The 268,280-nt window shown below is 43.0% G+C and overlaps 1 protein-coding gene across 5 annotated transcripts; it reads left to right on the top strand.

Moving 5' to 3' along the window:
• The first annotated feature begins 1,066 nt into the window (after positions 1–1,066).
• Positions 1,067–140,916, top strand: tbc1d4 (TBC1 domain family, member 4). Of its 5 annotated transcripts, XM_021578614.2 has the most exons (22): positions 1,067–2,139; positions 26,487–26,615; positions 26,889–27,138; positions 27,622–27,869; positions 47,950–48,039; positions 51,659–51,763; positions 53,101–53,233; positions 55,566–55,657; positions 56,318–56,428; positions 67,669–67,797; positions 70,720–70,773; positions 83,007–83,242; positions 86,109–86,261; positions 97,451–97,599; positions 100,304–100,516; positions 115,459–115,623; positions 115,916–116,074; positions 116,467–116,711; positions 119,816–119,975; positions 129,840–130,009; positions 130,785–130,961; positions 138,686–140,916. In XM_021578614.2, exons 1-22 carry the CDS (start codon positions 1,717–1,719, stop codon positions 138,923–138,925), a joined length of 3,831 nt encoding a protein of 1,276 aa, XP_021434289.2. In that variant the 5' UTR covers positions 1,067–1,716; the 3' UTR covers positions 138,926–140,916. The 5 variants fall into 5 exon arrangements, with proteins under 5 accessions (XP_021434289.2, XP_021434290.2, XP_036815522.1 ...); XM_021578615.2 differs by lacking the exon at positions 86,109–86,261 and having other exon boundaries at positions 1,068–2,139; XM_036959627.1 differs by lacking the exons at positions 1,067–2,139; positions 26,487–26,615; positions 26,889–27,138; ... (6 more) ...; positions 67,669–67,797; positions 70,720–70,773 and adding an exon at positions 82,531–82,667.
• The last annotated feature ends 127,364 nt before the right edge of the window (positions 140,917–268,280 follow it).

Below are 268,280 nucleotides of genomic sequence, written 5' to 3' on the forward strand. Positions count from 1 at the left end.
TAGCCAGCTGGTCTGCGCATGCTCCGAGGACACGGCTAGGGATGCCGTCTGCCAATAGGTGCCATTCTTTGCAAGGCACTGGAAAACCACCCTGGTCTTTGTGATTGAATCTGTGTTTGAAATTCACTGCTCTTCTGAGGGACCTTACAGGTGTGGGGTACAGAGATGAGGTAGTCATTCAAACGTCATGTTAAACAATATTATTGCACACAGAGTGAGTCCATGCAACTTATGTGACTTGTTAAGCACATGTTTTACTCCTGAACTTATTTAGGCTTGCCATTACAAATGGGGTTAAATACTTGACTTAAGACATTTCAGTTTTTCATTTTTTATTAATTTGTAAGGACATAATTCCACCTTGACATTATGGGGTATTGTGTTAAGGCCAGTGAACAAAAAATCTAAATGTAATCCATTTTAAAATTCAGGCACTGTGTATAATAAAAATGTCATAATATTAATATTATACTCATAATAATAAACTTTAGATAACACATTTAAATCCCATTGTTATTTAGCCCATTCTTATTGCACAATATACATTTTTCATAGTGGACATGCATATTACACCATACATATTGCCTGAATGTTTTGTCACAGTAAAAGGGGGGTATCCTTTCTACTCAGGAGCACTTCTACTTTCCAAATCTACAGTTTAGCCCAGAGGAGCCTCATTGTTCATCTTGCGGCCCTGAAAGAGGGGCCAATCTACAACAACAACAAAATAATTTGAACCACAGGAGGTTGGTGGCGCCTTAATTGGGGAGGACGGGCTCGTGGGAATGACTCGAGTGGAATGGTATGGTATCAAACCCTTCACCAAACACATGGTTTCTGTTCCAGGCATTATTATGAGCCGTCTGCCCCTCAGCAGACTTCACATTTAGGCTTGGGAACATTAACAAAAAAAAATCACATATCTCATAGAAATACTTTAAATGATTATTTGTGTTATAACAAGTATACAACATATATTTATTTTTCGCTGTATTTATTAATTTACAAAGTATACATGACGGGAATCTTATTCTGAAGGATTCCAAAAAATCCGTGACCCGGAAGTACTTAGTTATTCTTGCCTGCATTACAGCAGCCGTATCTCAAACTCATGGCACCGAAGAGAACGATAAATAAACAGCCGAATATAGTTTTTCCCCAGTGATAAATTACAACACTTGTCTTTGCAAAGGGAACTATCTGCTCTCGTTGGAACTGCGGTTTTGGAGAATTACCCAGCATTTTAAAGGGTGTTTTCTTCTGGCCTTTCACAGAACGCAACGTTATAGCACACTTCACAAACTTCAACACGGTTTGGGAACTGCTCGGTCGTCCCCGTACAAATGTGACCTGGCAACACCGGTAAACCACGAACGGAGCTGTCACTTCTAGGTTACGAGAGTAACCACCTTGTGAGGATCTGATCTGGGTAGCGAGTGCTGCAGTGTCGAGCAACACGAGGAACGTGTGCTTATGTTACTTTTCTGCGCTAACTTTCTTACCTCTCAACAGGACTTCATCGTGAACGATGGATTATTAACTGTTTACATATAGTCAAGCGTGTATTTAGCCAATCAGCTGAATTGGGCACAAAACAAAATTGAACGATTATCGATGTTATTCATCGATTAAGGGCTGCATCAATTGCTAGAATTGAAATCAGCAATTAGGCGTTTGAATAGTTTAGTCTCTCCATTGTTTTATAATTAAACGGAGATGGAGGGTCGGGATGACAAAGGGAATAAAGAGAGTAATTTCTCGAAGCCAGATATTCAAAAGTTTGCTCTCTGGTACATCGGCTGGTCCTCCTTGGACAAGCGTACTACCCTGCCCATGCTGCCGTGGTTGGTGGCGGAGATCCGGAAGAAAAGTGAGAAGAACGAATCGGGACGCGAGACTTGTTCCGTCCAGGCCAGAGAAGTTCAACTGGTGCTCACCCCGCCGTTTATTCGATGTGTGCCCGCCAACAATGTCGCCAACTCGTCCGTCTTCATCTTCGAGCATAAAGCGCAGTTCATCTCACGTTTTATCCACAACAGTAATGACCTCACTTATTTCGCCTACCTTATCCGGAGCCAGCCCGACAACCCGGAGTCTGAGATGGCATGCCATGTCTTCAGGGCATACGACCCCAACCAGGTAGGCTGTTATACATAGCGGCGGGAAGTAGGGGTGCTGCACAACCCCCTGATAAATCACCCCTGAACGTATTACCGGGGCTATGTTCTTCTATCATTTAGGCACATATGTCACTGTCAGAACTACAGTACATCCAAACATGTTGCCATCATGCTGGCTTTACAGGTACACTCAAGTTTTGATTAACGCCAATTATGCCTCAATGACGACCTATTCTTTAATTTGCAAGAATGTGGAGGTATGGTCCCATATTCAGCAACCTTTATAAATGGGTCAAGTACAACTGCCACATTGTTGCACCAGCTACTGGTAAGCTTAAGCCATAAAACAATGGTCAACCTTTGGAGAACTCAGAACTTTACCACATGGTCCTCTGTGTGGTAGGCCTAGTGATCTCCACCCGGCACAGCCAGAAGAGGACTGGCCACCCCTCATAGACTGGTTCCTCTCTAGGTTTCTTCCTAGGTTTTGGCCTTTCTAGGGAGTTTTTCCTAGCCATCGTGCTTCTACACCTGCATTGCTTGCTGTTTTAGGCTGGGTTTCTGTACAGCACTTTGAGACATCAGCTGATGTACGAAGGGCTATATAGTGTAGTTGCATTATTTTATTTGTGTGCTGCAACCCGCTAGCTTCGGAAAACAGTGCAGCGTTTAATGTTAGCTTGTGGGATCAGGCGGCTTTGCGAGGCTAGCAATCCATATTTTTTAGTAACTTCATTCTATGTGACCTCTGTTAAATTGTGCATACAATGATGGGGTTGCTGACATCTCCCTTGGCGGAGTTCGCATAAACTGTTATCTTTTTTACGAACTACGGATTGCAGCACCCAAAGAAAACAACTTGCAGCACTAGGCAAGGCAACATGAGCAGCATTCCCCAGTTTAACTTGCTAGGGTTGACGTTATGCAGGTTAAACAGGCTGGGTAGAAACGTGCCAGATGGACCATGAGGAACGCACCTTCCCCCACAACGACTAGGCTGTGTTTCTCTGGCTAGCTACCTCTCTGCACTTATCATCGGATTGCCATTACCACACACACAACTTTTATTTTTCTTTGTAGGAATGATTGATCACTGTGTGTTTCTGAAGTGCTTTGTTTTGACACGTACTCTACACCTGGAACAGCTAGGCCTATGCATGGCATGTTGCTCACTGCATAGGAGAAGACATGCCCAGGCCACAGTTACCTTAGGAAAAAAAGTTATTTTAGGACACTGAATTTAAGTGCTGTTTTGCAGGACAAAGAAGGATTAGGAGACACACACAAGCTCCAATATATATTCTGAGAATATGCTTGTTATAGAAATTGCTTGTAGACAGATTTTGTCAAGCTTGAGGACTTGGGTTAACGTTCTTCTGTATCTATCAGACTTAGACAAGTTAAAGGGATGTCATGGTACGTTTCAGAAGAAAGAGTTCCCTGACAAAAGGATGATTCATTATGAACAATAGCACAGAGTGGATATGCATGAATGTGTGCAGGCCTATGGTGCATTTTCTCTGGTTGTTGCGTTCTCTCTAATATGGTGCATCTGTTCTCTAATTGTGTAATGTGTTAGCTTGATCACGTTAGATGGCTTTAGAGCGGTTTTGATTTGGTAGCCTAATTGAATGTTAGCTAGATTAGTGTCTTTTTAGTCTAAATGCTCATTCTCATCTGACAGCACAGATTGAATTCAGTTAGTGCATATGTGCATTCAGTGTCTTAGATCAGTCAGAAAAAGTTCATAAAATGACAAAGTAATAACTTAGTTACTTATAGACAACACTGAATGCCACAGCATCACAAATAGCACAACAATACAATATGCATGGCTTATAGTTGCTATAACCCTTAACTTGGCTAGGAGTCCAGTCGAGTTCTCGCAGCTGGCAGATTGGCACTGACACACCCCTCTCTCATGCCAACCTGTTCTGAGAAATGTTGTATTGGTCACTGGGTGAATAAATAAAGAATGCCTGCATTCAGCGCATGGTGGCCCCATGTGCTATAATTAACCTTCTGCACCACCACCTGTAGGTAAAATGTTGAAGCAATGACTATTTCAGCCAAAACAGTGGCCTCATTTGAATATATTTGAAAATGCATCCTTCCGTCGTACTTTGAGGTAGCTTAAATCACTGATCAGACATGACATGATAGGCTTCCACTGTGTTGCTGTCACCATTCTCACAACTATCAAATCATGTTGTATCAGGGATTTGTTCAAGGGTGGGAAGAAGCAAGGATGCATTTTATGGTATTCAAACAGGTTCAAAGTTAGCGTTGGGCAGTATCCAGATTTGCATAGCGTTTTTGTTTCATACCAAGGTATACAGTATTACTGGAAGTGCACACAATGGGCGCCATTTCTTTTTTTTTGTATCCACAACTATTTAGGCAACATTAATCTTGATCCAGGAGGGACTTGATTATCTTTGCTGTGACCAATAATCTTGATCTTGTATTTTAACTAGCAGGTGAGCAAACCAAATGCATAGCTGTAGCCCTGGGCTGGATATAATTTATTTGGCACAAAACAAACTTGTTCCTTTTTTCACTACACTACCGTTCAAAGTTTGGGGTCACTTAGAAAAGTCCTTTTTTTGTTTATGAAAGAAAAGCAAAAAATGTTGTCCATTTTAAAGAAAAATAACATCATTGATTAGAAATACAATGTAGACATTGCTAATGTTGTAAATGACTATTGTTGCTGGAAACAGTCCATAGATAGATTTAAAAAAAATATCAGCAACCATCACTCCTGTGTTCCAATGGCATGTTGTGTTAGCTAATCCAAGTTTATCATTTTAAAAGGGTAATTGATCATTAGAAAACCCTTTTGCAATTATGTTAGCACAGCTGAACTTTTGTCCTAATTTAAAGAAGCAATACAACTGGCCTTCTTTATACTAGTTGGAGCATCAGCATTTGTGGGTTTGATTCCAGGCTCAAAATGGTCAGAAACAAAAAAATGTCTAATGAAACTCGTCAGTCTATTCTTGTTCTGAGAAATTAAGGCTATTCCATGCGAGAAATTGCCAAGAAACGGAAGATCTCGTACAACGCTGTGTACTACTCCCTTCACAGTACGGCACAAATGGGCTCTAACCAGAATAGAAAGAGGAGTGGGACGACCCGGTGCACAACTGAGCAAAAGGACAAGTAAATTAGTGTCTAGTTTGAGAAACAGATGCCTCACAAGTCCTCAACTGGCAGCTTCATTAAATAAACTCAGGTGTGCCAAGCGTGTAGCGTCATACCCAAGAAGACTCGAGGCTGTAATAACTGCCAAAAGTGCTTCAACAAAGTACTGAGTGAAGGGTCTGAAATGTGATATTTTTTAAAATAAAAAATATATATTTGCAAGAAATGTTGCTTTGTCATGGGGTATTATACGTAGATAAAAATATTTATTCAATTTTAGAATAAGGCGGTAACAAAATATGGAAAAAGTCAAGAGGTCTGAATACTGTGATAGCGGTAGATATGTATAGGTTTAAATGGACTAGGCAACAGGGTATACAATAAACAGAGTAGCAGCAGCTTGCATGTCAGTAGGTGTGTTGAGTCAGTATACATGTATGTACATATGTGTGGGTGTTGGAGAAACAGTATGTGTGAGTTTGTGGGGCCCTGTCAGTGTGCATAGAGAGTGCAAACATTGACATACAAGGTAAACTCAGTCCATGTAGCTATTTTGTTAGATATTTATCAGTTTTATTGCTTTGGGATAGAATTTTGGTGTCAGACTTGATGCACCGGTACCTCTTTCAGCAAGTATATGACTTGGGTGGTTGGGGTCTTTGATTTTCCGGGCCTTATTTTCTCTCCACCTGATATAGAGGTCCTGGATGGCAGGGAGCTGGGCCCCAGTGATGTACTGGGCTGTCTGCACAACCCTCTGTAGTGCAATTAGTTTGAGGGCGGTGATATTTCAACACCAAGCAGTGATGCAGCCAGTCAATATGCTCTAAATGGTACAGCTGTCGAACCTTCACAAACTTTTTCAACCTCCTGAGTGGGAAGAGGCAAAAAAAAAAAAAGAGACTTTCTTCACGACTGTGCGTGAGTTTGGACCATTTTAAGTCTATAGTGATTTGGACACCAAGGAACTTGATGCTGTCTATCTGCTCCACCGTCACCCCTTTGATGTGGCTGGGTACAGCAGGGGACAATTCAAAGATTTTAAGTTCCCCCAACTTCACTTGAAGGGTGCTGTGATATAATTTTCCTTAAACATTGTGTTAAACTATCTGCAACACAAACTTACAATTACAAAGGACAAACTACTGTTGGCAATTTACTCCTTTTCGACTGGGACAACCCCTTGATGGCATTGCAATAGAAATATATCAAACATTTTATAAAGTATTGAAAGATCCACTACTAGCATGTTTGAATTATTCACAAATTGTAACTCACCTACTGAAGCAGGAGCCGGGGGGACAGTATAACGACCCAGTCTCTCAAGTTCAAGTTCTCTCTCACAATATTCAACTCTGAACGGTCTTATTTAGGACCTGGATCATTTCTCCAGTGTATCTTGATTTAAAACCCAAATACAAAAGTTGCAGCAAAAAATTACAGTACGTAAGATCAAACAAAAAACCTACTTAACGTTTGCATTCGTAAGGATTCGGCATCTAAAGGACACACTTTAATTACTAGATGGTCTCCCAGTTTAAAGATGGGGCAGTGATGTGCTTGGTGTGCACATTCCTGAAAAGTTGAATGCTCTTGCAACTATCGATTTTGATAGAAAACTTTTAAATAGATAGGATGTCCATCTATGGGGGAATTACACTGATTCATTCTCTAGTGATACCACAGTTTACATATCTATTCGTGGCTCTACCGACTCCAGGATAATGTTTTTTTTCTTTCAAGTTATAGGAACAAAAAATATTACATTTTATTTGGAATGGAAAACCCAATAAAAAAATATTTAAAAAAAGTTAACCGGGTATATTTCATTAATAAATGAGTTTGGAGGGATAAAACTTAAATATCAAGGCATTAAACCTCTCTGTTAAAGCTTATATTATACCAAAACGATATCTAAATCCAAACTGGTTTCTAGTAGGCTAATAAGAGGGGCACATCCACTGTTTTAAAATGGGGGGCCTTTGCTCTTATACATTTAAAACGATGCATTTCCGGGGACAATGGAACCCTGTTTTAAAGTGTCCTTATTTTTAAATGAAGCTATACAGAGTTGGTTACAATTCCAATTTTGTCCTCCAGTAGAGGCATAATCTATATTACAGCAAATAATATGGCTAAACGCCAATGTACTGATGGAGGATAAACCACGGTTTTTTTTTTTTCAACGACGGGAGAATTATGTCACCAATTAATCCATGTGTTTGCACAATAGGAAATTAAAACCAACTCATTGCAGCTCTGCCACATAAATGGCAATTAGGAATGAGTTTGTTTTTCTGCCACCAATTAAAAATCATAAATGGCTTAAAATGACTAATAGATTTTATGATTTATATCTGTTTCACTTACGGTCAAGAGGGTTTGCAACTATGCCACATAAAATTCAAGATAGTTGGGAACAGATTTCCGACGTCCCAATACCATGGTTTATGAACTGATATACAAAACAACAATTGATGCTACAAAAATAATGCTCAGTGTATAGGGTATTGAATAGTCAGACCGGTGCAGACTCTGTCATGTGGAAACAGAATCAATAGAGCATCTCTTGGTACTGTCCATAGGTGGCTTATTTTTGGAGTCTGGTCCAGGAATGGTTGTTATAATATCAGGTTGCAGTTGGACCTGCAAACCGTTTTACTGGGGGATGTGAAGGACCACAGTCAATAAGAAATATCATTGTGCTCTTGGGAAAAATGTAAAACAATTTTGGGGGGGCAATTTCAGAAGAAATGTTGCAGATGGGGAGGTTCAAGTCCCCAGTGAGACACCATGGGAGAATGGAGGGATGTTTTACTAGAGGAAATGGCAGAATTATATTTTTTGGGGAAAGATGTGTGGCTGTCTGAAGGGTGGAATTGATGAGTGTTGGAATAATTATATACACAAATGTACAGTATAAATGTTTGAGGTCCTCCAATCACGAGTGGGAATATTCTATATTTTGCGTTTCTCTTTTTATGTCTTGTGGTTTGGTTTCATGCTGTGGGTGTGCTCGCTTCCATGCCTGCCAGGGTATCGGGCGGGCATTGGCCGCCCTTGGAAGATACCTTTGGGCCTGGGGTGGTGCTTTGCCGGCGTGTCAGGGCGGGTAGCGGTGCGCGCAGCCATTTATATTGTCTGTGTATTGTTATTTTACTTTAGTTTTTTTTAAATGAAGAAAAGAAACACAGGAAGAAAGCGTGCAGACTCACTATGTGCTTTTCAAAACAGCCCTGCCTCCTCCATGAACCTTTGACACAGTAAGAAGTTGGCAAGGATGTTGCAGTTTTCTTACGGTGGTTTTTACAATAGTGGAACACTAGTGACCTGAAATTGAGGGACAGCTATTCCCTGCAAATGATTTATAATATGTAGTTTATGTTTAAGTAATCCACTAAATAACTAAAACTTTCCTTTGTATTCTGACATTTTAAAGTGGGAGATAAAAAAAATGTTTAACTCAAAATGTCACCCGATGGACAAGCCATTTTTATTTTTTACAATATAACTGTCCTACATATGTTTTATTAACAATAAAACACAAATTAAAACAAACAGATTTTTTTGTGTCATTATCCAACATTTTAAAATGATTATCTTGGTGTTTAAGTAGGGGGACAGGAAAGCCACCATTTACATAGAATGACCCCTATACGGTATATTCTCCCAAGCGTAGTCAAAGTATGTGTAGGCTCATTAAAGGAATACTCCAGTATTTTGGCAATGAGAGTCAGATGAACTCGTGGATACCGTTTTTTTATATCACTGCATGCAGTTTGAAGGAAGTTGTTAACTAGTGTTAGCTCAATTGCTAACTAGCGTTAGGGCAATTACCGGAAGGCTATGGTAACTGCTAGCATGCTAGTGGATACCATATACTTACAGGCATTGCGCCGACGCTAGTTAGCGTTGGCTCGCAAAACGACTTAATACTGGATGCAGAGGCAACCTAAAAATGGTATCAACGAGTTAATCTGACTCTGGGGAAGTAGATAAAGGGCGTCATTGCCAACATCCCGAAGTATCCCTTTAAAGCTAATTAAAGCATGCTGGAGCGGCATGTACTAAATAACAGGCTCTCTGTTTCTTTACTCAACATAGATCTATTATTGGCCCTGCAGCAACAGTGTGTTAATCAGGGATGTGCACACATCTCTTGTTCATTCTTGGACCACTGGGTGACCCTTAGCATGGAATCCACCTTCTGCTGTGTCCCTGGGTCTGTCCTGTTCTATTCTTTTTCTGAGCCAGTCAACTCAAGGTCCCGGTGACACCTGGGCTGCCTAGTTTAGTCCCCCAAGTCAAATGTGAGGAGGTTGGTGCTAAAACCACTGACTCAGAATGGCTGAGGTCATCATGTGACTAAATTGTGACTAACAATGTAGGCTATTGTGTGTAGATTGCTAGTCAAGTAAGACACATCTCTTTGCTGAGGATTTTTATTTAATCAATTTTATAATAAGGCTGTAATGTAACAAAGTGGAAAAAGTCCATGGGTCTGAATACCTTCTGAAAACACTATGTATGTATGCATACAGTACCAGTCAAGTTTGAACACACCTACTCATTCAATTTATTTATATATATATATTTTTACTATTTTCTACATTGTAGAATAATAGTGAAGACATCGAAACTATGAAATAACACATATGGAATCATGTACTAACCAAAAAAGTGTTAAACAAATCTAAATATATTTGAGATTCTTCAAAGTAGCCACTCTTTGCCCTGATGACAGCTTCTGCCTCTGCAGTCCAACTTATCCCAAACCATCTATTGGGTTGAAGTCTGGTGATTGTGGAGGCCAGGTCATCTGATGCAGCATTCCATCACTCTCCTTCTTGGTTAAATAGTCCTTACACAGCCTGGAGGTGTGTTGGGTCATTGCCTGTTGAAAACAAATGATAGTCTCATTAAGCGCAAACCAAATGGGATGGCGTATCCCTGCAGAATGCTGTGGTAGCCATGCTGGTTAAGTGTACCCTGAATTCTAAATAGATCACTACAGTGTCACCAGCAAAGAACCATCACACCACCTCCTCCATGCTTCACGGTGGGAACTACACATGCAGAGATCATCCGTTCACCTACTCTGTGTCTCACAAAGACACAGCGGTTGGAACCAAAAATGTCAAATTTGAGTATCCGGAGCATCACCATTTGTGAGTTCGATTACAGGCTCAAAATGGCCAGAAACAAAGCACTTTCTTCTGAAACGTCAGTCTATTCTTGTTCTGAGAAATGAAGGCTATTCCATGTGAGAAATTGCCAAAAAACTGAAGATCTTGTACAACGCTGTGTACTACTCCCTTCACAGAACAGCATAAATGGTCTCTAACCAGAGTAGGAGTGGGAGGCCCCGGTGCACAACTGAGCAAGAGGACAAGTACATTCGATAAACAGACACCTCACAAGTCCTCAACTGGCAGCTTCATGAAATAGTACCAGCAAAACATCAGTCTCAACTAGAGGTCGACCGATTATGATTTTTCAACGCCGATACCGATTATTGGAGGACCAAAACAAGCCGATACCGATTTAATCGGCTGATTTTTATTTATTTGTAATATTGACAATTACAACAATACTGAATGAACACTTATTTTAACTTAATATAATACATCAATACAATCAATTTAGCCTCAAATAAATAATGAAACCATGTTCAATTTGATTTAAATAATGCAAAAACAAAGTGTTGGAGAAGAAAGTAAAAGTGCAATATGTGCCATGTAAGAAAGTTAACGTTTACGTTCCTTGCTCAGAATATGAGAACATATGAAAGCTGGTGGTTCCTTTTTAACATGAGACTTCAATATTCCCAGGTAAGAAGTTTTAGGTTGTAGGAATTATAGGACTATTTCTCTCTCTACCATTTGTGTTTCATATACCTTTGACTATTGTATGTTCTCATAGGCACTTTAGTATTGCCAGTGTAACAGTATAGCTTCCGTCCCTCTCCTTGCCGCTACCTAGGCTCGAACCATGAACACATCGACAACGGCCAACTTCGAAGCAGCGTTACCCATGCAGAGCAAGGGGAACAACTACTCCAAGTCTCAGAGCGAGTGATGTTTGAAACGCTGTTAGCGCGCACCCCGCTAACTAGCTAGCCATTTGACATCGGTTACACCAGCCTAATCTCAGTAGTTGATAGGCTTGAAGTCATAAACAGTGCAATGCTTGAAACATTGCAAAGAGCAGCTGGCAAAACACACGAAAGTGCTGTTTGAATGAATGCTTACGAGCCTGCTGGTGCCTACCATCGCTCAGTCAGACAGCTCTATCACATCATAGACTTGGTTATAACATAATAACACAGAGAAATACGAGCCTTCGGTCATTAATATGGTCGAATCGGGGAACTATCATCTCAAAAACAAAGTTTATTCTTTCAGTGAAATACGGAACCTTTCCGTATTTCATCTAAGGGGTGGCATCCATTAGTCTAAATACTCCTGTTTACATTGCACAACCTTCAATGTTATGTCGTAATTACGTAAAATTCTGGCAAATTAGTTTGCAACGGGCCAGGTGGCCCAAACTGTTGCATATACCCTGACTCTGCGTGCAATGAACGCAAGAGAAGTGACACAATTTCACCTGGTTAACCTCTTGAATCTAGGGGGCACTATTTTCATTTTTGGAAAAATAACATCCCCAAAGTAAACGGCTATTTTGTCAGGACAAGATGCTAGAATATGCATATAATTGACAGCTTAGGATAGAAAACACTAAAGTTTCCAAAACTGTAAAAATATTGTCTGTGAGTATAACAGAACTGATATTGCAGGCGAAAGCCTGAGAAAAATCCAATCAGGAAGGGAATCTTATTTAGAAAGCTCTGTGTTCCTATGTGTCTCTATTGAGCAGTGAATGAGATATCAACCAGATTCCCTTTTCTATGGCTTCCATAATGTGTCTAGTGTCACAATACATAGTTTCAGGCTTTTTTTTTCAGGCTTTTTTTTTTTTGAAAAATGAGCCTGAATGTCAACATTGCGTCAGTGGTCAGCTGAAGTCTCTCAGTGTTTTGTGCGTAAAGGACAGATGCGGCCATTGTTTCTCTCTATCCTACTAAGAAGCCACCAGTCCAGGTTGATATATTATCTAATAGATATTTGAAAAACACCTTGAGGATTGATTATAAACAACATTTGCCATGTTTCTGTCTATTATGGAGCTAATTTGGAATATATGTTGGCGTTGTAGTGACCGCAATTTCCGGCCAGTCTGAGATATGGCTTTTTCTTTGCAACTCTGCCTAGAAGGCCAGCGTCCCGGAGTCGCCTCTTCACTGTTGACGTTGAGATCCCCCACCAAATTTCACCGTGGGTGCGAGACCTGGAGAGGCCTACAAGCCAGTGTCTCGCACCCACTGACATTTGGTGTAAGATCAGTAATGATCTGCAGGTGTTTCAGCAAGGCTGGAATGGGGCAGATTTGTCTTTGAATCGCATTAATCGAACCACGTACAAGGTTGTCCTGGAAGAAAACGCTTCCTTCTGCCAATGTTCCCCAACTCTGAGGATTGGTTTTTCCAGCAGGTCAATCAAGGTGTGGATGGAGGACCACCATATCAAGACCCAGTCATGGCCAGCCCAGTCCAATGCTCTAACCACTAGGGCAGCCTAGTGGTTAGAGCGTTGGACTAGTAACCGGAAGGTTGCAATTTCAAATCCCCGAGCTGACAAGGTACAAATCTGTCGTTCTGCCCCTGAACAGGCAGTTAACCCACTGTTCCTAGGCCGTCATTGAAAATAAGAATTTGTTCTTAACTGACTTGCCAAGTTAAATAAAGGTGTAAAAAAAAATTAAAAAAAATAAAAAAAAATCTCCAGACCTGAACCCCATTGAAAACCTCTGGAATGTGATCAAGAGGAAGCTGGATGTTCACAAGCCATCAATCAAAGCCGAGCTGCTTGAATTTTTGTGCCAGGAGTGGCATAAGTCACCCAACATCAATGTGAAAGACTGGTGGAGGGCATGCCAAGACGCATGAAAGCTGTGATTTGAAAATCAGGTTTATTCCACCAAATATTGATTTCTGTACTCTTCCTAAGTTAAAACATTAGTATTGTGCTTTTTATAAATTAATAATAACTTATTTTCTTTGTATTATTTGAGGTCTGACAACACTGCATCTTTTTTGTTATTTTGACCAGTTGTCATTTTCTGCAAATAAATGTTCTAAATCACTGGTTCTCAATCCTGGTCCCGGGGACCCAAATGGGTGCACATTTCTGTTTTTGCCCTAGTCATCAATGCCTTTTGATGAGTTTTTGATTTGAATCGGCTGTGTAGTGCTAGGGCAAAAACAAAAAGGTGCACCCCTTTGGTTCCCTGGGACCAGAATTGAGAACCAGCGCTCTAAATTAGAACATTTTCATTTGGGAGAAATGTTGTCAGTAGTTTATAGAATAAAACAATTGTAATTTTACTCAAACGCATACCTATACATACTAAAACCAGAGAAACCATTAAAACCATTTTTTCCAAAGCTTTATATGTGAAGACCAACGTAATCAATACATAGATTTTTTTTATTTATAAAAAAAAAACAAAAAAACGTTAACTTAAAATATGTAGTAGGTCGTATATAGTGCCTTCGGAATATAATTAATTATTTTTGGTTCACTGGCCTTAATGTAATACTCCATAATATCAAAGAGGAATTATGATATTAGAAATGTTTACAAACTAATTAAAAATGGAATGCTGAAATGTCTTGAGTCAATAAGTATTCAACTCCTTTGTTATGGCAAGCTTAAATAAGTTCAGGAGTTGCTTTAACAAGTCACAATAAATTGCATGGACTCATTATGTGTGCAATAATAGTGTTTAACATGATTTTGAATGACTACCTCATCTCTGTACCCCACAAAAACAATTATCTGTAAGGTCCCTCAGTTGAGCAGTGAATTTCAAACACAGATTCAACCACAAAGACCAGGAAGCTTTTCCAATGCCCCGCATAGAAGGGTAAAGAAAAAAGCAGACGTTGAATATCTGTTGGTGAAGGTATGAATTATACTTTGGATGGTGCATCAATGCACCCAGTGACTACACAGATGCAGGCGTCCTTCCTAACTCCATTCTTCATATTCTCAATCATAGTGTTGGCTGCATCATGTTATGGGTATGCTTGTAAACGTTATGGACTGGGAGGTTTTCCAGGATAAAGAACCATTCATTCTCGCTGTCAATAATTCTACTGTTGTAACTAGGGTTGGGCGATATCTAGATATTCATAGCGTCCTATCGTCCTTCTCTCACACTGGGTTTTATGTCATTACCGGCTTAGTACACAAGGGTTGGCCCAAAAAACGCAAAGCCCATTGGGTATCTATTACCAGAATGCTACTAAAATTAGCACAAATAATAGTGAATTTCTAATGGAGGCTGCTTGCTGAATATGTTAACGAGCGCAATTTGAAAATAAACTAATTGCAAAGACAGGCAGCCCCGCTCCTAAAGTTATACATATATACAGTTTAAGTCAGAAGTTTACATACACTTAGGTTGGAGTCATTAAAACTAGTTTTTCAACCACTCCACACATTGCTTGTGAACAAATTATAGTTTTGGCAAGTCTTTTAGGACATCTACTTTCGTGCATGACACAAGTCATGACACAAGACACAAAGAACATTTGTGGGCAGAACTGAACAAGCGTGTGCGAGCAAGGAGGCCTACAAACCTTACTTAATTACACCAGCTCTGTCAGGAGGAAAGGGCCAAAATTCACCCAATTTATTGTGGGAAGCTTGTGGAAGGCTACCTGACACGTTTGACCCAAGTTAAACAATTTAAAGGCAATTCTACCAAAATCTAATTGAGTATATGTAAACTTCTGACCCACTGGGAATGTGATATAAGAAATAAAAGCTGAAATAAAGCTTTCTCTGCATTTATTCTGACGTTTCACAGTCTTAAAATAAGTGGTGATCTTAACTAACCTAAGACAGGGAATTTTTACTCTGATTAAATGTCAGGAATTGTGAAACTGAGTTTAAATGTATTTGGCTCAGGTGCATGTGATCTTCCGACTTCAACTGTATGTAGTAGAAAGCGATGGGTGAGAAGAAGCCTACATAACCAACCCATAAAGTAAACATTTGAACATCCATATATGGCCAGCTATGTCAACTTTAACATTGATTTATCCTGCAATAGATGTTGTTCAATTGGTAACATACATTTTTGTTGTCTTCTAATGCATCTTAAGGGGAAAGTAATCTAAAAATAATGTATTGTAATCAGATTGTTACTGAGTTTGGGTAATCCAAAAGTTAAGGTACAGATTACAATTTTGGACAGGTAACTGTAACAGATTACATTTAGGAAGTATTATTATTTGGTCCTCAAATACATAATACATACAAATGTACATATAATACATTAAATCTGTAGCAGTAGTGCTACAGTACTGCCCCTCGAGGGTGGTGATAGGTTACCACGAGACACACAACTTTTCCTTCCAGATCAATAATGCGAGTTGGGTTTGCACTGATTGTAAGGTAAATTCCAGATTAAATCGAGCGTTCATGTCCTCTTCCAATTTCTTGATAGCTGCTAATCTGATAGTTGTTGGCTCCGGGGGTTCAGGCACTTTGCCGTCTTTCTTACCTGGTTGTTTTTGGATTAATTAGTCTCCCCTTGGCCGTGTTTCTCATAGTCGGAGAAGCGTCTTCTCCATGTGGTGCTCTCTAGCGCCCCCCCCCCCCCCCCCCTTTTGGACACACATTTAACCCCTTATTTTTGTTTCCACAAAACTACCTCCATACTTCCATTCATCTGTATAGGTCACCGTCAGACGAGTCCAGTGAGTCTCATCTTTCCGTAGGCTCATCTTTCAGACGCGACAGACGTTTTCGTTAGAAAGATTTTTTGTAACGACTCATGGTCTGACAAACACCACCTTCCACCGCAGATGCAGGAGGCCGATATAGGCAGATGTGGTGGATTGACACGCAGCCCTTGTAAAAAAAACAAAACAAAAAAAACACGTCTCAAGCTTAAATTGATGGATTTTGATAGGGATTTTTTTATTATGTTACTTAGATTTACGCACAGGTGAATCAATAATCTCTTAATAAAGGATTAAAGGTTGTATCCAATCCCTTCTCTCTTCCCTTGGCGCTACAGCCTACTGCTGCAGACTAGACTAAACCTAGGGAACAAGTGTCTCCACTTCACTGCCTGGGGATTGGGTTCACTGCAAATAATTAATTAAATTAAATGGTGGCACAGCGTTACTTTACCTATGAATAACAAACGGACTGTTAAATTGTTAAACAGACGTCCTGTATCATGTTTTCTTTTATTGGCCTAGAGGTGCTAGACAAATCATGGCTTACCTAGGCCATATAGGCTAGCAGTGATTCCACCCCCCTCCCACAGAGCTATTTTGGGCTCAGAATTGCCTTGGCTTTTCAGCAAGACAAGGCTGTCAGCTAAGTTCATGTCAAAAAAGCAATCTCTGCATCTTTGACTGGATAATTTTGAAGCTCTTTGATTTGAAGGTCTTTGAACATCTTTATTAGAGGAAGGGTTGTGAAACTAGACACCAGGCAACATAGAGAATATTCCGTAGTCTCTCTAGACAGACTGGTTTGCCTCCCACAATGTACCAATGTTCCAGCGTACATGTCTGTACTTAGACCAACGTGGCAGAGAGCAAAGGGCAGAGTTAGGACGTGTGCCGGAAATCCGTCCAGAGCCCATCTGTTCATGTTATTTGTAAACATTCCTGGTAGCTAGCTAAATGGAGCTCGTGGATGATATTTTAACTGTGTGTTTTGCAAGTGAGTAGTTTGCATGCGGCATTACAAGCTTACAACCACTTACTGCCTGTGGCAAAACATTTGCAGAGCCATCTGTGTGGGCATTGTCTGCCTGTTTCCAATTTTTAAACCCTGCCTACCCAAACTTGTGATTTGTTGGAAGAGTTGTCTGTCTGAAGAGCACCCTGACCAAATTGGCCAAGACACAATCCAACATGATTCCCAGACCTAGTGCTGTTGCCCTAGGTCTGGGATTTCCTAGACCAGTGATCATAGATTAAGCTGCGGGACGATTTTTAGTCTTGAGTGGATGGTAACATACTGTAAGGGTGTGTTTAGTCTCTGGTCTGTTGCATGTAGAATAACCTAGCCTGTCGCTGGGATACAGAGGTCCAGTGTCTTTGGGCTTATTTTGCGAGCACGGTGTAGCCTACTCCTCATTTTTGTCTCCTAATATGAAATTACACTAGACTACATGTAGCCTTTATTGATTCTACTTCTCAGACATAATGTAATGTGGCCCCTTGTATGCAACATGGAGGGGCAATTCAATGCAAGCTTCACATTTTATTTTTGTTAACACTTGACACCTAGTGTCATAACACATGTGTTCATAACCATGTCATAACAGCTCACATATATACATATCATGATCATATTATGACAAGTTATTTAGACCTGTTGTGACAGGCCTCATTTTATGGCTGGTTATGACACCTACATAAGTGTCAAAGCTAGAGGTCGACCGATTGATCGGAATGGCCGATTAATTAGGGCCGATTTCAAGTTTTCATAACAATCGGAAATCGGTATTTTTGGGCGCCGATTTGCCAATTTTAATAAATAAATACATTTTATTATTTAAAAAAAAATATATATTTTTATTTGTACGTCTTTATTTAACTAGGCAAGTCAGTTAAGAACACAATCTTATTTTCAATGACAGCCTAGGAACAGTGGGTTAACTGCCTAGTTCAGGGGCAGAACGACAGATTTTCATCTTGTCAGCTCGGGGGATCCAATCTTGCAACCTTACAGTTAACTACAATAACGACCTGCCTCTCTCTCGTTGCACTCCACAAGGAGACTGCCTGTTACGCAAATGCAGTAAGCCAAGGTAAGTTGCTAGCTAGCATTAAACTTATCTTATAAAAAAACAATCAATCATAATCACTAGTTAACTACACATGGTTGATGATATTACTAGATATTATCTAGCGTGTCCTGTGTTGCATATATGACTGAGCATACAAGTATCTGACTGAGCGGTGGTAGGCAGAAGCAGGCACGTAAACATTCATTCAAACCGCACTTTCTTGCGTTTTGCCAGCAGCTCTTCGTTGTGCGTCAAGCATTGCGCTGTTTATGACTTCAAACCTATCAACTCCCGAGATGAGGCTGGTGTGACTGGAGTGAAATGGCTGGCTAGTTAGCGCGCGCTAATAGCGTTTCAAACTTCACTCGCTCTGAGCCTTGGGGTGGTTGTTTCCCTTGCTCTGCATGGGTAATGCTGCTTCGATGTGGTGGCTGTTGTCGTTGTGTTGCTGGTTCGAGCCCAGGGTGGAGCGAGGAGAGGGATGGAAGCTATTCTGTTACACTGGCAATACTAAAGTGCCTATAAGAGCATCCAATAGTCAAAGGTATATGAAATACAAATGGTATAGAGAGAAATAGTCCTATAATAACTACAACCTAAAACTTCTTACCTGGGAATATTGAAGACTCATGTTAAAAGGAACCACCAGCTTTCATATGTTCTCTACGTTCCTTGCTCAGAACAAAACGGTAGCTTTCTTACATGGCACATATTGCACTTTTACTTTCTTCTCCAACACTTTGTTTTTGCATTATTTAAACCAAATTGAACATTTTTCACTTTATTTGACGCTAAATTGAATTTATTGATGTATTATATTAAGTTAAAATAAGTGTTCATTCAGTATTGTTGTAATTGTCAATATTACAAATACATTTTTACATCGTCAGATTAATCGCTATCGGCTCTTTTGGTCCTCCAATAATCGGTATCGTTATCGGCGTTGAAAAATCATAATCGGTCGACCTCTAGTCAAAACCCACAAAACCTACCACAGAAGGCAAAACAATTCCATTACACTGCCTACTTGTCAACAGTATTTTTATGTTAAATACATTTCCATATAAATGACATTATTGAATTATCATAGCGCAGACATTGATGTCAGACATGTACCTACCCCAATTCTCTGTTGCTGATACTGGGATGAATGCTGCGGCCGATTTCAGGAGCAGGACAACACACCCTCTTTTTGACTGATGACTTGGGCTGTTATGGTGACCGTATTACCGCCACACGAGCCATTAAGACAGTCAAATTCCACAACTGCTTAGTCACGGTAACACTGATGCTGCTGTTGGTCATTAGTAGCCTACCAAACTTGCTAACTGCCTGGTACTCAGCACTATTATCCCTCAAATCTAATCAAACACTTCATGTGAGTTCACATGTAAAAAACGCACCTTTAATAATTAAAGCATTACATGCCTAATCAAAAGTGACCAATGTGATAATGGTGTTTCCCCGCTAATGGAACATTCACGCTTATAGCCTAATGCCGTGGGCGCATTGCTGTGCTTTATACTGTGAAGAAATATCCTAATAGTTTATCAACATTGCGTTTTTAAGTTTTTTTTTTATGCTAGTGGTTGTATTAATTTGGGATCAATTGCATCCCACCACTGTCCCAGACTATGTTTGGAATATTTTTTTCTTGCATAGAATAGGTCAACTTTTGTACTATAGATTGATATACGCTAGTGCTTTTGCTGTTTGTTAGGCCTATACGTCTTGTTGGCTGACGAAAAGTACATGTGGACAGTTCTTCCAATGTCTTCAATATGCCCCTTGCAATTGGATAATGACGTGCTCAGTTGCGTCCCCGATGTGTCTGTCTTCACTTGTAGCCTGTGAGAAACACCCGATCACGTGATGAGAGAGGATGTGAGTGAGAGGTGCTTCGGAGCACGCAGCACTCGGGGAGAAGTGAACTATAATTATTATATTTAGATCAAGGGCACTGGCCTTAAAGGGCATGTTTAAATAAAATAAAAAATAGTAGGCATTATGGGAATGCCACTGGGGAATTGTGAATGAGAGACAGGTCTGTGAGAGACAGAAATCTTGCTTGTTTGTAGGTGACCAAATACTTATTTTCCACCATAATTTGCAAATAAATTCATAAAAAATTCTACAATGTGATTTTCTGGATTTTTTTTTCTCATTTTGTCTGTCATAGTTGAATTGTACTTATGATGAAAATTACAGGCCTCATCTTTTTAAGTGGGAGAACTTGCACAATTGGTGGCTGACTAAATACTTTTTTGCCCCACTGTAGCTCAATGTATGTAGAACTAAAGTTACATGAATAACTCTTAATGAAGCATATAGGAATAGCTATTTCTTTGTTAACCGCTCAACACAGAATAACCGCATGTGCACACGCCCTCAAATATCCTTTATTTTATTCAGCTTTGTTCAATTGTATTCTTCATACTATAAAACAATGCCACGGTATTCTAAGCAAGTCTTGTCTACTATTTGAACTAGTGTAGCCCACAGCCATATGGCATAGCCACATCGCGGCCTAACATCAGGACAAAATCCCGAAGTATCCTTTTAACTTATAAGCAGTGGCGTAGTACGCAACCCGCAAAGAGGAATTGAAAATCATATCATCGTTATGTCCAACAGACCAACTGCCCCTCTTATCGGAGTTAGAGCGATAGGGTGTGTGCAGCACTGCAGATACAGGGAGGTTTTGTTTGGTTTAGCGTTCATTCATTGCCACCTTAAACAAGTAGGCCAATTTGTTTGACCTTGGGTTGTGTTTCTGAAAAGCAGAAGCTTTTTTAAGAGCTGGCCATTCAGTCGCCATTACTCCTGTGCTGTTGTGTCTGGCAGATTTAAGGCGGAATGCTGTTATTGATCGAGAGTTATTTTGTTCACACCACTCCATTTCTTCTACGCAGGCTGCCAGATGGAATGCATTCACATTTTCCTAGAATTTCTAAAAGGACAGACAGCGTTGACTTGTATGCCTCTGCATGGTGTAGTTTGGTTTAGACTCTCTCCCTCTGTCCCCCCCCCACACACCCTTCCCACTCCAATCCATATCTGGACTGGCTGCATCACCGCTTGATATGGCAACTGCTTGGCATCTGACCAACAGAGGGCAGTGCGCACTGGGCCGAGCTCCCTGCTATCCTGGACCTCTCTACCAGGTGGTGTCAGAAATGGGTACTAAAGTTGTCAGACTCCAGCTACCCAAGTTATAGACTGTTCTCTCTGCTACTACACTGCAAGAGGTACCGATGCACCAAGTCTAGAACCAACAGGACCCCGTACAGTTTTGACCCCCAAACCATAAGAGTGCTACATAGTTCGTCCGGGTAGCTACTTGATTATCTGTATGGCCCTTTTTTAAAAACTTTTTTGACTCATCACATATGCTGCTGCTACTGTTTGTTTATTATCTTTCCTGTTGCCTAGTAACTTTATTCTTAGTTATATGAACGTACAGTATCTACCTCCATTACCTCGTACCCCTGCACATCGACTCGGTACAGGCACCCAGTGTATATAACCAAGTTATTGTTACTCATTGTGTATTTATTATTACGTGTTATTACTTTTTATATGATCTTCTTTTTCTCTGCATTGTTTGGAAGGGCCCGAGTAAGCATGCCACTGTTCGTCTACACCTGTTGTTTATCAAGCATGTGCTAAAAAAAATGTTTTGTTTGATTTCCCTGAGCCCTTACACTGCATTTTCCAATGTTTTTTGGCATGATGCCTCTGCTTTTTTTTGCCTCCAGCTTTGTGTGACAGAATAGAGACTTCAGTCTCTCATTTGTTCCAAAGTCTGTTGTATTTTTCCAGGTCTCGAGCCTTGTGTATATAGCCTTGTATAGTTGTCCTGTTCAGGTTGCGTCTATGTGAAAGCTGTTTCCTGGCTCACGGCCTAATTCTGGTTTGTCCCAGAATGATACATCTTGTTATTGTTCGTATTTTTATATTCTGTTTGTTCAACCTCATGCTTTTTCGGTGTGCAGATAAAGTATGGTTCACTTGAGAAGCACTAGGCCTACATTTGGCCACAATACAGGATCCTTTCAATTGCCTAGTGTTTTTAACCATACATTTTCTGAAGTCTTCAAACTCTTGGAACAACATGACAAGAAAATGAATGATGGGGCCTGTTTGTCTGTGTGTGTAAGTCTTCCAGAGAAGGTTTGGAAATGTAAAAAAGGCCCTTTTCCTTGATAAAGCATGAGGCTGTACAAACAGAATATAAAAAGACACTTGAGCAGTGTGTATGTGTGTGTGTGTGTGTGTATATATATATATATATATATATATATATATATATATATATATATATATATATATATATATATATATATATATATATATATACATACATACATACATACATACATACATACATACATACATACATACATACATACATACATACATACATACATACATACATACATACATACATACATACATACATACATACATACATACATACATACATACATACATACATACATACATACATACATACAGTGCCTTGCGAAAGTATTCGGCCCCCTTGAACTTTGCGACCTTTTGCCACATTTCAGGCTTCAAACATAAAGATACAGTTTTATATTTTTTTGTGAAGAATCAACAACAAGTGGGACACAATCATGAAGTGGAACGACATTTATTGGATATTTCAAACTTTTTTAACAAATCAAAAACTGAAAAATTGCGCGTGCAAAATTATTCAGCCCCCTTAATGTAGCGCCACCTTTTGCTGCGATTACAGCTGTAAGTCGCTTGGGGTATGTCTCTATCAGTTTTGCACATCGAGAGACTGAATTTTTTTCCCATTCCTCCTTGCAAAACACCTCGAGCTCAGTGAGGTTGGATGGAGAGCATTTGTGAACAGCAGTTTTCAGTTCTTTCCACAGATTCTCGATTGGATTCAGGTCTGGACTTTGACTTGGCCATTCTAACACCTGGATATGTTTATTTTTGAACCATTCCATTGTAGATTTTGCTTTATGTTTTGGATCATTGTCTTGTTGGAAGACAAATCTCCGTTCCAGTCTCAGGTCTTTTGCAGACTCCATCAGGTTTTCTTCCTGAATGGTCCTGTATTTGGCTCCATCCATCTTCCCATCAATTTTAACTATCTTCCCTATCCCTGTTGAATGAAAAGCAGGCCCAAACCGTGCTGTGTTTCACCACCATGTTTGACTGTGGGGATGGTGTGTTCAGCTGTGTTGCTTTTATGCCAAACATAACGTTTTGCATTGTTGCCAAAAAGTTCAATTTTGGTTTCATCTGACCAGAGCACCTTCTTCCACATGTTTGGTGTGTCTCCCAGGTGGCTTGTGGCAAACTTTAAACGACACTTTTTATGGATATCTTTAAGAAATGGCTTTCTTCTTGCCACTCTTCCATAAAGGCCAGATTTGTGCAATATACGACTGATTGTTGTCCTATGGACAGAGTCTCCCACCTCAGCTGTAGATCTCTGCAGTTCATCCAGAGTGATCATGGGCCTCTTGGCTGCATCTCTGATCAGTCTTCTCCTTGTATGAGCTGAAAGTTTAGAGGGACGGCCAGGTCTTGGTAGATTTGCAATGGTCTGATACTCCTTCCATTTCAATATTATCGCTTGCACAGTGCTCCTTGGGATGTTTAAAGCTTGGGAAATCTTTTTGTATCCAAATCCGGCTTTAAACTTCTTCACAACAGTATCTCGGACCTGCCTGGTGTGTTCCTTGTTCTTCATGATGCTCTCTGCGCTTTTAACGGACCTCTGAGACTATCACAGTGAGGGTGCATTTATATGGAGACTTGATTACACACAGGTGGATTGTATTTATCATCATTAGTCATTTAGGTAAACATTGGATCATTCAGAGATCCTCACTGAACTTCTGGAGAAAGTTTGCTGCACTGAAAGTAAAGGGGCTGAATAATTTTGCACGCCCAATTTTTCAGTTTTTGATTTGTTAAAAAAGTTTGAAATATACAATAAATGTCGTTCCACTTCATGATTGTGTCCCACTTGTTGTTGATTCTTCACAAAAAAATAAAGTTTTATATCTTTATGTTTGAAGCCTTAAATGTGGCAAAAGGTCGCAAAGTTCAAGGGGGCCGAATACTTTCGCAAGGCACTGTATGTGCCATTTCCGCTCTTCAAACCACAACGAACTTGGGTATACCTTTCAATAGATTTGAACATGTAGTAGCCATCAACTCATCTCTTTGTGGGACAGTGTTTATGGTAGATGGCCAATACGAAAAAGAAAATAGCACCTTTTTGACTGGATAATTTCAACAAATCATCTCTCCCACAGTTAGGTCTAAATAGTGACTGTCCTGCAACGGACAAGCATGTATGATCAAATCAACGGTACCAAACCAAAGATATTAATCTGTTTTAAAGTAATCGATTTAGTGTCATCTAGATTTTTATATTAACATCGCCAATCTGAGGTAAAAATGGTGTAATTTCAATCAATTGTATGAGATGAAAATGCAAGCTTTTGTAAGGTAGTAACACAAACTGTTAATTATAATCCGGACTCTTTATAAGAAATCCCACTATGCCCGCAGAAGAACCATCAAGCTGGCAAAAAAATATTGAATCCTACAACACCGGCTCTGACGCTGGTTGGATGTGGCATGGCTTGAAAACTATTATTCACTGACATTGCCAACCTCTCCCTGACTGAGTCTTTAATACTTACTGTTTCAAGCAGACCACCATAGTCCCTGTTCCCAAGAACACGAAGGCAACCTGCCTAAATGACTACAGACCCGTAGCACTTACGTCGGTAGCCATGAATTGCTTTGAAAGGCTAGTCATGGCTCACAACAACCCCATCATCCCGGAAACGCTAGACCCACTCCAATTTACATACCGCCCCAACTGATCCACAGATGACGCAATCTCAATCACACTCCACACTGCCCCTTCCCAGCTGGACAAAAGCAACACCTGTGTGAGAGAACTGCTCCTTGACCACAGCTCAGTGTTCAACACCATAGTGTACACAACGCTCATCACTATGCTAAGGACCATGGGACTAAACACCTCCCTCTGCAACTGGATCCTGGACTTCCTGATGGGCCGCCCCAAGGCGGTAAGGGTAGGCAACAACACATATGCCACGCTGATTCCTCAACACGGAGGTACCTCGGGTGCGTGCTCAGTCCCCTTCTGTACTCCCTGTTCAACCACGACTGCGTGGCCAAGCACGACTCCCAACACCATTATTAAGTATACTGACGAAACAACAGTGGTAGGCCTGATCACCAACAATGATGAAACAACCTATAGGGAGGAGGTCAGAGACGTGGCCGTGTGGTGCCAGAACAACAACGTTTGCAAGATCGTGGACTACAGGAAAAGGATGGCTGAACAGGCCCCCATTTAATCGACGTGGCTGTAGTGGAGCGGGTCGAGAGTTTCAAGTTCCTTGGTGGCCACATCACCAACAAACTATCATGGTCCGAACACACCAAGACAGTCGTGAAGACTGCAGACAACACCTTTTTACCCATCAGGAGACTGAATAGATTTGGCATTGGTCCCCAGGTCCTCAAAGTTCTACAAAAAAAAAAAAGTTTGAGAGCTTCCTGACCGGTTGCATCAACGCCTGGTATGGCAACTGCTTGGCATCCGACTATAAGGCGCTTATGGAGGGTAGTGCGTACGGCCCAATACATCAATCCCAGTAAAATAAATGGTATAAGTGCCTTAATTTTGACAGACCCCCAGGAAGAGTAGATGCTGTGGATCCATAATAAATATAAATCAAATGTCCACCCGGACTATTTACATTGACCCCCGCACACTCTTTGTTTTTACGTTGCTGCTACTCGCTGTTTATTATCTATGCATAGTCACTTTACCCTTACCTACATGTACAAATTACCTCGACTAACATGTACCCCTGCACATTGATACAGTACCGGTACCCCCTGTATATAACCTCGTTATTGTTATTTTATTGTGTTACTTTTTATTATTTATTTTACTTTAGTTTATTTAGTAAATATTTTCATTCATTTCTTGAACTGCATTGCTGGTTTAGTGCATGTAAGTAAGCATTTCACTGTTGTATTCAGCGCTTGTGACAAATTACATTTGATTTGATTTAGGGAAATTAGCGCATTTTAAAATGATTATATTTCAACATGTCAATTTTGAATTATAGTGTATGTTTCCCACTCACAAACTATTGCAATAATTACATCTATATCTCAGTAATTTCACAATTTACACTTTCTTCCCTTTCCCCCCTCTTTCCTTTCCCCTCTTCTCATTTCTCCCTCCATATCCTTCATATTTCTCTCTCCTCCCTCCCTCTCCAGGTACCAGAAGTGATCAGTAGTATCCGTGCGGTGTCAAAGTCGGCCCTAAAGGAAGACTCCAAGCCCAAGCGGGATACTGAAGAGGCCTTCTATAACTCCCAGAAGTTTGAAGTGCTCTACTGTGGCAAGGTACAGGACCACTATCAGATCCATTTTCAAACTTACTGTGTGTTTATCATCAATAATTTGACATGAATCAAAGCCATATACAGTATCTTTATGTCGGTATGTGTTTGGGATGACTGAATTGTCTTAATCATATGTGAGAGCTAAGCTCCCTAAAACAGTTATGACTGTATTTGTATGCGTAATTGACATTGTTTGTGTAATAGATCAATTAGATTATATCAACCAGTCATTGTATCAATCAATCAATCGTATCCATTAATCAATTAATCAAAGGTGACTATCGGGCACAAGAAGGCTCCCTCCACCCTCATTGATGACTGCATCAACAAGTTCCGCCAGCATGAATTGGAGCGCAAGCACCTGCGCCTCCTGAATGACCAGCGGGGATCCACAGAAAGCGCCCCCATAGAGTTCATCATGGGGGATGACGGAGACCCCCTCTCCTCAACCACCCACAGCGAGGGGCTCGAGGACCCTGAGGGGCTGGAGGTGGATGAGGTCACTAACAGAGGAGGTTCTGGAGGTAAGGACCTCTCCCAGTAAAGTGTCCAAACAATTCTTGATGAGGGCAGCTTGTTGCTGAAATGTACCACACAGAACATGCTAGATTGATGAACATAAATAATATTGTGACCTTAAAGCATAGCTTTCCTTAAAATCCACTTTTGTAGTTGAAAACTGATGTTCTAGGCTAAGTTGTAGTAAAACACATCATTCCGTGTCCCATTTTCCGCATATGGTATGAAGTTGGGGTTGAGGATGTTGTCTCTCAGATTTTGCAGCTAATTGGAACATGTGATGAACAGGTGTTGAGTTGAAGTCCAATTCATTATTTTTCACAAGAGACCTGTGAATAGAAATGTGGCATTGGACCAACAGTCTAGTGTATGACTCGTCCTTGTGTCTTCTCCGTAGTGAAGGGCATGTCTGGGTAGCCTGTGTTTGTGTGTTTGGGGGAGTGCGGTTGAAGGCCTAGAGGGTATTGACTCGTTCTTATGTCTCCCAGGGAAGATCATGTCCAACAGCCCCAGCCTGGGCAGCCTGCGGGGGTCCTTCCCCGAGTGCATCCTGGAGGACTCTGGTTTCGAGGAGCAGCAGGAGTTCCGGACGCGTTGTAGCAGCCTGGCGGGCAGTCTGCAGCGGAGGCCCCTAGAGGGTGCGCTCAAAGCCGCCCCGGCACGCCGCCGCCATGCCAGTGCCCCCAACAACGTCCAGCCCTCAGACGCCGACAAAAACCGCACCATGCTCTTCCAGGTGCAGGCTGGGTTTATATTTGGATACAGTAGTAGGACTCTTGACTAGGTCTTAGAATGATTTTAAATGTATGGGGGTAGGTACACTACATGGCAAAAAGTATGTAGACACCTGCTCGTCGAACAGCTCATTCCAATATCATTGGCATTAATATGGAGTTGGTCCCCCCTTTGCTGCTATAACAGCCTCCACTCTTCTGGGAAGGCTTTCCACTAGATGTTGGAACATTGCTGCGGATACTTGCTGAGCTGTTGTTGCTCCTAGACGTTTCCACTTCACAATAACAGCACTAGCAGTGCAGAAAGTCAGTTCGACGAGCAGGTGTCTACATACTTTTGTCCATGTAGTGTAACTCTCACCCTTTCCATCCCATACCACTGAGGATAAGCCAGTAAAAGAATATGCACTCAGGAGGAGTACCATGTAATATATAGTAGTAACATACAGTATTGTAGTACAGGAATATCAAACAGTTGTGATAGTATATAGTCCTAGTACTATGGCCAGGAGAAGTTGTTGTGTTCTTTGAGTTGGCCTGTGCTTTTAGGTAGCTAGGTCTTTCAGGTGTTGATGCTCTCACCATACAGCTCTACTACCAGCTGGCTACATTCAGTCATTCACAGGAAGATGGGACATGGCATGTAGGGAGAGGGGGGGAGGGAATGAGAGAGGTCTCCTTGGGTCTGGCAGCTTTCTCAACAACACAACTCAAACTGGAACATGTGCTTCAACATTTGCTCACAAGTTATCAGGGAGGGAACTGTGTTACAGTTAGGGTTGTGACAAATATCTATTTTTTTCTTAACGGTTAAACTGCCATATTTATTTTCCATTAAAACGATAAGGAAAATGCATAAAGTTCCATGTGAATTCATAGCTGTGCTGCTGCCAGGTCTCATGGTGCATCCCTTTCATATTGCACATTAAATACCAATACTGTACCTCAATTCCACCACGCAAAGTTTGCATTTGCTTCTCGTTTACCTTCTCAAAGTATTGCCATACAGTACATGACATTCCTGCTTGCCTTTCTCTGCCATTTTTCCAACTGTTAACGATGATGACGTAGTGTTGGAGAATCACCTCTACAATAATTGATTCTTCGAGTCCTTGCACGTCGATTCCAGGGTGTCGACTCCCATTTCTGAGGTTCAAGATTTGATTCTGCTAGGAATCAACTCCTAAGATTCAGTATTTTTTGGAAAGGAGGAGACTTCATAGTTGCCGTACTTCTGAGAACACAAACACTCGTGTCTTTCATAACGAGCTAGCCAGGGATGGAGATAGAGGGGACAGCATAGGCAGGTCAGCCACCAGGCAGGCTTATCTATCGGCAATCAAAAGCTGTATCTCGCAATTTCTTGGCTTTCAATGTCTCCCAACTTCAGTAAAGCAGGGCGTATCATCAATGAATAGCCTAGATATTCTATACACAACAGACCGAAGACTGAACACACACTTTTGTCATTGGCGAAGGGAAAGAGCAGGGGTGTAATTAGTCCAAACTAACTAGTCAAATTCAACTAAAACAAAAGTTTCTATTGGACAAGGCAGGTCCCTCCGTTTCTTGCCGTTTGCTTTCGCTTTGAAATGTTTCGTAATAGAATCGACGTAATGACGACAACCCAGGCGAGCCAGCGAGAGGGAGAGAGGGGGGCAGGCAGAAAGAACAGTGGTGCGCAGATGTCTTGGTAATCTGTATCTCGCAATGTCTTTTCTTGCATGCCTCACAAATTGACCAAAGTAGACTCAAGTTCGCCTCTTCCTCTCTGGTTTATTTAAATTACACAACTTTCCCCAGGCCTTTTGTAGCCTATCGTATATTTAGGCAATACATCGGAAATAAAATGTTTTTTTGATAACTGCACTGTTATAAAAAATAATTGTTAGTGATTTCTCTTATTGTCAAGGATCCCAATTTGGTTTTACATTTTAACGCTCACAACCCTAGTTACAGAGCATGACTGTCGTGGAAATTTCCTGTATTTACCAAATCATGAGAGCAAACCACACACAAGTCAGAGTTATCATAAAGTCCATCTTTAATTATATGAGCTCTATCACAACCCTGTGACTCTCAGATCAATTCAGGGGTTTATAAATGAATTGTCTGAGAGTCCTTACACATTGCAACTGAGATCCTTTATAGCAAAGACACACATAGCCAGACAGCATTGGCCATAAATTATCGTTCAGCTTTGTCTCCTAAACTATGTTATTTTCTCGCTCTCAGGACCATAAATCAAATCCTATCAACAGGCATATATCAAATACCCCCTCCTTGACAAGATCACAGAGACAGTGACTGGCACACAGACATTGTGGAGCCAAGAGATAATTGATTCAAAAGATATGTTTACATATGAAGACAAGCTTGACCCCTCCCCTCTCTGCGGCCCAAGTAACTGACCCCATGTCAGAGAACAGATAACTGCAACCGGCCAACAGTATTATCCAAAAATAGACATTCTAATGAGAAATAACTCACAAGCATATAATGAATATAAAACATCTTATCTATGTTACCAACTAATTCTGATTATTCCCCAACATGACATTTCAATCAAATTTAGTTATCCAAATGCGCCAAATCAATTGCGAAAATTGAAATAGGCTATTTTGGGTCTCAACTGTTTTGCTATGGATCCTCAAATACTTTAACCAGGCTGTGACGGCTTCCCTCTCAAGGGAAAAATGTAGTGTGCAAAATCATCTTATTGGTCACTATATGCTTCTGAACATTCAGTGAGGTTATTTTCTTATTCCCTTAATGGCAGTTTCTTTGGAAGAATATTTCCTTACATCATGTGGTCACTTTTCTTGAGCGTGAAATCTAATAGTTTGCCCTCTTCAAACTGGGTTCAAACTTCAGCTACGTAATAGTTTTATTTTCAAGTTTTGAGTGCAAATATTTTAAGTAACAGAATTTCTCTGTCACATCAATGTACTTGACAAATATCACAGTCCAGTCAATGTCATTCTGGAGGATATCAACTTGTGTGTAGTCTTCTAGGTCCTTGGTCTGTCTGTCTGTCTGTCTGTCTGTCTGTCTGTCTGTCTGTCTGTCTGTCTGTCTGTCTGTCTGTCTGTCTGTCTGTCTGTCTGTCTGTCTGTCTGTCTGTCTGTCTGTCTGTCTGTCTGTCTGTCTGTCTGTCTGTCTGTCTGTCTGTCTGTCTGTCTGTCTGTCTGTCTGTCTGTCTGTCTGTCTGTCTGTCTGTCTGTCTGTCTGTCTGTCTGTCTGTCTGTCTGTCTGTCTGTCTGTCTGTCTGTCTGTCTGTCTGTCTGTCTGTCTGTCTGTCTGTCTGTCTGTCTGTCTGTCTGTCTGTCTGTCTGTCTGTCTGTCTGTCTGTCTGTCTGTCTGTCTGTCTGTCTGTCTGTCTGTCTGTCTGTCTGTCTGTCTGTCTGTCTGTCTGTCTGTCTGTCTGTCTGTCTGTCTGTCTGTCTGTCTGTCTGTCTGTCTGTCTGTCTGTCTGTCTGTCTGTCTGTCTGTCTGTCTGTCTGTCTGTCTGTCTGTCTGTCTGTCTGTCTGTCTGTCTGTCTGTCTGTCTGTCTGTCTGTCTGTCTGTCTGTCTGTCTGTCTGTCTGTCTGTCTGTCTGTCTGTCTGTCTGTCTGTCTGTCTGTCTGTCTGTCTGTCTGTCTGTCTGTCTGTCTGTCTGTCTGTCTGTCTGTCTGTCTGTCTGTCTGTCTGTCTGTCTGTCTAAAATAAAGGGAACACTAAAATGACACATCCTAGATCTGAATGAATGAAATATTCTTATTAAATACATTTTTCTTTACATAGTTGAATGTACTGACAACAAAATCACACACAAATTATCAATGGAAATCAAATTTATCAACCCATGGAGGTCTGGATTTGGAGTCACACTCAACATTAAAGTGGAAAACCACACTACAGGTTGATCCAACTTTAATGTAATGTCCTTAAAACAAGTCAAAATGAGGCTCAGTAGTGTGTGGCCTCCATGTGCCTGTATGACCTCCCTACAACGCCTGGGCATGCTCCTGATGAGGTGGTGGATGGTCGGGCGGGACAGTCCATAGCATCAATGCCTTCATCTTGCAGGAACTGCTGACACACTCCAGCCACATGAGGTCTAGCATTGTCTTGCATTAGGAGGAACCCAGGGCCAACATATGGTCTCACAAGGGGTCTAAGGATCTCATCTCGGTACCTAATGGCAGTCAGGCTACCTCTGGCGAGCACATGGAGGGCTGTGCGGCCCCCCAAAGAAATGCCACCCCACACCATGACTGACCCACCGCCAAACTGGTCATGCCGGAGGATGTTGCAGGCAGTAGAACATTCTCCACGGCGTCTCCAGCCTGTTACGTCTGTCACGTGCTCAGTGTGAACCTGCTTTCATCTGTGAAGAGCACAGGGCGCCAGTGGCGAATTTGCCAATCTTGGTGTTCTCTGGCAAATGCCAAACGTCCTGCACGGTGTTGGGCTGTAAAAGCACAACCCCCACCTGTGGACGTCGGGCCCTCATACCACCCTCATGGAGTCTGTTTCTGACCGTTTGAGCAGACACATGCACATTTGTGGCCTGCTAAAGGTCATTTTGCAGGGCTCTGGCACTGCTTCTCCTGCTCCTCATTGCACAAAGGCGGAGGTAGCGGTCCTGCTGCTGGGTTGTTGCCCTCCTGTGGCCTCCTCCACGTCTCCTGATGTACTGGCCTGTCTCCTGGTAGCGCCTCCATGCTCTGGACACTACGCTGACAGACACAGCAAACCTTCTTGCCACATCTCGCATTGATGTGCCATCCTGGATGAGCTGCACTACCTGAGCCACTTGTGTAGGTTGTAGACTGCGTCTTATGCTACCACTAGAGTGAAAGCACCGCCAGCATTCAAAAGTGACCAAAACATCAACCAGGAAGCATAGGAACTGAGAAGTGGTCTGTGGTCCCCACCTGCAGAACCACTCCTTTATTGGGGGTGTCTTGCTAATTGCCTATAATTTCCACCTGTTGTCTATTCCATTTGCACAACAGCATGTGAAATTTATTGTCAATCAGTGTTGCTTCCTAAGTGGACAGTTTGATTTCACAGAAGTGTGATTGACTTGGAGTTACATTGTGTTGTTTAAGTGTTCCCTTTTTTTTTGAGCAGTGTGTATATGTGTGTGTGTATATATATATATATATATACACACACACACACACACACACACACACACACACACACACACACACACGTGTGTATGTATATATATATATATTACACACACTTTTATTTATATATATATATATATATATATATATATATATATATATATATATATATATATATATATATATATATATATATAAATCACGCACACAATGGGGAGAACAAGTATTTGATACACTGCCGATTTTGCAGGTTTTCCTACTTACAAAGCATGTAGAGTCTGTAATTTTTTATCATAGGTACACTTCAACTGTGAGAGACGGAATCTAAAACAAAATCACATTGTATGATTTTTAAGTAATTAATTTGCATTTTCTTCCATGACATAAGTATTTGATCACCTACCATCCAGTAAGAATTCCGGCTCTCACAGACCTGTTAGTTTTTCTTTAAGAAGCCCTCCTGTTCTCCACTCATTACCTGTATTAACTGCACCTGTTTGAACTCGTTACTTGTATAAAAGACACCTGTCCACACACTCAATCAAACAGACTCCAACCTCTCCACAATGGACAAGACCAGAGAGCTGTGTAAGGACATCAGGGTTAAATTGTAGACCTGTACAAGGCTGGGATGGGCTACAGGACATTAGGCAAGCAGCTTGGTGAGAAGGCAACAACTGTTGGCGCAATTATTAGAAAATAGAAGAAGTTCAAGATGACGGTCAATCACCCTCAGTCTGGGGCTCCATGCAAGATCTCACCTCGTGGGGCATCAATGATCATGAGGACGGTGAGGGATCAGCCCAGAAATACACGGCAGGACCTGGTCAATGACCTGAAGAGAGCTGGGACCACAGTCTCAAAGAAAAGCATTAGTAACACACTACGCTGTCATGGATTAAAATCCTGCAGCGCGTGCAAGGTCCCCCTGCTCAAGCCAGCACATGTCCAGGCCCGTCTGAAGTTTGCCAATGACCATCTGGATGATCCAGAGGAGGAATGGGAGAAGGTCATGTGGTCTGATGAGACAAAAATAGAGCTTTTTGGTGTAAACTCAACTCACCGTGTTTGGAGGAAGAAGAAGGATGAGTACAACCCCAAGACACCATCCCAACTGTGAAGCATGGAGGTGGAAACATCATTCTTTGGGGATGCTTTTCTGCAAAGGGGACAGGACGACTGTGTAACGGATGTGAAATGGCTAGCAAGTTAGCGGTGGTGCGCGCTGTTAGCGTTTCAATCGGTGACGTCACTCGCTCTGAGATCTTGAAGTAGTGGTTCCCCTTGCTCTGCAAGGGCCGCGGCTTTTGTGGAGTGATGGGTAACGATGCTTCGAGGGTGACTGTTGATGTGTGCAGAGCGTCCCTGGTTCGCGCCCAGGTCGGGGCGAGGGGACGGACGTAAAGTCTATACTGTTACATTGATGCTGTTGACCCGGATCACTGGTTGCTGCGGAAAAGGAGGAGGTCAAAAGTGGGGTGAGTGTAACGGATGTGAAATGGCTAGCTAGTTAGCGGTGGTGCGCGCCAATAGCATTTCAATCGGTGACGTCACTCGCTCTGAGACCTTGAAGTAGCCTTATTGAGGGGATTATGGATGGGGCCATGTATCGCGAGATCTTGGTCAACAACCTACCTCAGTAAGAGCATTGAAGTTGGGTCGTTGCTGGGTCTTCCAGCATGTCAACGACCCGAAACACACAGCCAGGGCAACTAAGGAGTGGCCTCCGTAAGAAGTATCTCAAGGTCCTGGAGAGTCTCCAGACCTGAACCCTATAGAAAATGTTTGGAGGGAGCTGAAAGTCCGTATTGCCCAGCGACAGCCCCAAAAAGGTGTGTATGGAGGAGTGGGACAAAATCCCTGCTGCAGTGTGTGCAAACCTGGTCAAGAACTACAGGAAATGTATGATCTCTGTAATTGCAAACAAAGGTTTCTGTACCAAAAATTAAGTTATGCTTTTCTGATATATCAAATACTTATGTCATGCAATAAAATGCAAATGAATTACTTAAAAATCATACAATGTGATTTTCTGGATTTTTGATTTTTAGATTCCGTCTCTCACAGTTGAAGTGTACCTCTGATAAAAATTACAGACCTCTACATGCTTTGTAAGTAGGAAAACCTGGCAATGTATCAAATACTTGTTCTCCCCACGGTGTGTACGTGTATATATGTATAGATAGATAGATATGATAGGCTACTAGAAGCAACCATACTAATCCATTTCTTGACCTGAATTTTCATTTGAGGATTCCAAATCTACATGAAGAGCTGTGAAAGACCACTCAACATACCTGATCTATGAGGCTTGCTTGAATTGTCCCATTTCAATCATTGGCTGCTGTTTTATGACGGAGCAATGCAGCTCTCTGCTTTCTGGCTCACACACTTAGCCATTAAAACACTGCCTGCCCGTGGACAGTTTGTCATTCAATCCTCTCCCACATTTAGTCTGGCCAGTTCTATGTGCTGCAAATCATTTTAATGCCAAGTATCTCTCCGTTACAAAAGGCCAGCTGGGCCTTCTATTATGTCCCATTTAAAAGGGACATTACAGCACCAGAGTAGTAGTTATCACAATATTGTGGTTCAATGCAGCATTTTAGTACGTGAGACCGGTCTTGGTCTTCAGTCCGGTCCCGAGACCACGTATTGATTTTTGGTCTTGTCAGATACATTTGTACTCAGTCTTGACTCTGTTTTGGACAGTGAGGACTCTTAATGTTTCCCGAGGCCAGCTGAGTAAAAAACTCATAATTATCAGTTATATATCGTGGAGCTCCCCCCCATAGGGGAGCTCCTGCCTAGGCAGCGAATATCCTGAGAAATTATGCCCACACCTGCAGCCAATAGGAGTACAGGTGTCCCTATATAAGGGGATGCGTCCCCACAATCAGCCTCCCATTATCCTCCCAGCGACAGAACTGAAGAAGCCTAGAAGAGAAGAGAGAAGTCTCAGGACATACCCGCTGTCTATCTCCTGGTCTCGACATCGTCCATCAATGAGCATGCTTTTTCTACCCCCAAAAACGTTTAAGAGCTCAGTGTCGCTGCTCCACTATGGCGGCTATGGACCTGCGCAGCACGCTAGGGGCGGCCTTACAGATCCCCCGGAATGCGCTAGCTGCGCCCTCGTTTCTTTAAAGAAGAATTGGCAGCGGTGGGCGTTTTTTGGGGTAGATCTTCCTCTAGAGGACGCCATGTCTGTGTTAGCCTCAGGTTCTGAGACGTCATATGATGACGGAGCCTCCGGAGAAGACGAGGACGTTGGGAAGTGTCTGGGTTTTTCTCCGGGAAAAACCCACCCCACTGACCAAGGCTGAAATGACCCCCCTGCCCCAGGGAGAGCGAGGGGAATTTCACATCCTTGGGCAAGGAAGAGACAGGCTCTGAGTTTTCAGCAGCCCCCTCTTTCTTAGCCACGGCCTCTCTGCGCTCCGACTTTACAGGGCTCATTGAGCGTGCCACAAGCCGTCTAGAGATTGCGCTGCCCCCTATTCCTTCCAACCCGGAAGTGGATATGATGGTTGGCGGCCCATACTCTAAACCGAGACGGGCGGCTGTGCCTTTGGCAACGGCCATGCCTTCACTCGCAAAATACAAGAAGAGTGCGGCCAGAGCGCCGGCAAAGGCGTACACCCATTCAGCATTCGCTCCACCGTCTTTAGTAGACCTGGGTCTACGGCCAGACGGAGAGCCCGTCGAACGGCAGCATCCGGTGCACCAAGAGTGGGCCCCGCCCCTCCGGCAGCACCAGAGAAGGCAGCCACTCCCCCGGCGAGAGAGATCTTAATTTCGTCACCCTAGCGACCTAGGGGCAGCCAGAAGAGACGGCGACCATGACAGGGAGAGGATGGGAGAGAGCGCAGCACCTTGCGTGACAGCTCCCACTGTTCCCCCCCACCCCTGTAAAGGGAGTAGCCAATGTGTCGTTTGTTAATAAAGAATGTGTTCCATCTGATTTTGTCACAAGATAACCTCTTTTCCATAACAAACCTGAGACCATTCATGTTCCTTCTCTTTCTATCTCTCTCTCTTCCTCTCACTGCTCTGTGTGTAGCACAGCCCACCATGGCTGCATAGCTGAGCAGACACATGAGGACGTTGTGAGTGGGAATGACACGAGGGCAGCAAAGCGGACACAGATGAGCCGCCATGCTATACCTCATGAGAACCCTACACCTACACGGTGGCGGGTAGCCACGGCAGCAGGTAGCGTAGTGGTTAGAGTGTTGGATTAGTAACCGAAAGTTTGCAAGATCGAATCCCGAGCTGACAAGGTAAAATCTGTCGTTTTGCCCCTGAACAAGGCAGTTAACCCACTGTTCCTAGGCAGTCATTGAAAATAAGAATTTGTTCTTAACTGACTTGCCTAGTTAAATAAAGGTAAAAAATAACTAACTCAGGCAGGTGCCTCAGTTAGTGCAGCTCAGACCCGTGCTGTGTTCACGCAGGGCTGCAACCACAAGGTTACATGTGTAACCAAAGTGTCAACGCCCCTGTTTCTCACAGAACACACCAATATTTCCTCCCCCTTTCAAGGGGGGCCCACCCTGGGCTGTCGCACTACTTCAGTGTTGAGGGACAGTGGCGGCTTGGGCCATAGAGGAATACACGTCCTTCCTACTGTCTGTACCACAGCTTCGCACTCTCCCGCTCTCAGAGCATTATTGGGAGTGGCAGCAAAGCTGCATTCTCTCCCTGGCTAAGCTGCATGTAGAGAAGGGTTATGCCATCCAATTCCACCAAACTCCTCCCCTATTTTCTGGTGTGGTGGAGACGGTGATGAAGACGCCAGAGAAAATAGCCGCTCTTGTGAAAAGATTATGGAACTTCCCGTGAAGGAGGTGGTCACAGTAATCCCCCAAGAGCAAAGGAACACTACTTCCTAGTGCTTAAAGAAGACGGGGGAATGAGGCCAATATTGGATTTGCGCACTCTCAACGAGAGCGAAGCCAAAAGGCCAGTTTGAGTGCTTATGACAACGTCTGCGGGAATGTATCGACAACAAATACTTTTGTATAAGCGTAGACCTAAAGGATGCATACTTTCATGTGCCGGTGCATCTACGTCACAGGAAGTTTCTGCATTTTGCCTTTCAAAGGTTGGCGTACAAGTATGCAAGTATGCCATTCGGTGGAGGTAGCATTGGAACCGTTGCGTCATCAAGGGACAAGGCTACTAACCTACCTAGACAACCTACTGGTTCTCGCCCCGTCAGCAGAACTGGCGACAGACAGTGATTTATCTCACACGTCTGGGGTTTGCTGTGTATGGTGAAAAGAGCCGCGCCTTGGCCGAGTCATCAGATTGTCTACCTGTGTTCACAGCTAGACACCGTGACTATGAAGGCTCCAATTTCGGATCCTAGACGGGCTGCCTTGTTGCTAGCCCTAAGAAGGTTTTACACGGTGACGGCGCATTCTGTCATGACACTCTTAGGTCTCATGTCGTCTGCCCACTCCGCGGTTCCGCTGGGACTTCTGCACATGCGCAGAACACAGAGATGGTTTGCCCAGCTACGACTGGACCCAGTGAGGCACTGTCATCGTTTGGTAGGTCCCCTCTTGCTCAGAGCGGACCTGAACTATTGGAGAGACCCGCGCGTCCTAATGTCCTAGTGTCCTCCTACATTCCAGTGTTTACGGACGCTTGTCTGACTGAATGGGGAGGGACATGTCCGGCTCGGGTGATCGGAGGTGTGTATCAACCTGGAGTTGGAGACAGTTCTGCTTCTGACCCACTTCGTGTCTACCCTACGGGGTCAAGACGTGCTGGTCTGGTCGGACAACCGAACCACAGTAGCCAACATAAATCACAAAGGAGGAGGCAGTTCTCCTTCACTCCACGGGCTGGCAGAGGAATTGTGGCTGTGGGCTCACGAGCACCTTCACTCGTTGACAGCCTGGAATGTGTGCTGCTATCAGAACGTCGGAGCAGACCTCCCGAGTTGGGCAGAGGTCTAAGGCACTGCTTCTCAGTGCTAGATGCGTCACTACAGACAGCCTGGTTCGAATCCAGCTGTATCAGAACCGGCTGTGATTGGGAGTCCCATTTGGCAGCGCACAATTGGCCCAGCGTCGCCCAGGTTTGGTCGGTGTAGGCCATCCTTGTAAATAAGAATTTGTTCTTAACCTTTATTTAAATGTAAAAAATACATTTGTCTTGAGACAACGAGTGACAACTGCATCCCGACATTGTTATCCAAATATGGGAATGGTTTGGGAGAGCCGAGGTCGACCTGTTTGCGTCACGTGTGAACGCGCAGTGTCTCCTATGGTTCTCCCTACGAGCCCAGGACGAACGGCGCTAGGGATAGACGCTTTTGCGCACCAACTGTGACCGGTACGCATTTCCACCGCTGTCCTGCATTCTCCCACTGCTAGCCCGCATGAGAACAGTCAATCATATTGATAGCCCCCGATCACCCAGGGGCTCCATGGTACTCGGAGATGACTCAAATGTTGGTTGCGCCATCATGGTTGGAGTGCCGTTGGTTATCTGATTCAGTAATCAGAACCATACAGGCTTCACATGCAAGTTCCACATCCATGTTGTATGCCAGCAAATGGAACGTGTTCCACGGGGTCCACGGGGTCCACATTCTCTGTGTGCTGTCAGGTTGAGAGCGTGCTCTCATTCCTACAGTTCATGTTTGACAAGCAGCGCTCACCCGCCACCATTAAGGTGTTTGCGGCAGCGATTTTAGCTTGTCATGAGGGGTTTGGCAGAGACACCGTCTTCAGCCAAGCTCTAGTTTCTATTGGGAACGCAGCGGCTTAGGCCAATGCCTAGAGCCACTCTGCCCCAGTGGGATTTGATTGTGTTACTCGAGGCGCTCAGCGAGACGCCGTTCGAGCCATTGAATCAAATTCCCCTCAAGATGTTGTCTCCGAAGACGGCACTGTTGCTTGCTTTGACTACGGCCAAGCGCGTCAGTGATTTGTGTGCTTTTTCGACGGGACCCGACTGCCTTGCCATCAATGGCGATTTTAGCAGAGCGTGTTACGTCCTAACCCAGAATTTATGCAGAAGGTTATTAAGAGCTCATTTAGGGCATAGACTGTTGCGCTGTGGGCCTTCTCCCCCTCCCCATGTGGAGAGGAGGGACTTCATCGCCTGTGCACGGCGATGATTAGGTCATTGCCTCAGCTATTTGTGTGTCACAGTGCTAGTACACTTGGTAGACCACTTTCTAAACAGCGGCTGTCTAATTGGCTTTGTGAAGGCATTTAGATGGCTTATGAGGCGGTAGGGCGGCCATTACCTCAGGGTGTAAAGAGCCCACTCCACTCGTGGAGAAGAGGATAGAGAGGATAGAGGACTTCAGGTGTAGAGGATATTTTTGCAGCAGCGTCGTGGTCGTGGTCGTCACGGTCTCCTTTGATCTGATTCTACCTGTCGTCTAACTCTAGCTCGTTCTGTACTCAGCGTGGCTGAAGGGAGAACTTGAGTTAAAGGATGCAGGACTATTGGGCGGGGTTCCCAGTAGGTCCACTCTTTTTTTTTCAAGGAGAGAGACGTGACCTCTGTTTGACACAGTCAGTACAGTAGAGAATGTCTTGACTGCCCACCTGTGTGTCACTGTGTTGGGGCAGCGTGATGAGGGAACTAGTACTGTAACTACTGTTACTTTACTATTAGAATGGTCACTAAATTTGATGGAATATTGAGGTATCAACTATCTGCTGAGTCAGATTAGTATGACCCATATTCTATTATCTGCCCACGAATCATTGGCTTTGCATATTGATTGAGTGTGGCGGTTTACACTGAGAAATCTGTGAGTATGTCTTCTAAACTGTTTGCTGATGGGAACGCTAGAGCTAAGGTGAGACGTGCAGGACTAATGGACAGGGTTTCCATCAGCTTTTTCCTATTAGAATGACTACATTACATGGCTCCTGGGGTGGTACAGTAGAGTCATGTCTATGACTGTGTTTGGGCTGATGGATTAGGGATATTGTTCTGTAACTAGTATTACAGTACTACTAGACCAATCTTAAAATTGACAGAATATTGAAGTATCATCTATCTGCTTGTACAGATTAGCTCATTATGTTTATCTACCCAGTTAGACTTGGCAGGGAGTACATTTTGGGAGTGTTTCGCTCCGCCTTAAACCACTGTAGAACAATAGTTACCGCAGTGTAACTCCAGTTCTATGAGTGGAGCAGAGCCCCACAGGGCTTAAGGCCCTGCCGACCCCCAGTCTTGCTGAAGATCATTTTCGGGAGGCTGATTGTGGGGGAGCATCCCATTATATAGGGACAGCTGTACTCCTATTGCCTGCAGGTGCGTGCATAATTTTCTCTCAGGCTATTCACTGCCTAGGCAGTGGGGTTAACTTCTTGGCACATCCATCCCGTTAGCGGGATCATTTTCGTCAACATCCGCTGAATTGCAGAGTGCCAAATTCAAATTAAATGACAAAAAATATTTAATTGTCATGAAATCGCAAGTGCAATATAGCAAAACACAGTTTAGCTTGTTGTTAATCCACCTGGTGTATCAGATTTCAAAAAAGCTTTACAGCAAAAGCTATCCAAGCGTTTGTTAGGACATCTCTCTCAGCAGACAAAACATTACAAACAGCTAGCAGCAAAGTAGATTGGTCACTAAATTCAGAAAAGCAATAAAATTAATCTCCAGATGTTTGCACTCACGAGACTCCCAGTTACACAATAAATGTTCCTTTTGTTCGATAAAGATTATTTTTATATCCAAATACCTCCATTTGGTTGGCGCGTTTTGTTCAGAAATCCACAGGCTCATGATGGGCAGACGAACATTCCAAATAGTATCTGTAAAGTTCGTAGAAACATGTCATACGTTTTTTATAATCAAGCTTCAGGTTGTTTTTACAATAAATAATCGATCATATTTCAACCGGACCGTATGTGATCGTTTCAGAATAAAAGCCTGAAACTATGTCTAAAGACTGTTCACACCATGTGGAAGCCATAGGGAAATATGGTTGACATCCCTTTAAATGAAGGGAAGGCATGCAATGGAACAGGGAGATTTGTTTCTCTTAGGCACTTCCTGGTTGGATTTTCCTCAGGTTTTCACCTGCAATATCAGTTATGTTATTCTCACAGACAATATTTTGACAGTTTTGGAAACTTTAGATTGCTTTCTATCCTAATCTGACAACTATATGCATAGTATAGATTCTGGGTCTGAGAAATAGGCAGTTTTATTTGGGTACGTTTTTCATCCAAAGATTATCAAAGTACTGCCCCCTACACTCAACAGGTTAACCACTAGGAGCAGAACTCCCTTATTGGGCTCCACTCCACTCATAGAACTGGTTACTATTGCTTCCATTCAGTCAGCGCATAAAATGGCTTGGCCTGGCCAAAAAATGCATTCCTTTCTTGAAACATTAATATCTTAACAGCCTATATATCTACTATACACTGTTTTGCACAGTGGTGAACCTATAGACCTTCAGTGTGCGACAGGTTGTGATTCTGAAAGGACAGCAGCCGTAATGCCAGCACACTCATGTAGGAGAGTGCACTTTTTGTAAAACACAAAGAGCCAGTGGTTTAGTGGAGGGTATACGCAGGTATAAACCGTATACCCACTTTTTTTTCAGTGGGCATTGCTTATACTCACTTCTTAATCCCTTCTGATGCGTATCAAAATAGTGTGGTGGAGGTATACGACTTACCAATTATGTAGTACAATAGAGAAATCATGCACAAAGTAGCTTACGCAATTGCAAAGCATGTGAAATATATTCACACATGGCCTAGTTTCAACGAAATATCATCTGCAGGCAGCTAGAGTGTGCAGCTCTCAACTGGTTTTGGCATGGAGCAGCTCACAGAAGAATGACATCGGGAGACAGGCCCTGACATGCCCACCCACTGGGGAGCCAGGTCCTGACATGCCCACCCGCCGTGGAGCCAGGCCCTGAAAGGCCCACCCGCCGGGGAGCCAGGCCCTGACAGGCCCACCCAATGGGAAGCCAGGCCCTGACAGGTCCACCCAATGGGGAGCCAGGCCCTGACAGGTCCACCCGCTGGGGAGCCAGACCCTGACATGCCCACCCGCTGGGGAGCCAGGCCCTGACATGCCCACCCGCTGGGGAGCCAGGCCCTGAAAGGCCCACCCGCTGGGGAGCCAGGCCCTGACATGCCCACCCAATGGGGAGCCAGGCCCTGAAAGGCCCACCCAATCAGATTGATGTGGTTTAAGCATTGTTGTGGACTTTGACCATTACATTTCTGTATTTTGTCTATAAAAAAGCGTGATTTTCAGTTTGATCTGAAAATAGGAAAACTCATAAAAAAAAACAGGATATTCTGTCTATATTTCCTTCGCTGGGCAGGCCGTTTGGGAACACACAGCATAATGTTAAAGGATAAGCAGTTCATAAACTCTGCATAATAAGCCAGTAAGTAGGTTCCAATCATAAGAATACAAAAAACACAACCATTAACCATATCCCAATTGAAACTATTACTTCCCATTGCAAAAATCATTTCACTTTTAGCACACAAAGTAACCATTGACCTAAAGTTCAAAGTGGAACTAACAGCGTTTTAACTACTTTGCAGATATGAAAGAGACATTCATAATATCAGTCAAAAATGTCAAATTCACGGTTTATGTAACAAAACCAACTTCATAAGAGGTTTTAAAAATAGGTTATATTTGACTTAACATTCCATGACTTAGACAAAGGCATTGTTGGCAGAATATATGGATGCAGTTCAATGCATGATTAATATAATTCACCAATACATTTCTTGGTAGTCCAGAAAATATTGCTATCAGGTTGTAAATCACAGCCGGACTCGTACATTGTTTGCTGCCTCAATTTGGGATACACTGTTTCACTTTCAATTACTTCATATTCTGGACAAAAACTGACAAATATAACTAAGGCTGGGAATGTCAATACAATCAAACTAGCAAGGGCAACGATCACAAGTCAGTCATAACATGGCTAATAGGTTGGCGTATCAAAATTTATATAGCAAGCTAAAAACACAGTCTAATGTTAGCTAGCTAGCTGCTAGGAGGACTTTTTCTTTTCTTTTTTTCCCCCCCACCTTTATTTAACCAGGTAGGCTAGTTGAGAACAAGTTCTCATTTACAACTGCAACTTCTATATAGTGTGTGCAAAAGGCATGAGGAGGTAGGCAATAAATTGGCCATAGTAGCGAAGAATTACAATTTAGCAGATTAACACTGGAGTGATAAATTAGCAGATGATGATGTGCAAAAGAGCAGAAAAGTGTATGTAAAAGCATTATGGGGATGAGGTAGGTAGATTGGGTGGGCTATTTACAGATGGACTATGTACAGCTGCAGCGATCGGTTAGCTGCTCAGATAGCTGATGTTTATATTTGTTTAAGTCTCCAGCTTCAGCGATTTTTGCAATTCATTCCAGTCACTGGCAGCAGAGAACTGTAAGGAAAAGTGGCCAAAGAGGTGTTGGCTTTGGGGATGATCAGTGAGATATACCTGCTGGAACGTGTTGTTATCGTGTTGTGTTGTTATCGTGACCAGTGAGCTGAGATAAGGTGGAGCTTTACCTAGCATAAACTTATCGATGACCTGGAGCCAGTGGGTCTGGCGACGAAAATGAAGCGAGGACCAGCCGACTAGAGCATACAGGTCGCAGTGGTGGGTGGTATAAGGGGCTTTAGTGACAAAATGGGTGGCACTGCATCCAGTTTGCTGAGTAGAGTGTTGGAAGCTATTTTGTAGATGACATCGCCGAAATCGATGATCGGTAGGATAGTCAGTTTTACGAGGGTATGTTTGGCGGCGTGAGTGAAGGAGGCTTTGTTGTGAAATAGAAAGCCGATTCTAGATTTGATTTTGGATTGGAGATGTTTAATATGAGTCTGGAAGGAAAGTTTACAGTCTAACCAGACACCTAGGTATTTATAGTTGGCCACATATTCTAGGTCAGAACCGTGCAGGGTGGTGATGCTAGTCGGGCGGGCGGGTGCGGGCAGCGAACGGTTGAAAAGCATGCATTTGGTTTTACTAGTGTTTAAGAGCAGTTGGAGGCCACAGAAGGAGTGTTGTATGGCATTGAAGCTCGTTTGGAGGTTTGTTAGCATTGTGTCCAAGGAAGGGCCAGAAGTATACAGAATGGTGTCGTCTGCGTAGAGCTGCGTAGAGATGTCATGCCGTTGGAGGAGTGGATGAGTGACTAACTTTTTCCCCTCATTGTTTTTCAGTGCATCTCTAGCTGTGTATAGCCACATGTCATTTTGTTAGCTAGCAAGAACTTGACGGACTAGTATAGAGTTAGCATATATATCTCTTCCGTTTGCAAATTCACTCTGGCTATCTACTCCGATTTCAGAGCGCTCTCGTCTGAGTTTGCCAGAGTGCAGAACAACTGATCAATTTACGAACGCGCAACACCTGCTGAATGTGACGGGTGTCAGTAAACGTAGTCAAAAAAAGTAATCGTTTACATATCAAGAGTGTTTTGTTTTTTTAAACAGCCTAACCAGCTTTGCTACGGCAAGTTAAATGGTCAGAGTGAGGTGTTTTCTCATTTGTGCCTGGATGTAGCAAGCAAGCTTGACAACTAGCCAATTAGCTTTGATGCTTGGTTGGGACAAGCATGCATTGGCAGGCAAGCTGCAGAAGGACGAGGAGGCTACAATCCCCTTTGTTTATCAATGCAATTTTGATGGCCAACTAGCTGAAAAAGTTTGCAAGGGTTTATCTAATGTTTCTTTGCTTGATTTTAACTAATCTTGCTCTGGCTAACATTAGTTGTTGATCTTGTTGTTGTTTATGTGCATAACTGACGAAGAGAGAGCCTACCTTTTCATGGTTGTTCTAATGATCTTAACGTCAAGCTGTTGCAACTGCCTGTAATCACACAGTCGGGTTCAAAGTGAATGATGGCTGGCCTGTGTGACAAATGGCTTGTTTGTATTAAGGTCACCAGTCTGTGTAGACTCCAGTCCTGGGCAAGACAGATGTTTTTATTAATTTTTTACTGCGATGTCTATTAATTGTCCAAACGCATGGCCGCTTTCCCACTCTATATAAATTGCTATAGAATTTTCACAAATGCCTTTTTATACGTGATTCCCAAACATTCTAAGAACTTGTGAAAAAAAGAATGTGAAAATGGTCGCTGGTCAGATGTGTCATTCTTCCTGGGGGTGTATATGAACAGATTTGAATAAGATTTCAAGTTGCTACAATTCGCTCGGCTAGTGATGCCAGTGATGTGTTTCCACCAAAAGGACTTTTTTTTGCTTGAGTTTTCATGTACTGAATAAAAATCTTAAGTTCAATGTGTTTCCATTGCATTTTCAACTATTACAATAATTTTGTCACAAAAACTGTTGCATTAAATGACAAATGTCCCTATTTTGGTCTTGGCTGGTGCTCTCTAGCCAACAGCAGATACAGTACGAGTAGGCTACTCTACATTATGATGTTGTGGATAAGATCGAGCATATTTTTATTTGTCAAGAGGCAGTCAAGCATCGATCATCATGTCACAGAATAAGACACTCAATATTTATTGGAAAGGAGCATCAAGATCACCGTGAACTTTCACCACCCTGTGAAGTTCATTGTAACTTATTTCATCTGTAGCCAAATAAACTGCATGGTTGCTCGAGTCGTAGTGGGAGGATCACAAGCCATATCATCACGTGACTCCAAGTTTACTTCAATATGATGGTTATTATATCAGTATTTACCGACACAAAAAGATCCCACCATGTCGACTGAACAAATGATCTTTTGGCATTTATACAATTTTACAGAAATGTCCTGTTTCCATCACAGCTGTCATTACTTTTTTTTTTTACAAGGTATGACTTTATCCATATAAAAACTGTAGTTGGAAATGTGGTTTGTGGCAGTCAATTTTGGGGGAAATTATTTGTGCAGACTTTGTTTTACTGTGTGTGTGTCTGAGGGAAAGATGACACATTTCCACGAATAGCAAGAATAGGCTTATCATGAGATGCCCATCATAAGACATTGTGGACTTGATTTCTATTAGGCTTTGGGCAGGATCCAGATTTTCATACCGTCATACAATTCTTCTGCCATTCCGGGATATTACCAGCCTAACACACAAGGGGGCACAAAAAAAGGCCATTGTTGATATATTACCAAAATGCTAACAAAACAATGCACAAGTAATAGTGAAATCACACAAATGCTGTAAATGTTAACGAGCGAAAACGAATGTAAACTAATTGCAAAGATACGCGAATTCAGCTCATAAAGTTATAAGCATAGTTAATAGCTACCGAATGTCATTTTTGGTGAGTGTGGACATTTACAAGCGAAATTGAATGAGAGATTGTGCAAATGAACAAAGTTTTGATGCATGCTTTTCAGAAGGAAGAGCAGCATGTGTTCATGGAGAAGAACGGACAAGAAAAAAAATGCTAGTAGGAAGGACAGGGGAAAAAATGGCAGTAGTACAGAACTCTGATAACGGAGCTTATAATTGGCAGAAAGCCATTATAAGATATCTGATGGCAAATGTTTAGTAGTTAATTGCATACAATTGTAACATTACCTAATGTGCGCCGCACAACAGAGACTCGCTGATTATATATAGAGCGCTATGGACTATCCCATTGTGCCCTTTACAACAAACACGTTACTCCCTCAGCTGTTCTGGGGAACAACAGTAAGCTTCATAACGCAAAATAATGTGACAGGTGAAATGAAGAATGCAATGTGCTTTATCTGCTAATGTATTGCACAAGTTGACTACAGGTATTAACTTAAAAAGTAGCTACAAATAATCTCATTTTTGAGAAACTTCAAATATAGTTTTGACTGTATTGAAAAACCATTCTGACTTTTTTCCGAATACCCTTGTATACAGTATTTCCCCCGAGCCTACTTTCTACTCTTCTAAAGAAGCCGACTTGATCAATGTATCAAGGTCAGATTCCTCATTAATGTGTGTGCTTGTTTTTCAGGTCGGACGCTTCGAGGTGAACCTGATCAGTCCAGACAGTAAGACTGTGGTGCTGGAAAAGAGATTCAAAGACATCTCGTCCTGCTCTCAGGTTGGTAAACCTGGGTTTGTTTTTCACTCTACTGTTTTCCGTGTTTACATTCACATTCATCCAGCTCATCTCATCCCAATGCTACAGAGCTTTTCACAGGTGCAAATTCCCCAAACTTAACTAATTCTTGAACATATCTACTTCATGAATAAATAAATGCATTAGTTTGGGGGCTTGCATTGTCAGAGGATCATTTCTTAGTATTTTATTACAAATGCACATTACTTCGGCTCAGTCTTTCATCTTTTCATTGTCAAGGATTTACTTGACTACTAGTCCTACTAATATGATAGAAAATTGTATTTTGACACATCACGGAAAAAGGTGTTCGGTTCTAATTCTCAGAGTAAAAACTCAACGGACTCTATGAAAGCTCAAACCAAGTTTATTCTTCCCATAGGGGCAGTACAGCTGCAATAGACAAAGACACTGTTCACACAAGCGCTGATCTTTAGCCTCTAGTGACACCCCATCCCGTGAACGGGACCGTTGTCATCATTTGACACTAATTAGCATAACGCAATGGACATAAATCTTCCTAGAAAATCTTCCTATTCATGAAAATCACAAGTGAAATATATTGGAACACAGCTTAGCCTTTTGTTAATCACCCTGTCATCTCAGATCTTCAAAATATGCTTTACAGCCAAAGCTAGATAAGCATTTGTGTAAGTTTATCGATAGCCTAGCATAGCATTATGCGTTGCTAGCAGAAAAGCAATCAAATTAAATCGTTTACCTTTGAACTTCGGATGTTTTCACTCATGAGACTCCCAGGTAGATAGCCAAAGTTCATTTTTTCCCCAAATATTATTTTTGTAGGCGAAATAGCTCCGTTTGTTCTTCACGTTTGGCTGAGAAATCGACCGGAAATTGCGGTCACGACAACGGCGAAAAATATTCAAAATTAGCTCCATAATATCGACAGAAACATGGCAAACGTTGTTTATAATCAATCCTTAAGGTGTTAAGTCGATAATATATCAACCAAAAAGAAACCAAAAAATTGGTTTCTCAGTAGAAGCGATTGGAATAATGGCTACCTCTGTATTTTACGCAATCATTTTTCTGGGAGCATCAGGTGACCACTTGCGCAATGAAGCCGCCTATGGGTATTCTTCAACATAAATGCGTAAAACTACGTCACAATGCTGTAGACACCTTGGGGAATACGTAGAAAGCGTAATCTGGTTGATAGGGCATTCACAGCTCAATAGGGACGCATCGGAACGCAGGGCTTTCAAAAGATGAGTCACTTCCGGATTGGATTTTTCTCAGGTTTTCGCCTGTAACATCAGTTCTGTTATACTCAGACAATATTTTTACAGTTTTGGAAACTTTAGAGTGTTTTCTATCCTAAGCTGTCAATTATATGCATATTCTAGCATCTTGTTCTGACAAAATATCCCGTTTAATTTGGGAACGTTATTTTTCTAAAAAAGAAAATACTGCCCCCTAGTACCAACAGGTTAACCCTTTATCCTAGGCTGAGTCTCCTCCTACACATCTGTACAAGCACTGTATCTTTATTGCTAGGCAGGAAACTAAGTGATAAACTTTTCTTTCTCCCTTAACTTCTTACGGCTGAAATCCCGTTAATTCGATTTGACAACAGCCAGTGAAAGTGCAGGGCGCCAAATTCAAACAACAGAGATCTCTCAAACATTCAAGTGTTATACACCATTTCAAAGATAAACTGGTTGTTAATCCCACCACAGTGTCCGATTTCAAAAAGGCTTTACGACGAAAGCATACTATGCGATTATGTTAGGTCAGCACCTAGTCACAGAAAAACACAGCCATTTTTCCAGCCAAAGAGAGGGGTCACAAAAAGCAGAAATAGAGAGAACATGAATCACTAACCTTTGATCTTCATCAGATGACACTCATAGGACTTCATGTTACACATGTATGTTTTGTTCGATAAAGTTCATTTTTATATCCAAAAATCTGTTTACATTGGCGCGTTATGTTGAGTAATGTTTTGCTTCCAAAACATCCTGTGATTTTGCAGAGAGCTACATCAATTTACAGAAATACTCATCGTAAATGTTGATGAAAATACAAGGGTTATACAAGGAATTAAAGATATACTTCTCCTTAATGCAACCGCTGTGTCAGATTTCATAAAAGCTTTACGGAAGAAGCACACATGCAATAATCTGAGTACAGCGCTCAGAGACCAAAACAAGCCATACAGATACCCACCATGTTGTGGAGTCAACAGAAGTCAGAAATAGCATTATAAATATTCACTTACCTTTGATGATCTTCATCGGAATGCACTCCCAGGAATCCCAGTTCCACTATAAATGTTTGTTTTGTTCGATAAAGTCCATTTATGTCCAAATACCTCCTTTTTGTCCGCGAGTTTAGTTCACAAATCCAAATTCACAAGGCGCGGGCACTTAGTTCAGACGACAGTTCCATTACAGTTCGTAGAAACATGCTAAACAATGTATAGAATCAATCTTTAGGATGTTTTTATCATAAATCTTCGATAATATTCCAACCGGACAATTCCTTTGTCTTTAGAAAGGAAAAGTTACAGAGCTCGTGCTCACGGCCACGCGCGAGACTTAGCTCATGGCATTCTGCCAGACACCTGACTCAAACAGCTCTTATTCGCTCCCCCTTCTCAGTAGAAGCCTGAAACAAGGTTCTAAAGACTGTTGACATCTAGTGGAAGCCTTAGGAAGTGCAATCGGATCAAATTTGACACTGTATATTGGATAGGCAAAGACTTAACCTACAAACCTCAGATTTCCCACTTCCTGGTTGGATTTCTTCTCAGGTTTTTGCCTGCAATATGAGTTCTGTTATACTCAGACATCATTCAAACAGTTTTAGAGTGTTTTCTATCCAAATCTACTAATTATATGCATATCGTAGCTTCTGGGCCTGAGTAGCAGGTAGTTTACTCTGGGTACCTTATTCATCCAAGCTACTCAATACTGCCCCCCACAGCCATAAGAAGTTAACGTGACCTGACCTGACCTAGACCCCCTTCATCAATAATCCATGGCTCTCTCCCCTTATCAATGCCTGCCACGTGATCGTTTTCCCTACACTCAGTACATTCCAAGCGTAATTGCCCCCACCACATGCCTTCCTCCTACAGATAACCATTAACCTCTGGTGTAGCCCCTCGGCTATGGCACTCCTCAGGTCTCTATTAATGATTAATAACATTTAAAGTTCAGAAATGCATTCCTATCAAAGGTTAGTAAAACAATTACTTGAAGGGAGTCCAATGCCATATTTGGGGGAAAGACAATGCTCTTGTGTTATTGTTTGTACTTGATGTTTATAGCCTAATACATTTCAGCTAAGTATTGTTTAAACCAGGGACAGCCACTCAGTCCATAAAGGCTACATTATGCATTGCTGACGTCTTTCTCCACTTGCAAACAATGTTATATTAGGGGATTAAATTGATTTATAGAAAATGTAAATTGATTCATAGACGGTTGAGAAACCTCTCTCCAACCAGTCTCTCAAACATATACTGTGCTGTATAAACTACCAATGAATTCTATACTTAAACTTTACCAATGTAGTGTATCGTCTGTATTGTAACGTATCATGATATTTGATTTGTCTTGTGCGGTTTGCTTAGGGTATAAACAAGACGGACCACTTTGGGTTTATCTTTCGCGACCCGGGGGAGACTGGTCCGGGCCAGTATGTGTGCTACGTCTTCCAGTGTGCCAGCGAATCCCTGGTGAGTATTGGCTAGCTCCTCCCACTGCACACTCCCTGTGTACATCTCATTTGACATTATCAATCATAGTCTGCTGCTGGAAAAATTTATGTGTTATGGCTTTACATCCCCTGCTATATTGTGGATAAAGAGTTACCTGTCTAAAAGAACACAGAGGGTGCTCTTTAATGGAAGCCTCTTCAAAATAATCCAGGTAGAATCATCAATTCCCCAGGGCAGCTGTCTATGCCCCTTACTTTTTTCAATCTTTATTAACGACATGCCACTGGTTTTGAGTAAAGCCAGAGTGTCTGTATGCAGATGACTCAACACTATACATTTCAGCTACTACAACGACTGAAATGACAGCAACAATTAACAAAGAGCTGCAATTAGTTTTAGAATGGGTGGCAAGGAATAAGTTACCGCTAAATATGTATTTGGGACAAATCATTCACTAAAAGCGAAACCTCAACTACATACTGTATTAAATAATGTGGAAATTGAGAAACTGTCATTGTCCATAATATGCGCAACTCTGCCTACTTAACAGACCTGTCAACAAGGCAGGTCGCACTTGGACTACTGTTCAATAGTGTGGTCAGGTGCCACAAAGAGGGACTTAGGAAAATAGGCATAGACACATGCGTACACACACGATATCATACTCACTATACACACGTACACATGGATTTTATGTTGAAGTGGAGTTGGAGCCTGAGGGCACACACTTAGTGTGTTGTGAAATCTGTGATGAATGTATTGTAAATTGTTTAACTGCCTTCATTTTGCCGGACTCCAGGAAGAGTAGTTGCTGGCTTTGCAACAGCTAATTGGGATCCATAATAAATACAAATTCAAATTGGTCCCTGACTGACTCCTTGTGGTTCCAATGGCTCAGTTCATTAGAGCAGGGTTCCCCATATGCAGAGTTTTGATCCAATCCTGCAGCAACACAATCAAATTAGCTAATTAGGGTCCAGAGATAAGGTGTTGATTAGTTGAATATTTCAATCATGGGTCTTACTGAAGGGCTGAGCTTGCACATTCACTATCTGGAGATGGAGAACCATTTTAGCATGGTTGTGAGTTTGCTTCCTGCTTGGGCCACATAATGTGTTTGAATTGTTGCTATTATATACCTGGGCTATGTCAAAATGTTTAACTAAATCTGTAATGCACAACTAAATCTACTGTAGGCCTACCAGTATCACAAAACATTGGTCATAATGTATTGGGTTCTGAAATAGCCTGGAGGAATGGTTCTGTGGAATGCTAGGAATCCAAATTATTGTTTGCTGTAAGTGGAGTTCGACGTGTGTGTGTGTGTGTGTGTGTGTGTGTGCCTGTGCCTACAGGTGGATGAGGTGATGCTTACTCTGAAGCAGGCCTTCAGTACGGCAGCAGCTCTGCAGAGCGCCAAGACACAGGTCAAGCTGTGTGAGGCCTGCCCTATGCACGACCTGCACAAACTCTGCGAGAGGATTGAGGGTACGCCACTGTCTACTGGATCTATTACAGTGCCTTCAGAAAGTATTCACACCCCTTGACTTTTTCCCCACATTTTATTGTGTTACAAGGTGGGTATTTTTTTGTCAGTGATCTACACAAAATACTCTGTCAAAGTGGAAGAAAAATTCTAACACACTAATATACTGTATCTTGATTAGATAAGTATTCAACCCCATGTTTGAATCACCTTTGGCAGTGATTACAGCTGTGAGTCTTTCTGGATAAATCTCTAAGAGCTTTGCACACCTGGATTGTACAATATTTGCACATTATTCTATTAACATTTCTTCAAGCTCTGTGAAGTTGGTTGTTGATCATTGCATGAAAGACATTTTCAAGACGATTTAAGTCAAAACTGTAACTAGGCAAGTCAGGAACGTTCAATGTTGTTTTGGTAAGCAACTCCAGTGCATATTTGGCCTTGTGTTTTAGGTTATTGTCCTGCTGAAAAGTGAATTTGTCTCCCAGTGGCTGTTGGAAAGCAGATTGAACCATGTTTTCCTCTAGGATTTTGCCTGTTCTTAGCTCTATTCCATGTATTTTTATCCTAAAAAGCTCCTTAGTCCTTGCCGATGTTGAGCATACCCATAACATAATGCAGCCACCACCATGCTTGAAAATACGAAGAGTAGTACTCAGTGATGTGTTGTTTGATTTGCCCCAAACATACCGGATTGTATTCAGGACTTAACATTCATTTCTAATTTGTTGCAGTTTTGCTTTAGTGCCTTACTAACAGGATGCATGTCTTGGAATATTTAGGCTTCCTTTTTTCACTCTGTCATTTAGGTTAGTAGTATGGAGTAACTACAATGTTGTAGTTCTCCTATCAGCAATTAAACTCTAACTGTTTTAAAGTCACCATTGGCCTCGTGGTGAAACCCCTGAGTGGTTTCCTCTCCGGCATCAGAGTTAGGAAGGATGCCTGTATCTTTGTAGTTACTGGGTGTATTGATACACCATGCTCAAAGGGATATTCAATGTCTTGTAGCAGGTTCAAGGGTGTGGGGTTTCCACGTCACCAAGTTCAATAACCAAACACACACAAGGAGCACAACTGGAATGCAAATGGGGAGTTTATTGGGGAGTTTTGCACACTGGGGAAAAGGGGAAAATCACCAGCCATTTCACAGTCCACAATCCGTTCTCTTTGTCCGTTCCATTCTCCAGGGGTAATCCTTAAACTCGGGTCTTCAGCCAAACCGGTTTGGTACACAGTGGGAGTAATTAGACAGTCCAGGTCACAACGGATAATCACACAGATATTTATCTCTCTTCATAACACACGCTTCCCTCTCCGTTCTCTGCCCCTTTGTGCAGGCCGCACAAGTACTCCCTGGCTTAATGATCCACAAGGCTCGCCTCGTTGGGGCAGGAAGTCCATATAAGCCTCGGGGGTGGAGCCAGCAAGATATCTCCCTTCAATAACTACGCCCCTCACTTCTCCCTGCCGTCTGCCACAGTCTGCTTTTTAAAATAATAGTTTTACCCATCTACCAATAGGTGCCCTTCTTTGCAAGGCACTGCTCGACTGAGGGACCTTACATATACGTATGTGTGTGGTTGGTACAGAGATGTGGTAGTCATTCAAAAATAGAAATAGTTAAACTCTATTATTGCACCCAAAGCAACTTATAATGCGATTCATGCTTGCCATAACAAAGGAGTTGAATACTTATTGACATTTCAGATTTTTTGGATAAAAAAAACAATCTAAAACCATAATTCCACTTTGACATTATGGGATATTGTGTGTAGGCTTGTGACACACAATCTCAGGCTGTAACACAACAACATGTGGAATAAGTCAAGGGGTGTGAACACTTTTTTGAAGACAGCTTTTTTTTGCTTTCAAAATAACCAAAAATATGACAGCACAGGGGAAGGAGACAATAAAAGCTAAATCAATTATCTTTCCAAATACAGATTGGAAAGGTCATTTTTATTTGAAGGGTATACCTACAGGAGGAATTAATGCCGCAGTCATAACCCATTCATAAGCAGTGCATTACCATTTATTCAACCTTCATGTTATCAAATGAGAAAAAAGACTCCCGAACACACTTCATCTCAGCTTCTCTGTCAAATCAATAGGGTTTGAATCACTTTTGAGTCAGATCATTTTTCTACGTCAGCTTCTTAGAAAATGTAGCTCCACATTTTGAGTTTGAAAACACTGTCTTTGCATATCTCACCATCAGTCGACCCAGTTGGTTGTGTGCTCCATTCAATTCTCCTCTTCCCAGTCTATTCTAATTTATTTGGGGGGGCTTAATGGCAATTAATTTGGTTCCTGTGTGTGTGAATCCAGGTCTGTATCCTCCCAGGGCCAAGCTGGCCATCCAGAAGTACCTCTCTCAACTGACTGATAACGAACAGGTCGACATCTTTGAGCGAGTTCAGGTAAGGACCAGGCCTAGATTCAAATACCATTTAAAAATAATATAAAATACTTCATAGGTGCTTTGTTGAGCTTGTCTGGCACAACTGACCATTAGCATAGTTGCAAACCTTGCTCCTCTGGAACTCCAGGCAGGATAAATCTGAAAGACTTCAATAAGTAGGTCTGATAAGGACTGTGAGACTGAAGATAATGATTGTTCTTAGTACTATTAATTGTCAAAATGGATTCTATGTTTCTTAATCAGATCCTCCGTGTAAAGAATGAGAGCAGCGATAATAGAAATCTTATCTTTAATATCTACTCGATCTTTGACAAAATGGAGCAGTAGATATATTTACGGGCTCCAACAGCTAGTAGCTTTAACAACCCCATTTAGAAAATGGATCTGTTTATATTGTATTCAATGACACCGATGACACCAATAGATCAGATATAGATAGACTGGCACCAATGACAGCAATGAGTAGTGGCCCAGCTAGAACAGATTGGGGATCTTGGGGATTTAGTTTTTTCTCTCGCTTTTGCTTTGCTCTTTGGAATCTATGCCGAGTTAATGTAAAATCACTTTGTAAAAACTGCTGATGTAAAAAAGGGACTTATAAATACATTTGGCTGATTTGATGGATGGATTTACTAAAATATGTATTCGTCCCTATTAGAGAATGAAGCCTGTGTCGGACCAGGAAGAGAATGAGCTGGTGATTCTCCACCTCCGCCAGCTATGTGGAACCAAGCAGAAATCCCACCTCCACATCGGAGAAGCCCAACTGGTACTATTCCCTCACTTGTACTATAGACCTGCCTATAGGTTCAACCTGTCTGTCAATCAGCAGGCCCATTTGAGCTCCATAGTTTAAACTATAGTGTGGGAGACAACAGCACATCCTGTAATGTCACATGCAGAGTGACATTACATGCAGAGTAACCCTATCTCTCTCTCTCTCTCCTTCTCTCATTCTGTCTTGCTCGATCTCTCTTATCTCCCTGCCTCTCTTACTTTCCTGTCACTCACTCAGTCACCCATTCTCTGACTCACAGTGGCCCATGAAAGTTTATGACCAGCTCTCCGTGGCCTTTTCCCGGTTTGTTAACAGCAGTGGAGAACAGTCAGTTGAACGGAGTCCTCAATGTTCAGGCAGTATATTGAGACAAAACTAGAAACCTCAAACCCTCTTCTAGGGAGCTCACTCTCAGGGCTCTAGGAGAGCAAGTTAAACCGCTACAGACCTCTTGTCTTGCAGAGCTTTTACTGCCTCTGTGCTGATACAGGGATAATAGAGTCGAGTGTACATTTTTTATGCGGTGGTTTACTAGCGGTCAAGTTATTTGACCGGCGTTCAGTGGTCAGCCATCTTTATTTTACTACTACATCCCTGCTTGCTTACTACACTGAACAAAAATATAAACGCAACATGTAAAGGGTTGGTCACATGTTTCAGGAGCTGAAATAAAGAATCCCAAACATGTTCTACAAGCACAAAAAGCTTACTCCTCTCAAATATTTTGCACAAATGGGTTTACATCCCTGTCAGTGAGCATTTCTCCTTTGCCAAGATAATCCATCCACCTGACAAGTGTGGAATATCAAGAAGCTGATTAAACAGCATGATCATTACACAGGGCACCTTGTGCTGGGGACAATAAATGTGCAGTTTGTCACACAACATAATGCCACAGATGTCTCAAGTTTTGAGTGAGCGTGCAATTGGCATGCTGACTGCAGGAATGTCCACCAGAGCTGTTGCCAAGATAATTTAATTTAATTTCTCTACCATAAACTGTTGTTTTGGAGAATTTGGCAGTACGTCCAACCGGCCTCACAACCTAACCACGCCATCCCAGGACCTCCATATCTGAGGAGTATATCTGTCTGTAAAAAGTTACATAACGTGTGTACAACACCTGTTGAATATGGCCAGTGTCGGTAAACGTCTGCCAAAAGCGTAATGAAATTGTTGTCAGCAGAGCTGGTTCGGCTGTTTTTCATGTTATCCAGAGATAAACAAATCATCGGTCAGAGCGTCAATTGTGCGCTCCGAGAGCGAAGCGAGATGGGTGGGGCTAAAGCTTACGAGTGTGTGAGCGATGCTGAATGGATGTAGACAAAGAAGAGCTGTTCACTAGATAGAAAAACATTCAAAGGCCATTTTCTCAGAAGTGAGTTTACAAGTTGATCAACTTTCAAAGCAGAATTACTTTCCCATTGTTCCTCAACTGCAATGTATGATCTACCATTTTGTAGCTCTGAGTCTCTACTTTTATCCAATGTAAAAAGCACAATTTCAAATTTTGCTACATGAGACTGAATCCAGATGGAGAGTTATATATGAAAGGGGCAAAAGTTATCTTGGCCAACATTAAGGAGGATATTTTAAAGCATTGACTCAAAAACAGCCCAACCACTGCTCAGGTCATTCTTCCCATTTCCACTGTTTCACAACATTATCGTACTGCTATAGATATTATTACATGTTCCCAGGGGTATTGTCAGTAATCATCTTGTGACCATGAAGTTTAATTGCACTGTTAGCTCTGTTACTGCCCAATTGAGAAGGTATTATTTAAATTATAATACTAATGGATACTCTGCTGCTTTCAAATCATGTATATGCTGTTACATATCAATGTTCTACGTTTGATGTCAAAGATGGACCTTCTTGATATCTGGGTGCATGACATGAGCCCGGATATTTTGGTTCTCACAGAGGTCCCGGATAAAGACATTGACATTGCTGATTACAACATCCTCAGGTGTGGCGAAGGTCGAGAGCCATGCGTCCCCCGAAACACAACCAAGCCGCACTGCTTTTTGACACAATGCCCGCGTAACCTGGAAGCAAGCCACACCAATGTGTAGGAGGAAACACCGTACACCTGGCGACCGTATCAGCGTGCATGTGCCTGGCCCGCCACAGGAGTCACTGAGCGCGATGGGACAAGGACATCCCTGCCAGCCAAACCCTCCCCTAACCCGAACGACTTTGGCCAATTGTGCGCAGCCCGTGGGTCTCCTGGTCTCGAACCGTGATCTCTAGTGGTACAGCTAGCAACTGCGATGCAGTGCCTAAGACCACTGCGCCACTTGGAATTCTTCCAAGCAGGGAAATTGGGAGAATTCTCCAAAATACTATGTTTGCCTTGAGTTTTTGCATCAGAGAGGGAAAATTCTCTTTAAATATTTGGTACCTACAATTCCTAGATAAGTACATTTATCTGAAGTTAACTTAAATGGAAGAAGGTCTAACCAAGAGGGGTTTGCAATCTTATGGGTATTAATTCGCTCTTGTTCCAATTTATTCTATATCCCGAGGAGAGGTCGACCGATTATGATTTTTCAACGCCGATACCGATTATTGGAGGACCCCAAAAAAGTCGATACCGATTAATCGGACGTTTTTTAAAAAATGTTTTATTTATTTGTAATAATGACAATTACAACAGTGCTGAATGAACACTCATTTTAACTTAATATAATACATCAATAAAATCAATTTAGCCTCAAATAAATAATGAAACATGTTAAATTTGGTTTAAATAATGCAAAAACAATATTGGAGAAGAAAGTAAAAGTGCAATATGTGCTATGTAATAGAGCTAATGTTTACGTTCTTTGCTCAGAACATATGAAAGCTGGTGGTTCCTTTTAACATGAGTCTTCAATATTCCCAGGTAAGAAGTTTTAGGTTGTAGTTATTATAGGAATTATAGGACTATTTTTATCTATACCATTTGTATTTCATTAACCTTTGACTATTGGATGTTCTTATAGGCACTTTAGTATTGCCAGTGTAACAGTATAGCTTCCGTCCCTCTCCTCGCTCCTACCTGGGCTCGAACCAGGAACACATCGACAACAGCCACCCTCGAAGCAGCGTTACCCATGCAGAGCAAGGAGAACAACCACTCCAAGTCTCAGAGCGAGTGACGTTTGAAACGCTATTAGCACGCACCCCTCTAACTAGCTAGCCATTTCATATCGGTTACACCAGCCTAATCTCGGGAGTTGATAGGCTTGAAGTCATAAACAGCGCAATACTTGAAGCATTGCGAAGAGCTGCTGGCAAAACGCACAAAAGTACTGTTTGAATGAATGCTTACGAGCCTGCTGCTGCCTACCATCGCTCAGTCAGACTGCTCTATCAAATCATAGACTTAGTTATAACATAATAACACAGAGAAATACGAGCCTTTGGTCATTAATATGGTCGAATCCGGAAACTATCATTTCGAAAACAAGACGTTTATTCTTTCAGTGAAATACGGAAACGTTCCGTATTTTGTCTAACGGGTGGCATCCATAAGTCTAAATATTCCTGTTACATTGCACAACCTTCAATGTTATGTCATAATTACGTAACATTCTGGCAAATTAGGCGGCCCAAACTGTTGCATATACACTGACTCTGCGTGCAATGAACGCAGAATGTAGGCCCATTCCTCCTGACAGAGCTGGTGGAACTGAGTCAGGTTGGAAAGCCTCCTTGCTCACAAACATGCTTTTTCAGTTCTGCCCTCAAATTGTCTATAGGAATGAGGTCAGGGCTTTGTGATGTTCACTCCAATACCTTGTCTTTGATGTACTTAAGCCATTTTGCCACAACTTTGAAAGTATGCTTGGGGTCATTGTCCATTTGGAAGACCCATTTGCGATCAAGCTTTAACTTCCCGACTGATGTCTTGAGACGTTGCTTCAATATATCCACATAATTCTTCTTCCTCATGATGCCATCTATTTTGTGAAGTGCACCTGTCCTTCCTCCAGCAAAGAACCTCCACAACATGATGCTGCCCACCCCGTGCTTCACAGTTGAGATGGTGTTCTTCGGCTTGCAAGCATCCCCCTTTTTCCTCCAAACATAAGGATGGTCATTATGGCCAAGCAGTTCTATTTTTGTTTCATCAGACCAGAGGATATTTCTCCAAAAAGTACAATATTTTTCCCCATGTGCAGTTGCAAACTGTAATCTGGCCTTTTTTATGGCGGTTTTGTTGCAGTGGCTTCTTCCTTGCTGAGCGGCCTTTCAGGTTATGTCGATATAAGACTCGTTTTACTGTGGATATAGATACTTTTGTACCTGTTTCCTCCAGCATCGTCACAAGGTCCTTTGCTGTTGTTCTGGGATTTATTGGCACTTTTCGCAGCAAAGTACGTTCATCTCTAGGAGACAGAACGTGTCTCCTTTCTGAGCGGTATGATGGCTACGTGGTCTCATGGTGTTTATACAGTGGGGCAAAAAGGATTTAGTCATCCACCAATTGTGCAAGTTCTCCCACTTAAAAAGATGAGAGAGGCCTGTAATTTTCATCATAGGTACACTTCAACTATGACAGACAAAATTAGATTTTTTTTCTCCAGAAAATCACATTGTAGGATCTTTAATGAATTTATTTGCAAATTATGGTGGAAAAAAAGTATTTGTCAATAACAAAAGTTTTTCTCAATACTTTGTTATACCCTTTGTTGGCAATGACAGAGGTCAAACGTTTTCTGTAAGTCTTCACAAGGTTTTCACACACGGTTGCTGGTATTTTGGCCCATTCCTCCATGCAGATCTCCTCTAGAGCAGTGATGTTTTGGGGCTGTTGCTGGTCAACACGGACTTTCAACTCCCTCCAAAGATTTTCTATGGGGTTGAGATCTGGAGACTGGCTAGGCCACTCCAGGATCTTGAAATGCTTCTTATGAAGCCACTCCTTCGTTGCCCGGGCGTGTGTTTGGGATCATTGTCATGCATGAAAGACCCAGCCACGTTTCATCTTCAATGCCCTTGCTGATGGAAGGAGGTTTTCACTCAAATCTCATGATACATGGCCCCATTCATTCTTTCCTTTACACGGATCAGTCGTCCTGGTCCCTTTGCAGAAAAACAGCCCTAAAGCATGAGGTTTCCACCCCCATGTTTCACAGTAGGTATGGTGTTCTTTGGATGCAACTCAGCATTCTTTGTCCTCCAAACACGACGAGTTTAGTTTTTACCAAAAAGTTATATTTTGGTTTCATCTGACATATGACATTCTCCCAATCTTCTTCTGGATCATCCAAATGCTCTCTAGCAAACTTCAGACGGGCCTGGACATGTACTGGCTTAAGCAGGGGGACACGTCTGGCTTTGAGTCCCTGGCGGCGTAGTGTGTTACTGATGGTAGGCTTTGTTACTTTGGTCCCAGCTCTCTGCAGGTCATTCACTAGGTCCCCCTGTGCGGTTCTGGGATTTTTGCTCACCGTTCTCGTGATCATTTTGACCCCACGGGGTGAGATCTTGTGTGGAGCCCCAGATCGAGGGAGATTATCAGTGGTCTTGTATGTCTTCTATAATTGCTCCCACAGTTGATTTCTTCAAACCAAGCTGCTTACCTATTGCAGATTCAGGCTTTCCAGCCTGGTGCAGGTCTACAATTTTGTTTCTGGTGTCCTTTGACAGCTCTTTGGTATTGGCAATAGTGGAGTTTGGAGTGTGACTGTTTGAGGTTGTGGACAGGTGTCTTTTGTGCTGATAACAAGTTCAAACAGGTGCCATTAATACAGGTAACGAGTGGAGGACAGAGGAGCCTCTTAAAGAAGAAGTTACAGGTCTGTGAGAGCCAGAAATCTTGCTTGTTTGTAGGTGACCAAATACTTATTTTCCACCATAATTTGCAAATAAATTAATTAAAAATGATTTTCTGGATTTTTTTCTTCTTCTCATTTTGTCTGTCATAGTTGAAGTGTACTATGATGAAAATGACAGGCCTCTCATCTTTTTAAGTGGGAGATCTTGCACAATCGGTGGCTGACTAAATACTTTTTTGCCCCACTCTACTTGCGTATTATTTTTTTGTACAGACCTTCAAGCTTTTGGAAATTGCTCCCAAGGATGAACCAGACTTGTGGGGGTCTACATTTTTTTTTTCTTGGCTGATTTATTTGATTTTCCCATGATGTCGAGCCAAGAGGCACTGAGTGTGAAGGTAGGCCTTGAAATACATCCACAGGTACACCTCCAATTGACTCAAATTATGTAAATTTGCCTATCAGATGCTTCTAAAGCCATGACATCATTTTCTGGAATTTTCCAAGCTGTTAAATGGCATAGTCAACTTGGAGTATGTACAGTCGTGACTGTCGTTTTTGAGAATGACACAAATATTAATTTTCACAAAGTCTACTACCTCATTTTGTATGATGGCAGTTTGTATATACTCCAGAATGTTATGAAGAGTGATCATATGAATTGCAATTAATTGCAAAGTCCCTCTTCGCCATGCAAATGAACTGAATTCCCCAAAAATATTTATTCTGCATTTCATCCCTGCAACAAAAGGACCAGCTGACATCATGTCAGTGATTCTCTCGTTAACACAGGTGTGAGTGTTGACGAGGACAAGGCTGGAGATCACTCTGTCATGCTGATTGAGTTTGAATAACAGACTGGAAGCTTCAAAGGGAGGGTGGTGCTTGGAATCATTGTTCTTCCTCTGTCAACCATGGTTACCTGCAAGGAAACATCATTGCTTTGAACAAAAAGGGCTTCACAGGCAAGGATATTGCTTCCAGTAAGATTGCACCTAAGTCAAACATTTATCGGATCATCAAGACCTTCAATTGTTGTGAAGAAGGCTTAAGGGCGCCCAAGAAAGTCCAGCAAGCGCCAGGACAGTCTCCTAAAGTTGATTCAGTTGCGGGATCGGGGCACCACCAGTACAGAGCTTGGTCAGGAATGGCAGCAGGCAGGTGTGAGTGCATCTGCACGCACAGTGAAGCGAAGACTTTTGGAGGATGGCCTGGTGTCAAGAAGGGCAGCAAAGAAGCCACTTCTCTCCGGGAAAAACATCAGGGACAGACTGAATTCTGCAAAAGGTACAGGGATTGGACTGCTGAGGACTGGGGTAAAGTCATTCTCTATGATGAATCCCCTTTCCGATTGTTAAAGCATCCTGAGACCATTCATGTGTGGGTTTGCTTCTCAGCCAAGGGAGTGGGCTCACTCACAATTTTGCCTAAGAACACAGCCATGAATAAAGAATGGTACCAACACATCCTCCGAGAGCAACTTCTCCCAACCATCCAGGAACAGTTTGGTGATGAACAATGTCTTTTCCAGCATGATGGAGCACCTTGCCATAAGGCAAAAGCGATAACTAAGTGGCTCAGGGAACAAAACATCGATATTTTGGGTCCATGGCCAGGAAACTCCCCAGACCTTAATTCCATTGAGAACTTGTGGTCAATCCTCAAGAGGCGGGTGGACAAACTAAAACCCACATATTCTGACAAACTCCAAGCATTGATTATGCAAAAATGGGCTGCCATCAGTCAGGATGTGGCCCAGAAGTTAATTGACAGCATGCCAGGGCGGATTGCAGAGGTCTTGAAAAAGAAGGGTCAACACTGCAAATATTGACTCTTTGCATTAACTTCATGTAATTGTCAATAAAAGCCTTTGACACTTATGACATGCTTATAATTATACTTCAGCATTCCATAGTAACATCAGACAAAAGTATCTAGACACTGAAGCAGCAAACTTTGTGGAAATTAATATTTGTGTCATTCTCAAAACTTTAGGCCACGACTGTAAACTTTTGACCCACTGGAATTGTGATACAGTGAATTATAAGTGAAATAATCGGTCTGTAAACAATTGTTGGAAAAATTACTTGTCATGCACAAAGTAAATGTCCTAACAAACTTGCCAAAACTATAGTTTGTTAACAAGTAATTTGTTTAGTGGTTGAAAAACACGTTTTTATGACTCCAACCTAAGTGTATGTAAACTTCCGACTTCAACTGTATCTCTCTATCCATCTGTCTCTCGTCTGCAGGTATGTTTTGATGTAAGAGAGGAAGCCAGTCCTGTCATCTCCACCTCACCCGCTCTTAAGATAACCTTCGGGCCGACTGGGAGCCCAAGGCTTGTTAGGAGACACTCTATGTAATTTTGATGAACTGAGAGAATATTAGGGTAGCACTGTGATTCATTAATCATATGCTGTCTTCCCTGCTCCTCTTTTACCCCTTTCCTTTTCTGTCTTCTACATCCCCCTCTCACCACCACCTTTTTCTTCCTCTCATTTTATAATGCACACCATATGTGCATTGACGTACAGATTGAACTTGTATTTATAATATAATATTACAATTATCATAATTATAATGCATTATGTATTTATAACACCTGGATAATGAACTTCTTTCAATAAAGCGTTTCACATTCTCCACTGGTTGAAATGAACTATCTCATTGAAATACTATCCTGTGTCCTCAGATTAATGCAGATGAAGGGAGTTAGATAGGCATGGGTGTATTTCTGTATATATGAATTACAAATCAGCCTTTATTTAAATCATTTTTCCAGTCTATGGTATAGTTACAATGTGTAATCATTGATGTCCCAGGAGCAGGAGTGGTAAACACTGTTGAAGTGTATAATTGTAATACATACATGTAGACACAGCATCATTCAAATAATGGAGTTTGATACACCTGGTATTGGATATGACTGAAAAAGAATGTCTCAGAGATTCATACCTGAACAGCACCTTTATTTTCCAAGGAAGAGTACATGATCAGTGAATACATTCAATGTACAGGCTACAATGTGGGGGATCTCATGCGTGGTAATAACTACAGTACCGGTACATGTATATAAGACTTGCATCCTTGGCACAATAAAATTATTATATTCAAACTCTATCCATAGGCTTCATTAATGCCATTCAGACTTGGAGTTGATACAACAACTATGATAGCTTGAGGTTCATAGATAGGTTCTGAACTAATATTCATACCAAACGTTTTAGGGTCCGTACACAGATCGGCAACATACTGTAGCCAGCTGCACATCCATAGGCATAGTTAATTTTTTTTTATCCTCCACAACACAATAAGCAAATAAATAGTTAGCTAGCTATGTTACTTCAGCTGCATTGCATGGCAAATATAAGCAAGGCAAGCAGTTTGCAATTTGCAGTAAATGCTTTAGCTAGCTAGATCCTTTACATCCACTGTTTCACAAGACGACAGCCTGGTTTGCTGGTTTTCCCAAGAGTCCCTAAAACATTAAACAACACGCATTACACATTCATACTCAGGTCATAACACTAGCTAACTAGCTGGCTAATGTTAGCTAGTCAGCTAACTTGCCAAATAGCGATTTTCGTAAATTAATTTCATGACAAAGAAATATGCACAAATGTCTGTCTCTACATTAACTAACATATTTCTCTCAATCGTAGAGTTTTTACTTGACTCGTTATGCCGTTAACTACTTACATCTGCTTCCACCGTAATGTTTTTTCAGCCATCTTTGCTGAAGAAGGCCACCAGGGATGGGTGGCTTGTGTCAAATTCATCATTGGAACCACTCAATATGATTGGTCATATAAAAACCTTGGGACCCAAATGCATAATGAGTGCTCTAACTCCCCCTTGTGGTGGAGTTAGTAAGTCCCGCGGTGCAAGCTCGCAACTTAACTTTTAACTTATGGTATAGGGGACGCTTGCGTCTCACTTGGGGAAAAAAACAGGGAAAGTGCAGGGCGGCAAATTCAAATAATTATATAAAATCAAACATTCATTAAATCACACATGTAAGATACTCAATTAAAGCTACACTCGTTGTGAATCCAGCCAACATGTCAGATTTTAAAAATGCTTTTCGGCGAAAGCATAAGAAGCTATTATCTGATGATAGCACCAGCAGTAAACAAAGGGGGTAGCATATTTCAACCCTGCAGGCTTCTTTTGTTGGCACTCCAATATGTCCCATAAACATCACAATTGGTCATTTTTTTTTATTAATTCCGTCCATATATACCCAAAATGTCCATTTATAAAGGGCGTTTGATCCAGAAAATAAACAGCTTACAAAAACAGAACGTCATTTCAAAAGTTGCCTATAAACTTTGCCAAAATATTTCAAACTACTTTTGTAATCCAACTTTAGATATTTTTAAACGTTAATAATCGATCAAATTGAAGACAGGGCAATCTGTATTCAATACAGCAAGTAAACAAACCATGCTCCTTTTTACGTCTTGCGCAACTCTCAATAGGGTAACCTTGTTCCAGTGCTGCTGCTTCTTTGCACAAATTAATAACATCAACCAAATTCCAAAGACTGGTGACATCCAGTGGAAGTGGTAGGAACTGTAAAATGGTCCCTATCAAATATCCCTTGGCAAAGACAACAGAGGGAACGGTCAGAGGCAAAAAAGAAAAAAAATCTGAACAGTTAGTCCTCGGGGTTTTGCCTGCTACATAAGTAATGTTATAGTCAGTGTTTTCTATCCACATCTACTAATCATATGCATATCATATATTCCTGGCATGAGTATCATGAAGTTGAAATTGGGCACGCTATTTATCCAAAAGTGAAAATGCTGCCCCCTATACCTTAAGAGGTTAAAGGAGGAACCACTGTAGGTTCCTGAATCTGGTCACATATGTGGGAACTCCTTCAAGACTGTTGGAAAAGCATTCCAGGTGAATCTGGTTGAGAGAATGGCAAGTGTGTGCAAAGCTGTCATCAAGGCTTAGGGTGGCTATTTGAAGAATCTCATGTATAATTGAACACTTTTTTGGTTACCACATCATTCCATAATGTGTTATTTCATAGTATTGATGTCTTCACTATTATTCTGCAGTTTAGAAAATAGTAAAAAGAAAAACCCTTGGTGTTCTCAATGTTTTGACCGGTAGTATTACTTTAGATTAGGGACTGCAAAAAGACTTGACTGGTGATGAGTAAATGGTTTATAAGGACTAATGTGAAACATTATAAATGCCTTATAAATGGTTTCTACTGAACGGTATTATGAAGTGTTACTGAAAGTTCTTTGTAACTATGTTCACAAGTTCTGTGTTATACACAGAATTGTACAGGTTTGATTGAATTTTTTAAGAAATATTTTTTACACTTTCTTTTCTCTGCATTTAAATAGCACTGTTGCCCCAAATAGAACCAGGTTATTGTAGTGTTTTCGACAGTGGCGTAACCTCTGACCTTTGACCTTTATCTGTGTGTACCAGAAAACCCCCAACACCACAACCGCACCAGCGGACAGCACCGCAGCGACGGGCGGCCGCTTCAAACTGGACATCCTGAAGAACAAGGCCAAGAGCTCGCTGACCAGCTCACTGGAGAACATTTTCTCACGGGTACTCCCACTATGGCTATCTCTGTCTTTTAATCTATAGGTCTCTATTTATTGTTCTCTTTCTCTCTCTCTCTCTCTCTTAAGTCTGTCCTGTCTCCCTCACTGTCTCTGTCTTTATCGCTCTCTGTCTATCAGCCAGTCTCTTTCTCTCTTTCCCCTCCTTCCCTGTCCTTCTCTTTCTGTCTTTTTCTGTGTCTGATCAAATCCCTAGAGAATATCTTCTCAAGGCTTCCAAATATCTGTCTTGTCTCACACGGTTTCTTGTCTTGGTCTTTTTCTTTGTAATGGATGAATCCATGAATCTGAAACCTTTGCTGCCATCTGTTACTATATTGTAAATGCATATCCTTAGAATACAGGGCATTCACAAAGTATTCAGAGCCCTTGACTTTTCCACATTTTGTTAGGTTACAGCCTTATTCTAAAATTGATTAAATATAAAAGGTTCCTCATCAATCTACACACAATACCCTAGGATGACAAAGCGAGAAGAGGTTTTTAAAATTTGTAGCAAATTTATAATAAAAAAAAAAAAACGTATATACCTTATTTACACAAGTATTCATACCCTTTGATCATCATTGAGATGTTTGTACAACTTGATTGGAGTCCACCTGTGGGAAATTCATTTTATTGGACATGATTTGGAAAGGCACACACCTGTCTATATATGGTCTCACAGTTGACAGTGCGTGCCAGAGCAAAAACCAAGCCATGATGTTGAAGGAATTGTCCGTAGTGCTCAGAGACAGGATTGTCTCAAGGCACAGATCTGGAGAAGGGTACCAAAAAAAGTATTCCGCATTGAAGGTCCACAATATCACAGTGGCCTCCATCATTCTTAAATGGAAGAAGTTTGGAACCACCAATACTCTTCTTAGAGCTGGCCGCTTGACCAAACTGAGTAATCAGGAGAGAAGGGCCTTGGTCAGGGTGAAGCCGAGAGCTCCAGAGTTCTTCTGTGGAGATGGGAGAACCTTCCAGAAGGATAACCAATCTCTGTTTCACTCCACCAATCAGGCCTTTATGGTAGAGTGACCAGACGGAAGACTCTCCTCATTGAAAGGCACATGACAGCCCACTTGGAGTTTGCCAAAAAGCACATTTTATTTATTTATTTAACCTTTATTTAACTAGGCAAGTAAATTCTTATTTACAATGACAGCCTACCGGGGAACAGTGGGTTAACTGCCTTGTTCAGGGGCAGAACGACAGATTTTTACCTTCTCAGCTCAGGAATTTGATCCAGAAACCTTTTGGTTACTATCCCAAAGCTCTAACCACTAGGCTACCTGCTGCCACAAAGATATATTTCATGGTTTAAACGTTGATTGGCTTTCTTTCATCAAGCTGCAAAGAACCCTTTACTGGCTCAAACAACCGACCAATCAGCCTGCTAGTAAACGTAATTTTTTTTTAAATGGTTTGACCAAATAATATGCTATTTCACAGTAAACAAATCAACAACATAATTTAAGTACACTTATAGAGAAGGGCATTTAACATGTACAGCACATGCTGACCAGACCGGACACGTCGCGTGCGCAAAGGAGGAGAGATGACTAGAAACGATTCGGTTGGCCGTTTTATGTGTGGATTAATTGTCGGAGTAGAGGACCTTGTGCATTTCAGGTAAAATAACAACTCAATGTTTATATCCCAGGACAAATTAACTAGCAACAGCAAGCTAGCTAAATAGGACAAGCTAGCTAAATAGGACAAATTAGCTAGCAAGCTAACTAGCTAATTTGCCATACATATTTAATGCTTTTCGACCTGTTCCCAAATTAATTAATGGCATTGGTTCAGAGTTTGTTTTGATATTTTAACCTGTGTGTCGTGATCGCGTTTGGTGTGGGGGTACAAAATAAATGTATGCACGATAGCGCACGTACGCGCGCAGCCTGTTTTGGTTCCGTGTTACACAAATTGATTGAAATTGACTGAAGTGCAGCTTTTGACATTACTGATCATAATCTGCTGCTGGAAAAACGTAATTGTTATCGCATTACTGTGGATAGAGAGATACCTCTCTATCAGAACACAGAGGGTATTCTTTAATGGAAGCCTCTCCAACATACTGTAATACAGGTAGGATCAGACTTTTTCAATCTGTACTAATGACCTGCCACTGGCTCTGAGTAAAGCCTGTGTGTCTATGTATGCTAATGACTCAACACAATACACATAAGCTACTACAGCAAGGGAAATCACTGCACCACTTAACAAGGAGCTGCAGTCAGTTTCTGAGTGGGTGGCAAGAAATAAGTTAGTCCTAAATATTTCAAAAACTAAAAGCATTGTATTTGGGACAAATCATTCACTATGAGAGGTATTGACATGTTGAATGCACCTAGCTGTCTGTCTAAACTACTGGCACACAGCTCAGACACCCGCACAAGACATACCACCATACGCACATACCGCACAAGACATGCCACCAGAGGTCTCTTCACAGTCCAAGTCCAGAACAGACTATGGTAGGCGCACAGTACTACATAGAGCCATGACTACATGGAACTCTATTCCACATCAAGTAACTCATGCAGCAGTGAAATTAGGTAAAATAAAAACAGATAAAATGCACCTTATAGAATAGCAAGGACTGTGACCCGACACACACACAGGTTCAGACACATGCGCGCACACATGATAACATACGCACTATACACACATGTACACATGGATTTTGTGTTGTAGAAATGTGTGTGAGGGCACATTCGAGGCCTCGGGTCAAATATTGAAATTATCCAATTGATGTGAGAACTCACTTGTCAATTGCTATCAGGCTTAGGGACACGTTTTTGATATTCCACGTCAGCAAAATATTGAACCTGTTTGAAATCAGGTTCAGTTATGTAACGTGCTGCTCACAAAAAGTTCACACATTTACATCAATAGTATTTATCTCTTTTATCCTCAGGGCGCCAACCAGATGAGAGGTCGCCTTGGAAGCATGGGGGGGAGCTTTGAGAGAGTGAGTATTCCAAAATTCCCAGGGCATCTCATTCGATGGTAGCAGTCTCTCTCTCTCCCTCTCTTTCTATCTCTCTCTCCCCCGTCTCTCACCCTCGCTCTCTTCTCCCCCCTCTCTCTCACTCCCCCTCTTCCCTCTCTGTCTCTCGTCCCCTCTTTCTCGCTCTCTTTCCCCCTCTTTCTTTCCCTCTTTCTCTGCCCCTTTCTCTCCCCCCTCTCCCTCTGTTCAATTTGTGCTATTGAAATTATCACATAGGAACTACTGTACTGAATGTGCCGTGTTGCTAAATCATAATCAAATCAAATGTATTTATAAAGCCCTTCTTACATCAGCTGATATCTCAAAGTGCTGTACAGAAACCCAGTCTAAAACCCCAAACAGCAAGCAATGCAGGTGTAGAAGCACGGCTAGGAAAAACACCCTAGAAAGGCCAAAACCTAGGAAGAAACCTAGATAGGAACCAGGCTGTGAGGGGTGGCCAGTCCTCTTCTGGCTGTGCCGGGTGGAGATTATAACAGAACATGGCCAAGATGTTCAAATGTTCATAAATTACCAGCAGGGTCTAATAATAATAAACACAGTGGTTGTCGAGGGTCCAACAGGTATTTATTTATTTTTATTTCACCTTTATTTAACCAGGTAGGCTAGTTGAGAACAAGTTCTCATTTGCAACTGCGACCTGGCCATGATAAAGCGTAGCAATTCGACACATACAATAACACAGAGTTACACATGGAATAAACAAAACATACAGTCAATAATACAGTAGAACAAAAGAAAACAAAAAGTCTATATACAGTGAGTGCAAATGAGGTAAGTTAAGGAAATAAATAGGCCATGGTGGCGACGTAATTACAATATAGCAATTAAACACTGGAATGGTAGATCGGCAGAAGATGAATGTGCAGGTAGAGATACTGGGGTGCATAGGAGCAAAATAAATAAATAAATACAGTATGGGGATGAGGTAGGTAGATAGCCTATCTGTAAACAGCTAATCTAAGTACAGGTGCAGTGATCTGTAAACTGCTCTGACAGCTGGTGCTTAAAGCTAGTGAGGGAGATGTGAGTCTCCAGCTTCAGAGAGTTTTGCAATTCGTTCCAATCATGGGCAGCAGAGAACTGGAAGGAAAGACAACCAAAGGAGGAATTGGCTTTGGGGGTGACCAGTGAGATATACCTGCTGGAGCGCGTGTTACGAGTGGGTGCTGCTATGGTGACCAGTGAGCTGAGATCAGGCGGGGCTTTACCTAGCAGAGACTTGTAGATAACCTGTAGCCAGTGGGTTTGGCGACGAGTATGAAGCGAGGGCCAACCAACGAGAGCGTACAGGTCGCAATTGTGGGTAGTATATGGGGCTTTGGTGACAAAATGTGATAGACTGCATCCAATTTTTGGAGTACAGTGTTGGAGGCTATTTTATAGATGACATCACCGAAGTCGAGGATCGGTAGGATGGTCAGTTTTACGAGGGTTTGTTTGGCAGCATGAGTGAAGGATGCTTTGTTGCGATTATAGGAAGCCGATTCTAGATTTAATTTGGGATTTGAGAAGCTTAATGTGAGTCTGGAAGGAGAGTTTACAGTCTATCCAGACACCCAAGTATTTGTAGTTGTCCACGTATTCTAAGTCCGAGTTGTCCAGAGTTGTGATGCTGGACGGGCATGCAGGTGCGGGCAGCGATCGATTGAAAAGCATGCGTTTAAGAGCAGTTGGAGGCCACGGAAGGAGAGTTGTATGGCATTGAAGCTCGTCTGGAGGTTAGTTAACACAGTGTTCAAGGAGGGGCCAGAAGTATACAGAATGGTGTCATCTGCATAGAGGTAGATCAGAGAATCACCAGCAGCAAGAGCAACATCATTGATGTATACAGAAAAGAGAGTTGGCCTGAGAATTGAACCCTGTGGCACACCCATAGAGACTGTCAGAGGTCCAGACAACAGGCCCTCCGATTTGACACACTGAACTCTATCAGAGAAGTAGTTGCTAAACCAGGCGAGGCAATCATTTGAGAAACCAAGGCTGTCGAGTCTGCCAATAAGAATGTTGTGATTGACAGAGTTGAAAGCCTTGGCCAGGTCGATGAATACGGCTGCACAGTAATGTCTCTTATCGATGGCGGTTATGATGTCGTTTAGAACCTTGAGCGTGGCTGAGGTGCACCCATGACCAGCTCTGAAACCAGATTGCATAGCGGAGAAGGTATGGTGTGATTCGAAATGGTCAGTAATCTGTTTGTTAACTTGGCTTTCGAAGACCTTAGAAAGACAGGGTAGGATAGATATAGGTCTGTAGAAGTTTGGGTCTAGAGTGTCACCCCCTTTGAAGAGGGGGATGACCGCGGCAGCTTTCCAATCTTTGGGAATCTCAGACGATACGAAAGAGAGGTTGAACAGGCTAGTAATAGGGGTTGCAACAATTTTGGCAAATCATTTTAGAAAGAGAGGGTCCAGATTGTCTAGCCCGGCTGATTTGTAGGGGTCCAGATTTTGCAGCTCTTTCAGAACATCGGCTATCTGGATTTGGGTAAAGGAGAAAGGGTGGGGGCTTTGGCGGGTTGCTGTGGAGGGTGCCGGGCAGTTGACCGGGGTAGGGATAGCCATGTGGAAAGCATGGCCAGCCGTAGAGAAATTCTTATTGAAATTCTCAATTATAGTGGATTTATCAGTGGTGACAGTGTTTCCTAGCCTCAGAGCAGTGGGCAGCTGGGAGGAGGTACTCTTATTCCTTATGGACTTTACAGTGTCCCAGAACTTTTTTGAGTTAGTACTACAGGATGCAAATTTCTGTTTGAAAAAGCTTGCCTTAGCTTTTCTAACTGCCTGTGTATATTTGTTCCTAACTTCCCTGAAAAGTTGCCTATCACGGGGGCTATTCGATGCTAATGCAGAACGCCACAGGATGTTTTTGTGCTGGTCAAGGGCAGTGAACCAAGGGCAGACAGGTCTGGCGTGAACAAAGGACTATATATATTCCTAGATCTACATTTTTTGAGAGGGGCATGCTTATTTAAGATGGTGAGGAAGGCACTTTTAAAGAATAGCCAGGCATCATCTACTGACAGGATGAGGTCAATGTCATTCCAGGATACCCCGGCCAGGTCGATTAGAAAGGCCTGCTCGCAGAAGTGTTTAAGGGAGCGTTTGACAGTGATGAGGGTTGGTCGTTTGGTCGCAAACCCATTACGGATGCAGGCAATGAGGCAGTGGTCGCTGAGATCTTGATTGAAAACAGCAGAGGTGTATTTGGACGGCAAATTAGTTAGGATGACATCTATGAGGGTTCTTGTTTTTACTGATTTACTGGGTTTGTACCTGGTAGGTTCATTGATCATTTGTGTGAGATTGAGGGCATCAAGCTTAGTTTGTAGAATGGCCGGGGTGTTAAGCATGTCCCAGTTTAGGTCACCTAGTAGCACGAGCTCAGAAGATAGATGGGGGAAATCAGTTCACATATAGTATCGAGGGCACAGTTCAGACAGTTTGCTGGCTAACGAGCTAACAGTTAGTAGGCCGGAGCTAAACAAGCTAGCACCTAGTAGACCAGGGCAAGCTAGCAGTTAGCAGGCCGGGTTAGCAAGCAAGCAGTTAGCATGGGCTAGCAGTTAGTAGACCAGTGCAAGCTAGCAGTTAGCAGACCGGGTTAGCAAGCAAGCAAGGGCTAGCAGTTAGCAGACCGGGTTAGCAAGCAAGCAGTTAGCAAGGGCTAGCAGTTAGCAGACCAGGCAGGCAAGCTAGCAGTTAGCAGACCAGGGCCCGGCAGTTTAGCAGTTAGCAGACCGGGTTAACAAGCAAGCAGATAGCAGGGGCTAGAAAGTTAGCCTTGGGGGGGGGGGGTAAGTCTGTTTTTGCCTCTTCATGCGGTGACGTCGATAATTAGTCGTGTAATTAGTAGGGTTCCAAGTTGCTCTAGGTAGCTAGCAGGCCGATATTGTAGCCCTGAAGTATGCTTCGGTGGTAGCACAGGAGCCCTGGCCGGGCTAGCTTCAAGCTAAATTGGTGCTTGCTCTGGGATGGAAACGCTAGCCAGGAGTAGTCATCCGGGATTGCGGTTAGCTAGTTGTGAAGATCCAGATGAAAATGTTCAGTTTGCGGTAGGAATCCGGGGATAAAAATAACAGGTCCGTTATGCTCTGGTTAGAGTCATGTTGTTCGAAACTGGCGAGAGCTTTCCGAGCTGAAGGTTAGCTGATGACCGCTGGCAATGGTTTGCTGACTGATATCTGGTAGTTAGCTGGCTAGCTTCAGTGGAGGGATTCCGGATCCGAAGTAAATATAAATACTTTAGGAAATAAAAGCAGATCCACGCCACATTGGGTGAGGCGGGTTGCAGGAGAGTATTTAGATGATGAGGTTTAGCAAAATATTTTAAAGGATATGCGACGAAAAATATGTAAAACGATATATACAAGGGACACGACAGGACAAAGACGTCTGACTGCTACGCCATCTTGGATTAATCAGCACCTCAGGAGTAAATGTCAGTTGGCTTTTCATAGTTACACATCTTTCCGTGGAAAAAGAAAAAGCCAGTTAGGTGGGAGAGCAAGAAAGGGCTGAGGTGGGGGCTTGGCAGTCGGCTGTCCAAGTGGCTATATTTTAGAGGCCCCCATGTTGGCGCTGTACAGAAATGTGAGCATTTTAAACCAATTTCCTGCAATTCTACACATTTTTCCATGGAGCTGAGCTTTTTTTGTTTGTTTTCTTGTGCTGACTTTGCTAATAGTTACTTATTTCAGGAAAAGTTCACTTACTATACCTGCTATTTCATATATCAAAGATGCACAGACTGGTAATAGTTACTTTATTGAAGAAATGTGCACTTACTATACCTGCACTTTTAAGATGAATGCACAGACTGGTAATAGTTACTTTATTGAGGAAAAGTGCACTTACTATACCCGCTATTTTAAGATGAATGCACAAACTGGTAATAGTTACTTTATTGAGGAAAAGTGCACTTACTATACCTGCTATTTTAAGATGAATGCACAAACTGGTAATAGTTACTTTATTGAGGAAAAGTGCACTTACTATACCCGCTATTTTAAGATGAATGCACAAACTGGTAATAGTTACTTTATTGAGGAAAATATACAGTAGATGGTATTGAGTACAGTATATACATATGAGATGAGTATGTAAACAAAGTGGCATAGTTAAAGTGGCTAGTGATACATGTATTACATAAAGATGCAGTAGATGATATAGAGTACAGTATATACGTATACATATGAGATGAATAATGTAGGGTATGTAAACATTATATTAGGTAGCATTGTTTAAAGTGACTAGTGATATATTTTACATCATTTCCCACAATTCCCATTATTAAAGTGGCTGGAGTTGAGTCAGTGTGTTGGCAGCAGCCACTCAATGTTAGTGGTGGCTGTTTAACAGTCTGATGGCCTTGAGATAGAAGCTATTTTTCAGTCTCTCGGTCCCAGCTTTGATGCACTTGTACTGACCTCGCCTTCTGGATGATAGCGGGGTGAACAGGCAGTGGCTCGGGTGGTTGTTGTCCTTGATGATCTTTATGGCCTTCCTGTGACATCGGGTGGTGTAGGTGTCCTGGAGGGCAGGTAGTTTGCCCCCGGTGATGCGTTGTGCAGACCTCACTACCCTCTGGAGAGCCTTACGGTTGTGGGCGGAGCAGTTGCCGTACCAGGCGGTGATACAGCCCGACAGGATGCTCTCGATTGTGCATCTGTAGAAGTTTGTGAGTGCTTTTGGTGACAAGCCGAATTTCTTCAGCCTCCTGAGTTGAAGAGGCGCTGCTGCGCCTTCTTCACGATGCTGTCTGTGTGGGTGGACCAATTCAGTTTGTCTGTGATGTGTACGCCGAGGAACTTAAAACTTACTACCCTCTCCACTACTGTTCCATCGATGTGGATAGGGGGGTGTTCCCTCTGCTGTATCCTGAAGTCCACAAACACCTCCTTAGTTTTGTTGACGTTGAGTGTGAGGTTATTTTCCTGACACCACACTCCGAGGGCCCTCACCTCCTCCCTGTAGGCCGTCTCGTCGTTGTTGGTAATCAAGCCTACCACTGTTGTGTCGTCCGCAAACTTGATGATTGAGTTGGAGGCGTGCGTGGCCACGCAGTCGTGGGTGAACAGGGAGTACAGGAGAGGGCTCAGAACGCACCCTTGTGGGGCCCCAGTGTTGAGGATCAGCGGGGTGGAGATGTTGTTGCTTGCCCTCACCACCCGGGGGTCGGCCCGTCAGGAAGTCCAGTACCCAGTTGCACAGGGCAGCTCAGTCACCTTAGCTTTCTTGGGAACCGGAACAATGGTGGCCCTCTTGAAGCATGTGGGAACAACAGACTGGGATAGGGATTGATTGAATATGTCCGTAAACACACCAGCCAGCTGGTCTGCGCATGCTCTGAGGGCGCGGCTGGGGATTCCGTCTGGGCCTGCAGCCTTGCGAGGGTTAACACGTTTAGATGTTTTCCTCACGTTGGCTGCAGTGAAGGAGAGTCTGCATGTTTTGGTTGCGGGCCGTGTCAGTGGCACTGTATTGTCCTCAAAGCGGGCAAAAAAGTTATTTTGTCTGCCTGGGAGCAAGACATCCTGGTCCGTGACGGGGCTGGTTTTCTTTTTGTAATCCGTGATTGACTGTAGACCCTGCCACATACCTCTTGTGTCTGAGCCGTTGAATTGAGATTCTTCTTTGTCTCTATACTGACGCTTAGCTTGTTTGATTGCCTTGCAGAGGGAATAGCTACACTGTTTGTATTCGGTCATGTTTCCGGTCACCTTGCCCTGATTAAAAGCAGTGGTTCGCGCTTTCAGTTTCACGCGAATGCTGCCATCAATCCACGGTTTCTGGTTTGGGAATGTTTTAATCGTTGCTATGGGAACGACATCTTCAACGCACGTTCTAATGAACTCCCTCACCGAATCAGCGTTTTCGTCAATGTTGTTGTTTGATGCAATACGAAACATATCCCAGTCCACGTGATGGAAGCAGTCTTGGAGTGTGGAATCAGATTGGTTGGACCAGCGTTGAACAGACCTCAGCGCGGGAGCTTCTTGTTTTAGTTTCTGTCTGTAGGCAGGGATCAACAAAATGGAGTCGTGGTCAGCTTTTCCGAAAGGAGAGCGGGGCAGGGCCTTATATGCGTCGCGGAAGTTAGAATAGTGATGATCCAAGGTTTTTCCAGCCCTGGTTGCGCAATCGATATGCTGATACAATTTAGGGAGTCTTGTTTTCAGATTAGCCTTGTTAAAATCCCCAGCTACAATGAATGCAGCCTCAGGATATATGGATACCATTTTGCAAAGAGTCACATAAAGTTCGTTCAGAGCCATCGATGTGTCTGCTTGGGGGGGAATATATACGGCTGTGATTATAATCGAAGAGAATTCCCTTGGTAGATAATGCGGTCGACATTTGATTGTGAGGAATTCTAAATCAGGTGAGCAGAAGGACTTGAGTTCCTGTATGTTGTTGTAATCACACCACTTCCCGTTAACCATGAAGCATACGCCCCCGCCCCTCTTCTTACCAGAAAGATGTTTGTTTCTGTCGGCGCGATGTGTGGAGAAACCAGCTGGCTGCACCGACTCCGATAGCGTCTCTCCAGTGAGCCATGTTTCCGTGAAGCAAAGAACGTTACAGTCTCTGATGTCCCTCTGGAATGCTACCCTTGCTCGGATTTCATCAACCTTGTTGTCAAGAGACTGGACATTGGCGAGAAGTATGCTAGGGAGTGGTGCACGATGTGCCCGTCTCCGGAGTCTGACCAGAAGACCGCTTCGTTTCCCCCTTTTACGAAGTCGTTTTTTTGTAAGAAATAACACAACAAACTGCATAGTTTCCTAGGAACGCGAAGCGAGGCGGCCATCTCTGTCGGCGCCGGAAGTCAATCACACTTCTGTGAAATCAAACTGTCCACTGAAGCAACACTGATTGACAAATAATTGCACATGCTGTTGTGCAAATGGAATAGACAACAGGTGGAAATTATAGGCAATTAGCAAGACACCCCCGATAAAGGAGTGGTTCTGCAGGTTGTGACCACAGACCACTTCTCTTGAATGCTTGCGGTGCTTTCACTCTTAGTGGTAGCATGAGACGAAGTCTACAACCCACACAAGTGGCTCAGGTAGTGCAGCTCATCCAGGATGGCACGTCAATGCGAGCTGTGGCAAGAAGGTTTGCTGTGTCTGTCAGCGTAGTGTCCAGAGCATGGAGGCGCTACCAGGAGACAGGCCAGTACATCAGGAGACGTGTAGGAGGCCGTAGGAGGGCAATAACTCAGCAGCAGGACTGCTACCTCCGCCTTTGTGCAAGGAGGATCCTGCAAAATGACCTCCAGCAGGCCACAAATGTGCATGTGTCTGCTCAAACGGTCAGAAACAGACTCCATGAGGGTGCCCTGACCTCCACAGGTGGAGGTTGTGCTTACAGCCCAACACCGTGCAGGACGTTTGGCATTTGCCAGAGAACACCAAGATTGGTAAATTCGCCACTGGCGCCCTGTGCTCTTCACAGATGAAAGCAGGTTCACACTGAGCACATGTGACAGACGTGACAGTCTGGAGACGCCTGGAGAACGTTCTGCTGCCTGCAACATCTTCCAGCATGACCGGTTTGGCGGTGGGTCAGTCATGGTGTGGGTCGGCATTTCTTTGGGGGGCCGCACAGCCCTCCATGTGCTCGCCAGAGGTAGCCTGACTGCCATTAGGTACCGAGATGAGATCCTCAGAACCCTTGTGAGACCATATGCTGGTGCGGTTGGCCCTGGGTTCCGCCTAATGCAAGACAATGCTAGACTTCATGTGGCTGGAGTGTGTCAGCAGTTCCTGCAAGAGGAAGGCATTGATGCTATGGACTGGCCCACCCGTTCCCCAGACCTGAATCCAATTGAGCACATCTGGGACATCATGTCTCGCTCTATCCACCACAGACTGTCCAGGAGTTGGCGGATGCTTTAGTCCAGGTCTGGGCGGAGATCCCTCAGGAGACCATCAGCCACCTCATCAGGAGCATGCCCAGGCATTGTAGGGAGGTCATACAGGCACGTGGAGGCCACACACACTACTGAGCCTCATTTTGACTTGTTTTAAGGACATTACATCAAAGTTGGATCAGCCTCTAGTGTGGTTTTCCACTTTAATTTTGAGTGTCTCCAAATCCAGACCTCCATGGCTTGATACATTTGATTTCCATTGATAATTTTTGTGTGATTTTGTTGTCAGCACATTCAACTATGTAAAGAAAAAAGTATTTAATAAGAATATTTCATTCATTACAGATCTAGGATGTGTTATTTTAGTGTTTATTTTTTTGAGGAGTGTATTTTAAAGCTAATTTCCTGTAATTCTACATATTTTGCCAAGCAGCTGAGAGAAAATGTTCCACTTTTAAAGCTAATTTCCTGTAATTCTACATATTTTGCCAAGCAGCTGAGAGAAAATGTTCCACTTTTAAAGCTAATTTCCTGTAATTCTACATATTTTGCCAAGCAGCTGAGAGAAAATGTTCCACTTTTAAAGCTAATTTCCTGTAATTCTACATATTTTGCCAAGCAGCTGAGAGAAAATGTTCCACTTTTAAAGCTAATTTCCTGTAATTCTACATATTTTGCCAAGCAGCTGAGAGAAAAGAAAAGATAATGGACCTATATATTTTTTATAATTACAGTCTTTGAGAACTAACAATGTGTTGTTTTTCTGAAACATAATAACAAAGTGGATACTGTTAAATTGTTTTTTTTCCTTTTTTTTCTCCCTTACTGTCTAGCTTTTATTTTGGTGATTGTTAGTTCTCAAAGATTGTTTAAAAAACAAACATGACACATGAATATTCCCAGGTTTTTTTCCTGAATGTATTTTCCAACGTAGCCTGAACGGTTGTTTAATGGCGGAGTTGTTCACTCTAGTGTCACAAGGATGCAAAATGTGGGATGGGGGTGTGATGTCGACCCTCTGGCCAATTCCCCCCCCCCGTCAGACATTTTGGCAATGGGCGTGGGCGGGGAGAGACAGGGAGGGGTACATGTTATACCATAAATCAAGTTCCCCAACTGATTTTATTTTGCCCTAAAAAATGTATTTGTTGGACTTAAAAGGCTGATTTTAAATTTTGTAAATATGTTACAAACTATTCCCACGCATAATTAAGAGATATATGTGATCATATACTGTCAGAGTTGTGTGTGTATAGGTGGCAGGGAAGTCATGCGTAGGAGAATCAAACTGAATGGAGTTTTTTAATAACGATAAACGAAACATAACTCCAAACATTTAATGTAACAGTAAACAAAGTGGGTACGAGGACCCGTCGCGCACCAATACAAACACAACACTGAATAACAAACTATCTCTGACAAAGACATGAGGGGAAACAGAGGGTTAAATACACAACAGGTAATGAATGGGATTGAAACCAGGTGTGTAGGAAGACAAGACAAAACCAATGAAAAATGGATCAATGATGGCTAGAAGACCGGTGACGTCGACCTCCGAGCACCGCCCGAACAAGGAGAGGCTTCGACTTCGGTAGAAGTCGTGACATATACAAATCTAAACAAGGTTTGAAATTATAATGTTTTAGTCAAATGTTATATCTGTTTGGGTTACTTGCGGTCAATTTGCAATCTACAAATTATTTGTAATTATGTTCTGGCTCCCTGACCATCCACTCAAGAAAAAATTGTCCCGCTACTGAATCTAGTTGGTGATCCCTGCTTTAAATCATAGTAGGACCACACACACAAACATATGAGTCCTCACATGCCCCAGAAGTGTGAGTGAGTTTGCTTTCTCCTGTAAAAACATCACGGGATGTACATCACAAGCACTTACAACTAGTATGCAAAGTTACCACCTTCGCTCACAGTTCAGAACAACCTAGAACATAGAAATATAGTATTACTCAACAACAATACCTTCCCTCCCTCCCCGATCTACCAGTCTTTCACTCATTATCCGGTCATATAATTTTTTAAATAAAATATTGTTACTCAGCACACGGGGCAACACCTCTCCAAAATCAAGGACAGTGTCAGATGTGTTCTATTCACCTTAGTTGCCTTTTCCCACAGCTGACTGTGACTGTGTACATGTGTGTTCGTGCGTGTTTGTCTCTGGGAGTCTGTGTGTACATGTGTGTGCATGCATGTTTGTGTGGGTCCATGTTTTTGCCTTTGTCTTTGTCTTGTGTATGTTTCTGTGTGGTGTGTTACCCCCTGGCCTCGGGACCTGTGTTTTGAGCTGAGTGAGGCCTCTACTATGATCTGAGGGCGGTCTCCGGACACAGAGGCCAGGGTAGGAAACAGAGACGGGATGTGTCCTGCTCTGTGTCTGCTGAGCAATGCCTCAATACTTCCTCTACACTTCCTTGTAAACAGGCCCTCCAACACTGGACCTGGAGGGGCCTATACTAGCCTCTTCACAATGTGAAACGGGCCTAGTCCCAAACCAAACAAACGTACCTCTGAGTCATATCCCAATGCCCTTGTTGGTCTGTGGCAGCACTGAATGGACTGACTAGGTTTGAGGAACATAGGAATAATTCCACCCCCAACCTCTACGCAAGCTATGTGGAGTACCAGCATTGATTTAACCTTTATTTAAGCAGGGGGACCAATTGAGGCCAGGTATCTTTTTCAAGGTAGCCCTGCATTTTTCTTACATGTCAGATGTGTGAGAGGGAGTCGGCAACGGCGTAAAGGTAGGGATGGAGGGTTTGGTTTGGAACGGAGCTGTGTAGGGCCTTCCCTCCTGTAGTGTGATGCAGTGAGTCACAGGGTGCAGCTTATTAGAGTACAATAGATGAGTGGAGCAGCATGGGGAGGCACAGAGGCATCAGGGAATAGGACTAAGAGAGTTGGAGTGTGTGGAGTTGTACCGTATTGAGTGTGAGGACACTTGCTAGTAGTCGGTAAGTGCAGACCTGTTGGCTTTGGAATGGAGTGTGGAAGTTGTATTGCTAGTAATTGCTTAAGTATTTTAGTTTTCGGAATCAGATTGGATTTTATGCAGGATTTTTTTATGTATCATAGCAGCAAGTTTTGTATTCTAGCTGTGTTTGATTTCTATCCTAGAGTGTCAATGCATTCTCCAGAGTCTAGAGTCCACCTCATGCAACACTATTCTGGTCTCGGACCTGGTTAATGCAAAATAAGGTATGGGGTCAGGAAGTGTATTAATGGTCTCCGATGTACAGTGCAAGTCATCATTCTCTTCATCATCCTCATCTTCATCACTCTGTCCCCTCCAGGCGGACGACTCTCCCGGCGACTCCCCACCAGGCACGCCCCCTGGTTTCCCTGACGATGACCCAGATGCCCTCCAGTTCCGGCGACGTGCCCACACCTTCAGCCACCTGCCTGTGAAGAAGCGCATCTCGTTCAACGACGCGTCCACCCAGGGAGTCCAACAGGGGGGCACTGGTACCCACAGCAAGACCCTGCTCCGTAGGCAGCAGTCTGTCAACCCCGAACTACTGCAGAGCAGGTAAACAAACAAAGGCCATGACACGAAGCCACACACTTCACTTCCTGTTATCCTTATGTCACTTCCTTCCTACGTGACTAGAATTAGATAAAGATGGACCAAATGGACCCTGGCCCCAATAGTTTGGTTATATCCATTTACACTGCCTTCAGAAAGTGTTCACACCCCTTGGCTTATTCCACATGTGTTACAGCCTGAATTCCAAACGGATTTAAAAAAATGTCTTCTCTATCTACACACAATAATGACAAAGTGAAAACAGGTTTTTAGAAATGTTTGCAAATTTATTGAAGACATCGAATTTACATAAATATTCACATCCCTGAGTAAATACTTTGTAGAAGCACCTTTGGCAACGATTACAGTTTTGAGTCGTTTTCGGTATGTCTCTATCAGCTTTGCACATCTGTATTTGGGGATTTTCTTAGATACTTCCCTGCAAGTTCTCCCACTTAAAAAGATGAGAGAGGCCTATCATTTTCATCATAGGTACTCTTCAACTATGACGGACAAAATGAGGAGAAAAAATCCAGAAAATCACATTGTAGGATTTTTATTGAATTTATTTGCAAATTATGGTGGAAAATAAGTATTTGGTCAATAACAAAAGTTTATCTCAATACTTTATTATATACCCTTTGTTGGCAATGACAGAGGTCAAACGTTTTCTGTAAGTCTTCACAAGGTTTTCACACACTGTTGCTGGTATTTTGGACCATTCCTCCATGCAGATCTCCTCTAGAGCAGTGATGTTTTGGGGCTGTTGCTGGGCAACACGGACTTTCAACTCCCTCCAAAGATTTTCTATGGGGTTGAGATCTGGAGACTGGCTAGGCCACTCCAGGACCTTAAAATGCTTCTTACGAAGCCACTCATTCGTTGCCCGGGCGGTGTGTTTGGGATCATTGTCATGCTGAAAGACCCAGCCACGTTCTATCTTCTATGCCCTTGCTGATGGAAGGAGATTTTCACTCAAAATCTCACGATACATGGCCCCATGCATTCTTTCCTTTACACGGTCCCTTTGCAGAAAAACAGCCCCAAAGCATGATGTTTCCACCCCCATGCTTCACAGTAGGTATGGTGTTCTTTGGATGCAACTCAGCATTCTTTGTCCTCCAAACACGACGAGTTGATTTTTTACAAACAAGTTATATTTTGGTTTCATCTGACCATATGACATTCTCCCAATCTTCTTCTGGATCATCCAAATGCTCCCTAGCAAACTTCAGACGGGCCTGGACATGTACTGGCTTAAGCAGGGGGACACGTCTGGCACTGCAGGATTTGAGTCCCTGGCGGCGTAGTGTGTTACTGATGGTAGGCTTTGTTACTTTGGTCCCAGCTCTCTGCAGGTCATTCACTAGGTCCCCCCGTGTGGTTCTGGGGTTTTTGCTCACTGTTCTTGTGATCAGAAGAAGTTACAGGTCTGTGAGAGCCAGAAATCTTGCTTGTTTGTAGGTGACCAAATACTTATTTTCCACCATAATTTGCAAATAAATTAATTAAAAATCCTACAATGTGATTTTCTGGATTTTTTTTCTCATTTTGTCTGTCATAATTGAAGTGTACCTATGATGAAAATTACAGGCCTCTCTCATCTTTTTAAGTGGGAGAACTTGCACAATTGGTGACTGACTAAATACTTTTTTACCCCACTGCATATATGTTTTCACTTTGTCATTATGGGGTATTCCATGTAGATGGGTAAGAAAAAAAAATATATATATATGTGTTTTCACTGTCATAATGGGGTATTCCGTGTAGATGGTTAAGAAAAATATACATATGTATATATGTTTTCACTTTGTCATTTTGAGGTATTATGTAGATGGGTAAGAAAAAAAATGCCATCAATTTTGAATTCCGACAACAAAATGTGGAAAATTCCAGGGGCATGAATACTTTTTGAAGGCAATTTAGCACCGTGCACAGACGTAGAAATTGAATGACTATTCTGTTTGTTCTATTTCTATGTGTGTAGATGCAGATCTTCTTCTGAAGCTTCTCTCATTCTAGCCTGGTGATTTGCCCTAGTCAACTTTTGTGTATAGACAGCATCTTGTGATGAGGAAACATGCTTTATTTGTGATGTAAATAAGATTGTCATAGGGCCTTTTATAAAATAGCACCTCATATTGTACTTGAATGTGGAACATGTTCTTTAGTGGCTAATGCTAGCAATGACACATTGACAGCTACTGTTATTGAAATATTGATGGAAAGTTTTGTTTTTAAGCTGGAATTCGTAATGGTGAAACTGACACATCCATTTTACAACAGCAAGGAAGTTACTTTAAACAACTAACACAGTTTTTCCCCTTCGGATTTCATTGCACACGTGATAGAACAGCAGAGTATTTACTGTAAAAAAAGATCTATGTTTACAGGATGCTGGATGCTCCTCTCCTACATTGCATCTATAAAACAATAACAAATGTGCTGGGGTGAACAGTGGCACTGTTCTCATTATGTGGATTTCAGCTTTAAGACGCTAAAACTAACTGTCATGGAAAGTCCACACTAATGAGTGTGTCACTAACTGACAAATCATTTACGCACCCATCTGTTCTAGATCAACAATGTCATCTATTTTACATTCTTCAATTTCATATTATGTGAATATCTTTCCCACCATAACAGATTTGATTCCCTTTAAAACGAGTCAATCCGGTCTAGTTTCTGCTGATCAACATTGTTTTCACAACACAAAAATAACACAACCAACAGAACAGACCCTACAAACACAGTCAACATCATAATGTCACCAGCCCATGACATGACTTTTTTTTAAATTAACATTTTGCATCCAGACCACATTTATTCCACAATAACCTTGGTTTCTTTATTTTGAACACCATCCTAGCCCCGTGCCCTACTCGAGAACGCGCAGCGTGTCGGAGAGCGAGTCCAACTTCAGTCTCTCCTCCTCCTTCTCCGCTCCCACTTTCCTGAAAAGCTTTTACCAGGGCTCCTTCGGGTCCATGGGGTCTTTGGCCGACACCAGGACCCTCTGGAGGTGAGAGGGGGTGCATGCTCGCCCCCCTGCTTTGACCACACCGGAATTACCGGCCAGGGATGGCAGAGAAAATGGGAGGAGGGGTTGGTTGGGGGGCATGTTTTGTCGGTGGGATGGCAGTAGCAGTTATTCGTTGCGTTCACCTAAATCTTTTAACACTTGGCTTTTCGTCCCTGCCTATATCTACAATGCCTTCAGAAAGTATTCACACACCTTGAACTTTTCCACATTTTGTTGTTTGTTTTTGTATTCTTTTTTATTAACCCATCCAACACTCCCCCTCCCCCCTCTCTTCAGAGGACACAGCTTTTTTTTTTTGTTTTTACAGATTTTCTGATACATATACAATACCTGTCAATAGTTTGGACACACCTACCCATTCAAGGGTTTTTCTTTATTTTTACTATTTTCTGTATTGTAGAATAATAGTTGAATTCATCAAAACTATGAAATAACACATATGGAATCATGTAGTAACCAAAAAAGTGTTAAACAAATCAAAATATATTTATCTCATTCTATTTAGATTGTTCAAAGACTACCGCTTGAAGCTGGTTGAGAGATTGACACGTGTGCAAAGCTGTCAAGGCAAAGGGCGGATACTTTGAAGAATCTAAAATATAAGATATATTCAATGCTCAAAACGTATGTAAAACATCACAGCACAATTTAAGAATATATGTGGAATGGAAACCAAACGAGGGTGGTCTACGGTGATACAGTAGGTGGGATGTGCTGAGAGTGGCTGAGGGGTGGGATTAATGAGTTTATGTTCAGTAATGTATTATTGTTACAGTTGAAGTCGGAAGTTTACATACACTTAAATTGGGGTCATTAAAACGTATTTTTCAACCACTCCGCAAATGTCTTGTTAACAAACTATAGTTTTGGCAAGTCGGTTAGGACATCTACTTTGTGCATGACACAAGTCATTTTGTTTACAGACAGATTATTTCATTTATAGTTCACTGTATCACAATTCCAGTTGGTCAGTGGGTCAGAAGTGTACATACACTAAGTTGACTGTGCCTTTAAACAGCTTGGAAAATTCCAGAAAATGATGTCATGGCTTTAGAAGCTTCTGATAGGCAATTGACGTCATTTGAGCCAATTGGAGGTGTACCTGTAGATGTATTTCTAGGCCTACTGTCAAACTCAGTGCCTCGTTGCTTGACATCTTGGGAAAATCAAAAGAAATCAGCCAAGACCTCAGAAAAAAAATTGTAGACCCCCACAAGTCTGATTCATCCTTGGGAGCAATTTCCAAATGCCTGAAGATACCACGTTCATCTGTACAAGCAATAGTACGCAAGTATAAACACCATGGGACCACGTAGCCATCATACCGCTCAGGAAGCAGACGCGTTCTGTCTCCTAGAGATGAACCTAATTTGCTGCGAAAAGTGCAAATCAATCTCAGAACAACAACATAGGACTTGTGAAGATGCTGGAGGAAACAGGTACAAAGTATCTATATCCACAGTAAAAATGAGTCCTATATCGACATAACCTGAAAGGCCGCTTAGCAAGGAAGAAGCCACTGCTCCAAAACCACCATAAAAAAAGACAGACTACAGTTTGCAACTGCACATGGGGACAAAGATAGTACTTTTTGGAGAAATGTCCACTGATCTCATGAAGCAAAAATAGAACTGTTTGGCCATAAGGACCATTGTTATTTTTGGAGGAAAAAGGGGGATGCTTGCATGCCGAAGAACATCATCCCAACCTTGAAGCACACGGGGGTGGCAGCATCATGTTGTGGGGGTGGCAGCATCATGTTGTGGGGGTGCTTTGCTGCAGGAGGTGCACTTCACAAAATAGATGGCATCATGAGGTAGGAAAATTCTGTGGATATATTGAAGCAACATCTCAAGACACCAGTCAGGAAGTTAAAGCTTGGTCGCAAATGGGTCTTCCAAATGGACAATGACCCCAAGTATACTTCCAAAGTTGTGGCAAAATGGCTTAAGGACAACAAAGTCAAGGTACTGGAGTGGCCATCACAAAGCCCTGACCGCAATCCTATAGAAAATTTGTAGGCAGAACTGAACAAGCGTGTGCGAGCAAGGAGGCCTACAAACCTGACTCGGTTACACCAGCTCTGTCAGGAGGAATGGGCCAACATTCACCCAATTTATTGTGGGACGCTTGTGGAAAACTAACCGAAACATTTGACCCAAGTTAAATAATTTAAAGGCAATGCTACCAAATATTAATTGAGTGTATGTAAACTTCTGACCCACTGGGAATGTGATGAAAGAAATAAAAGCTGAAATAAATAATTCTCTCTACTATTATTCTGACATTTCACATTCTTAAAATAAAGTGGTGATCCTAACTGACCTAAAACAGGGAATTTTTACTAGGATTAAATGTCAGGAATTGTGAAAAACTGAGTTTAAATGTATTTGGTTAAGGTGTATGTAAACTTCGGACTTCAACTGTACGTAATATAGTAGAATGTTATATACGGTATGTATGTTTCTATGTAATATAGTAGGATGTTATGAACCAACACTAAATCGTAGGAGCTAACTACTAGCTATGTAGAAGTTGGACGGAAGAACGCCCAGTACTGCTTACCTGAGATGCCATCATCACACAGTAATTGTGTATGACTTCAAATGAAACTAATCATGGAGCAGGTTTCGAATCCTCAACCTTCTTGCCCAAAGTCCAGTGTGCTATCGACTGTGAACCAAAAGCATGCTGAAGCCGCAGAGTCGACAGAGTGCAACCTTGGGGTAGCTTGGTACTCAATGTAATAAAGTAATGACTTTTCAAATAAGTTACCTTACACGTTATGTTAGCTGACAATTTGTTAGCTACGCAGTCCTTACGAACCACATAGCATATATGCAGCAGTAGGTACCGGCATGTTAGCTAGCTACCTAACATTTGTAGTTATACATCAAACTTTCCAGTATATTAACTAAAGGCTAACTAACTACCCAACATTAATTAACTTGATCATTCCCGTCATTCTTAGATTAGCTAAATGGTATTGTCGTTATGTGTTCTCAATGGACATTCGGGTACATTTGTAAATTCGCTCTGGCTATCTACGCCGATTTCAGAGCACTCTCGTCTGAGTGTGCTAGAGCGCAGAATAATGAATTTATGTGCGCTCAACACCTGTTGAATATGGGCGGTGTCAGTAAACGTTGGCAAAAAAGCGCAATTAAATTGTTTCTAGCAGCACAGTTAATCACCAACCCTCTGGATAACATGAAAACTGCCTAACCAGCTGTGCTAGGGCGAGTAAAATAGTCAGAGTGGTCTCATTTGTGTCTGGAAGTAGCTAGGAAGCTAGCCAAGATTAGCTTGGGTGCTTGACTGCTGTTGTAAGGCCAGAATGCTCAAATCAACAGTACTCCTTGGTCCGAATGTCCAGTATACGCTCCGATAGCGAAACGGACTGAATTTACCCAGAGGGTTATTCATTTTTAATGGAATTGAAACACCATAATATTAATTTTATTAATTAAGCAAGTACGAGTCAAATGTTTGGACACACCTACTCATTCCAGGATTTTTTACTATTTTCTACATTGTAGAATAATAGTGAAGACATCAAAACTATGAAATAACACATGGAATCATTTAAGAACAAATTCTTATTTACAAGGACAGTCTACTCCTTCCTCCCCGTTGGAGAATTGAACCCCATTCTCCCACGTGCCTGCAATATGGAAGACTATCAAATGCTTCTCAAAGATACCCTCTGGTGGTCAAACTAGCAATAACTTGCAGTAACATAAAAAATGGCTAAGAATGAAATGACAAACCACAGAATGCCGCAAGGTGTGCCGCAGTATGACGCAACTTTTATAGGAGGAACCACTGTAGTTTTCGGAGATTGTGAGCTAAAGATGAAAAACTTTCCTTCGAGTATTATTGTACTATTGATTGATTGACTATGGCTTTCCAAATCACCCTACACTGCTATTTATAAGGTTCATTTTAAGTGAATGTTGGGATTTTTAACAATTCCTGAACCTGTGACCAGAAACAAGCTACATAGGGGCAATACCAGAATAAAGGATCTGGTGATTCTGTCTCTTTGCAGCAAAATATTGTTGTTACAGCCTGAATTTAAAATGGATTCTATTGAGATTGTTGAAAAAAAGAACTTGTTTAAAAAAATTGTAAAAAGTGGTGCGTGCATATGTATTCACCCCCTTTGCTATGAAGGCCTTAAATAAGATCTGGTGCAAACAATTACCTACAGAAGTCACATAATTAGTTGGATTTCCCACAGGTGGACTTTATTTAAGTGTCACATGATCTCAGTATATATACACCTGTTCTGAACATCCCACAGAGCACCATTAAATCCATTATTAAAAAAATTAAAGAATATGGCACCACAACAAACTTGCCAAGAGAGGGCTGCTCATCACAACTCACAGACCAGGCAAGGAGAGCATTAATCAGAGTGGCAACAAAGAGACCAAAGATAACTGTGTAGGAGCTGCAAAGCTCCACAGCGGAGATTGGAGTATCTGTCCATAGGACCACTTCAAGCCGCGCACTCCACAGAGCTGGGCTTTACGGTAGTGGCCGGAAAAAAATAAGCAAACATGTTTGGTGTTCGCCAAAAGGCATGTGGGAAACTCCCCAAACATATGGAAGAAGGTACTCTGGCCAGATGAGACTAAAATTGAGGGTTTTGGCCATCAAGGAAAATGCTATGTTTGGTGCAAATCCAACACCTCTCATCACCCCAAGAACACCAGCATTATGCTGTGGGGATGTTTTTCATCGGCAGGGACTGGGATGGCGCTAAATACAGGGATATTTTTGAGGGAAACCTGTTTGTCTTCTAGAGATTTGAGACTGGGACGGAGGTTCACCTTCCAGCAGGACAATGGCCCTAAGCATACTGCTAAATCAACAATCACGGGTTTTAAGGGGAAACATTTGAATGTCTTGGAATTACCTTTTCAAAGCCCAGACCTCAATCCAATTGAGAATCTGTGGTATGACTTAAAGATTGCTGTACACCAGCAGAACCCATCCAACTTGAAGGAGCTGGAGCAGTTTTGCCTTGAAATATTTTCAAAAATCCCAGTAGCTAGATGTGCCAAGCTTACAGAGACATACCCCAAGAGACTTGCAGCTGTAATTGTTGCAAAAGGTGGCTCTACAAAGTATTGAATTTGGGGCGGTCAATAGTTATGCACGCTCAAGTTTTCAGTTTTTTTGTCTTTCTTGTTTGTTTCTCAATAAAACATATTTTGCATCTTCAAAGTGGTAGGCATGTGTAAATCAAATAATGCAACCCCCCCCAAAATCCATTTTAATTCCAGGTTGTAAGACAACAAAATAGGAAAAATGCGAGGGGGGGAATACTTTCGTAAGCCACTGTATTCAACCCCTTTGTTAAGACAAGCCTAAATAATTTCAGGGGTAAAAATGTGTTTAACAAGTCACAAAATAAATGACATGGATTCATTCTGTGTGCAATAATAGTATTTAACATGATTTTGTAATGACTACCTCATCTTTGTACCCCTATCTGTCCCTCAGTGGAGCATTGATTTCCTAACACAGATTCAACCACAAAGACCAGAGGTAGTCATTGGTAGATGTGTTAACTTTACACTTTGAATGGTCTATCAATATACCCAATGATACAGGTGCCCTTCTTAACTCAGTTGCTGGAGAGGAAGGAAACTGCTCAGCGATTTCACCATGAGGCCAATGGTGACTTTAAAACAATTACTGAGTTTAATGGCTGTGATAGGAGAACACTGAGGATGGATCAACAACACTGTCGTTTCTCCACAATACCAACCTAAGTTACAGAGTGAAAAAAAGAAAGCCTGTACAGAATAAAAAATATTCCAGAACATGCATCCTGTTTGCAATGCACTAAAGTAAAACTGCAAAAAAATGTGGCAAAGAAATTAACTTTATACCCTGAATGTTATGTTTTGGGCAAATCCAACACAACATTACTAAGTACCACTCCTCATATTTTCAAGCATGGTGGTGGCTGCATCATGTTATGGGTAATGTAAGCTTGTCATTGGCAAGGGAACTTTTTAAGGTTAAAATTAAACTAAATGGTGCTCAGCACAGGCAAAATCCTAGAGGATAACCTGGTTGTCTGCTTTCCACCAGACACTGGGAGATGAATTCACCTTTCAGTAGGACAATAACCTAGAACACAAGGCCAAATATACACTGGAGTTGCTTATGAAGAAGACAATGAATGTTATCTGCTAGAGAATCTATTGCTTGAAAATGGTTGTCTAGCAATGATCAACAACCAATATCACAGATTTTGGATTTTTTTTAAAGAATAACGGGCAAATATTGTACATTCCAGGTGATTCTAACATTCAGTGGTGTGAATACTAATGTAAATGAGATGTCTGTATTTCATTTCGAATACATTTGCAAAGATTTCTAAAAAACATGTTTTCACTTTCTCATAATAGGGTATTGTGTGTAGATGGGTGAGAAAATAATATATTTGATCCATTTTGAATTCAGGCTATAACACAACAAAATGTGGAATAAGGGGTATGAATACCTTCTGAAAGCATTGTACTTTCATCTTTCACCCTTTTTTTGATTGGCAAAATGGCCAAATCTTATTGTTAATGTTGTTTCTATTGTTGGATTCTACCATTTATTTCTGAAGTAGGGGTGGGCGCTGATATGCTCTTTGTCTTGTTTTGTATGCATGTCGATGCTAATCTTCACAGTCCTATATTTAACCAAAACTGTGTATATATTCCCAGCTTAACTCACCTATTGTCAACCCTGTGTTTCATCAACGCATTCTGCAGAGTCTAGAGTCCATCCCATGCAACACTATTCTGGACATTTCTGTTTCTCATTATGCAGTGATATGAGTTGTAGCCTGTCTCTTGAAGCCTCTTGCTTAAACCATTAACTATTCATATGTTTTATTACATGCTTGTAACACTAGCTATGACTGTGCATGTCTGATCAATTTAAGTGATATATTTCACTTGTTTAGGGTTTAGATATTTAAAGGTGGTTTCTATGTAGTCTATGGATCCTTTCACTGTCTCTTAAGATGGTTTTCGGGTTAACTCACCCTATCCAACATCACTATCGAGTACCCACCTGGGTGATGCAATATTTATTTATTTTTATTTTTATTTCACCTTTATTTAACCAGGTAGGCAAGTTGAGAACAAGTTCTCATTTACAATTGCGACCTGGCCAAGATAAAGCAAAGCAGTTCGACAGGTACAACAACACAGAGTTACACATGGAGTAAAACAGACAAACAGTAGAAAAATAAGTCTATATACAATGTGAGCAAATGAGGTGGGATAAGGGAGGTAAAGGTAAAAAAGGCCATGGTGGCGAAGTAAATACAATATAGCAAGTAAACATTTTTTTTTTTAAATAAATAAACACTGGAATGGTAGATTTACAGTAGAAGAATGTGCAAAGTAGAGATAGAAATAATGGGGGTGCAAAGGAGCAAAATAAATATGGTAGGGGGAGAGGTAGTTGTTTGGGCTAAATTATAGATGGGCTATGTACAGGTGCAGTAATCTGTGAGCTGCTCTGACAGCTGGGGCTTAATGCTAGTGAGGGGGATAAGTGTTTCGAGTTTCAGAGATTTTTTGCAGTTCTTTCCAGTCATTGGCAGCAGAGAACTGGAAGGAGAGGCGGCCAAAGTAAGAATTGGTTTTGGGGGTGACCAGAGAGATATACCTGCTGGAGCATGTGCTGCAGGTGGGTGCTGCTATGGTGACCAGCAAGGTAAGATAAGGGGGGACGTTACCTAGCAGGGTCTTGTAGATGACCTGGAGCCAGTGGGTTTGGTGATGAGTATGAAGCGAGGGTCAGCCAACGAGAGCGTACAGGTCGCAGTGGTGGGTAGTATATGGGGCTGTGATAGACTGCATTCAATTTATTGAGTAGGGTATTGGAGGCTATTTTGTAAATGACGTCGCCAAAGTCTAGGATCGGTAGGATGGTCGGTTTTACAAGGATATGTTTGGCAGCATGAGTGAAGGAGGCTTTGTTGCGAAATAGGAAGCCAATTCTAGATTTGACTTTGGATTGGAAATGTTTGATGTGAGTCTGGAAGGAGAGTTTACAGTCTAACCAGACACCTAGGTATTTGTAGTTGTCCACATATTCTAAGTCAGAACCGTCCAGAGTAGTGATGTTAGACGGGCGGGCAGGTAGCGGACGGTTGAAGTGCATGCATTTAGTTTTACTTGTATTTAAGAGCAATTGGAGGCCACGGTAGGAGAGTTGTATGGCATTGAAGCTCATCTGAAGGGTTGTTAACACAGAGTCCAAAGTCCAAATATGGCGGCCTTTTACCCTGCACCACCTGTATTATGTCTATAGCGCACTAAAAGGGATTGATTGTGAATAGATCTTCCTTCATTTTGCTCTCCTTGGTGCAGTTCATTAGGGCACACCACAGCTAAATGTTGTACAACAGAAAAGGAAAACAGGCATTCCTTATTGGACAAGTTCAGACTTTCTGTTTCTGAACATTTTCTTCAGTTTTGTGCCTACTGAACAATACCCTGGTTCACCCGGCCTAGAAACCAGGAATTCACCTTTAAATTCTCCCAGCTCCATTTGACATCTACATTCCCCACAGGTGGTGACACATCTAGACATTTTCAAAAAGGTTAACATTTCCATTCTGAAATGTGAATCGTCCCTCATGGACTCGTCTTCTGATGATCAGTTACTCCACTGAACTCTCTCACGCTCTTTTGCTCTCTCTCAACAGTCAAATCCCTCAGGCCCTAGAGTTCTTAATAGTTACAGCCAAGGCTAGTTAATTAGCTGTTTAATTAATTGTAGCGATACTGAATCTTAGCACACCTAGCATCACCCAGGTTCACAGCTTCAGTAGTCTCAGGTGGTTACCAGGTGGCTGCGGAATAAAGTTTACCTTAAGTACAGATCTAGGATCAGCGTCTCCTCCCCAATCCTAACCTTTAATGAGGAAAATGCAAAACTGTGTCTAGGAGGCCTACTCCTGGGGTGTATTCATTAGAACCCAAACGGAAGAATACTGACTGAAACCCTCATTTTCGGTTTACATTGCCCTACTTTTACAATTTCGGACAGAGCCAAAGTCTTGGAATAGATCAATCATCTTCCTATCCATATTCTCCTCTCTCCCATCAAACTCAACTTCTTCTTTCCCAAGGAAATGATCCAAACATCCATGAAACAGTGGCTGCATCTGTGTCTTGATGTTTGCTCTTGTCATGTTTCAAGCAGACCACCATAGTTCATCACTAAGCTTAGGACCCTGGGACTAAACACCTCCCTCTGCAACTGAATCCTTGACTTCCTGACGTGCCTCACCCAGGTGGTAAGGTTAGGTAACCGCTGATCCTCAACACGGGGGCCCCTCGGGTGCGTGCTCAGTCCCCTCCTGTAGTGTGCACGACCCAGTACCTGACTGGGGCCAATCTTCTTACTATCCAGGACCTCTACCAGGCGGTGTCAGAGGAAGGCTCTAAAAATTGCCAAAGATTCCAGCCACCCTAATCATAGACTGTTCTCTCTGCTACCGCATGGAAAGCGGTACTGGAGCGCCAAGTCTAGGTCCAAAAGGCTTCTCAACAGTTTTTTACCCCCTAAGCCATAAGATGTCTAAGCAGCTAAATGGCTCCTCGGGAATATTTGCATTGACCTACCCCCTTTCTACATTGCTGCTACTCGCTGTTTATTATCTATGCATAGTGACTTTACCCCTACCTATATGTACATATTACCTCAATTACCTCGACTAACCTGTACCCCCACACATTGACTCGGTACCGGGAACCCCTGTAAATAGCCTTGTTATTGTTATTTTATTGTCACTCTTTAATTTTTTTACTCTTTTTTTGACTCTTTTTTTTTCTTTCTCAAAACTGCATTGTTGGTTAGGGGCTTGCAAGCACATGTGACAAATACAATTTGATTTGAAGTCACTAATGTAATACTGCAAAAAAAGTGGGAATGAAATTAACTATGTGTCCTGAATACAAAGTGTTATGTTCGGGCCAAATCCAATACAACATATTACAGAGTACCACTCTCATTCTCTCATATTTTCAAGCATAGTTTTGGCTGCATCATGTTATGGGTATGCTTGTAATCATTAAGGAATGGGGAGTTTTTTCACTTCCTGACCACATGGAAACCAGAGATGCACTACAATCTCAAATCGAACCACCTCCCAAAATTATGCAACACTGTTATAGGATGTGGGGGCACCACCACCGTCTCAGCAACAGTGTCCCCGTAGCCCTGACCTTGCTCTGTGAGGTCGCTTCCTGTTATTCTCTACTCAGGTCTCTTGAGCAGTGAAGTAAGCGCCTCATGACTAGACAGTATCTTGTTAATCCGAGTATCAATTGTCATCTGATCCAGGGTTACGCAAGGTTACATGTTTTGAAATGTATTATCTAGTGTTAACTGCAGACATTTTCAAGTCATGTCTACATTTCTTTGACATTTAAAGACAGTTTATCTTGTTGGTGGCCCACTCTTTGATGGTAGGGACATGTTACAGACTGTGGCTTTAACCTTTGGTGTGAGAAACAATTGAGAAACATAGGGTGTGTCTGAAATAGAACCCTATATATTGCACTACTTTTGCACAATAAGTGCAATAACCGCCATTTCAGACGGAATCATAGTCTTGAAATAGATCAATCAGCTTCCTATCCCTATTCTCCTCTCTTCTTCTTTCCCAAGGAAATGATCCAAACATCCATGTAACAATGGCTGCCTCTGTCTTGATGTTTGCTTTTGTTTTATGTACTAATTATGGATCTTTTGTACTAATTTCTGCTTTATTAATCAATATTTATGTGTGAATCAGTCTTCAATCAATGTTTTGTTTGTTGTGAGAAGTTTTCCTTTTTGGATTTTCTTGGTGGTTTAATCACTCACCCATCTGCAGACCGGGAGATTCTGTTGATTAGCATCTGTCTGTCTCAATGTTGAGATTAGGTGTGTGTGTGTGTGTGTGAGACTGCGTGTGTATACTACTATCAGTGTGTGGGTGTTTGTTTACGTCCCTTTGTATTTGTGACATGCCCACTCCTTCTCTTTCACTATCTCACTCCCTCTCCCTCCTTTTCCCTCTCTTGCTCCCTCTCGCCTCTCCTCTCTCTCTCAACCCTCCCTCTTTATCATTTTCCCTTGCTCATCAGTAATGGGGAGGGCAGGAAGAGGACGCTATCTGGATGCAGCAGTGACAGTGTGAGTGCACCCCTCAACATCCGCAAAGTGTCCTGGAGACAGAAGATCTTCCTGCGGGTCGCCTCGCCCATGAACAAGCCCACATCCATGCAGCACCCAGGTGTGTGTGTGTAACAGGCTTGCTACACTGGCTTGCTACAATTTTTGCAGTGTGAGACGCTGCTATATTATTTCAATGAAACCTAGGCACAAGCAGCACGGCTCCGCGAGTGTCCCGCGCTGCTCAGTGTAAAATTAGGTTAAATTCTATTTTCACGCCCGAGAACACTTAATAAAGTAGCTCACGCTGGCAAAAGTGTAGCAGGTAAAAATAGACAGTTTTCCCGAATCCCCAGTGTAGCTCCCCATCTCAAGCACAGATGGTTTGTAATTACAAACCATCCATAAGACACTGGTACAATTCAATTAAACTCAATTCAGTCCAACTTTATTTTTCCCATAGGGCAATTAAGAACAGCATAATCAGATTACAATACCCAATACAATGCATTCCTGCTCACAGTACTTTTAGTACAGAATTACAATAGGCTCGCAATATAGTCAGCAAAGTTGAAATGTATAATGAATTTGTGATGAAACATTGTGATGATTAGCATATCCTTTAACTCTTGTGTCCTCTCAAACACCGATTTACAACTAGGGCTGTTGCGGTGACCGTATTACCGGCACTACGGTGGTCACGAGTCATGAAGGCAGTCAAAATCCACGTGACCGTTTAGTCACGGTTATTAGGCGATTCTCCAAGCTCTGTTGCTGGTGGTCATTAGTAGCCTGCCAAACTTGCTAACTGCCTGGTACTCAGCACTCGATTGTCCCTCAAATCACTCTGACATCAATGCAAATGTAATCAAACACTTCATGAGAGGCCATGAGCTCATGTTGCGTAACATTTTTATAGGCTTTGAAATTGCGCGAGAAAACAGTGGTGGCCTCTACTAAAAATAGGAGGATCCCATCAGCTTTCTATAGGCTAGGCCTACTAAATGTATTTCCTAACTTTCCTAATATTAAGCACATTGCTTATATTTACAACAGGAGTATAGCCTACCTGGCTGGCATGAAAATGAACCACGGGAAAAGCATCCTCCATTTATGTGCACAGATGGCAGGTATTTTTTCCCGCATGCCCCTGTTTCAATACAGGTGCATGGTAATGGTCCATTCTAAATCAAATCAAATTTCACATATATATTAGTTAGTATATGTAAAGACAAGATTAAATCAAGAATAGTCTGATGGGTGACAATGTTAGCCTTTTTTGTCATAGTCGCACACCTCATGTAGCCTTAACCCATAGGCCTATATGTTTTGAATGGGTTTGTATCACAACTAAAGTGGCCAAATAACTTCTTAAAATTAAACAAATTAACCTGCTTTACAAGGAGTGTAGAACCTAACTGGCATACATAAGCAGCGTGTGAGTTTCCCATTTCGTAAGATAATTTTCACCATAAATATGCATATTTTATAATAAAACCATTACATGCATAATCACATTTATGGTCACTTTTGATACGTGTTTTCCTGCTAAGGGGACATACGTGCTTATAGCCCACTACCATGTGTGCATTGCTGCGCTTATAATGTGAAGAAATAGCCTAATAGTTTATCAACATTTTAAGCTAAACCTTCTGATCTGTTGCATCAGCCACATTGCATAAAACAGTGTTTTTGAAGCTAGTGGTCGTATAAATTTGGGATCTATCGCATCCCACAACTGTCCCAGACAATGTTTGGAATATTTATTTCTCGCAGAGAATAGAATAGATTAACTTTTGTACTAATGGGGATAGTAGATTGACATAGGCGGGTGCGTTTTCTGTTTGTGAGGCCTACTCATCTTGTTGGATGATGAAAAGTAAACGTGGACAGTTCTTCCAATATCTTCAATATGCACCTCGGAAATAAGGACGGGCGCAATTGCATCCCAGATGTCTGTCTTCACTTGTAGCCTGTGAAAAAGATCCAATCACGTGATTGAGATTTGATTTGGAGAAGGGCACAACAGCCACTTGCTGCAAAAGGCCTGGATTTTTTTAGGGTGCATTACGGCCACACAAAGGGAATGCCACTGTGATATTCTAGGCATTATCAAGTGCTTTTCAAATGGTGAATGAGAGACTGATGTAGTGTGTACAGCCTGAGCAAAAACAAAGCAGAGCTCATGCAACTTTTTTCAAATCATCATTAGTCGCATCATGCAGCTTTACAAAGTATTAAAAATCAAAACATATAGCCCAATGTTTGTAGAACAACTAAAGTTACATGAATAACTCTAAATTAAGCATATAGGAATAGCTATTTCTTTGTTAACAGCTCAACACAGAATAGCCTCGTGTGCACACTCCCTCAAATATCCTTTATTTTATTCAGCTTTATTCAATTGTATTCTTCATACTATAAAATAATGCCACGGTATTCTAAGCAAGTCTTGTCTACTAAATGAACTAGTGTAGCCCACAGCCATATGACATAGCCACATCACGGCCTAACATCAGGACAACTCAGAGTATGTTATTCTGTTCTTCTGAAATAGACTACATTTTATCCATATCATGTTTCTTTAGACCCGTCTAAAATACATAATGGATTTATTGGGAATGTGTAGGCTATATTACATAGATTTATTATTTTTTTTAAATGTAGATGTTCCAAAGGTCTGTATGATATGCTTGTAGGGAATGCATGGAAGCCAGGAGATGCTAAATTGGTTTATGTTAATTTCGGTCAATTACCGTGAGACCGACAGTTATTTGCTTGACAAATAAAAATGACTGCAGTTATTTGGATATGTTGTCTCTCAGACCACTGTGATGTGATGGACCTGCTGCCCCTCTCCCCCCGCTCCTTCGACCCAAGTCTGGACCCCCTGGCCAGCCTACTGACCACCTCGGGTGACACCTTCACTGGGAAGAGGCCCAAGAGGACGGCGGTGCACTACCGGGCCCTATGGAAGACGGCGATCCACCAGCAGATACTGCTGCTACGCATGGAGAAGGAGAACCAGAGACTGGAGGGTGAGTGAGAATGGAGCTTTAGTCATCTATTATGCAGAGACAAAGGAAACTTGTCTCTTTGCTTACACCTGTACCCAACCCCCTGTCACTCACACACACACACACACACACACACACACACACACATTTTTTCCCATTCAAAATCCTATTTTCCCTAACCCAAACCCTAAATCTAATCTTTATGCCTAAAATAGCATTTGAACAATTTCAGGACATGAAAAAAGTTTGCATTGGCATTAGCCAGAGTTAGATATGAGAGAACATCGTTATCGTAAGTCAGAGTATGATATCTGAGAGGATAATAGATAGAGTTACATTAGATATCTGAAAGGATATACCGTTGAAGTCGGAAGTTTACACACACTTAGGTTGGAGTCATTACAACTCATTCAACCAATCCACAAATTTCTTGTTAACAAACTATAGTTTTGTCAAGTCGGTTATGACATCTACTTTGTGCATGACAAAAGTCATTTTTCCAACAATTGTTTACAGACAGATTAATTCACTGTATCACAATTCCAGTGGGTCAGAAGTTTGGGAAATTCCAGAAAATTATGTAATTAGACGCTTCTGATAGCCTAATTGACATAATTTGAGTCAATTGGAGGTGTACCTGTGGATGTATTTCAATGCCTACCTTCAAACTCGGTGCCTCGTTGCTTGACATCAATGGGAAATCAAATCAGCCAAGACCTCAGAAAAAAAATAGTAGACCTCCACAAGTCTGGTTCATCCTTGGGAGCAAATACCAAACGCCTGAAGGTACCACATTCATCTGTACAAACAATAGTACGCAAGTATAAACACCATGGGACAGCACAGCCGTCATACCGCTCAGGAAGGAGACGTATTCTGTCTCCTAGAGATGAACGAACTTCGGTGCGAAAAGTGCAAATCAATCCCAGAACAACATCAAAGGACCTTGTGAAGATGCTGGAGGAAACCGGTACAAAAGTATCTATATTCACAGTAAAACAGTCCTATGTCGACATAACCTGAAAGGCCCTCAGCAAGGCAGAAGCCCTGCTCCAAAACCGCCATAAAAAAGCCAGACAATGGTATGCAACAAAGATGGTACTTTTTGGAGAAATGTCCCCTGGTCTGATGAAACAAAAATGGAACTGTTTGGCCATAAAGACCATCGTCACGTTTGGTGGAAAACGGGGGAGGCTTGCAAGCCGAAGAACACCATCCCAACCTTGAAGCCTGGAGGTGGCAGCATCATGTTGTGAGGGTGCTTTGCTGCAGGAGGGACTGGTGCGCTTCACAAAATTGATGGCATTATGAGGAAGGGAAATTATGTGGATATATTGAAGCAACATCTCAAGACAAGTTAAAGCAAATGGGTCTTCCATATTGACAATTACCTCAAACATACTGGCAAAATGGCTTAAGGACAACTAAGTCAAGGTATTGGAGTGGCCATCACAAAGCCCTGACCTCAATCCTATAGAAAATTTGTGGGCAGAACTGAATGCGAGCGAGGAGACCTACAAACATGACTCAGTTACACCAGCTCTGTCAGGAGGAATGGGCCAAAATTCACCTAACTTATTGTGGGAAGATTGTGGACGGCTACCTTAAACTTTTGACCCATGTTAAACAATTTAAAGGCAATGCTACCAAATACTAATTGAGTGTATGTAAGCTTCTGACCCACTGGGAATGTGATGAAAGAAATAAAAGCTGAAATAAATCATTATCTCTATTATTATTCTGACATCTCACATTCTTAAAACAAAGTGGTGATCCTAACTGACTTAAGACAGAGAATTTTTACTATGATTAAATGTCAGAAATTGTGAAAAAAACAGAGTTTAAATATAGTTGGCTAAGGTGTATGCAAACTTCCTACTTCAACTGTATACATATAAAAATTGGCCGGTTAATCGGTATCGCCATTTTTTGGTCCTCCAATAATCGGTTTCGGTGTTGAAAAATCGTAATCGGTCGACCTCTAGTTGGGTCATTGTCCTGTTGAGTAACAAATGATATTCCCAAACCAGATGGGATGGTGTATCGCTGCAGAATGCTGTGGTAGCCATGCTTGTTAAATGTGCCTTGATTTCTAAATAAATCACAGACAGTGTCACCAGCTAAGCATAACATGTGAAGATCATCCGTTCACCCGCACCGCGTTTCACAAAGAGACAGGGGTTGGAACCAAAAATCTCCAGACCAAAGGACAAATTTCCACTGGGCTAATGTCTATTGGTTGTGTTTCTTGGCCCAAGCAAGTCTCTTCTTATTGGTGTTCTTTAGTAGTCGTTTCTTTGCAGCAATTCGACCATGACGGCCTGATTCAGACGGTCTCCTCTAAACAGTTGATGTTGAGATGTGTCTGTTACTTGATCTCTGTGAAGCATTTATTTGGGCTGCAATTTCTGAGGCTGGTAACTAATGAACTTATCCTCTGCAGAAGAGGTAACTCTGGGTCTTCCATTTCTGTGGTTGTTTTCATGATAGTCAGTGTCATCATAGCGCTTGATGGTTTTTGCGACTGTTCTTGAAGAAACTTTCAAAGTTCTTACATTTTCCGTATTGACTGACCTTCAAGTCTTTAAGTAATGATGGACTGTCGTTTCTCTTTGTGTATTTGAGCTGTTCTTTACATAATATGGACTTGGTCTTTTACCAAATAGGGCCATCTTCTGTATACCACCCTTGCCTTGTCACAACACAAGTGATTGGCTGAAACGCATTAAGAGGCTCCTCTGTCCTCCACTCGTTACCTGTATTAATGGCACCTGTTTGAACTTGTTGTCAGTATAAAATACACCTGTCCACAACCTAAAACAGTCACACTCCAAATTCCACTATGGCCAAGACCAAAGAGCTGTCAAAGGACACCAGAAACACAATTGTAGACCTGCACCAGAATGTAAGACTGAATCTGCAATAGGTAAGCAGCTTGGTTTGAAGAAATTAACTGTGGGAGCAATTATTAGGAAATGGAAGACATACAAGACCACTGATAATCTCTCTCGATCTGGGGCTCCACGCAAGATCTCACCCCGTGGGGTCAAAATGATCACAAGAACGGTGAGCAAAAATCCTAGAACCACACGGGGGGACCTAGTGAATGACCTGCAGAGAGCTGGGACCAAAGTAACAAAGCCTACCATCAGTAACACACTACGCCGCCAGGGACTCAAATCCTGCAGTGCCAGACGTGTCCCCCTGCTTAAGCCAGTACATGTCCAGGCCCGTCTGAAGTTTGCTGGAGAGCATTTGGATGATCCAGAAGAAGATTGGGAGAATGTCATATGGTCAGATGAAACCAAAATATAACTTTTTGGTAAAAACTCAACTCGTCGTGTTTGGAGGACAAAGAATGCTGAGTTGCATCCAAAGAACACCATACCTACTGTGAAGCATGGGGGTGGAAACATGCTTTGGGGCTGTTTTTCTGCAAAGGGACCAGAACGACTGATCTGTGTAAAGGAAAGAATGAATGGGGCCATGTATCATGAGATTTTGAGTGAAAACCTCCTTCCATCAGCAAGGGCATTGAAGATGAAACGTGGCTGGGTCTTTCAGCATGACAATGATCCGAAACACACCGCCCGGGCAACGAAGGAGTGGCTTCGTAAGAAGCATTTCAAGGTCCTGGAGTGGCCTAACCAGTCTCCAGATCTCAACCCCATAGAAAGTCTTTGGAGGGAGTTGAAAGTCCGCGTTGCCCAGCAACAGCCCCAAAACATCACTGCTCTAGAGGAGATCTGCATGGAGGAATGGGCCAAAATACCAGCAACAGTGTGTGAAAACCTGAAAAAGACTTACAGAAAACGTTTGACCTCTGTCATTGCCATCAAAGGGTATATAACAAAGTATTGAGAAACTTTTGTTATTGACCAAATACTTATTTTCCACCATAATTTGCAAATAAATTCATTAAAAATCCTACAATGTGATTTTCTGGATTTCTTTTCTCATTTTGTCATAGTTGAAGTGTACCTATGATGAAAATTACAGGCCTCTCTCGTCTTGTTAAGTGGGAGAACTTGCACAATTGGTGGCTGACTAAATACTTTTTTGCCCCACTGTATATATATTTAAAAAAATATGTGTCCAAAAAAATACCGATTTCCGATGGTTATGCAAACTTGAAATCAGCCCTAATTAATCGGCCATTCCGATTAATCGGTCGACATCTAGCTGAAACCTGGTCCTGACAGTCCGAACGCCCCTTGGCGATAACAACGCCAGGCTCCATAGCATCAATGCTGTAAAACAGGGAATAACAACAACTAAAAATCAGAAGACATTTCAACCCTGCACAACATCAATTCACCTCCCTAGTTTAGATAAGAAAAATAACCTCATGCAATGCAATGAAAATGATTTTCACCTGAAGTGCTGGTACTGCTTGATCTGTGGCAGCGGCCTGAAGTCATCCATAGCTTTCCACCGGCACCGTACCATCCTCCAGTCCAAACAGCTGCGGATGTTGACCCCCTTCACAGTGCTGTCCTTCACAGCACTAACAATCTCAGACAAGGTGTTCACTCTGGTCTTTCTGAAGTGCTGTTTTGGCCACTGCAATTATCACAATTCAGGTCCATCTCCGTAGTTAGTGATGAAATGGTACATGTAGTTGATGACTGCGCTGCTGCCTTTGCTTGCTTGGACTGGCTCTCTTTTTGATAGGAGACATTAGACCATTCTCCTTGTATGACTGGTGAGGAGAGTCAGGTGTGTTCTACAGGTCTGATGGGAGACATTAGACCATTCTCCTTGTATGACTGGTGAGGAGAGTCAGGTGTGTTCTACAGGTCTTTCTGATGGGAGACATTAGACCATTCTCCTTGTATGACTGGTGAGGAGAGTCAGGTGTGTTCTACAGGTCTTTCTGATGGGAGGCATTAGACCATTCTCCTTGTATGACTGGTGAGGAGAGTCAGGTGTGTTCTACAGGTCTTTCTGATGGGAGACATTAGACCATTCTCCTTGTATGACTGGTGAGGAGAGTCAGGTGTGTTCTACAGGTCTTTGTGATGGCAGACATTAGACCATTCTCCTTGTATGACTGGTGAGGAGAGTCAGGTGTGTTCTACAGGTCTGATGGGAGACATTAGACCATTCTCCTTGTATGACTGGTGAGGAGAGTCAGGTGTGTTCTACAGGTCTGATGGGAGACATTAGACCATTCTCCTTGTGTGACTGGTGAGGAGAGTCAGGTGTGTTCTACAGGTCTGATGGGAGACATTAGACCATTCTCCTTGTATGACTGGTGAGGAGAGTCAGGTGTGTTCTACTGGTCTGATGGGAGACATTAGACCATTCTCCTTGTATGACTGGTGGAGGAGAGTCAGGTGTGTTCTACAGGTCTGATGGGAGGCATTAGACCATTCTCCTTGTATGACTGGTGAGGAGAGTCAGGTGTGTTCTACAGGTCTGATGGGAGACATTAGACCATTCTCCTTGTATGACTGGTGAGGAGAGTCAGGTGTGTTCTACAGGTCTGATGGGAGGCATTAGACCATTCTCCTTGTATGACTGGTGAGGAGAGTCAGGTGTGTTCTACAGGTCTTTCTGATGGAAGACATTAGACCATTCTCCTTGTATGACTGGTGAGGAGAGTCAGGTGTGTTCTACAGGTCTTTCTGATGGGAGACATTAGACCATTCTCCTTGTATGACTGGTGAGGAGAGTCAGGTGTGTTCTACAGGTCTTTCTGATGGGAGACATTAGACCATTCTCCTTGTATGACTGGTGGAGGAGAATCAGGTGTGTTCTACAGGTCTGATGGGAGACATTAGACCATTCTCCTTGTATGACTGGTGAGGAGAGTCAGGTGTGTTCTACAGGTCTGATGGGAGGCATTAGACCATTCTCCTTGTATGACTGGTGAGGAGAGTCAGGTGTGTTCTACAGGTCTTTCTGATGGGAGACATTAGACCATTCTCCTTGTATGACTGGTGAGGAGAGTCAGGTGTGTTCTACAGGTCTTTCTGATGGGAGACATTAGACCATTCTCCTTGTATGACTGGTGAGGAGAGTCAGGTGTGTTCTACAGGTCTTTCTGATGGAAGACATTAGACCATTCTCCTTGTATGACTGGTGGAGGAGAATCAGGTGTGTTCTACAGGTCTGATGGGAGACATTAGACCATTCTCCTTGTATGACTGGTGAGGAGAGTCAGGTGTGTTCTACAGGTCTGATGGGAGGCATTAGACCATTCTCCTTGTATGACTGGTGAGGAGAGTCAGGTGTGTTCTACAGGTCTTTCTGATGGGAGGCATTAGACCATTCTCCTTGTATGACTGGTGAGGAGAGTCAGGTGTGTTCTACAGGTCTTTCTGATGGAAGACATTAGACCATTCTCCTTGTATGACTGGTGAGGAGAGACAGGCGTGTTCTACAGGTCTTTCTGATGGAAGACATTAGACCATTCTCCTTGTATGACTGGTGAGGAGAGTCAGGTGTGTTCTACAGGTCTTTCTGATGGGAGACATTAGACCATTCTCCTTGTATGACTGGTGAGGAGAGTCAGGTGTGTTCTACAGGTCTGATGGGAGGCATTAGACCATTCTCCTTGTATGACTGGTGAGGAGAGTCAGGTGTGTTCTACAGGTCTTTCTGATGGAAGACATTAGACCATTCTCCTTGTATGACTGGTGAGGAGAGTCAGGTGTGTTCTACAGGTCTTTCTGATGGGAGGCATTAGACCATTATCCTTGTATGAGGAGAGTCAGGTGTGTTCTACAGGTCTTTCTGATGGGAGGTATTAGACCATCCTCCTTGTATGACTGGTGAGGAGAGTCAGGTGTGTTCTACAGGTCTTTCTGATGGGAGGCATTAGACCATTCTCCTTGTATGACTGGTGAGGAGAGTCAGGTGTGTTCTACAGGTCTTTCTGATGGGAGGCATTAGACCATTCTCCTTGTATGACTGGTGAGGAGAGTCAGGTGTGTTCTACAGGTCTTTCTGATGGGAGGCATTAGACCATTCTCCTTGTGTGACTGGTGAGGAGAGTCAGGTGTGTTCTGCAGGTCTTTCTGATGGGAGGCATTAGACCATTCTCCTTGTATGACTGGTGAGGAGAGTCAGGAATGTTTTACTGATGCTGAAAGACATACAAATATTTTAGCATTATTATACAATAGATGTGAAATGGCATTCTGCGATAACATCAGTACACACACTTCATACACAATGTTAGCTAGCTAGCCAGCCATCTATAATGTCAGCTGGCTAGCTAACAGCAAGCTTTAACTAGCAGTACAAACCGATAGCTAACATTAGGCTATAACTAGCAATGCGAAATGGCATTCTGAGAAACATCACTAACGTTACACACAATTCATACACCTAAAATAATGTTAGCTAGCAAGCCATCCATCTAACCTCAGCTAACGTTAGCTAGCTAACAGCAAGCTTTAACTTGGGGTGTTTTGTTTAGACATGTCACGTTAACGTTAACTGCAACCCCTTTCATTAAATAAGACGTCTTGTGTCGTTTCCGGTTCATTTGCGCAGCTTGTTTGGCCCATTGTGTTTCACTGATTTCAAAACACTTCTTCCGTGACAACAACACTGTTGATCGCCGTTTCTTCCCCATCACCACTCAACAATGTCTTCTTCAATGAAAATGTTTTTACCTAAATCATGGATTTCCTCATCGTCTGATTCATTTTCAGAGTCAAGAGAGTGCCAGCATGGCACGTTCGTCCTCCAGAAAGTAGTCCATCACAACGATTTTCCCACTGACCTTTGTCGATATCGCCTGATATATTCAGGGCAGCAATGTTATTGAGAGCAGTAGCAACATATTTGCAGTTCTCCCTGGCTAACACTATCTGCAGTAGAAAGGATTATCTATGCATAACGAGCAGCTCATTTTATAGACACAAGATGCTACACCGCAGAACAATCTGAAAATCATCTCTCAGCATGTCCAGCCCCTCATTATCTCAGCCAATCATGGCTAGCGGGAAGGTTCCTGTCTTAATTTAACAACTTTATTCGTATTTACAGATGGAATAAAAGTTTGTTAATAAGGCACATGAACATTTTTGAGAAAGCATATGAAATGAGGAGAGGATGGCTGCTGTTTTATTGGCTCTTAACCAACAGTGCTATTTTGTTTGTTTTTTCGCATTGTTTGTAACTTATTTTGTACATAATGTTGCTGCTACCATCTCTTATAACTGAAAAGAGCTTCTGGACATCAGAACAGCAATTACTCACCTCAAATTGAACACAGAATTTTCTTTAATGAGTTGGACGGGAAGTGTATACTCCAAACACCCGAACAGGCACTCATCCCCATCATTCGCTGGAGAAATAAACAGAGATTTCGCAGAAAGAGATCAGGGTGCCTTGTGAGGATCAGAAGTGGCTAATTCGTATTGTTAGCCAACGAAGCACCAACAGGACATTAAAAACTGTAATATCTTATGTTTCACCAAGTCGTGGCTGAACAACGACATGAATAACATACAGGTGGCGGGTTATCGGCAGGATAGAACAGCAGCCTCTGGTAAGACAAGGAGCGGGGGTCTATGTATATTTGTAAACAACAGCTGGTGCACCATATCTAAGGAAGTCTCGAGGTTTTGCTCGCCTGAGGTAGAGTATCTCATGATAAGCTATAGACCACAAGGTCTGCCCAAAGAGTTATCATCTGTATTTTTCATAGCTGTCTATTAACCACCACAGACCGATGCTGGCACTAAGACCACACTCAATGAGCTGTATAAGGCCATAAGCAAACACTCCTAGTGGCCGGGGACTTTAATGCAGGGAGACTTAAATCTGTTTTACCTCATTTCTATCAGCATGTTAAATGTGAAACCAGAGGGGAAAAAAACTCTAGAACACCTTTACTCCACACAAAGAGACACATGCAAAGCTCTCCCTCGCCCTCCTATTTGGAAAATCTGACCATAAAAATATCCTCTTGATTCCTGCCTACAAGGAAAAAAATTAAGCAGAAAGCACCAGTGACTCAGTCTATAAAAAAGTCGTCAGATGAAGCAGATGCTAAACTACAGGACTGTTTTGCTAGCACAGACTGTAATATGTTCCGGCATTCTTCTGATTGCATTGAGGAGTACACCACATCAGTCACTGGCTTCATCAATAAGTGCATTCATGACATCATCCCAACCAGAAGCCATGTATTACAGGCAACAACCGCACTGAGCTAAAGGGTAGACCTGCCGCTTTCAAGGAGCGGGACTCTAACCCCGGAAGCTTATAAAAAGTCCCGTTATGCCCTCCGATGAACCATCAAACAGGCAAAGCATCAATACAGGACTAAGATTTAATCATACTACACCGGCTCCGATGCTCGTCGGATGTGGCAGGGCTGGCAAACTATTTCAGACTACAAAGGGAAACACAGCCAAGAGCTGCCCAGTGACACGAGCCTACCAGACGAGCTAAATAACATTATGTAAATAGTTTTATGGCAAGTATCACTGAAATATGCATGAGAGCACCAGCTGTTCCAAGCGACTGTGCGATCACACTCTCCATAGCCGATTTGAATAAGACCTTTAAACAGCTTCGAGGCAAGTAACACTGAAACAGGTCAACATTCACAAGACTGCAGGGCCAGACGGATTACCAGGACGTGTACTCCAGCATGAGCTGACCAACTGGCAAGTGTCTTCACTGACATTTTCAATCTTTCCCTGTCTGAGTGTGTAATACCCACATGTTTCAAGCAGACCACCATAGTCCCTGTGCCCAAGAACACTAAGGTAACCTTCCTAAATGACTACCGACCCGTAGCACTCACATCTGTAGCAATGAAATGCTTTAAAAGGCTGGTCGTGGCTCACATCAACACCATCATACCAGAAACCTTAGACCCACTCCAATTTGCATACCGCCCCAACAGATCCACAGATGATGCAATCTCTATTGCACTCCACACTGCCCTTTCACACCTGGACAAAAGGAACACCTATGTGAGAATGCTGTTCACTGACTACAGCTCAGCGTTCAACACCATAGTGCCCACAAAGCTCATCACTAGGCTAAGGACCCTGGGACTAAACTCCTCCCTCTGCAACTGGATCCTGGACTTCCTGATGGGTAGGTAACAACACATCCGTCACGCTGATCCTAAACACGGGGGCCCCTCGGGTGCGTGCTCAGTCCCCTCCTGTACTCCCTGTTCAATCATGACTCTACGGCCAGGCATGACTCCAACACCATCATTAAGTTTGCCGATGACACGACAGTGGTAGGCCTAATCACCGACAACGATGAGACCACCTATAGGGAGGAGGTCAGAGACCTGCCGTGTGGTGCAAGGACAACAATCTCTCCCTCAACGTGATCAAGACAAAAGGAGATGATTGTGGACTACAGGAAAAGGGGGACCCAGCACGCCCCCATTCTCGTCAACGGGGCTGTAGTGGAGCAGGTTGAGAGCTTCAACTTCCTCAGCGTCCACATCACCAACAAACTATCATGGTCCAAGCACACAAAGACAGTTGTGAAGAGGGCAAAACCTTTTCCCCCTCAGGAGACTGAAAAGATTTGGCATGGGTCCTCAGGTTTTACATCTGCATCATCGATAAAATTTTCACGTTCAAGCGGCTCTGCTGTGAAGTCATGACTTGCGACATACGCCTAGTTTCCTGAATCGGGTCACATACAGTGCCTTGCGAAAGTATTCGGCCCCCTTGAACTTTGCGACCTTTTGCCACATTTCAGGCTTCAAACATAAAGATATAAAACTGTATTTTTTTTGTGAAGAATCAACAACAAGTGGGACACAATCATGAAGTGGAACGACATTTATTGGATATTTCAAACTTTTTTAACAAATCAAAAACTGAAAAATTGGGCGTGCAAAATTATTCAGCCCCTTTACTTTCAGTACAGCAAACTCTCTCCAGAAGGTCAGTGAGGGTCTCTGAATGATCCAATGTTGACCTAAATGACTAATGATGATAAATACAATCCACCTGTGTGTAATCAAGTCTCCGTATAAATGCACCTGCACTGTGATAGTCTCAGAGGTCCGTCAAAAGCGCAGAGAGCATCATGAAGAACAAGGAACACACCAGGCAGGTCCGAGATACTGTTGTGAAGAAGTTTAAAGCCGGATTTGTATACAAAAAGATTTCCCAAGCTTTAAACATCCCAAGGAGCACTGTGCAAGCGATAATATTGAAATGGAAGGAGTATCAGACCACTGCAAATCTACCAAGACCTGGCCGTCCCTCTAAACTTTCAGCTCATACAAGGAGAAGACTGATCAGAGATGCAGCCAAGAGGCCCATGATCACTCTGGATGAACTGCAGAGATCTACAGCTGAGGTGGGAGACTCTGTCCATAGGACAACAATCAGTCGTATATTGCACAAATCTGGTCTTTATGGAAGAGTGGCAAAAAGAAAGCCATTTCTTAAAGATATCCATAAAAAGTGTTGTTTAAAGTTTGCCACAAGCCACCTGGGAGACACACCAAACATGTGGAAGAAGGTGCTCTGGTCAGATGAAACCAAAATTGAACTTTTTGGCAACAATGCAAAACGTTATGTTTGGCGTAAAAGCAACACAGCTGAACACACCATCCCCACTGTCAAACATGGTGGTGGCAGCATCATGGTTTGGGCCTGCTTTTCTTCAGCAGGGACAGGGAAGATGGTTAAAATTGATGGGAAGATGGATGGAGCCAAATACAGGACCATTCTGGAAGAAAACCTGATGGAGTCTGTAAAAGACCTGAGACTGGGACGGAGATTTGTCTTCCAACAAGACAATGATCCAAAACATAAAGCAAAATCTACAATGGAATGGTTCAAAAATTAACATATCCAGGTGTTAGAATGGCTAAGTCAAAGTCCAGACCTGAATCCAATCGCCAAATTTTTCAGTTTTTGATTTGTTAAAAAAGTTTGAAATATCCAATAAATGTCGTTCCACTTCATGATTGTGTCCCACTTGTTGTTGATTCTTCACAAAAAAATACAGTTTTATATCTTTATGTTTGAAGCCTGAAATGTGGCAAAAGGTCGCAAAGTTCAAGGGGGCCGAATACTTTCGCAAGGCACTGTATAGGCTAGTAAGCATAGTTAGTTTTAGCTGGAGTTGGATATCCGGGGCGATATCTAGAGTTATGTCTGATGGGAGATAGTTAGCATTAGTTTGATATCTGAGACAGATAGGCTATGTATAAAAACACCAAAGCTCCTGTCAAGCTGTTGTTTCTGTCTCCTGTTTATTTTGGGAGGGTCACAAAGCCCTCGCTTGCGTCTCACTTCTGTTTGTGGTTCTGGAACACAACTATTTGTAGAATGTCTGGTTGGAATACACACATTTAACAGTGAATTAACACTTTCACACCATCCAGAAACAAAACAATCGCTAGGCCCCTAGGCACTTCATACCGTATACATCCAAAATAATGACCTTCTGATGTGCTAGAAGCAGTCCCTCATTACATTTTTTAAATCTGCGATTGCCCAAAATTTTGCAAAATCAACCATGTTCTGCATTTCAAGAGAGGGCTTGCAAATTTGACCAATCACCTCACTATTACCACATAAAACTGTCAAATTATTTAGTCAAAATTATTAAAACAGTGTGCCATTTTAGTCACATCACATTTTTATTGCCTCATTAACCTACAGTTAACATAAATCACTGACTTCCATGAGCACAAACATACATATAGCCTTGTCCTACCAACATCATTTTCGGCATAACATCCGTCCGCATGATTTTCTTCCCAACAGCCAAATTGGCAGAATAACACAACAGATACAAAATCCCACCCCTTGAGAGGGCTCCAGACTAACATTTTCCCCTTAACTTTTTCAGTTGGTGGCACCAGCCCATGATTTGGTCGCACATGTTTTTTTCCACGCAATAGAAAAGAACACGAACCACCCTATAAAATAATTTACAGTGCTTTAGACTGTGTAAGTAGGATTTTACTGGGTGACGTTCACTTTTTCTTGAGTCATTTTCTATTAAGGTATATTTGATTTTACTCAAGTATGGATATTGGGTATTTTTTCCACCACTGCACATATTGTAGTCATGTATTAATCTAACATCAAATGTAATGTCCAATTTTTTTTTGTTGCAGTTATAGCCTGCTACCCTATGCACTCGCAATTATGTGTTTCAGATCTTAAAGCCATCTCAAATATCTTGGTCGGAAAATAGTGCCTATTGAACTCGTTATTAAGAGATTTGAAAAGCAGAGATTTGAAAACAGAAAGCAGAGAACAGCAGTAGTTGCTTCCAAAGCTATGTATTTCCCGCAATTGGATTTTGAAATGTTATACAATCAGTAGCCTTTTTTTCTTTCTCCCGGAGCCCAAATAATGTGGCTCGCTCACCACAGCAGCAGGCCTCAGCAAAACAGGCCCCAGTGACAAAAACACGCAGAATGCGACAGTGGTAGCAGTCTGGAGCCCTGCCCTTTGGCATACTGTAGCTATATTGTAATCAAAGTTCTGTCGTAAGTAGTGGTCTGATAGGTTGAAGCAACATAACTAGCTAGCATTATCAATCTGTTATTACATGAGCGTATATATTGGAATGATACACTTTCAGATGTTTCTTGAGGTTTGTAGTATTTTTCCCTGTCAACTTGTTGGTGCAAATCCTTTCTTCTCCTGTGGAAAAGTTGCATTTGGTCTTGTTTGAATCAACATGATAAGTAAAGTGGCTCCAAATGTTGCCCCTTTTTCGTCAATGATTCGTTGCCACCAAATTGGTGACCAGTTACCGGACAGAGAGGTGACTCGTGAATGACTTGGGCATGGTATTTGTTTTACACTTTATTGCAACATTGCAATGAGAAAGCCTTACAATTCTGCTAACCTAACTAGCGTAGTAGGCGTTAAGTAAACACCTGAAACCCCCCCTACATACTGGTCTTGACGAGAAGAAGAAAGTAACTGTCTAGGGAGGTTTTCTGCTGCACTGTTCAACCAATCTGGTAAACGTGGAGGAGTTAAGATGGAGTGTCAGCTTGTTAACATCCAAAAGTTACTGTCTAGGGAGGTTTTCTGCTGCACTGTTCAACCAATCTGGTAAACATGGAGGAGTTAAGATGGAGTGTCAGCTTGTTAACATCCAAAAGTTACTGTCTAGGGAGGTTTTCTTCTGCACTGTTCAACCAATCTGGTAAACATGGAGGAGTTAAGATGGAGTGTCAGCTTGTTAACATCCAAAAGTTACTGTCTAGGGAGGTTTTCTTGTACACTATTCTACCAGTCTGGTAAACATGGAGGAGTTAAGATGGAGTGTCAGCTTGTTAACATCCAAAAGTTACTGTCTAGGGAGGTTTTCTTCTGTACTGTTCAACCAATCTGGTAAACATGGAGGAGTTAAGATGGAGTGTCAGCTTGTTAACATCCAAAAGTTACTGTCTAGGGAGGTTTTCTTGTACACTATTCTACCAGTCTGGTAAACATGGAGGAGTTAAGATGGAGTGTCAGCTTGTTAACATCCAAAAGTTACTGTCTAGGGAGGTTTTCTGCTGCACTGTTCAACCAATCTGGTAAACATGGAGGAGGTAAGATGGAGTGTCAGCTTGTTAACATCCAAAAGCAGATGTCGTGTCACAGACTCCCTTTCCATTTCCCTGGAAAACTGGAACATCCGGTTGTTGGGGACTCGGCAGAGGCTATAATTCTGCTAAGGTCATTAATGCTTTTCATTGGACCAAACAAATAACACTGAAAAGCTCTTAATGTCTTCAAAAACTCTTGTCAAGTCCACCTACTTGTCAGATTTTAGTCACAGAGATAATTGTCTCGTTTTCGTCAACTGAAATTAAAAATATTTTTTGTTTAGTTATAGTTTTTTTGGGGGTCTATATAGCCAGTTATCATCTTGTCACTTGCCACTGAGAAATGAAAAATTTTCGTCACTATTTTTGTTGGTGAAATTAACACTGCTTTGATCTCTCTCTGACCTCTTGACCTCTCTGTGTAACCTCTCTCCGCTAGCAAGTCGAGACGAGCTGCACATCCGGAAGATGAAGCTGGACTACCAGGAAGTGGGGACATGCATTAAAGACGTGCTAGCCTTCTGGGACAGGAAGCTGAGCGTTCCGGGCAGAGCCAAGGTCGTCCCGTTGGACAAAGAGGAGGTCCACAATGCAATCTCTAAGGGTGAGCGAGAGAGAGAATGATAAGGGTTAAGGTGTGTGTGTTGGGTGGGTGGGTGGGTGGTCCGTGTGTGTGCTGAAGTCCCCCTCTTTCTGCAGGTGCCCCACACGTCTGTTGTTTGTACGTGTGTGTGTGTGCGCGTTGTATGTCTGTATTAGTATGGTTGCCTGTCTTTGCTAATCTATGTATTGCATGTGTAATGTAATGTGTTTATCTTCCTACCACATCCTACACTTTCTCCATACTCCTGACACATCCAACGCTCTGTACTCCAAAACATCATCTCTGTCCCCAGGTGTCCCTAAGGGCAGGCGTGGGGAGGTGTGGCTCCTCTTCTCCCAGCAGCACCGCCTGAGACACCGTCTGCCCCCCGGCCGCCACGCCCCAGACACCCCCTACCAAGACCTGCTGAAGCAGCTCACGGCCCAGCAGCACTCCATACTAGTTGACCTGGGTATGTGCACGTGCATGCATTCACACACACACAAACAAAGACACACATGCACACTGGCACACATGCATACACACACTCCACCAGGACTTGCTGAACCAGCTCACTGCCCAGTAATACTCCATGTGTGCACATGCTTGTTTATGTACTAGAGGATGCTGGTGGGAGGAGCTATAGGAGGACAGGCTCATTGTAATGGCTGGAATGGAATGGAATAAATGGAAGGGTATCAAACATATGGAATCCGTTCCATTTATTCCATTCAAGCCATTACAATGAGCCTGTCCTCCTATAGCTTCTTCCACCAGCCTCCTCTAGTACATACCCACACAAAAGCAAACGCACACCAATTGATTGATTGGTGTATTTATTTCTTATTTGAATGAATTCAATAGGTCGGACATTCCCCACCCACCAGTACTTCTCAGCCCAGCTAGGTGCAGGGCAGCTGTCCCTCTACAATCTGCTCAAGGCCTACTCTCTGTTAGACACTGAGGTGGGCTACTGCCAGGGCATCAGCTTTGTGGCAGGTATCCTGCTGTTGCACATGAGTGAGGACCAGGCCTTTGACATGCTCAAGTTCCTGATGTACGACCTGGGCTTCCGCAGGCAATACAGGCCTGACATGACTTCTCTACAGGTAGGGGGATGGATGGATGGATGGATGGATGGATGGAGGGAGGGAGGGAGGTGTTTGCTGGACCTCTAAGAGGACATTTCGGTAATGCTTTATTTAAAAGCCCAGTTTAAAAAAAAATAATAATCTGGTACTTTAATCTAGTATTCACCTGGTGTTTATATGGTATTACCTAAGAAACTGCTAGTAAATAAGGGATAAAATGATATCTCTCTTCCGCACCTGCTGTCTCGACCTCTGAATGATCGGCTATGAAAAGCCAACGGAAATGTTCTACTGAGGTGCTGACCTGTTGCATCCTCTACAACAACTGATATTATTATTTGACCCTGCTGGTCATCTATTAACGTTTGAACATCTTCAAGAACTATGTAATCTCCACCAGCACAGCCAGAAGAGGACTGGCCACCCCTCAGAGCCTGGCTCCTCTGTAGGTTTCTTCCTAGGTTCCTGTCTTTCTTGGGAGTTTTTCCTAGCCACTGTGCTTCTACATCTGCATTGCTTGTTCTTGGGGGTTTAGGCTGGGCATCTGTATAAGCTCTTTGTGACAACTGCTGTTGTAAAAAGGACTTTATAAAATACATTTGTTTGAGTGATTGGTTTCCTTTATGTAGGCAGTTATCTGTATGTATTAACAATGACAACTTGCTAGCACTTTTACCACAAATAATTCAACACAATAACATCCTGGCACAAATGGTACATAGTGACGCTTGTGTCAGTGAATCATTGGCCACTCATGTCAGGGCTCGTTCCACTTTTGCGAGCTCTGTTCAGTTTTTTCCCCCCTTTTTAAAGACAGAAGCTAGGGCAACAGTGGGTAGGAGGTGGGTTCCATTCCCCTTGAAAATAAAACAATCTCACAAGGGGGTCTCACCTGGGAAGTGTGACGATGATGTATTTATTTGTTTTTGTTAAGGATCCCCAGCTACTCTTTCTGGGGTCCAGCAACATTAAAGCCGTTAAATACAATTTCAAATATTACGTAACATTTCATTTCATAACACTTCTCCCAACACATTAGGTGTGTTCCCTCAGGCCACCGCTCTACTATCACATACAACAACCAACCCCATATCCAAACCTTCCAAACTGTACTGTTCGTTCTGTTAGTCTTGGCTATACATTACTAGCTTAGCCATGTAGCCTGTTCTGACTGGTAAATGCACAAGCAGGCGTGGTAATGTTTAATCTATCTGGCAACTCAGGGCTGGTTTATGGCCAACCACTGCCCTCTCAGGCCTTTAACTGTGTTCTTATTGGGCTCTGCTAAGGCCAACCCAAAGTTCACACAGGTGGAATGTTTTTCTCCATTGTTTCTTTATCAGTGTTGACAAACCTTCCACTGTTAGTAACTGGGTGAGTTAACATTTGATTTGTGATTATTTTTCTTTTTAAGCGCTCGCTAGGTTCAACTATCGGACTATTCTGTCAGGGCTGGAGCATGCTTGCTTCACCTTAGGGTAATTTTTGGTCTTCATCTGTTATTCTCTTCTCTAAGGAGCCGTGTCAGGGTGAGGAAAGTAAGGTATCTGACCGTCTGTCCACTTTTAGGAGATGGCGTGGTTGGTAGCTGTTTATCTTGTTAGCTACCCTTTCTGACTGTTTTGTGTGGAGTAGGAGTAAGCTAACATCAAGTCAGCTATAGGCCTATGCAGTCAGATGTTCAGGAGTAATAACTATGTAAAACCATCTAGCCAGATCCTGCATGTATGCATCCTATATGTGTATCATATGTGTGTACTGTGTTGTAAGTGTGTTTCAAGGTTGATGTCTGACTATGTCCAAATAACTGTACTTGTGTTCATAGTAGTCTGATTGGGAATGAGAAAATATACACTCATTTTGGGTCTTCATCTCGTACGAATTCGCAAAATGAATGAATGCCGGGGAACAAGCACTATTGCACATTGGAAGATGCCTTCTCAGTAAAGATTTTTTTTATTTTTATAAACCAAATATTCCTATTTTGCCCATGGGCCGCAGAAATATTTTTTAAGCATAATTTAGATATTTTTCTAATTGGCATTGTTGACATTGGGTAGGCTATTTGTTAGTTATAGATGTACTATCTGGTTGCTAAAATTGTAATAGTTTGCCTAAAGTCAGTTTAGGTGGCAAAACAAGCAAGTATAGTGTAGAGAATAATTGTACCATTAAACCGCTGTGAAATATCTTTTCCATAACCAAAAATATTGTGCTTTCAGCTGTTTGAAGCTGGTATTCAAAACCAAACATAAAAGATGCAAAAATGTAACTTAAGAACGGGAAGAAGCTAAAATTAGCGCACATAGAACAGATCTACCGCTTCTTAGACTTGCTTTGAATTAGAATGACAGATCTACTGTATAACTCACATTTCTATGTGAATTTGGTCAGGTCGCCCAAAAAGTTACTTATCGCAACTTTAACTTGTATATAATTTGATACAGTACATGCAGCTTCTCTTCTGTCATTACTTGATGCTGTATAATACGAAATAAAGCCTTGCTCACCAGAATGTCATAAATCGATAGGATCACTGCATCATCAACAATCTACTTGACATCAGTAAAGCTTTCTCTTGCATTTCTGCTTCTCTCCTGGAGCAAAGACGTTTAGGGACCGGCGATATTTTTCGTGCAAAATTTCCAAATTACAGTACATATATTTTGTTGAAAAGCTCTGAAAATGACCTAACATGTTCCTGATAGAATATGCATCTAAGATTAACTGAAATACTATGTGGTTGAAAGTGAAATACTGTCAGCTTTTATGTTGCGGGGGGGGGGGACGACAAATGGCAGGAAATGATGTAATTGTGCATTCTCAGTATGGATGAGCCTGGTACGTTGATGTTTGTTGCTTACTACATTCATTTTTTACCAAAAGGTATGTAGTGTGATTAGTACACAGTATGTAGTTTTAGTAAGTAGTAGACAAGACAGATTTTGGACACATGTGGTTACATGTTAAATCAAGGTTGAATGAAAATATTGATAGTCTGATCTGATTGTGGCCCCTGCATAGCCAGATGTACCTGTTTTCCAGCTGTATCTGCTGCATGTCTACCACAGATATGTACTGATCTGTGTGTGCACGTGTGTCTGTGTGCGTGTATATTTCAGATTCAGATGTACCAGTTGTCCAGGCTGCTGCACGACTACCACAGGGAGCTGTACAACCACCTGGAGGAACACGAGATCTGCCCCAGCCTCTACGCAGCCCCATGGTTCCTCACACTCTTTGCCTCCCAGTTCCCACTCGGATTCGTCGCACGGATATTTGGTAAGCAACTGATTATACAGTAGGGAAGTATGTGCGGATTCATTGATGTTTTTCTCTACAGACTTTGTCATCGCCACTGAACATTTGTATGTGGATATTTTTGAATGTCCCAGGTGTGCCTAGGGCTGTTACGGTAGCCTTATTACTGCCACACCGGCGGCCACGAGTCATGACGGCAGTCAAATTCCACGTATCCGCTTAGTCACGGTAATTAGCTCTGATGCTGCTGATGGTCTACCGAACTTGCTAACTGCCTGGTACTCAGCACTCTATTGTCCCTCTAATCACTCTGACATCAATACAAATGTAATGGAAAATCGAATCAAACACTTCATGAGAGCTTATGTTGCGCAACATTTCTATAGGCTTTGCAATTGCATGAGAAAACAGAGTTTTGTCTTCTATTAAAAATAGGAGGATCCCATCAGCTTTCTATAGGCTAGGTCTTCTATATTGATTTCCTAATATTAAGAACGTTACTTATATTTACAACAGGAGTATAGCCTACCTGGCTGGCATAAAAATGAATCCCGGAAAAAGGATCCTATTTACATTGCATTCTGAAAGTATTCAGACCCCATGACTTCTTCCATATTTTGTTAGGTTACAGCCTTATTTTAAAATGTATTAAATCTTATTTTTTTCATCAATCTACACACAATAAACCATAATGACAGTTTTTTTTTTTGCGCAAATTTATGAAATATCACATTTACATAAGTATTCAGAGCCTTTGCTCAGTACTTTGTTGAAGTACCTTTGTCAGCGATTACAGTAGTAGTCTTCTTGGGTATGATGCTACAAGCTTGGCACACCTGTATTTGGGGAGTTTCTCCTATTTTTCTCTGCAGATCCTCAAGCTCAGGTTGGATGGAGAACGTCGCTGCACAGCTATTTTCAGATCTCTCCAAAGATGTTGGATCAGGTTCAAGTCTGGGCTCAGGCTGGGCCACTCAAGGACATTCAGTCACTCCTGCATTGTCTTGGCTGTGTACTTAGGGTCGTTGTCCTGTTGGAAGGTGAAACTTCGCCCCAGTCTGAGGTCCTGAGCACTCTGGAGCAGGTTTTTATCAAGGCTCTCTCTGTAGTTTGCTCCGTTCATCTTTCCCTCAATCCTAACTAGTCTCCCAGTCCCTGCAGCTGAAAAACATCCCCACAGCATGATGCTGCCACCACCATGCTTCACTGTAGGGATGGTGCCAGGTTTCCTCCAGACGTGACACTTGGCATTCAGGCCAAAGAGTTCATGGTTTCATCAAAAAAGAAAATCTTGTTTCTCACGGTCTGAGAGTCCTTTAGGTGCCTTTTGGCAAATTCAAGTGGGCTGTACCTTTACCGAGGAGTGGTTTCCATCTGGCCATACCATAAAGGGCTGATTGGTTGAGTGCTGCAGAGATGGTTGTCTTTCTCCACAGAGGAACTCAGTTCGGCCGGGCGTCCAGCTCTAGGAAGAGTCTTGGCGGTTCCAAACTTATTCCATTGAAGAACGATGGAGGCCACTGTGTTCTTGGGGACCTTCAATGCTGCAGCAATTTGTTGTTACCAATCCCCAGATCTGTGCCTTGACACAATCCTGTCTCAAAGCTCTACGTACAATTCCTTCGACCTCGTGGCTTGGTTTCTCTGTCAACTGTGGGACCTTATATCAACAGGTGTGTGCCTTACCAATCAATTGAATTTACCACAGGTGGATTCCAATCAAGTTGTATAAACATTTCAAGGATGATCAATGGAAAAAGGATGCTCCTGAGCTCAATTTCGAGTCTCATAGCAAATTGTCTGAATACTCAAATAACTAAGGTATTTCTGTTGCAAACATTTTTATAAACCTGTTTTCGTTTTGTCATTAAGGGGTATTGTGTGAAGATTGATAAGGCTGTAACGTAACAAAATGTGGAAAAAGTCCAGGGGTCTGAATACATTCCGAATGCACTTTCTATACAGGTGGATGATAATGGTCCATTTTAAATCAAAACAAATTTCACACTCATATTATTTAGTACATGTAAAGACAAGATTAAATGAAGAAAGTCTAGTGGGTGACCATATTAGCCTGTCACTTGTACTTCATTCATTGATAATATATAATTCACAACTAGGCAAGAAACAGCGAATGCCTTCTTTTTTTGTTGACTTTATATCACAGTCACACACCTCATGTAGCCTAGCCTAAATGTTTTGATAAGGTTTGTATCACAACTAAAAATCTAATTAATTTATATAGCCCTTCGTACATCAGCTGATATCTCAAAGTGCTGTACAGAAACCCAGCCTAAAACCCCGAACAGTAAGCAATGCAGGTGTAGAAGCACGGTGGCTAGAAAAAACTCCCTAGAATGTTCAAAACCTAGGAAGAAACCTAGACAGGAACCAGGCTGTGAGGGGTGGAGATTATAACAGAACATGGCCAAGAGTCATCATGCCAGGTAGTCCTGAGGCATGGTCCTAGGGCTCAGGTCCTCAGAGAGAGAGAAAGAAAGAAAGAGAGAATTAGAGAGAGCATACTTAAATTCCCACAAGACACCGGATAAGACAGGAGGAGTACTCCAGATATAACAAACTGACCTCTAGCCCCCCGACACATAAGCTACTGCAGCATAAACACTGGAGGCTGAGACAGGAGGGGTCAGGAGGCACTGCGGCCCCATCCGATGATACCCCCGGACAGGGCCAAACAGGAAGGATATAACCCCACCCACTTTGCCAAAGCACAGCCCCACACCACGAGAGGGATATCTTCAACCACCAACTTACCATCCTGAGACAAGGCCGAGTATAGCCCAAAAAGATCTCCGCCACGGCACAACCCAAGGGGGGGCGCCAACCCAGACAGGAAGATCACATCAGTGACTCAACCCACTCAAGTGACGCACCCCTCCAAGGGACGGCATGGAAGAGCACCAGTAAGCCAGTGACTCAGCCCATGTAATAGGGTTAGAGGCAGAGAATCCCAGTGGAAAGAGGGGAACCGGCCAGGCAGAGACAGCAAGGGCGGTTCTTTGCTCCAGAGCCTTTCCGTTCACTTTCACACTCCTGGGCCAGACTACACTCAATCATATGACCCACTGAAGAGATGAGTCTTCAGTTCAGACTTAAAGGTTGAGACTGAGTCTGCGTCTCTCACATGGGTAGGCAGATCATTCCATAAAAATGGAGCTCTATAGGAGAAAGCCCTGCCTCCAGCTGTTTGCGTAGAAATTCTAGGGACAATTAGGAGGCCTGCGTCTTGTGACCGTAGCGTACGTGTAGGTATGTACGGCAGGACCAAATCAGAGAGATAGGTAGGAGCAAGCCCATGTAATGCTTTGTAGGTTAGCAGTAAAACCTTGAAATCAGCCCTTGCCTTGACAGGAAGCCAGTGTAGGGAGGCTAGCACTGGAGTAATATGATCACATTTTTGGGTTCTAGTCAGGATTCTAGCAGCCGTATTTAGCACTAACTGAATTTTATTTAGTGCTTTATCCGGGTAGCCGGAAAGTAGAGCATTGCAGTAGTCTAACCTAGAAGTAACAAAAGCATGGATTAATTTTTCTGCATCATTTTTGGACAGAAAGTTTCTGATTTTTGCAATGTTACGTAGATGGAAAAAAGCTGTCCTTGAAACAGTCTTGATATGTTCGTCAAAAGAGAGATCAGGGTCCAGAGTAACGCCTAGGTCCTTCACAGTTTTATTTGAGACGACTGTACAACCATTAAGATTAATTGTCAGATTCAACAGAAGATCTCTTTGTTTCTCGGCACCTAGAACAAGCATCTCTGTTTTGTCCAAGTTTAAAAGTAGAAAGTTTGCAGACATCCACTTCCTTATGTCTGAAACACAGGCTTCTAGTGAGGGCAATTTGGGGGCTTCACCATGTTTCATTGAAATGTACAGCTGTGTGTCATCCGCATAGCAGTGAAAGTTAACATTATGTTTTCGAATGACATCCCCAAGAGGTAAAATATATAGTGAAAACAATAGTGGTCCTAAAACGGAACCTTGAGGAACACCGAAATGTACAGTTGATTTGTCAGAGGACAAACCATTCACAGATACAAACTGATATCTTTCCGACAGATAAGATCTAAACCAGGCCAGAACTTGTCCGTGTAGACCAATTTGGGTTTCCAATCTCTCCAAAAGAATGTGGTGATCGATGGTATTAAAAGCAGCACTAAGGTCTAGGAGCACAATGACAGATGCAAAGCCTCGGTCTGATGCCATTAAAAGGTAATTTTCCACCTTCACAAGTGCAGTCTCAGTGCTATGATGGGGTCTAAAACCAGTCTGAAGCATTTCGTATACATTGTTTGTCTTCAGGAAGGCAGTGAGTTGCTGCGCAACAGCGTTTTCTAAACATTTTGAGAGGAATGGAAGATTCGATATAGGTCGATAGTTTTTTATATTTTCTGGGTCAAGGTTTGTCTTTTTCAAGAGAGGCTTTATTACTGCCACTTTTGGTGAGTTTGGTACACAACCGGTGGATAGAGAGCCGTTTATTATGTTCAACATAGGAGGGCCAAGCACAGGAAGCAGCTCTTTCAGTAGTTTAGTTGGAATAGGGTCCAGTATGCAGCTTGAAGGTTTAGAGGCCATGATTATTTTCATCATTGTATCAAGAGATATAGTACTAAAACACTTGAGGGTCTCTCTTGATTCTAGGTCCTGGCAGAGTTGTGCAGACTCAGAACAACTGAGCTTTGAAGGCATACGCAGATTTAAAGAGGAGTCCGTAATTTTCTTTCTAATAATCATGATCTTTTCCTCAAAGAAGTTCATTAATTTATTACTGCTGAAGTGAAAGCCATCCACTCTTGGGGAATGCTGCTTTTTAGTTAGCTTTGCGACAGTGGCAAAAATAAATTTCTGATTGTTCTTATTTTCCTCAATTAAGTTGGAAAAATAGGATGATCGAGCAGTAGTAAGGGCTCTTCGATACTGCACGGTACTGTCTTTCCAAGCTAGTCGAAGACTTCCAGTTTGCTGTGGCGCCATTTCCGTTCCAATTTTCTGGAAGCTTGCTTCAGAGCTTGGGTATTTTCTGTATACCAGGGAGCTAGTTTCTTATGAGAAATATTTTTTGTTTTTAGGGGTGCAACTGCATCTAGGGTATTGCGCAAGGTTAAATTGAGTTCCTCAGTTAGGTGGTTAACGGATTTTTGTCCTCTGACGTCCTTGGGTAGACAGAGGTAATCTGGAAGGGCATCAAGGAATCTTTGTGTCGTCTGTGAATTTATAGCACAACTTTTGATGATCCTGGGTTGGGGTCTGAGCAGATTATTTGTTGCAATTGCAAACGTAATAAAATAGTGGTCCGATAGTCCAGGATTATGAGGAAAAACATTAAGATCCACAACATTTATTCCATGGGACAAAACTAGGTCCAGAGTATGACTGTGACAGTGAGTAGGTCCAGAGACATGTTTGACAAAACCCACTGAGTCGATGATGGCTCCGAAAGCCTTTTGGAGTGGGTCTGTGGACTTTTCCATGTGGATATTAACATCACCAAAAATTAGAATATTATCTGCTATGACTACAAGGTCCGATAGGAATTCAGGGAACTCAATGAGGAACACTGTATATGGCTCAGGAGGCCTGTAAACAGTACCTATAAAAAGTGATTGAGTAGGCTGCATAGATTTCATGACTAGAAGCTCAAAAGATGAAAACTTCATTTTATTTTTTGTAAATTGAAATTTGCTATCGTAAATGTCAGCAACACCTCCGCCTTTGCGGGATGCACGGGGGATATGGTCACTAGTGTAACCAGGGGGTGAGGCCTCATTTAACAAAGTAAATTCATCAGGCTTAAGCCATGTTTCAGTCAGGCCAATCACATCAAGATTATGATCAGTGATTATAGTCAATGAACTAATGTTCATTGACTATAATTGTCTTTGAAGTAAGGGATCTAACATCAAGTAGCCCTATTTTGAGATGTGAGGTATCATGATCTCTTTCAATAATGACAGGAATGGAGGAGGTCTTAATCCTAGTGAGATTGCTAAGGCAAACACCGCCGTGTTTATTTTTGCCCAACCCAGGTCGAGGCACAGACACGGTCTCAATGGGGATAGCTGAGCTGACTACACTGACTGTGCTAGTGGCAGACTCCACTAAGCTGGCAGGCTGGATAACAGCCTGCTGCCTGGCCTGCACCCTATTTCATTGTGGAGCTAGAGGAGTTAGAACCCTGTCTTTGTTGGTAGATAAGATGAGAGCACCCCTCCAGCTAGGATGGAGTCCATCACTCCTCAGCAGGTCAGGCTTGGTCCTGTTTGTGGGTGAGTCCCAATTATCTACAAATTCCATCTTTTGGGAGGGGCAGAAAACAGTTTTCAACCAGCGACGGAGTTGTGAGACTGTGCTATAGAGCTCATCACTCCCCCTAACTGGGAGGGGGCCAGAGACAATTACCCGACGCCGACACATCTTTCTAGCTGATTTACACGCAGAAGCTATGTTGCGCTTGGTGATCTCTGACTGTTTCATCCTAACATCGTTGGTGCCGACGTGGATAACAATATCTCTATATTCCCTACACTCACTAGTTTTAGCTTTAGCCAGCACCATCTTCAGATTAGCCTTAACGTCGGTAGCGCTGCCCCCTGGTAAACAGTATATGATCGCTGGATGATTTGTTTTAAGTCCAATACTGCAGGTAATGGAGTCGCCAATGATTAGGGTTTTCCATTTGTCAGAGCTAATGGTGGGAAGCTTCGGCGTCTCAGACCCCGTAACGGGAGGAGTAGAGACAAGAGAAGGCTCGGCCTCAGACTCCAACTCGCTGCTTAATGGGGAAAACCGGTTGAAAGTTTCTGTCGGCTGAATGAGCGACACCGGTTGTGCATTCCTACAGCATTTCCCTCCAGAAACCATGAGAAAGTTGTCAGGCTGCGGGGACCGTGTGAGGGGATTTATACTAACGTTACTCTCTGTACTTACTGGTGGCACGGACACTGTTTCATCCTTTCCTACACTGAAATGACCCTTGCCTAACGATTGCGTCTGAAGCTGGGCTTGCAGCACAGCTATCCTCGCAGTAAGGCGATCGTCCTCCTGTATATTACAGCGACTGCAATTAGAAGGCATTACTACTTAGCTACAGCTGTTGGAGGTCCTGACAACGTCCAGATAAAGCATCCGGAGTGAAAAAGTTGAATGGAAAAAAAAGTTGTGTGGGAAAAAAACTAAAATATAAACGGTAATTAAAAAGTAAAAACCGTAAAGTTGTCAGGTAGCAAAGTAAGGTTGGCAACAAAACACACAGCAACGTAAACAAGTCTGCAAGTTGTGACACATATGCATATGGAATCATGCAAAGCTGTCATCAAAGCAAAGGATGGATACTTTGAAGAATCTCAATCTCACTAAAGTGGCCAAATAACTTCATAAAATGAAGCACATTAATCCACTTTACAACCGGTATAGAGCATAATTGGCATATGCAGCGTGTGAGTTTTAAGATTGTGGAAGATTATTTTCACCATAAAAATACACCTTTATAATAAAAGCATTACATGCATTATCGCATTTGTGGTCACTTTTGAGAAGGGTGTTTTCCTGATTAGTTGGTTGGCATTTTGGAACATTCGCACTTATAGCTTACTGCAGTGTGCGCATTGCTGGGGTTATAATGTGAAACAATGGCCTAATGGTTTGTTAACATTTTAAGCTAAACGTTCTGATCTGTTGTGTCAGTCACATTGCTATCAAAAAAAAGAGTGGTTGTATTCATTTGGGATCTATCGCGTCCCAGACTATTTTTGTAATATTTCTATTTCACACAGAATATAATATATATAATCGGTCAACTTTTGTACTAATGGGGATACTGGAGGGATTTTATCATGTAAATCTTGGTGGGGCAAACAAAAAAAAATCTATTTATGATGCATGCCAGCGAAGCCATTGCATAGCCAAACACTAAACGATACATTCATTGCGCTATAACAGTAACAAATGGTGTCCACAAACTGTTAGGGCCTACATAAAGCTGTCCCAACAGCAGAGCTTTCTTTTCAGCACCATGGAGTGAATCCTTACCACTGCTACACCTGGTTATCAGCGGAGCCTTGTCTGACAGCGACACTGTTTATTCAGCCTCATTTACTGCCATTTAAAAAAAAACATAGCTGATATGGCCGAATTGCTTAAACAAATGTGGTTTCTACTGACAATTGAGATGTACAAACTATGGCATAAGAGAACGACGGGTGGATGAGAGGCAATCCGTAATTTTGATTAAGACAATGAGCGAGCTAGGACAGACACACTCAATATAACTATTTGTTCAGACAGAATTCAGAACATGGGCTGTTCTTACAGTATTCTCCCTGTACACCAAGTCAGAACTGTAGGATAAATAAAGGGGGCACATAAGCAGACATTGAACGCTCTTACAATATTCGATGATTACATTTCTCTAAAACAGGATATAGGCTTCATGTGGACCATCAAGTCAGAACAAACTATGAAATAACACATATGGAATCATGCAAAGCTGTCATCAAAGCAAAAGGTGGATACTTTGAAGAATCTCAAATATAAAATATATTATGATTTGTCTAACACTTCTTTGGCTACTACATGATTCCATATGTGTTATTTCATAGTTTTGATGTCTTCACTATTATTCTACAATGTATAAAATAGTAAAAATAAACAAAAACCTTGGAATGAGTAGGTGTGTCCAAACTTTTGTCTGGTACTCTATATATATTTTTTTGCTAAACAGTTGGGGCTCTGCTGTTCGTTAGGCCTATTCATCTTGTTGGCTGACAAATAGTAAATGTGTAAAGTTCTTCCAACATCTTTAATATGCGCCGCGGAATTCGATAAGGTCGCGAACAGTTGCATCCCGATGTGTCTGTCTTCACTTGTAGCCTGTGAGAAGGACCCAATCACGTGAAGGGCATTGGCTAATAAGAATTGAGATATCTGAGCGAGCCATGTGAGTGAGAGGTGCTTCAGAGCACGCAGCCGGGAGAAGGGAATTATAACTATTATCAGCCCAAGGGCACAACGACCATTGGCCGCAAAAGGCATACCTTTTTTAATGGTGCATTACGACCACAAAGGGGATGCCACTGGGAAATTTGAGGCATTATCAAATGCTTGTCAAATTGTGAATGAGAGACTGATTAAGTGTGTGCGTTTATGCCTTTCATGCAACTTCTTTCAAATCATGCATCCTTAGAATGTATAAAAAAATCTAAACATATAGCCTAATGTTTGTATCACAACTAAAGTTGCATAAATAACTCTAAATTAAGCATATAGGAGGACCTGTTTCTTTGTTAACCACTCAACACAGAATAGCCATGTGTGCACTCCCTCAAATCGTTTGGAGAAGATATCCTTTCTATTTTATTCAGCTTTATTCAATTGTATTCTTCATACTATAAAACAATGCCACGGAATTCTAAGCAAATCTTGTCTGCTAAATGAACTAGTGTAGCCCACAGCCATATGACATAGCCAGATCAGGTGTAGGCTATGTTACATGGATTTATTAGACTTTTTAAAATGTAGATGTTCCAAAGTTCTGCATCAGTGGCTTGTAGGCTGTGTGTGGAAGCCAGGAGATGCTAAATGTGTTTATGTTCATTAACGGTAATTTACCGCGAGACCGGCAGCTATTTGTTTGACAAAATTTCATGACCGCCACAGTCCTAGGTGTGCCACTGTACTTCCACAAACCTGTGGCTTACAGTCAGTTTCACACCCTTATCTTCACACTATTTTACTCACATTGAATCAGAATTACATTGAATCAGAAAAACTGTTTTCTTGTTTTTCCTACCTTCTCTGTTCTCTCTCTCTCTCTCTCTCTCACACACACACCCATTCAGCCCTTGTCTCTGTGTTCTATGTCATAGACATCCTATTTGCCCAGGGGAGTGAAGTGATCTTTAAGGTGGCTCTGTGTCTACTGAGCAGTCACGAAGGGGAGATAGTGGAGTGTGATAGCTTCGAGACCATCGTGGACTACCTGAAAACTACAATTCCCAACCTCACCCACACCCAGATGGAGGAAACCATCTCAAAGGTAAAGATGGGGGGGAGACATTAAAAGTGAGCATTCACTGTTGGTGTTATATAGTGAATAGGGTTCCAATGGGATGCACACGTGTAGTCTTGGGATGCACAAAATTGAGATTCTCCATTGAAAGCGCTTCGGAGTCCAAGACTAGGTTTAATCTGGGTCTGGGAAACTGGCCCTACATTTACATTATATGGGGCCCTTGAGTAAGGCACTTAACCCTGAACTCTAGATGCCGTGTGTGTGTGTGTGTGTGTGTGTGTGTGTGTGTTGTCTCGGGGTTGGGCAGAGCAAGGAGACTAATTTTCGTTTCAACAATGAACAGTAAAGCACTATTCTGTTTGATTTTGTAGCTCAAACCCATGAGTGCTCATGATGAGTGCAGTGCTTGTGGACATGAGTGACTTTGGCCATAAATATAGAGAGCGGTTGTGGAAGAGGCAAGCCTGCTCTATTTTATGACGACAATCCATAACAGAGCACATGACACACACCCTGCCCAAGGAGGACTGTAAAAGACCTTTTTGTGGCTCTTGATTTGCTTGTAATGGGATACACACAGTACACACAGGCTGTCTTATGAGTAGCAGATCTGGGTTCAAATGTTTATTGAAAGGTCGTGAGTAAACTCCAGCACTTGTTTTTTCTACTTATTACCTGACTGTACAGGTGTGGGCGATTTTGACTTTCTCTTTGCGGTTGCCAGGTGTTTGACACAAGTTGATGTTTTTCAACTCTGGGTTGCCAGGTATATATACTTTGTAATTATGTGGGTTGCCAGGTGTTGGACATGGACATCTCAAAGCAGCTACATGCGTATGAGGTGGAGTACCACGTGCTGCAGGACGAGACGGTGGATGCTGTGCTCCAGTCAAACGACTCAGACCGTCTGGATAAACTGGAGAAGACCAACAACCAGCTGAAGAAACAGAACATGGATCTGCTGGAGAAACTACAGGTGGGAAACTGGCTCAATTCAATTCAAACTTAGTTTCCTCAGGGAAATTAATTTTGCAGTCAAGGAGTACATAAGACACAATATATTATCCAAAAAGCCATCTTACCCCAGATTCTATTCTATTGTACTCTTTACATTATGAATATCCCAGTAGAAGAAAGAGGAGCACTCAAATGACAGCAATGATCTTTTGAGGTTCAATGTAGGGGCAAACAGACAGGCTTACATTTCGGTGTGTCAGAGGCCTTCCTCAGAGATGCTCATCTTGTCAAGTGTTATGGGTTAAGATGTCCCTCCGTTGACCTTTATATGCAAGCTGTCTGGTACTACGCTCACAGTATATACAGTACACACAGAACAAACAAATAAACACGTTTTGGAGTTGATATGCACTGCTTCAGTCTGCCAGTAGATGTCAGCATAGCACAACCCCAAACACAGTATAAGAAATAAAAAGGAATGAGTCTCAATTCTCCATCCAAGGAATTCTCCCTTTTTAATCCATACTGTAGACCATTAAATTGCCTGTCTGTCTGTCTGCAGATGAGGTCACAGCTGAGGAATCGCAGGGATTAAGGATTGACACATATTTGGAGAGTGAAACCCCTTAGTAAATGTTAACAGGAAACAAGAGAACATGCTAGTCTTAATGTTTCTACTGTGTTTTTAAACAGGCACACAAATGCCAGATGCACACACACCCACACGACACAGCCACTCAGTCAATCATTTACCTACTACATTGTCCCATATCAATATTCTTGTGAAAACATGGTCTAGATCAGGGCTGTCAAACTCATTCCACGGAGTGTCTACAGCTTTTTGTTTTTTACTTTCAATTAAGACCTAGACAACCATGTGAGGGGAGTTCCTTAGTAATTAGTGACCTTAATTCATCAATCAAGTACAAACCCTGCAGACACTCGGCCCTCCGTGCAATGAGTTTGACACACCCTGTATCAGGGCTGTGAATTGCCAGGGACCTTACAATACAATGTTATCACGGAACTTATGTGCCAATACGATATGTATTGCGATTCTCACGATTTTATATATTATGTATATACATACACTTAGGTTGGAGTCATTAAAACTCATTTTTCAACCACTCAACAAATTTCTTGTTAACAAACTATAGTTTTGGCAAGTTGCTTATGACATTTACTTTGTGCATGACACAAGTAATTTATCCAACAATTGTTTACAAACAGATTATTTCACTTAGAATTCACTGTATCACAATTCCAGTTGGTCAGAAGTTTACATACACTAAGTTGGCTGTGCCTTTTAAACAGCTTGGAAAATTCAAGAAAATGTCATGGCTTTAGAAGCTAATTGACATCATTTTAGTCAATTGGAGGTGTACCTGTGGATGTATTTCAAGGTCTACCTTCAAACTCAGTGCCTCTTTGCTTGACATCATGGGGAAATCAAAAGAAATCAGCCAAGACCCCAGAAAAAAAACTATAGACCTCCACAAGTCTGGTTCATCCTTGGGTACAATTTCCAAATGCCTGAAGGTCCTATGTTCATCTATACAAACAATAGTACGCAATTACAAACACCATGGGACCATGCAGCAATCATACCGCTCAGGAAGGAGACGCATTCTGTCTCCTAGAGATTAACCTAATTTGCTGCGAAAAGTGCAAATCAATCCCAGAACAACAGCAAAGGACCATGTGACGATGCTGGAGGAAACGGGTACAAAAGTATCTTTAGCCACAGTAAAACAAGTCCTATATCAACCTAACTTGAAAGGCAAAGAAGAAGCCACTGCTCCAAAATCGCCATAAAAAAGCCAGATTACGGTTTGCAACTTGCAATTGCACATGGGGACAAAGATCGTACTTTTTGGAGAAATGTCCTCTGGTCTGATGAAACAAAAATGGAACTGTTTGGCCATAAAGACCATCGTTACGTTTTGTGGAAAACGGGGGATGCTTGCAAGCCGAAGAACACCATCCCAACTGTGAAGCACGGGGTTGGCAGCATCATGTTGTGGGGGTGCTTTGCTGCAGGAGGTCATGGTGCACTTCACAAAATAGATGGCATCATGAGGATGGAAAATTATGCGGATATATTGAAGCAACATCTCAAGACATCAGTCAGGAAGTTAAAGCAAATGGGTCTTCCAAATGGACAATGACCCCAAACATACTGGCAAAATGGCTTAAGGACAACAATGTCAAGGTATTGGAGTGGCCATCACAAAGCCCTGACCTCAATCCTATAGAACATTTGTGGGCAGAACTGAAAAAGTGAGTGCGAGCAAGGAGGCCTACAAACCTAACTCAGTTACACCAGCTCTGTCAGGAGGAATGGACCAGAATTCACTCAACTTATTGTGGGTAGATTGTGGAAGGCTACCCGAAACGTTTGACCCAAGTTAAACAATGTAAAGGCAATGCTACCAAATACTAATTGAGTGTATGTAAACTTCTGACCCACTGGGAATGTGATGAAAGAAATAAAAGCTGAAATAAATAATTCTCTCTACTATTATTCTGACATTTCACATTCTTAAAATAAAGTGGTGATCCTACCTGACCTAAAAAGGGGAATATTTACTAGGATTAAATGTCAGGAATTGTGATAAACTGAGTTTAAATGTATTTGGCTAAGATGTATGTAAACTTCCGACTTCAACTGTACATGGCCAAGATGTTCAAACATTCATAGATGACCGGCAGGGTGAGATAATAATGATCATAGTGGTTGTAGATGGTGCAACAGCTCAGGAGTAATGTCAGTTGGCTTTTCATAGCCGATAATTCAGAGTTAGAGACAGCAGGTGCAGTGGAGAGAGAGTCGAAAACAGCAGGTCTGGGACAAGGTAGCACATCCGGTGAACAGGTCAGTGTTTTATAGCCGCAGGCAGAGCAGTTGAAACTGGAGCAGCAATGCTACCAGGTGGACTATTGCAGCATAAATACTGGGGGCTGAGAAAGGAGGGTTCGGGAGACACTGTGGCTCCGTTCTAACGATATCCCCGGACAGGGCCAAACAGGCAGGATATGACCTCACCCACTTTGCCAAAGCACAGCCCCCACACCACTAGAGGGATATCTTCAACCACCAACTTACTACCCTGAGACAAGGCCGAGTATAGCCCATGAAGATCTCCCCAACGGCACGAAACCGAGGGGGGCGCCAACCCGGACAGGAAGATCATATCAGTGACTCAACCCACTAAATTGACGCACCCCTCTTAGGGACGGCATGGAAGAGCACCGGTGAAGCAGCCCCCGTAATAGGGTTAGAGGCAGAGAATCCCAATGGAGAGAGGGTAACCGGCCAGGTAGAGAAGTAAGGGCTCTGAACCTCTTCACCTGGATCATCGCAGCTAATTAGCTGCTATCCGATTGGCTTCTCCTGGCTAACGTCTCTGTCCCGAAGCAAGCACCAATTAGCCTGGAGCTAGCCTATATTAGGCCCATCTCCCAGCTAGCTGAAGAGGTCCATCAGTCAGTCCTTGGGCTACAATACCTATTTTGCCAATTGTCCTGGACCCCTTTTATTGCCAATACGGATCTCCTCCGATCCATCATGACTGGACTACTGACGTAATCCACCCAAGGTTTTTTTTTTCAACATGCTCCTCCGTCGTGACGTCCCCTGAATGTCCATCTGCTAGCCGCGGCCTGCTAGCTGTCTAGAGCATACCAGGCTGTTAGCAGAAGAGGTCCATCAGCCAATTTCTTGGGCTACTATACCTATTTTGCCAATTGGTCTGGACCCTTTTACTACACGGCCCTCTGCTGGTCCATCACGACTGGTCTACCGACGTCACGAGGAGGCTACAACAGACTTCTTCCGTCGCGACGTCCCTCAAAAGGCCCTTCTGCTAGCCTCTGCCCGCTAGCTGTCTGAATCGCCGTGGCCCACCCAGCTACTCACTGGACCCTATGATCACTCGGCTAATGTCAATATGCCTTGTCCATTGCTGTTTTGGTTAGTGATTATTGTCTTATTTCACTGTAGAGCCTCCAGCCCTGCTCAATATACCTCAGCTAACCCTCTTGTCCCACCCCCCACACATGCGGTAGCCTCACCTGGCTTAATTGATGCCTCTAGAGACAATACCTCTCTCATCATCACTCAATGCCTAGGTTTACCTCCACTGTATTCACATCCTACCATACCTTTGTCTGTACATTAAGCATTGAATCTATTCTACCGCGCCCAGAAACCTGCTCCTTTTACTCTCTGTTCCAAATGTACTAGACGACCAGTTCTTATAGCCTTTAGCCGTACCCTTATCCTACTCCTCCTCTGCTCCTCTGGTGATGTGGAGGTTAATCCAGGCCCTGCAGTGCCTAGCGCCATTCCCCAGGCCCTCATTTGTTGACTTCAGTAACCGTAACAACCTTGGTTTCATGCATGTTAAGAGGCTCCTCTGTCCTTTATTTGCAAATTATGGTGGAAAATACGTATTTGGTCACATACAAACAAGCAAGATTTCTGGCTCTCACAGACCTGTAACTTCTTCTTTAAAGAGGTCCTCTGTCCTCCACTCGTTACCTGTATTAATGGCACATGTTTGAACTTGTTATCAGTATAAAAGACACCTGTCCACAACCTCAAACAGTCACACTCCAAACTCCACTATGGCCAAGGCCAAAGAGCTGTCAAAGGACACCAGAAACAAAATTGGAGACCTGCACCAGGCTGGGAAGACTGAATCTGCAATAGGTAAGCAGCTTGGTTTGAAGAAATCAACTGTGGGAGCAATTATAGAAGACATACAAGACCACTGATAATCTCCCTCGATCTGGGGCTCCACGCAAGATCTCACCCCGTGGGGTCAAAATGATCACAAGAACGGTGAGCAAAAATCCCAGAACCGCACAGGGGGACCTAGTGAATGACCTGCAGAGAGCTGGGACCAAAGTAACAAAGCCTACCATCAGTAACACACTACACCGCCAGGGACTCAAATCCTGCAGTGCCAGACGTGTCCTCCTGCTTAAGCCAGTATATGTCCAGGCCCGTCTGAAGTTTGCTAGAGAGCATTTGGATGATCCAGAAGAAGAATGTCATATGGTCAGATGAAACCAAAATATAACTTTTTTGGTAAAAACTCAACTCGTCGTGTTTGGAGGACAAAGAATGCTGAGTTGCATCCAAAAAACACCATACCTACTGTGAAGCATGGGGGTGGAAACATCATGCTTTGGGGCTGTTTTTCTGCAAAGGGACCAGGACGACTGATCCGTGTAAAGGAAAGAATGAATGGGGCCATGTATCGTGAGATTTTGAGTGAAAACCTCCTTCCATCAGCAAGAGCATTGAAGATTAAATGTGGCTGGGTCTTTCAGCATGACAATGATCCCAAACACACCACCCGGGCAATGAATGAGTGGCTTCATAAGAAGCATTTCAAGGTCCTGGAGTGGCCTAGCCAGTCTCCAGATCTCAACCCCATAGAAAATCTTTGGAGGGAGTTGAAAGTCCGTGTTGCCCAGCAACAGCCCCAAAACATCACTGCTCTAGAGGAGATCTGCATGGAGGAATGGGCCAAAATACCAGCAACCGTGTGTGAAAACCTTGTGAAGACTTACAGAAAACGTTTGACCTTTGTCATTGCCAACAAAGGGTATATAACAAAGTATTGAGATAAACTTTTGTTATTGACCAAATACTTATTTTCCACCATAATTTGCTAATAAATTCATTACAAATCCTACAATGTGATTTTCTGGATTTCTTTTTCTCATTTTGTCTGTCATAGATGAAGTGTACCTACGATAAAAATTACAGGCCTCATCTTTGTAAGTGGGAGAACTTGCACAATTGGTGGCTGACTAAATACTTTTTTGCCCCACTGTAAAACATCAATAATGTTCCAACCGGAGAATTCCTATGTCTGAAGAAAAGCACTGGAACGAGAGGTAACTCTGTTGAGAGCGCCCGTCATGAGACCAAGGCTCTCTGCCAGACCACTGACTCAAAAGGACTCATGAGCCCCTCCTTTATAGTTTAATCCTCATTCAAGTTTCATAAGACAGTTGAAATCTAGTGGAAGCCGTAGGAAGTGCAACTTGACTCCATAGACACTGTGTATTCGGTAGGCCAAGCTTTGAAAAAGTACAAACCTCAGATGTCCCACTTCCTGGTTGTATTTTTCTCAGGTTTTTGCTGCCATATGAGTTCTGTTATACACACAGACATCATTCAAACAGTTTCAGAAACTTCAGAGTGTTTTCTATCCAATACTAATAATAATATGCATATATTAGCATCTGGAACAGAGTAGGAGGCAGTTCACTCTGGGCACGCTATTCATCCAAAAGTGAAAATGCTGCCCCCTATCCCAAAAGAGTTAATTGCTAAATTGTAATTTTTTTCGCCACCCTGGCCTATGTATTGCCTGACCTCCCTTATCTGACCTCATTTGCACACTGTTATATACTTTTTTTGATTGTGTTATTGACTGTGCATTTGTTTATGTTGAACTGCTTTGCTTTATCTTGGCCAGGTTGCAGTTGTAAATCAGAACTTGGTCTCCACTAGCCTCCCTGGTTAAATAAAGGTGAAATAAAAAAAAAACACTCAATCATAGGACCTACTGAAGAGATGAGTCTTAAAGGTTGAGACCGAGTCTGCGTCTCTCACATGGGTTGGCAGACCACTCCATAAAAATGGAGCTCTATAGGAGAAAGCCCTGCCTCCAGCTATTTGCGTAGAAATTCTAGGGACAGTAAGGAGGCCTGCGTCTTGTGACCGTAGCGTACGTGTAGGTATGTACGGCAGGACCAAATCGCAAAGATAGGTAGGAACATGTAATGCTTTGTAGGTTAGCAGTAAAACCTTGAAATCAGCCCTCGCCTTAACAGGAAGCCAGTGAAGAGAGGCTAGCACTATATGATCAAATATTTTGGTTCTAGTCAAGATTCTAGCAGCTGTTTTCAGCACTAACATACGTTTATTCGGTGCTTTATCCGGGTAGCCAGAAAGTAGAGCATTGCAGGAGTCTAACCTAGAAGTGACAAAAGCATGAATGAATTTTTCGGCATCATTTTTGGACAGAAAGTTTCTGATTTTTGCAATGTTACGCAGATGGAAAAAAGCGGTCCTTGAAACAGTCTTGATATGTTCGTCAAAAGAGAGATCAGGGTCCAGAGTAACGCCGAGGTCCTTCAGTTTTATTTGAGACGACTATACAATCATCAAGATTAATTGTCAGATCCAACAGAAGATCCCTTTGTTTCCTGGGACCTAGAACGAGCATCTCTGTTATGTCCGAGTTTAAAAGTAAAACATTTGCCACCATCCACTTCCGTATGTCTGAAACACAGGCTTCCAGGGAGGGCAATTTGGGGGCTTCACCATGTTTCTTTTCACCAAAAGAATGTGGTGATCGATGGTATAAAAAGTAGCACTAAGGTCTAGGAGCACGAGGACAGATGCAGAGACTTGGTCTGACACCATAAAAGGTAATTTACCACCTTCACAAGTGCAGTCTGCTATGGTGGGGTCTAAAACCAGACTGAAGCGTATACATTGTTTGTCTTCAGGAAGGCAGTGAGTTGCTGTGCTACCGCCAGCTCTAAGATTTACCATTGCGTTAGGTTTGTTAAAATAGAGCCCAAATATCAATATAATGTAATCCAAAGTAATATCGCTATAACTATTGATTTATTCCCCCATCACTACCCTCTATGCACCTATCCCATGTGTTAATTGTCTAAAATCATCCATTCTCCTCTTCTTTCGCCAAGGCGGCACGTCAGAAGATCCAAAGCCTGGAGGCCACTGTGGAGAACTTCCTGTCACGTGAGTCCAAGATGAAGCACATGATTCGCTCGCTGGAGCAGGAGCGCCAGTCCTACCAGAAGACTATTGAGCGCATGCGCTCCTGCCTGCCCCCGGACGCCCTGGCTGACGTGGAGATGACCCACATGGTCAAGCCTGCTCAGGGGCCAAACGGCAAGGCCAAGCCCACCGCCAAGAAGCCCTAATGGGGGAAGAGTGGAAGGCAAAGGTGAGGGAGAGACTGGAGAATGGACAGGTAGATTGATATTACTGACATAGAGAGAGGACTCTGACAATGGATGGATAGAATTTCTGAATTTGAAAACCAAACTTTATTGGGACTATTAACATTTGTGAAACTGTTTAGCCATATTATATGTGTTGTCGTTTTAAGACAGGTGGTGTAGTTCCTATGTGATGTGTCACCATTTCGACAGACAGACACTGACAGTATGGCAATGTGGTCTGATTTGAATGTGCTGTGTGTGCCTGTGTGCGTTTGTCTGTGTGCGCGCACACAGGAAATAAGAAGAGTATAGAGAAGGTTCACAGTCTCTCTGTTAGGCTGGAGGACAGACTGAGTTGAATGTCACTGCTCACACACCAGAAACAGCTGACATCATGGACAGACACTTTTCATTATGTTCCAGGACAGTGCACTGTCTCCAGGACTTTCTCTCTTCCTTCATACTGTTTTAACCCACCTTCACATCTGAGTCATGTTCTCCAATGATTCTGATTGAAAAGAGAAAAAGTCAAAGGAATAATTAAATAAGCTCTAGTCTGATATCGACTGTTAAGCGCTGACCTGCCTGCAGCTAAAAAAAAATATGTTTATCTTAAAAAGTTGAATGTTGAATGTTGCAAACGGTGTTACACTGTTCACTTTTTTGTATTGTGAACCGAAAGCGATTACTGAAAGTTGACCAAGTGGACGTGTAGCATATTTGGGTCTTTGTAATATGGATGATTTCTATTATTTGCTTTCTGAAATGTCGAAAGAATGTTTATTTTTGATTGTCAATCTGTCAATCGTGTAGGAACAGTTATGTTTCACAGAGTTGACACAAACAGCACTCCATGTGAAATGACTTTGAATTAGGCTACTGCAGCCGATCCACACGTTTAAGGTTGACGACGCCTATCAACTAGCCTGTAACCATCGAGGTGATTGATGGTTTACCACCACCCTTTCACAACCAGTCAACTCACACAGAACTGAAAGGTGATGTTTTTCTATAGCTACTTCAAATTAAGCAGCATATCCCACAAGAAATATAAACGAATTGATACGTTTTTATTTAAGATAAATCAAGTAATCAATTTAAGAAACACAATTACAATTCGCATTTCCTGATGTGCAGGAAAATCCCTGCGACAACAGAGGTGGTCAAATGAAGATATTACATCTGTATGACACAGGCTTCACTTATTCGACGGAGTCGTCGTTGTGGAAATTGCTTGTGTAACGCTCAGTGCTTTTCTTAGGGTGGTTGTGGTTGCATTGTTATTTGCCTTAATGTACTCTCTCCTGTACTGCCTTTGGACCCAAAGAGGTTTTAATGCTTTCGTTGCTAAATGGTTAGCAACCAGAAGTGTATTATAATTCATACAAGTGTTTTTTTTTCTCTTCTATTTCATCAAATGATCACGGTTACTATTTCAGCGCTGTTTTTCAACACTGTCCGTGTTTAATTGTTTCAAAATGTTCATGTGTTTCAATGCTTTGTGTTTTCATGTTAAACAAGCTAGAAAGACATCTAGTTCTGGGTCATACAAAGACAACCGTCCTTTTGCTATCTAGAGATTCATGTCTTACGAAGATGCTCCATTGGAAATATAGGCTGGCCAATCATCATTGATCATCAGAGAATGAACTAGATTAAAGTCATGTTTTTGTGTTAACTCATGAGTGCCAAATAAAAGCATGAATGCAGTTATCTACCCTGAATCGGAAATAAGCTTATGACCATGATTGAGGGTGATATAAGGGAAGCCCTAATGGCTGGCTTGAGTGTTTGCTTTCTTTTGCGTCTGTGTAGGTAGCCAACATCATCGCATTGTTCAATCACTGCTATGGAATAACGCCGATTGTGTTGAATTAATGTCGACTGCCTGTTTTTGTTGAAATGAGGCCTCGCAAAGAAAAATGTCACGTGTACTTCAATAAATCACACCTTCACTGCCTTTTTCTATTCACTTGTGTCTCGAGTGGTTTCTTTCACTTAAAATAATGGTAAATAATTGTTTTGTAATTTCAGAAAATGTCCATAATACGTATATCTGCATTAATCAAATTATTATATTATTATATATTTATATATATATATTATATTATATATATATATATTATTTGTCACATGCGCCAAATACAACAGATGTTGACCTTACCGTGAAATGCTTGCTTACGAGCCCATAACCAACAACGGAGTTTAAGAAATAGAGTTAAAAAATATTTCCTAAATAAAGTCAAAAATAATAAAAAGTAACACAATAAAATAAGAATAACGAGGCTATATACAGGGTGTACTGGTACCGAGTCGATGTGCAGTGGTACAGGTTAGTCAAGGTAATTTGTACATGTAGGTAGGGGTAAAGTGACTATGCATAGATAATAAACAGAAAGTAGCAGCAGTGTAAAAACAAAAGTGGGGAGTTGTCCATGTAAATAGTCTGGGTGGCCATTTGATTAATTGTTCAGCAGTCTTTATGGCTTGGGGGTAGATACTGTTAAGGAGCCTTTTGGTCCTAGACTTGGTGCTCCGGTACCGCTTTCCGTGTGGTACTAGAGAGAAGAGTCTATGACTTGGGTGACTGGAGTCTGACAATTTGGGCCTTCCTCTGACACCTCCTAGTGTATAGGTCCTGGATGTCAGGAAGCTTGACCCCAGTGATGTGCTGTGCTGTACTCACTACCCTCTGTAGCGCCTTATGGTCAGATGCCGAGCAGTTGCCATACCAGGATGTGATGTAACCGGTCAGGAGGCTCTCAATGGTGCACCTGTAGAACTTTTTGAGAATCTGGGAACCCATGCCAAATCTTTTCAGTCTCCTGAGGGGGGAAAGGTTTTGTTGTGCCCTCTTCACGACTGTCTTGGTGTGTTTGGACCATGATAGTTTGTTGGTGATGTGGACACCAAGAAACTACTGACCCGCTCCACTACAGTCCCGTCGATTGGAATGGGGACATGTTCGGCCCTCCTTTTCCTGTAGTCCATGAACAGCTCCTTTGTCTTGCTCACATTGAGGGAGAGGTTGTTGTCCTGGCATCACACTGCCAGGTCTCTGACCTCCTCCCTATAGAGTCGTGCTTGGCCATGCAGTCGTGGGTGAACAGGAGGGGTCTAAGCACACACCCCTGAAGGGCCCCCGTATTGAGGATCAGATGTGTTGTTGCCTACCCTTACGTCCTGGATCCAGTTGTAGAAGGAGGTGTTTAGTCCCATGGTCCTTAGCTTAGTGATGAGCTTCGTGGGCACTATGGTGTTGAACGCTGAGCTGTAGTCAATGAACAACATTCTCATATAGGTGTTCCTTTTGTCCAGGTGGGAAAGGGCAGTGTTGAGTGAGATTGAGATTGCGTCATCTGCAGATATGTTGGGGCGGTATGCGAGTTGGAGTGGGTATAGGGTTTCCAGGATGATGGTGGTGATGTGAGCCATGACCCGCCGTGAAAGCACTTCATGTCTATCGATGTAAGTGCGTCACTGGGCAGCTCGCGGCTGGGTTTCCCTTTGTAGTTTGTAATAGTTTGCAAGCCCTACCACATTCGACGAGCATCAGAACTGATGTAGTAGGATTCAATCTTAGTCTTGTATTGACGTGTTGCCTGTTTGATGGTTCATCTGAAGAAATAGTAAGATTTCTTATAAGTGTCAGGATTAGTGTCCCGCTCCTTTAAAGCGGCAGCTCTAGCCTTTAGCTTGGTGTGGATTTTGCCTGTAATCCATGACATCTAATTGGGATATGTACGTACAGTCAGTGTAGGGACGACGTCGTCGATGCATTTATTGATGAAGCCGATGACTGAGATGGTATACTCCTCAATGCCATTGGATGAATCCCGGAACGTATTCCAGTCTGCAAAACAGTCCTGTAGCGTAGCATCCGCATCATCTGGCCACTTCCGTATTGAGCTAGTGACTGGTACTTCCTGCTTTAGGATTTGCTTGTAAGCAGGAGGATATAATTATGGTCAGATTTGCCAAATGGAGGGCGAGGGATAGCATTTTTCCCCTCTATTTATACATGTGACATGCTGGTAGAAATCAGTATATATAGACCAATATATATTGTCCTGCTAATAACAGGGTTATTAATAATATATCTAAGAATATCCAACTGGCTTTTATATAATTCAAAATGAACAATAATAATCGCTTTGTTTAAAAAAATCTTATTTTGGAGAGTGAGAAAAAGGCCATTCTTGAACATGGGGTGAGATATTCTTACTACTTTGTAAATAAAGCCAGTTTGTTATTTAGAATTATTTATTTCTGTTTTTAGAGGGAGAGAAACCAAAAACCTACAGTCATCTCATGGGTCTTCCAGTCAAGGCCAGCACAGGTATTGAACCAGCATCTGTAACAACACAGCTTGCATTGCTATGCAGTGTCTTAGACCATTGCACCACTCAGGAACTGTACAATGTGACTGGTTGGGTGTGGCAGTAAGAGCAAAATAATCCTAATAAAATAATAAAAACCTTAGTGTAACAACGTCCATAGCCTTGAAGTGCTTTGAAAGGCTGGTAATGGCTCACATCAACACAATTATCCCAGAAACCCTAGATCCACTCCAATTTGCATACCGCCTAAATGATGCAATCTCTATTGCACTCAACACTGCCTTTTCCCACCTGGACAAAAGGAACACCTATGTGAGAATGCTATTCATTGACTACATCTCAGCGTTCAACACTATAGTGCCCACGAAGCTCATGACTAAGCTAAGGTCCCTGGGACTAAACACCTCCCTTTGCAACTGGATCCTGGACTTCCTGACAGGCCACCCCCAGGTGGTGAGGGTAGGTAGCAACACATCTGCCAAGCTGATCCTCAACACTGGAGCCTCCAAGGGGTGCGTGCTCAGTCCCCTCCTGTACTCCCTGTTCACCCACGACTGCATGGCCAGGCACGACTCCAACACCATCATTAAGTTTGCTGACGACACAACAGTGGTAGGACGGATCACCGACAACGACGAGACAGCCTATAGGGAGGAGGTCAGAGACCTGGCCGGGTGATGCCAGAATAACAACCTATCCCTCAACGTAACCAAGACTAAGGAGATGATTGTGGACTACAGGAAAAGGAGCACCCAGCACGTCCCCATTCTCATCGATGGGGCTGTAGTGGAGCAGGTTGAGAGCTTCAAATTCCTTGGTGTCCACATCAACAACAAACTAGATTGGTCCAAACACACCAAGACAGTTGTGAAGAGGGCACGACAAAGCCTATTCCCCCTCGGGAAACTAAAAAGATTTGGCATGGGTCCTGAGATCCTCAAAAGATTATACAGCTGCAACATCGAGATCATCCTGACCGGTTGCATCACTGCCTGGCACGGCAATTGCTCGGCCTCCGACCGCAATGCACTTCAGAGGGTAGTGCGTACGGCCCAGTACATCACTGGGGCAAAGCTGCCTGCCATCCAGGACCCCTACAACAGGCGGTGTCAGAGGAAGGCCCTAAAAATTTTCAAAGACCCCAGCTATCCCAGTCAAAGACTGTTCTCTCTACTACCGCATGGCAAGCGGTACCGGAGTGCCAAGTCTAGGACAAAATGGCTTCTCAACAGTTTTTACCCCAAGCCAAAAGATTCCTGAACAGGTAATCAAATGGTTACCCGGACTATTTGCAGTGTGTGCCCCCCCCAACCCCTATTTTACGCTGCTGCTACTCTCTGTTTATCTTATATGCATAGTCACTTTAACTATACATTCATGTACATACTACCTAAATTGGCCCGACCAATCAGTGCTCCCGCATATTGGCTAACCGGGGCTATCTACATTGTGTCCCACCACCCGCCAACCCCTCGTTTTACGCTTCTGCTACTCTCTGTTCATCATATATACATAGTCACTTTAACGATACCTACATGTACATTCTACCTCAATAAGACTGACTAACAGGTGTCTGTATATAGCCTTGCTACTCTTTTTTCAAATGTCTTTTTACTGTTGTTTTATTTCTTTACTTACCTACACACACACACACACACATACCTTTTTTTCTCCGCACCATTGGTTAGAGCCTGTAAGTAAACATTTCGCTGTAAGGTCTACACCGGACACTGAAGTCATGCACAATTATCAGTTTCCATTTAGGTTGATGTCGCCCATTCATTGTCAGTTAGAGACACAGTAGGACCCAAAAGCATAATCATTACTCTAACTCCCCCTTGCGTTGGTCTGGAGCAATGAAGTGGTGACGCAGGGTACCGTACTAAACCACAAATTACCTCTAAATCCTGCAGCGTAAGTTCACAGTTTTTAAAGGAGGGACCACTGTATGTGATGTCAACCAGAGAGGGACTTGTTTTAAAGGAGGAACCACTGTATGTGATGTCAACCAGAGAGGAACCACTGGATGTGATGTCAACCAGAGAGAGACTTGTTTTAAAGGAGGGACCACTGTATGTGATGTCAACCAGAGAGGGACTTGTTTTAAAGGAGGAACCACTGTATGTGATGTCAACCAGAGAGGAACCACTGGATGTGATGTCAACCAGAGAGAGACTTGTTTTAAAGGAGGGACCACTGTATGTGATGTCAACCAGAGAGGAACCACTGTATGTGATGTCAACCAGAGAGAGACTTGTATTAAAGGAGGGACCACTGTATGTGATGTCAACCAGAGAGAGACTTGTTTTAAAGGAGGGACCACTGTATGTGATGTCAACCAGAGAGGAACCACTGTATGTGATGTCAACCAGAGAGAGACTTGTTTTAAAGGAGGAACCACTGTATGTGATGTCAACCAGAGAGGAACCACTGTATGTGATGTCAACCAGAGAGAGACTTGTTTTAAAGGAGGAACCACTGTATGTGATGTCAACCAGAGAGAGACTTGTTTTAAAGGAGGGACCACTGTATGTGATGTCAACCAGAGAGGAACCACTGTATGTGATGTCAACTAGAGAGAGACTTGTTTTAAAGGAGGAACCACTGTATGTGATGTCAACCAGAGAGAGACTTGTTTTAAAGGAGGAACCACTGTATGTGATGTCAACCAGAGAGGAACCACTGTATGTGATGTCAACTAGAGAGAGACTTGTTTTAAAGGAGGAACCACTGTATGTGATGTCAACCAGAGAGGAACCACTGTATGTGATGTCAACCAGAGAGAGACTTGTTTTAAAGGAGGAACCACTGTATGTGATGTCAACCAGAGAGAGACTTGTTTTAAAGGAGGGACCACTGTATATAATGTCAACCAGAGAGGGACTTGTTTTAAAGGAGGAACCACTGTATGTGATGTCAACCAGAGAGGAACCACTGTATGTGATGTCAACTAGAGCGGGACAAGACTTGTTTTAAAGGAGGGACCACTGTATGTGATGTCAACCAGAGAGAGACTTGTTTTAAAGGAGGAACCACTGTATGTGATGTCAACCAGAGAGGGACTTGTTTTAAAGGAGGAACCACTGTATGGGATGTCAACCAGAGAGGAACCACTGTATGTGATGTCAACCAGAGAGGGACCACTGTATGTGATGTCAACCAGAGAGAGACTTGTTTTAAAGGAGGAACCACTGTATGTGATGTCAACCAGAGAGGAACCACTGTATGTGATGTCAACTAGAGCGGGACAAGACTTGTTTTAAAGGAGGGACCACTGTATGTGATGTCAATCAGAGAGGAACCACTGTATGTGATGTCAACCAGAGAGAGACAAGACTTGTTTTAAAGGAGGGACCACTGTATGTGATGTCAACCAGAGAGAGACTTGTTTTAAAGGAGGGACCACTGTATGTGATGTCAACCAGAGAGGAACCACTGTATGTGATGTCAACCAGAGAGAGACAAGACTTGTTTTAAAGGAGGGACCACTGTATGTGATGTCAACCAGAGAGAGACTTGTTTTAAAGGAGGGACCACTGGATGTGATGTCAACCAGAGAGAGACTTGTATTAAAGGAGGAACCGCTGTATGTGATGTCAACCAGAGAGAGACTTGTTTTAAAGGAGGAACCACTGTATGTGATGTCAACCAGAGAGGAACCACTGTATGTGATGTCAACCAGAGAGGGACAAGACTTGTTTTAAAGGAGGAACCACTGTATGTGATGTCAACCAGAGAGAGACTTGTTTTAAAGGAGGGACCACTGTATGTGATGTCAACCAGAGAGGAACCACTGTATGTGATGTCAACCAGAGCGGGACCACTGTATGTGATGTCAACCAGAGAGGAACCACTGTATGTGATGTCAACCAGAGAGGAACTACTGTATGTGATGTCAACCAGAGAGGGACCACTGTATGTGATGTCAACCAGAGAGGGACTTGTTTTAAAGGAGGGACCACTGTATGTGATGTCAACCAGAGAGGGACCACTGTATGTGATGTCAACCAGAGAGGAACCACTGTATGTGATGTCAACCAGAGAGGGACCACTGTATGTGATGTCAACCAGAGAGGGACTTGTTTTAAAGGAGGGACCACTGTATGTGATGTCAACCAGAGAGAGACTTGTATTAAAGGAGGGACCACTGTATGTGATGTCAACCAGAGAGAGACTTGTTTTAAATGAGGGACCACTGTATGTGATGTCAACCAGAGAGGGACAAGACTTGTTTTAAAGGAGGGACCACTGGATGTGATGTCAACCAGAGAGAGACTTGTTTTAAAGGAGGGACCACTGGATGTGATGTCAACCAGAGAGAGACTTGTTTTAAAGGAGGAACCACTGTATGTGATGTCAACCAGAGAGATACTTGTTTTAAAGGAGGGACCACTGTATGTGATGTCAACCAGAGAGGGACAATACTTGTTTTAAAGGAGGGACCACTGTATGTGATGTCAACCAGAGAAGGACAAGACTTGTTTTAAAGGAGGAACCACTGTATGTGATGTCAACCAGAGAGAGACTTTTTTTAAAGGAGGGACCACTGTATATAATGTCAACCAGAGAGGGACTTGTTTTAAAGGAGGGACCACTGTATGTGATGTCAACCAGAGAGGAACCACTGTATGTGATGTCAACCAGAGAGAGACTTGTTTTAAAGGAGGAACCACTGTATGTGATGTCAACCAGAGAGAGACTTGTTTTAAAGGAGGGACCACTGTATGTGATGTCAACCAGAGAGGGACTTGTTTTAAAGGAGGGACCACTGTATGTGATGTCAACCAGAGAGGGACCACTGTATGTGATGTCAACCAGAGAGAGACTTGTTTTAAAGGAGGGACCACTGTATGTGATGTCAACCAGAGAGGGACTTGTTTTAAAGAAGGGACCACTGTATGTGATGTCAACCAGAGAGAGACTTGTTTTAAAGGAGGGACCACTGGATGTGATGTCAACCAGAGAGAGACTTGTTTTAAAGGAGGGACCACTGTATGTGATGTCAACCAGAGAGAGACTTGTTTTAAAGGAGGGACCACTGTATGTGATGTCAACCAGAGAGAGACTTGTTTTAAAGGAGGGACCACTGGATGTGATGTCAACCAGAGAGAGACTTGTTTTAAAGGAGGGACCACTGGATGTGATGTCAACCAGAGAGAGACTTGTTTTAAATGAGGGACCACTGTATGTGATGTCAACCAGAGAGAGACTTGTTTTAAAGGAGGGACCACTGTATGTGATGTCAACCAGAGAGAGACTTGTTTTAAAGGAGGGACCACTGGATGTGATGTCAACCAGAGAGAGACTTGTTTTAAAGGAGGGACCACTGGATGTGATGTCAACCAGAGAGAGACTTGTTTTAAAGGAGGGACCACTGGATGTGATGTCAACCAGAGAGAGACTTGTTTTAAAGGAGGGACCACTGGATGTTATGTCAACCAGAGAGAGACTTGTTTTAAAGGAGGGACCACTGTATGTGATGTCAACCAGAGAGGGACTTGTTTTAAAGGAGGAACCACTGTATGTGATGTCAACCAGAGAGGGACTTGTTTTAAAGGAGGGACCACTGTATGTGATGTCAACCAGAGAGGAACCACTGTATGTGATGTCAACCAGAGAGAGACAATACTTATTTTAAAGGAGGGACCACTGTATGTGATGTCAACCAGAGAGAGACTTGTTTTAAAGGAGGGACCACTGGATGTGATGTCAACCAGAGAGAGACTTGTTTTAAAGGAGGGACCACTGTATGTGATGTCAACCAGAGAGGGACTTGTTTTAAAGGAGGAACCACTGTATGTGATGTCAACCAGAGAGGGACTTGTTTTAAAGGAGGGACCACTGTATGTGATGTCAACCAGAGAGGAACCACTGTATGTGATGTCAACCAGAGCGGGACAAGACTTGTTTTAAAGGAGGGACCACTGTATGTGATGTCAACCAGAGAGAGACTTGTTTTAAAGGAGGAACTAAATTTCTAAATCCACCATCTTGGACATTTCAGTGTTTGATTGTGGAAATGCGCCTCTCGGGTTTCTCTACAATCTGGAATTCTTAATAAAATGACATTTGAACTTTCTTCCGGTTGTCTGTGTGGTTTGTCCTTATGTAGGAAGGAATCTGAGACAATTTATCCACAGGAGAGTTTATTTAACCAAGTTTTCAAAGCCCTGGTAGTGTGTCTGATTTCTATCACATGAAGCATGTGCACACGATGTAAATACACATGCACACTTGCCGAGCTCGTGCACGTGTTTACATGGTTTTTCAGTAGTCTGGTATTAATGATTTAATTTAGACTGGGTCTCAGGGCATTCCATAGGGACGGCATAAAATGAATTAATGGCCTAAATACTCTACCTGCTAGCAGCATGTGGTCCGCGTCTGAAGCAGGATCCATAAGCGGGAGACGGTTCTGATTGGAAAACCGAGCAGTAAACAAAAACTGTTACATCCAGTTTGGACTACCCCACCCAAATCAAATATGGATGCCAATGTTTTGTTCTCGCTGTGTGCACACACGTTTCCCCTACTTCCTGTCTGGATAAACACAGTGGCCTATTTGCAAAGCTGATTAGCTGGGACAAACAGGTGTGAAACAGACAGTTGTGCATGCCAAGCGATTCCACAACATGGAATCCTTTTTTTTTTTTTTTTTTTGGAGGGGGGTAGTAAACAATGATTTTCTAATCAGCACTGTCCACAGAGCTACTCTCCGACATGGGAAAAGCACTGCCAAAAGGGTATGGGTTGGCAAATATCTCGCAAGGTGGGTAACTGTTTTATATATATATATATATATTAATATAATATACATACATACACACACACACTGAATATTCTGTATGACAAGAGCCTTTGGAATCATTACCGCTCTCAGAGTTCTGTGGCCTTACTGCTGGTTGGCACGGAATCAACCTGACTACAGCAATTACCTGACTACAGTACAGGGTTTCTGAGAAATGCTATTTGGAAAAATCTGTGAACAACATTTTGCAACCTTGCACTCAGACACCGATTTTTGGTCCGAAATCCATTCAAGCTGATTTTAAGACACCAGCTAACCTAGCCCATTTCCTATAATATATAACATATGCTGAGTGTTCAAAACATTAGGACCACTTTCCTAATATTGAGTTGCAACCCCTTTTGCCCTCACAACAGCCTCACTTCATTGGGGCATGGACTCTACAAGATGTCGAAAGTGTTCAAATGGACTTCAATATTTTGTATTACCCAGTCACCCTCTGAATGGCATACATTCACAATCCATGTCTCAAAAAATCCTTCTTTAACCCGTCTCCTCCCCTCATGTACACTGACTGAAGTGACATCAATAAGGGATCATAACTTCCATCTTGATTCACCTGGTCAGTCTGTCATGGAAAGAGCAGGTGTTCTTAATGTTTTGGACATGCATACATACAGTGGGGAACCAAATTATTGACACCATTGATAATGATGAGCAATAATGAGCATATCAAATAAAAATCAATTCTGAGCTACATTGTATGCAAAAAAATTGGGAAATTATTTTATACAGTTGCACAGACAAGAGGTTTTGTTTAACAAATAAATATTCAAGATGAAAGATTCTTATAAATAAAGTTAAAAGTTTATTATTCCGTCCCATATTCCTAACACGCAATGACTACATCAAGCTTGTGACTCTACAAATTTGTTGGATGCATTTGAAGTTAGTTTTGGTTGTTTTTCAGATTATTTTGTGCCCAATAGAAATAAATGGTATGTAATGCATTGTGTTATTTTGGAGTCACTTTTATCGTAGATAAGAATAGAATGTGTTCATAAACACTTTTACATGAATGTGGATGCTACCATTTAAAACATTTGTATGATCTTATCCAGAGTGACTTATCCAGAGTGACTTATCCAGAGTGACTTGTGAGTGCATACAGATTGATACATGTTCATACTGGTCCCCTCTGGTAGTCAAACCCACAACCCTGGCATTGCAAGTGCCATGCTCTACCAACTGAGTCACACGGGACCATGATTAGACCATGATATATTCTGAGTAATGATGAGTGAGAACGTTACAGAGGGTCAAAGAGCATACCCCCAAAACATGTTAATCTCCCCATGCTAATCTCCTTGTAATGGTGGGAGGTGGGAGGTTAGCATGTCTTGGGGGTATGATCTTTGACCCTATGTAGCTATCTCACTCATCGTTATTCACGATTCATTCAGGACTCTCCGTAATCATGGTAGCATCCACATTAATTTAGAGGTGTTAGAAACATATTCTAAAAGTGAATCCAAAATGACACAATACATTATTTTTGGGGGGGCAGGAAATCATCTGGGACACAAAATTGGGTGCAACTTAATATTAGGAAAGTGTTCCGAATGTTTGGAACGTTATATATAACAATGTTTGTTATATATTATAGGAAATGGGCTAGGTTAGCTGGTGTCTTAAAATCAGCTTGACTGGATTTCTGACCAACCTGCTCAATCAATAATTCTTATTAACAGTAGGTGCTTGGCTTCACAAGAAGAGCAAGATGTAAAATACAGATTCAAGTAATTCAAATTAAACCACGTCCTTCAACACAACTTTCTACGTCACAGAGTTATGGATGCACCGTAAAGCTCACAATTATATATTTTTTGATAGCTCAAACAGGTCAGTCACGTGCTCTAGCAAGGTTCTAGCCTCGGTGTTAGCCGAATCAGGAGGAAGCGGTACTCGCTAAGCAAGCAGCGTGATGTTCGTAACATTGGTTCCTAGTGACTCAGATGCATAGTTGGGCAGCTCACGGGCCGGGGTGACTCGCTGTGTAGCGAGTTTAGAAGGGGTGAGTGTGATGGAGTGTGATGGAGTCACTCCACAGCTAGCTTAAAATGTTGTTGATAGCTCAAATGGCGGTCATGTGTGTTTCCAATCAGAGGATCACTGGTTTGAGCCTGGTATGGCAACATGGACAGTGGAGGAAGCTATACTGTTAGCACATCCGTTTCATCTAGTTTCAATGAAGCAGTAAAGGTGTTGTAAAGTAAACTTTCCAGACAATTTTGTCTGGCCTAACTCATTAGTAAGTCTTCCCAGGGTCTTGTTCAGTAGGGAGAAAAGTTTCTGAAACGGGGAGGTACTACCTTGCTGTCTCCAATAAGAACACAGATTTGCATTTCCATTGGAAAACATTTCGCTACAATGAGCCTTACTGAACTCGACCCAGGTCATGAGTCATCACAGGAACCCAATGTGAGATAAACTAACCAGTTTCAAAGATGGCCGCCGGTTGCCCACTCTATAGAGAAAAATAAAGATTAAAGGATTTCTATGGCGCACTTTGTTTTCATAGGATGGTCTCACATGCAGGGGGCTGCAGTGTCGCAGAGCCTAATCCACACACAGACGGCTGTCATGCCAGAGCCTATAACGCACACACAAAAGGGGGCCACATTTGTGTGATATTCCTAACTTATTCCCACACGCGGACACTTCCTGCAGCAGGGAAAAGCTGAGACTCCGGGACTCCTCTGGGGATAGCAGGCAATACAGGTCAGCTTCCTTTGCCTTATCAGTACTTTTTGTGTTTTTACCCTGGTCTTCCTCTCTCCCTCCATCTCTGTCATTCCCTCCCTCACTCACTCCCTCTATTCCTCCCTCCCTCTGTTCTACCTCCCTCCCTCCATCTACCCCTACCTCCATCTATCCTTCCATCTGTTCTGTCCTTCCCTCTATCTATCCCTCTTTCCCTCCTATCCTTTCCTCTCTCTATTCCTCCCTCCCTCTGTTCTCCCTCCCTCCGTCTATTCCTCCCTCTATCCATCCCTCTGTCCTTCCCTCCCTCCATCTATCTCTCCCTCTCTCTGTCCATCCCTCCCTTCATCTATTCCCTCCCATATGTCTGCCTCCCTCTGTGCCTCCCTTACTTCCTCCATTTATTCCTACCTCGCTCCATCCCCCTCCAAGTCCTTCTCTCTCTTGTTTTCCCCCTCAATTTCAGTACACATTGAAATTGTAGCATGTTATCCGATCCCTTACTCACTCACACATTCTTGACAAAAATCGGTGCCTGAGTGCAAGGTTACAAAATGTTGTTCACAGATTTTTCCAACTAGCATTTCTCAGAAACCCTGTACTGTAGTCAGGTAATTGCTGTAGTCAGGTTGATTCCGTGCCAACCAGCAGTAAGGCCACAGAACTCTGAGAGCTATAATGATTCCAAAGGCTCTTGTCATACAGAATATTCTGTGTGTGTGTGTGTGTGTGTGTGTGTGTGTGTGTGTGTGTGTGTGTGTGTGTGTGTGTGTGTGTGTGTGTGTGTGTGTGTGTGTGTGAGAGAGAGAGAGGCTGGGATCGGGGTCACGAGGGAAAGAGGGAGCTAACAGACGGTATTGGAGTGGTTAGGCCAGAGTGGAGGAAAGGAGACAAAGGGCTGTGAGACAGAGAGTTTATCCTAGACACACGAGGGCTAATAATTTTAGAGATGGGGAAAGGGCCGATAAAGCGGGGGGAAAGTTTACCACGGATGGGCAGATCCCGAGTGGAAAGCCCTCTGCTCGAGACGATAGCAGGGAGCAGGTAGTCATGAAAAGACCAGGCTATATTCCAGGTACGGCAACAGCGGCGGACGAACATCTGGGCAGAGGTTATGCTGACTTCTTCCTCTTGCTCGGAGAAGAGCGGGGGCTGATATCTGAAGGGCGAGAGACCAGTGGCTGAGCAGGGAAGGGTGTTGCGGGCATATTCCACCCACATGAGTAGCTGGCTCCAGGTGGTGAGGTTGGCGGAGATGCAGCAAGAAGAGCCATCTCCAGGTCCTGATTGGCTCGCTCTGACTGGTACTTAGACTGGGGGTGAAAACCAGAGGACAGGCTGGCCGACCACCCAATGAGGATACAGAACACCTGCCAGAACCGGGATGAGAACTGAGGACCATGGTCGGAGACCATGTCGACCAGGAGTCCATGGATCCGGAAGACGTGCAGCACCATTAGCTGAGCTGTCTCCTTGGCTGAGGGTAACTTGGGAAGGGGAATAAAATGGGTGGCTTTAGAAAACCTATCCACCACCGTCAGTATCGTGGTGTTGCCATCTGACGGAGGGAGACCAGTGACGAAGTCCAGGGATATATGGGAACAGGGGCGGTGAGGAACAGGAAGTAGTTGAAGGAGGCCAGCCAGAGCTTGCCGAGGAATCGTATTCTGTGTGCACTCAGTACAGGCGGAAACAACTGCGGAGATGTCAGGAACCGTGATGGGCCACCAAAAAATGTTGTCGGATGTGGGTGGCAGGTCAGTCAGGGTGGCAGATCAGTCTAGGCAGGTATTCCCAAAGGGGTACGTGCAATGTGTCACAATTTATTTTTTTAAACATCACATTTTCAAACAGTACATTTATATTTTCCAACGGTAGCCTCATTTCACTGCCAACATAATTTTATTAAACTATCTAGTTTAATAACAACACAAAGTCAAATAAAGGTAGCCTAGGCAAATAATTAACATCCAGTCACATTAACCGTTACTCTCTTCCGGGAAACATTCACTCTTGTGCAGACATTTAGAAATTAAACATGACCATTTGAAAAATAAGCCATTGGAGTTTTTTGAGCGAGAATAAAGAAGACTTTCAAGCAATGAGACGTATAAAAGCATCAGACATTAACAAGGAGGGACTAGAAGCATCTGATATGGTGAGTTACCCAGTGGCTAGGACAGGCAAGCAGTATTGTGGAGAACTTCCTGCTGCCGCGGATATTGCTGGGACAATGGTGGGGGAAAATGCCAACAAAACAATACAGACAATGCCTTCATCAAACAACACTGTTTCACAACGCATCAGCGACATGGCAGGAGATGTTTTGAAACAATTATTGCTTCACATACAAGCCAGTGAATGATATGCGTTACAACTGGATGAGTCAACAGACGCGGCGGGCCTGGCACAGCTCCTGGTATATGTCCGTTACGTTTATGGGGGATCAATGAAGTAAGACATCTTCTTTTGCAAAGCAATGGAAACCAGGACATCAAATGGACTTTGGTGGTCAAGATGTGTTGGTATCTGTACTGACGGTTCAAAAGCCATAAGAGGGAGACATAGTGGAGTGGTAACGCGCGTGCAAGCAGTTGCCCCGGACGCCACTTGAGTACACTGCAGCAAGAGGCTCTTGCTGCCAAGGGAATACCTGACAACTTGAAAGACGTTTTGGACACTACAGTGAAAATGTCGTGTCCGAAATTTGTTTAAAAAATAATAAATTAAATGTAACCTTTATTGAACTTGGCAAGTCTTATTTACTTTGAATGTCTACTGGGGAACTGCCTTGTTCAGGAATGACAGATTTTTACCTTGTTGGGTTGTGACAAAAACTCACACTCATTCTCAGTGGCAGACAGGCCGTTGGGAGCACCGAGACATTTCCCGGTGGCCTGAGGGTTGTTTTGGCCTGCCGTGAATAGTCAACTTGACCAGCGAAAATATAGCAAGCAGGAATGAGTTGACGGAGAATCCATGCATCAAGCTCGACTCTCCCTCTCTCAATGCAGTGCGCACGCCAAGGTGCGCACGCCAAAAATGACATCAGGTCTCTCCGCGATGCACATAGCCACCTGCTTCTCTACCGATAACATTTTAGACAAGTCGCACTGCAAAATGGATGGTCAGAAAAGAACGGTGGAGCAGAGAGGGAGAGAATAAAAAAGAGAAAGGCCCTTGCCACAGACGCAGCTAAATGCTGCTAAATAAGCAACATATTCGCCAGTCAAGGGACCAGGTCAAAAACACACACACTGATACACACACACGACACCCAGCATGGCCTGCTAAGTAGCCTAGCTAATAATAGTGACACAACGGCCGGGAGGCTAAACAGTTTGCACGTCTTACCTCTTCGTGGAGGAATTATATAATAGCAATGAGTGCCATCATAATATAACATTGAAGGCAATATGTTTCAACTCGCAAAAAATAGTAAACCTAGACTATGGACTTGCCAGCATTCGGTCATGACTCATGCCACATAAGCTAGGGAAAGTGCACATACACTGTACAGAGAAACAGGCTACAATAACATCACCATAATACAGTTGAAGACAGAAGTTTACATACACCTTAGCCAAAAACATTTAAACTCAGTTTCACAATTCCTGACATTTAATTCTAGTAAAACTTCCCTGCCTTAGGTCAGTTAGGATCCCCACTTCATTTTAAGAATGTGAAATGTCAGAATAATAGTAGAGAGAATTATTTATTTCAGCTTTTATTTATTTCATCACATTCCCAGTGGGTCAGAAGTTTACATACACTCAATTAGTATTTGGTAGCATTGCCTTTACATTGTTTAACTTGGGTCAAGCGTTTTGGGTAGCTTTCCACAAGCTTCCCACAACAAGTTGGGTGAATTTTGGCCCATTCCTCCTGACAGAGATGGTGTAACTGAGTCAGGTTTGTAGGCCTCCTTGCTCGCACATGCTTGTTCAGTTCTGCCCACAAATTTTCTATAGGATTGAGGTCAGGGCTTTGTGATGGCCACTCCAATACCTTGACTTTGTTGACCTTAAGCCTTTTTTGCCACAACTTTGGAAGAATGCTTGGGGTCATTGTCCATTTGGAAGACCCACTTGCGATCAAGCTTTAACTTCCTGACTGATGTCTTGAGATGTTGCTTCAATATATCCACAGAGTTTTCCATCCTCATGAAGCCATCTATTTTGTGAAGTGCACCTGTTCCTCCTGCAGCAAAGAACCCCCACTTCATGATGCTGCCACCCCCTGTGCTTCACGGTTGGAATGGTGTTCTTCGGCTTGCAAGCCACCCCCTTTTTCCTCCAAACATGACAATGGTCATTATGGCCAAACAATTCCATTTTTGTTTTATCAGACCAGAAGACATTTCTCCAAAAAGTAAGATTTTGAACCCATGTGCAGTTGCAAACCTGCTGAGCGGCCTTTTAGGTTATGTTGATATAGGACTCATTTTACTGTGGATATAGATACTTTTGTACCTGTTTCCTCCAGCATCTTCACAGGGTCCTTTGCTGTTGTTCTGGGATTTATTTGCACTTTTCGCAGCAAAGTATGTTCACCTCTAGGAGACAGATCACGTCTCCTTCCTGAGCGATATGACGGCTGCGTGGTCCCATGGTGTTTGTACTTGCGTACTATTGTTTGTACAGATGAACATGATACCTTCAGGCATTTAGAAATTGTTTCCAAGGATGAACCAGACTTGTGGAGGTCTACAATTTATTTTCTGAGGTCTTGGCTGATTTATTTTGATTTTCCCATGATGTCAAGCAAAGCGGCACTGAGTTTGAAGGTAGGCCTTGAAATACATCCACAGGTACACCTCCAATTTATTCAAATGATGTTTTCCAAGCTGTTTAAAGGCACATTCAACTTAGTGTATGTAAACTTCTGACCCACTGGAATTGTGATACAGTGAATTAAAAGTGAAATAATCTGTCTGTAAACAATTGTTGGAAAAATTACTTGTGTCATGCACAAAGTAGATGTCCTAACTGACATGCCAACACTATAATTTGTAAAGAAGAAATTTGTAGAGTTGTTGAAAAACGAGTTTTAATGACTCCAACCTACATGTATGTAAACTTCCGACTTCAACTGTACATAGGCGTACAGAGGCCCATTATCAGCAACCATCACTCCTGTGTTCCAATTGCACGTTGTGTTAGCTAATCCAAGTTTATCATTTTAAAAGGCTAATTGATCATTAGAATACCCTTTTGCAATTATGTTAGCACAGCTGAAAAATGTTCTGATTAAAGAAGCAATAAAACTAGCCTTCTCCAGACCAGTTGAGTCTGCAAAGAAGTTGCAGAGTTGCAAAGAAAAATCCTTATCAGTTGACTTGAAAAATCTTGGAGGATGGGAGACCCACGATATAGGCATGAACCGCACGGAGACAAAAAAGGCAAGTTTAAAAAATCGTCAGACATTATTTTAACCTAAAGCGTTTAATAATTACATTTATTGGACAAAGTTATGGGGAATGAGAATGAGAAGGCTACTTACAGTGTTGGGAAGGGATAACAGCACTGGTTGAATGAGGGTATGAGGCATGAGGAGGTTTTCAGAGGCTTGACTTCAGAGCAGGACAGGGGTTGAGGTGTTCAGAGGCTTCAGTGCAGGACAGGCTCATGGATGGATGCTGTTAGAGAAGAGCTCAACTCTTCCACTGAGGGAAGGACAGGATTTGACTGGGAAGACAACAATAAAACAACACTGTTTTTACCTTTATTTAACTAGGCAAGTCAGTTAAGAACAAATTCTTATTTTCAATGACAGCCTACCAGGGAACAGCAGGTTAACTGTCTTGTTCAGGGGCAGAACAACATATTTTTACCTTGTCAGCTTTGGGATTTGACCTTGCAACTTTTGATTTACTAGTCCAACACTCTAACCACTAGGCCACCTGCCACCAAAGTTAGTCTAAGCAAGGAGTAATATCACTAATATGTTTGTGATTGACTCTACACACAATTGACTGGGCTACTCACAGTGCTTGGAGAGGAAACATTCAATGTGACTGTGGATGAGAGGGTACATGAAACATGGCTTCAGTTCAGTTTGGGCACCCGAATGGCGCAACGGTCTAAGGCACTGCATCTCAGTGCTTGAGGCGTCACTACAGACACCCTGGTTTGATTCCAGGCTGTATCACAACCGGCTGTGAATGGGAGTCCCACAGGGCAGCACAGAATTGTCTGGGTTTGGCTGGTGTAGGCTGTCATTGTTCCTAACTGACTTGCCTAGTTAAATAAAGGGTACATTTTTTTTATAAATGTCAGGAGAGAGTTGACACTGGTAGTGGAGTGGAGTGGTCATCACCTCTTAATCAGGGAGCAAGAGGGGACTTAGCTGTAAATACAAATAGCAGATACATTCCATTACAGCAGCGCCATCATAGGTTTGGGCAACAAGTTTCTCTATGAAGTTAAACTACATTTCAGAATTCACAAAGTCAAACACAGACTGCGTATCTCACCCACAAGAAACGCCCAAGAAACGTTCCTGAATTAAACGCTGATCATCCACATACCTGAAGATAACTGAGAATTGTGAGCAGACTGGCACCACAGGTCCCAGAGTGGTGGGGCAATTGTCCCCCCGGGGCCCAGAGTTTTTCCTTATCTGGTAATCTAACCAAATAAAACCCTGGACCTTATAGGGTATGGCAGGGATGAATCAGTTGTAAAAAGCTTTTAAATAGGCTATGATGGGACCAGTTTTCTAATCAGGTCACATGGTTTTTAAAGAAATTGGGGGAAAACTCCTGGCCATGGGGAGGAAGGAAACCCTGTCAAATTGTAGCAACCTTGTACCTGCTCATATTAATTATATTTAGACTAGACTAACAGGGGGGGGGTTCCTCTACACAGAGACAAAAACTGATGGACAATACTATGGAACTCACAGGGCTGAGCTTGCTTTATGCATGTTTGCATCGTGTAGGCCTTTACAACTGTAGGCCTAATAAAACACTTACTCAGTCTGTCATCAGTATTGTTGATTGATTAATTCCTGTTAGTCATTTTGGATTTAAAATATCTAGGCAGCCTAGCCAGTTTGAATATAAACCAAATTTGATCATTCAGATTTTCTACTGACATAAATAAATGGACTGGGGGGGGGGGGGCGAAATATACTTCTCCCAAGGGGAAAGAAATATTAGATTCTAATGTAAAATTGTTCAAGCAAATCCGCAAGGTAGATGGATTCTTTTATATCTTGGACCATAAACAGATTTGGCTCATTAATCTATAAGGTCCAAATAATGATGACTACGCTTCTTTGAAAATATATATAATAACTTATCAAGCCTATAAGCAATGCAAGACTCTTATTATGGTGGGAGATTATAATACAGTTTTAAATACCTCAACGGACTGTAAAGGAAATCACACTAGAAACTATTACCCTTATGCACCTAAGGAAATCATGAATAGCATGGAAATAATGGAACAAGTGGATATATGGAGGCTTAAATATCCTGACCTAGTGAGATATACTGTACATGACGGAGGCTCAATCAAGCTCTTATGTCATTCTCGCTGGCACAAAAGTGTTGATAGGGGATAGAATGTGTTTGGACCATCAAATAATTGGCATATACAGTACATTTCTCTTACAGAATTTCCACATGGGTGAGGATATTGGACATTTAATCAAAGCCTATTGGATAACAGCTTGTTTTTAACCAGGACTGAAGAATTTATAACTGACTTTCACCGACATAATATACAGTGCATTCGGAAAGTATTCAAACCCCTTGACTTGTTCCACATGTTGATACATTTCAGCCTTATTCTGAAATAGTTTTCCCCCTCATAGATCTACACACGATACACCATAATGAAAAAACAAAAACAGGTTTTTAGAAATTTTTAGGAAAGTTATTGAAAATAACACAATCCTGTCTCAGAGCTGTGAGACCTGTGAGACCTTATATAGACAGGTGTGTGCCTTTCCAAATCATGTTCAATCAATTGAATTTACAACAGGTGGACTAATCAAGTTGTAGAAATGTAGAAATCATCAAGGATGATCAATGGAAACAGGATGTAACTGAGCTCAATTTTGAGTCTCGTAGCAAAGGGTCTGAATACGTACAGTATGTAAATATGGTATTTCTGTCTTTAATTTTGTGTAAATTTGCATTCATGTCTAAAAACCTGTTTTCGCTTTGTCATTATGGGGTGTGGTGTGTACAGTCATGGCCAAAAGTTTTGAGAATGACAGAAATATTAATTTTCACAAAGTCTGCTGCCTCAGTTTGTATGATGGCAATTTGCATATACTCCAGAATGTTATGAAGAGTGATCAGATGAATTGCAATTAATTGCAAAGTCCCTCTTTTCCATGCAAATGAACTGAATCCCCCTACCAAAAACAATTCCACTGCATTTCAGCCCTGCCACAACAGGACCAGCTGGCATCATGTCAGTGATTCTCTCATTTACACAGGTGAGTGTTGATGAGGACAAGGCTTGAGATCACTCTGTCATGCTGATTGAGTTTGAATAACAGACTGGAAGCTTCAAAAGGAGGGTGGTGCTTGGAATCATTGTTCTTCCTCTGTCAACCATGGTTACCTGCAAGGAAACACATGCCGTTATCATTGCTTTGCACAAAAAGGGCTTCACAGGCAAGGATATTGCTTCCAGTAAGGTTCCACCTAAATCAACCATTTATCGGATCATCAAGAACTTCAAGGAAAGCGGTTCAATTGTTGTGAAGAAGTCTTCAGGGCGCCCAAGAAAGTCCAGCAAGCGCCAGGACCGTCTCCTAAAGTTGATTCAGCTGCGGGATCTGGGCACCACCAGTACAGAGCTTGGTCAGGAATGGCAGCAGGCAGGTGTGAGTGCATCTGCACGCACAATGAGGCAAAGACTTTTGGAGGATGGACTGGTGTCAAGAAGAGCAGCAAAGAAGCCACTTCTCTCCAGGAAAAACATCAGGGACAGACTGATATTCTGCAAAAGGTACAGGGATTGGACTGCTGAGGACTGGGGTAAAGTCATTTTCTCTGATGAATCCCCTTTCTGATTGTTTGGGGGTTCCGGAAAGAAGCTTGTCCGGAGAAGACAAGGTGAGCGCTACCATCAGTCCTGTTTCATGCCAACAGTATGAGACCATTCATGTGTGGGGTTGCTTCTTAGCCAAGGGAGTGGGCTCACTCACAATTTTGCCTAAGAACACAGCCATGAATAAAGAATGGTACCAACACATCCTCCGAGAGCAACTTCTCCCAACCATCCAGGAACAGTTTGGTGATGAACAATGTATTTTCCTGCATGATGGAGCACCTTGACATAAGGCAAAAGTGATAACTAAGTGGCTCAGGGAACAAAACATTGATATTTTGGGTCCATGGCCAGGAAACTCCCCAGACCTTAATCCCATTGAGAACTTGTGTTCAATCCTCAAGAGGCGGGTGGACAAACTAAAACCCACATATTCTGACAAACTCCAAGCATTGATTATGCAAGAATGGACTGCCATCAGTCATGATGTGGCCAGAAGATAATTGACGTCATGCCAGGGCGGATTGCAGAGGTCTTGAGAAGGGTCAACACTGCAAATATTGACTCTTTGCATCAACTTCATGTAATTGTCAATAAAAGCCTTTGACACTTATGAAATGCTTGTAATTATACTTCAGTATTCCACAGTAACATCTGACAAAAATATCTAAAGACATTGAAGCAGCAAACTTTGTGGAAATTAATGTTTGTGTCATTCTCAAAACTTTTGGCCACGACTGTAGATTGAGGAGTAAAATATTTATTTAATACATTTCAGAATAAGGTTGTAATGTAACAAAATGTGGAAAAAGTAAAGGGGTCTCAATGCTTTGCACTGTATGTACAGCAGATCCCCTCATTGTATGGGACACTTTTAAATGTGCCTTTAGTTCCTCATCATCGTCCAGTGTGAAAAGACGAGTGCCACTGAAAGTTCAAACATTCTTCCGAAGGAGGGCTTGTTCCGACAGAGAAACGGCAAACGGCATTAACATAAATACATTCATGATTTCTGATTCCAAACCAGCGGCGGTTCATGTGCAAGGTATCTGATTAATGTGAGGACAGTCCTACAATGTATCGACGATTTGTGTCCTCTGTCTCTCTCTCTCTCTTCCCCACCCCTCTTCATTTGTTGTGTATAAGCTGCCATATTTTGTCAGTCCACTAGGGAACTTTCTTCTCATGTATTATGTGTGCATGTTATTCGGTTTTCGCATTTTAATTAGCTAGTAAATAAATAATCAAACCAATTGGTGTGGTAAAAATATGAACGCAACATGTAGAGTATTGGTCCCAAGATTAATGAGCTGAAATAAAAGATCCCAGAAATGTTCCATACGCACAAAAAGCTTATTTAACAAATGTGTTTACATCCCTGTTAGTGAGCATTTCTCCTTTGCGAAGATAATCCATCCACCTGACAAGTGTGGTATATCAAGAAGCTGATTAAACAGCATGATCATTACACAGGTGCACCTTGTGCTGGGGACAATAAAAGGCCACTCTAAAATCTGCAGTCATGTCCACCAGAGCTGTTGCAAGAGAATGTAATGTTTATTTGTCTACCATAAGCCGCCTCCAATGTTGTTTTAGAGAATTTGGCAGTACGTCCAACCGGCCTCACAACCGCAGCCAATGTGCAACCACACCAGCCCATGACCTCTACATTCGGCTGAGACCAGCCACCCGGACAGCAATTGAAACTATGGATTTGCACAAACAAAGAATTCCTGCACAAACTGTCAGAAACTGTCTCAGGGAAGCTCATCTGCGGTGCTCATCATCCTCACCAGGGTCTTGACCTGTCTGCAGTTTGGCGTCGTAACCGCCTCAGTGACCCCTGGCACGCTGGAGAAGTCTTCACAGATGAATCCTGGTTTCAACTATACAGATGCCAGGCAGGGTGTATGGCGTCGTGTGGGTCAGCTTATTTCAATGTTGTCAACAGTGCCACATGGTATTGAATTTATTGCTACTCTTCCTGGGGTCTAAACACATTAAGCCACTTACATTACACATAAAACAAAAGATAAACAGTACATCATATAACATTATTACACCAGTACGTATCTACAATACAGAATGTACTGTATAATACCACCATACAACAACATTACAATGTATGCGTGTAGAGTGCGTGTGCTAGCATGTGTGTGCACATGGTGTCGGTGGGCTTATTCAATTCAAAATCAAATTTATTTATATAGCCCTTCGTACATCAGCTGATATCTCAAAGTGCTGTACAGAAACCCAGCCTAAAACCCCAAACAGCAAGCAATGCAGGTGTTGAAGCACGTTGGCTAGGAAAAACTCCCTAGAAAGGCCAAAACATAGGAAGAAACCTAGAGAGGAACCAGGCTATGAGGGGTGGCCAGTTCTCTTCTGGCTGTGCCGGGTGGAGATTATAACAGAACATGGCCAAGATGTTCAAATGTTCATAAATGACCAGCATGGTCAAATAATAATAATCACAGTAGTTGTCGAGAGTGCAGCAAGTCAGCACCTCAGGAGTAAATGTCAGTTGGCTTTTCATAGCCGATCATTAAGAGTATCTCTACCACTCCTGCTGTCTCTAGAGAGTTGAAAACAGCAGGTCTGGGACAGGTAGCACGTCCGGTGAACAGGTCAGGATTCCATAGCCAAAGGCCGAACAGTTGAAACTGGAGCAGCAGCACGGCCAGGTGGACTGGGGACAGCAAGGAGTCATCATGCCAGGTAGTCCTGAGGCATGGTCCTAGGGCTCAGGTCCTCTGAGAGAGAGAAAGAAAGAGAGAAAGAGAGAATTAGAGAGAGCATACTTAAATTCACACAGGACACCGGTGAATAAGTTATAACTTCTAGACATAACAAACTGAACCTAGCCCCTTGACACAAACTACTGCAGCATAAATACTGGAGGCTGAGACAGGAGGGGTCAGGAGACTCTGTGGCCCCATCCGATGATACCCCCGGACAGGGCCAAACATGAAGGATATAACCCCACCCACTTTGCCAAAGCACAGCCCCCACACCACAGAGGTGGGTGGTGCATGGGCAGGCATAAGTACGGACAATGAACACAATTGCTTTTTATTGATGGCATTTTGAATGTACAGAGATATCGTGACGAAATCATGAGGCCAATTGTCGTGCCATTCATTCTCCTCCATCACCTCATGTTTCAGCAGGATAATGCACGGCCCCATGTCTCAAGGATCTGTACACAATTCCTGGAAGATGGAAAATGTCCCAGTTCTTCAATGGCCTGCATACTCACCAGAATGTCACCCATTGAGAATGTTTGGGATGCTCTGTATCGATGTATTTGACAGTGTGTTCCAGTTCCCACCAATATACAGCAACTTCGCACAGCCATTGAAGAGGAATGGGACAACATTCCACAGGTCTGCACTTGTACACTAACTATGTTGTTGAAATAAATAATATTTGTTGGTCCATGGTGTGTATTGAGTAGCAACCAGATTCTGCACCTGACACATTTTTGAAATTGCTTATCCCAGTTACTAATAAGCATGCACCCATTGAGAAAATTACTGTAAAATGTGTTATATGCCCTTGGATTGATGAGAATTGAAAAATTGTATGGTCTCTAAAACGATGTTGGAGGCGGGAGAGAGATAAACATTAAATTATCTTGCAACAGCTCTGGTGGACATTCCTGCAGTCAGCATGCCAAACTTGAGACAACTGCACATTTTAAAGTGGCTTTTTATTGTCCTCAGCACAAGGTGCACCTGTGTAATTATCAATTATCATGTTTAATTAGCTTCTTGATATGCCATACTTGTCAGGTGGATGGATTATCTTGGCAAAGGAGAAATGCTCACTGACAGGGATGTAAACAAATGGCAAATAGGTCTGGCTGTACAAACGATTGGCAAACGTACTGCAAATTGAGAAATCTTGTGACTAATCTGAATAAAAAGAAGAAACTACATAAGGAAAGAAAGACAAATGACAAAGAATGACAGTAAAATGACAGCGCCTTAAATGAAATTTTGGGCAAAAAGGCAAATTACGCTCCATCATTCATTGAATCCGATAGCTCATTCATCACAAAACCCACTGATATTCCACATCAAGTAACTCATGCAAGCAGTAAAATCAGATAAAAAAACAGATACAAATACATCACAAACAGGCACAGACACATGCATACAAACACACAATAACATACTCACGCGTACACATGGATTCTGTGTTGTAGATAGTAGAGTAAGGGCCTGAAGGTACACACTTATGTTGTGAAATCTGTTTGTAATGTATGTAATATTTTTTTTTAAATGTACAACTTCCTCAATTTTGTTGGACTCCAGGAAGAGTAGCTGCTGCATTGGCAGCATCGAATGGGGATCTAGAATAAATAAATACCAGTACATCGACAGGCACGCAGTGCAGAGGGTGAAAAGCTCCAAGTTCCTCGGTGTGTACATCACTGACAACCAGAAATGGTCCATTCACACAGACGCACAACCTCAGGAAGCTGAAGAAATGAGTTTGGCCCCTAAGACCCTCACAAACGTCTACTGCTCTGTTCACCCCACTACCATCTAGAAGGCGGCGACAGTACAGGTGCATCAACGCTGGGAGTGAAAAACAGCTTCTTTCTCCAGGCCAGTAGACTTCCCTGGACTTCCATCACTGTTACTAGCCTGCTACCACCAAGTCCTCAACCCTGCACCTTTGACACTGCTGTACAAAGTCATTGAACACTGGTCACATCTTGTTTTACCCTCTTCATATGTTCAGTATGTACTGTATTATAGCTCATTCTATATAACCACTGCTGTACACCTTTTTTATTCATATACTTTTCATAATGTCTATACATTATACAGTGCCTTGCGAAAGTATTCGGCCCCCTTGAACTTTGCGACCTTTTGCCACATTTCAGGCTTCAAACATAAAGATATAAAACTGTATTTTTTTGTGAAGAATCAACAACAAGTGGGACACAATCATGAAGTGGAATGACATTTATTGGATATTTCAAACTTTTTTAACAAATCAAAAACTGAAAAATTGGGCGTGCAAAATTATTCAGCCCCTTTACTTTCAGTGCAGCAAACTCTCTCCAGAAGTTCAGTGAGGATCTCTGAATGATCCAATGTTGACCTAAATGACTAATGATGATAAATACAATCCACCTGTGTGTAATCAAGTCTCCGTATAAATGCACCTGCACTGTGATAGTCTCAGAGGTCTGTTAAAAGCGCAGAGAGCATCATGAAGAACAAGGAACACACCAGGCAGGTCCGAGATACTGTTGTGAAGAAGTTTAAAGCCGGATTTGGATACAAAAAGATTTCCCAAGCTTTAAACATCCCAAGGAGCTGTGCAAGCGATAATATTGAAATGGAAGGAGTATCAGACCACTGCAAATCTACCAAGACCTGGCCGTCCCTCTAAACTTTCAGCTCATACAAGGAGAAGACTGATCAGAGATGCAGCCAAGAGGCCCATGATCACTCTGGATGAACTGCAGAGATCTACAGCTGAGGTGGGAGACTCTGTCCATAGGACAACAATCAGTTGTATATTGCACAAATCTGGTCTTTATGGAAGAGTGGCAAGAAGAAAGACATTTCTTAAAGATATCCATAAAAAGTGTTGTTTAAAGTTTGCCACAAGCCACCTGGGAGACACACCAAACATGTGGAAGAAGGTGCTCTGGTCAGATGAAACCAAAATTGAACTTTTTGGCAACAATGCAAAACGTTATGTTTGGCGTAAAAGCAACACAGCTGAACACACCATCCCCACTGTCAAACATGGGGGTGGCAGCATCATGGTTTGGGCCTGCTTTTCTTCAGCAGGGACAGGGAAGATGGTTCAAATTGATGGGAAGATGGATGGAGCCAAATACAGGACCATTCTGGAAGAAAACCTGATGGATTCTGCAAAAGACCTGAGACTGGGACGGAGATTTGTCTTCCAACAAGACAATGATCCAAAACATAAAGCAAAATCTACAATGGAATGGTTAAAAAATAAACATATCCAGGTGTTAGAATGGCCAAGTCAAAGTCCAGACCTGAATCCAATCGAGAATCTGTGGAAAGAACTGAAAACTGCTGTTCACAAATGCTCTCCATCCAACCTCACTGAGCTCGAGCTGTTTTGCAAGGAGGAATGGGAAAAAAATTCAGTCTCTCGATGTGCAAAACTGATAGAGACATACCCCAAGCGACTTACAGCTGTAATCGCAGCAAAAGGTGGCGCTACAAAGTATTAACTTAAGGGGGCTGAATAATTTTGCACGCCCAATTTTTCAGTTTTTTGATTTGTTAAAAAAGTTTCAAATATCCAATAAATGTCGTTCCACTTCATGATTGTGTCCCACTTGTTGTTGATTCTTCACAAAAAAATAGAGTTTTATATCTTTATGTTTGAAGCCTGAAATGTGGCAAAAGGTCGCAAAGTTCAAGTGGGCCGAATACTTTCGCAAGGCACTGTATTTATATTCCGAACTCTAACATTGCTAACTTAGTTACTAGATGCACATTAGTTACTATATCCACATTAATAATAATCTGTGCATATGAGGTGACTAAATAGAGTGAAACAATCTAACGTCTAATCAGCAAGGTATGCATGGTTGTTTTTGTGTGTGTATGTAATGTGAGGTGTGTGTAATACAAGATGTGTACAATACAATGTTCCTGTGTGTGCAATGCGTAACAGTGTGTGTGTCCATGTAATATGAGGCCTGTGTTTGCTCTCCCTAACAAGCTCACACTTACAGCCCAGACCATTGGAGGCGATGTGAGGTGGACTGGGAGACTGGGCTGTGTGTGTTTGTGTGTGTCTAATGCATGGGTCTGAGCTCATGTATGTGTGTTGTGAGGTTTCTGCATTTGTGTGTAAGTTTGTGCGTGTGTGTGTGTGCGTGTGTGCGTGTGTGTGTGTGTGTGGTGGTTATGGAAATTGAATGGAGCCTTTCACTTCTACTGCTCGTCTCCCTGGGGGTAAAAGACTGGTTGCCATGGTTATGTTGGATTTCTGCCACTAATGGGTGGGAGTTGTGTAGCTCTGGCAACCTGGCTTGTCTAGGGCGGAATACTTACTGTATGTGTTTGTGTGTGTGTGTGTGTGTGTGTGTGCATGTGTGCGCCGCTGGTGTCGTGGAGTGGAGGAGGAATTCTGGGACATGGGAGGTCACATATGTGAAAGCACACGCGTCAGTTAGGGTGTGCACACATTCACGCATGCAGTGACACACACACACATACACTGTATGTTATCCCCGGACAGGCCATACACCCATATACTCCAATACAGACCCACCTAGTGTATACATTTACCGACATACTGTACATACATTGTGTGCCTACTAAACTACGGTGAAACAGTGCACCACCCCCCTGTACACTAACCCCCAGATAGTTCTATACAGAATATTTGTTTCTCCAAACAATGGCAGAAACACCAGTAACACGTTTGACCATGTTTAGCTTCGATGTCAATCCAAAATGACCCTACAATGTGTTACCCAATACAGCATTAACGTGTAATAAGGTCGCATTAGGATATGCCAAAAAAGGGGCATGTAGGTACAGTCAAGGACATGCATAACACTGAAAAAAATACATAGACATTCAGGGAACAATGGAGTAGTACAGCTATAACACACTTTAATGGGGTATAATGATACCATAATGTTACATTTTACAGCATTATTGTAGAGAGAAAATCTGTGAAATACGGGGAAAGAGTTGTAACAAATTAAGTGTTGAATCTACTTTAAAAAATCTATCTAACAAAATTACATACGGTATTATTGAGTACATGTAATGTCCTATGTTTTTGAGATTAACAAAATAAATACATTGTTTGAGTTTACACAATAAAGTAAGAATTAATATTAGCCATAAAAATGTGTTGGATTTACTCATAATATGATTAAATATGAGTTGATGTAACAAATACTATGTAAACCACAAATATTAGTGTTTAACAAACACATTACATTATTTAATATATTCGATAATATTCCATTTTAACCCACTGGTAAGCATTGTTGAGCACATTGCTCAGTCCATCAGCAGTAACTGCAGGTAGAACTGCAAGCATTGCGGGATGCTGCATTAGCCTCTGCCATTATCCCCTAAAAGCCTTGTGGGAGAGTTGGAATAACATATGGAATTGTTTGATGGTGGAAATGGCTGCTCTAATCATTGAACATCAATTTGCGTGACGGTTTTGATATCTGTTCATCATGATCTATTAAATAAAATAAAATAAAATACAATTGTATTTGTCACATGTGCCGAATACAATGGGTGTAGACTTTACCGTGAAATGGGTTAGGGTTAGGGTTAGGGTTTGTCACATGTGCCGAATACAATGGGTGTAGACTTTACCGTGAAATGGGTTAGGGTTAGGGTTATGGTTAGGGTTAGTCACATGTGCCGAATACAATGGGTGTAGACTTTACCATGAAATGGGTTAGGGTTAGGGTTAGGGTTAGTCACATGTGCCGAATACAATGGGTGTAGACTTTACCGTGAAATGGGTTAGGGTTAGGGTTTGTCACATGTGCCGAATACAATGGGTGTAGACTTTACCATGAAATGGGTTAGGGTTAGGGTTAGGGTTAGTCACATGTGCCGAATACAATGGGTGTAGACTTTACCGTGAAATGGGTTAGGGTTAGGGTTTGTCACATGTGCCGAATACAATGGGTGTAGACTTTACCGTGAAATGGGTTAGGGTTAGGGTTAGGGTTTGTCACATGTGCCGAATACAATGGGTGTAGACTTTACCGTGAAATGGGTTAGGGTTAGGTTTAGTCACATGTGCCGAATACAACGGGTGTGGACTTTGCCGTGAAATGCTTGCTTACAAGCCCTTCCCAATGAAGCAGAGCAAAAAATCAAGAAGATAAATAATGCACAAGAACGAAGCTGAATGAATACAGTATGGTATATACAGGGAATACCATATCACTGTGCAGGGGTATGAGATATTTGCGGTAGATACTGTATGTACATAAAGGCAGGGTAAAGTGACTAAGCATCAGGATAGATAATTGTATTACAATAAGAACAGAGTAGCAGCACATGATGAGAGCGAAAGTGTGTGTGTATTTGTATCACTGAAGTGTCTCCTCTTTTCTCCCCCCCGAAATTAATTTAGATTCTGTCTCTATTGCTGATAAAATTGGTATCATTAATACATTTAATTACTGTTTTATCTCTGCAGGCGTTATGTTTGCATGTGTTTCAAAGGCAGCTCTTAAAAATAGTAGTTTTTAGTTTACTATCGCCCCATTTCAAGACTACCTTCTTCAGCTAAGATTATTGAATCCTTATTTAATGTACGACTTCGTTCCTTTTGTTTTGATAATTGTATTTTTAATAGTATAAACCAATCAGGGTTTAGGCCTGGGCATAGTACTACCACAGCAACCACGCTAGTTGTTAATGATCTTGTCAATGCCTTGGATGCTAAAAAGAGCTGTGCTGCCTTGTTTATTGACCTGTCAAAGGCGTTCGACACTGTATTTTCATTATCTTTAAAAACTTTTTAAAGTGGTGGATCATCTTTAATACTGCAGATAGATTGTTGCTTCCAGCAATGTAATTGTCTGCATCTTTTCCAATCCTATTTCCAATTTTGCTAAATATATACAGTGGGGAGAACAAGTATTTGATACAATGCCGATTTGGCAGGTTTTCCTATTTACAAAGCATGTAGAGGCCTGTCATTTTTTTTTATCATAGGTACACTTAAACTGTGAGAGACGGAATCTAAAACAAAAATCCAGAAAATCACATTGTATGATTTTTAAGTTATTCATTTGCATTTTATTGCATGATATCAGTATTTGATACATCAGAAAAGCAGAACTTAATACTTGATACAGAAACCTTTGTTTGCAATTACAGAGACCATACATTTCCTGTAGTTCTTGACCATGTTTGCACACACTGCAGCAGGGATTTTGGCCCACTCCTCCATACAGACCTTCTCCAGATCCTTCAGGTTTTGGGGCTGTTGCTGGGCAATACGGACTTTCAGCTCCCTCCAAAGATTTTATATTGGGTTCAGGTCTGGAGATTGGCTAGGCCACTCCAGGACCTTGAGATGCTTCTTACGGAGCCACTCCTTAGTTGCCCTGGCTGTGTATTTCGGGTCGTTGTCATGCTGGAAGACCCAGCCACGACCCATCTTCAATGCTCTTACTGAGGGAAGGAGGTTGTTGGCCAAGATCTCGCAAAACATGGCCCAATCCATCCTCCCCTCAATACGATGCAGTCGTCCTGTCCCCTTTGCAGAAAATCATCCCCAAAGAATGATGTTTCCACCTCCATGTTTCACGGTTGGCATGATGTTCTTGGGGTTGTACTCATCTTTCTTCTTCCTCCAAACACGGCGAGTGGAGTTGAGATCAAAATGCAGTGAAATGCTTACTTACAGGCCTGTTACGGATGATGCGAATTCTCGCAACTTTTTGTTAAAAATCGCGCAACATTTCAACGTCCTGCTACTCATGCCAGGAATATAGTATATGCATATGATAAGTATGTGTGTATAGACAACACTCTGAAGTTTCTAAAACTGGTTAAATCATGTCTGTGGCTATAACATAACGTGTTCAGGAGTAAAAATCCCAGGGAAAACTGTTCACCAAAAACACAAAACAAATATTCATCCGCCCGTCTTTGAATTGTCTAAGGTGATAGAAAATAGATGCGGTTCCGTTTACAACGCTGCCAGCTTCCACACGATGTCGCCAATACTGGCATTTCATTGCAAGTTTATCCTGGGTGGGATGACGTATAGGCACTTCCTGTCTTGGGGTGCACCCAGGAAATTATGAAAGTGAAAAAAATGGACGATGATTTCAAGACTTGCTGCTATCGAATACAGATCGCCTCGTGATCAATTTGATCGATTATTAACGTTTATTAATACCTAAAGTTGGTTTACAAAAGTAGTTTTAAGTGATTTGTAAAAGTTTATAGGCAAATTTTTTAATTTTAAAAAGTGACGTTGCGTCTTGTAAAGGTGAATTTTCCTTGGATCAGACGGCCTTCAAAAATGGACATTTTGGGCATACTTTGACGGATTTAATCGGGAAAAAGACCCAATTGTGATGTTTATGGGACATATAGGAGTGCCAACAAAGAAGCTCGTCAAAGGTAATGAATGTTTTATATTTTATTTCTGCGTTTTGTTTAGCGCCGGCTACCGCTAAATCTTTTGTTTAGGTCTTGTTCAGGTATTTTGGGGGGTGCATGCTATCAGATAATAGCTTCTCATGCTTTCGCCTAAAAGCATTTTACAAATTTGACATGTTGGCTAGATTCACAACGAGTGTAGCTTTAATTGAGTATTTTGCGTGTGTGTTTTAATGAAAGTTTGAGTTTTATCGAGTACTATAGGCGGCGCTCTGAAATTTCCGCTGATTTGGTTCCTGTGCAGGAACCAACATCCGTATTACAGGCTCTAACCAATAGTGCAAAAAAGGTTTCAGGGGAACAATCGGTAGGTAAAGAAATAAAACAACAGTTAAAAGACAGGCTATATACAGTAGCGAGGCTATAAAAGTTGCGAGGCTACATACAGACACCGGTTAGTCAGGCTGATTGAGGTAGTATGTACATGTAGATATGGTTAAAGTGACTATGCATATATGAGGAACACAGAGTAGCAGTAGCGTAAAAGAGGGGTTGGCGGGTGGTGCGTGGGACCCAATGCAGATAGCCCGGTTAGCTAATGTGCGGGAGCACTGGTTGGTCGGCCCAATTGAGGTAGTATGTACATGGATGTATAGTTAAAGTGACTATGCATATATGATAAACAGAGAGTAGCAGCAGGGTAAAAAGAGGGGTGGGGGGGCACACAATGCAAATAGTCCATTCAAACTTGACCATCATCAAGTTTGCTGACAACACGACGGTGGTAAGTCTGATCACCGTTCCCATAGGGAGGAGGTCAGAGACTTGGCAGACTTGGCAGCCTCTCACTCAATGTCAGTAAGACCAGGGAGCATCTTGACTGGCTGCATCACCACTTGCAAAGCTCTACAGAAGGTGGTGTGGAGGGCCCAGTACATCACTTTGGCTGAGCTCCCTGCCAGCAGGGGCGGCAGGGTAGCCTAGTGGTTAGAGCTTTGGACTTAACAGTTAACCCACTGTTCCTAGGCCGTCATTGAAAATATACATTTGTTCTGAGCTGACTTGCCTAGTTAAATAAAGGTAAAAATAAAAAATACCAGGCTAATAGGGTGTTGAACCACCATGAGCCAGAACAGTGTCAATGCACCTTGACATAGATTCTACACGTGTCTGGAATGCTATTGGAGGGATGTGATACCATTCTTCCATGAGAAATTCCATAATTTGGTGATTTGTTAATAGTGTTGGGAAACACTGTCTCAGGCGCCGCTCCAGAATCTCACATTAGTGTTCAACTGAATTTAAATCTGGTGACTGAGACGGTCATTGCATATGTTTGACATTGTTTTCAGGAATATCAAACCATTCCGTGACCACACATGCTGTGTGTATGGGGGCATTGTCATCCTTTGGAGGCATAGCCATGGTAGCCAAAATAATGGCCTGCCCAGCATTTATATACATGACCTTAAGCATGATGGGCTGTTAATTGCTTAATGAACTCAGGAACCACACCTGTGTGGATGCATCTGCTTTCAAGATACTTTGCATCCCTTATTTACTCTAGTGTATCCATTATTTTGGCAGTTACTTGTATACACAGTGCACAAAACATTAAGGACACCTTCCTAATATTTAGTTGCACCCCCCCCCCTTTGCGCTTAGAACAGTCTCAATTTGTTGAGACACAATTTGTTGAGACATACAAGGTGTTCAAAGCATTACACAGGGATGCTGGCCCATGTTGACTCCAATGCTTCCCACAGTTGTGTCAAGACGGATGTCCTTTGGATGGTGAACCATTCTTGATACACACAGGAAACTGTTGAGTGTGAAAGCCCCAGCCGCGTTGCAGTTCTTGACACAAACCGGTGAGCCTGTCACCTACTACCAAACCCTCTTCAAAGGCACTTCAATATTTTGTCATGCTCATTGTTTTGTGCATTCAGTGTATACCCACTATACTGTATATGCAAACTCACATACACTACACTACACTGACACTCTCACACAAACCTACACACTTTCACATACACTAGTGGAGGCTCCTCAGAGGAGGAAGGGGAGGACCATCCACCTCAGTGAATTTAATAAAAATAAAAATAGTGAACATTCAAAGTAATCCTTTTTAGAAAAAACTATAATAAATACTATATATTCACGTCACCAAATAATTTATTAAAACACATTGTTTTGCAATGAAGGTCTACAGTAGCCTCAACAGCATTCTGTAGTTTCCAACAGTTTCCGTCCTCCTTTGAGTACAATGACTTCAATACTAGGAGGCTCATGGTTCTCACCCCCTTCCATAGACTTACACAGTATATTATGACAACTTCCGGAGGACGTCCTCCAACCTAGAGCTTTTTGCAGCATGAACTAACATGTAGAAATGTAATTAATCTAGTACTGAAATCATAAGCTACAGATAGCTAGCACTGCATAAGATGTGGTGAGTAGTTGACTCAAATGAATTTGTTCAAAAATGAAGGAGAAGCAAGTGATAGAGAGAGAGCTATATTTTCATTTAAAAAAAACTTACAGCTAGATATTTTAGCCTACTCAAACACCCACCTCAAACAGATAGGGATGCTATATTAGCTATCTGGCTATTTCTATCCAACACTGGAAATATTCCAAGTCAAGGTAAGCTTTTGGTTTTATTTATTAATTTATTGCCACATGTTAGTTTTAGTAGCTATGTTGACAATGGCGTTAGCTAATATGATGACAACAATGTTGGCTGTGTGTAGCGATTACTGGTTATGATATGGAAAGTTTTTTTCTGGTTACAGACAGCTGATGTGTTGTGCACTGAAGTCCACAGGCAAAGGGAAAAGGTGAGAGGAGGAGAGTGTGTAGATGCAAGAAGGATTGATACAATGATCAAAGGGATCATGCTGCTTGTATATGGCTGCTATGAAAGTGAACTGTGTTTGCATGTGATCATAAAAAAAATAATCGTCATCCCTCATCTTAAGGAAAATACAAACTCCGCCTACTCTGCGAACCGGGAGCTCTGTGGCTAAATCGAGTGTGCCTACTGTTTTGGCCAATCGGATAGCTCAAATCACTGGGACCCATGCATATCCCACAAAACATGCCACCAGAGGTTTCTTCACAGTCCCCAAGTCCAGAAAAGAGTATGAGAGGCGCACAGTACTACATAGAGCTATGACTATATGGAACTCTGTTCCACATCAGGTAACTGATGCAACCGGTATAATCAGATTTAAAAAACAGGCAAAAATACACCTTATCGAACAACGGGGACTGTGAAGAGTCACAAACAAAGGTACATACACATACATTGTGATAATGTTGTACTGTATGGTGGTATTAATGGCACCTGTTTGAACTTGTTATCAGTATAAAAGACACCTGTCCACATCCTCAAACAGTCACACTCCAAACTCCACTATGGCCAAGACCAAAGAGCTGTCAAAGGACACCAGAAACAAAATTGTAGACCTGCACCAGGCTGGGAAGACTGAATCTGCAATAGGTAAGCAGCTTGGTTTGAAGAAATCAACTGTGGGAGCAATTATTAGGAAATGGAAGACATACAAGACCACTGATAATCTCCCTCGATCTGGGGCAAGATCTCACCTAGTGGGGTCAAAATGATCACAAGAACAGTGAGCAAAAATCCCTGAACCACACGGGGGGACCTAGTGAATGACCTGCAGAGAGCTGGGACCAAAGTAACAAAGCCTACCATCAGTAACACACTGCGCCGCCAGGTACTCAAATCCTGCAGTGCCAGAAGTGTCCCCCTGCTTAAGCCAGTATATGTCCAGGCCCGTCTGAAGTTTGCTAGAGAGTATTTGGATGATCCAGAAGAAGATTGGGAGAATGTCATATGATCAGATGAAACCAAAATATAACTTTTTGGTAAAAACTCAACTCGTCGTGTTTGGAGGACAAGGAATGCTAAGTTGCATCCAAAGAACACCATACCTACTGTGAAGCATGGGGGTGGAAACATCATGCTTTTGGGCTGTTTTTCTGCAAAGGGACCAGGACGACTGATCCGTGCAAAGGAAAGAATGAATGGGGCCATGTATCGTGAGATTTTGAGTGAAAACCTCCTTCCATCAGCAAGTGCATTGAAGATGACGGGCATGACAATGATCCCAAACACACTGCCCGGGTAACGAAGGAGTGGCTTCGTAAGAAGCATTTCAAGGTCCTGGAGTGGCCTAGCCAGTCTCCAGATCTCAACCCCATAGAAAATCTTTGGAGGGAGTTGACAGTCCGTGTTGCCCAGCAAAAGTCTCAAAACATCACTGCTCTAGAGGAGATCTGCATGGAGGAATGGCCCAAAATACCAGCAACAGTGTGTGACAACCTTGTGAAGACTTACAGAAAACGTTTGACCTCTGTCATTGCCAACAAAGGGTATATAACAAAGTATTGAGATAAACTTTTGTTATTGACTAAATACTTATTTTCCACCATAATTTGCAAATAAATTCATTAAAAATCGTACAATGTGATTTTCTGGATATTTTTTTCTTATTTTGTCTGACATAGTTGAAGTGTACCTATGATGAAAATTACAGGCCTCTCATCTTTTTAAGTGGGAGAACTTGCACAATTGGTGGCTTTAATATACTTATATATACTTACTTTTTTGCCCCACTGCAAGATGGGAATGAGAAGTTAGAACGTATCATAGGATTAGAAGTAGTTACTTCGCTATACAATAAGCCTCACAAGGCTTGTCTGAAGGTAGCCCGGTACCAGTTAAATACATTTATGGAAGTACAAGGTAGTAAGTAGTATAATGCCCCAAACAATGTGTTAAATGTGGATAAAAAAACATACAAAATCGTGATATTTTTTATATCTCTCAGATGTTCTTGCATAGTTTGGAGCTTTGCTTTGGGTCATTGTCCTGTTGTAGGAGGAAATTTTGCCCATCTTAATCTTTTCTTTTTATTGGCCAATCTGAGATATGGCTTATCTTTGCAACTCTGCCTAGAAGGCCAGCATCCCGGAGTTGCCTCTTCACTGTTGATGTTGAGACTGGTGTTTTGCGGGTACTATTTAATTAAGCTGCCAGTTGAGGACTTGTGAGGCATCTATTTCTCAAACTAGACACCCTAATGTACTTGTCCTCTTGCTCAGTTGTGCACCGGGGCCTCCCACTCCTCTTTCTATTCTGGTTAGCGACAGGTTGAGCTGTTCTGTGAAGGGGGTAGTGCACAGTGTTGTACGAGATCTTCAGTTTCTTGGCAATTTCTCACATGAAATAGCCTTCATTTCTCAGAAGAAGAAGAGACTAATGAGTTTCAGAAGAAAGTCTTTGTTTCTGGCCATTTTGAGCCTGTAATTGAACCCATAGAAGCTGATGCTCCAGATACTGAACTAGTCTAAAGAAGGCCAGTTTTATTGCTTCTTTAATCAGAACAAAAGTTATCATCTGTGCTAACATAATTGAAAAAGGGTTTTCTAATGATCAATTAGCCAATTAAAATGATGAACTTGGATTAGCTAACAAAACGTGCCATTGGAACACAGGAGTGATGGTTGCTGATAATGGGCCTCTGTGCACCTATGTAGATATTACATAACAAATCAGCCGTTTCCAGCTACAATAGTCATTTATAATTTTAACAATGTCTACACTGTATTTCTGGTCAATTTGATGTTATTTTAATGGACAAAAATGGGTTCTTTCAAAGACAAGGACATTTCTAAGTGACCCCAAACTTTTTAATGGTAGTGTATATTTATTTGTTTAACACTTTTTTGGTTACTGCGTTATTCTATATGTGTTATTTCATAGTTTTGACATCTGCACTGTTATTCTATAATGTAGAAAATAAAGAAACCCTGGAATGAGTAGGTGTGTCCAAACGTATGACTGGTACAGTATGTAAATACATATAAATAAATAAAAGTAGTGAGTGACCATTTTAGAAATTCATGGAATTTATAGTCTTTGGTTGCATGCTATTTTATGTCAATCATATTGCTGCTCGTAACCTATAACTGGAAGCTAGTCCCCTCTTTTTACGCTGCTGCTACTCTCTGTTTATCATATATGCATAGTCACTTTAACTATACATTCATGTACATACTACCTCAATTGGGCCGACCAACCAGTGCTCCCGCACATTAGCTAACCGGGCTATCTGCATTATGTCCCGCCACCCGCCACCCATCACCCGCCAACCCCTCTTTTACGCTACTGCTATTCTCTGTTCATCAAATATGCATAGTCACTTTAACCCTATCTACATGTACAGACTACTTCAATCAGCCTGACTAACCGGTGTCTGTATTTGGCTTCGTTACTTTTATAGCCTCGCTGCTGTATATAGCCTGTCTATTTATTGTTGTTTTATTTCTTTACTTACCTATTGTTCACCTAATACCTTTTTTTGCACTACTGGTTAGAGCCTGTAAGTAAGCGTTTCACTGTAAGGTGTTGTATTTGGTGCACATGACAAATAAACTTTGATTTGATTAGTCTTGTGAATTTGTTATTATGCTTCTTGATCTTATGCTACCATCTATTGAAAATATTTAGCAATTGCAGTACCTTTTTAAATAATGTGTTGATCAGACCATCAAACTGTTTCTATACCTAAGGTCACTGAATATGTGTATAGTAGTAATTAATTGTATCACTTAAAACCATAAAATAACAATTTATAGCATAACAATAAACAATCAAACTGACCACACTGGCCGTTTGGGTAAACCGAAAACACTATGTCTTTACATAGGTAACATTATCTTCCAAGATACAACCCCTTAAAGCTGGAATCTGTTATTGAAACGATAACAAAGCAGGCACACCACCTGTTTTGGTAAGAAGCTGAGGGATGGGCCTGGGGAAATTGAACCACTCTCAAATTGGTTATATTACCCCAGCAGTGATAATCCATCCGCCTCTTGTGTCCTCATCTGGGTCTTAGCCTGAGCCTTGATAGTACGAACTGGCCAAGACTGACCGAGCGGACTCGGACAAGTTCCACAACGCTGTCTCCTCCCAAGGAGCAAAACCTTATGGACTCCAGAACTTCGCAGAATGCCACAACCGCACTTTGAATGCATTTCTGGGGTTCTTGCCAGGGGGACAGCGGTGTGGGAGAAACAATCCAGCCTTTGCCTCAGTCTGGAAGAGTTTGACGCTACTTTGGAATCTCCACTCAACCCCTCTCCATTCCCATGGATGTCAGAGCGCTGGAAGGGTGCTCTATTGGCAGCTCTATTGGCAGAGTCACCCGCAATACGTTCCCTATTAACCTACGAGTATCATGCAGTTCCTGCTCATAGAATCTCTCCATGTACCTGTGGTTTTGGGGTATTCATGGCTCCAGAAGCACAATCCCCTGGTTGACTTGGCTACTGGTTCTATTGTGGGTTGGAGTCCGTTCTGCCATGCGCATTGCCTTTAAGTCGGCACAGCCTGCCCCGGGACGTCTTCCTGCAGGCTTGGGAGAAGCCTCGGATCTCTCCGGCATTCCTGCGGAGTACCTGGACCTTCGGGAGGTCTTCAACAAGGCCTGCGCTACATCTCTCCCTCCGCATTGACCTTACGACTGTGCCATTGACCTACACCCGGGCACTATGCCACCTCGGGGGTGGCTTTACTACCTGTCGGGTGCGGAGTACATTGAGGACTCTCTCACTGCAGTGAGTATTCGTCCATCTGCGTCCCCCACCGGCGCAGGGTTTTTCTTTATGGAGAAGAAGGACAAAACCTTGCACCCGTGTATCTACCGATCTAACTACCGGGACCTTAATGACATCACGGTTAAAAAACATTACCCTCTACCACTCATCTCCTTGGTTTTCGAACCTCTCCAGGGACGACCGTCTTCTCAAAGTTGGACATTCGGAACGCCTACCATCTAGTTCGGATACGGGAAGGAGACGAGTGGAAGACAGCCTTTAACACGGCTAGCGGGCAATATGAGTACTTGGTTGTGCCATTCGGACTGACCGACGCTCCCGACGTGTTCCAGGTCCTGGTCAACGATGCTGAACCGGTTCATGTTTGTCTACATCGACGACATCTTTGTCTTTCCCCGTTCAGTTCGAGCACGTCCGACAGGTCCTTCAGGGTCTCCTGGAAAACCAGCTTTTCGTTAAAGCAGAGAAGTTTACGTCATCGCTGCAGGACTTTTACAGATGGATCCAGACAAGGTGAGAGTGGTGGTGGATTGGCCTCAACCCACATCCAGAGTGCAGCAGCCACGTTTCCTGGGATTTTCTAACTTCTACTGCCGCTTCATCCGGGGTTACAGTACCCTGGCTTCCCCCCTCTCTGCACTCACCTCTTCCAAGGTTCTCGGACCTCAAACATCAATTCACTACGGCCCCAGCTTAATCCATCTGGACCCATCCTGTCAGTTTGTGGTGGAGATCGACGCCTCGGATGACGGAGTGGGAGACGTACTGTCCCAACATTCTGACCAGGACTAAAAGCTGCACCCCTGCGCTTCTCTCTTCCATCTTCTTACCCTGAGAGATGCTGGCCTTCTTCAACCACTCACTGTTCTTCACTGCCCCTGGTCCCATATATCCCTATACATTGATACTAGTCTCCCTCCGTCAGGTGGCAACACCACGATCCTGACGGTGGTGGATAGGTTTTCTAAAGCCACCCATTTTATTCTCCTTCCCAAGTTACCCTCAGCCAAGGAGACAGCTCAGCTAATGGTGCTGCACGTCTTCCGGATCCATGGACCTGTCCTATGGTTTTCACCCCTAATCTAAGTACCAGTCAGAGCGAGCCAATCAGGACCTGGAGATGGCTCTTCATTGCTTCATCTCCGCCAACCTCACCACCTGGAGCCAGCTACTCGTGTGGGTGGAATACACCCTGAACACCCCTCCCGGCTCGGCCACTGGTCTCTCGCCCTTCGAGTGTTCCTTGGGATATCAGCCCCCGCCCTTCCCAGAGCAAGAAGAAGAAGTCAGCATCTGCCCAGATGTTTGTCCGCTGCTCTCGCCGTACCTGGAAGAGAGCCCAGGCCGCTCTGCTGAAGACCTCATTCAGGTATTGGCGACAGGCGTATCGCCACCGGACCCCTGCTCCCTGCTATTGGCTCCTGCAGAGGGTATGGCTTTCCAATCGGGATCTGCCCTCCGGATAGTCCCGTGAACTTTCCTTCCCGCTTTATCAGCCCCATCTCTAAAATTCTAAAACAAACTTTCCCCATCTCTAAAATCCTTAGCCCCTCTGCTGTTCGTCTTCTATTGCCCCGCACCCTCCATATACATCCCACTTTTCATGTGTCAAGGATTAAACCTCTGTCTCACAGCCCTTTGTCTCCTGTTTCCATCCTGTACTTGCCTGACTCTGATTTGGACCACGATTCTTTGCCTGCCTTGATTTACCTTTTGCCTGCCCCTTGTACTATAATAAACTCTGAGACGTCTGCCTCCTGTGTCTGCATCTGAGTCTTAGTCTGGAGCCTTGATAGTTTGTTTACATTTACATTGTTCACAGACTTTGGAGTAAAACAAGCTTGTATTTTGGGTTCTTATGGGGTACAAGTTATATTCTTCAAGAATCAATGTGGTCAATGAGTATTCAGCATTCACTTTTAAGTCCAAAAATGAATGTAGCAACAAAGTATTCTACCTTTAACATATAAACACACAGACACGGTGGATCAAAAAGAGCCTTGCCTTCTACTTCTGCTGAGCTGTTTGCTGCCTGCCAACAGTGTAGTGGACCTGTGAATATTTAAGTTATTAATTCACAGTAGAATATAAAGACATTGGAGAGGCATCTTAGAAATAAATGTTTTTCTTATTAATTTGATAGATTAGTCTGTAAAGCAATGTGGCTCATTTATTAGTATTGTTCTGCTTGCATGAATAAATACCATAAAATAAACTGAATGTAACAACCAGTAAATATTTACATAGGTTTTGATAAATAACAACAAAAATGGTATATAGAAACATAACATTTTTACTAAAATAGTTTCTAAAAGTGTTGTAGGCTACTCTACCCTAGAATTAGGGTTAGAGTTAGAATAGATACCCTAGAGATACCTATAGTGGTGAGAGGAAATTGTTCTTTATCTCTCGTCTTCGGTTGAGTTTCCTAGGCTAACATTGCATAAACAGCTGCAGACTGAATGCTCCTGTGTAGTCTTCTTCTTCTTCTTCTTCTTCTTCTTCTTCTTCTTCTTCGAGAGAGAGAGAGAGAGAGAGAGAGAGAGAGAGAGAGAGAGAGAGTTTCAGAGGGTATTACCATTTCCTGGTATTGTAGTCTTTAAACCATTTATTATGTATTCAGCTCGCGCTGCACGTATACTGATCTTGAAATTTCTAAAACTGTTTGAATCATGTCTGTGATTATAACAGAATTTATGTAGCAGGCAAAACCCAGAGGACTAACCATTCCGATTTTTTTTTTTAGGTCTCTGTCTGTTCAGTGAGTCTCAATGGCAAACGATAATTCTTAGGAACTTGTTTTCAGTTCCTAACGCTTCCACTGGATGTCACCAGTCTTTGGAATTTGGATGAGGTTATTCATTTGTGCAATGAAGAAGTACGGCCATCTAGGAACTGCGTAACACTGTTTAGAGTTGTGCAAGACTTGAAAAGTAGCTTGGTTTGTTGTATTCCTGTATTGAACACAGATAGACCCATCTTCAATTTGATCGATTATTAACATTTAAAAATACCTAAAGTTGTATTACAAAAGTAGTTTGAATATAAGTTTATAGGCAACTTTTGAAATATTTTGTAGTGACGTTGTGCATTTTGGAAGCTGTTTTTTTCTGGATCAAACGCGCCAAATAAATGGACATTTTGGATACATATGGACGGAATTAATCGAACAAAAGGACCAATTGTGATGTTTATGGGACATGACAAAAGAAGCTCGTCAAAGGTAAGGCATGTTTTATATTTTATTTCTGCGTTTTGTGTAGCGCCTGCAGGGTTGAAATATGCTACCCTCTTTGTTTACTGTTGTGCTATCATCAGATAATAGCTTATTATGCTTTCGCTGAAAAGCCTTTTTGAAATCTGACATGTTGGCTGGATTCACAACGAGTGTAGCTTTAATTGAGTATCTTACATGTGTGATTTAATGAAAGTTTGATTTTATATAATTTATTTTAATTGCCGAGCTGCATTTTCCCTGGCTTTTTCCCAAGTGGGACGCAAGCGTCCCCTATACCATAAGAAGTTAATTCTTAACCCCTCATTTTATACTGTAATCTTGTTAATAGTATCACGCAAGAGTTCGGGGATGCGTAGGAGTCTACAGGAGCCTGCACACTCGCATGGGAAATTCCCAGAAACTCCACTTTTCATGCAGTGAAAGCAACTTCAGAGCTTCAAATTTCAAGACTCTGTATAGGGTATTCATTGGAAGTGTTACCCAATCATGTTTTAAGAAAATGCAGTTTCAGTAAATCTATCGATCGATTGTCCCCATTTTGGTTTTCCAGGTTTTCCTATCCAGGCTTCCATTTCATATTGAGGATCTCTCCCCGCTAACCGTGCAGATGTCTTGGCTCGTGTTTTGCCTGGAATACGTATCACCACTGTTGCCTTGCCCCCCCCATGGACTTCAAGAAGCTTGGCTATGAAAATCTACAATCTCAATTCCCAGCGTGTACGTACAGACAGCTGTAGCTTAGAAATATGAGGGACAGTGTTTCTCTTGTAGAGCTTCCAAATTATGTGCACTCCAAAACCAAAGGCAGTATTGAGAATATATTAACTACAAAAAGGCTGAATATATAAATAACTGGTCTGATGGAGAAAACACATGATAAAGTTTAGCCTAATGGCAAAATATTAAATCATTTGAGGGAAATTCACCAGTGATAAATGTGTTGTAGTGGTTTGTTATTCATGTTGGAATGAGGAACAAGACACCTTAAGCATGCGCGCGCGCGCGCACACACACACACACACACACACACACACACACACACCCTTTTCCTAGACCTAGGCCTGAAAAACACAAGCCCCTTTAGAAAGAGAATGAGCAGAGACTTAAGGATGTGGGTGGGGTTTATGGCGAGGGTCAGCGAATCACGGAGGGTAGAGCCATGGTAGAGCCCCACCTCTTGCTCCTTAATTAAACCAGATCCCTGACAGTATGATTATGTCATTCAATAAATACTACCAACTTTGTTACTGAGGTCCGGCTTTACAGGACGTACCATACTCATCGCTTTCATATGGATCATTACCAGACAATTATAAGTGTATGATAGATTGAGAAATTCAAGTAAACTCAATATTTGGTTGTGTTTTTTGAATTCATTTGGGCTGGATCTGTTCATCCATCTATATATGTATGTGTCCATGTGCTGTTAGGCTAGTAGTTGACAAGGAGGTTGACAAGGAGGTTTCACATATGAAACCAGACATCCCAATGTAAATATGATCAAAACAATGGTCTTTCCAGACACTCTGGTAACCCTTCCGGATTGGCAAATTAACACAATCAATCAAACGATCGTGTAGAGTTGAATCACAGATCCCCCAGTAAATATCCTTCCCCACAAAAGTCCAGGGCCCGGTTTCCTGATTGCAATGGACCTTAGGTTTACAAGTGTTTTAACAATGCATATATCTCCTACAACGGCCGAACATGCTTTTCCCAAAAGCAGAGAAATCTTACCTTAACATTAGAATTATTTCACAATGATGAAATCAGCTCGTAAAGAGATAATACCACCTATGGCTGCAAATATTCAGGCGGTTTATTATGGGCTAACGCTTATCCAATAAAAATGCACTGAATCACCGATTTGACACATCATTGCGCACATTAGGCTACACATCATGAAATATATTGAGACAAATTACATAGTATCCTACAAGTTGCAAAATAGAACTACATTTATTGAACAAGAAATGCATTTCAATATGACCTATTGCCTACTGTATTTATACTGTTTAAATGTGAAGCCTATTTTTATACATAGCTTGTTTGTAACTACTGAAAGAGCTGCTTCCTGTGCTTGGCCCTCCTATGTTGAACCTAATAAACGGCTCACTATCCACCGGATGTGTACCAAACTCACTCAAAGTGGCAGTAATAAAGCCTCTCTTGAAAAAGCCAAACCTTGACCCAGAAAATATAAAAAAACTATCGGCCTATATCGAATCTTCCATTCCTCTCAAAATTTTTAGAAAAGGCTGTTGCACAGCAACTCACTGCCTTCCTGAAGACAAACAATGTATACGATGCTTCAGTCTGGTTTTAGACCCCATCATAGCACTGAGACTGCACTTGTGAAGGTGGTAAATTACCTTTTAATGGCATCAGACCAAGGCTTTGCATCTGTCCTCGTGCTCCTAGACCTTAGTGCTGCTTTTGATACCATCGATCACTACATTCTTTTGGAGAGATTGGAAACCCAAATTGGTCTACACGGACAAGTTCTGGCCTGGTTTAGATCTTATCTGTCGGAAAGATATCAGTTTGTCTCTGTGAATGGTTTGTCCTCTGACAAAACAACTCTAAATGTCGGTGTTCCTCAAGGTTCCGTTTTAGGACCACTATTGTTTTCACTATATATGTTACCTCTTGGGGATATCATTTGAAAACATAATGTTAACTTTCACTGCTATGCGGATGACACACAGCTGTACATTTCAATGAAACATGGTGAAGCCCCAAAATTGCCCTCGCTAGTAGCCTGTGTTTCAGACATAAGGAAGTGGATGTCTGCAAACTTTCTACTTTTAAACTCGGACAAAACAGAGATGCTTGTTCTAGGTCCCGAGAAACAAAGAGATCTTCTGTTGAATCTGACAATTCATCTTAATGGTTGGACAGTCGTCTCAAATAAAACTGTGAAGGACCTCGGCGTTACTCTGGACCCTGATCTCTCTTCTGAAGAACATATCAAGACTGTTTCAAGGACAGCTTTTTTCCATCTACGTAACATTGCAAAAATCAGAAACTCTCTGTCCAAAAATGATGCAGAAATATTAATCCATGCTTTTGTTACTTCTAGCTTATACTACTGCAAAGCTCTACTTACCAGCTACCCGGATAATGCACTAAATAAACTTCAGTTAGTGCTAAATACGGCTGCTAGAAGCCTGACTAGAACCAAAAAATATTTTCATATTATTCCAGTGCTAGCCTCCCTACACTGGCTTCCTGTCAAGGCAAGGGCTGATTTCAAGGTTTTACTCCTCACCTACAAAGCATTACATGGGCTTGCTCCTACCTATCTCTCTGATTTGGTCCTGCCGTACATACCTACACGTACGCTACGGTCACAAGACGCAGGCCTCCTAATTGTCCCTAGAATTTCTAAGCAAACAGCTGGAGGCAGGGCTTTCTCTTATAGAACTCCATTTTTATGGAATGGTCTGCCTACCCATGTGAGAGACGCAAACTCGGTCTCAACCTTTAAGTCTTTACTGAAGACTCATCTCTTCAGTGGGTCATATGATTGAGTGTAGTCTGGCCCAGGAGTGTGAATGTGAACGGAAAGGCTCTGGAGCAACGAACCGCCCTTGCTGTCTCTGCCTTGCTGTCTCCACCCGGCACAGCCAGAAGAGTACTGGTCACCCCTCATAGCCTGGTTCCTCTCTAGGTTTCTTCCTAGGTTTTGGTCTTTCTAGGGAGTTTTTCCTAGCCACCGTGCTTCTACATCTACACAAATATGACTAGAATATCATCACTACACATCAACAAGAGTCTACAATCTCCACCAAAGACCCTTAAACTCAATCCAGATCACAGTGAGCTTCCGCTGATCCGTTTAAGAAGATACTGTATATATCGGTACAATGAGATTATGCAGTAGATAAGTGTAACAACATTGAATAGACACAATGAGATACAATAAGACCATCCATGGTATTATTGGGTGTGTGTTGTGTTTTTGTGTGTTGGCGTGCACATATACAGCACACACACACACTGACTTGTGCACATGATTTTGTATTCTGTGTGTGTGTGCATATAGTGTGTGGATAAGTGTATCAGTGTATTACACGTTATTTAATATATTACAGTACATGAGTACATGAGGTGGCAGCTTCATTAAGTAGTACCCTCAAAACACCAGTCTCAACGTCAACAGTGAAGAGGCGACTCCGGGAGTTCCTCTGTCCAGTGTCTGTGTTCTCTTGCCCATCCTAATATTTTATTTTTATTGGCCAGTCTAAGATATGGCTTCTTCTTTGCAACGGAGTCGCCTCTTCACTGCTGAAGTTGAGACGGGTGTTTTGAGGGTGCTTTTTAATGAAGCTGTCAGTTGAGGACTTGTGAGGCATCTCTCAAACTAGGTCTTTGTTTCTGGCCATTTTGAGCCTATAATCAAACCCACAAATGCTGATGCTCCAGATACTCAACTAGTCTAAAGAAGGCCAGAATTATTTCTTCTTTAATCAGAACAAAAGTTTTCAGCTAACAAAATTGAATAGACTAATAGACTAGAAAATAATTGCAAAAGGGTTTTCGAATTAGCCTTTTAAAATGATAACTTGGATTAGCTAACACAACGTGCCATTGGAACACAGGAGTGATGGTTGCTGAAAATGGGCCTCTGTACGCCTATGTTGATATTCCATAAGAAATCAGCCGTTTCCAGCTACAATAGTCATTTACAACATTAACAATGTCTATACTGTATTTCTGATCATTTTGATGTTATTTTAATGGACAAAAAATTAGCTTTTCTTTCAAAAACAAGGACATTTCTAAGTGACCCCAAACTTTTGAACGGTAGTATATGCACAGAAATTAAATTTAATCTGTTTCTCTCTCTCTCTCTCTCTCTCTCTCTCTCTCTCTCTCTCTCTCTCTCTCTCTCTCTCTCTCTCTCTCTCTCTCTCTCTCTCTCTCTCTCTCTCTCTCTCTCTCTCTCTCTCTCTCTCTCTCTCTCTCTCTCTCTCTCTCTCTCTCTCTCTCTCTCTCTCTCTCTCTCTCTCTCTCTCTCTCTCTCTCTCTCTCTCTCTCTCTCTCTCTCTCTCTCTCTCTCTCTCTCTCTCTCTCTCTCTCTCTCTCTCTCTCTCTCTCTCTCTCTCCACCCCCTCCTCGCGTTCTTCCAGTTTCCACTCACTGGCCCAGACAGTCTTAGCCTTGACTCCAGGCCACCCAATGTTCTCACTGTCCAACTATTTATCTAACCACATAGAAACAGCTTCAATTTCTTCTCACTGCTCAGCCCCAGCCAAGCAGCTTCAACCTCAGCACAGTTCCGCTCATGGGTCTTTTAGAGACCTTGGGTGTGGGGCGAGAGCCCAACACATCTAGCCAAGCAGTAGTAATTTCATCACCTATTTTAGATGTAGTTGTAGTCTTAGTCTTAATGACTAGAATACCTTTTAGTCTTAGTCTCATTTTAACTTCCATCATGTGCACATTCAGAATAGCACTGTCCAACTATCCCCTCGTATACCTTAGCTTGTAACATTATTATTGTGGCAGATTGTAACCAATGCCAGCCATAATTATCCATATACTATAAAGCCTTGGCTACAGGTTAAACAATTTACAGCTCTGATTTTCTCCCCATCATAACCTTCAGGGGTAAATAAGTGGTTTCCTTGAAAAGGGGAGACATTGAGCTTTCCAGAAATACCAAAAGTGTCATGGTTCCACCTGTCACCAGAGGGCGGCAGAGACCGTCCTAGAGACATTAACAACACTCCGGTGTGTCCTATTTACTCGTTATGATTTCCCTGTTAAAAGTGGTGTGTTTTCTGTTGTTCTTTGCTGAAGCTTTAATTGTGTTCCATGTGTGTTTGTCTCCTGAGTGAGTGTGAGACTCAGTGTTTGTTGTTTTCTCAGTGTTACTGTGATCCTTCTGTTACCATTTCTTAGTAGCATTATGTTTATCCTTAACCGCTGATTCCTCACCTGGTCTCTTCTCTGCACCTGGGTCCAACCTCACCATGTCACAAGAAGTATTACTGTACTCACATTTGTCAACTAAAATGAAAAGCAATTTGTAATATATATATTTTTTTACATGGCACCTTGTCTCATTGTCTTCATAGTTTTAGCCACGAAAAATAGGTAGTTGATGAGCAATGTTCCTTCTAAGCTGTGTACATAGTTATACTTTTGTACCTGTTTTCTCCAACATCTTCACAAGGTCTTTTGCTGTTGTTCTGGGATTGATTTGCACTTTTCGCACCAAAGTATGTTCATCTCTAGGAGACAGAACGTGTCTCATTCCTGAGCGGTATGACGGCTGTCCCATGGTGTTTATACTAGCCTACTATTGTCTGTACAGATGATGTCTGTACAGATGAACGTGGTACCTTCAGGCATTTGGAAATTGCTCCCAAGGATGAACCAGACGTGTGGAGGTCTACAATTTTTTTCTGAGGTCTTGACTGATTTTTTTTGTTTTTCCATAGTGTCAAGCAAAGAGGCACTGAGTTTGAAGGTAGGTACACCTCCAATTGACTCAAATTATGTCAATTAGCATATCAGAAGCTTCTAAAGCCATGACATCATTTTCTGGAATTTTCCCAGCTGTTTAAAGGCACAGTCAACTTAGTGTATGTAAACTTCTGACCCACTGGAATTGTGATACAGTGAATTTTCCTACTTGCCAAAACTTTAGTTTTACAAGAAAGTTGTGGAGTGGTTGAAAAACAACTATGGCCCTCTATCCATGGGGGCCGTCCTGAGTGCTTTATGGACAGTTTAAAATATGACGATGGATGCAGATTGTGATTTTCCTCCGTGCAACTGGTGATTTGAAATGTGCATCTGGTAACCCAAAAATGTAAATATGATTCAAAATACATTTACCGGTCATTCTATTATTATAGCCCGCTGTGTGAACACCCTACTACGGCCCTCTATCAGTGGGGGCCGTCCTGAGTGCTTTATGGACTGTTTAAAATATTCTGATGGATACGCATTGTTTTCACGATTTCATTATGTCCATTTGTTTATGTTTTCTCACTTTTGCAAAGTCACTGTGCATTTGCAATATGGTTCAATGGGCAGGTACCCTCACAAATTTGTCATGCTATAAAAATCCTGCAGGAATGTGAAATTGACTGGCCCGATGAACTCGGGATGGCTGGGCAGTGATTCTGGTTCATCTCAATCGCTCGTTAGGGTTGATTTCAGAGTGTCCATTTTGGTGATGTTTTTTCACTATAGAATCATATTGCAAATGCACGTGCATTGTTGTGCAACTGGTAACCTAAATATAAAAATATGGTTTTAAATACATTTACCGGTACTCCTGTTATCCATGCCCGCTATGGGAGTACCCTACTATGGCCCTCTATCAGTGGGGGCCGTCCTGAGTGCTTTATGGACTGTTTAAAATATTCTGATGGATACGCATTGTTTTCATGATTTCATTATGTCCATTTGTTTATGTTTTCTCACATTTGCAAAGTCACTGTGCATTTGCAATATGGTTCAATGGGCAGGTACCATCACAAATTTGTCATGCTATAAAAATAAAAATTCCTGCAGGAATGTGAAATTGACTGGCCCGATGAACTCGGGATGGCTGGGCAGTGATTCTGGTTCATCTCAATCGCTCGTTAGGGTTGATTTCAGAATGTCACTTTGGTGATGGTACCTCACTGTTTAAACATATTGCAAATGGACAAGAGTCAAGTGGACAAGAGTCCATCAGTCAATTAGATATCATTCTGACACCAAACTGATACAAACTGACACCAAACCCCCTTTTTCCAACTCGTTTAGTAGCCAACTATCGCATACTTCAGAGCTGGCCCAAAATTCACAACGCCTTCGGTTCAAACCATAAAAAAAACATAAAACACGTAGTTACGTTCTAGCTGCGGGTCCATTTCTTATGTTATGTGTAGGCCTAGCTGAGGCGACCCCGAATCCCAAGTTTCGGCTCGATAGGTCATTTGGTGTCCGAGCAAAACCCTAATTGGTGCTGAAAATCCACTTTTTTCCATGACTTGCTACGGGGTCCTTGAATGAGCTATCGGACAGAAACGTTGGGTCTGTCTATATGGGCCGAGACGGTCACAATGCACCTAGTCTTGTGACTCTGAGACATTTCTAAATGTCGTCATTTTCGTGATGCAAAAATGAATGGAAGTCATTGCAAATGTACGAGGCTGTTTCTCGGTCCGAGAACCTTCTAGAGCCACGTAACTCACCACGCACTATCGACCTGAGGTCTAGAACAGGTTTCTAAAGTTTCGGAACTCTACGTCTGACGGGTTCTTTAAAAGTTCCAACAAGGTTAACTAATGCAGGCAGTGTATGTCTCTACGCACCCCAATGGGTCCCTCCTTCCAAGCTGTGTGTGTGAGTGATTTAGTTTTCCTTTGAAATTTTATGGGAAAAATGACTGATTTACAGTTCATGGGGGTTGCCTAATCACATATATGAAGTTTTGGACAGATCTGACTTTTTTAACCCTTCGAAACAGCCCCTGAGACACCAATTATGGCACTTCCGGCTGGCACAGGAAGCTATAAGTCAACACACATCCTCATTGGGGTATGCTTTTACAGAATCCTGAGTTTTAAGTATTTACGTTAAGAACTGACTGATTTACACAGGGTTGAATGCACTATATCTATCAAACTGCAGGCAGGATATGGGTATACACTTTTAGGGTGATTTTCACCACTTCCGGTTGGTCCAGGAAGCTTAGAATCAACACAGGTAGACCTCATAGTGGCCTGATGGACTGGTACCGTAGACAGGTTAATACTGCATTCATAACCCACATAGGCTTCAGGTTGAATTTAGGAGTGCAGGCAATGTATTCCTATGGGGAGAGAAGTCAATGCAAACTGTTTGATGTAAACACCTTCTTTTAACTATTAAGGGTTAATGCCACACGGTCAAGGTTAGGCTTTCACGGATCGGGAGGACCTTAGGAACATTCCTGTGGTTGAATTGTGCTTCTCACCCTAACGGTTCTCTCACTGTCACCCAAAATCAAATTACGTTGTGGGGCAGGCTTCATTTTGGGCCTACTATTCTAATGGTCGCTGCGCTTAGACCGAGCGAGCTACGGTCAAGCGGGATATCTCGTTGAACTCGGCACGGCCTAGGGATTATGGTAATGCCATTGCCTGCTCTCTGTGTCTTTAAGCACCGCACTTTGTCACTCCATTCTTGCTGTGTGTGTGTGTGTGAGAGCTTTTCTTTGACATCTGTTGGGAGAAATGACTGACTTACAGTTCAGAAGGGTTGCCTAATCACACATATGAAGTTTTGAAAAGATCTGACCTTTTTAACCCTTGGAAACAGCCACTATGACACCATTTAAGGCACTTCCGTTTGGCACAGGAAGCTATAAATAAACTCATCCTGATTGGGGTATGCCTTTACAGAATCCTGAGTTATAAGTCTTTACGTTAAGAACTGAGTTATTTACGGAGGGTTTAGTGAGTGTGTGTTATTTCAGAAAATCATAGAAAATCACAGAAATCTCGCAGAGCTCCGCAGCACACTTTAAAAATATTTGTATGAACACCCTGCAACTGGGTCTGTAACTGTTGGAAAGAAAAAAAACGCCTATTTGTGAACATCACCAATTTGTCATTGTATGATTTCTCTTAAATTACGATAGATAAATGGCTGGTTCTTTTTTTATTGACACCGGAGGCTCCTTGACTTTGACGTGAAGTGGAAAAATAATTTCTCTATTTTCATTTTGGACCTTTAATCCCAGAGAAATGGCCATAACTCAAAAACCGTTGAGGCCTAGACGCCATCTTGTTCGGGGCCAACTGCCCATTATGCCAAACCTACGCTCACCATGTTTCGGCTTCAAAATATTTTCCATTTTGGAGATAAGGCCCCGTCGTGATTCGCAATGTTTTGTACAATTGCAGTATGATTTCTTATGCCCTCTTGTGGGAATTTCCGGGACAGCGGAAAAATGACCAAAATTTGATTATTTTATTAAACGGAAACCGAATGTCCGAGTAAGTTCATTCGATGACTTCCCGGTAGGTCTGACCCTACCGCAAATTTTACAAACGTTTTTGGACGTCTAGTAAGGGACCGTACATTTGCAATATGGACTTGCTCACCAACTATACACGAAATGTCAAAATGTTCCCTTAAGGTATGGATGGGCACGGGTGGGGGGGTGCTCCCTACTATCGCTCGATGGTGACATGAGAGAAGTGGGACTCTGTCGTTTTGTAACAATTTTTTGAAAAACGTCCAAAATAACAAGGTGGATGGACACGGGTGGGGGGTGCTCCCTACCCAACCGTGGATCACTTGCACCCCCTAAAGGCATTAAAAAACATTTAAAAAAGTGCTCCTGGTAACCCATTCCAATCACCAGGCGCACGGCTGTCCATTTGCAATATGTTTCAATGGGCATTTACCATCACGAATTTGACATGCTCAAAAATACTGCAGGAATGCGAAATTGACTGGCCTGACGAACTCGGGATGGCCGGGCAGTGATTCTGGTTCCTCTCCATCGCTTGATTTCAGAATTTCAATTTGGTGATGGTTCATCACTGTTTAAACATATTGCAAGTGGACAAAAGTCAGCCAGCAAGTCACCGTCCATCAGTCAATTAGATATCATTCTGACACCAAACTGATACAAACTGACACCACACCCACTTTCTCCAACTAATTTAGAAGCCAACTTTCACATATTTCAGAGCAGGCCCAAAATTGACAGCGCCTTCTGTTCAAACCATAATATAAACATAAAACACGTAGTTACATTCTAGCTGCGGGTCCAGTTCTGACATTATGTGTTGGCCTAGCTGAGGCGACCCCAAATCCCAAATTTCGGCTTGATAGGTCATTCGGTGCCTGAGCAATGACCTTAATTGGTGCTGAAAATCGACTTTTTCCGGGCATTGCTACGGGGTCCTTGAATGAGCTATCGGACAGAAACGTTGGGGTCCATCTCTATGGGCCAATGCGGTTTCAATGTACCTAATATTGCAAAATTAATTGAAGTTATTGCAAATGTACGAGGTTGTATCTTGGTCTGAGAACCTTTTATAGCCACATAACTCGCCACGCACTATCGACTTGAGTTCTACAACAGGTTTCTAAAGGTCTGACGGTTCTTTGATAGTTCAAACGAAGGTAACTATTTCAGGCTCTGTGTGTCTGTAAGCCCCACACTGTGTCACTTCGTCCTTGCTGTGTGTGTGAGTTTTTCTTGGAAATCTGATGGGAGACATGACTGATTTACAGTTCATGAGGGTTGCCTAATCACACATACAGTATGAAGTTTTGGAAAGATGTGACTTTTTTAACCCTTCGAAACAGCCCCTATGACCCCAATTTAAGGCACGTTGAAGCTGAAAGTGAATACATATCCTCCTTGGCTCTTACAGAATTTTGAGTTTTAAGTCTTTACGTTAAGAACTGACTGATTTACAGAGGGTTGAATTGAGTATGTGTGATTTCATTATATCACAGAAATCTCGCAGAGCTCCGAAACCCGCCTTAACAGATTCGTCTGAATACGTCGCAACTGGATCTGTATCAGTTTTGAAAAAATAAACACATTTCTTTGACCATCACCAATTGTACATTGTACGATTTCAATTAAATTACGATAGATAAATGGCTGGCACAATCGATCCAGGGAAAATGTTTTTTGAGCTCAATCTGTTTTCCATTAGTTTTCTATGGCAATCCCTTTTTAATAGAAATATGCTTGCAGTTCCTATGGCTTTAGAAATTGGTTGATGTTTTTCCTTTGAGAAATGAAGAAGTAGTCTTGTTATTTTCATGTGTCACTCCAGGTGCACTCTAATGTTTTGGTGCTCACGACCTGGAATGTGATTCACTTTGTTTTCGTCCGGTATTGAGCACAGTATTTCCCGTCTTAAATTTGATTGATTATTTACGTTTTAGGATGCATAAATTTGGATTAGGAACGTTGTTTGAAATGTTTGGACAAAGTTTACAGGTAACTTATTAGATACTTTGAAGGCATGTTGGGCGAGTTGGAACAGGTGTTTTTCTGAATCAAAAGCGCCAAATAAATGGACATTTTGGGGATATAAAGAAGCAAATTATTGAACAAAAGGACCTGTTGCGACGTTTATTGGACATTTTGGAGTGCAAATAGAAGAAGATCGTCAAAGGTAAAGCATGATGATTTATACCGTTATTTCTGACTTTTGTGTAGCACCTGCCTGGTTGAAATCTGATTTTCATGTGTCGGTATGCTGGGCGCTGTCCTCAGATAATCGCATGGTCTGCTTTCACCGTAAAGCCTTTTTGAAATCTGACACTGTGGCTGGATTAACAAGAAGTTAATTGTTAAACCAATGTATAACACTTGTATGCTTTTTGAATTCTTATTATGAGTATTTCTGTTTTTGAATTTGGCGTGTGTTGTCAAATCTATCCCGCTAAAGGGATTGGCGCGCAAAGGGATCCAACTCAAAAAGCATTGAGGCCTCGACGCCATCTTGTTTCTGGGCTAACAGCCCGTTAGTCCAAACCTATGCTCACCAAGTTTAGTCTTCAAAGTCTTTTCCGTTTAGGAGAAATGGCCATGTCGTGTTTGGTGATGTTTTGTACATTTGCAATAAGATTCCATTCGCCAGGACAGTGGAAAAATGACCAAAATTTGAACATTTTATAATACGGAAACCAAATGTCCGAGAGTTCCGAATGTCGATGACTTCCCGGAAGAACTGGCCTCGGTGCACGGCCTGCCGCCATCGGCGAATTGTAGAAATATTTGCGGACGTCTAGTAAGGGACCGTACGTTTGCAATATGGAGACTCTCATCGATCATACAGCAAGTGCCAAAAAGTGCCCTTCATGTACTGTATGTAAACTTCTGACTTCAACTGTACATGTAGGTATAGTAAAAATGACCATGCATAGATGATAAACAGAGAGTAGCAGCAGCGTAAAATGGGGGTTTGGCAGAGGGGGGTGGCAGGACACAATGCAAATAGTCAGGGTAGCCATTTGATTACCTGTTCAGGAGTCTGTTCAGGGGTAAAAGCTGTTGAGAAACCTTTTGGTCCTAGACGTGGCGCTCCGGTACCGCTTGTCATGCAATAGCAGAGAGAACAGTTTATGACTGGGGTGGCTGGGGTCTTTGACAATTTTTAGGGCCTTCCTCTGACACCGGCTGGTGTAGGTAGAGGTCCTGGGTGGCAGGCATCTTTGCCCCAGTGATGTACTGGTCCGTACGGACTACACTCTGTGTGCCTTGCAGTTGGAGGCCTCGCAGGTACCAAACCAGGCAGTGACGCAACCGGTCAGGATGCTCTCGATGTTGCAGCTGTTGAACAATTAGAGGATCTGAGGACCCATGCCAAATCTTTGCAGTCTCCTGAGGGGGAATATTTTGTGTCGTGCCCTCTTCACAACTGTCTTGGTGTGTTTGGACTATTCTAATTTGTTGGTGATGTGGACACCAAGGAACTTGAAGCTCTCAACCTGCCCCACTACAGCCATGTCAGTGAGAATGCTCGACCCTCCTTTTCCTGTAGTCCACAATCATCTCCTTTTGTCTTGATTACGTTGAGGGATAGGTTGTTATTCGGGCACCACCCGGCCAGGTCTCTGACCTCCTCCCTATAAGCTGTCTCGTCATTGTTGGTGATCAGGCCTACCACTGTTGTGTCATCTGCAAACTTAATGATGTTATGGAGTCATACCTGGCCATGCAGTCGTAGGTGAACAGGGAGTACAGGAGGGGACTGAGCGCTCACCCATGAGGGGCTCCAGTGTTGAGGATCGGCATTGCAGATGTGTTGCTACCTACCCTCTGACGGGGTGGCCCGTCAGGAAGTCGCAGTTGCAGCGGAAAGTGTTTAGTCCCATAATCCTTAATTTAGTGATGAGCTTTGAGGGCACTATGGTGTTGAACTTTGAGCTGTGGTCAATGAAGATCTTTGTTCAGGCTGGAAAGTGTGGTGTGCAATAGAGATTGTTTGAGCGGTTTGCAAATTGGATTGGGTCTAGAGTTTCTGGGATAAGGGTGTTTATGTGATTCATTACCAGCCTTTCAAAGCACTTCATGACTACGGACGTTAGTGCTACGTGTCCCTAGGACATCCTGGCAGGAAGGTGTCACGTGGTTATGGCCATATAAGTGCATCCTGTTCCTGTTGTCACGTGTTAGAGGGTGTGTTATTTTATATCTCTATTGCATCTATTCCTTTGAAGTTGTCATGATGATTGATGTGTAGGGACCTGGTTGAACTGGGGGGGATGTGTTTGAACATTTCAAAGAGGATGTACCCACACCCCACCTATTTTATTGCCCTTAGGGTTGTTGTCTATGAAGCAGGAATTTCCGGGAGCGGGGGGGATTGTGTTGGCGGAAGACGCATTATAAATAAGACCCAGAACAACACGTGGCCCCAGAGCACAAAGATTTTAAATTTAAACATGAATTTTGTGATCAGTGGCAAAGCAGTGGTGACCGTAACAACGGAAGCAGGACCGCGGCTGAAACATAGAGAAAGGGCCAAGTGTAAAGCAACGATATACGATGCGTCAAAAAAAACGGTTTCTAAGTGTGCATAGAACCCAAATACTGCCCGCAACTGCACTGAAAGATCAAGTGATGATGTCTAATGGACAGAAATGGGGGTATCAATGGGGGTATCAGTTTGATTACCAGGCCCGTAGAGTGAAACTCTATACCGTAGCCGAAGGAGAAGAATATACAGACCAGAATTTAGGAGTGGACTACTGGCTTGAAAACTGGTCGGTTTTTCACAAGGTTGTGTGTCCCGAACTGAGAGTTATCACAAAGGGGTATTGTGTGTTCACGGGTTATGAGACCTGTTGGAAAGGTACCCCTGACTCCTCAGGAAGAGTATTTCACAGGGTGAAAATACAAAGAAAGAATGGACTTCCATGTGGATGCTTGGAGTTCTATATCAGCAACGAAGAAACCCGCAACCAAAACATTTGTGATGGTGGCCTGACTGGGGATTTTAGGTTGTGCATTCTAATTCCTTTTAAAAGTTGGGATCTAATGGAATTGAACATGTTTGCTGTTGGATGCTCCTTTTGTACAGAGCCAACAGCGGCAGAGCATTGTTCGGCTAAGAAAGTGCATAATATATACAAATCCTGAGGATTATGATTCAAAGGAACCCCAAGAAGGTACATCCCCAGAAGGGGATACGCGGCTGCGTTAACCATGCCCTGATACCCAAAGGACTGGTTCAACAATAAAAGGAGTTCCCGTAAAGCCTCCGGTTCTTCATTTCATTATATACCATGGATATTCATACAAAATACCAGGACTCCGATACGTCATGGAGGCCAGACCCTAAGGACTCTATGCCACGCAGCACACCATTCTACTCCCCCCATGCAAGACCCCCGACACATCCTACATGTACACAGCTGTCACGACTTCCACCGAAGTTGGTGCCTCTCCTTGTTCGGGCGGCGTTCGGCGCTCGTCGTCGCCGGCTTTCTAGCTTCCACCGGTCCATGTTTCTGTTTTCCATTTGCCATATCTTGAGTGTACACACCTGGTTCCCATTAAGTTCTTATTATTTCCCTATTTAACCCTCTGGTTCCCATTATGTTTTGTGTGTGATTGTTCCTGGTTTGTGTTAGTCTTTTGTGTTAGGATTTGTGATACCTGCGTGGATTTATTTTTTCTGATTATTTCCTGAGTAAAGTTCGTTATTTTACTCAGTTCTGTGTCCTGCGCCTGACTCCGTTCTCACCTCTGCACAGCTAACACCTGACAACAGCCTGAGGATGTGTTTGATGGGGTGGTCAGTACTATTTTTGTGGACACCATCAAGGCCTCTGTAGCCACACTTTTAGACGTGGTGATCGGAGAGTATATAAGAGAAAAATGCATCGGTTGTGAGATCAATCACCCCAGCCAGCGCCGTCATCCGTGCCTATACGATCCCCCAAGATACTACTACTTCAACCATTTTGAGGAGCTGGTGAAAAGACTGTGGTCCTACAGGTTTATACCTTCACTGGTCAGAGCCCTGGAGTCTATGGGTCTTGTGCCGTCTATTACCAGAGTTTACGGGGTAACCAAGGCTTTCCTACATGAACTGAAGGTGACGATCTACATCCACGAGAAACTCGTGAACGACAACAAATACAGGGAAGCTGTGGTGGCTGATGTGATGATTTTCTGGCTCAATAAATGTATTGGCCGTTGCTGGAAGAAGACCAGGGTGCAGCGTGGTGAGCGTACATTTTCCTTTTTATTTCAAAATGTCGCCAACATACCAACAAATGATAAAACAACCGTGAAGCTTAGTGCCACAAACAAAGTTTGAAAGGAGGGAAAAAGGGCTACCTAAGTATGGTTCCCAATCAGAGACAGCAATAGACAGCTGTCCCTGATGGAGAACCATACCCGGCCAAAACATAGATACACAAAATCATAGAATGCCCACCCCAAATCACACCCTGACCAAACCAAATATAGTCATAAAAAGGCTCTCTAAGGTCAGGGCGTGACAGTACCCCCCCCGAAAGTGAGGACTCCGGCCGCAAAACCTGAACCTATAGGGGAGGGTCTGGGTGGGCATCTATCCGCGGTGGCGGCTCAGGTGCGGGACGCAGACCCCGCTCTACCACTGGCTCACCCCACTTTGGTGGCACCTCTGGTCGCCGACCCCGGACCCCATGCCGAAGAGTCCTGACTCCGAGATGAACCGAATCAATCGCTGCTATCTAACCATGATAAGAAAGGCTGCCTTTGGCTAACTGAAATCTGGAATAGAAAATGCAACATGGTCATAAACAGAATACATATTATAAAGAGAAGAGCAGACAATGACTGCTGAAGCACACTGTCCAGCTGTACCATCACATAGCATAAACACATAGGGCATACTAACAACCCCCAAAATCATAACTAAAACGGTAGCTACAGTGCCTTGCGAAAGTATTCGGCCCCCTTGAACTTTGCGACCTTTTGCCACATTTCAGGCGTCAAACATAAAGATATAAAACTGTATTTTTTTGTGACGAATCAACAACAAGTGGGACACAATCATGAAGTGGAATGACATTTATTGGATATTTCAAACTTTTTTAACAAATCAAAAACTGAAAAATTGGGCGTGCAAAATTATTCAGCCCCCTTAAGTTAATACTTTATAGCGCCACCTTTTGCTGCGATTACAGCTGTAAGTCGCTTGGGGTATGTCTCTATCAGTTTTGTACATCGAGAAACTGAAATGTTTTCCCATTCCTCCTTGCAAAACAGCTCAAGCTCAGTGAGGTTGGATGGAGAGCATTTGTGAACAGCAGTTTTCAGTTCTTTCCACAGATTCTCGATTGGATTCAGGTCTGGACTTTGACTTGGCCATTCTAACACCTAGATATGTTTATTTTTGAACCATTCCATTGTAGATTTTGCTTTATGTTTTGGATCATTGTCTTGTTGGAAGACAAATCTCCGTCCCAGTCTCAGGTCTTTTGCAGACTCCATCAGGTTTTCTTCCAGAATGGTCCTGTATTTGGCTCCATCCATCTTCCCATCAATTTTAACCATCTTCCCTGTCCCTGCTGAAGAAAAGCAGGCCCAAACCATGATGCTGCCACCACCATGTTTGACAGTGGGGATGGTGTGTTCAGGGTGATGAGATGTGTTGCTTTTACGCCAAACATAACGTTTTGCATTGTTGCCAAAAAGTTCAATTTTGGTTTCATCTGACCAGAGCACCTTCTTCCACATGTTTGGTGTGTCTCCCAGGTGGCTTGTGGCAAACTTTAAAGAACACTTTTTATGGATATCTTTAAGAAATGGCTTTCTTCTTGCCACTCTTCCATAAAGGCCAGATTTGTGCAATATACGACTGATTGTTGTCCTATGGACAGAGTCTCCCACCTCAGCTGTAGATCTCTGCAGTTCATCCAGAGTGATCATGGGCCTCTTGGCTTCATCTCTGATCAGTCTTCTCCTTGTATGAGCTGAAAGTTTAGAGGGACGGCCAGGTCTTGTTAGATTTGCAGTGGTCTGATACTCCTTCCATTTCAATATTATCGCTTGCACAGTGCTCCTTGGGATGTTTAAAGCTTTTGGAAATCTTTTTGTATCCAAATCCGGCTTTAAACTTCTTCACAACAGTATCTCGGACCTGCCTGGTGTGTTCCTTGTTCTTCATGATGCTCTCTGCGCTTTTAACAGACCCCTGAGACTATCACAGTGCAGGTGCATTTATACGGAGACTTGATTACACACAGGTGGATTGTATTTATCATCATTAGTCATTTAGGTCAACGTTGGATCATTCAGAGATCCTCACTGAACTTATGGAGAGAGTTTGCTGCACTGAAAGTAAAGGGGCTGAATAATTTTGCACGCCCAATTTTTCAGTTTTTGATTTGTTAAACAAGTTTGAAATATCCAATAAATGTCGTTCCACTTCATGATTGTGTCCCACTTGTTGTTGATTCTTCACAAAAAAATACAGTTTTTTATCTTTATGTTTGAAGCCTGAAATGTGGCAAAAGGTTGCAAAGTTCAAGGGGGCCGAATACTTTCGCAAGGCACTGTATATAAAACCACTTATGCTACCCAATGCCTAAACTGTCTACTAATACTGCTAACATCTACAGCTGAGGTGACATGATAATCAAAAACCTAGACCTGTAATATAGTCTTCCTGAGCTGGAGCTTATATTTTAAGGTATATTCTGGAAAGCAATGAGAGAATATACATGACCCGATAATAAGAGAAATAGACCCAAAGGATTACCAGAATAAGCCTGCATAGAAGTGTCTGCAATCTCTCCAACAGAACATTCCCATAGAGGCAATGAAAGCTTGATTGCTAACAGCTGATCACAATATGGTTGTTTAGCAAGCCCGGAGCATACTAGGTAAAGCTAACATTACCACCCAATCCCATGCGACAGGAAGCTATAGCAAGCCTTGATTAGTATTCGCACAGCGATACAGCGTCAGCTCTCGCACTGAGGTCCAAGGTGATAACTTGAAATCTGAAAAACAAATTATAGATATGGTTAGAGTTAGCAGTAGTAATCAATGAAAATTATGTTGAGCTTCTGTGAATATATGCTTACTGATGAAAACACCCAGTAATGTTAACGCAGCGACATACTGATAGCATCCCAGTTGTGCAAGATATTGACTGCTGTTGAGCACATGTAGCGGCCCCCAGCATTTGGACCAGTACAATGACTGTACCAGAATGAGCTGCATTAGTATTGCAAGATATGTCACGCTCACCTAAATAACTGTAGCAAAGTGAGCTGCATCAGTATTACAAGATGGTGCTGATAGGCATGGTCTCCTTGTTCACGGCTCCTAAGTAACTTAGCAGTATATATATTTTTGGGGATGTTATTTATGTACATTATTAGCTCAGAACAGCCTTTGCATTATTACATACAGTCGGAAATAATTTTGGGATATTAGACCGGTGGTAACTCACCAGCATTTCGACCAGAAATATTACTTTCCTGAATTGGATCCTTTGTTCATACCCCACAAGACAATTCCAGTTATTCCATAGACTTCTCCAAGATGGCGCTGGAGGAGAAGAGGTATTCGGAGTGGACCCAGTCCATAGCACCCACCACCTCTGAGTATATTACTTGCTAATGTTCAGTGCCTGGACAATAAAGTAAACGAGTGAGGATCTCCTTCCAGAGAGACATCAGGGACTGTACTGTTTCACAGAATCATGGTTCTCTTCAGATATACGGTCCCCATCCATACAGCCAGCTGGGTTCTCAGTACATTGGAATAAAGAACTCTCCGGGAAAAAGAAAGGCAAGGTATATGTTTCATGATTAATTACTCGTGGTATGATTGTGGTAATGTACAGGAACTGAAATCCTTTTGTTCATCCGACCTAGAATACCTCACAATCAAATGCAGAACACATTATCTCCAAACAAAATGATCTTTGGTCATCGTCACAGCCGTGGATATTCCCCTTGAATTAGATACCACGACGGCTCTCAATAAACTACACTGGACTTTGCACAAACTGGAAACGGCAGATCCTGAGGTTGCATTTATTGTAGCTGGGGACTTGAATTTGAACTAAATGACTATCGCACTGTATAACTCATTTGTCATCATTTTTTATTTGTACCTTTATTTAACTAGGCAAGTCAGTTAAGAACAAACTCTTATTTTCAATGACGGCCTAGGAACAGTGGGTTAACTGCCTGTTCAGGGGCAGAACAACAGATTTGTACCTTGTCTGCTCGGGGATTCAAACTTGCAACCTTTCGGTTACTAGTCCAATGCTCTAACCACTTGGCTACCCTGCCGCCCCAATGAAGTGTTTTTAGAGGCTAGTCAAGTATCATATCCCCTCCAGCATATCTGACAACCTAAACCCATTGCAATTTGCATACTACCCCAATAGATCCACAGACGACGCAATCGCCATCGAACTGCACACTGCCCTATCCCATCTGGACAAGAGAAATACCTACAGTATGTAAGAATGATGTTCACTGACTACAGCTTAGCTTTCAACACCATAATCAGTACCCTCCAAATCAGCACCCTCCAAGCTCATGATTAAGCTTGGGACCTTGGGTCTGACCCCTGGCCTGTGCAACTGGGTCCTGGACTTCCTGACGGGCCGCCCCCAGGTGGTGAAAGGATTCATCAACACCTCACTATGCTGATCATCAACACAGGTGCCCCACAAGGGTACACAATCAGCCCCCTCCTGTTCATCCATGACTGCGTCGCCGCGCATGTCTCCAACTCAATCATCAAGTTTGCAGATGACACACCAGTGGTAGGCCTGATTACCATCAATGACAGCCTACAGGGAGATAGGTGAGGGCCCTGGCAGAATGGTGCCAGGAAAATCCTCAACGTGAACACAATGAAAGAGCTGATTGTGGACTTCATGAGACGGTGAAGGTGAAAAGCTTCAAGTTCCTCGAAGTGCATGTCACTGACAATCTGAAATGGTCCACCTACACAGACATTGTGGTGAAAAATGGTGCAACAGCGCCTCTTCAACTTTAGAAGGCTGAAAAATGTGGCTTGTCCCGTAAGACCCTCACAAACTTACAAATGTACCATTGAGAGCTGTATCACCGTCTGGTACGATAATTGCACTGTCTGCAAACGCAGGGCTCTCCAGAGGGTGGTGCGGTCTGTCCAACGTGTCACTGGGGGCAGACTGCCTGCTCTCCAGGACATCTATGTTACCCGGTGTCACAGAAAGTTTTTTAGGACAAGCATCGTAATTTTTAATTCCAAAAAGTGAGTGTGAAATTGGTTATTGTTGTCTATCAACAATTACAGGCCATCTGGGTCTAAAAACTTGGATGGAATATTACTGAGTGGTCTTATTTGCCATAAACTTCAATCTAAGCCTACATTAAAGTGTATGCCCTCAGCCCTGGAGGGAAGCAAAAGTAATTATGCTACCCAAGAATAGTAAAGCCTCTTTTACTGGCTCAAATAGCCGACCAATCAGCCTGTTACCAACCCATAGTAAATGTTTGGAAAAAATTGTGTTTGACCAGATACAATGCTATTTTACAGTGAACAACGTGACGTCAGACTTTCAGCACGCTTATAGAGAAGGACATTCAGCATGCACAGCAATTACAAAAATGTCTGATGATTGGCTAAGAGAAATTGATGATAAAAGGATTGTGGGAGCTGTTTTGTTAGACTTCAGTGTGTCTTTTGACGTTAACCTCTTGGATCTCTAGGGGCGCTATTTCATTTTTGGATAAAAAACGTTCCCGTTTTAAGCGCATTATTTTGTCACGAAAAGATGCTCGACTATGCATATTATTGACCGTTTTGGAAAGAAAACACTCTGAAGTTTCAGAATCTGCAAAGATATTGTCTGTAAGTGCCCCAGAACTCATTCTACAGGCGAAACCAAGATGATACGTCAACCAGGAAATGAGCAGAATCTCTGAAGCTCTGTTTTCCATTGTCTCCTTATATGGCTGTGATTGCGCAAGGAATGAGCCTACACTTTCTGTCATTTCCCCAAGGTGTTTGCAGCATTGTGACGTATTTGTAGGCATGTCATTGGAAGATTGACCATAAGAGACTACATTTTCCAAGTGTCCGCCTGGTGTCCCTGCGTCGAAATTGGAGCGCAAAGCCAGGTGCAATTATTTTTCCATTTGAGAGCAAGGAGAAACCAGGCTTCCACGAAGGATATATCATTGAAGAGATATGTGGAAAAACACCTTGAGGATTGATTCTAAACCACGTTTGCCATGTTTCAGTCGATATTATGGAGTTAATTTGGAAAAAAGTTCGCGTTTTGAGGGCTGAATTTTCGTTTTTTTTTTTTTTTTTTTTTTTTTTTAGCCAAATGTGATGTACAAAACGGAGCTATTTCTAATACACAAATAATCTTTTTGGAAAAACTGAGCATCTGCTATCTAACTGAGAGTCTCCTCATTGAAAACATCAGAAGTTCTTCAAAGGTAAGTTATTTTATTTGAAGGCTTTACTTGTTTTTGTGATAGTTGCCTGCTAAATGCTAACGCTAATGCTAACGCTAAATGCTACGCTAGCTAGCTACTGTTACACAAATGATTGTTTTCCTATGGTTGAAAAGCATATTTTGAAAATCTGAGATGGCAGTGTTGTTAACAAAAGGCTAAGCTTGAGAGATAGCATATTTATTTCATTTCATTTGCGATTTTCATGAATAGTTAACGTTGCGTTATGGTAATGAGCTTAGGTCTATAAATAGAATCCCGGATCCGGGTTTGGTCGTCGCAACAGGTTAAAGTCTGCTGCTGGAAAAACGAATGTGTTATGGCTTCACGCCCTTCTATGTTGTGGATCAAGAGTTACCTGTCTAACACAGATCATGTTCTTTAATGGAAATCACAGGAATTCCCCAGGGCAGCTGTCTAGGCCCCTTACTTTTTTCAATCTTTACTAATGACCAGCTCCTCAGTTGCTAATACTGTATATGCATATTATTATTAGTATTGGATAGAAAACACTCTAAAGTTTCCAAAACTGTCAAAATAGTGTCTGTGAGTATAACAGAACTGATATTGCAGGCGAAACCCTGAGGAAAATCAAAACAGGAAGTGGCTTCTATTTTGAAAACTCCATGTTCCATAGCCTCCCTTTGCTGGATTTAAAGGGATATGAACCAGATTCCTTTTCCTATCGCTTCCTCAAGGTGTCAACAGTCTTCAGACATAGTTTCATGCTTTTATTTAGAAAAATGAGCCAGAACGATAACATCGCGTCAAGTGGTCACATGAGTTTTGCTCGCGCAACAGAATTTGGATAGGGATTGCTTTTCCCTCCTACTGTGAAAGGCATTTGTGGTTGATATATTATCGATTATATATTTTAAAAACAACCTGACGATTGATTATAAAAAACGTTTGACATGTTTCTGTGGACATTATGGAAACTATTTGGAATTTTCGTCTGTGTTGTCGTGACCGCTCTTTCCTGTGGATTTCTGAACATAACGCGACAAACAAACGGAGGTATTTTAGATATAAAAATTATCTTTATGGAACAAAAGGCCCCAGAGTCTGCAACACCACTAAGCAAGGGGCACCACCAAGCAAGCGGCACCATGAAGACGAAGGAGATCTCCAAACAGGTCAGGGACAAAGTTGTGGAGAAGCACAGATCAGGGTTGGGTTATAAAAAAATATCAGAAACTTTGACCATCCCACAGAGCACCATTAAATCCGTTATTTAAAAATTGAAAGAATAGAGAGCCTGCCAATAGAGAGCTGCCCACCAAAACTCACGGACCAGGGACCACTTTAAGCCGCACACTCCACAGAGCTGGGCTTTACGGAGGAGTGGCCGGAAAAAAAGCCATTGCTTAAAATATAAAAACACATTTGGTGTTCACCAAAAGGCATATGTGGTAGACTCCCCAAGCTTATGGAAGAAGGTACTCTGGTCAGATGAGACTAAAATTGAGCTTTTTGGCCATCAAGGAAAATGTTTGGTGAAAACTCAACACCTTTCATTACCCCGAGAACACCATGGTGGTGGACGCATCGTGCTGTAGGGATATTTTTAATCGGCAGGGATTGGGAAACTGGTCAGAATTGAAGGAATGATGGATGGACTAAATAAAGGGAAATTCTTGAGGGAAACCTGTTTCAGTCATCCAGAAATTTGAGACTGGGACAGAGGTTCACCTTCCAGCAGGACAATGACCCTAAGCATACCGCTAAAGCAACACTCGAGTGGTTTAACCTTTTGAAGCTAGGGGGCACTATTTTTACGTTTTGAAAAATAACGTTCCCAAAGTAAACGGCCTATTTTTCAGGACCAGATGCTAGAATATGCACACAATTGACAGATTAGGATAGAAAATACTCTCAAAATAAGAGGCACTTCCTGATTGGATTTTCCTCAGGGTTACGCCTGCAATATCAGTTCTGTTATACTCACAGACAATATTTTTACAGTTTTGGAAACTTTAGAGTGTTTTCTATCCTAGGCTGTCAATTATATGCATTTTCTAGCATCTGGTCCTGAGAAATAGCCTGTTTTCTTTGGGAACGTTATTTTTCCAAAAATAAAAATAGTACCCCCTAGTTTCAAGAGGTTAATGCAACCACTATGTCAGATTTAAAAAAAACTTTACGGAAAAAGCATACCATGCAATAATCTGAGTATGGCGCTCAGAGACCAAAACAGCCAAAAAGATATCCTCCATGTTGTGGATTCAACATTAGTCAGAAATAGTATTATAAATATTCACTTACCTTTGTTTGATCTTCATCAGAATGCACTCCCAGGAATCCCAGTTCCACAATAAATGTTTGATTTGTTCGATAAAGTTCATAATTTATGTCCAAATACCTCTTTTTGTTAGGGCGTTTGGTAAACAAATCCAAATGCGCGTGCAAGTCCAGCCGAAAGGTCGGACGAAAAGTCCATAAAGTTATATTACAGGTCGTAGAAACATGTCAAATGAAGTATAGAATCAATCTTTAGGATGTTTTTCTCATAAATCTTCAATGATGTTCCAACCGGACAATTCCTTTGTCTGTAGAAAAGCAATGGAACGCAAGCTAACTTGCACATGACCGCGCATCACGAGCTCATGGCAATCTGCCAGACACCTGCTTCAATCCCCTCTCATTCAGCCCCCCTTCACAGTAGAAGCATCAAACAAGGTTCTAAAGACGTTTGACATCTAGTGGAAGCCTTGCGAAGTGCAATATGACCTCATAAACACAGTATATTGGAATGGCAATGAGTTGAAAAACTACAAACCTCAGATTTCCCACTTCTTGGTTGGATTTTTTTCAGGTTTTAGCCTGCCATATGAGTTATGTTATACTCAGAGACATCATTCAAACAGTTTTAGAAACTTCAGAGTGTTTTCTTTCCAAATATACGAATTATATGCAAATTCTAGCTTTTATGGCTGAGTAGCAGGCAGTTTACTCTAGGCACCTTATTCATCCAAGCTACTCAATACTGCCCCCCAGTCACCAAGAAGTTAATCAATACCTGAAGTACAATTTTCTCAAGAGTGGTCCATAGTTTCCCACAATTATCCACATTGCAACTGACAACTAATGATGGCTGATCGATTCTGGAGACCTGTAAGCCAAATGAGAGTTTGAATAAATATGCAATCTGATCGCTTGCTTGAGGAGACACCACAAGAGCAGGGAGAAGATAGCCGTGTTTACAGGCAAGGTTATAAACTTCTGAATTATGACATGCATGTTAAGGCCTCAATTATTTTTTATTTTTTCATTCATCAGCTTTGATTTTATTAAACCCTAATCGTTTAGAGTTACTAAATCGAATTTCTCCAGGTGACTTTTTGGATTTAATGCCTAAACAATCCAAAAGAACTGACATTACAAAAAAGTCCTGTAGAAAAATCCACAAAAAATGCCTACGACTGTGAACCCATTACCGCAAAATCTGAGTAGACTACATCTATCCAAGTAATGGTGAACATTTTAGCTGAATTTTGCGTCAATCAGAGAATTGTGTAATTGTCTAAGATATAAACTTTTTTTATTCATAGGTTTAGCCAAATGGGCATATGGTATTTGGTCTGTCATCCACTTGTCAGTGGCATTAAGTTGCAGACTTTTGTATGGTTGGATATTGGCCTACAGATTGAGAATTGAGTATTTAGAATCATACTCAGGTAGCCTGGGTTTCACTGTTGGTTTGTGGGTGTTTGTTTCCGTGTGAGTGTTTGGTACTGTTTTGGTTTTGGTTTTCATCACATCGTTTATTGTTTTGTATTTCAGTGTTCAGTTCGTTTTTAATAAATCGTCATGAACACTTACCACGCTGCATCTTGGTCCGATCCTTACTCCTCTTCAGATGAAGAGGAAATCTGCCGTTACAGAATCACCCTCCAATAAAGGACCAAGCAGCGTTTTAACAGGCAGCAGCAGCAGGAGTAGCGATCACGGGACTCCTGGACATGGGAGCAAGTGCGGTACATCCCAGCTCCTCGTATCGACCGGGCTAGAGTGGGCATCGAGCCAGGTGCCATGAAGCCGGCTCAGCTCATCTGGTCTCCAGTGCGTCTCCTCGCTGCACTGGCCTGGCTTAGGGGAGCATTCAACCAGGTAATGTTGGGCAGGCTCGGTGCTCAAGAGCTCCAGTGCGCCTGTACGGTCCGGTACCACCTCCATGTACCAGCCCTCCAGTGGCAGCCCCCCGCACCAGGCTGTCTCTCCGTCTTCTGCCTACAGGTGCTCCCGCCTCTCCAGCGCTGCCAGAGTCTCCCGTCTGTCCTGAGCTGCCAGAGTCTCCCGTCTGTCCTGAGCTGCCAGAGTCTCCCGTCTGTCTTGAGCTGCCAGAGTCTCCCGTCTGTCTTGAGCTGCCAGAGTCTCCAGTCTGTCCTGAGCTGCCAGAGCCGCCAGTCTGCCCTGAGCTGCCAGAGCCGGCAGCCTGTCCTGAGCTGCCAGAGCCGCCAGTCTGTCCTGAGCTGCCAGAGCCGCCAGTCTGTCCTGAGCTGCCAGAGCCGCCAGTTTGTCCTGAGCCGTCAGTCAGCCAGGAGCTGCCAGAGCCGTCAGTCAGCCTGGAGCTGCCAGAGCCGTCAGTCAGCCTGGAGCTGCCAGAGCCGTCAGTCAGCCTGGAGCTGCCAGAGCCGTCAGTCATCCAGGAGCTGCCAGAGCCGTCAGTCAGCCAGGAGTTGCCAGAGCCGCCTGTCACGTCAGCGATGTCGGAATCGCCCTTCACTCCGGAGCTGCCGGAGTCTCCCGCCTGTCCGGCGCTGCCGGAGTCTCCCGTCCATTCGGGACCCGTGGCGTGGGTCCCCAGTCCAAGGTCGGCGGCGAGGGTCGCCGCTCTAAAGAGGCCACGGAGGCGGACTAAGAGGCACACAAAAACTATGGTGAAGTGGAGTCCACGTCCCACGCCAGAGCTGCCACCGCGGGCAGACGCCCACCCAGGCCCTCCCCTATAGGTTCAGGTTTTGTGGCCGTAGTCCGCACCTTTTGGGGGTGGGGTGGGGGGGGGGGGGTACTGTCACGTTCTGACTTTTATTTCCTTTGTTTTGTCTTTATTTAGTATGGTCAGGGTGTGAGTTGGGGTGGGCAGTCTGTTTGTTTGTCTATGTTGGTTTTTGTGTTCAGCCTAGTATGGTTCTCAATCAGAGGCAGGTGTCATTAGTTGTCTCTGATTGAGAATCATACTTAGGTAGCCTGGGTTCACGGTCGTTATTTGTTTATTGTTTTTGTATAGTTTGTATTCAGTGTTCAGTGCTTTATTTTATTAAATATTCATCATGAACACATACCATGCTGCATTTTGGTCCAGATGAAGAGGAGGACGCCCGTGACAGTTATTGAACTATCTAATATCCAGTTTGCACAAACTATTGATGAGGCACAGGAAGCAGTTATGGAGGCCTCTGGACAACTGCTCATGATGGGGTCAGTGCGATACATTCGTGCATTGGAGGAGAGGGATGCCCTGGTGGAGTCACAAAGTTCTACTTAGAAAGCAGGCTACAGGATGCTCTTGAGCAGGGAGTTTCCATATATCTAAGGAATCCCATAAGCTGATTTAAATTCTTCAGGGCAAATTCATTATGTGACATTTTTTACTATATAGATTCAAAGAGGGTCTGGAGTGTCTTGGTCTCCTGCCTTACATGAATAGACACTCAAGCCTATTCAGAGAGGTTTTCATCTATGCTGAGAAGCCTCTTTGGCCAAAGACGTAGCTCTCCCCACCTGGTACCAATCAAAGAGCAATAGAGAGCCGAGTCATATGTTTCTGGAGGGACTGGCTGCTGGAGGTGGAAAGTTAGATGCAAAACCATGATCATTGAAGTTACACGGCCCACATCAGTAATATATCACCTAATCACTCTCACAACTGTGGAACAGCATTTTATGGCCTTATTCTTCCATGGGCCCCCTAAGAACGTAAAATATAAATTTAATCCCAAACTACTTTCACTTAGAGTATCGTGTTCTCCAAGAACTGTTTCTCATGGATTGTAATGTTCCCACCTTTTTTCAGAGGGGAATGCATACCATTTAACCATGGAGAAGGTTCTCATTTTCACTTCAGGGGCTTCGACCATTCCTAGGCTGGGATTCCCAGTGGAGCCACAGCTACAGTCATTACCCAAACAACAGGATGTTCCTGGAAGCAAATACATGCAGCATTGTTTTGAGGCTGCCAATACACCCAATTTACGCAGCCTTCAGGTAGAAAATGGAGAGTGGAATTCTACAGTCACCAACATTTGGTGTCATTTAAAGGAAATTCATTTAAGGGGAATTATCCTAAATGTTTATTGCATGACTACCTAGTAAAGTTGAGAATATTGCAATGTTAATTGATGATGAGTCCCAAAAGGATTTATATATTCTGAAAGTTTGACAGGTTCGGCCATCAGCAAAAAAAAGTTGTAGTGAAAGTTTTCAAAAACATTACAACCAACCAAAATCAATTGGACACAGTAATACATCATTCAGCTTTAATATTTGAATAAATTTATGAATTATTAGTAGAGTGGCTAAGTCAATTCACTGTATCACAATTCGGGTCGGTCAGAAGTTTACATACACTAAGTTGACTGTGCCTCTAAACAGCTTGGAAAATGTGAGTCAATTGGAGGTGTACCTGTGGATGTATTTCAAGGTCTACCTTCAAACTCAGTGCCTCTTTGCTTGACATCATGAGACAATCAAAAGAAATCAGCCAAGACCTCAGAAAAAAACATTGTAGACCTCCACAAGTCTGGTTCATCCTTGGGAGCAATTTCCAAACGCCTGAAGGTACCACGTTCACCTGTACAAACAGTAGTATGCAAGTACAAACACCATGGGACCACGCAGCCGTCATACCGCTCAGGAAGGAGACGCGTTCTGTCTCCTAGAGATTAACGTACTTTGGTGCGAAAAGTGCAAATCAATCCCAGAACAACAGCAAAGGACCTTGTGAATATTCTGGAGGAAACGGGTACAAAAGTATCTATATCCACAGTAAAACGAGTCCTATATCAACATTACCTGAAGGACCGCTCAGCAAGGAAGAAGCCACTGCTCCATACAAAGCGAAACTATGGTTTGCAACTGCAAAAAAGATCGTACTTTTTGGAGAAATGTTTTCTGGACCATCTTTATGTTTGGAGGAAAAAGGGGGACGCTTGCAAGCCAAAAAACATCATCCAACCGTGAAGCACATCATGTTGTGGGGTGCTTTGCTGCAGGAGGGACTAGTGCACTTCACAAAATAGATGGCATCATGAGGGAGGAAAAGTATGTGGATATATTGAAGCAACATCTCCAGACATCAGTCGCAAATGGGACTTCCAAATGGACAATGACCCCAAGCATACTTCCAAAGTGGTGGCAAAATGGCTTAAGGACAACAAAGTCAAGGTATTGGAGTGGCCATCACATTACTAGGGTTGAATGTCAGGAATTGTGAAACTGAGTTTAAATGTATTTAGCTAAGGTGTATGTAAACTTCCGACTTCAACTGTCTGTCTATGTCCTTGGAAATGTTCCTTTTACTTACATCCTCATGCTAATCGCATTAGCCTATGTTAGCTTAACCGTCCTGTGGAAGGGACACCGATCCCTCAGATGTTCATATAAGGAAATTGAAATTATTTATACTTTTACTTCTGATATTAAAGTACATTTAAAACCAAATACTTTTAGACTGTTACTCAAGTAGTATTTTACTGGTTGACTTTCACTTTAGTCATTTTTTATGAAGGTATCGTTACTTTTACTCAAGTATGACAAGTATGACAATTTAGTACTTTTTCCACCACTGCCCCGCACATTGACATGGTAATGGTACGCCCTATATATTGCCTCATTATTGTTATTTTTTTGTACATTTGTATTATTTCATATTGCTTTTCTTAACTGCATTGTTGGTGAAGGGCTTGTAAGTAAGCATTTCACTATGGAACGCCGTTTGGGTCTTAACTCCCTACCCTCTCCACTACAGCCCCATCAATGTGAATAGAGGTGTGATCGGCCCTCCTTTTCCTTTAGCCCACGGCCATTTCCTTTGTCTTTCTCACATTGAGGGAGAGGTTGCTGTCCTGATACCACACTCGTCAGCAAACTTAATGATGGTGTTTGGGTCGTGCTTTGCCATGCAGTCGTGGGTGAACAGGGAGTACAGGAGAGGACTAAGCACACATCCCCGAGGGGCCCCCGTGTTGAGTATCAGCGTGGCATATGTATTGTTGCCTACCTTTACCACCTGGGAGCGGCCCGTCAGGAAGCCCAAGATCCAGTTGAGGAGGGAGGTGTTTAGTCCCATGGTCCTTATCTTAGTGCTGAGCTTTGTGGGTACTATGCTGTTGAACGCTGAGCTGCAGTCAACGAACAACATTCTCACATACTGTAGGTGTTCCTTTTTTTCCAGGTGGGAAAGGGCAGTGTGGAGTGCAATTAAGATTGCGTCATCTGTGGACCTGTTGGAGCAGTACATAAATTGGAATGTGTCTCGGGTTGATATGAGTCATGACCAGCCTTTCAAAGCACTTAATGGGTACTGCTGTGAGTTCTACTGGGCGGTAGTCATTAAATCTTAGTCCTGTATTGATGCTTTGCCTGTTTGATAGTTCGTCTGAGGTCATAGCGTGATTTCTTTTAAGCGTCCGTATTAGTGTTCCACTCCTTGAAAGTGGCAGTTCTAGCCTTTAGCTCGGTGTGTATGTTGCCTGTAATCCATGGTTTCTAGTTGGGATATGTACGTACAGTCAGTGTTGGGACAAAGTCATTGATGCTCTTATTGATGAAGCCAGTGACTGAGGTTGTATACTCCTCAATGCCATTGGATGAATTCCGGAACATATTCCAGTCCGTGCTAGCAAAACAGTCCTGTAGCGTAGCATTTGACCACTTCCGTATTGAGCGAGTCACTGGTACTTCCTGCATCAGTTTTTTCTTGTAAGCAGGAATTAGGAGGATACGATTATGGTTTGATTTGCTAAGTGGAAGGTGAGGGAGAGGTTTGTACGCGTCTTTGTGTGTGGAGTAAAGGTGGTATAGTTTTTTTCCCCCTGGTTGCACATGCTGGTATAAATGTAAGTTTGCCTGCATTAAAGTCCCCGGCCACTAGGAGCGCCGCTTCTGGATGAGCATTTTCTTGGTTTTCACTTTGATTTGATTTCGTCCTTTAACTTTAACTTTGAATCTTGGAGACGTGAATCCAACATATCAAATATTATTTGGAATTTGTTGACAACTAAAACACAACTCAACACAACTTTTGCAATACAAAAAAATAGCCGATTTAAGTTGGCGACAAGTTAAGAAATTATATGTTGGATTCACAAGTTAAAAGAATAGGGTTAAAACAGTGGCGTTGTCAACCAAACACTATTCAAAAAATGTTTTTGTAATACAGTAAATAGCCTAAAGTTAATGCTATCTTACATACTAATGTAACAATATTTATTGAACCTTAAAACGAGTAACACATCCATGGCCACATTTTGAGGTTAGCCTACTGTAACTATAAATGTCGTACGCAATCATAAAAAGCATGTCTGTTCAATATGCACTGAGTGTATAAAACATTAAGAACACCTTCGTATTATTGAGTTGCATCCTCCCCCTCCCCTTTTGCCCTCAGAACAGCCTCAATTCATCGGGGCATGGACTATACAAGGTGTCGAAAGCATTCCACAGGGATGCTGGTGCATGTTGACTCCAATGCTTCCACAGTTATGTCAAGTTGGCTGGATGTCCTTTGGTACACACGGGAAGCGAACAGACCTTTCTAATCGACCCAGCAGCGTTGCAGTTCTTGATGCACTCAAACCGGTGCGCCTGGCACCTACTAACATACCCCGTTCAAAGGCACTTACATATTTTGTCTTGCCCATTCACCCCCTGAATGGTACACATACACAATCCATGTCTCAAGGCTTAATGTCTCCTCCCTTTCATCTACACTGATTTAAGTGGATTTAACAAGTGACATCCATAAGGGATCATAGCTTTCACCTGGATAGTCTATGTCATGGAAAGAGCAGGTGTTCATAATGTTTTGTACACTCTGTGCAAAGGTCCCAGGTCTATGGAGATCTTTACAATTGCTGTAATAATATGCTCAGAATCTTGAACAGCATTGATCACTTGAATGATGTATGTCCTTTTAACATCATAGAAAAACACTTACCAGCATTTCCTTAAAAATGTACGTTTCACATGATCATGAAAGAGACCTTGCATTACTATAGAGACTGCTTCACTACAGTATAAATGTATCCCGTACAATATGTTATTATTCCCCAATGGCCCTATTCTGATATCTTCCACTTGCTTGTTGTAAACATATAGACAAAGCATGTAGACAAAGACATATAAAAGATAGACAAACAAGAAATGTATAAAATTATAGAACAGTTATTGAGAATAGAGAGAGAGGGGAGAGAAGAGAAGAGAGAGAAATAGAGAGTGAGAGAAGAGAGCGAGGTCAAGTGTGTGTATAAGTCAGTAGGTGTAAGCGAGCATGTACAGTGAGGGAAAAAAGTATTTGATCCCCTGCTAATTTTGTACGTTTGCCCACTGACAAAGAAACGATCAGTCTATAATAGCAAGAAACACAAAATAACTGTCAATCTCCCTCGGCCTGGGGCTTCATGCAAGATCTCACCTCGTGGAGTTGCAATGATCATGAGAACGGTGAGGAATCAGCCCAAAACTACACGGGAGGATCTTGTCAATGATCTCAAGGCAGCTGGGACCATAGTCACCAAGAAAACAATTGGTAACACACTACGCTGTGAAGGACTGAAATCCTGCAGCGCCTGCAAGGTCCCCCTGCTCAAGAAAGCACATATACATGCCCGTCTGAAGTTTGAATGTCCTCGGTATCATCTGAATGATTCAGAGGACAACTGGGTGAAAGTGTTGTGGTCAGATGAGACCAAAAGGGAGCTCTTTGGCATCAACTCAACTCGCCGTGTTTGGAGGAGAAGGAATGCTGCCTATGACCCCAAGAACACCATCCCCACTGTCAAACATGGAGGTGGAATATTATGCTTTGGGGGTGTTTTTCTGCTAAGGAGACAGGACAACTTCACCGCATCAAAGGGACGATGGACGGGGCCATGTACCGTCAAATCTTGGGTGAGAACCTCCTTCCCTTAGCCAGGGCATTGAAAATGGGTCATGGATGGGTATTCTAGAAAGACAAAGAAATTACACGGCCAAGGCAACAAAGGAGTGGCTCAAGAAGAAGCACATTAAGGTCCTGGAGTGGCCTTGCCAGTCTCCAGACCTTAATCCCATAGAAAATCTGTGGAGGGAGCTGAAGGTTCGAGTTGCCAAACATCATCCTTGAAACCTTAACGATTTGGAGAAGATCTGCAAAGAGGAGTGGGACAAAATCCCTCCTGAGATGTGTGCAAACCTGGTGGCCAACTACAAGAAACGTCTGACCTCTGTGATTGCCAACAAGGGTTTTGCCACCAAATACTAAGTCGTGTTTTGCAGAGGGGTCAAATACTTATTTCCCTCATTAAAATGCAAATCAATTTATAACATTTTTGACATGCGTTTTTCTGGATTTTTTCTTTTCTTTCTCCCACTGTTCAAATAAAGCTACCATTAAATGTATAGACTTATTTCTATGTCAGGGGGCAAACGTACAAAATCAGCAGGGGATCAAATACTTTTTTCCCTCACTGTAATTGAGTACATGTGTGTTCATATCCACTTCATAGTGTTCAGATATTTTTACATTTCCCTTACTTTCTTTTTTCGTAACCTGAACTCCCTGTAGAATATTGTACAGCCATGGTATTATGAAGCTGTCTCGGAATAGCTGTCCATCTTTAAATAATTTGTCCACAATGAGAAAGGCACGCTTACCTTTCTCCCTCTGTTGCCTCTGTACAGGATACAGCCTCTTGCGATGTTCGTTTATCTCCCGTGGAATTTAGTAATTGTGACCGAATTTGGTCCCTTTAAGCTCCATTCCCCTGCTTTTGATCAGCTCCTTTTGTTGGTAGTTTTCAAATTTTGAGATTATCGGTCGGGGATCCTTGGTCTTGTCGCTCCGAGCTCCAAGTCTGTGTACTCGGTGGAAAGCCACCTTGTTTACAGTCTCTTGAGGAAGTTTCAAGGCAGATTGCATGATTTCTCTGTTCGCGCCCTCTGTATTATTCGATGCGTCCTCAGGAATCACAGAAAATATTAGATTTTCATGCATACTACAACTTTGTATGTCTAGTAGCGACTCCCTTATCACTCTGCTTTCCCTGAGTAAACAATTCATGTTGGAATCATGGATTTTTACCTTGTCTGTGAGTGCCTTGTTCTCTCCTTGGAGAGTGAGAATTTCACTCTGGCTAAACCCAAACTCCCCCTAAGCCCTCCTACCTCCTCACACAACTTTTCCAGTGTTGCATGGATTCCAGCCAGAGCACTAGCCTCTTATTCAACGGTAAGTAAATTGTCCGTGTCTGTAGATGATTATTATTTATTTTTTGTCGGGTTCTTTTGTGAGGTTGCCGGATCTTTCCATAATTGAGTATGTTGTCGATTTCCCTCAGGATATCCTTAGTATCCAGGTTGGCTCTTAACTGCAACCAGTTGTTTACAAAAAGTTTTTAACAATGCGTCTTTCCCACGACGAACACCAGTGTTTGTAGTAGGCTTACCTCAGGTAACTTGAAGTCAACAAGGTTACACCTGGGTACACATGTTGGTGACCCACAATGCCAAAGATGGCTGGTGCCTACCCATCAAAGTAAAACGTTTTCTGGTCATGGTTAATTTTTATCAGAAAAAGATTTAAAACCTTTACACAATCTGTGTTCCTCTTTTTTTAAGATGTGGCCAATTTAAACCACCGGACAATTATTTTTAATGAAGAAATAAAACAAAATGATTCGTTATTTCTAAATGGTTATTGCGTAATTTGATCATGTGTCAATTTGTTTGTTCGTAGTCATTGAATTGAGCGTATACTGCGCAGGTTCTCAGAGTTGCAAACCAAATGGATTTGTAGATCTGACGCAGTTGCTACCTAAGATTATGAGCCCAGTGAGTGTTGCGAATGAGATATGTAGTACCTGTAGATGGCCACAATGAGGTGCATGTGAGCTATAATCTCATACTGTTTTTTGCCAAAAGAAAACCTAACCCTAAACCCTAGGTATAACCTATTTTAGCCTTAATCCTAACCCTGAGCAGACAGTAAATCTAGCCTACAAGACTAGGCTATTTTATTAATAATAATATTATTATGTTAGTAAATACCATTATAGTACTAAATATAATTTTCATATATACTGTATATATATATATATATATATATATTTTATCAAACCTATCAGTATTTGCTGGGTTTGGAAATGATTAGTTCTGACATGGTATATGTTACTGCAAGGCAGAACAAATAAGGTGCCTCTCCATTGTCTTTACGGTCTGCCGTGAATGAATAACTTTTAAATATTCACAGGTCCACCCCTTTGATGGCAGGCATTGCAGGCAGCAAACAGCTAAGCAAAAGCAAAGGTTATTTTAGAAGCAACCATATTTATTAAAAACTCATTTCATCTGTCTATGTGTTTTACTGTATATGTTGACCCTTTGACATGTACGAACACACGGGTGTAATCATTCTACAGTGGTCCCTGCAGGGTGCGCTCAAACCGTGTGATCAGAACGCTTCATTAGAACGTCTAGTTACGATTGATGCAACAGTCAGCGTTTGAGCTAGACATTTTTTTTTTACAGAACTTTTTGCACAAACACAGTCTTTACAATGTTATGTCCTCAATGTGAACAGTTTATTTTTGCATGCAATGTTCCGACATTCACAGAAGTACAACAGCAGCATAACACTATTTTGTAGGCTACATGAGTCCTATCACTGAGTATAGAGTGAGCTAAAACAGGCGGTCATATTATGATTAGCTAATAGAGAAGTAACATCACATCACTGGTGAGCTCACCAGTGATCTAAAAAATTGAGTATAACACTTTTTAAAAGTTGAAAGTAATCCCCTTGCCCACCGACAAAGTCCCATAACTGAAGTGCTCCACAAGGGGGAAGGGCAGAGCTATGTAGGCCAAATACAGGCCAATGCAGTGGTCATGACAAGGCTAGCCTGAGAAGCTTCAGGATACAACACAAGCCAATACTTCTTTGACGCCATTAGCATTAGTGTTGTTTTACAGAACTAATAGAAACATTTAACTACATAAGCACACTTGAGTATGACGCCATAAAGGTTATGAAATCAGTAACTTGCTTTTCTGTGGTTTATAAAGGACTACACACATAATACATTATGCTTCATATATAAATACAGTAGAAATGACAACACAGTATACACAAACTTTACTATTATAAGGTAATAAGGAACGTGCTTCGATACGAAGGAACACAGTAATTATTAGTAAGGAAAAATTTGCCAGGGGTAAAACGTTCAGGCAGGCTTTTTCTGACTGAAGATGTGCAAATGTCTGCATTCTTGACCTGAAGAAACACAGGCCAGGGACTGTAACATATTCTGTTTCACAGAACCTTCTTCGCCCACTTTGAGGATAACATATTGCCACACGCGTGGTCAGCTGCCAATGACTGTGGGCTGTTGTTCTCCATGGCCAAAGCGAGTAAGACATTTACGGGTGTTATTAACCTTTCTAGGGCAGGGGTTCCGCTGAAAAGGCAGCGCGCAAAACTTTCACACATTAACAAGTCCAATACAGCCAAATGAAAGATAAACATCTCTACCCATCCTGTTCTCCATATTCACCCTTGACAGCGTGGCCACACACTCCTCCAACTCAATCATCAAGTTTGGAGACAACAACAGTAGTAGGCCTGATTACCAACAATGACGAGACAGCCTACAGGGAGGAGGTGAGGGTCCTTGTGGTTGGTGCAAGGAAAATAAATAAAATACAATTTATTTATATAGCCCTTCGTACATCAGCTGATATCTCAAAGTGCTGTACAGAAACTCAGCCTAAAACCCCAAACAGCAAGCAATGCAGGTGTAGAAGCACGTTGGCTCGGAAAAACTCCCTAGAAAGCCCAAAACCTAGGAAGAAACCTAGAGAGGAACCAGGCTATGTGGGGTGGCTAGTCCTCTTCTGGCTGTGCCGGATGGAGATTATAACAGAACATGGCCAAGATGCTCAAATGACCAGCATGGTCAAATAATAATATTCACAGGCAGAACAGTTGAAATTGGAGCAGCAGCACAGCCAGGTGGACTGGGGACAGCAAGGAGTCATCATGTCAGGTAGTCCTGAGGCACGGTCCTAGGGCTCAGGTCCTCCTAGAGACAGAAAGAAAGAGAGAGGGAATTAGAGAGAGCATACTTAAATTTACACAGGACACCGGATATGACAGCAGAAGTACTCCAGATATAACAAACTGACCCTAGCCCCCCAACACATAAACTACTGCAGCATAAATACTGGAGGCTGAGACAGGAGGGGTCAGGAGACACTCTGGCCCCATCCAATGACACCCCCGGACAGGGCCAAACTGGAAGGATATAACCCCACCCACTTTGCCAAAGCACAGCCCCCACACCACTAGAGGGATATCTTCAACCACCAACTTACCATCCTGAGACAAGGCTGAGTATAGCCCACAAAGATCTCCGCCACGGCACAACCAAAGGGGGGGCGCCAACCCAGACAGGAAGATCACATCAGGGACTCAACCCACTCAAGTGACGCACCCCTCCTAGGGATGGTATGAAAGAGCCCTAGTAAGCCAGTGACTCAGCCCCTGTAATAGGGTTAGAGGCAGAGAATCCCAGTGGAAAGAGGGGAACCGGCCAGGCAGAGACAGCAAGGGCGGTTCGTTGCTCCAGAGCCTTTCCGTTCACCTTCACACTCCTGGGCCAGACTACACTCAATCGTATGACCCACTGAAGAGATTAGTCTTCAGTAAAAACTTAAAGGTTGAGACCGAGTTTGCGTCTCTCACATGGGTAGGCAGACCATTCCATCTATAGGAGAAAGCCCTGCCTCCATTATGTTTTCGAATGACATCCCCAAGAGGTATGGTGGTTTGGTCTCATGATTTGTTAAATACAGGAAATTTCCACTACACCACCTTCACAAGTGCAGTCTCAGTGCTATGATGGGGTCTAAAACCAGACTGAAGCATTTCGTATACATTGTTTGTCTTCAGGAAGGCAGTGAGTGGCTGCGCAACAGCCTTTTCTAAAAATTTTGAGAGGAATGGAAAATTCGATATAGGCCGATAGTTTTTTATATTTTCTTGGTCAAGGTTTGGCTTTTTCAAGAGAGGCTTTATTACTGCCACTTTTAGTGAGTTTGGTACACATCCGGTGGATAGAGAGCCGTTTATTATGTTCAACATAGGAGGGCCAAGCACAGGAAGCAGCTCTTTCAGTAGTTTAGTTGGAATAGGGTCCAGTATGCAGCTTGAAGGTTTAGAGGCCATGATTATTTTCATCATTGTGTCAAGAGATATAGTACTAAAACACTTGAGGGTCTCTCTTGATCCTAGGTCCTGGCAGAGTTGTGCAGACTCAGGACAACTGAGCTTTGGAGGAATACGCAGATTTAAGGAGGAGTCCGTAATTTGCTTTCTAATTGTCATGTATTGTCATGTTGTGTCTTTCTGTCCTTTCCTTTCACCCTGTCTCCCTCTGCTGGTCGTATTAGGTTACCTTTTCTCCCCCGCTTTCCCCCAGCTGTTCCTTGTCTCCTCTGACTACCTCATCCACCCCTTTTCCCACCTGTTCCCTTTTTCCCTCTGATTAGGTCCCTATATCTCTCTCTGTTTCTGCTCCTGTCTTTGTCGGATTCTTGTTTGTTGTGTTTCATGCCTGAACCAGACTATCGTCATGTTTGCTGTAACCTTGTCCTGTCCTGTCGGAATCTGCCGGTCTATCTGAGCCTACCTATGTTTGGTTATTAAAGAAGCTCTGTTTAAGTTAATTCGCTTTTGGGTCCTCATTCACTCACCGTAACAGAAGAATCCGACCAAGAATGGACCCAGCGACTTCGGATCCTCTCCACTCAGCCGTCGGGATCCAGGGAGCGATGCTAGGCAGACACGAGCAGGAATTGTCTGCTGCTCGACATGCCGTTGAGACCCTGGCCACCCAAGTCTCCAACCTCACAGAACAGGTTCACCATCTCCGCCTCGATCCACCGGCCACTTCCAGGGCTTTCGAATCTCCGGAGCCCAGAATCAATAACCCGCCGTGTTACTCTGGGGAGCCCACTGAATGCCGCTCGTTCCTCACCCAGTGTGATATTGTGTTTTCTCTCCAGCCCAACACTTACGCCAGGAGCACTGCTCGTGTCGCCTACGTCATATCTCTCCTTACTGGACGGGCTCGTGAGTGGGGCACGGCAATCTGGGAGGCAAGGGCTGAGTGTACTAACCAGTATCAGGACTTTAAGGAGGAGATGATACGGGTTTTTGATCAATCTGTTTTTGGGGAGGAGGCTTCCAGGGCCCTGTCTTCCCTATGTCAAGGCAATCGATCCATAACAGACTACTCTATTGAGTTTCGCACTCTTGCTGCCTCCAGTGGCTGGAACGAGCCGGCCTTGCTCGCTCGTCTTCTGGAGGGTCTCCGCGCAGAGGTAAAGGATGAGATTCTCTCCCGGGAGGTTCCTTCCAGCGTGGATTCCTTGATTGAACTCGCTATTCGCATTGAGCGACGGGTTGATCTTCGTCACCGAGCTCGTGGAAAGGAGCTCGCGCTCTCCGTTGCCCCCCTCTCCGCATCACTACCATCTTCCTCTGCCGGCTCGGGAGCTGAGCCTATGCAGCTGGGAGGTATCCGCATCTCGACTAAGGAGAGGGAACGGAGAATCACCAACCGCCTCTGTCTCTATTGCGGTTCTGCTGGTCATTTTGTCACTTCATGTCCAGTAAAAGCCAGAGCTCATCAGTAAGCGGAGGGCTACTGGTGAGCGCTACTACTCCTGTCTCTCCTTCAAGATCCTGCACTACCTTGTCGGTCCATCTACGCTGGACCGGTTCGTCAGCTTCCTGCAGTGCCTTAATAGACTCTGGGGCGGAGGGCTGTTTTATGGACGAGACCTGGGCTCGGGAACATGACATTCCTCTCAGACAGTTAAGGGAGTCCACGGCCTTGTTCGCCCTGGATGGTAGTCCTCTCCCCAGGATTCAGCGTGAGACGCTACCTTTAACCCTCACTGTTTCTGGTAATCATAGCGAAACCATTTCTTTTTTAATTTTTCGTTCACCTTTTACACCTGTTGTTTTGGGCCATCCCTGGCTAGTTTGTCATAATCCTTCCATTAATTGGTCTAGTAATTCTATCCTCTCCTGGAACGTCTCTTGTCATGTGAAATGTTTAATGTCTGCTATCCCTCCTGTTTCCTCTGTCTCTCCTTCACAGGAGGAGCCTGGTGATTTGACAGGGGTGCCGGAGGAATATCACGATCTGCGCACGGTGTTCAGTCGGTCCAGGGCCACCTCTCTTCCTCCACACCGGTCGTATGATTGTAGTATTGATCTCCTTCCGGGAACCACCCCCCCCCGGGGTAGACTATACTCTCTGTCGGCTCCCGAACGTAAGGCTCTCGAGGATTATTTGTCTGTAGCTCTTGACGCCGGTACCATAGTCCCCTCCTCCTCTCCCGCCGGAGCGGGGTTTTTTTTTGTCAAGAAGAAGGACGGGTCTCTGCGCCCCTGCATAGATTATCGAGGGCTGAATGACATAACAGTGAAGAATCGTTATCCGCTTCCTCTTATGTCTTCAGCCTTCGAGATCCTGCAGGGAGCCAGGTTTTTCACTAAGTTGGACCTTCGTAACGCTTACCATCTCGTGCGCATCAGGGAGGGGGACGAGTGGAAGACGGCGTTTAACACTCCGTTAGGGCACTTTGAATACCGGGTTCTTCCTTTCGGCCTCGCTAACGCTCCAGCTGTCTTTCAGGCATTAGTCAATGATGTCCTGAGAGACATTCTGAACATCTTTGTTTTCGTTTACCTTGACGATATCCTGATTTTTTCACCGTCACTCCAGATTCATGTTCAGCACGTTCGACGTGTCCTCCAGCGCCTTTTAGAGAATTGTCTTTTTGTGAAGGCTGAGAAGTGCACTTTTCATGCCTCCTCCGTCACATTTCTCGGTTCTGTTATTTCCGCTGAAGGCATTAAGATGGATCCCGCTAAGGTCCAAGCTGTCATTGATTGGCCCGCCCCTAAGTCACGCATCGAGCTGCAGCGCTTTCTCGGCTTCGCGAACTTCTATCGTCGTTTCATCCGTAATTTCGGTCAGGTGGCAGCTCCTCTCACAGCCCTTACTTCTGTCAAGACGTGCTTTAAGTGGTCCGTTTCCGCCCAGGGAGCTTTTGATCTCCTCAAGAATCGTTTTACATCCGCTCCTATCCTTGTTACACCTGACGTCTCTAGACAGTTCGTTGTCGAGGTTGACGCGTCAGAGGTGGGCGTGGGAGCCATTCTTTCTCAGCGCTCCCTCTCTGACGACAAGGTCCACCCATGCGCGTATTTTTCTCATCGCCTGTCGCCGTCGGAACGTAACTATGATGTGGGAAACCGCGAACTGCTCGCCATCCGGTTAGCCCTAGGCGAATGGCGACAGTGGTTGGAGGGGGCGACCGTTCCTTTTGTCGTTTGGACTGACCATAGGAACCTTGAGTACATCCGTTCTGCCAAACGACTTAATGCGCGTCAGGCGCGTTGGGCGCTGTTTTTCGCTCGTTTCGAGTTCGTGATTTCTTATCGTCCGGGCTCTAAGAACACCAAGCCTGATGCTTTATCTCGTCTCTTCAGTTCTTCAGTAGCCTCCACTGACCCCGAGGGGATTCTCCCTGAGGGGCGTGTTGTCGGGTTGACTGTCTGGGGAATTGAGAGGCAGGTAAAGCAAGCGCTCACTCACACTCCGTCGCCGCGCGCTTGTCCTAGGAACCTTCTTTTCGTTCCCGTTCCTACTCGTCTGGCCGTTCTTCAGTGGGCTCACTCTGCCAAGTTAGCCGGCCACCCTGGCGTTCGGGGTACGCTTGCTTCCATTCGCCAGCGTTTTTGGTGGCCCACCCGGGAGCATGACACGCGTCGTTTCGTGGCTGCTTGTTCGGTCTGCGCGCAGACTAAGTCCGGTAACTCTCCTCCTGCCGGCCGTCTCAGGCCGCTTCCCATTCCCTCTCGACCGTGGTCTCACATCGCCTTAGATTTTGTCACCGGACTGCCTTCGTCAGCGGGGAAGACTGTTATTCTTACGGTTGTCGATAGGTTCTCTAAGGCGGCTCATTTCATTCCCCTTGCTAAGCTTCCTTCTGCTAAAGAGACGGCACAAATCATCATCGAGAATGTTTTCAGAATTCATGGCCTTCCGTCAGACGTCGTTTCGGACAGAGGTCCGCAATTCACGTCTCAATTTTGGAGGGAGTTTTGCCGTTTGATTGGGGCTTCCGTCAGTCTCTCTTCCGGCTTTCACCCCCAGTCTAACGGTCAAGCAGAACGGGCCAATCAGACTATTGGTCGCATCTTACGCAGTCTTTCTTTTCGCAACCCTGCGTCTTGGTCAGAACAGCTCCCCTGGGCAGAATACGCCCACAACTCGCTTCCTTCGTCTGCGACCGGGCTATCTCCTTTTCAGAGTAGCCTCGGGTACCAGCCTCCGCTGTTCTCATCTCAGTTCGCCGAGTCCAGCGTCCCCTCCGCTCAGGCTTTTGTCCAACGTTGCGAGCGCACCTGGAAGAGGGTCAGGTCTGCACTTTGCCGTTATAGGACGCAGACTGTGAGGGCTGCTAATAAGCGTAGAACTAAGAGTCCTAGATATTGTCGCGGTCAGAGAGTTTGGCTCTCCACTCAGAACCTTCCCCTTAAGACGGCTTCTCGCAAGTTGACCCCGCGGTTCATTGGTCCGTTCCGTATTTCTCGGGTCATTAATCCTGTCGCAGTTCGACTTCTTCTTCTGCGATACCTTCGTCGCGTCCACCCGGTCTTCCATGTCTCCTGTATCAAGCCCGTTCTTCGCGCCCCCGCTCGTCTCCCCCCCCCCCCCATCCTTGTCGAGGGCGCACCCATCTACAGGGTCCGCAGGATTTTGGACATGCGTCCTCGGGGCCGTGGTCACCAGTACCTCGTAGATTGGGAGGGGTACGGTCCTGAGGAGAGGAGTTGGGTTCCCTCTCGGGACGTGCTGGACCGTGCGCTGATCGAGGATTTCCTCCGTTGCCGCCAGGTTTCCTCCTCGAGTGCGCCAGGAGGCGCTCGGTGAGTGGGGGGGTACTGTCATGTATTGTCATGTTGTGTCTTTCTGTCCTTTCCTTTCACCCTGTCTCCCTCTGCTGGTCGTATTAGGTTACCTTTTCTCCCCCGCTTTCCCCCAGCTGTTCCTTGTCTCCTCTGACTACCTCATCCACCCCTTTTCCCACCTGTTCCCTTTTTCCCTCTGATTAGGTCCCTATATCTCTCTCTGTTTCTGCTCCTGTCTTTGTCGGATTCTTGTTTGTTGTGTTTCATGCCTGAACCAGACTATCGTCATGTTTGCTGTAACCTTGTCCTGTCCTGTCGGAATCTGCCGGTCTATCTGAGCCTACCTATGTTTGGTTATTAAAGAAGCTCTGTTTAAGTTAATTCGCTTTTGGGTCCTCATTCACTCACCGTAACACTAATAATCATGATTTTTCCTCAAAGAAGTTCATGAATTTACTACTGCTGAAGTGAAAGCCATCCTCTTTTGGGGAATGCTGCTTTTTAGTTAGCTTTGTGACAGTATCAAAAAGGAATTTCGGATTGTTAAATTAAGTTGGAAAAACAGGATGATCGAGCAGCAGTAAGGGCTCTTCGATACTGCACGGTACTGTCTTTCCAAGCTAGTCGGAAGACTTCCAGTTTGGTGTGGCGCCATTTCCTTTCCAATTTTCTGGAAGCTTGCTTCAGAGCTCGGGTATTTTCTGTGTACCAGGGAGCTAGTTTGTTAAGAGAAATGTTTTTAGTTTTTAGGGGTGCAACTGCATCTAGGGTATTGCGCAAGGTTAAATTTAGTTCCTCAGTTAAGTGGTTAACTGATTTTCTTGGGTAGACAGAGGGAGTCTGGAAGGACATCAAGGAATCTTTGTGTTGTCTGTGAATTTATAGCACGACTTTTGATGTTCCTTGGTTGGGATCTGAGCAGATTATTTGTTGCAATTGCAAACGTAATAAAATGGTGGTCCGATAGTCCAGGATTATGAGGAAAAACATTAAGATCCACAACATTTATTCCATGGGACAAAACTAGGTCCAGAGTATGACTGTGACAGTGAGTGGGTCCAGAGACATGTTGGACAAAACCCACTGTTAAGGTTTTCTTGTGTCGAAAGACAGGAGGACCAAAATGCAGCGTGGTTACTATTTAACACCTTTAATAAAGATAAACAATACAAAAACGTAATGTGAAAACCTGAAACAGTTTTATTTTTTTTATATTTTTTTTTATAAAAATAATTTATTATCATCAATACCATTCATTCTTTACAACTCATAATTTCCATACAAACTCAAATAGTGGTATTTTAATTTAAACAAAACAAAAACCCCAAACAAAACCTCAGGGGAGCATCTTCCCTCCCCGTCATCCTACAAACTACCTTTCCCTATCTCCCCATCCCTAATCTATCCCCTTACAAATCTAAATGACACCCAGCCCTAAACCCCCCTTCCACCTCTCCCGGGCAGCATGCTGCCCCCACTTCCTCTCCTCCCTCTTCATCCTCCCCCTCAAATCTCCTTCCACCCTCCTCACTATCCCTTCCACCCCCCAATCTCTCCCTGTCTTCACCATGTTCTGCCTGGCTTCCCACAGCCCCCGTTTAAAGAGACTCATGAGAAGCCAGAGCAGAAACCTGTCCCTATCCGTCCCTCTCGCTCTCCCTACACCTCTCTCTAACCTGGCCCACGTCAATACAAAATCCCCCCTTACCAAACCTAACAACACCCGTGCCCTAGCCCATACTACTCCGGCAAAGGCACAGTCCCAAAAGACATGGCGCACAGTCTCCTCCCTGCCACAAGAAGATCTTGGACAGGTGGGGGATCGCGACAAACTATACCGGTACATGATGGAACGTACCGGCAAGCACTTATGGAGGCTCAACCAATTCAGGTCCTTGAGCCTGTTGTCCAGGCCCCGCGCCTGCACTCCCTCCCAGACCACTTCCGAGATGCCCACTACAGGCGCCGGACTCCCTGCCTTTCTGACCTCCTCGTACAGGTGCCTGTGATCTAAACCTACTCGGGCAACTTCAACCTCAGGGTGCTCACGTAGCCACTTGGCCGCATGACCAAAGTGCCACGGCAGCTGTTCCGCCCGAGGACCCGTGTTAGACCACACCATTACGCTTCTCGCCTGATACGAGAAGAACACCCGCAGGAGGTAACCGGACGGGTGCATCACTGGATGAGCAAGCTCCGTTAACAAGAAAGAAACAAAAATTGCGTCCAGCTTGAGGGGGAAATGTGGTACCGATGGGACAAAGCATGCGTGCCCTGGCGACCCACTCGCACCTGCCACTCCACATGAACTGAAACACAAGCCTCACTAGAGGCCTCCTCAGACTAGCCGGCAATGGGTAGATGTACGCCAAATACAAAAGAGACGGCAACACATCCACCTTTAGAACCAGGACTTTGCCCATAAAAGACAAATACCTAGCCTTCCACATTGCTAGCTTCCTCTGTACCACTGCGATACGCATGTTCCAGTTTAGCGTCGCTGAGCCGGAGGTCTCAAAATGGACCCCGAGAATCCTCAGGGCCCCCTCACAGAGAGATAACCCCCCGGGCACATCCGTTCTACCGCGCCATCTTCCGAAAAACTTGACGGAAGACTTTGCATGGTTCAGAACTGCTCCCGACGCTCGGGTGAAATCCCCAAAGATGGCAAGGGACCTTGTCAGGCACGAGTCCTTGCACAGCAGCAAGGAAGTGTCGTCGGCGTACTGCGTCATCTTAACACGCAGCCCACCACTTCCAGGGATCAACAAGCCTTCCACCCCTGTGTCTGCCCTAATGGCAGCCCCCAGAGGCTCCATGTACAGAACGAAGAGGAGAGCCGAGAGTGGGCACCCCTGCCTGACCCCAGACGAGAGGTCAAAAACGTCACCCAAGTGACTATTTACACTAACTCGGCACCCCGCTCCGACATATAATGTACGAATCCATCCTATGAACTTCTCCCCAAATCCTAATCGACCTAACACTCTGAATAAAAATGATCTATTCACGCGATCAAAGGCTTTCGCCTGATCTAGCGCTGCTACCATTAAAGGCAGTCCTCTATCTTCAACCCAAGCGATGGAGTCCCTGATTAACTGTAGGTTCCATCTAATAGAGCGGCCCTCTACCCCGCACGTCTGATCCTCATGGACGACGTAGGGAAGGGCTGTGCGCAACCGGTCTGCTAAAACCTTTGCAAGTAGCTTGTAATCTACACACAGCATGGTCAACGGCCGCCAGTTGCCAAGGTCTGTTACTTCCCCCTTCTTATATAAAAGTGACAGCACACCAACAGCCATTGATCCCCCCGGGACCCCCGTCTCAAGGATGGCCTTCAAGACTTCGAGGACCACTGGTCCAAGTATACCCCAAAACTTGAGATAAAACTCAGCCGGCAGCCCATCTATCCCAGGCACCTTCCCTTTTCCCATCCTCCTAAGAGCGCTCTCAACCTCTTCTAGTGAGATCTGGGCCTCCATCACTTCTCTAATGTCCTCCGGCAACCGCCTGGACAAGTGTTCTAAAAACACATTTCCCTGCTCTACATCTATTTCCCTTTCCTTAAATAAACCTTGGAAATGATCAGTTGTCACCCTGACCATATCCTCTGGTTCTCTAACTATACTACCATTTTCTTCCCTAACGCCATGCATTACCTTCCTACTCTGTCTGGCCCTAACCGACTTAAAGAACATAGCAGAACAAGTCTCATTGTGTTCTAGAAAGCCACTATGCGCACGCTCCAGGAAAGCTCGAGCCTTCCGCTCCTGCAACTCCCTGAGCTGCGCCTTTAGGGTTGCGGATCTCTCCCAGTCAAACGACCCGCCGAGGTTGCCTGCCTCGTACTCGAGTTCAATTAACCTTTGGATACGATCCACCTCCCTCCTCTCCTCCCTTTTTTTCCTCTTGCAATACCCTATTATAAAAGCCCTAATCCTCACCTTAACTAAATCCCACCACTCTAACACCCCCTCGCACATGGACCGGAGACCCTCAAGCCTCCAAAAGAAACCATAAAACCCGTCAACAAAAGCCTGCTCCTCCAGCACATCCCGATCTAGCTTCCAGTACCCCCTACCAAAGAGGCAGACTGGCGACCCCACCTGCAGGAGCACCCCGTCGTGATCCGAAAAGAAAACAGGCAACAGCCGCCCAGACAACTTACCCAAAGACCTGGGTACAAAAATATAGTCGAGCCTCCGCTCAACCCCCCTGGAGTTGCGCCATGTAGGACCGTCCATTTTCGGAGTAGTGTGCAGACCACCATCTACCAGACCATGGCAAGCCATTAGCCTGGCAATGGCGCCTGCACTGCTATCCCCCCCTCTTCCTAAATCTGTATTAAAATCCCCCCCTATCACTAATTTCCTATTTGTGACACACAGGGGCGTCAGACAGTCCACCATCTCCCTCCTGTCTGCCACCACCTGTGGTCCATACACCACCACTAATCTAAAATTACAATCCCTTATCGTGACATCCACCCCTATAACCCTCCCCTGCATTACCACAAAAGAATCCTCCACTTTAACCTCCCTGTGCCCACACAAAATCCCTACCCCCGATGAGTGCACCCCCCCAACACCCCAAACCGACTCCCCCTTGTCCCACTCCCTCTTAAACCTATTAACATCCCCTCCATCCCTCAGGTGAACCTCCTGTAAAAAACAAAAATCAAACCCCACACCCTCCAAATAACTAAAAACCGCCCTCCTCTTTTTATTTTTTATTTTTTTATTTTACCTTTATTTAACCAGGCAAGTCAGTTAAGAACAAATTCTTATTTTCAATGACGGCCTGGGAACAGTGGGTTAACTGCCTGTTCAGGGGCAGAACGACAGATTTGTACCTTGTCAGCTCGGGGGTTTGAACTCACAACCTTCCGGTTACTAGTCCAACGCTCTAACCACTAGGCTACCCTGCTCACCTCTTAACACAATCCCTTAAACCCCTTACATTTAAACTAACAAAAGTAAAATCAGACCCCATGAAAGAATAAAATAAAAACATGTAATACACTCAAATTCTAAACCCAGACAGAAAAAAACAAAAACAGGAGACTCACCCGATGCTCCCCTGCTCCATATCTACCGGTGATAACACCATCTGTACTCCCAACATCCCCCCCCTCTTCCTCCATCTCACCAACCCAGGATGCAGGAATAGTGTTTGGCTCCGGGGTGCCCTGCACCCTGGGTCTACCCCCACAATCCTCCCCCTCCCCAGTGCTGCAGCTGGATTGGAAAAAATTCGGGGAGGCTGAGTCCCCAAACAAAAAACTCCCCACCTCCTCCTGTACCCAGTCCTGAGTCCTGTTAGGTGTGTCCCCACCCAACAGATATTGAGAGCCTGTGGAAACCAGCAGCAACCCAGAGGTTTCTCCCACCCCCATCACTCTCTTGGCCATCCCCTCCCTCTCACTGTCGGCCAATCGCTCCCGCCTCTTCATTCTCTTCTTTGGTGATGACGGCAGTGGAGAGATACCAACCCCCCCCCCCCCCCCCCCCGCCAGCTCCTCCACCATACCCCTCATCTCTTCCACCAGGGCACATTCCCCCCAGTCCACTTGCTCTTCCACCGTCTCCTTCTCCACCACTCCTCCATCGCTTTCTTCTCTCTCATGCTCCTCCACTCGGTTGCCGTCTTCCTCCGCTTTTCCTGGTTCTCCTACTCCCGTGCCTTCCGTTTCCTTCTCTCTTCCTTCCGCCGCTTCTTGCTCCTCCTCCTTCCTTGTGGCCTTCCCCTCTGGACCTGTACTCTGATCATGAGGCGTGCTTCCTTCCCCTCCTCTTCTTCCCCCATCCCCCGTCCCTGCTCCCCCCCCAGCCGCAGACGCATATGACCGCTGACGGGCCGGGCACCCCCGCCACAGGTGTGCTGACGAGCCACACCCATGGCACGTCTTAGGCTTGTCACAATCCCTCGCCTCATGATCCTCAGATGCACAAAATCTGCATTTTCTTGTACTGCATGAGGCGAATATGTGACCGTAGGCCATACAGCGTCTGCAAAATGGGGGCTGACGTGCGTAAAACAACGTCCCCCTGTCAGCCCCTAGGGAGAACATAGCAGGAGGATGGAGGTAGCCACCATGTCCCTTTGGGTCCTCTCTGAGGAGGGCCTGGAAACCTCTCCTCCCATTCCAAAACCCAAGGGAGTCTTTGAGGTGCCTTGCTGAGGAGACGTTATCCATATATCTCCCCAGAAAAGCCCTCACCTCTTCGTCCTTAACGTAAGGGTTGTAAATGTTGACAGTTACAACCCTAAAATTATTCTTCGCCAGGCTTGTTATTTCGTAGTGGCACATCGGCCTCTCACCTCCCACTGCTCTTGCCCTTCTCAGGATATCATCGTGTTTTGCCTCTGTATATAGTGCCACGTCGTATGCTCCCTCCAACGAGTTGCCTTGGAAACAAAACACGTCCTTCACCGTCAGCTTTAGAATCCCCATCAATATTATCCTTCCAAAAGATTCCCGTCCTAAAGGCTCCATCTCCTTTTCCTTCCAAGCAAACCGAATCGTGTTGGCCAGCCCAATCCCAGGGACCGACCGTGTTGATGTATTTTGCACCATCTCCGCAAGGAGAATGGTGCACCCGGCTCACGTTCTCTTCTCTTCCAAAACAAGGGAAAAAGAAAAAACCGAAGTGACTGAGCCTATCTGGTGCAAACAAACACAGAGACAGGAACAATCACCCACAAAACACTCAAAGAATATGGCTGCCTAAATATGGTTCCCAATCAGAGACAACGATAAACACCTGCCTCTGATTGAGAACCACTCCAGGCAACCATAGACTTTCCTAGACTACTATACTACACCACAATCCCATAACCTACAAAAAACCCCTAGACAAAACACACCACATAAATAACCCATGTCACACCCTGGCCTGGCCAAAATAATAAAGAAAACACAAAATACTAAAACCAGGGCGTGACACCCACTGAGTCGATGATGGCTCCGAAAGCGTTTTGGAGTGGGTCTGTGGACTTTTCCATGTGAATATTATAGTCACCAAAAATTAGAATATTATCTGCTATGAGTACAAGGTCCGATAGGAATTCAGGGAACTCTATGAGGAACGCTGTATATGGCCCAGGAGGCCTGTAAACAGTAGCTATAAAAAGTGATTGAGTAGGCTGCATAGATTTCATGACTAGAAGCTCAAAAAACGTCATTTTATTTTTTGTAAATTGAAATTTGCTATCGGAAATGTTAGCAATACCTCAGCCTTTGCGGGATGCACGGGGGGGGGGGGGGGGGGGGGGATATGGTCACTAGTGTAGCCAGGAGGTGAGGCCTCATTTAACACAGTAAATTCATCAGGCTTAAGCCATGTTTCAGTCAGGCCAATCACATCAAGATTATGATCAGTGATTAGTTCATTGACTATAATTGCCTTTGAAGTAAGGGATCTAACATTAAGTAGCCCTATTTTGAGATGTGAGGTATCATGATCTCTTTCAATAATGACAGGAATGAGGAGGTCTTTATCCTAGTGAAATTGCTAAGGCGAACACCGCCATGTTTAGTTTTGCCCAACCTAGGTCGAGGCACAGACACGGTCTCAATGGGGATAGCTGAGCTGACTACACTGACTGTGCTAGTGGCAGACTCCACTATGCTGGCAGGCTGGCTAACAGCCTGCTGCCTGGCCTGCACCCTATTTCATTGTGGAGATAGAGGAGTTAGAGCCCTGTCTATGTTGGTAGATAAGATGAGAGCACCCCTCCAGCTAGGATGGAGTCCGTCACTCCTCAGCAGGTCAGGCTTGGTCCTGTTTGTGGGTGAGTCCCAGAAAGAGGGACAGTTATCTACAAATTCTATCTTTTGGGAGGGGCAGAAAACAGTTTTCAACCAGCGATTGAGTTGTGAGACTCTGCTGTAGAGCTCATCTCTCCCCCTAACTGGGAGGGGGCCAGAGACAATTACTCGATGCCGACACATCTTTCTAGCTGATTTACACGCTGAAGCTATGTTGCGCTTGGTGATCTCTGACTGTTTCATCCTAACATCTTTGGTGTCGACGTGGATAACAATATCTCTATACTCTCTAACTCGCCAGTTTTAGCTTTAGCCAGCACCATCTTCAGAATAGCCTTAACGTCGGTAGCTCTGCCCCCTGGTAAACAGTGTATGATCGCTGGATGATTCGTTTTAAGTCTAATACTGCGGGTAATGGAGTCGCCAATGACTAGAGTTTTCAATTTGTCAGAGCTAATGGTGGGAAGCTTCGGCGTCTCAGACCCCGTAACGAGAGGAGTAGAGACAAGAGAAGGCTCGGCCTCTGACTCCGACTTGCTGCTTAATGGGGAAAACCGGTTGAAAGTTTCTGTCAGCTGAATGAGCTACACCGGTTGAGCATTCCTACAGCATTTCCCTCCAGAAACCGTGAGAAATTTGTCCGGCTGCGGGGACCGTGAGAGGGGATTTATACTAACGTTACTATCTGTACTCACTGGTGGCACAGACTCTGTTTCATCCTTTCCTACACTGAAATTACCCTTGCCTAACGATTGCGTCTGAAGCTGGGCTTGCAGCACAGCTATCCTCACCGTAAGGCGATCGTTCTCCTGTATATTATGAGTACAGCGACTGCGATTAGAAGGCATCATGTTAATGTTACTACTTAGCTTCGGCTGGTTGAGATCCTGACGAACCATGTCCAGATAAAGCGTCCGGAGTGAAAAAGTTGAATGAAAATAAAAAGTTGTGGGAAAAAACAAAAATATAAACGGTAATTAAAAAGTAAAAACCGTAAAGTTGTCAGGTAGCAAAGTAAGGTTGTCAACAAAACGCACAGCTACACGTAAACAAGTCTGCAAGTTGTGACCGGAATGGCGTCAAAAAGTCACTTGTTTTGGCTCCGGTCCAAAGTCAACAGACATGTGTAACTTCCCAAAATAATCTCTCCCTCAACGTCAACAAAACGAAGGTGCTGATTGTGGACTGTGTACACAACAGAGAGAGCACTCTCCTATTCACATTGACAGGACCACAGCGCCAAGTTCCTTGGCGTACACATCACTGACAATCTGAAATGGTGCACCAAACAGACAGTGTGGTGAAGGCCTCTTCAACCTCAGAAGGCTAAAGAAATGTGGCTTGGCCTGTAAGACTCTCACAAACTTTTACAGTTCTCCAATTGAGAGCATTCTGCTGGACTGTATCACCGCCTGGCACGGCAACTGCACTGCCCGCAACTGCAGAGCTCTCCAGATGGTGGTGTCCAACACATCACCAGGGGCACACTGCCTGCCCTCCAGGACACCTACAGCACCCAATGTCACAGGAAGGCCAAAAAGATCAAAATCAACCCTGAGCGTATCAAACTGCTTTTCTCCACTACAACACCGTATTCCTGTCATAATCCCTGGACCATTACTCCTGATCATCATAGCTAGCTAGTTGCCACCGTGTGGCCCAGCCCCGAAGCTAGCCTTCCGAGTGACCCTTCTCCCGGCCTGCTCAGTGGACCCTACAATCACTCGGCTACACAGCTGATGCCTCCCGGGCTCTTCACTAACACGATTAGAATCCACTAGACCACCGGATTCTTACCATAATCTCTGGACCTTTGCAACGGATCATCGCTGCTAGCTAGCTGCTACCGAGTGGCTATAGTGGCTAACGCCCTTGTCCCGAAGCTAGCACCAGTTAGCCATGAGCCAGGCACATCTCCCGGCTAGCAAACAAAATTACTCCAGCTACAATGCCTCTTTTGCCAACTGGCCTAGACCCTTTGTCGACACAGAGCCCCACCGTTCCATCACGACTTGTCTGCCGACGTAATCCATCTGTTGTGCTCTCATCCAGCCTTTGACATACATCAGAGCAGACGCTTCTACTAGCCCTATTTTTTAACGCCGTGTCTCCCGCTTGCTAACATAGTAACAACTACTTAGCTGCTTCCCTGTTTCATCTATTGCTGTTCACTGGACCCTATGATCACTTGGCTACATAACTGAAGCCTGCTGGACTGTTCATTAATCACGGTACTCCATTTTGTTTATCTGTCGGCCCCAGCCTCAAACTCAGAACCTGTTTCTAGTTAACCTCTCTGGGATAGGGGGACGCAAATGTCCCACTTGGCCAATTGCCAGGGAAAATGCCAGATTCAAATAAAATACTATAAAATTCAAACTTTCATTAAATCACACATGCATGATAGCATATTAAAGCTACACTCATTGTGAATCCAGCCAACGTGTCAGATTTCAAAAAGGCTTTTCGGCGAACGCATAAAAAGCTATTATCTGATGATAACACAGCAGTAAACAAAGAGAGTAGCATATTTCAATCCTGCAGGCGCTACACAAAACACAGAAATAAAATATAAAACATGCCTTACCTTTGATGAGCTTCTTTTGTTGGCACTCCAATATGTCCCATAAACATCACAAATGGTCATTTTGTTCGATTAATTCCGTCCATGTATATCCAAAATGTCAATTTATTTGGCGCATTTGATCCAGAAAAAAACAGCTTCCAATTTGCGCAAAATCACTACAAAATATTTCAAAAGTTACCTGTTACCTGTAACCCTTGTAAACTTTTGTAATACAACTTTAGGTATTTTCAAACGTTAATAATTGATCAAATTCAAGACGGGTCTATCTGTTTTCAATAGAGGACGAGAGGAAACTAACGCTGCTTTTCAAGTCTTGGCCAACTCTCAACAGCATTACCCTTTTACAGGATGGCCGTACTTCTTCATTGCACAAAGGAATAACCTCAACCAAATTCCAAAGACTGGTGACATCCAGTGGGAGCGGTAGGAACTGCAAACAAGTGCCTAAGAAATATCGTTTGCCATTGAGAATTCATTGAACAGACAGCGACCTCAAAAATAAATAATTCTGAATGGCTACAAAACATTTCAAAAGTTGCCCATAAACTTTGCAAAAATATTTCAAACGACTTTTGTAATACAACTTTAGGTATTTTTAAACGTTAATAATCGACCAAACTGTAGACGGGGCTATCTGTGTTCAATACAGGAAGTAAACAAACCATGCTCCTTTTTAAGTCTTGCGCAACTCTCAATAGTGTAACGTTGTTCCAGGATGTGCTTCTTCTACGTTGCACAAATGAATAACTTCAACCAAATTCCAAAGACTGGTGACAGTCTTGGCAAAGACAACTCATGGAACAGTCAGAGGCAAAAATAATAATTCTGAACAGTTAGTCTTCAGGGTTTTGCCTGCTACATAAGTTCTGTTATACTCACAGACATGAATGTTTTCTATCCACATCTACTAATAATACGCATATCTTATATTCCTGGCATGAGTAGCAGGAAGTTGAAATTGGGCACATTATTTATCCAAAAGTGAAAATGCTGCCCCCTTTACCTTAAGAGGTTTTAAGAAGTTAACTGACCCTCTCTGCCCATTCATCGCCATTTACAGTACTTGCTGTTATTGTCTTATCCGCTGTTGTCTTAGCTAGCTATCCCAATCAACATCTGTGATTGCTTTATGCCTCTCTCTAATGTCAATATGCCTTGTATACTGTTGTTTAGGATAGTTACCATTGTTTTAGTTCACTGCAGAGCCCCTAGTCCCACTCAACTTGCATCAGATACCTCTTTTGTCCCACCTCCCACACATGCTGTCATGTATTGTCATGTTGTGTCTTGTTTCTTTCCTTTCCCTTCACCCTGTCTCCCTCTGCTGGTTGTTATTAGGTTACCTTTTCTCCCCCTCTTTCCCCCAGCTGTTCCTTGTCTCCTCCTAACTACCTCGTCACCCCTTTTCCCACCTGTTCCCTTTTTCCCTCTGATTAGGTCCCTATATCTCTCTCTGTTTCTGCTTCTGTCTTTGTCGGATTCTCGTTTGTGTTATTCATGCCTGAACCAGACTATCGTCATGTTTGCTGCAACCTTGTCCTGTCCTGTCGGAATCTGCCGGTCCATCTGAGCCTACGTTTGTTTTGTTATTAAAGAAGCTCTGTTTACGTTAATTCGCTTTTGTGTCCTCATTCACGCACCGTAACACATGCAGTGACCTCGCCCAGCATAACTAGTGCGTCCAGAGACGCAACCTCTCTTATCGTCACTCAATGCCTAGGTTTACCTCCACTGTACCCGCACCCTACCATACCCATCTGTACATTATGCCCTGAATCTATCCTACCACGCCCAGAAATCTGCTCCTTTTATTCTCTGTCCACAACGCACTAGATGACCAGTTTTGATAGCCTTTAGCCGTACCCTCATCCTACTCCTCCTCTGTTCCTGGTTCGATGTAGAGGTTAACCCAGGCCCAGTGTGTCCACAGGTGCTCTCATTTGTTGACTTTTGTAACTGTAAAACCCTTGGTTTCATGCATGTTAACATCAGAAGCCTCCTCCCTAAGTTTGTTTTACTCACTGCTTTAGCACACTCCACCAACCCTGATGTCTTTGCCGTGTCTGAATCCTGGCTTAGAAAGGCCACAAAAAATGTTGAGATTTCCATCCCCAACTAAATCATTTTCCGTCAAGATAGAACTGCCAAAGGGGGAGGAGTTGCAATCTACTGCAGAGATCTGTCATACTTTCCAAGTCTATACCCAAACAGTTAGAGTTTATAATTTAAAAAATGAATCTATCCAGAAATAAGTCTCTCACTGTTGCCGCATGTTACAGAACCCCTCAGATCCTAGATGTGCCCTGGACACCATATGTTAATTAATTGCCCCTCATCTATCTTCAGAGTTTTTTCTGCTAGGTAACCTAAACTGGGATATGCTTAACACCGAGGCTCTGCATCTGTCCTCGTGCTCCTAGACCTTAGTGCTGCTTTTGATACCATCGATCACCACATTCTTTTGGAGAGATTGGTAACCCAAATTGGTCTACACGGACAAGTTCTGGCCTGGTTTAGATCTTATCTGTCGGAAAGATATCAGTTTGTCTCTGTGAATGGCTTGTCCTCTGACAAATCAACTGTAAATTTCGGTGTTCCTCAAGGTTCCGTTTTATGACCAATATTGTTTTCACTATATATTTGACCTCTTGGGGATGTCATTCGAAAACATAATGTTAACTTTCACTGCTATGCGGATGACACACAGCTGTACATTTCAATGAAACATGGTGAAGCCCCAAAATTGCCCTCGCTAGTAGCCTGTGTTTCAGACATAAGGAAGCGGATGGCTGCAAACTTTCTACTTTTAAACTTGGACAAAACAGAGATGCTTGTTCTAGGTCCCAAGAAACAAAGAGATCTTCTGTTGAATCTGACAATTAATCTTAATTGTTGTACAGTCGTCTCAACTAAAACTGTGAAGGACCTCGGCGTTACTCTGGACCCTGATCTCTCTTCTGAAGAACATATCAAGACCATTTCAAGGACAGCTTTTTTCCATCTACGTAACATTGCAAAAGTCAGAAACTTTCTGTCCAAAAATGATGCAGAAAAATTCATCTATGCTTTTGTCACTTCTAGGTTAGACTACTGCAATGCTCTACTTTGCGGCTACCCGGATAAAGCACTAAATAAAATTCAGTTAGTGCTAAATACGGCTGCTAGAATCCTGACTAGAACCAAAATATTTAATCATATTACTCCAGTGCTAGCCTCCCTACACTGGCTTCCTGTCAAAGCAAGGGCTGATTTCAAGGTTTTACTGCTAACCTACAAAGCATTACATGGGCTTGCTCATACCTATCTCTCTGATTTGGTCCTGCCGTACATACCTACACGTACGCTATGGTCACAAGACGCAGGCCTCCTAATTGTCCCTAGAATTTCTAAGCAAACAGCTGGAGGCAGGGCTTTCTCCTATAGAGCTCCATTTTTATGGAACGGTCTGCCTACCCATGTGAGAGACGCAAACTCGGTCTCAACCTTTAAGTCTTTACTGAAGACTCATCTCTTCAGTGGGTCATATGATTGAGTGTAATCTGGCCCAGGAGTGGGAAGGTGAACGGAAAGGCTCTGGAGCAACGAACCGCCCTTGCTGTTTCTGCCTTGCCGGTTCCCCTCTTCCCGCTGGGATTCTCTGCCTCTAACCCTATTACAGGGGCTGAGTCACTGGCTTACTGGGGCTCTCTCATACCGTCCCTGGGAGGGGTGCGTCACCTGAGTGGATTGAGTCACTGATGTGGTCATCCTGTCTGGGTTGGCGCTCCCCCTTGGGTTATGCCGTGGAGGAGATCTTTGTGGGCTATACTCAGCCTTGTTTCAGGATGGTAAGTTGGTGGTTGAAGATATCCCTCTAGTGGTGTGGGGGATGTGCTTTGACAAAGTGGGTGGGGTTATATCCTTCCTGTTTGGCCCTGTCCGGGGGGTGTCATCGGATGGGGCCACAGTGTCTCCTGACCCCTCCTGTCTCAGCCTCCAGTATTTATGCTGCAGTAGTTTATGTGTCGGGGGGCTAGGGTCAGTTTGTTATATCTGGAGTACTTCTCCTGTCCTATTCGGTGTCCTGTGTGAATTTAAGTGTGCTCTCTCTAATTCTCTCTTTCTTTCTCTCTTTCTTTCTCTCTCTCGGAAGACTTGAGCCCTAGGACCATGACCTAGGACTACCTGACATGATGACTCCTTGCTGTCCCCAGTCCACCTGGCCATGCTGCTGCTCCAGTTTCAACTGTTCTGCCTTATTATTATTGGACCATGCTGGTAATTTATGAACATTTGAACATCTTGGCCATGTTCTGTTATAATCTCCACCTGGCACGGCCAGAAGAGGACTGGCCACCCCACATAGCCTAGTTCCTCTCTAGGTTTCTTCCTAGGTTTTGGCCATTCTAGGGAGTTTTTCCTAGCCACCGTGCTTCTACACCTGCATTGTTTGCTGTTTGGGGTTTTAGGCTGGGTTTCTGTACAGCACTTTGAGATATCAGCTGATGTACGAAGGGCTATATAAATAAATTTGATTTGATTTGATATTAAACTGACCAACTTGTCCTCCAAAAACACCTCTGCTGTTTTCAGTCAGGATCTCAGCGATCACTGCCCCATTGCCTGCATCCGCTATGGGTCCGCGGTCAAATGCTCCCTAAAACACTTCTGCGAGCAGGCCTTTCTAATTGACCTGGCCCGGGTACCCTGGAAGGATATTGACATCATCCTGTCAGCCGAGGATGCCTGGTCGTTCTTTAAAAGTAATTTCCTCACCATCTTAAATAAGCATGCCATGTTTCAATAAATGTAGAACTATGAACAGATATAGCCCTTGGTTCACTCCAGACCTGAATGCCGTTGACCAGCACAAAAACATCCTGTTGTGGACAGTACTAGCATCGAATAGTCCCCGTTATATGCAACTTTTCAGGGAAGTCAGGAACCCATACACGCAGTCGGTTAGGAAAGCAAAGGCTATCTATTTCAAACAGAAATTCGCAACCTGTAGCTCTAACTCCAAAAAGTTTTGAGACACTGTAAAGTCCTTGGAGAATAAGAGCACCTCCTCCCAGCTGTCAACTACACTGAGGCTAGGAAACACTGTAACCACCAATAAATCCATGATAATCGAGAATTTCCCTACGGCTGACCATGCATTCTTCCTGGCTACCCCAACCCCGGACAACAGCTCCACGCCCCCCGCAGCTACTTTCCCAAGCCTCCCCAGTTTCTCCTTCACCCAAAACCAGAAAGCAGATGTTCTGAAAGATCTGCAAAACCTGGACCCATACAAATCAGCTGGGCTAGACAATCTGGACACTCTCTTTCAAAAATTTTCTGCCGCCATTTTTGCAACCCCTATTACCAGTCTGTTCAACCTCTCTTTCGTAATTTCCGAGATCCCTAAAGGTTGGAAAGCTGCCGCAGTCATCCCCCTCTTCAAAGGGGGTGACACGCTAGACTCAAACTGTTACAGACCTATATCCATCCTGCTCTGCATCTCTAGTCTTCGGAAGCCAAGTTAACTTCTTGGTGACAGGGGGCAGTATTTTCACGTCCAGAAAAATGCATGCATAAAATTCAACTGCCTGCTACTCATCCCCAGAAGACAAGATATGCATATTATTAGTATATTTGGTTAGAAACACTCTGAAGTTTCTAAAACTGTTTGAATCATGTCTGTGAGTATAATAAAACTTATGTAGCAGGCGAAACCCCGAAGACAAATCATTCAGATTTTTTTTTTGAGGTCACTCTCTTTTCAATGAAATTTCATTGGCAATCCAGATTTCTAAGGGACCTTCTTGCAGTTCCTACCGCTTCCACTGGTTGTCAACAGTCTTTAGAAATTGGTTGACGTTATTCCTTTGTGTAATGAAGAAGTACGGCCATCTTGAACGAGGGTCACTTGAAGTGTACTGTCAGATAGAGGCGCTTGACCAGAAAGAATGCTTTAGTTTGTTTTCTTCCTGTATTAAACACAGATCATTCCATCTTAAATTGTATTGATTATTTGCGTTAAAAAATACTTAAAGTTGTATTACAAAAGTAGTTTGAAATGTTTTGGCAAAGTTTACAGGTAACTTTTGAGATATTTTGTAGTCACGTTGAGCAATTTGGAACCAGTGTTTTTCTGGATCAAACGCACCAAATAAATTGACATTTTGGATGTATATCAACATAATTAATTGAACAAAAGGACCATTTGTGATGTTTATGGGACATATTGCAGTGCCAACAAAAGAAGCTTGTCAAAGGTAAGGCATGATTAATATTTTCATTTCTGAGTTTTGTGTTGCACCTGTAGGATTGAAATATGGTTTCTCTCTTTGTTTACGGAGGTGCTATCCTCAGATAATAGCATTGTTTGCTTTCGTGGAAAAGCCTTTTTGAAATCTGACATGTTGGCTGGATTCACAACAAGCGTAGCTTAAATTTGCTATTTTACATGTGTGATTTAATGAAAGTTCACCTCAGCCATGCTCACGGTACTAAACGATATCATCGATATCATAAAAGACAGTACTGTGCAGCCGTCTTCATCGACCGGGCAAAGGCTTTCGACTCTGTCAATCACCATATTCTTATCGGCAGACTCAACAGCCTTGGTTTCTCAAATTACTGCCTTGCCTGGTTCACCAACTTCTTCACAGACGGAGTTCAGTGTGTCAAATTGGAGGGCCTGTTGTCCGGAGCTCTGGCAGTCTCTATGGGGTACCACAGGGTTCAATTCTCGGGCGGACTCTTTTCTCTGTATATATCAATGAAGTCGCTCTTGCTGCGGGTGATTCCCTGATCCACCTCTTTGTAGATGACACCATTCTGTATACCTGTATACCCTTCTTTGGACACTGTGTTAACTAACCTCCAAATGAGCTTCAATGCCATACAACACTCCTTCGATGGCCTCCAACTGCTCTTAAACGCTAGTAAAACCAAATGCATGCTTTTCAGCCATTCACTGCTCGCACCCGCCCGCCCGACACGCATCACTACCCTGGACGGTTCCTACCTAGAATATGTGGGCAACTACAAATACCTAGGTGTCTGGCTAGACTATGAACTCTCCTTCCAGACTCATATTAAACATCTTCAATCCAAAATCAAACCTAGAATCGGCTTTCTATTTCGCAACAAAGCCGCCAAACATACCCTCGTAAAACTGACTGTCCTACCGGTCCTCGACTTCGGCGATGTCATCTACAAAATAGCTTCCAATGCTCTACTCAGCAAACTGGATGAGGTCTATCACAGTGCCATCCGTTTTGTTACCACCACCCACCACTGCGACCTGTATGCTCTAGTCGGCTGGCCCTCGCTACATATTCGTCGCCAGACCCACTGTCTCCAGGTCATCTACATGTCCATGCTAGGTAAAGCTCCGCCTTATCTCAGCTAGCTGGTCACGATAACAACACCCACCCGTAGCACGCGCTCCAGCAGGTATAACTCACTGGTCATCCCCAAACCCAACACCTCCTTTTTCCACCTTTCCTTCCAGTTCTCTGCTGCCAATGACTGGAACAAATTGCAAACAATTGCTGAAGTTGGAGTCATATCTCCCTCAATAACTTTAAGCTTCTGCTATTTGAGCAGCTAACCGATTGTTGCAGCTGTTCACAGCTCATCTGTAAATAGCCCATCCAATCTACCTACCTTATCCCCATGTTGTTTTTATTGACTTTTTTTGCTCTGTTGCACACCAGTATTTCTACTTGCACATCATCATCTGCACATCTATCACTCCAGTGGTATTTTGCTGAATTGTAATTACTTCGCTCCTATGGCCTATTTATTGCCTTACCTCCTCATGCCATTTGCACACACTGTACAGTATATAGACTTTTCTATTGTGTTTTTGACTGTACGTTTGTTTATTCCACACTGCTTTGCTTTATCTTGGCCAGGTCGCAGTTGTAAATGAGAACTTGTTCTCAACTGGCCTACCTGGTTAAATAAAGGTACAATTAAAAAAATTAAATCCATTATTTTAGTTTTAGATGTGTGTATTGCTGTGAATTGTTAGATAGCACTGCACTGTTGGAGCTAGGAAAACAAGCATTTCACTAAATATGTGCACATCTGCTAAATATGTGTACGTGACCAGTAACATTTTATTTGAGAAGACATTAAGTTGTATAAATATAACATGTTGTTTTATTTGAAATATAACCTTTTATTCAACTTGACAAGTCAGTTAAGAACAAATTCTTATTTACAATGACAGCCTACCGGGGAACAGTGTGTTAACTGCCTTGTTCAGGGGCAGAATGACAGATTTTTACCTTGTCAGCTCAGGGATTCAATCCAGAAACCTTTCGGTTACTGGCCATACACTCTAACCACTAGGCTACCTGCTGGTTACTAGTACAACACTCTAACCACTAGGCTACCTGCTGGTTACTAGCCATACGCTCTAACCCCTAGGCTACCTGCTGGTTACTAGCCATACGCTCTAACCACTAGGCTACCTGCTGGTTAAACTTAAACTTAGTGGTAACACATTTAGATAACACACAGTTAAATAAAAGGTTAAATAAACATTTTTAAAATAGCAAAACCAGAAATCAGATATTGTTTCGATTGGAATTTGTTTGTGCTTTTAGTTGGTTGAAAGCATATTGATAACACGTTGGTAACTTCTGGCTGTCTTTTTGAGTGTTTGAATAAAGGTTAAAATCTCACTGATCAACGTCTCAACTAAAAATGACCCAACTGTCCACTTTGAAATTATGTGGTGTGCCTAGTGGGAAGAAACTCGAGGCAGTAAAAGTCAGGCCTGGAAATGTTAGACACTATGACTCTCCACTTCTCAACATTTCCAACATGCAGTCAGCTCACTAATGTGTAAGGATAATCTACTGTTCACATCAATCACACTGCACATACTGAAATCAAATTATCTTAATATCTGTGCAATAAAAGAGAGAATTTAAGTAAAAGATAATAAAATAGTATATTTTTTTGTCTCACACATATAGACTGACGTTGTGTGACCATTAGAGTTTGAATGGTGTTGTGTGTGTGCTCATACACGCGTGTGCGTGTCTCCTGGAATTTACATGCTAAAGGCCTGACATGACAAGAGAGGGACAATAGCAGTTTAATCTAGGGTATTACTTTCATGTACAATATGACATTTAGTGAGTTAAAGTGCACTACACAGTGAGTTAAAAAAAAAATTCATGTCAGGGCAAGGGATACTGAGGGAGAATTGTTGTGATGTTTGTGTGTGTGTTTGTGTGTGTATGTACTTCTGTGTGGGTGTGCTTTTCAGTGTGTGTGAGTGTGTGTACTTTCGGAAAGCTTACACCTCTGGAATGCCCCCTGCTGGGACTTCAGGGCTGGACGTGTGTTTATTGGAGCATTTTGGCTGCAAGAGCCAGGCACACCGGCCAGAATAACGGAACAACACTGGAATGTGGTACAGCAGGGAATATCCTGAGTCCTGAGTCAAAGACAAGGCAGTTTAGGAAGAAGAGGGAAGCTTTAGGACTGAAGTATTTCAGATGTGTAATTTAACTGATGGCTAACACAAGTGTCAACTGTACTTTGTCTTAAGGTACCTAGACCCGTATTGCCACACTTCCAAGATTCCAGCAAAAGGAGCCACAAAATGGTACAAACCCTTTATGGTACAACTGTGAAACTTGGTACACTAATTGTAGACATCATCATCATCGCTTATTAAAGATTGGAGGCAGTCTCGTTTTCACTCAGAGAAAGACGGAAATCAAGGTGCTTATTTAGCAGGCACAGTTCTGTAGTTTTCTACAATAAGCTTTTTAAAGACATGCTTCTGTGCTTCAAAAGGCTAAATATTTGTGAAAATGATTTACTGGTTTTCTTCTTATTGGCTATCAATTCCTTAACCAAAAGAGTGGAAACATTCCACAACAGCTCTCCCAACCTATGTGGTGTCGGTGGTATTGTTTGTGTGGGTCTGTGTGTGTTTGAGTCTCTCTCTCTGTGTTTGTGCGCTTGTGTGTGAGAACATGAAGTGTTGGTTTTTTCTCTCCAGGCGGTGTGAATTAGGCCGGATGCCACGCACCTTCGCCCACCACTCTCCTCCCACACCATAGCGCAAGTACACAGAGGGCACAAAACAAGCCCAAGCTGCACCCAGTCTGATAAAGGCAAATCTCATTGATGTTGGAGCTAGCTAGCTGTAGAGAGGATTGAGACATCTCCGGCAATGCCTGTGTGTTTACTGTCTTAGCCTTGGTCTTAGCATTGGGTGTGAGTTGGCTTTACTGCTGTAGTGTTGAACATAGCTATGTTATTCATGTTTGTGTTCACACTGAAACATGGCTTAGTGGTTCTTCTAGTATTATGTCTGTGTGTGTGTGTGTTTATTCTCAAACTTCCTTGTTTTCATAACTTACTTTTTACTGTCAAAAGAATAGTTGTCTGACTTAAAACAGTTCCCTGTTGTTCAAGTACCTACAACCGAAAAAAAGTCAGTGACCCCTTTTGGTTTTGGAAGCCACAGATATTGCTTGTTCCAAAATGTGTATAGAATGTGTACCTTTATCATTCAAATTCATGTACAGTGGGGAGAAGAAGTATTTGATACACTTTTCGATTTTGCAGGTTTTCCTACTTACAAAGCATGTAGAGGTCTGTAATTTTTTTACCATAGGTACACTTCAACTGTGAGAGACGGAATCTAAAAATCCAGCAAATCACATTGTATGATTTTTAAGTAATTCATTCGCATTTTATTGCATGACATAAGTATTTGATCACCTACCAACCAGTAAGAATTCCGGCTCTCACAGACCTGTTAGTTTTTCTTTAAGAAGCCCTCCTGTTCTCCACTCATTACCTGTATTAACTGCACCTGTTTGAACTCGTTACCTGTATAAAAGACACCTGTCAAACACACACTCAATCAAACAGACTCCAACCTCTCCACAATGACCAAGACCAGAGAGCTGTGTAAGGACATCAGGGAAAAAATTGTAGACCTGCACAAGGCTGGGATGGGCTACAGGACAATAGGCAAGCAGCTTGGTGAGAAGGCAACAACTGTTGGTGCAATTATTAGAAAATGGAAGAAGTTCAAGATGACGGTCAATCACCCTCGGTCTGGGGCTCCATGCAAGATCTCACCTCGTGGGGCATCAATGATCATGAGGAAGTTGAGGGATCAGCCCAGAACTACACGGCAGGACCTGGTCAATGACCTGAAGAGAGCTGGGACCACAGTCTCAAAGAAAACCATTAGTAACACACTACGCCGTCATGGATTAAAATCCTGCAGCACATGCAAGGTCCCCCTACTCAAGCCAGCACATGTCCAGGCCCGTCTGAAGTTTGCCAATGACCATCTGGATGATCCAGAGGAGGAATGGGAGAAGGTAATGTGGTCTGATGAGACAAAAATAGAGCTTTTTGGTCTAAACTCAACTCGCCGTGTTTGGAGGAAGAAGAAGGATGAGTACAACCCCAAGAACACCATCCCAACCGTGAAGGATGGATGTGGAAACATCATTCTTTGGGGATGCTTTTCTGCAAAGGGGACAGGACGACTGCACCGTATTGAGGGGAGGATGGATGGGGCCATGTATCGCAAGATCTTGGCCAACAACCTCCTTCCCTTAGTAAGAGCATTGAAGATGGGTCGTGGCTGGGTCTTCCAGCATGACAACGACCCAAAACACACAGCCAGGGCAACTAAGGAGTGGCTCCGTAAGAAGCATCTCAAGGTCCTGGAGTGGCCTTGCCAGTCTCCGACCTGAACCCAATAGAACATCTTTGGAGGGAGCTGAAAGTCCGTACTGCCCAGCAACAGCCCCAAAACCTGAAGGATCTGGAGAAGGTCTGTATGGAGGAGTGGGCCAAAATCCCTGCTGCAGTGTGTGCAAACCTGGTCAAGAACTACAGGAAAAGTATGATCTCTGTAATTGCAAACAAAAGTTTCTGTACCAAATATTAAGTTCTGCTTTTCTGATGTATCAAATACTTATGTCATGCAATAAAATGAAAATTAATTACTTAAAAATCATACAATGTGATTTTCTGGATTTTTGTTATAGATTCCGTCTCTCACAGTTGAAGTGTACCTATGATAAAAATTACAGACCTCTACATGCTTTGTAAGTAGGAAAACCTGCAAAATTGGCAGTGTATCAAATACTTGTTCTCCCCACTGCACTGTCTCCCCCTTCCCCCAAATTATACACTGTTGATCTTGTTTTTGTGTTACACATAATATTTTATCTGAACAGAAATTTGATTAAATATCAGAAAATGACCTGTATCCACCTCAGCCCACAGCAATACACATTGCTTTACAGCACAGGCATAACATTAAACAAATTACATTAACATTCCTGAGTGGTAGCCTATCACTGATACTGTAATATGGAACCTGCCTTCCAGGAACATTCCAGTGGCTTTGTCGTAATCGTGAACAAGCTGTTGAACAGTACAGTGGTGTGTGTGTGTGTATGTTTTGTGTGTGTGTGTGTGTGTGTTTGTGTGTGTACAGTATTATCCGGATCAAGTGGCATTGTGCTGTGCTAGGGTTGTCCTCCCGACTCTCTCTCTCTGCCACACACTCTCTCTGTCCCTTTCTCTATCACTCACTCTCCCTCTTTCTCTTTCACTCTCTATCTCTCCCTTTCTGTTTCCATCTCTCTCTTTAAGTGTGTCCCTCTCTCTTTCTTTTTCATCCCCCCACCTATCTCTCCATATGCTCAGTCCCGGCCCTCTCCCTCTCTGAAATGCACTCCTAGGCAACCTAAGTGGCCGTGTCTCACAGACAGGTACACAGACACTCTCTGGTACCACGGCAACCACACAACATTAGACAGAGTGCCAAACTATATTATTAACCAGAGAGAGAACGGGAGAGGAATGAGAGAAAGGGAAAGCGAGACAGGGAAGAGAGGTACACAGTGATGCAGAGGGAAATGGGGTAGACGAGCAGAGCGAGAGAAAGTGAGGATAGAGAGAAGTTTGTCAGCCCTAATGCTGGGTGATCCAAACTCGATTTCGGTTTGTGAATTTGTAAGAGAGAGTGTAAGAGTGGGTGTATAAGGGAGAGAGAGAAGTGCAGAGAAATTAATTGAAACGTTAAAGTAAAATGAAATTAAGAACTTTATTGATGCCTTCAATAATGTGCAGTCCCAAAACAATAATGAAGGTGTCGATTTGGCTACTAGACATCAATTGCATATTCCAAAACAAATCATCAAAGGCAGTGCTGAGGATACCAAAGAAATGTAACAGAAGTAAAAAAAAACTACAAGCTTTTGAAAAATGGTTCGTTCACGAATGTCAAACAATTAGAAAAAAACAGTAACAAATTAAAAAACACAAGCAGCAAGGCAACCCAGAACTACTCTATGAGTACTTTGAAACTCTGAAACAGTATAAACATATCCTGAAACGGTCACTCCCTGACCTTAGAGAGCTGTTTTATTTCTCTATTTGGTTAGGTCAGGGTGTGATGTGGGGTGGGCATTCTATGTTTTGTATTTCTGTGTGTTTGGCTGAGTGTGGTTCCCAATCAGAGGCAGCTGTCTATCGCTGTGTCTGATTGGGAATCATACTTAGGCGGCCTGTTTTGCCACCTTAGTTGTGGGTAGTTGTCTATGTTAGTGGCCTGTATACCCGAAGTAAGCGTCATGGTCGTTTCCTTATTCTTTGTTTTGTTGGCGACATTTATAAATAAAAAGAAATGTACGCTCACTATGCTGCACCTTGGTCTGGTCTTTTCCACCCTGATGACGTTCGTGACAGAAACACAATTAATTGAACTATACCAATACGACACTTGATGAAATTGACAGCACAATTGACCAAAATCATTTCTGGGATGTGTGGAACAATTTATGCAAGACAAAGCCACAAAAACTAGCCATACAAAAAAAATCTATACATTTAGAATCAATAGAAAAATATTCCATAAAAACAATGAATCAAATTAAAGAAAAAAATTAACATCCACGAATCGGTCATTAAAAACAACTAAAATCCATTAGATTACACAGTAACCCAACAAGAACTAAATGAAAAGCTCAAATCTATAAAACCAAAGGAGGTTTGTGGTCTTGACAACATCAGAAACTAGATGCTGAAAAACAGCACACCTGAGTTGCAAAAGGCTGTGTTTAAATTCTTCAACGTGGTACTAAATTCTTTCCTGATGTCTGGAACCAGTTATCTCCTACATCCATGAAAGTGGAGACAAAACAGACCCCAATAATTACAGGGGGATCTGCGTAAAGAGCAACTGTAATCCCGACATGTTTCAAGCTGACCACCATCATTCCTGTTCCCAAGAACTCTAAGGCTACCTGATACAATGACTAGCACCCTGTAGCACTCACATCTGTAATCATGAAGTGCTTTCAAAAGGTAGCCATGGCACACATTAACTCCATCATCCCAGACACCCTACAACCACTCCAATTTGCATACTGCTCCAACAGACATATAGGTGATGTCATCTCAATTGCACTCCACACTGCCTTTTCCCACCTGGACAAGAGGAATACCTACAGTATGTGAGAATGCTGTTCATCAACTACAGCTCAGCGTTTAACACCATTGTGCTGTCCAAGCTCGTCACCAAGCTCGGGAGCCTGGAACTGACAACTCACTTTGCAACTTGACCCTAGACTTCCTGACGGGCCGACCCCAGGTGGTAAGGGTAGGCAACAACACCTCCACCACGCTGACCCTCAACGCGGGGGCCCCCAAGGGGTGTGTGCTTAGCCCCCTCTTGTACTCCCTGTTGACCTATGACTGTGCGCTGAACTCCATCATCAAGCTTGTTGAAAAAAAGACGGGGGTAGGCCTGATCTCCAATGGCGATGAGACAGCTTATAGGGAGGAAGTCAGAGACCTGGCAAAGTGGTGCCAGGACAACAACCTCTCCCTCAACTTCAGCCCTCGACCAGAAGGCCCTATAGAGAGTGGTACACATCCCAGCCATCCAGGACTAACATGCCATGCAGTGTCTGAGAAAGGCCAGAGACTCCAAAGACGAGGAGCATGGACATTACAAGGTGTTGAAAGTGTTCTACAGGGATGCTGGCCCATGTTGACTCCAATTCTTTCCACTATTGTGTCAAGTATGTATTTGTATTTATTAGGGATCCAAGGCAGCAGCTACTCTGCCTGGGGTCCAAACACGTTACGGCCCTTATGTCACACATAAAACAAAAGCTAACAATACATCATATAAAATGATTGCACCAGTACATATTTACAAAACAAAATGTATTATACCACCACACAACAATACTACAATGTACTTGTCTCTAGAGCGCGTGTTCTAGCGAGTGTGTGCGTATGCGTATCTCTCTTCAAAGTCCTCATTGTTCCATAAGGTGTATTTTTATCTGTTTATTTTAAATCTGATTCAACAGTTTACATCTGTTTTCCTGATTTGGAATAGAGCTCCATGTAGTCATGACTCTATGTAGTACTGTGCACATCCCATAGTCTGTTCTTGACTTGGGGACTGGGAAGAGACCTCTGGTGGCATGTCTTGTAGGGTATGCATGGGTGTCCAAGCTGTGTGCTTGTAGTTTAAACAGACACCTTGGTGCATTCAGCATGTCAACACCTCTTACAAAAACAAGTAGTGATAAAGTCAATATCTCCTCCACCTTGAGCCTTGAGAGATTTACCTACATATTATTAATGTTAGCTCTCTGTGTTCATTTAAGGGCCAGATGTGCTGCCCTGTCCCTCTTGTTGGCACCTGACCACACGGCTGAACAGTAGTCCAGGTGTGACAAATGTAGGGCCTATAGGACCTGCCTTGTTGATAGTGTTAAGAAGCTAGAGCAGCTTTATTAACCTGTAGTAACACCCCATCCCATGAACGGGACCGTTGTCATCATCTGACACCAATTAGCATAACGCAACGGACATAAATCTTCCTAGAAAATCTTCCTATTCATGAACATCACAAGTGAAATATATTGGAACACAGCTTAGCCTTTTGTTAATCACCCTGTCATCTCAGATTTTCAAAATATGCTTTACAGCCAACACTAGAGAAGCATTTGTGTAAGTTTATCATAGCCTAGCATAGTCTAGCATAGCATTATGCCTTGCTAGCAGCAGGCAACCTTGTCACAGAAATCAGAAATGCAATCAAATTAAATCGTTTACCTTTGATGGACTTCGGATGTTTTCACTCACGAGTCTCCCAGGTAGACAGCCAAAGTTCAATTTTTCCCAAAATATTATTTTTTATATTATTTTTGTAGGCGAAATAGCTCCGTTTGTTCTTCACGTTCGGCTGAGACATCAGCCGGAAATTGCGGTCACCACAAACGTTGTTTAGAATCCATCCTCAAGGTGTTTTTCTAATATGTATTCAATAATATATCCGTCGGGACAATGCTGTAAGCGTAAGAAAGCATAAGCTCGTTGATTGTACATTCACAGCTGAATAGGGAGTCATTGGAACGCAGCGCTTTCAAAACCTGGGGCACTTCCGGATTGGATTTCAGTTCTGTTATACTCACAGACAATATCTTTACAGTTTTGGAAACGTTAGAGTGTTTTCTATCCAAAGCTGTCAATTATATGCATATTCTAGCATCTTGTCCTGACAAAATAAGGAACGTTTAAAAAAAATAACAAATAAATACTGCCCCCTATCACCAAGAGGTTAACGACAGACTTCTCTCCATCTTAGCTACTGTTGTATCAATATGTTTTGACCATGACAGATTACATTCCAGGGTTACTCCAAGCAGTTTAGCCACCCCAACTTGCTCAATTTCCACATTATTAATTACAAGATTTGTTTGAGGTTTAGAGGTTTAGTGAATGATTTGTCCCAAAAACAATGATTTTAGTTGTATAAATATTTAGGACTAACTTATTCCTTGCCAGCCATTCTAAAACTAACTGCAGCTCTTTGTTAAGTGTTGCAGTGATTTCACTCACTATAGTAGGTGACGTGTATAGTGTTGAGTCATCCACAAACATAGACACACTGACTTTACTCAATGCCAGTGGCATGTAATTAGTAAAGATTGAAAAAAGTAAGGGGCCTAGACAGCTACCATGGGGGATTCCTGATTCTACCTGGATTATGTTGGAGAGGGTTCGATTAAAATAACACCCTCTGTGTTCTGTTAGACAATTAACTCTTTATCCACAATATGACAGGGGGTGTAAAGCCATACCACATACATTATTCCAGCAGCAGACTACGATCGACAATGCCTAAAGCCGTACTGAAGTCTAACCAAAGAGCTACCACAATCTTTTTCTCATCAATTTCTCTCAGCCAGTCAGTCATTTGGGTAAGTGCCGTGCTTGTAGAATGTCTTTCCCTATAAGCATGCTGAAAGTTGGCGGACCATTCTTGATATGCACGAATAACACAGCAGCTTTGCAGTTCTTGACACACTCAAGCATGTGCGCCTGGCACCTACTACCATAACCCGTTCAAAGGCACTTAAATGTTTTGTCTTGCCCATTCACCCTCAATGCTCCCAGCTGTGCCCTGGACACCATATGTGAATTGATTGCCCCTCATCTATCTTCAGAGTTCGTTCTGTTAGGTGACCTAAACTGGGATATGCTTAACTCTTGAGACTAATGGGCAGTATTTAGATTTTTGGATGAAAAACGTACCCAAAATGAAACTGCCTATTTCTCATGCCCAGAATCTAGAATATGCATATAATTGTCAGATTAGGAGAGAAAACACTCTAACGTTTCCAAAACTGTCAAAATATTGTCTGCGAGTATAACGGAACTGATATTGCAGGTGAAAACCTGAGGAAAATCAAACCAGGAAGTGGCTTCTATTTTGAAAGCTCCATGTTCCATAGCCTGCCTTCGCTCCATTTAAAGGGATATCAACCAGATTCCATTTCCTACTGCTTCCTCAAGCTGTGAACAGTCTATAGACATAGTTTCAGGCTTTTATTTTGACAAATGAGCGAGAAAGAACCCATCGTGTCAGTGGATGCCTAGATGCCAGCACAGTTTTTCATGCGCATCAGCCATTTTCTTTCTCTCGCCTATGGAAGAAGCTACATTCCGGTTGACATATTATCGATTATATATTGTAAAAACAACCGGAGGATGGATTATAAAAATCATTTGACATCTTTCTACGCACTTTACGGACACTATTTGGAAATTTCGTCTGCGATGTCGTGACCGCTTGAGCCTGTGGATTTCTGGACATAACGTGCCAAACAAATGGAGGTATTTTGGATATAAAAATAATCTTTATGGAACAAAAATAACATTTATTGTGTAACTGGGAGTCTCGTGAGTGTAAACAATCGAAGATTATCAAAGGTAAGCGATTTAATTTATACCTTTTCTGACTTTCGTGACCAATCTACTTGGCTGCTAGCTGTTTGTAATATTTTGTCTACTGAGAGAGATGTTCTGAAAGGGCTTCAAAACCTGGACCCGTACAAATCAGCTGGGCTAGAAAATCTGGACCCTATCTTTCTAAAACTATCCGCCGCCATTGTTGCAACCCCTATTACCAGTCTGTTCAACCTCTCTTTTGTAATTTACGAGATCCCTAAAGATTCGAAAGCTGCGGTGGCCATCCCCCTCTTTAACTTGGCTTTTGAAGACTTTAGAGAGGCAAGGCATGATGAGTATAGGTCTATAACAGTTTTGGTCTAGAGTGTCACACCCTTTAATAAACAGATCACTGACCATTTCGAATCCCTCCGCAACTTCTCCGCTGTGCAATCCAGTTTCCGCACCTTAGCCACACTCAGGGTACGAAACGATATCATAACCGCCATCGATTAAAGACAGTACTGTGTCTTTCGACTCTGTCAATCACCATATTCTTATCGGCAGACTCAACAGCCTTGGTTTCTCAAATGACAGCCTTGCCTGGTTCACCAACTTCTTCACAGACGGAGTTCAGTGTGTCAAATTGGAGGGCCTGTTGTCCGGAGCTCTGGCAGTCTCTATGGGGTACCACAGGGTTCAATTCTTGGGCCGACTCTTTTCTCGGTATATATCAATGAAGTCGCTCTTGCTGCGGGTGATTCCCTGATCCACCTCTATGTAGATGACACCATTCTATATACCTCTGGCCCTTCTTTGGACACTGTGTTAACTAACCTCCAAATGAGCTTCAATGCCATACAACACTCCTTCAATGTTCTCCAACTGCTCTTAAACGCTAGTAAAACAAAATGCATGCTTTTCAACACCCACCCGTAGCACGCGCTCCTTTGAGATGTAGGTAACCCTGTGATAAAGTCAACAGACAGATAAGACCAGGGCCGGCTGGGGATGGGCAGAGGTTGGGACAACCCGGCAAGTCGCTGACGTGAAGACTTGCTTTGGGCACAAATGGAACAGGCCGCAACAAAGTATCTCACATCCTCCATGTTGGGCCACCAGAATTTACACCTCAGGAACTCCAGTGTCCGATTAACCCCTGGATGCCCAGTTAATTTAGAGGAGTGTCTCCATTGTAATACTCAGGACTGGGCTGATCGCGGAACATAAAGTCTTAGTGGATCCCACACCGGGGTCAGGTTCTCAGGTCTGGGCTTGTCGGACCGTGGTCTCAATACTCCATATCACTGAGGTCACAATGCGTGAGCTGGGGATGATGGGCTCTGGGACCCTCTCCTCGTTAGAGACATTGTGGTGGTGCAACCGGGCGTCTGCCTTCTAATTCTTGGATCCAGGGTGAAAGGCAATTGTGAAATCAAACCTGTTAAAAAAACAGAGCCCACCTTGCCTGGCAAGTGTTCAACCTCTTGGCTTGAATGGAGACCAAGTTCTAATGGTTCGTCCAGATCACGAAAGGATGAGGTGCCCCTCCAACCAGTGTCTCCACGCCTCAAGAGACCACTTAATTGCCAAGAGCTCCCAGTTGCCTATATTGTAGTTGCGTTGGAGAAAAAGGTGCATGGGTGCAGTTTCTTGTCCTCCTCATGCCGCTGTGAAAGGACCGACCCTGCTCCGGTGTCCGAGGCGTCCACCTCCACCACAAAGGGACGAGTCAGATCAGGATGAACGAGGATTGGTCCAGAGGTGAAACGCCTCGAGCTCCTCGGGGGTCTAGCAAAAACGGGTCTGGGACTTACAGGTTAGGACCTTGAGGGGCACTGCCACCGCACCAAAGTTGCGTATAAAACACCTGTAAAAATTGGCAAACCCGAGGAACCGCTGGGCCTGCTTGATTGAGGTGGGATGGGGCCAGTCTGCGACCTCCTCAATCTTTACAGAGATACTGTGACTCAGGAAGGAAACATGGGATACGTGCAACTCACACTTCTCTGTCTTGACATATAGTTGACTCTGCAGGAAGCGTCTCAGGACTTGATGGACGTGCTGTATGTGTTCCGGAAGAGTCTCAGAGAAGACCAAGATGTCGTTGAGGTAAAAAAAATGAATCAATTCAAAATAACTCTCAGGGTGTCATTAACCAATGCTTGAAAGATTGCCGGTGAGTTCGATAATCCGAAGGGCATGACTAAATACACAGTGGCCACTGGGGGCATTTTTTCTCTCCATTTAACCAGGAAAGTCAGTTAAGAACAAATTCTTATTTACAATGATGGCCTACACCGGCCAAACCCGGACAACGCTGGGCTAATTGTGCGCCATCCCTATGGAACTCACAATCATGGCCAGTTGTGATACATCCTGGATTCAAACCAGGGTGTCGGAAGTGATGCCTCTAGCACTGAAATGCAGTGCCTTAGACCACTGCGCCACTCGGGAGCCCCTTAAGCCAGCCTTCTACTTACTTCCCTCCCTGATTCTCACCAGATTGTAAGCGTCGCAGAGGTCCAGTTTGGTGAAGATTTGGGTCCCTTGGACCAACTCCAATGTGGAAGACTTCAGGTGTAGGGGGTAACGATTCTTGATCGTAATCTGGTTCAGCCCTCTCCATCCTTCTTACCCATAAAGAAGAAGCATGCACCATCAAGGGATGTAGAGAGGTGAATGAAACCTGCCTCCAGTGACAGGTAGCACGGAGATGGCCGAGAACGCCGTAGAGGCAACAGCTTTGTGCATTCGCCTGTCACGCGCCTGTGGGCTCAGACGTGTGCGACCTTGCTGCATGGGATCCTCCATGCTGGGTTCGGTGGGCTTAGAGTGCTCAGGAAACCAGAATGCTGGAGTGGTGTCAAAAGGGCGCTGTCTCATCGTTCCCGGATGCGGTTGTTCAAACCTGATATCCAGCGTTATCAGGCACTCGAGGTCCTCTCCCGAGCAGCCAGTTCATCTTTGATGGAGTTAGACAGACCCTGGTGGAAAGTGGTAACCAGTATCTCTGTATTTCTTGGTTTCTCAAATGATTGCCTCGCCTGGTTCACCAACTACTTCTCTGATAGAGTTCAGTGTGTCAAATCGGAGGGCCTGTTGTCCGGGCCTCTGGCAGTCTCTATGGGGGTGCCACAGGGTTCAATTCTTGGGCCAACTCTCTTCTCTGTATACATCAATTATGTCGCTCTTGCTGCTGGTGAGTCTCTGATCCACCTCTACGCAAACGACACCATTCTGTATACTTCTGGCCCTTCTTTGGACACTGTGTTAACTAGTTGGGTATAGGGGGCGCTCTTAATTTTTGGATGAAAAACGTTCCCCGTTTTAAACAAGATATTTTGTCATGAAAAGATGCTCGACTATGCATATAATTGACAGCTTTGGAAAGAAAACACTCTGACGTTTCCAAAACTGCAAAGATATTGTCTGTGAGTGCCACAGAACTGATGTTACAGGCGAAACCCAGATAAAAATCCAATCAGGAAGTGCCGCATTTTTTGAAACCGCCTCATGCCAATGACTCCTTAAATGGGTGTGAAGGAGCTAGGAGTCAGCTTACATTTTCCACATTTTCCACATTTTCCCCAAGGTGTCTACAGCATTGTGACGTCTTTTTAGGCATTTCCATTGGAGAATGGCTGTAAGAGACCATATAGGTCGAGTGGTCGCATGGTGTCTCCCGGAGAAAACCTTGCGTAAAATACTGAGGTAGCAATTTTTCCAATAGTTTCTTATGAGAAACCAACTGCCTCGACGGATATATTATCGAATACATATGTTAAAAACACCTTGAGGATGGATCCTAAACAACGTTTGCCGTGTTTCTGTCGATATTATGGAGCAAATTTTTAAAAAAAGTTTGGCGTTATAGTTGAAGTATTTTTCGGTCGATTTCTCTGCCAAGCAGGATGAACAAACGGGACGTTTTTCGCCTACAAAAATAATATTTTTGGAAAAAGGAACATTTGCTATCTAACTGGGAGTCTCCTGAGTGAAAGCATCCGAAGTTCTTCAAAGGTAAATTATTTAATTTGGTTGCTTTTCTTATTTTTGTGAAAATGTTGCCTGCTGCCAGCAGAGCTAGCACAGCATTATACCATGATAAACTTACACAAATGCTTGTCTAGCTTTGGCTGTAACGCATATTTTGAAAATCGGAGATGACAGTGTTGTTAACAAAAGTCTAAGCTTGTGTTTGAATATATTTCTTTCATTTCATTTGCGATTTTCATGAATAGGAAAAGTTGCGTTATGGTAATGCGCTTGAGGCTATGATTACGCTGCCGGATACGGGATTGCTCGTCGCTAACAACCCTCCAGATGAGCTTCAATGCCATACAACTCTCCTTCCGTGGCCTCCAACTGCTCTTAAATACAAGTAAAACTAAATCCATGCTCTTCCACTGATCGCTGCCTGCACCTGCCCGCCCGTCTAGCATCACTACTCTGGACGGTTCTGACTTAGAATATGTGGACAACTACAAATACCTAGGTGTCTGGTTAGACTGTAAACTCTCCTTCCAAACTCACATCAAATATCTCCAATCCAAAATTAAATCTAGAATTGGGTTCCTATTTTGCAACAAGGCATGCTTCACTGATGCTACCAAACATACCCTCGTAAAACTGACCATCCTACCGTTCCTCGACTTCCGTGATGTCATTTACAAAATAGCCTCCAATACCCTACTCAATAAATTGGATGCAGTCTATCACAGTGCCATCCGTTTTGTCACCAAAGCCCCATATACTATCCACCACTGCGACCCGTACGCTCTCGTTGGCTGGCCCTCGTTTCATACTCATCGCCATACCAACTAGGTCCAGGTCATCTACAAGACCCTGCTAGGTAAAGTCCCCCCTTATCTCAGCTCGCTGGTCACCATAGCAACACCCACCTGTAGCACACGCTCCAGCAGATATATCTCTCTGGTCACCCCCAAAACCAATTCTTCCTTCGGCCGCCTCTCCTTCCAGTTCTCTGCTGCCAATGACTGGAACGAACTACAAAAATCTCTGAAACTGGAAACACTTACCTCCCTCATTAGCTTTAAGCACCAGCTGTCAGAGCAGCTCACAGATTACTGCACATTGCCCATCTCTATAATTGAGCCCAACATCTACCTCTTCCCACACTGTATTTATTTATTTATTTTGCTCCTTTGCACCCCAAAAAATTCCACCCACTCTCACCGGCGAGGGTGCGGAACTCAATTTCAAAGTTCAATCACTGGTCTGGCCTCTTGGCGGAGGTTGAACAGTCGGCTGGCAGCTTCTCATCCTCCAACTGCGTGGTTGAAGTCTCGTCGCAGCTCGGCAGTGAAGGCTACTATGGATCTGCAAGATGGTAGCTGCTGTTCCCACACTGCCTTTCCCCTGGTCAGGGCGTTGCGTGAGAGTAGAGAGATGATGTTGGTGATCATGGCCCAATTGGTGTGGAACAAGGAGGACTGTAGCTCGAACACCAGAGAACACTGAGTTAGGAACCCCTTGCATCCTCCCAGGTAGCCATCATACCGCTTGGGGGCTGGGATCTTTGGTTCCCAGTGCAGGTTCCTTGGAGGAACCACGAAGGCGAGAGCCAAATCGGCATATTCAGGAAAAGTGACATACAAAAACGTGTGCAACAGAGGGCTCTTGATGAGAATGGTGACAGGTCACCTGGGGTGACACCAGAGTGCCCTGCCTGCTGAACACATTTTTTTCTGTAAGACTGGGTGATGAGACCTGGGAATCGGAGCCTCCTGGGTTGGGGGCGTGCTATGGTTGGAGGGACTCGGCAAGTGCCCGAAGGGTCCCAGAGATTTGGGAGAGCTGCTTTTGCTGCCGACCTAACAGTGCTCCTTGGTTGGCTACCACATTACGTATCGGGGTGATCTCTGCTGGGTCCATGTTGTGGCAGAAGCTTGCTGTGACATGGTAAGGTTGGACCCACGTGCAGAGAAGAGACCTGACGAGGAATCAGTGGTTAAGGGTAAACATAATACTTTACTGAGAAACAGTAGCCTCAGGATCACAGTACACTTGGAAAAAAAACACTAGGTCTCAAACTCACTCAGGAAATTAACGCACAAGGTAAACAATTCAAGTTTCTGAAAAGGACTGCAGAAAACACACCTCTTTTAACAGTGACACAATCATGAAATAATAAGACACACCTGAGTCCAATAAAAGTCTCTATGGTGGTCTATGACGCCCTCTGGTGCCAGGAGGAACCCTAACACTATCAACAAGGCAGGTCCAACAGGCCCTGTTCAGTCGTTTGGTCAGGTGCTATAAAGAGGGAGTTTGCAATTGGCTCAGAACAGGGCAACACGGCTGGCCCTTTGATGTACACAGAGAGCTAACATTAATAATACTCATGTCAATCTCTCCTGGCTCAAAGTGGAGGACAGATTGACTTGTTGAATGCACCGAACTGTCCGTTTGAACTACTGGCGCACAGCTCGGATACCCATGCATACCCAACAAGACATGTCACAAGAGGTCTCTTCACAGTCCCTAAGTACAGAACAGACTATGGGAGGTGCACAGTGCTACATAGAGCCATGACTACATGGAACTCCATTCCACATCAAGTAACTGACGCAAGCAGTAGAATCAGATTTAAATAACAGATAAAATACACCTTATGGAACAGCGGGGACTGTGAAGTAAGAAACATAGGCACAGGCACATGCACACACACACACATGATAACATACGCACTATACAGTACACATGTATTTTGTATTGTAGATATGCGGTAGTGGTGAAGTAGAGGCCTGAGGGCACACAGTGTGTTGTGAAATATGTGAATGTATTGTAATGTTTTTTAAATTGTAAAACTGCCTTAATTTTGCTGCACCCCAGGAAGAGTAGCTGATGCCTTCTCAGCAGCTAATGGGGATCCATAATAAATACAAATAAACTGTTCAATATTGTGTATTTTTGTCCATCTATGTCAGGCCTGGGCAATTATTTTCCATGGAGGGCCACGTTAGAATATATTTTTGTCATAGCAAGCCAGAATCATAGTCATACACATCATGTATAATCCTGTACTATGTTGACAGATATATCTACTGTAAATCACATTCAGATTTGCTACTTATTTGACTTTTTAACATGCACAGAAATAAACCACATCCATGTTCTCCTTTAGGTAGGTATTTTCATTATTAAACATTCAATGAACTACACGGAGGGAAAAGTACACTGTGCATTCTGCACCATGGACAGAACTCTTGTTAACTGGTATGCACAAAAACACAAGAAAGACGGAGAGCTCAACATTTACATTTAAACTATTCAACCAGTGTGAGGTGTGATGGGCATTGACTGGAGCAGTGAAGTCAGAAATAGTTTCTGTCACGACTTCCACCGAAGTCGGTTCCTCTCCTTGTTCGGGCGGCGTTCGGCGTCGCCGGTCTTCTAGCCATGGTCGATCCACTTTTCATTTTCCATTTGTTTTGTCTTTTTTCCTACACACCTGGTTTTCATTTCCCTCATTAATTGCTGAGTATTTAACCGTCTGTTCCCCTCCATATCTTTGTGTGGAATTGTTTGTTGTAAGTGCTTGTGTACATATTTACTGGTGCGTGTCGGGTTTTGTACCCATTTTGGTTATTTCTTTATGCCGTTGGTTTTGAAATTAAACTACTCCGGCTATTACCTAGTTCTGCTCTCCTGCGTCTGACTTCCCTGCCACCAGTTACGCACCCCTTACAGTTTCTGATGTCGCTATGCACAGGATTGCTGAGAGGTAAGAGTCAGGGAGCGATTATCTGTGCCTTGACTTGTTATATTTAATCACTGGAAATGTCTGTTCACATACATAGGTTGACCCAAAACAGTGCAAACATTTTCTGAGCATGACTCCTAATCTTTAGAAAGTTTTGTTAATCGAGAGATGCGTAGAACCTTGTCAGTGACATTGTTTTGAATAGTTCTCCAATCACTGCATCAGACTGAAGATCGATAACCTCAAGTTGCAGGTCAGTGGGAGCGTTATCCACATTGAAAATGAAAGGAGAGGAAACCAACAGCATTTCATGTATAGTTCTCCTGCTCGTCATCTGATAGGAAAACAGACCAGTAGTGTCGGAAGGAGGTTATTGTCAGTTGTAATCTTGTACCCATTCATTTGAACTCCACTCTTTTGTTTGCTCAAAAGGGAAACCCACTGTGGGCTGCTCATCCAGTACTATTAGTTCAAAAGTGAATTCCATAAACTTGAATACCCTCTCTGCTTTCAAATCACATAGAGGGCTTGGGCAACCAAAGCCCACGTAAGTCAGTTTATAACATTCCATCATTGGTTACTCTGACAGGGTGACTACACCGCTCACGTTGCAAAATAAATGTAGACATACATGTTATTCAATCATTGCACCCACACTGCTTGCGCGAGCCAACGGGCGTCTGCGTTGCCAAGGGCTAAAATAGAAGTCATTTCAATTTCTGATGCAGATCATGCTGCAAGTCCTGCCTCTCCCATCTCCTCATTGGTTTATAGAAGCAGCTACCCATGTGCCATCTCCTCATTGGTTACACCCACGTGGGTGACTGAAAGACGAACGAGGTCTGTGCCGGTAATGCATCTAATTTATTAAAGTTGCCAATCGCAATATTAAGTCAAGAGGAGAGATGACAAGAAATGATACGGTTGACCGTTTTATGTGTGGATTAATTGGTGGAGTAGAGGACCTTGTGCATTTCAGGTAAAAATAACAACTCAATGTTTATATCCCATGACAAATTAGCTAGTAACAGCAAGCTAGCTAAATAGAACAAATTAGCTAGCAAGTGCAAGCTAGCTAGATAAATTGCTATGAATGCTTTTCGACCTGCCCAAGTTAGTATAATTCGTTCAGAGTTTGTTTAGACATTTTAACCTGCATGTCATGATGCGTTTGGTGTCGGGGTACAAAATACATTTATGCACGATGGTGCACGCGTGCAGGTTTTTTGGGTTCCGTGTGAGAGTTCCTTATTCTGACATTGGCTGCAGCCTCGGGCCAACCTTGGAGAAGTAATTCCAATTTCTACTCTCTCCTATGTTACAAATTTGGGCAGACCAAATGATGCAGTTCAACGCAATGTTATAGCCATAACAACTACTGTATATCAATATAAACCATCCAACAGGGCCTGCAACCGACTATTGAAAGTAGCTTGTTTGAGTTGGAAACTCCATGAGACTTGAGGAGCTTACTTCTTTTTTAAACTGGATTACATGCAGATGAATCTGGACATTCTGGTATTGACTGAAACTTGGGATCTATGGGGACATGTTGGACTTTGATATTAACATTGAGGTTTATAATGTGTTCAGAGCTGACAGAAGTGGTGGTGGAGTGGCCATTCTTATTTAAAATAATTGACCAGTCTCTTTACTGAAATCCATTTATCTTGCCCTAAAATTTGAGCTACTATCTACCTCTTAAGGATTGGACCCTTTAAAAAAAATTGCCTAAAATTATAAACCCAAATCTAATTGCCTGTAGCTCAGGACCTGAAGCAAGGATATGCATATTCTTGATACAATTTGAAAGGAAACACTTTGAAGTTTGTGGAAATGTGAACTTAATGAAGGAGAATATAACATATATTAGATCTGGTAAAAGATAATACAAAGGAAAAAACATGCGTTTTCAAAACTGTTTTTGTTCCATCATCTTTGAAATGTCAGAAAAGGGCCATTTATTACTTAGAAGTCTAGGCACAATTTAGATTTTGGCCACTAGATGGCAGCAGTGCATGTTCAAAGTTTTAGACTCATTCAATGAACCATTGCATTACTGTTCAAAATGTTGTATCAAGTCTGCCCAAATATGCCGAATTGGTTTATTGATACATTTATCAAATACATAACTGTGCACTCTACACAAACAATAGCATGGTATTCTTTCATTGCCATAGCTACTGTAAATTGGATAGTGCAGATAGATTAACAATAATTTAAGCTTTCTGCACATATAAGACATGTCTATGCCCTGGGAAATGTTCTTGTTACTTACAACATCATGCTAATCACATTAGCTCAACCTTCCCGGTTGGGAGGACCCCGATCCTGTAGAGGTTATTAAGCCTTTGTCTTTGTAAAATGGTCAGAGTTTGGGTGGGGGCTAAAGCTTCAGATGATACTGATGGCATTGCACATGGTCAGCGTAAACCAGAGTGACTTGACACAACGGGCTAAGCAAGCATCAGCTGTTCAGGATGACTGTGTGATCACACTCTCCGTAGCTGACGTGAGTAAGACCTTTAAACAGGTTTATTAACATACATAAGGCTGCGGGGCCAGACCAATTACCAGGACGTGTGCTCCGGGCATGTGCTGACCAACTGGCAGGTGTCTTCACTGACATTTTCAACATGTCCCTGATTGAGTCTGTCATACCAACATGTTTCAAGCAGACCACCAGAGTTCCTGTGCCCAATAACACAAAGGCCTGCACAAATTACTACAGGCCCGTAGCACTCATGTCCGTAGCCATGAAGTGCTTTGAAAGGTTGGTTATGGTTCACATCAACACCATTTTCCCAGAAACCATAGACCCACTCCAATTTGCATACCGCCCACACAAACATCCACAGATGATGCAATCTCTATTGCACTCCATACTGCCCTTTACCACCTGGACAAAAGGAACACCTATGTGAGAATGCTATTCATTGACTACAGCTCAGCGTTCAACACCATAGTGCCCACAAAGCTCATCACTAAGCTAAGGATCCTGGAACTAAAAAAACTCCCTCTGCAACTGGATCCTAGACTTCCTTATGGACTGCCCCCAGGTGCTGATCCTCAACACTGAAGCTCCCCAGGGGTGCGTGCTCAGACCTCTCCTGTACTCCCTGTCACCCACGACCACATGGCCAGGCACGACTCCAACACCATCATTAAGTTTGCTGACGACACAACAGTGGTAGGCCTGATCACCGACAACGACGAGACAGCCTATATAGAGGAAGTCAGAAATCTGGTCGGGTGGTGCCAGAAAAAAAAACCTATCCCTCAACGTAACCAAAATTAAGGAGATGACTGTGGACTTCAGGAAAATGAGGACGGAGCAAGCCCCAATTCTCATCGACGGGGCTGTAGTGGGGCAGGTTGAGAGCTTCAAGTTCCTTGGTGTCCACATCAAAAACAAACTAGAATGGGCCGAACACACCAAGAGAGTCGTGAAGAGGGCATGACATAGCCCATTTCCCCTCAGGAAACTAAAAGATTTGGCATGGGTCATGAGATCTTCAAAAGGTTCTACAGCTGCAACATCAAGAGCATGTGATGCACTACGGCAATTGCTCGGCCTCCGACCGCAAGGCACTACAGAGGGTAGTGTGTACAGAAGAAGGCCCTAAAAATTGTCAGAGACCCCTGCCACCCCAGTCATACTGTTCTCTCTACTACCGCATGGCAAGTGGTACCGGAGTTCCACGTCTAGGACAAAAAGCCTTCTCAACAGTTTTTACCCCCAAGCCATAAGACTACTGAACAGGTAATCAAATGGCTACCCGGACTATTTGCATTGTGTTCCCCCCCCCAAACCCTCTTCTTTACGCTGCTGCTACTCTCTATTGATCATATATGCATAGTCACTTTAACTATACATTCATGTACAGTGAGGAGAACAAGTATTTGATACACTGCCGATTTTGCAGGTTTTCCTACTTACAAAGCATGTACATTACATGTCTGTAATTTTTATCATAGGTACACTTCAACTGTGAGAGACGGAATCTAAAACAAAAATCCAGAAAATCACATTGTATGATTTTTAAGTAATTCATTTGCATTTTATTGCATGACATAAGTATTTGATCACCTTCCAACCAGTAAGAATTCCAGCTCTCAAAGACCTGTTAGTTTTTCTTTAAGAAGCCCTCCTTTTATTCAACAAGGCAAGTCAACAAGTCAGTTAAGAACAAATTCTTATTTTCAAAGACAGCCTAAGAACAGTGGTTTAACTGCCTTGTTCAGGGGCAGAACAAGAGATTTTTACCTTGTCAGCTCTGGGATTTGATCTTGCAACCTTCCGGTTACTAGTCTAACACTCTAACCACTAGGCTACCTGCCACCCCATTTTATGCATATAACTACCTCATCTATCATTGATATTGATAATTCAATCTAGAATCGGCTTCCTATTTCGCAACAAAGCATCCTTCAGTCATGCTGCCAAACTTATCCTCGACTTCGGCGATGA

This window comes from Oncorhynchus mykiss, chromosome 22, assembly GCF_013265735.2.
Source record: "Oncorhynchus mykiss isolate Arlee chromosome 22, USDA_OmykA_1.1, whole genome shotgun sequence".
NCBI classification, from domain to species: Eukaryota; Metazoa; Chordata; class Actinopteri; order Salmoniformes; family Salmonidae; genus Oncorhynchus; species Oncorhynchus mykiss.

Excerpts from the sequence above, each read along its gene's own strand:
- tbc1d4 (XM_021578614.2), top strand. The coding sequence starts at position 1,717 with ATGGAGGGTCGGGATGACAAAGGGAATAAAGAGAGTAATTTCTCGAAG. Across the intron at positions 26,616-26,888 it reads AAGTGCTCTACTGTGGCAAG|GTGACTATCGGGCACAAGAA; the intron begins GTACAGGACCAC and ends AATTAATCAAAG. Across the intron at positions 97,600-100,303 it reads CACATCCATGCAGCACCCAG|ACCACTGTGATGTGATGGAC; the intron begins GTGTGTGTGTGT and ends GTTGTCTCTCAG.